The sequence below is a fragment of the Amblyomma americanum genome, chromosome 1, assembly GCF_052857255.1.
Source record: "Amblyomma americanum isolate KBUSLIRL-KWMA chromosome 1, ASM5285725v1, whole genome shotgun sequence".
Taxonomy (NCBI): Eukaryota; Metazoa; Arthropoda; class Arachnida; order Ixodida; family Ixodidae; genus Amblyomma; species Amblyomma americanum.
The window spans coordinates 494132786-494421143 of record NC_135497.1 but is presented as its reverse complement, the minus strand read 5'-3'; the positions used below and the strand labels follow the sequence as shown (position 1 = coordinate 494421143).

At 48.3% G+C, this 288358-nt stretch overlaps 3 protein-coding genes and 1 long non-coding RNA gene across 7 annotated transcripts in view; 2 read left to right on the top strand and 2 right to left on the bottom strand.

Moving 5' to 3' along the window:
* LOC144127690 (uncharacterized) overlaps positions 1 to 7190 on the bottom strand; it is a 20265-nt gene extending 13075 nt beyond the window's left edge. The window contains exons 1-3 of the mRNA XM_077660619.1: positions 6850 to 7190; positions 6522 to 6761; positions 6029 to 6347 (exon numbers count right to left, since the gene is read on the bottom strand). Of these exons, the coding sequence (XP_077516745.1) occupies positions 6029 to 6347; positions 6522 to 6761; positions 6850 to 7081 (791 nt within the window). The 5' untranslated portion in view covers positions 7082 to 7190. The remainder of the gene's footprint in view (positions 1 to 6028; positions 6348 to 6521; positions 6762 to 6849) is intronic.
* A 44326-nt stretch (positions 7191 to 51516) lies between these two features.
* On the bottom strand, positions 51517 to 134254 carry LOC144116100 (uncharacterized). 2 transcript variants are annotated; one of them, XM_077650778.1, is made up of 3 exons: positions 133339 to 134254; positions 52325 to 52530; positions 51517 to 51768 (listed from the first exon to the last, which is right to left on the bottom strand). In XM_077650778.1, the coding sequence occupies exons 1-3, from the start codon at positions 133520 to 133522 to the stop codon at positions 51523 to 51525; spliced, it is 636 nt and encodes a 211-aa protein (XP_077506904.1). In that variant the 5' UTR covers positions 133523 to 134254; the 3' UTR covers positions 51517 to 51522. The 2 variants fall into 2 exon arrangements, with proteins under 2 accessions (XP_077506904.1, XP_077506905.1); XM_077650779.1 differs by having other exon boundaries at positions 133492 to 134254.
* On the top strand, positions 93668 to 99226 carry LOC144105338 (uncharacterized). Its single transcript, XR_013308768.1, has 2 exons — positions 93668 to 96945; positions 98768 to 99226. It is a non-coding gene; the product is annotated as an uncharacterized LOC144105338 (long non-coding RNA).
* Positions 125269 to 287080, top strand: LOC144116099 (set1/Ash2 histone methyltransferase complex subunit ASH2-like). 3 transcript variants are annotated; one of them, XM_077650777.1, is made up of 18 exons: positions 125269 to 125360; positions 136174 to 136424; positions 141087 to 141176; positions 158895 to 158983; positions 185642 to 185710; positions 185996 to 186087; positions 195928 to 196023; positions 201254 to 201343; positions 203678 to 203759; positions 212891 to 212978; positions 218714 to 218928; positions 220178 to 220255; positions 224609 to 224698; positions 235765 to 235967; positions 241511 to 241603; positions 262994 to 263092; positions 263188 to 263247; positions 285092 to 287080. In XM_077650777.1, exons 2-18 carry the CDS (start codon positions 136240 to 136242, stop codon positions 285194 to 285196), a joined length of 1824 nt encoding a protein of 607 aa, XP_077506903.1. In that variant the 5' UTR covers positions 125269 to 125360; positions 136174 to 136239; the 3' UTR covers positions 285197 to 287080. The 3 variants fall into 3 exon arrangements, with proteins under 3 accessions (XP_077506903.1, XP_077506900.1, XP_077506902.1); XM_077650774.1 differs by lacking the exon at positions 125269 to 125360 and having other exon boundaries at positions 135887 to 136424; XM_077650776.1 differs by lacking the exons at positions 125269 to 125360; positions 185642 to 185710 and having other exon boundaries at positions 135888 to 136424.
* The last annotated feature ends 1278 nt before the right edge of the window (positions 287081 to 288358 follow it).

Here is a 288358-nt window from a genome sequence, read left to right as displayed (position 1 = left end):
GTCGGCACCGGTTCAGTATTCACGAAATGAGGAAAGGGAAAGCGCGGATTTTGATGGGGACAGAAGTGAAGCGGAGCGCGCAGATAGTTCGCAAGAAACGCCCTCTCCTGCATTTGTTCGGCAGGCGCCTGAGGTGACGGCCGGAATGCCACCGGATTTACTTCATGCATTGCTAGAAGAAGAAGCGCGCGAGGTTGCCGCGCAGATAACGCCAGGAGAGGCTCCTGCCACGAGCCCTCGCGAGTCCCAAAGCAGACAAAGGGTCACAGACTTACTTAGTATGACTCATGAAGGCCGATATCCGCTGCGAAATCGGAAAGCTAAGTCGGACTAATGGCGTAAACAGAGCGGAGTTTTGAACTGGTTAGAATTGTGTAATGCCACAGCTCATAACATTGCTATGTGCTTATGTGTTAAGTTATCGGAGTTGGTAGTTAAACCTTTCTGTCATTAAGTAACACCTTCACAGGAGAGCATGCGGAGCGCATGCAGAACCTGCCCTACTTCCTTTCGTTATCTATATTTTTGTCTGTGCCGTGATCGTGCTAGAAGTGGGAGCTCCTTTGTAACTGTGGTAAATTTATTTCGTCCAGTTTGGACTAGAAAGGAGAGGCTTGGGTGCTGAGTTTCATGTTTATCTGTAAAAGAAGATCAGTGCTGCCCCTGGAGACGCCAGTTATGACAGCGGAGGCATATGGTGTTGTGCAGTGGTGTTGAGTGCAGCGAAAAGTGTTTTGTCGGACGCACTGTGCGAGGCGATTCAGAAAGACAAGGGGAGCTGCAGGGACTCAAATGTTCGGAGAACATTCTTCTGGAGGGTGAGCGAGTGTGACATTCCGTGTGTGCTACGAGGATCCACGTTCAACGGCGCGGCGTAGACGGAGACCCGTGACAGCGGCATCATCAATTACCCAGCCATGCTCTTTGAGTGACGACCAGAACAACCGGACCCGCCGCCGCCCCGGGGAAACAGGTTTTATCCTCCCCAATTTCCGGGCACATTATGCCATGCTCTTTGAGTGACGACCAGAAAAACCGGACCCGCCGCCGCCCCGGGGAAACAGGCTTTATCCTCCCCAATTTCCGGTTACATTCCAGGACAAGGGAGCTGTCAGCGGGCCAGAGCGCTCCGTACCACAGCCGACGCTATGCGCTACCGCGAAGACGACATTCTTTCCCTCCCCCCCCCCCTTTGTCGTGGGCTATCGCCGGGAAGGCACCCACAGCTTCCCAGAAGGGCCGCGACGGACACCTGTCATGGCGGACAGGCAGTACTCGCCAAGAATGTGGAAAGACAGGCGCTAGTGAATTAGCTCCGAAGAGAGAGCCTGTGTATACTCTCACTTGAGAGAGAGTGGTGGCGTTTTTGTTGTTTAGTTTGTATTGTTAACAGACTCTGGGTTCGAGGCTAAGCCCAACCCAAAAGGGGTGGTCCCCATCTCGCATGTTATTTTGGATTGGAGAATTGATGCTTTGGGCGGGCCACTGGAAATGACCGCCCTTAGTCCTTTGTTAATCAAGTGCTTAAAAGCACATGTAAACGGATGCAGTCCAGTCTGAGCTGGGGCTCCATGCTTAGCATGTAATGTGATGCTACTTAGGCACTAACCTGCCCGGTCGATGAGTAAAGTAGTGCAAAGTTTGTTCTGTTGTAAAATTATGCTCTGCTGTCATCATCTACAAGCTCGCCTCCTGTTCATCTTCCAAGCCGAACGACACTAGAGGAAGGGTTTGTGAACCATCCTCGAAGAAACGGAAGAAGAACGCTCAGGACGACATCGTTCGCCAAGAGGGCCTTCAGCGCCGAAGCCCGACGGCGTGCAGCTTCTGCCAGCAACCGCTCGAGCCCAACTCCGGAGCCACTCCATCGCCCCCATGAAGTCGTCGGCACGTAAGCTCGGACGCCCCAGCCTCTGATGTATAACCTTAATCATGTGTAATTATTGAATATACCTGTTTGTTTAAACTGAGCCATACGGTGTCTCTTTGCCTCTCCGTCCCGTGTGGACCTGCGCATTATGGTGGTCATCACACAACGTAGCAGGGATCAGTTTGAGAAGAACTCTGTACTATCTTCTGTACTCTCTGTACGCTCTGTACTATCTTCTTCTTCTTCTCCCTGTTTTCGTGTTCGCGCTTCTGGTACATGTGGTTCAGAGTGTGCCATGTTCCACCGCTGAAATGAATCCATGTGAGGTGCAGCGCCGCGAAAACCAGTTCATGTGGCGCAGGTGAATCGAACGGACTTGTAAGTCGGGTACAACTGAAGAACGGAGCAGCACATGCCCATCGAAGGAGGCCGCCCATCCAAGCGCGTCGACCGAATGTGGGAAAGGCGAGCGCCCCCGCCCCCCCCCCCCCCCCTCTCCTGCAGCGGCCAGTACAGCTGAGACAATAGACGCGAGCGCCACGCCTCTCCCTGTCTTTTTCACATTTTTATTTCCCTCCTTCCTGTCAGCTCGCTATCGCTTTCCTTTCTGCTGCCCCAGCGCTTAGGTGCTCCTAGAGACGATGGCAGATGCCGGGGCAGCAATACATGGCTTGCACGTGACGTCACATCCGCCTGCTCGTTGACCCGGCGACCATGCTTGTGACCCAGTCGCTCAGTCTTCGTTCAGTGCTGTGCTGCCGCGGATGCTTTCAGATTCGTGGCACCGGCACCGTTCACAGCTCTTCTTCATCCGATTTGTGCCTGCTATGGCGCCGCATGAACCTTTAAACGCGGGTTATTACTCTGAACTCATCGGCAGTATTCGCCTTCTTTACGAAGACAAGTTGAAACTGTGCGATGATATCGATCCATACACGCTGCGGCCCGGAGTGGACACAAGTGCCGATGTGAGTGGCTTCCCCGAGATTTCGCACGGCGACATCGTCACGTATCTTGTGTTTTCCGCGAACTTTGGGACTTTGGAAAACATGAAAGCGTACAAAGCTTTGGAGTCCCACAATTATTTTACAAGCGGCTGGGTGAAGCACCTTTCTGCCAAGGAATTCCAGGACGGCAAAGCTGTCCTGCTCGGCGAGGTAAGCATTACGAATCCATTTAATGATTGCAAACCTTGTTAATCTGTATGAGCAAAGCTGTGACGAATGGTCCGTACGCCGTTTGCGCTAAGCGCTCTGTGCGGCGCATCTGAAGCGCGACATTCGGTTATGTATGTACGCGAGCACGTGAAGTGCCCGCAAAGCATGAAAGGAGGCGGAAAAACCTTATCGGTTCCAAAAAACAAACAGAAAAACGGAACTTGAGGTCAAATCTAGGTGATCAGAATACTATGCTTCGTGATGACCTCGGTGGCTCGCTCGAGGACCCGGCGTTGAACAGCCAAGTCCGAGCTGGGCAGCGCAGTCTCCCACAGATTAAAAGAACCGAGTTGCAGCTCCCATTATGTGCCTTTGTTTTTATTTTGCACAGTCTGAATGGCATTGCAAATGAGCAGGTTCAGACAGACAAGTTCGTGCACCGCAACTCTGAAAAAAAAAAACGGCTCAAATGTTTTGTTCTAAGACGACATCCCTAGGCAAAGTGCAACTGAACCGCAGCAATTTTGAAACGATAGGTCAGTAAAGCCGACGTTTTTTCTCGTTGTCTTCGCACGTGAACCACTCACAGAGGCTGGGGCACAAACCTCTCCAAGTGTGGATTTTGTGCAAGAAGGATGGCGCTGTGATCACTGCGCACTGCACATATATGGCTGGAGCAGGGGAAGCATGCTCCCATGTTGGAGCCTGTTTGTTTGCAGTTGAGACCGGCATCAAAATGATGAAGTCAAGAAGTTGCACCCAGAAGGATAATATGTGGCTGCCCGCTTATGTCGAAAAAGTACAATATAAGCGACTCAAGGACATAAACTTCACATCATCTAAAGGGAAAAATCGGCAGCTTGATAGCAATTCCATTGAGGCAGGTCCAGTCAAGGAGCGGGCTCATGTCCCGCCACTTTCAGAGCAGGAGCGTACCAAGCTTTACGGCTCAATTCAGGATGCCGGCATTGTTCCTACAATTTTTTCAGTCCTCCCCGGATATGATGGACACTTTCAAAATCCTGTACCGATGCATGATGCCCGTTTGAGAAACCTCTACTCCGAAGAAATGTTGGCGCATGATTTGGATGTTTTGGTTAAGAAAGCCAATGATGTCATGCCATCAATAATTATAAGTGAAGAGACCGTAAAGGCCGTTCAAGCTTTGACAAGGCAACAGAGCAGCTCGTCTAATTGGCTTTTGTACCGAGCGGGCAGGGTGACTGCTTCTGTAATGAAAAGGGTGTGCCAGACAAGCATTGATAACCCTAGCATATCACTGCTAAAACTGATATGCTATCCTGAAAAGCAGTCGCTGAAGACGCCTGCCATCACATGGGGAGTGAAAAATGAGCCCCGTGCCTTCAGGGCATACCAAACCAGTGAAGCCGAGAAGCACGACATGTTCAAGTGCTCCAAGTCGGGGCTGCACCTGAATACAAGATATCCGTTTGTTGGAGCAACACCAGACGGTCTTGTTTGTTGCGCATGCTGTGGGAAGGGTGTTGTTGAACTTAAGTGCCCATTTTCGCTCAGGGAAGTGAAGGACGTTACAGAGATGGCTACTGCAGGTTCCTGCCTGGAAACTGTCAATGGTGTAGTCCAGCTACGGCGACAACACGGATATTTCTACCAAGTGCAGACACAAATGGCTGTATGTGATGTTCAGTGGTGCGACTTCGTGGTGTGGACACCTAATTTGTTGCACGTGGAGAGAATACAGAAAGACAGGCACTTTTGTGAGGAAATTCTGGCTGCTGGAAGAAAATTCTTCATTCATGCAATCCTGCCCGAGCTTTTCAGCACCTACTTCACCAGGCAGCATGCTGGTCCAGTGGTAAACTCTCCCAGGGATGTCTACTGTTTTTGCCGTGGACCAGAAATTGGAAAGATGGTTGCTTGCGACAACGCATCCTGCCGCTACAAATGGTTCCACTTTTCATGCGTGGCACTCAAGCGAGCACCAAAAACGACACTGTGGTTTTGTCCAGAGTGCAAAGGACCCAAAGGCTAAGCAACCTGTAACACAACTTGGACAGCTGCCTCATGTTTCAACCTTGGAAGTGCGTCTTGAGGCTGGAACACACGTGGCCCATATGAGACACGCTGAAATCTGGCGTTGAGAAATGACAATGCCGTCAGCAGATTCTGAGTTTGCTTTATTCAGACATGCAGGAGCAGGACTCACAATCACGTATCCACTGAGGCCGAAGCCTGCTGTCCAGTGCTTTATTCAGACATGCTGAAGCAGGATTCACAATCACTCATCCACTGAGGCTGAAGCCTGCTGTCCAGTGGCGTCCTTTGGTGCAGCAACAATTGATGCATACAAGTTAGATAGCACACAACACACAGTTACAATTTTGTCGAGTGGCGCGACTTCATCTCCTGGCCGGCACACAACGTAATCGATTGGCACGACAGACTTCAGGAAAATAAACTTATTCCTAATGAGTCCAATTACTCTTTCCACGTGTATTCGCACGTTTGTGAGCTTTCTTGTGCTCTGCACATCTTCTGCTGAAAGTTGTTTCTTTCCCCTGGTAAACGCTGGCACGTGAAGCTTTGCACAGTAGAAACCAACGCTTTCGCTGATGTTAAAACCCCTGTCTGCGAGTACAACGTCTCCAGGCACCAAGTTGTCCAAAAACCCACAGTGTTCGGTGATATGTTTGTCACTTGCCCTGCCTGCCCAACCTTCGGATATATATGTAACAACACCTTGTGGAGCAATCCTAATCAGGAACTTGGCTGTATTGCTACCTTTATACTGGGACCATGTTTCACATCTTGGAAGATACGATGATGGCCTTTCTATCTTGATTTCGAAGCAATCGATGATGACTGCTACATTCGCACCAAACGAGTCGTAGAATGCCTGTGGCATTGTCTTTTGCAAAGCATCTCGTGTGGGCCAGATTATTTCATCTTTTAGTCTGCAATACGCCACGTCAGCCACTTGTCGAAAATGCGCGATACTGTAGCCTCTGAAATATTGAACCGAAATGTAAGGTCAGCGTTTTGCAGATTTACTTTTAGCTTCATCATGAACAGAACGAATTCTTGAAATTTTGTGAGCTTATTGTTGACATTGTGTGAAATGAAGCTTGCTAGTGCTTCGAACACAGCAAATAAAACAGCAAAGTTTGGCATCCCAGTGTACAGTCGCACTTTTGCTTCACAACTTTTCAGTGAGTCTTCAGTCACCTCGAGCTGCTCTTTCTCTTTCTGCAATGTGTACAGATGTTCATTCAGCACTACAGAATGCTGCTCCAGTGCCTGTATGTCTTGCATGGTCATGTCGGTTTGAACAGCGATTCCTGTATAAAAAAAAGTTTATAAGCTCGTAAACTAGAGTGGCAGCCAGCGAAACTGCATGCTGGCTAGGCATCACAAGCACTAGGTAAGCGGACCGACGCACCAAAGGCCTTGGAATTCATCGTAAGCAAAAACAAATGACCATCCATTACTATGAAAAAAAAATGCCTACTGACCTGTCTCATTTTCATCGGCGCTGACTTCCTCGGCTTGCGGTGGCTGTGGGGAATCGGGACAGGCACGCGGCGACGCCTCCGATGCCACTGCTGTCGCTTCAACATCGGCCCGTCGCTTGTGAGCGAGTCTTTTTGCTCTGCGATCGTGCCGCGCGGAATCAGCATGCCTGGTCCCGTGGCCGAGACTGAGAGACGGGGCCCAGTCTGGATTTGTCTCGTCGAACAGGTTGGACGGTTCTCCTGCGGACGCAAAGCTGTTTTGAAAGCGTTCCACGTAGTCGTGTTGGCTTTTTTTTCTATAAAACGGAGACACATACAGTGGGCTCACCTTTTATGAAATGCACACCGCAGACGCGCACATTGGGGCTTTCGTGGTTGAAATTAGCACGTTTTATGCGTGCTAACCACAAGCTGCGGCGCTTCGCACTCAGAGTCTTGGTTCGCTCGCACTGGTTTTCGATCACTTTCGGCAGAGAGAAAAACCTCGCGCTAGTTGGCTTTTTCTTTCTCCCTGTAACGTCGCTGCGATTGGAGCAGCCCACAACGGCGCAGTTGACCATGCTGAGACTGCAACGCTTACGCACACGCGGAAAACAACACGAGCTGGCACTACCGCGACCACTCCAGTGCGCACGGAGCGGCGGTGGGTCATGAATATGGCGGCCGCGTATCCCAGCATTCCTGTTGATGACGTCGGTGCAAGCCATGTATAATCTTTTGCCTTCTTTTAATAAACTGCTACTGGCTATGCAGCTAAGGCTACGCGCAGACTTATCCCGAACAAAGAACATTACACTCTCGACCACGCGAAGCAATGCGCCGACTCCTTCCCTCTTTTTTGCAGATTTGGCTGCATGCATAGCCACAGAAATCGACCTGACTGGCTGGAGGGCTCTCTCTGAGTTGCATGTGCCGCTTCGTTCTTTAGTTGCAACCGACTATAGTGCTGAGAAGTCCCCTCCACCGGAACTGGCACAAAGGACCGCCTCCTTCCCTTTCCAGCTTAGCCAAGAACTGCGCGCCCCTCCTGCAGGCGGGGTTGACTGGTAGCGCCAGGTACAAAAGGCACAGATTGGAAACGTCTTGCTTCTTGACGCCTGTTGCATCTCTATCGTGTAGCGACCAAAGAGGTCCTCAGGCGGTGCGTTTCGAGAATGAATCGGGCCCGTATCTCAGCCAAGAACGGTTTCGTGCTATCCCGGTGCCAGACCCATCCGTCGAGTCAGCGCCCATTTTGTTCCCCTTTCATTTGAAGCTTGCTCCAGCGCGTTGCCTTGGTGTGTTCTGAAACGTGTCGTCTAACCGTGCTAGCAAGGCTTGACATGCGAGAGCTTAGGCGGATGTTCGTTTTTCCGCATACGGCATGCAGCATAGCCGCTGTTCTGCATTTGTGTGGGCAAATTCATTGAAAAATTGGCACACTCCAGTTCCGACAAAATGCGATCTGGCCGATGTGCCTAATAATTTAGTCTTTACAGAAAAAAGTTGCTTCGCAAACAATGGCCGGTACGTGTTGTATGGAATAAAAATCTGGAGCTAGTTATTTTGCTGCGAATGTGTCAATGCATGGCAACTGCCCCATTTCAAAATGATTTGCTACCAACCCATGAAACCAAAGGGCGGGCTCAACACGAAAGTACACACGTTTCTTGCGTGTTCCCTGAGCAATAAATACGACAATACACTCTGGTTTCATTCAAATAATGAACAGTAGTCCACCCAATATATCGGTTCGAAAACTACCAAGGCATGCACTCTGCTTTTAGCGCGTGCATTATCAAGGGAAGCTGAAGCAAGACACGGGAGGAGCTGCCAACGTTCTTCCCTAGCGTGCCACTCTTGACATCGCGTTTCAGTGTCGATTAATACACTGTGCGGGAAAAAAATTCTCGGAAAATGATTGCAAGCATGTTATAGTTGCCTGACAACAGACCGTGTGAACATAACAGCTGTTCCTTCGATTTCCAGAAGTTGATTTAACCCAAATCGGGGCAAATCGACGCAAGGCGAGTAAGGTATACATTTCAGCACGCGATGGAAAATTCTAGCAGCAATAAGAAACCTAATGATGTAAATGGATGCAAGGAAAACGTACGTCTAACATAAATAAGCACGCAGTTGAGGGTCCAAGCGGGAGAGGGGAGGAAGACGCCCTAAATGTCTACATAACTATCCCTTTGCAGCCGACCCTTTTTTTGGCAACGTTCCTGCACACCGCCCCCCCCCCCCCTTTCTTCGTACAATGTTTAGTCTGAGGCGGCCTCGTGAATGATATTCATAGATATTTTTTTTTATTCGAGAAGTGTGCCATGAGGCATAAGTTGAAAAAAGGAAAGGGGGGAAGGAATGCACGGGATTGAAAGTTAAAAGAACGAGTGAAGAACCGTTGCGCTGAGGTAGTCGCAGAGGTTGTTAATGAAACGATTGTCCATTGTCCACTTCACGTAGTCACTTTCGCGGTTCCACCGCAGGCCCACCTCCCTGAGGAGCCGTTTTCTGATAGCAGCCGTCGCTGGGCACGTCCACAAGTGCCGCACATCACAAATGTCCGGTGCAGCGCTACAGTGAGGGCACCTGTCAGGTACTGGCAGATCTTTGGCACGCCAACGATGACGGACAGATGGTGTCAGAGCCGCTCCTGCCCGAATCCGGCGCACGGATACCTCCTCCTGCCGAGTAAGACTACGGGGGAGAGCGTGCGAACACGGAGGAATTAGAGCACGTGTTCGCTGGCGCAGAACTTCGGAATCAGAAACATGGGACAGGAACGAATCTGGGGGAAGAGGGGAAGGTGGCGGATCGTCTAATGTATGAAGATGAGTCATAGCATCCGCTTGAATGTTATGTGGATCCTGGGCATGGCCACGAATCCAGTGTATGCGCACAGGACATAGATACTTTGCGCAGAGCACATGAATTGATTGTGAAATTTGGAACGTCCGTCGAACAGCCTTAAACTGTTTAAGGGCGGCGCGGGAGTCGGTGTAAATATCAACTGTATTGAATGTTGGAACGAGCGGAAGGGAAGCAATGGCATTATAAATGACTTGAAGTTCCAATGCCAAGGGAGTGCACGTATCCGCAGTATACGTCGCGCGAGAGTTGAGATGCGGATGAGATGGACTATACACAGCAGTAACTCCCCTCTCTGCAGAATGTGATGCATCCGTGTATAATATGCACCCTTCAGGCAGATACGCTGCTGATACCGACGGGGAAACAGTGGGGCGATTGTCAGTGAGCTGGCAATAGGACCACGGTGGAAGTGTCTTTAAACGATGAAGTTTGAGAGACTGTTTTCGAGCTCTATTTGCCACCCGTTGGTCAATGATTTCACTGAGTGTATTAAGTTGGGCGAACTCCTGTAGCACAGGTATGGGTGTTAAACGAGGCAGATATGTTATGACGCGCATAGCCTCACGATTGATAGCTTCAAGGGAGTCCCACTGTCTGCGGATGAGACGTTGAAATTGTGCCTGATATACTATCCGTGGCAGAAGGATAGAGCGCACAAGCTGGCGGGCCGTATGAGCACGTGCGCCACCAGAGCGCATAGCTATGCGACGAATCAGACCTAGAGTAGCGTGAGCCGATTTACGGGTGGCTGTCAGCCACGGGGTGCCAGTCCCAGATGTATGGAGGAGAAGACCAAGAATACGAACAGTTTCTACCTGAGGAATCAGAGAAGTATGTACCGTAAAATTTAAAGGGGGAGCTTTCCGTAAGGCGGCTTTATTTCCAATTCGAATGAAACATGGTTTAGTAGGAGAGAGTGTTAGACCCAGAGGTGGGAGGCGAGATGTCAATACATCCAGCGCGTGTTGAAGGACCGACTGATGAATAGACGCATCTGGATGACAGCACCACAAGGTGATATCATCGGCATATGCAAGCACGCGGATAGAAGGGATGGTCTCTAGGGCTCGAACAAGAGGAATTAAAGCCACATTAAATAATGTGGGGGCGAGAACGGAGCCCTGCGGCACTCCTCTATTGGAAGTGAAATTACCAAAGGGCTTTCCGTGGACACGCACGCTGAAGGTTCGATTTGCTAAAAAGGCGTGAATGGAGAGGGGGAACCGGTGAGGGAGACCAAGAGTTTGAAGGGAGGCAAGAATGGCAGAGTGAAGGATGTTATCATATGCTTTTGTTATGTCTGTAGCGATTACGGTTCGTACAAGGTGACTCTGCGGAGAGTGGTCAAGCACGTCAGCAGCTAAAGTAGCAAGGCCGTCCTCCGTTCCAATTTGTAGGCGGAAACCAATTTGGGAATCTTGGTAACAATCATGGGATTCCAGCCACCACGACAAGCGTGCGGCTAGAATGTTTTCATAAAGCTTGCAGATGGTAGGCGTAAGGGAGATACTGGAGGCTGACCTGACTAGGGTTTTGGAACCACAATAGAATGCTTCCAGTCTCCCGGCATGACGCCAGAAAGCCACACTTCGTTAAAAGTAGCAAGTAGGGTTTGCAAAGCCCTGCCTTCCAAGTTACGGAATAAGGAGTTAGGTATGCCGTCGTGCCCGGGAGTAGTAGTAGTTTTTAAACGTTCAATGGAGGCCAGCAGCTCTGCCATGGTGAGGTCAGAAGTAATCCCATCGGGGGGCTCTGTTACCGATAAGTCAGGTGGAGACGTAGCGGTGCAGTCATGGTTTGGAAAAAATTGACGGGCCGCTTGTTGTGCAAATGTGTCCTCATCCACATTTGGCGCGAGGCGAATGCTCTCTGTGTAATCTGCAACCTGAGAAGGGCGCTCCATGGCGTGAAACACTCTCCAAAGATGTCGATTGCCCTGAGTAGAGGACAGGCGGGTACACCATGCAGCCCAGCGTTGCCTGCCTAGCCGCTTTGCATAGCGCCGCGCCCGTGCGGTAGCGCGGTGAAGAGTAGGAAAAGCCGAAGGGTCATCTGGGTGACGAGTAGCGTAAAGATCCGCCTTGCGACGAAGAGCCCACAGATTCAAGAGATGTATGTCCGGGTTTGGGTCGTCTTCATTTACAGTATTGGTAATAGTGTGAGTAGCGAGAACAGCAGAGAGAGTAGACACTGCTGAAGAGGGGTTGAATGTAGATAAATGATTGTCTGCGCGTAGAGAGTCCCATGATGTTATTCGTACAGTGCGGCGTATTTTCCGTAGACGCGTAGCTTGAGGGAGATAAAAATAGGGCTGTGATCGCTACCCCAAGTATCAGAATGAACAGCCCAACGAGGGTTACCGGGGCCTAACCACCAAGTCAAATCAGGTGAATACGGGCCACCTCGTGGGCGGGTAGAAGTATTCGGGTGGTTTAAAAGTTGAAAGGAATGATCCGAAAAGCTCCCTTGGATGTGTGAACCCCTTGAGGAATCCGATGGGTAACCCCACGCAGTGTGTGCGCCGTTGAAGTCACCACCGACTAGAATAGGGATACCCGAGTTGGTAGAACGTAGAAAACGAACCCATCCCAGATTAGGAGATGCGGAGCCAGGACGACTATAAAAAGAAACTAGAATAAGGGGTGTGCGTGCAGGTTTTACGAAAAGGGCGACAACCTCTTGACGTGTGTTGCACCACCGTGAAAGGTCGAGCGGTGTGTGCGGAACTGAGCTGTGAATATAAATTGCAGATTTACCTGGGCTGAGGGAGGAGGCGGTGCAGCGGCGATCAGGGATAGAGGGTGAATGGTACGCGCAGAAACCTGAAAGGCGTGGGAGTGCATTATGCTCTTGCAGTAGGAACGCCCATGCCCTCAGCTTTCCGTCGCGAAGGCGGATGTTCACTTCAGAGGCTTTATTAGCGAATCCTCGGCAGTTCCACTGCACCACCACCGATGATGATGCGCTATCCATGACGAGCAGTGTTGCAAATTTAGCTACTTTGTAGCTAGATCTAGCTACTTTTGGACTCAACTAGTTACCAAAAATGTAATTTAGCTACGAGTAGCTATTTTAGCTCCTTTTTTCAAAATCTAGCTCCTAATCTAGCTATTTTAGCTAAGTCTAGCTTTAGTACAGTGACATTGTCAAAACCTCGAAAGACTTATTGCTACAGCTGCAGACGATGATGATGATTTGTGGCTGTACCCTTTGTACCGGGTGAGCGCAGGTCCGCGCCCGAGCCGAATGAATTAAAAGGTCGAAAGGGGGGGGTTGCTGCTAACGCCGGGCGAGTGTCCACCACATTCCCAGCCGGGCTTTCATCGCCGACACTGCGCTGTTCCGTTGGCCGTCTCCTACATCGCTTTCCGCCGAAGCAAATCCCAGTGCCATGAGTATCGTGGTGCCCTCTCGCGGCTTGGGCGACAGTTGTGGGCACTGCAGAATGATGTGCTCCGCCATTCCTCCATGTGCTCCGCCGTGTCCTCTTCGTTCCCACACGCTCGTTTTCGATCTGCGGCTTCCTTGGCTCCCGGTCAGTGGGAACACGCGCTTGTACCGCCGATGTTAGATGTTTGTGCACCTGTATGCTTTTGTGCAAACGGACAAACACGCCATGACCTATAAATAAGAAGCAATGAGTGCCGGATATCAACTCGCACCCATAGTTTCGTTTCCGAGAAGCGCTACCGTGCGACCTCCGGTGTTTCGACGCTGCTGATGTCCAGCCAGCACGGGGGATCAAGCGTGCACCATTTATTGGGGCGGCCACATCATACATGATCCTGCAGCGGTCATCCCACTTTTGAAGTGACTGGTGAAAATGTGAACATTTTTTTTTTCGTTTGCCTATCTCGCTTGTTAGGGCACAGTTGTTGCAACAGCTCTTTCTGTACTGTCGCTGCTGCTCGATATTGTTTTGCATGCGCAGTGCTTTGTCGAACACTGTGCCTTTTTATGTGTGACTGGTAATTTCTCTTTATCACTGCTCTGATTGCGAAAAGGAATTTGAGAGCGTGGCGTACATATACTTGTAAGATTGTTAGAGATTCGGACAACATGGCAGACAAGAGCAAAACGTACAAACAGCGCTTCAGAGACCGCTGGCTGAAAGAGGATAAGTACAAGGACTGGCTCATGGCGATGTCCGAGGACCCCTTGAAGGCTTTTTGCAAATTTTGCAAATGTTCTATCGAGGCGAAGAAAGCGAGCATCGATAAGCACTCCACGTCTGCTAAACACCTGGCCTGTGCGCCACGCAAAGGATTTCAGCAGCGTGCTCTAACTGATGTCATGCCACGTGTAACGCAAAGTCCTGTGCAGCAAGCAGAAGCCACCCTTGCTCTTTTTGTTGCTGAACATTGCGCGATGAACACCATCGACCACTTGGGCGAAGCTTGCAAGCGGATTTTTCAAGATAGCCAGGTCGCGTCTAAGATTAAGATTCACCGCACGAAGTGTACTAATCTTATTAAGAACGTCCTTGGACCGCATTTTGAAAAATCGTTGCGGGAAGACATTGCGGAACAGAAGTACAGCGTTCTGATCGACGAGTCGACCGACATTAGTGTCGTCAAGGTACTCGGCATCGTTATCAGGTATTTTTCCCAGTCAAACGGTGAGGTCGTTTCGACTTTTCTTACCCTGCAAGAACTCGAACAGTGCAATGCTGAAGGCATCACCTCAGCGCTTTTAGAAGGATTGCGGTCTAAGGGCTTGAACCCCCAAAACCTTGTCGGCGTTGGAGTCGACAATGCAAGCGTCATGACGGGCGCGAATAGTGGCGTCTACACTCGACTAAGAAACGAAATGCCCCATCTTGTTATGGTGCGATGCGTCTGCCATTCACTTCAGCTTGCAGTTTCACATGCGTCGGTTACCTTGCCACGAAACGTAGAATTTCTGGTCAGAGAGACTTACCGATGGTTTGCTCACTCCTCAGCAAGGAAACTGGAATACCAAAGCTTATACCGCGAAATAAACGATGGCGAGACTCCGCTTACTATACCGCTAGCCTGGGACACACGCTGGCTGTCAATACACACGGCAGTAAGTAGGATACTTGCCCAGTGGACTGAACTGAAGGAAGTTTTTGAAAAAGCACAGAGAGACAAAAATTGCTACACGGCAATGATGCTTTATGAAATGTACAGTGACCCCAAGAACAAATGCTACATATCATTGCTGGACTGGGTTTTAGCGGAAGTTCAGCGTGTCAACAAATCCTATCAAGCGGAAAAACAAGACCCGATGAAATTGTTCGAAGACCTGATGATCCTTGTGAAATCGACGGCCGCAAAAGTATCTTTGCCAACCTCCCGATACGACGTCTTAACGGTCAATATCAACGAGCATCTCGACCCAAATCCGTACTTTGGTCACCGGTTTGAAACAGCACTCCGAGACGCATGCTTGCCACGCGACGATGAAAAGGAGCTGCGCCTTCGCTCGCGACGTTTCATTGTGGAACTCTTCAACCAGCTGCGTCAGCTGCTTCCAGAAAACATTCAGTGCTTGCAAAAGGCTTCCCTCCTCTCTGTAGAGCACGCACTGAGAGCAACACGTGAGCCAATTACGGAATTGGCGTCACAGTTTCTCTCCGTGGAAGCCGTGTCCGCTTGCGAAACTCAGTGGAGGAATTTGCGGCACGTAAAATGGTGCTCCACGAATACAACCGATGGTTTCTGGGCAGAAGTCGGTTCCTATAGGGACGCGCAAGGTGAAAACCCCTTTGCCGAGCTGGCCACTCTCGCCATGACAGTGCTGTCATTGCCTTTCTCAAACGCTGGAGTAGAAAGGAGCTTTAGCGACATGAGCATTGTGAAGAACAAGCGTCGTAATAGATTAGACATTGACACACTAAATGCGCTACTAAGTGTGCGGGACGGGCTTCGGAGGCACAAGAAAAAATGTCATGAATATAGCTTGCCAAGTGACGTGGTATCAAAAATCGGCACGATGGCATCCTACTCAACGGCAGATGATGATGCTCTGCAAGCTGCAGATATTATTCAAGAACTGTGTGTACAGCACGACTGATTGCGTTTATGTACTCCTGTATAGTTGCAAATAAATGCGTTATACACATAAAGTATATTTTAAAAAATCGCTTGAAAAACATTTAGCTACTTTTAGCTCCTTGCTGGATTTTTTAGCTACTTCTAGCTACTTTCAACCTGACATCTAGCTACGTTTGCTCGCCAACATTTGGCAACACTGATGACGAGGCCGAAGAGCTTCCACGATGAGGGATGTCACCTGCTTCATCAGCGCTAATATCTTATCCACTGTCGGGGTAGTCACGGCTCACAGGTGGTCGGCACCTGATTGTGGGCCAGTGCTTACCCTAGGTGATTCCTCTGATGATTGCTCCCGAGTTATTAGAATTCTTCGAGAGGATTGAGAACAACGCTGTTCCCGGCGCTGGGTGAGTTCGTCTAGTCGGTGGCGAGCCTCCGCGATTGCATTGTCTAAAGCTGTGTCTTCATCTGTGGTATCCACATGTGATGGATGCACTGGACGTTTTGGCGTACCATTTGATCCGGGAAGGTGAGCCGCTTGTGCATATGTACGCTTGTGCATATGTACGCTTGTGCATATATACTTCACTTTTGTGAACCTTGGCGAAATTCTGTCTAGGTTGATCGGAATTGGTTGCAAATTCCGCCGCATGTATGACGAATATTTTTTTTTTTTCTGATGTGAACACATTCCGATACCCTGCGGTGCTAATCCTCTCGGCAGCAATTTCACGTCTCTTGCGCAATGTCGATTCATCTCAAGGGTAAACAGAAATTGACTATTGCCCACTTCTCTATACCTTGTTCTTTACCAACCCCAGTCTCTAATTTTGGACAGGCATCCGTCGAGCGTTGACTGGAGTTGTCAAGCGGTATTGGCTATAGTTGTATTATCATAGATGTAATATCATTTGATAAAAAAAATAATTTTTTTAGAGCTAGACTTGGCAGGTTATACTCTAGACCAGGAGTGCTCATACGACTACTAATATTACTACGCATCAACAGTGAGGAAATGATCGCACGCGCAATAGACGAGGGCAGACCGAATGACACAAGAAAGGCACCGACTTCAACTATAAGGTTGAATGAAAAAAAAAAACGCCAGAAATATATACATGAGACATAAAACATAAATAATTTGCATGATATCACACCTTTCCTATTTTTTTGGCGTCCGCGTTCTCTTTTCGCTTGCTTAGTACTTTTCGTTGTGCAATTGTGCCGAAAGCGTATCACTATCCCAAGTTTCCACTGTATCGACGTTGTGCCTTAGGCGGTGCGGGCTGGGCAGCATTATTTTTCTTTCTTTTTCTTTGCCCACACTAAAGTATGCACATCTAAAGAACGAAGCGGCACATACCCTCAAAGGAGGCCCTCCAGAGAGTAACGTCGACCGTACAGCTTTCTGCGGCTATGCAGCAACGGCTAAACAAGACAGGGAAGGAAACGGTCATTTTTTCCCGTGCCGCGCATCCTTATCCCGAACAAAGATCACCCCATCACTGGTGCCGTTTGGACAAAGACGGTACCATCTAACTATTTTCCTTCCCCCTTCCACAGCCATAACCCGATAAAAGGAAGCCCCACTCGCGACGGCAAGGACAAAAGGGCCTTCTTCCCTCTATAGCTTAGCCTTGGCTGCATAGCCGCAGAAAGCTGTTCGGTCGACGCGCTTGCCTGCAGGGCCGCTTTCGAGGGCTATATGCTGATTCGTTCTTGAGTTGTACCCGACTATAGTTGGTGATCCACGTCCTTTATTTGTGTCACGCGCATTAGGCAAGCTAGCAAGCCGCATTCAGCTACCGTGTGCGGTTGTGGAAAACCCAGCAAGGGGCAAGCAGATAAAGAAACATGCCGAACCACCCCAGCCAACACCCCCCTCCCGCACGACGGGGACAAGCAGCCGGGTTTGCCATGGTTCGTTTGTAACCCTCCGAAGGCAGGCGCAGCAACAAAAGAAAAGCTTTCACGCAGCGCGGGTCAAGAAAGGACCGGAAACATATCTCAACATCTCCAACAAAACCATGCCTCGGGTCGCTCGGGGGCAAAAAGGAAGACACTCTCTCAGTCACGGGTCAGTGTCGTAGCCTGGTGGCTGAATCTGAACTATTCGCAAGAAGGCGGCAGTGGAACCGCCACCTTAAATGCACCCTTATTGCTGACAACACACTGTTGCTGTCTCAAGCCTTAGACCACTCGGCCACCGAACAAGCGCGGAGTAACACGGCTCCCTTTATTTTTTCGTGCGGACTACTTCGGTACCTTTCAAAGCGTTGCGCCTGATGTATGAAATGGCTCAGTGCGGAGGCCGTACAAAAGAGCGCGCGCTCCCCTCGAGACGGGCCGTGGCTCCGCAAGGGAAATTCCCCCTTCCTCCTCCAGTGTTAGAGGGAGGCGTGGTGTCTGGTGGAGTACCTATGTCACATGTCCATACGTCACGACCCCGCCTTGAAAAACATTCTTTTTTTTTGCTTTTTGGTACCCGGGATATTTCATGGGTGGAGGGGAGTGGGGCGACGAGGTCTCGCTGTGTTTGGTCGAGCTTGTTTTTTCTTTGTCCTTTCTCGCCCCAGCTCCTTCAGCCGCGGGTGAAGGAGGCTGTCCATTGCCTGAAGTAGCCTTGGATAGTGGACGTAGTAACCCGGAGTGAAGTGGCTCCCACAAGACACCGCATTCTTGACCATTGTGTCTGGAAGGCCGATGAGTTGGAGCCAGACACGACTAAAGGCAGAATCTGCTGGCAACCTGTGCCGGATCGGGGTTCGACTCCAGTCGCCGCGTGCATATCCAACGACAAAACACCGTCGTTGCATTTTCCCCGCACACTGAACCGTCGAGAGATTGCGATCGGCTCGACCACCTCAACATATTAGCGAGCATATCTTTTTTATATATCTGCTTGTTTTGTTAGTGACATCCCTTGTTAGGCAGCGTCCTTTTCAAGCATGTTTTTTTTTTGTGTGTGTCAGGCATCCCCACCGTTCTGCGACCGGAGGGGCGGGAGTCGCTTTTGTTCGAAACGCAGCGTGAAGCGCGGACCCGGGAAGCGTCCGGCATTTCTTGGAAACGCATGTTTGAGTTTGCGCTTCTGCTTGTGTGTTTATGCCTTCTATGTGTTTGTGTCTTTTCTCTCCTCCTAAGTTCTTGTCTTTCAACGGAGCATGGAGGAAAAAAAACTTAGGAGGGAGCTTGACGTCACGCTTCCAGCCTTCGCAAGCCGAGTGTTTATGAAGCGATTTCATGCCCCATTTTTTCGCTCTCCGAGTCAGTCCCTAATGTTTTGGTGTCGGTGTGCTTTAGTACGCGCGTCTGCTCGGCCGCGCGGCCTATGGCGCGGCCGCCTGCTTTGGCGAGCTCCAAGCCGCTTTTTTCTGGTTCGGTATGTGCGATCTTTCGGTGGTCCCTATGAAATTTGAGAGATGACGTATTTCTCGTGCAACACGCATGTCATTCACCAAACTAACTGCGCCAGGCAGAAGCGTGCACATCTGGTACGTCTCACGACGATGGCTTGCGCGGATTCAGTACTTACTCAATAGAAAGATGAAGCAACTCTTTTGGATGGCTCGCTCTCCCTACTTTCGCTTAAATTTTCACTGTACATGGGGAAACACGTAACTGAAGGCGTCCGCCTGTGATGACGCGCGGCAGTGTTGCCTTAGCTTAGACACCTTTCCTCGTCTTCCAGCATAAAACGCGGGAAAGGATCTGCCGTAAATTGTTTGCATGGATTTTTAAGACACACCTGCTCCAGAGATGAAGAAACAAGGCAATCGCTGGCACATTGCTGTGGATAATTACGATCCCAGTCGCGGCTGCCACATTTCAGTGGTAGCTAAATGCAGTGGCCCGTGCACCGGTGCACGTTAACGATCCTCAGGCGGTCAGTTTATCTTGAACCTTCCACTACGGTGGCACTCATAGTCTAAGTCGTTTTGAGACGTTAAATAAACCCAATGAATCAGGCGATTGCTGGGATTATCTGTGCTGCTCTCAGTGAAGGGCACTGCGGAATTATACGCGCGCCGTGGCTAGTTCTGCTTCGCCGTCGCCGTAGACGATGCAAATATGTGACTTCTTTGATAGAATCAGGCGAGTACCCCCCCCCCCAAAAAAAAAAAGAAAAGTAGTTTAAAACATTAATACTGGCGACCAAATTCCATTTGTGTGCAAAATTTGAGCTCGAACGATTCACCAGTTAAGCTCAGAGAAGCATTATACGGCGCGCGTATAATTTCGAAACACATTATATGCAAAACTTGCGTGTCATCAAATTAAACCTTATGCTCAGATGCATTTTGTGATGCAATGGGAACCGAAACGGCAACGCGTGAAGCAGTAAGCAAGACATTTAATTTCAGGGCTATTATACACAATTTCTAGAAATAAATATAAGCTGTACAAACATAAAACATTGTTACGTATAAGAATAAAATCTATATTATGGGTGATCATCGTTGGATAGGTTAAGGTTGACCTTCCCTATCATTATAAAGTTCTGAAGTGATTATCATTATTACGCACAACGTAACACAGGTACGTAAGTACAATTGGACTTCCAGTAGCACTTGGGCTGTAGAAGAGCTGTGTGCTTAAAGAAAAACCAATAATAACATGCATTATGATGCATGTGTAGTTTGACGAGGGTAGTAAAAACAATAACATTGCTTGCCTGCACTTTGTATGAACTCTTGAACAATACACAACATTTAGAGTTAAAGCACATGCAACAGCCTCGACATGCATTCAAAGCTCTGCATGTTAGTGTGTACTGCAAGCATCATATGAAACACAAAGAAGACACTTTGTTCAAAGACAACACACACACACTTTGTAGAAACAAATTGTGTTAATCATGTAACACAATTTCCCTAACAGTTATTAGGCCAATGCTTGGTAATTAATATTGAAATATTTATTTTTCACTGACCTCAAGACAGGAAGCAGCCACAAGAAAACTGCCCTAGCAGCTTGACAGGGCTGATAGCCAATGATTTAAAGATGCTACTGCAGCAATATCTGTGCCCCATAGCGCAGTATCGAATTTACAATCATTTTTTTAACTATTGACATTTGAATTGTGCCAGCTTTGTGTGCTTGTGTCGCACCTTTTCTAAGTGAAGTCGCTCTGTGGCCGTTTTGGCAAGATAATGCATCCTGATGTCTAGATATTTTTGTACAATTTCCCTCACAAGGTGGGATGAGTGGTTTTCAAGGGGAAGGTTATCAATCATGTGTTCATTAAGAACTCTAAAAAGGTCTTTACATATAAATGCTGTCATTGCAGCTACTGCAACCTTATCTTCAAGCCCTCGTGACATCAAAGGAGAACAAGCTATGGATCTACGCAGTTCTTTCTCGCATTGCTGACATATTGTGAGGACATCCTTTGAAGGGTAGATTAAGCCACTATGCGACTTCTTTCGAATCAGGGAGTAGGTTTTGTTATCATCACATGATGCGGTTAGTGCAGATTATGGGGATACACGCGAATCCCCTGTCCCATGGTAACGGCCGCGCGTAATTATCACGCGATGTTATGCGCGCGCTGTTCGGGAGGTTTGCGAGGGAGGGCACTCACGCCACCCCCGCTTCCATCCGCGCCCCCGCAGCAACGCCGCCGCGGAGACTTTCCCTCTTTCCCCTCTTAGCACGGAGAGACCTCCTCTCCATATCCCTGAAGAAGGCGCGGTCGCGCGGTTCTCCTGGGGCCCGGGGTCTTCTGGCGGGAGCCGCGCACACGCGCGGACGCAGATCTGGCACGGAGACCGCTGCCATTATCGCCCGGCCACCGTGTGTGAACTGACCGCCGCGGGCCGCGAGCGAGGAGCCACGCGAGGTGAGCGGAACCTTCCTCCCCCACCATTTTGTGTGCGTTCCACCCTTTTTGTGCATTTCACCCCCTTACGCGAGCGGAACACTCCCTCGTTGCGCCGGTTGCTTTGTTGCTTGCTGCTGCTTGTATTGCTCGGGAGCAATAAACGCTCATCCGAGTAGCATACTCGCGTTTGTCCCCTCTGGCCCGAACCCGCCGTGGTTGCGACTTACCGCACCGCGGGTTGGGGGTCACAGCTCTGACTGCTAGGGCTGGCACGCTGGTGCTAGAGAGCGACTACTGCTTGTAGCCCTTTGAGCGTTATTACAAGAATAACCCCCATAAGATACACACTCATGACACTTCAGACTGGCTTGTAGATTTCTTACTACAAATCCAGCAATGTATGAAACAACAACCTCTGAAGTTTCTGAAATTTTGCCTGGATCAGAGCAGTAAACATGCTCTTCCACAATGCTCGGCACTGTTTCAACAGAAGGCTCATTTTATGTTAGGCTTTTGCGAGTAGTGGTCATGTTTATTACTTCTGTTGAAGGTGGCTTCACAGATGAGCTAACGTAGAGAATATTGATGTGCTCAAGTGGAAGACAGTTTCCACTGGCAACATCTTTCACCTCATTTTGCACTATAAGGCGCTTAAATGCTGCAGCAAGCTGCCGTGCAGTTGGATTATCATTGCAGCGCCAGAATGAACGTATCGCTGCAAAAAACAGTTCAAGGTAGTCCTGCCTCAATTTTGAAGTAGCCAGATATGCTAATACTGCAGTATCTTGAACTAAATGCGTGTACAAGGAAATTACACTCTGCATGCAAATTAAAAAGCCAATAAATCCTGTATTTCTGTTAGTTTCTGTGATCAGTTTTTTTTTTTTTTGTGCTGGGTCTCGAATAGAGGAAAAGTATTCCTTTTGTTTTTTGCAAGCATGTGTTAACAGCAGCCACATTTTCAGGGCACAGGGGCTTTTTGAGAATGTCGAGCACATTGTTCACATATCTTACAAACTCCTCTGTGGCTGCAGAATCTCGCAAGCTTGTTACGTTTAGTGCCCTGCATTCTGCAATAGCATCTGCTACAGACGTGCTGAATACCTGTGCTGCAATGAATACTTTCATTGGTTGAGATTCCCAGTTGATGTGGGATTGTCTCAGTTTGTTTGCCAAATGCAGTCCCTCTGAGTATTGCAACTCGTGCAGCTGTTCGATGTTCCTCCACATCATTATGCCTCCATTGGCATTTTCCAAAACCTTTTTGTCGCATAGTGTGTTTCTAAGAAGTTTAAGCATGTGGCAGGCATCCAATAAAACAAATATTGGTCGATTTGTCACAGGGTGAGGAAAAGCAGTGTTCAGCTCTTCGAAGCCAATCTTGAAACCAAGGTTGCGCAACATAGAAAAATTCGCAGCTGCACGATTGCAAGTTAAACTTACTACATGTGCGCCCTTATCGTGTGCAAGAGAAGTAGCCTGGAGGACAATATTGCTCCGTTGCTCACCTCCTAGGCCATCAACAAGGAAGTACCCTAATGGTAGCTTCCATCTCCCATTGATTGCTACCAGCAAAGCAACAAAGGAGTCTTTAGCAATGGGGAAGCTGTCATTGTTCACTACAGTTCCCATGTCCACATGCCCATGAAACCTTTTACCGTCCCATTCGACATGTCGCCTAATCGTCATTTCGTCTACGACCAAGTTGCAGAGTGTAGAATGACCTAGATTTGTATTTTCTTCCACTTTCATTTCAAGTGCAGCCAATGCTCCTTTAGAAAAACCAGGAGAGCCATCAATATGCTCAAGCCATTTTGACAATGTCTTTGGGTGAGGCAAACATGTGTCAAAAACAGCCCTGACATAGTTATATGCCATGGGGGAATAAAAATGCAAAGTTAATGCAAACGCTCTTAACTCAGGAGAGTAGGCCATCGAATATGGTTTGCATGATTTTTTAACAATGTGACGCATCAATAGGTTTTCTTTGGAGCCTGCAAGGCTTTGGAGTGCAGCAATGTTTTCCTCAATCAGAATTTTGTTTTTTGATAGATCATCAATCACACTTGAAAGGTGAGCAACCTTGCGTTGAAGATGGCACTGCGCTTGCTGCAGTCTTTTTATTTTCTTTTGGTGGAGACATGGATGGCAGCGTAGCGCTTCACCTGATGACGCAGGAACGCCTTTTCTGGGCATCCTTCATTGCTGGAGGCTGGCAATAGCACATACAAATATCAAGAATTTTCTCGTTGCACTTTATTGATATGTTGAAGACATGAATGCATGTATCACCCAAAGTTTGAGTATACACAGGCAAAAAAGTAACGGTGAGCAATTTTTTTTACCACAGAAACCTGAGCTCATGCAAAAATATGGTGACAATTCAATTGTGGTTGTGCCATGAGCACCACTTGGCTTATGAAAGCAAACATTTGAGACTAAAGTGCTTCTCACAGAAAGCCTGCTACGAAAGGTGATGGACATATTAAAATACTAGAGCAATAATGACTTGTAAACGTTTCTAAGAACTTCAAAATATTTTTTCATAACTTTACATCTAATAAATGCTTTTCATAATCAAGCTAAACACACAGGCAAAGCTGTACGGTAGGCAGCATAGGTCTGGAGGAATGAGCTTTCAGTTATTTATACTTTCATATAGTTTTTGCAGCCGGCATGCTATCAGAAATTATAAAGTACTCTCTGTCACCTCAGTTTCGCCTTTCAGAACTTGTAATAGTAGGGGCACTCACAGCCTTCCAAGTTAGTTCATTAGTCTAAATCTGATTTTTGTGTTCAGTGGCCACATAGCTCCATTGGTTTATTTTGAGATAATTTCAGGTTTGGAACAAATGAACATTCCATAATATTTGCATTTAACGAAATGTGCATCATAATCGATTGTGGCATGTTTCCGAAGGCCAGAGGCATGGAACAAAAAGTATGGGGAAGAAGAACTGCCAGATTTTTTTCTCTGCATTTATTTGAACACCCAAGCTTCAAGAATAACTCTTGATTTATAATGTAAAACCTCACTTTTGCTTAGGTCTGAAAACGATATATAATTTTCCTGACAGAGCTATCTATGAATTGTGAAGTGCAACCTCACAGAACCTCCTTCTATTTCCTTTAATACAGAAAACTTCGAAATCCAGAATTCATTTGATTGCAACATTCAACATATAAATCCAACTGAAAATTTTCAAACTATAGTGTTCCTGAAGTAGTTAATGATCCACTTTGTGTACTAAACAGGGATTACAGGGGTCCCACTTTCTTCTACCTGTTGCTTCGAGTGAAAGCAAGTAATGTCTAGTAGCCGCCCCACCATGCCTGTTTTCGATGCTGGTGTTGCGAGTGCAACCCTCTTGGCTTGCAGAGACGGTCCCGCCGTGGCTTGTGCCAGTGCCTTCTCGTAGATCGGCCACCTGGACACAAACACACAGCTATAGCGAGGACACACAAAAGCAAGTCAGCTTGACCTTTCTGCTCAGAATGCTACCAAAAAATAACAAGCGCATGAAGCTGCAGACTACAGCCTTACAAGAGAACAAGAAAAATAATATTTAATCCATTGCTTAGGAAATAGAAAGGTTGCAAAAGTGGGTTGCGCTCATTGGCCTACTGGCATAGGCAAATAGTGTAGCATATTTTTGCATCATGCAGAAGTGTAAATGAAGCAGTCAACTTTTTTAAAATTCACTGCAGCTTCGCGATCACTTTGGTTGCGGTCGAAGGGCAGCTGCCTGTGGCAAGGCTTCTTTTGCATCGGAGGGGACACAGGAATTGGTATTTCCTCTTCGGCAGATATGGTTCCTGAAGAACCAGTTTCCCACTCCATCAGGACCTCTTGTTCCCTCTGTTGTTCTGCTGCCATCTCCTCTGGCGAAACACCGTTGCTCTGCAAGCGGCGGATCTTTGCAAATAGCAGTAGTTGTGCCTTCCGGGTCGCTTTGTGAGGGACCAGCAATTTCAGCAGCACTGCTGGCATCGCACAGATACTGCACCTGCAGCCATAAGAGCAACAGAATCAGCTAATATCAAAGAATTTAGAATTGAACTGTGAGTGCAGACATTCATGTCGGTCTCTATATATGCCGTATAAAACGCATTTGCGAAATCACAAAAATCTGGCCTAGCAACTGTAAGTTTGGATGGCTTCGCCACATAAAAAAAGTGCTGTCTTAAGCATTTCTACGCTGGTATTTTTATTTATTTTTGACTGTGCAATGTTTCTAAGCTACTTGTTTCAGCACGAGATAGCATGCAGTGCAACTTACTAGCTTTAAAGTAACTGGAAGTGGAAAATAAGTTCAGTGACAAGCAATTCAAGAGCATGGTGAGTGCTACAGAAAGTGTAGTTCTAGAAAGGTCCGAAATATGCTTCCTTGTGCATGTGTTGCGGTAATAAAATTGCATTAATTGCTATTGTCCTCAAAGAAATTTGCTGCATTGATTAGACCTTTGCAATGCCCTCAGAAGAGGCCAATCTTGATCTCATACTCCCTAAACGAATTTGCACAGGTTTACATACTGGTTTATTTGAAGGCTGCAGGCTTGTTCATATAACATCCTCTTCATGCAGAACTTCTTGTTCACTTGCCGTTGCTGCAGCTGCTGTCGAACCTTCTCCTGTGTGCGTCTGCACAGAAGAAAATAAGCACGTAATAAGACAACACGTTTGCTGTTACAGCATAATGAAACATGCTTTGATGCGTGCTTCAGAAGTGACATTGCACAGTGCGGCAGGTTCTTAATCAGAATTTGGAGCAATTTTTAGAACTGAAAATTTTCTATTTGGAGCATTTTAGAGCTGAGGAACGCTAAGTTCTGAGCGCTAAAACTTCTAATCTGGAGCACTTCGGGGCAATCGAACGTTGACATGGAAGCATTCTGGCACGTCTGGGTTAGTTTCCATATCCCTTTGATTGGCAAAAAATGCTACAAAATTACAAGTATGATGTACAGCCAGGGTCAAAAGTCTCTGGACCAAATGTTAATGAAACGAAGCCGATAGCCTGAAGACCACACTAGTGGAAGTGAAAGGGAAAATTTTGTTCTTTCATCTCCACAAGTGTGACCTCCAGCCGCCGGCTAATAGTAGAGCTATCGGCTTCGTTTGAGTAACATGTGGTCCAGGGACTTTTTACCTCAACTGTACATTTGAGCCTAGTTATATCGAACAAGACCGGCATGCGTCGCTTGTGAATTGTACCCGGAAATTCACAGCAAGTGGACTGATCATGCCTGATAGAAACACCAGCAGGCCGGAATTTATTCATTTGCAATGCCTCCCGCTTCTGGTTTGGTTAGGGTACACTGCGAGCATCACGCGCATCGCAACCGCAGGGTGATCGGTGTTGTGCGTTCAGGCCTAAGGTATCCCACAATGAGAAAGTCTGCTGTCAGCCGGACACGAGATCTGTACCTACAAATGTGGCCATTTCTGCGTCTGTGGCATTTCAATTTTTTTCACAATGCAGTCTTTGCTCAGCAGTAACCGGTGTCATCTTTTTGCGGAAGATCGCGCCATCGTTGCATGCGAGTGCAGTGGCGAGGGCAGCCGGTTTTTGTGCACAAAAAACATCTCAATATTTAAGGTTTAGTATCCCCCTATAATCAATCCATTTAATTAAGGGCCAACGCGCTTTAGCAGGCACCGAAGTCGTTTTGGGAAACTCCTACGTAGCGCTAATTAATGCCTGTGAATCGCCACTGTTCACTCTGCTCTTGGCCGGGAGCGACACCGGCTGGGAGCTCGAGGTATTTAATGCGAAAGCACTTCCTGCCTCACAAGTGGCGTGGGCAGGATGTGTCACCATGGGCTGTGGGCAGGAAGTGTAGACACAGCGTATCTTGTAATGATTAATAATGGTTGAATGGAAAGCTGAAATGACTGAATAAAATAATTGAATACATAAGGCAATTAATTTCACCAATTACTCTGATTATGTGATGAGATTGGTGAAGTACTAATATTTCCTTCAGAATTGAATGAACAATAAAAATAATATGAAATCATCTGATTTATAATTAATAAGAACATTATTAGCCATGGATTCATAAAATTACCATTAAATTGTATTTAAATATTAATTAGTGTTAAATTGGTAGTTAATTGGTTTTTACCACCAATGATCAATTATATTACTAAGTAAGAGCGGAGGCAACGGAAGGAGACTTCAATGCACCATTAATTTTTTCAGCTGGTAGTGCTCATTATGTCTTAAGGAATCGCTGATCAGTGCGTGCGCGGCATGCTATAACTAACGCGACTGACGAAAACGCCCGAACTTTTTTTTTGTATTTGCTTCCAGTAAACCACGCCCTTTATTGGCCTTCGCGCAAAAAAGCGACAGCGATGCCCGCGCAAAACCGCGCAGCTCCTCCGAATCGATACGCGAGCGCCTGGTGCTGTGCGCGTTTGCTGTAAGTGAATTTTGTGTCCACGGATATTCGTACCCTCTGAGACTCGGCGCAATAGCCATATAATATCAATCGCAGCGCCTTTATTCGTATTAAACGAGTGTTCGTTATGTACCGTTATCAGTGGGCTCGACTGTAAAGATATATGCTGCACATGCAAGTTTGTTGTCAATATGTTTGCGCGTACAGGTAAGGTCTACAAACAGATATTGCCTTCATACTTACGTAGGCTAGGTCTAATCGACGGCCGTATCAGGGCGGAAGAAGTGAGATAACACTGATAACGAGAAGCGGCAGTGGGGGGGGGGGGGGGGGGGGGGGGGAAGAGAACGAAAGGAGGAAAATGCAAGTAGCAGAACGAGATAACGCCTCTTGAAAACGAAAGAATGTGTGTTTGGGGAGGGGGGGGGGTGGGGGAGCGCGCCACGTACTGCTATATACTACTTAAGAAATAACCATCCTCGCAGGTCGGCATACTCGCAGACCTCATGAACGCTTCCGGCAGCTCTGGGAGGCGAGGGTTCGGTTTGTTTCAAAGCTCTCTTCGTCCGCAAACGCACGCGCTCGCGCGCGCACATACACACACACACACACGCACACACAACACGAAAAAAATACGAGGCAGAGAATTAGCGGGCTGACTTCGCCTGTCAAAAGGCCGGCCGTTGAAGAGATAGCATATCGCTTTACGTGATGAAAACGAACAGTGGGGGAGTCGCAGCCCTGACGCGCGTACGGTTTATTAGCCCATTGGCCTTCGAATTTATCGGCTATAGATGGACAGAAAGCGACGCCGTTATGCGGAAACGACGCCACCAAAGGAGCTCTTTCACAGCAGTACAGGAAAGAACGTTTGTTTGAGGCTTTCATCGACATGTGGGGATTCAGTGAAGTTGCCAACAGGCATGCAGGCAGAGGAGGAAGACGCACGCTGCTCACTCGTGTTTACTGTAGTAAAATTGTTATGATAGATAAAACTCAATTGTTTAACACCGATATTGCACTGTATACTATAGCGAGGGCTTCGTCCTCGCTGCAGGATAACAAGAGAAATGCTTGCAGCGTGGAGATTCCTAGCTCACTGAGTACTTTGTTCTTCACAAAACAAAAACGAATTCGAAATGAGAGCGCGGAGCCAACGAGAGAGACGTTTTGATGCTGCCGCGCCGCGCAGGTGTGAGGCATCTCAAGGTATCGACAAGCGGCTCGGATGCGCGAGGCATCTCGTATGTCCGACCCACAGCGGCGCCGGCCCGTCCTCTGTTCGTCCTCTACAACACCATGTCCTTTGAAAACCAGTGTCTGAGAGCTAGCGTATTCATGCATAGCAGAGCGGATTGATAATTGCTGTATAGATTTTGAGCTGAGCACTACAACTGGAATGACAGCTCGTTACTTTGTCATGGCATAACCACGTACGGCGGTCGGCAGACTTCGTCCCGGCTGGTGTCATGTGGTATACCGCGACAGTTCTGAACGTGATGTATACAGTGCAACGAAATTGTGCATGCATGCATTGCAGCCGTGCTTATTATAGAAGCATTCACTCTCACTGAAATATTAGGGTGACTAAGCACGCTAAGATGTCGTCAGTCAGCTAATCGCTCATAAACACTGCTGTTAATTATTTGGTATACACGCATGCTACTTACTGAAGCAAGAGAAAGCGATGGCACGGCATTTTCTGTCAGTCAGCGAAGATTCCCTGTCGCAGTCTTGAAGTCCTCTGCACGAAAATGCAGGGAGCAAACGACGCTCCATTTTGTCGGCAACCAATTATACGAACGTTGCAGTGCGTCAATCCACCGTTTTCTGGCTGCCGAGTCATTCGGAAACCTGTCGCGCAATATTGAAAAAAAATATTACCCATTCATACCCATTCGGCTCTTTTCCATGCCGAACCACAGCGCATATTTTCACCGCAGCATTATTCACCGGTGGAACGAAACCTCCGAAGAAACTATTTCTGTGCGGCTCCTGCACCCGGGCACGCAGCACTTCATGATGCGGCGCCCGCCTGAGCGCGTTCAAAGTGTTTCGGTTATAGTTTCGGTAGTTGGTTTCAGTTTCCCCACGCTGGTGCGCGCATGCGCGCGCGCGGCGCTGATAAAAATTACCGTACGCCATCACGTGATATGGTCACGGGGGGACCGACTCTTTTTTTTTATGCTTTTTGCTTCTTATGACTAGGCTTCAACGGCTCTCTCCGGACGCTCCCTCCTCAGTTTTTTTCCTCCATGCAACAGAGCCCAGAAAACCAGGGCAGTAGCCATGGAGGAAAAAAAACTCAGGGAGCATCCGGCGAAACTTGAAGCCTAGTCGTAAAAAGTAAAAATGCATTAAAAAGAAGAGAGTCGGTCTTCTCCCCCCCCCCCCCCCCTCGTGTCACGCCACGTGATAGCAGCAGTAATATCTAGCGCCGCTGGGCGCGCGCATGCGCAGACAAGCGTGGCAGACTCACAAAATTCGGCGGATCTTCGAAAAAACCAGCGCTGCGCGTAAGCAATTGCGCCCGCGCGCGGTAGAATACAACAAAACAACAGCGGGGAAGGAACCCGGGGGTTACGTAACTTTCCACTCAGCTCGCCGGCGCGGCGCCGCGGGGGGCATGGCCGCGCGCGGCGTCGAGTTTTCTCGAATGTTGAAGTTTTTGCTTGTTGTCGACGGAAAGGGGGTAACTTTGTGCGCACCAAAGTGATACCCTCCCCTGTCGCTTCGGCGCCGATGACTCAGCGTGCCGCGAATGACCTAGATTGTTCTAGGTGGTTTCCGCGCTCGACCAATCGGGTCGCGCGCCCTGCGCAAGAACGAGGAGGAGTTTGTGCGGTTGAAGCTGCATGTATGTGCGCGCCTGCCCTGGCGCGAAGAACAGACGCGGACTGCGCCTATAAATGAGGGGCTGCAACCGCTGTCGTTAAGCCCGATCCGCCGTTCAAGCTTCCGAGAAGCGCGCCCGCTCGACTCCCGGGAGAACACCACTCGCCCAGCCCGGACCAGCGAGGCATCATGCGCCAACCTGCGGGACGGCCCCGTCGAGCTCCGCCAACCTGCGGGACGGCCCCGTCGAGCTCCTCAGGTCGTCGGACTGTCGCAGTGCCCGGTGAACAAATTGTGTTTTGTTTATTTGTCTCTCTCTGTGTTAGTGCACTTTAGGTGCGAAGATTTTGTTGAATTGTATCTCTCTCTATTGTGACTTTGCATGAGTTGCATTGCATTTGTGAATCACTTTGTATGTGCTCGTATGAGTGATTGTTATTTCCTCTGTATCCTCTCTTAGCTGTATAAACTGTGTTTTGTTTTGTTAACCTTTGGCTCCGACCCATTCTCTGGCGACCGGCGAAAGCTGGGCACCAAACGACCAACCCCCTTGTCACTTGGTGGCTGGTCTCCGGCTGAGCTTGCCACGCTGAGTCGAGGGCATCTTCTTTGTGACCGAGACCGCTACCCCCACACGCTCTAAGGGTGTCTGGGAACGCACGCAGAAGTGCGCGAAGCGGTGACATATTCTGGCCTCCACGACAGGACGTTTGGTGCTTTGTAAGCTCAGAGAACGGAGAAAGAATCGGAAGGAGCTTACGAAGAGGTCGTAAACGAGTATTTAGCAGCAGAGCGATATTGTGAGGTGCCGCACAGAGGCGGTTGGATACGGTTCACCGAGTTGAGCTATGCTTGAGGCTTGAACAGCTGGGATTCCAAAATGGATCTAAGAGATATTGTTAAGTTGGGTCGTCAGCTGGGCCTGGAAGAATCCGAGATTGCGGATTGGGTGAACCAGGAAATAGAAGGGAGAGAGAGAGAACGAAAAGAAAAAGAGAGACAGAGAGAGATGGTTGGAGAAGCCGCCGAGAAAGAGAAATGGCTCCAGTAGTTTAGAAAGCGCAAGAAGAAGCGCACAGAGAAAGGAAGAGAGCACGTTATGGTGCTGAGAAAAGGAAAGGTGCCCGAAGAGAGGCAATGAAGTTCGAAGTGAAACCAGGGAGAGAATTTCAACGAGGTAAATAGATTCCCTTTATGAGAGATAATGAAGAGAGAAGTAAGAGCGAGCTTCAGATCATAGTTCAAGGCAAAAGAAGGGGCAGGAGCGGAAGAGTGCCACAGCCCTCAGTGAAATGCTACTGGTGCAAGAAGGTAGGCCACTACGCCTCGGATTGCCGTAGCAACGTAGCCAGCAAACGAATAACTGTTTGTTTCAAGTGTGGAGACAAGGGACACAAAGCTGCGGCGTGTCCAAGTCTAGGGAAACCACTTCAACAGGTATCGCATGTCTGTGCCTCTTCCTAAGACAGAAAGGAGGAAAATTTTAGTGCCGACTGCGTAGAACAGGCATACTAGGAGAAATCTCCTGTGTTATGCACCGTTACGGGCTTCAGATCAGGGTCTGTCACTGAGGGAATGCCGGTTCTCACCGGAAAAATTCGTGGAAACTCGTTTCTGTTCTGAGAAGCACAGGAAGCACCGGTGTTTTCATCAAACGAGAATTGGTTACCAATGAAGATCTTACTGGAGAGATGAGCCCTGTGTATTTAGTGGATGTTTCCGCTAAACTGTTACCTGAAGCCAGAGTGCACGTGATAATTCCGTACTTCACCGCAGAAGTGACAGCGCTGTGCATGGAATTCCCACTATATGACGTAATCCTGGTAATATCAAGGGCGCGAGATCGCCAAACGACCCAGAGATATGGGCTACCGACGTGCTTGACGAAACTCTCACTCCCAGAACGGAAGGAAGGTCGCCAGAGAAGAGGTCTACACTAGAAGCGGCGACGAAAGCAAAAGTAAAGGCTGAGAACACAGAGTCCTATTTGTTAGCCCCTGGCGAGAACATGTGCAGGAATAATGAACCTGATCCACCAGCAGACATAGAAGATGCTGTAGCTAACTCCACAGGTAACAGTTTGATTGAACAGCGAGTTCCTGCTGCCGAAATTAAAGAGACTGAGGACCAGACCAGAGTGTCACTTCCTCAGGAAAGTGATAGTGTAGCTACTACCGAGGTAGTAGGCACTGAAGAGACGGCCAGCCTGGCGCTTCAATCAGAGGGCACCTCAGGGAAGGCGCCTGAAGTTCAGGAAGAAAGCAGGAGCGTCACTGAGAAGTCAGATTGCTGCACGCCTGAGAGCGGCAGTAGTGAGCGTGAGGAAGAGCCGTTAAATGACAAAGAGCGCGAAAGCTCCTACGCCACTACAGTTCAGGACAGCACTTTCAGTGAAAACCCGGAAACCGTTTCAAGTGAACCCTCTACAAGAGAGGAGGCCTTTCCCTCTGGGGAAGGCGAAAGGGCAGTACAAACCCTGAAGCACGACTGCACTGAAACCGACGAGCCTAAGAACGAATCACCGGAAGCTGAATTGAAAGCAAAGGAGAGTTCATCTCCAATGGTTAAAGAGTTGTGCTCCGAGCACTTCGCACTAGGAAAAGCCAACAAGAGAAAACAGAAGGAATCGAGAAGAGAAATTCAGTCCATGAAGAACAAAAGGCAACTGAAACAGTGGCTTCATCACGAGAGCGTAGCTCGAATGATGCAATGAAAATGAAACTGGCTTGCCCCGAAGAAGATCGTGGAAGGAAGCACAAAGGAAAAACGAGTCGGACACCACCGAAGCGAGTAAACCCGAGCACCAGAAGTCCTGGAGAAAATTCAGGAAGAAACTGGGAAGAAAAAGAACAAAGGTGAAGACACCTCAGTCGGGTGCAATCAAGCTGCAGGAACATCGCAGCAAAATGAAAAGGAAGCTGCGACGAACGAGCCCCACTTTCAGAAGGGACTCAGTGTGGAAGCGGAACCGCAGACAGAAGAGCGCACGACGTGAAGAAGTAACACACGAGAACCGAAGCCGTCATGAGCGAACTGGCGTAAAATCTGTTTGCAACAGACGCGCTAGCCGCAGGAAAACAGGAAAGGCTCGAAGTACGTGCAGGACCACTCAGAGGAGTACGAGTGGGGAGCAGAGCCAAAATGGCGTAAGGAAGAGAAGCCTTAGCAGAAGGCAGTATTAGGAATGGCCGCCAGCTGGTATTAGGATTGGCGCCACCATGTCTCGAGGATTGCCACCAAGACAGAATCTCTCACCATGTGTCTGCGGTATGCATTTACCGCGCTCGCCCGGTCGTTGCTGCGCGGGACAAGCAGGGAGCAGGGTTCTGCGAAAATCTTTTTAAGGAGTCGCTGTCACCGGCCGCGAAGTGGTTCCGGCTGTCTTCCGATTTTCCCCGACATCTCCACCGACCCGACTACCCCTGGCCTCACGGGCACAGCGCCACAGTGGGAACGGATTGCCACAGTGGCTTGTCTGCATGCTTCGCCGGCCATCGCTAATGGCAGAACCACTGGGGATTATCTCCCGGTGGGGCTGCGCCTCGTTTCCTCGAAGTTCACCGACCGGCGGAGAGCGGGCCGACCACCTGACGTCTCCTGCCAGCCCGACGGGGTCCTGGCCGCACACCCCTCTCCCTCGGGCTCAACTTATGCCAGGGGCGTGTCCATGCGTGCGGAGGTGTCTGTGTGTGATAGCGCAAGTTTTGTCCACACCCACCACGGCGAGGGCGTCCCCTACCTGGGGAATCTAGGGTAGACGCAGTGTATAAAACTGGACTGCAGATGCAGTTGAAGCAGCTCACTTCAGAACTCAAAAGCTTGTAAATATGTAAAATAAACCAAGTCTTCTTCCTCCACTAACGAATCCTTCACTCAGCGGCACTCCTGTCCTGGACGGAGCGGGCGTCATCTCGACCGAGGTTGTGTCGAGAAGCGACCCCGATCCCCACCTTCAACAGCGGAAAAAGAGCAGAACGCGCGACAGGAAGAAAACCCAGAGTCGCGTTAGAAAGCGTACCCCAAAGCTTCCGAAATCTAGAGCGGGGCAAGCTTATGCCGAACCGACTGCCTACGCCGAATTTGGAAATATAGGCGCAGGAACGCCTTGAACTTGTGTGCTCCCTGTGTAATTATGTGTTAATGTTTTGCCGGGTTGCGGCACGAAGTGAATCTTGACTGTTGTCAAGTGTCATATATGTAAAACCATGATTGAATGTATGTATTCTGGCGTCCGCCATATAAATTGTGAGCGCAAGTATGTGCGCACGAATTTTGTGTTTTGTGAATATTGTTGCACAATATTCTTAAAGGAAGGGGCAGTGACACAAAATTCGGCTGATCTTCGAAAAAACGGGCGCTGCGCGTAAGCAATCGCGCCCGCGCGCGGTAAAATACAAAAAAAAAACAGCGGGGAAGGAACCCCGGAGATTGCGTAACTTTCCACTCAGCTCGCCGGCGCGGCGCCGCGGGGGGCATGGCCGCGCGCGGCATCGATTTTTCTCGAATGTTGAAGTTTTTGCTTGTTGTCGACGGAAAGGGGGTAACTTTGTGCGCACCAATGTGATACCCTCCCCTCTCGCTCCAGCGCCGATGACTCAGCGTGCCGCGAATGACCTAGATTGTTCTAGAAGGTGGTATCCGCGCTCGACCAATCAGGTCGCGCGCCCTGCGCAAGAAGGAGGAGGAGTTTGTGCGGTTGAAGCTGCGTGTATGTGCGCGCCTGCCCTGGCGCGAAGAACAGACGCGGACTGCGCCTATAAATGAGGGGCTGCAGCCACTGTCGTTTAGCCCGATCCGCCGTTCAAGGTTCAGGTCGTCGGACTGTCGCAGTGCCCGGTGAACAAATTGTGTTTTGTTTATTTGTCTCACACTGTGTTAGTGCACTTCAGGTGCAAAGATTTTGTTTAATTGTATCTCTCTCTATTGTGACTTTGCATGAGTTGCATTGTATTTGTGAATCACTTTGTATGTGCTCGTACGAGTGATTGTAACTTCCTCTGTGTCGTCTCTTAGCTGTATAAACTTTGTTTTGTTTTGTGAACCTTTGGCTCCGACCCATTCTCTGGCTTGCGACCGGCAAAAGCTGGGCACCAAACGGCCAACCCACTTGTCACTTGGTGGCTGGTTTCCGGCTGAGCTTGCCACGCTGAGTCGAGGGCATCTCCTTTGTGACCGAGACCGCTACCCCCACACGCTCTAAGGGTGTCTGGGAACGCACGCAGAAGTGCGCGAAGTGGTGGCACAGACTGACTGTAGATCAAGCTCATTGCCGTATATGCCCGCGCCACGGGCCGCGCGCGCTAAGACATACAAACACGAAAATACTAAGGACTGACAGGGAGAGCGAAGAAACGTGGGAGGGAGCGGCTTCAAGAGTGCTTGGCTTGCGAAGGCTGGCCGCTTGGCGTCGCGCTCCCTCCTAAGTTTTTTTTCCTCCATGGCAGTAGCAGTGTAGACAAGATGGACGAGCGAGAATTAAGCAGTGTGTGTGCGGGCCCACTACCTGTGCACAAGTGTTTCCGCATTACGCCCTGGTCGACGCGCGGCTGTAAAGACGGAACTTCCATACTCTTGCTCTACAGCCGTACACCACTTAGCCATCCATGCCGTACGAACACCTTTTGGGGGAACGATCAAAAATGAACACGGCATCTTGGCAGAAAACATCGTGTGTGTATTTGTACCGTCTTCCCGAATGACATAAATCGACTCAATTCACGCTCACGTTTGAGTTTTATTGCGTACTGTTCCCGGTATTGCTTTCTCTGTCACCATGGAAGGAGCGGATGCGAGACTGAACGGAGCAGCGGACTCTTGACTTGTGCAGATCCCGCTAACCTGGCGGCAAGCGGCTAAATGTGCAGCTCGACGTTCTGCTCTTCGAAGAACCCGGCGTCGTCTGACTCTTCGCCGGGCGGCAGGGAGCCTTGGTAACGGCATAAGTTGACGAAATCATCCATGTCGTCCTGGTCATCCACGTCAGCTAGGTAGCCTTGGTCGTACTGGTCGTACTGATCGTCCTCGTCGCTCTGGTCATCCCGATAGTCCAGGTCGGCGAGTTCATCCAGGTCATCTTGACTGCCCATGGAGGTCGTCCACATCGTTGATGTCATACCGATCGTCCAGACCATTGTGATCGTTCTGGTAGTCCGAGTCGTCTTCTCCCGATTCGTCCGTGTTGGCGGTGGTGTCAGTTATTTCTTGCTGATGAATGTACTCGGTTAACAGCTGCATGTACTAGTTGGGGATGCCCAGAAGCAGCTTGACCCAGTACCGCCCCTGAGCGAGGATGACGGCAATGCGCGCAGGCATTTGCATGAAGGAGGCAGTAGAAAGCACTTTGAAGCGCTGGTCGAGGCTTTTCAAGATCAGGACTGATACCACGATGCACATACCCTGCGTGCACACCATACTCGAGTAAAGAACATCGAATACAACTCAACACAGCGGCCTCTGCAACTGTGCAAATGGTGGACATCTGCCAGTGCCCGATTTGAGGCAAGTGATGAGGCGAGAACGCGTGCCAAGCTTAGTGCAAAGCGTTTCGAGGCTGCGACATCAACCTGTGTCCATCACCAAATAGCCGTCGTGCCTCTTTGCGCAGCGAAGCCTTTCGCTATCCGTTAGTGCTAGCAGTGAAACAAACAGTTCTAACCACAATTCACCCCGAGAAGGAGCATTTTTTCACTCAGAATTTCTTATTACAACGCCTACAAGAAAGGAATCGGAGAGTCAATGCGATGAAACAAGCTCAAATAACGTTGACGACAGTTCATTTGAGTTGAGTCTCAGTGCTAATGCTCACTTCTCGGAGGATGTTTTTTCATGCCGCAAGCGTTTTAATGGACCACGCGTCTTTTTCCCGAACCGTGTGCAAGTACAAAGGCCATCCCTACGTTGTTACAGCAGCATTAACGGGAGAATCGGGGATCAGTGAGGCTGTGTACTGGCTCTGGCTGGTCGCGTTGCCTATCCAGCGGCATCAATGGCTTGCTATAGGCAAAAATAGCCAATCCAACATTTGGCCAAAATGAGAAATGCCAGTGTGTCCCAAGCAGCCGTTACTGCTGCTGCCGCTGGAGTTGTCTGGCGTGTGACAGCGATAGCTGTTAGAGCGGCATTCCAGGAAAAAGCGGCGTCCGTCGTTCATGGACTCAAAATAATAGGAACCTCCACATAAGTTTCGAAGAAGATGAAGGAGAAGGCGCCCTCTCGCTTCCTCTCCTTTACTGCCGCAGCCGCGTTTGCTGCCTGGAATCATTACCAGAAATTCGGGACAGGCGCTTCCAGTTCCCTTGGCTGCCGCCACGTGGCGCATGGCTTTGAACATTAACAAATAGCGCGCTGACGTCATCCGTGAAATAAAGAATGACCGAGTGGCTGCCGGTGAAGCTCTGTAGGCCGCTAGGCTTAGCCACACTGGCTGAGCGCTGTCCCGAATTCTGGTAATGGGTGGCTAATAGGTGTTCTCACGTTACGTCATGGGCGCCATGTTGTCCAGCGCAGAGCTTCAGCGAAGCACGCGGGAGGATGCGGCCAAAATCCAGAGCTCTTAGATCGCACCAGTTGTTAAACACCGCTTCAAAATATGACTAGTGACTTGTCTCATGCAAGGGACACTTTGCGGGAATGGATGGATGGACGGACGGACGGATGGATGGATGGATGGAAGTTAGGAGCGCCCCTGTGAAACGGCTATGAAACGGGGTGTTGCCACCATGCTCGGCTTTCTTTTTTTCTTGTGGCTTTGAAATGGCGGCGCTATCTGGAAGCGTCCAAAAAGAGCTGTTGCCCATGCATTGTCTATGCATTTTTGAAATTGCATCTGTTTTACTGATTTTGTTGGCAAGCGGTTGTGCATTTAGCAAAAGTCTCGCTGTTTGCAATTCGGACAATGTTTATGTTAGTGCCCATGGGCGTGGGAAGAATCCGCAAGCCCCCCAGTTTTTGACCACTCAGACTGCCGTTTTTTCATACATGAACCCTACAGGAAATTTCGCTGTTGGAAACATCAAGGTGTCTGGCGATACGCCTGAGTATTCACCAACGTGGATACTTTAGGCGTATCAATTGAGCACGGCTAAAAGCCGTGGATACTTTAGGCGTATCAATTGAGCACGGCTAAAGGCCGCGTGCATGACTAATGTTCTTATCGGTACCTGCTCCTGCTTGCGTCGCTGAAGCTACGCGCTGGACAAAGAAATGGCCTCGTTACGTCACGCGATGGCGCCTTCGCGCCTAGCGTTGCGCAGGAGAAGTTGTTAGAGGAAAGAGAAGACGAGTTCTCGCTGCCTCCGCCTCCCCGGCGCAACTTCTCTTGCCACCTGAACGGACGACGTAACGCCGCGGCGCGTTCCTCGATGCATGCGAGCCGCGCGCACGGGCGTCGAGGCACCCTATGCGCAGCCGGCACGGAAGGAACCCAGAAAGCACGGTTCTCGACAGGTCAGCCATGCCCAGGCTGCGCAATGTTTGCACGTTGTCCGAGTACTCGCAAAGACGAGAGTGACGCTCCAAGCAAAAGAGGCGACCAGTGAGACAGAGGCGCGAGAGCGACGACAAAAGCATCCTATAAAGGAAAGGGTCTGTAAAAATCATAAACATCAAGAAAGCCAACAGTCGCTGAAACCGAGGAAAACATTTTGTAAAAATTTGTGGCCGTTGATCAAGTTGGTAGAGCACCGCACTCGACATGCGGAGGTCTTGGGTTCGAATCCCACCACCGGCATCTGGTTGTTTTTCCTTCTGCTTTCTAATCAATTTACTTTCAGACAAGAACAAATGTTACCGCACTTCTCATTGATTAACGAACACAAAATAAAAAAAAATTCTCCCCTATGCTACCCTCGGTTTCAGTGACTTGGCTTTCTTCACATGTGCGTCGTAACGAGCCCCTCAGTTCTGCATCCTTGTCTGCTAAATGTCAACATAAAACGTCAGGAACAACTTTTGCTGTCATTCGCAGCACGGTGCGGATGGCAATCTGCATTTTCTTCCCGCGCTTCAGCAAATGAAGAAAAGCCGCGCCCATTTATTGCGGCGCCCGTGTCCCTTGAGCTTTTGCAGCAGACGGAACGAACGATAAAAGCCCTGCGTAATAGCGGAGAGGCACCTCGTTCCGTTCACCTTTTCAGACGGACAGAAGAGGCGCTTCCCGGTTAAAAGGCTGCGTGGGCTACGCGCCATTAAGCGGCTTCATCGTGCAGAAATCAAGCGGCCCTTCACTAAGGTGGCAGCACCTGATACGTTATATAAGGCCTTTCGCTAAGCCCAGATCCCAGCGGTGCGCAAACTGGGTGCACGGCCGTCTGTATCTTACGGTTCTCATCTTGCGCTTGAAGTTGAACGAGGTGCCTGCGGTGGTACTCTCAGTCGACACGATGGCCTCGATGCTAGCGGCCTCATTTTCAGTGCTCCCGAAGAAGAACCCCGCAAAAGGCATCTTGGGACCCGGGGCTACAACGATAGCGGCAGGCTCAGTGCGAAGGTGAAGAAACAAGGAGGGAGTTCCCTCGTTTCTCATGATGTGTTCTTCCTTTTCACTTCTGCAACGTTGACGTTTCCGGTGACAAAAGAATACTCCCCGTGATGGGAAAAAAGGTCACCCGCATGTAGCGCCATAGTAGCGGTCAAAGATGCTGCTTTGCGGCCTCTAGAAAAGAGAAAGAGACGGGAAAGCAATCAGACTACCATTTTTGTCGCTGCTATATATTACGAGGAGCTGACGTTTTTAGTATCTCTAGACAGAAGCTTTTCGCCAAATGGTTAGCTCTTCTTGCCCCTCTGGTTGCCCTTGGCTGCCGTCCACGCACTTTCGCATCCCAGGTTTCCGGTTTCCTAGGAAGGACATCAAAAATCTTCAAAGACGTTTGCTTGCAGCCGGAAGAATCCAATTTATTAGCTGCCCAAAGCTTGCGTTTCGTGCAGCAAGGGAAGAAAGCTGCCTCCAATGCTTTCTTCTAACTTGCGGAAATATACCGAGTTACCGAAAGCATTTATATTGGAGGTAGATGTGATAAACACTACCTCATGCCATGAACAGAGGTAGGCATTTGGCCTAAAAAATCTCAACCTGACCTCCACCTGAAACAAAATATTGCCGACCTCACTCGATCTCAACCACATCAGTTGAGGTGGAGGTCTACTGAGACGCCCTCATCTCACTTTTCCTGAAGCCACTGGCGACCTCACTCAACCTCACCTCAAATTTTGAGGTTGGCTGCTCGACCTCAGAAAGCAAAAACAAAATAAAATCGATTAAGAAGTTTTTAATTTAAAACAATTCTGAGAATCCTGCGAGACAGGAAACCCAAAATGATGATGATGCCATTGTGATGACTAGTTATTACAACAGCGGCACTAAGCGGTCTGTAATTATTTAATAACGTGTGTACAGACACTTGATAATCTGGGATGACCCCTCACAGAGTTTATGGCTTGCGGACAGGGGTGTCCCTTACGCGGCTACCACCAGTGCATCGGAGGGTACTTCATGCAGTTTGCTTCACTACCTAAATGTAAGCTTATCAGTGTCAATATTCGGCGACTGCTTCCCGTGTACTTGTTCGCATTGGAAACCTCTCTCCCATTCACGCATGAACCGGCCGCCGATGTGCTTTCCAATGTGACGGCTATGCAGGCGCATATCAGCATATTTCGATGTTTTAGCTCTATCCGGCATAGCGAAACTACCCAGCGTAGATGAAAATTTTGCAAACCCTGCAAAGCGATTTTTCAAGACCTGTGTATTCTGCCTTCGGAAACAAGCTGCGACTATAGCACAGAGGAGCGTTGTATTTATGTGTATGTAGAAGAGAGCGGCTTCTTTTAATAATGCGAAAGCACTAGAAGGCTCAGTTTCAAGGTCATATCCGCAAAAAAAGTGCCCGCAAGGAACGGCAACATGCATGTGACGTTAGGAGCCGCCGAATCACGTGACGAAGGTGATGGCGTCACATCAATATTTAATGCTAATTAGCATACACTGATCAACATGCCTAACCAATGCTTAATGATGTAATTAGGTACCGCTGACTAGTTAGTATTAGTGATCACATCATATGAGTATGACGCAATAGTAGGTCACGTGACAGTGATGTAATGTGACGTCAAACATAGTCGCGTGGCGACGATGTAATGTCACGTCATATCAACTGTTGGATCCAACATTGCTACACATGCGCGCATGACGCATTACAAAGAGCGCCCACGGCCCGGTCCACATTAATGACATTCGGATTGTCCAGCAGGTAAACGCGCCTGTTCTCTTGTGTGACATACTACAACGATCATGCAACGACACATGCCGTTGACCCCCGAGGTGATGGCGATGATGATACCGATGATAAAAGTTTATGTTTACGAGCCCGGGGAAGTCGATATACACCACTACCAAATTAAAATCTTCCAGAATATTGATTAAATATTGTGTATTACCAGCAACCGAAGACAATAATTCTACAGGAAAACAGAAATAATTGCAGCTAATAATTAATGATGATGACGTTGATGTTCTTGGGAGGTCAAGACTCTTCCCCGTTTCTGCCGCTTCCCTCCAGGTGGCAATGACAATGGTTTCGAAACCCTGGGAAATCCCCGGGCTAGACTACGTGGGAAAAACGGGCTAGACTACGTCTTCTAACACTGTGCCGACAATTGAAATTACACGGGCCAAAAAAACTGGCCTGAGTGGGCAGCGTCAACCGCTCTCTCTGTCAAGAGCACCACGGCTCTCCGCTCAAATTTCGCCGAGCAAAATCTTTCTCCGACATAATGCGAGAAGCTTTAGCAGTGAAATCACGGGCAATGTCAACAAAGCAGCGTGACATTATCAATGCGGCATATGACACTGGCTGCGCGGCGATAGTACTAACACAGCTTCCTTTCTGAAGCTTTGTCCAAGAGCTATTGCTTTCTGGCCTTAACTTTTTCAGGATTTGGGACTGAGGGTGTGTAAAAATATGACGGCGTTTTCCATGAAGACGAGATAGAAAGGACGATTTTCTACAAATTTTTCGCCGAGACTAATTTTCCAAGTGAAGCAAAACTGCGGCTACCTGTCCTAGCTGTAGAAGCAAAATATGCACTATTTTCACACACGAGCTTACTGCCCACGTCCCTATTTCCGTTTGTACGTTTGGATACAAAGTCAACCAGAGAGAATATTGGGCCCCACTGTGTGCAGAAAATGCGGGCATAAATGTGAGAATTCCAGCCAGCGTCCCTCATTTTCTGACAAACGCTGCGGGGAAAATAGGAAGACATTTACAAGATAAAAAAACCATGGCATCGCCGTCAAGTTTGCCTGATTTCACACAGCTCGGACTGGCTGCACAAGGTACACTAAATTCTAACAATTGCTAACGAAATTTCGATATCGGTTTTTGAATGTCGGTCACACATAACGTGGAGACGATAATTATTTTGGCATCAAAAAGATGCTGGCCCTCTTATGTCGTTATATCTGGGAGCCTTGCGTGCTTCTGTACGTGTGAACAACACGGAAGTCCTTGATTCATTTTCGCATTGACATATGCGGCCTTTCCCTGCCTGATGCGGCGAAAGTTGGTGAATAAGGGCACTCGTTTTTGTACGGTGAAGCCGAAGAAAGGACACTCGCCGAGTGTCGGAGCCTAAACAGTGCTAGAGACAGTGGTCGCACGTTGGTCATACGGATTCTGAAAAGATTCGAAATTGACTTTTTACCGTCGGAGATAGGTCAAAAGTTGTTTCGACTGCAGCCAAGGGAGGGAGCTAGGTTGCATGAAGCGCCAGCGGAAGCGCGCCATCAGCAAGGTGGTGGCGGCGTAAACTTTATTGGCAATTAATATTACAGGTGGCGGGAAGAGCCCCCTCATGGCCTATGGGCTGGTTTCTCCCTTACAAATGGTGTGCTAGCCCCTGGAGGGTCAGCCTGTTATAGGCACTGGCGATGGTGCGTCTCTGGTCCTGTAGAGCTGAGCTTGACACCAGCTGTTCACAGTGAGTGAGTGCCACCTCGGGGATGGGATGGCAAGTGGAACAGTTGAGCATTACATGTACGAAATCACCTGATTTGCCACATAGTCTGCAGGAGGCGGAGAAGAAGTCGGAGAAACGTCCGTGCATGACTATCGGGTAGGGGAGTGTGCGAGTTTGGGGCCTCCGCCAGAAAGTTGATGCTCCCGTTCGATGGAGGAGGAGGGGTGCTCTACCGCCCTTAGGGTAAGATCTCGGGCGAGTGCGTGCATCTCCACGTTTACGAGTAGTCCCGCATGCGCTGGCGCCCAGATGCGCGTTACGGTTCTGCAGTGGTGGGTGTCCAGCACCTGAGCATGGCGCTGGCTTGCCGAGCGATGCGTCCTGTGCCAAAATTTTGGACGGCTGTTTGAGAATCAGATACAATTTTGGTGGCGGCAGAGGTGGAGATGGCTAGAGCTATAGCCGCCTCCTCCGCTGTAGTTGTGAATGAGGCAAGAATGGTTCCAGTCGCGATGGGGCGGCCGTCACGGCAAACATCGTTGCCTGTGCGCCTCATGCCTAGAACGAAGCATCAGTGTATGCCACGATGAGATTATCTCCGTTCGTTCTGTGCGGCGCCGAGGCACGAGCCTACCTGCGCTTTTGATCGCGTTCTGAGTGCATGTGTTAGGTGGGGGGGTATCTGGAGTGCAGCTCGCGTGAGAGCGGAGATTGGGCCAGTGCCGGGTATTGCCCCGACGGGTGACAGGTGAAGCGACTGCAGCAGAGCTCGTCCCGCAGGGGTGCGTGTGAGTTTGGCTAGATGTGCCTTTTTTGTGGCCTCTGAGAGTTCCTCGAAAGTGTTGTGTATTTCTATTCGAAGGAGGCGCTCTGTGGAAGCGCTTGGGGGAAGGCGTAAACCGGAGCGTGCGCTGCTCCCAATGAGGCCGTCTAAGCGTTCTCTACGTTTCGCTACGAGCGGGAGGCACGGTAATGCGTATGTGATTCTGCTGACGATGAAAGCCTGTGCTAGTCGAAGTGTGTTTGATTCCCGTAGGCCCGATTTCCTGAGTGTCACACGTTTGATGAGCCAGACTGCCTGATTGTGCCATCAGCAACGTAAGGCGCGTGACGTTTAAAACGCTAAGGTGGAGTGCGCGTGTTTTGCTATGCACTGCCCTCCTGCATTTACGAAATATATGGCATATTTGTGGCTACACTTTATGGGGTTTAACGTTCCACAGTGAACTAGGCCACGAGGGGACAATTTCGACTGCACTCACATCGCATGGTGCACGGGAGCATTCCATCGAACCCGCGTCTTTGTCGACCACACCGTTCTTAGCAACGTGCACTGCCATTATCAGCGCGGCGCCGGCGAGAGAAATGAGCATGAGACAGGGACATTCGAGAAGCGTTTATTCTCCCACAATAACGCGCGAAAAACAAGAGCGAGACTTGATGCTATCCCATGTCTCTACACGTCTCGCTGCACCCTGCTGAAAGTGCTCAATTTGAGAGCACGTTCGATTCCAAACCAGCGATGCCCAACCAGCAGTAGCTTTTTCACTGTGACTTCATTACGACACCCACATTTTCTTATCTTCCACCATGCTGTAAAAATGACCTTACCCAGGCGCCCTCTTCCCACCCGTTACAGTTTTCAAGCAGCTGACCCTGCAAACCCGATTCAATTAATGCCATCCGGGACATAGCCAGAAGCAAGACCCACAGCAAATCAATGAACCTCAGAAAGCTCTATAGCACATTCTTACTCTAAAAAATGCTCCATTTCGAGCTTTTGCTTGCCAGTATAGCTAAATCATAGCAGCAAACAAAATCAACATTTTAATCCTTAGCAGTATGGAACAAGCCAGAGGCATTTTCTTTACCATTTCGTTTTGTAATTAGTTTTTTGTTTAGGTAAAACTTTAACAACGGACTACTTTCTTGACGCGAGCGAAAAGTCTGTGGCGGTAAAATATGCGGGCGCAGATTCACCGCGGACTCCGAGGAATTCCCTGCTGTTCTCAGCAGTTATTTTTCTATACGCAGTTAATTTTTCTTGATGTTGGGTGACTGATCGATCGATGTTGGTGACCGACAGATCGATGGTGTTGATCTTGAAGTCTTCTGATGGTTCGGTGATCCGGCGACACGTTGCGGAACAGACTGGACAACTTCTTCGGGACACCAGCTCTTTATTGTACGGGCGCTCACAGGCGACCTGCCCTCCGATCTCCAATCTCCCCGTTCGCGCCAAAAACTCGCCCTTAAATCCCTTCGCCCAGCATTCTGGGGACCCTTTTTGTACCCAATAGGAAATACGCTTCTCAGAGCCAATCAGGAGAATTTCGTTCAAACTGAAGGAGCCAATAGCACGCCGATGCTCACGTTGTTGTTGTCGCGCGGGCACCGCGCGAATTCCACGAACACGTTGCGCATTTCCGCTTGGTTACAGCACAGAGACACAAAATCACTAAAAACGCCAGCGGAAGCTCAGGGAAACCGAACACCCAGTCCGAACCACGCACACTGCCCTGGTCGCGCTCCCCACTTCCGCTGCCTGATCCGAGGCGTCCGGCCCGTCCCGCGGCCGGTTCGCCGTTGAAAGCAATAAATTTACACGCGACCCCCTCTCGAAACCCCAGGGGTCCGCGTGTCGGCCGCGTCTTGCGGCCCGAGTGCGACTTTACAAGGACGGGCCTCCTATTACTGCCGGTTAACCGTCGTTTCCGCCATCTGCCGCGTTTGTCTCAAAACAAACCCATTTCGGCGGCGCCAGGATGGCGGCTTCTCGAGGAGCTCTGAAAAACATCCAACACACCCAAAAACCAAGGGGGCCAAGCTGCCGGCTTCGGGGTGCGTGCGCGATCGGTCCCTGAGCAACAGCTCGACAACTTAACTCCTCCTTACCGAGAATGTTGTGCGTACACTCGCTGTACGCACAACACTAAGCATGTTACAACAGTGAAAAAAAAAATGCGAAGGGACGTACGAAACAAGACATGCGCAAAAGCACACCGAAAATACACGCATCTACCACATCTAACAAGAAAAACTCGCGTCTTAACGACAGACTCGACTCTTCGTGCACGCTCACACCCTTCACGAGGACAATGGTAATGACAATGCTAATGACAGTGCTAATGACAAATAGTCTCACACTTGTAACTAAGACAGCACATCGTTCTCGGGGCACCCAAACATCTGTAATATGCAAACAAAGACAATTCCGAGCAGTTTATACCACATAGTCCGTAATCACTGAAGCACACAAGGTAATCTCGGCATAACTGCCGCACAGGAACATTCGGTCATGTCCATCTCTGTAATCCCTGAACACTGTGAGTCCTTCCAACTCTCGATCCCCCACACCCACCTACTGCATCCGCGCTTACTCGAGCCTTTTATTTCATCTCGAAACCTGCTACCGAGGCTAGTTGCGTTGCATATCTAGCGCATGGCTCCGTGTTGCCACATTGCGAGGCGGCTAGGGGTGGAGTGGGCATGGCCAACGCAGCCTACGATTCAGCGGCGTCCTCCCGGGTCGAACACTTGCACTTGCCGTCTACGACCGAATATCGGTGCCGCACAGGCGGTCCGCGCAGTGACATTCCGTTTGCGCTGCTGTCTATTTAACTTACGACGCTCGTTGGCGGTCAGCGCACTCAGGCCACTTGCCATCACGATGGACAGACCCATGTTTTCTGAGGGCGTCTTCGTGCTTTGCGTGCTCAGCGGTGGTAGCGTGTTTACGCCAGACGCCAGCCCCTCGAGCTGCATAGGCAAATCCACTCCAGGATCTTGCCGTGATTTGAGATGCCCCGCAAATTTCCGCCGTGTTTCCGTGCTCTGCTCACGAGAAATGACGCAGACGCTGTCCCTCCCAGCTGATCTGCTTTCGTATGGCAATCTCTCCGCCGTAGCACTGCCCGTGCCTCTGTCCGCTGTCTCAAAGCCGCCTCCAGTCAGCTGCGACACCTGCGCCTCAAGCGGCGCCGCTACCGCTGAGCTCGATGTTTCATCCGCGTCATTGGTGAAACACCCAAGACACACTGCTTCCACGTCGATGCGCAAAGAAAGTTCACACTGGACACCTGTACCTGGCGAGCCGCCTTTCTCCTCATGCTCATGAGGTTCAGCGCAAACATCCTTCGCGCCCTCGCGTGCACCGCCCACCGGATTGGTTTTACCGACGGTCTGATTGTTGGCATTCCCGTCCACGGCAGTCATCTCCAAGCCAGCAGGTAGGGACTGCTGCTCTCTTTCAGCCTGAATTTCTGACTGCGCAACATCCGGGAACACAGCGCCAGTGATCTCTACATTGTTTGCCGGAACTTGCGCTTCGCTCGAAGCGCTCTCAATACCTACCGGCCTCAAGCTGCAGCAACCACCCAGCCTCTCCGTTACACTACTCAGAGGTTCGCTGCCATCTCCTCTACCCGGAGGGGCCGATCGGCTCTGAGCTCTCTCCAGCGGTGCCACCTCCTGCTGCGCACTTTGCTCTTTAAGCAGAGATTCTTTCATCTGCCTGTACTCTTCTTCGGCTATCGCCAGTTCGCGCTCGAGAGATTCCAGGCTGACATCGTCCAGCCTGGACCGTAAGGCGCGCCTGGCGTAATGTCCACTCGAACACCTGAATGCGGCAGCGATCTCTACATTGTTTTCCGGGACTTGCGCTTTGCACGAAGCGCTCTCAATCCCTACCGGCCTCAAGCTGCAGCAACTAACCAGCTCCTCTGTTACACTGCTCAGAGATTCGCTGCCATCTCCTGTACCCGGAGGGGGCGATCGGATCTGAGCTCTCTCCAGCGGTGCCACCTCCTGCTGCGCACTTTGCTCTTTAAGAAGAGATTCTTTCATCTGCCTGTACTCTTCTTCGGCTATCGCTAGTTCGCGCTCGAGAGATTCCAGGCTGACATCGTCCAGCCTGGACCGTAAGGCGCGCCTGGCGTGTTGCCCACTCGAACACCTGAATGCGGCCATCACACCCGTTGCTCCCTAACCCTGCGGCTCGAGCGCTACGGAGGCAAGCAAATGGGAAGGGGGACTCACTCTGCCGTCGCGTCGCTGCCCATGGCTCCTGCGACCTCTCCGAACCCCTCAGTCAGATGCCGCCTCGTCCTTTCCCACGGCTGCAGCACTCTCTTGCTCGGAGGCCTCCCGTTGCCTCCTCGTTGCTCCGCAGATTTGCACCAGTCTTCGTCCAAGACTCTCCTCAACGGCCGTCCCCTCTTCGACTCCAACAGCTCCAGAGACTTCGCACCAGGATGTTGCCTCTCTTCGCTCCCACCAGCCTCCAAAACCCGTCACCAGGAGCTCGCCTGCTTCCTCCGCAACGGCGCCCACTTCTCGCGATAATCAGCCGCAGCGCCGGGGCCTCTCACCAGGGTGTCGCCCTCCGCTGGTGTCCCATAATGCCCGTGGCCGTGTCCGCTCCGCAGAAAGCCGCCGGAATCATCCTGCCGACTGCGCCAGTTAATTTTTCTTGATGTTGGGTGACTGATCGATCGATGTTGGTGACCGACAGATCGATGGTGTTGATCTTGAAGTCTTCTGATGGTTCGGTGATCCGGCGACACGTTGCGGAACAGACTGGACAACTTCTTCGGGACACCAGCTCTTTATTGTACGGGCGCTCACAGGCGACCTGCCCTCCGATCTCCAATCTCCCCGTTCGCGCCAAAAACTCGCCCTTAAATCCCTTCGCCCAGCATTCTGGGGACCCTTTTTGTACCCAATAGGAAATACGTTTCTCAGAGCCAATCAGGAGAATTTCGTTCAAACTGAAGGAGCCAATAGCACGCCGATGCTCACGTTGTTGTTGTCGCGCGGGCACCGCGCGAATTCCACGAACACGTTGCGCATTTCCGCTTGGTTACAGCACAGAGACACAAAATCACTAAAAACGCCAGCGGAAGCTCAGGGAAACCGAACACCCAGTCCGAACCACGCACACTGCCCTGGTCGCGCTCCCCACTTCCGCTGCCTGCTCCGAGGCGTCCGGCCCGTCCCGCGGCCGGTTCGCCGTTGAAAGCAATAAATTTACACGCGACCCCCTCTCGAAACCCCAGGGGTCCGCGTGTCGGCCGCGTCTTGCGGCCCGAGTGCGACTTTACAAGGACGGGCCTCCTATTACTGCCGGTTAACCGTCGTTTCCGCCATCTGCCGCGTTTGTCTCAAAACAAACCCATTTCGGCGGCGCCAGGATTGCGGCTTCTCGAGGAGCTCTGAAAAACATCCAACACACCCAAAAACCAAGGGGGCCAAGCTGCCGGCTTCGGGGTGCGTGCGCGATCGGTCCCTGAGCAACAGCTCGACAACTCAACTTACGCCCTATTCTAGTAATTATTATAATTATTAGTAAAACCCGTTTACAGGAAAAAATGACTTAGTTTTTGTTGGCACGCGTGGGCGTCTCTTCACTACTGCGCTATTTAATGACGTCGCAAATCCTCTCGTCAGGAAAAAAGCGGAATTGGGCGCACGGTCTCAACTGCACGAGAGGCCCTGCCTTGTGGCATTCAGCGTTTTCATAGGTTCTCTATCGTATATATGTTGTCTGTTATGTAAGCCTCTATCATGTCACGATCTTTTACAGTGCCTTTATGGTTTTCTGGGTGTTTAACATCCTAACGCGACTCAGGCTATGAGGAACAACGTAGTGAATGGCTCTGGAATATTCCACCACCTGGGGTTTTTTAAAGTGCACTGACATCGCACAGTACACGGGCCTCTAGCATTTCGCCTCCATCGAAATTCCACATCCGCGGCCGGGATCGAGCCCGCGTCTTTAGGGCCAGCAGCCGAGCGCCATAATCCCTGAGCAACCGTGGCGGCTCTCCTGTACAGTGTCGATAGGACACTCAGCTAGTTTGGCACTTGTAAACCTATCTTCGTGCTACATGGCGATCGCGGATATGCTAGCCAAGTCCGACAGATGGCCTGTTTGGAAGGTGCTCTATGCCACCAGTGGCCGGGTCTAAAATGTTTCAAGGGCGAATTGCGCCGCCTCGACTCTTAACGCGATGGACTGGGCCGCGAGCCGGACTTTCCCCCTCATGACGAAGCCTGTCATTGCCCTAGCTGGGAAGCATAGCAGAACACCTGCATTTCTAACCTTCTTGCCACAGCAGCAGACGGAGGATGTTCGGCAAGCACAACGTGCCCATCTCTTATCACTGCTCATCCAGCGCATTTAATTAAGCGTCCTTATAGGAAGTAATGCACACAGCGAAATAAACGCAGCTCCGCTTGTGTGATTCGCTACGGGCAGCTTTCAACGCACAACTAAGCTCTAACATAAACGCGGTGCCATGAGGAAGACAGGCCGAAATATATCTATTTTACAAAGTAACAATTACTTTTCCCTGCTCACAAGCACATCCTGAAAACAGTTTAATAGGAATAGGCGACCACCTCTGCTCGCTATGCAATTTAAGCTATCATTTTACCAGTTTTTTTTTTTTTGCATTTGAACCCACACAGAGTGCAGTCAATGTGGGCGACTTGCACAAGGCCTCCCACGTAGCAGCAAGTAACATTCAAAAGTGTTTTTCATGAAAACACATTCAACGTTTGCCACGTGGCGTGATGATGCATTCGTCAGTATTCCCAATGTGTCAATGAATCATTCCTCTATTTACATTTACTTTAATTGGTCACCATTTCAGTTTGGAATGTGGAGCTGAAGAGAACACAGGTAGATACGTATATCGTAACAATAATCTGCAAACAATGTGTTGTTTTACTCCCAGAGTGTTGAATGTCAAGTATATGCCGCTAGACTCACGTCTAAACACACGACACAGCAGCAATAGGAACGTGAGTGTGGCTACAAGCAGCTGGGAAAGCGCCCGTTATCCACTGCTGTTCAGAACCCAATGTTATTTTTCATACAAGTGGTGCATCACTCATCTGAAGTGTCTGCACGCGAAAGTATAATCCTTCGTGTCACGCTGCTCTGCGCAAAAGTAGAAGGCGCACACTCTCTACTAAAAAAATGATTCAGCTTAGCGCGTTAATGAGCGAAAGCTGCTCTAGCTTTGGTTCAGCCCTGCATACGGCCGTGAATACACGGAGTGGGATTGCCCTCATCAGGGAAGCAAGCAGCCGACTAGGCCAGCATGCATGCCGCCAACAGGACGAGCAGCGGCACGGCCACCCTGTCCTCGAGCAGCGCGGAGCGGACCCCGTTGCCCGTGTTGCAGAGGCTGTCGGTGCAGCAGGAGCGGCACAAGTACAGCCGCAGCCGCTCGCCCACCGCCACGCACTCGGTGGTGCAGTGCTCGCTGCAGTTGCGCTCGATGGAGAAGGCCCGCGTTGCGCCGCCGGGGTCCACGCTGTAGTCCACGCGGATCACCTGCAGGCGCCAGGTTTTCATTCACCCTCCCCCATAATTTTACCCTGCCTGTAGCTGGCACTTGATATCCGCAAAATGTTGGTCTCGGGTAGAGTTGGGTGGTCACATCGGAAGCGTCTAGTGCCGTGTTGTGAACGGAAGTTGATGGCACACATCATGGAGACGGTTATGTGGCGTTAGCCCGAGGACTCCGCTTGCTATCCGCTCTAGGCATTACTATGATTAGCCGCACCGTAGCAATGATTACGACGAAAACGTGGCCGCTGGCAATATTCACTGCACTAACAGCGAGTAAACCGAGCGCTTCTCTCACGAAGACCCTTGGAAACATGCAGGACGCCCTCTACAATGGCGGCGTGGCCTTTCTGACCCTTTCCGGTCGCTTTGCTCGCCCAGAGACGTCGTGCACCTCCGTCATCCGTCCAGCTACCCCATCGGAATCCCGTCCACAAGGCCGCTGGATAACCAGTGTTCGCGCGCGAGGTGCTGGGTCTGGAAGGGGTTAGCACTGCCCCGGAGTCACGCCTCTCTGTACCCGATCATCGTGGAGGCTCACCGTGCAGAATCGGTGCGAGGGTGGGCAGGTGCGCCGCATGGCGAGGCTCATGTTGTGCGGGAAACGGCAGCCTTCACCCTCGAGCTGCGAGTTGCACATGTAGCAAGTCAGGTTCTGGCGCTCTTCGGCGGCAGCCGCCACGGCCGAAGGGGACCCGCCGCCGCCGGTCGTCGCGCCACGACCCGGGGAGCCGCGAACGCCCGAACCTGCAGGGCCAACGGAGGCGACTTCACCATCAAGAGTGAGCTCAGTGGTTTCGACCCTAGCCTCATCGCGCGTCTTACTGAGGTTGAGAGAAGTCATTTTTTTCCAGAGGTCAACTCACTCAACCTCACCTCAACCTCATAGGTTGAGGTCGTGTGCTGGACCTAAAAAATGTTTAAATAAAAACAAACTTAAGTGAGCAAGTTATTCGGTTAAAACTGCAATTAAAAATATATGCGCCGATAATCCTGTGAGCGAAAAAAGCCACATGATGACGGTACGGTTATAATGACTAGTTATGCCATTTAGTTGTCTATAATTATATGAGTATGTAGTAGATATTGCCGCGCATATCTTGTAGCTTGTTCATTCACGCTCAAAGCCGCCGGCAGGCGGCTTTATCTTCTTGTTTGTGACGCAAGATGCGACCAGACATACCTCAATAGCCACGAACTACTGCTTCCGCATTTTAAGATTGTTGCAATTGCTTTCGGTTCCTTATCCCAAAGGTTTCTTGCCAGCTTTAAATTGAGCGCGGTCAAGAACCACACGCATTCTGTTCGACCCGCCGAGCACGCTTGTTGGTTTCGTCCACCGCCGAATGATTCAGTCCATTGTGGACGCATGGTAAGCCCAGTAAACAATTTTCTTTAAGAACTTTTCGCTGTCTTCCTCACTGCCGTTAGTATTCCTGTATATGCTCCCGCAGGGAGCAGAGTTGCGCGTCTGTTTTCCCTCGCCGCTCCGGACGCCATTCGCCGAGAGGCGGTCACAAGATTTTCGTGACGTCAGGTGTTCAACATACCGCGGGGAAGCTCACTTCACAGGCGCAGTGCCGAGCGACACCTCGTCAGCTCGACGCTAGAGTCACTCAATCCAGTGGCTCTACTCGACGCCTCACGTGAGCGCACGCTGTCGGCTACATTTCACGCATTTCCCGTGCACACCTGTGGCGTCAGGTTGGGGGTTCTGCTGTGGCAGTGAGCCACGCAGTTGTCAGCTATGACTGCGTGCAGTGCACCAAAGCATTGGTGTTGCTTTAGCCTGCTTGCATGTAACAAGCTGTAGAGTCATTTTATGTGGTTCTAGGGAGATGCGTTTTCATATTTTCCGAGCATAACTCACACAGAACACATGGCGGTGCTAGTTCTGAAAATGGTAATTCACCGTAATACTCTTTTTTTTTTCTTAAGACGCGTACAGAGGAAGACAGTTTTACACGGACAGAGGCAGATATAACGACACAGCGCTGACTTCAACTAGTTCTTTATTGCAGAGTGACACAGTATATATACGAAAAGTGGGTGGGAATACATGGGAAGCAGCTGCTATGTTTTCACGCGACAGAAAGATAACTGAGGTGAAAAGACACGAGGTGATAAAGTGCAACTGGGAGTGTATAAATGGTAAGGGCTGGTAGAGGATGGCACCGAAAGGCAGTAACAGAAAGACAAATGACAATGCGATAACAACATGAAAAAATCAGAAAAAATATAGTAAAAGCCAAAAGGGCATTATAAGCAGAATGAAGATAAAATGCATTAAAAGGTCCAAACCAGGCCTTTAAAAACAAAAGCAATTAAAATCGACTAAAAGAGCCAAATAAAAGAAAAAAAGGCAAAAACAGGAGGAAAATTCGATGCCAAAAGGGTCAATAAGATCAAAAGGTTGAATCCAGAACCCATCCAATAAAAAACGTCGAGGATAGGATTCAGAACCCACCCAAAAAGACATCGAGGTTAGGGAAAGACTGCCTAATTACCCCAAGGAAACCTGGTTCAAATAATCTAATTCCCTTTTGGTTAGAGCTATTGATGGTGTGCTCACACAGTCTTCTCCTAGCTTTAAAATGTGGGTGGCTTCTATGATTTCACGTGTGAGTTTATGTGCATTCTTCGCGAGAACAGTGAATTCATGAAAAAACTGCTCACAAGAACGGGAGGGGCATTTTAAGCAGTGGACTCCCAGATTTCTCTTTGCAGTGTTGTAGACATTATTTGAGTGCTCCATAAGACGCTCATTGAGGCAGCGCCCGGTTTGGCCCACGTAAACCTTATTGCCACAGCTCAAACCAATTTTGTTGCTGTGGTGCCTTACCTGCACAACCTTTCGCACAGGCTCAAAAAGATTGGGCAAAAAGCAGGTGTCCGTGTTCTTTTCTCGGCGCCCAACAAGCTATCCAAGTTCTGTCGTAGAGTGAATGCCCCAGCCTTGCGAGGGCCAACCTGCCCAGTTAAACACCAGGCACCTTTCATTCCTTGCGAAGTTGGTATGGTGTACAAAATTGGTTTGAGCTGTGGCAAGGTTTACGTGGGCCAAACCGGGCGCTGTCTCAATGAGCGTCTTATGGAGCATTCAAATAATGTCTACAACACTGCAAAGAGAAATCTGGGAGTCCACTGCTTAAAATGCCCCTCCCGTTCTTTTGAGCCCTTTTTTCATGAATGCACTGTTCTCGCGAAGAATGCACATCAACTCACACGTGAAATCATAGAAGCCGCCCACATTTTAAAGCTAGGAGAAGACTGTGTGAGCACACCATCAATAGCTCTAACCAAACGGGAATTAGATTATTTGAACCAGGTTTCCTTGGGGTAATTAGGCAGTCTTTCCCTAACCTCGATGTCTTTTTGGGTGGGTTCTGAATCCTATCCTCGACATTTTTTATTGGATGGGTTCTGAATTCAACCTTTTGATCTTATTGGCCCTTTTGCATCGAATTTTCCTCCTGTCTTTCCTTTTCTTCTTTTTTGGCTCTTTTAGTCGATTTTAATTGTCTTTGTTTTTAACGGCCTGGTTTGGACCTTTTAATGCATTTTATCTTCATTCTGCTTGTAATGCCCTTTTGGCTTTTACTATATTTTTTTTATTTTTTCATGTTGTTATCGCATTGTCATTTGTCATTCTGTTACTGCCTTTCGGTGCCATCCTCTACCAGCCCATACCTTTTATACACTCCCAGTTGCACTTTATCACCTCGTGTCTTTTCACCTCAGTTATCTTTCTGTCGCGTGCAAACCTAGCAGCTGCTTCCCATGCATTCCCGCCCATTTTTCGTATATATACTATGTCACTCTGCAATAAAGAACTAGTTGAAGTCAGCGCTGTGTCGTTATATCTGCCTCTGTCCGTGTCTAAAGGTGCACTGCTTTTTCCAAATATGAGCTACCAACTAGCCCGTTTGACCACCCTTGCAGAGGAAGACAGGACGGGACAGACGCTGTCCCATCCGGAACGGGACTGCTTGTTCATTCTAAATTACTTCTTCCAGAAAAAAAAAAACTTGCAGGCCGTTTCTAGTATCTTTCAATTTGTAGGATCACGATAACAATTTGCTGTTAACCTTTGGCGATTTTTTTTTTCATCCTGTATGCGCACCCTCGGCAAATCACAGATTAGTTTTTGGCGTTGCGTAAAAATTGCGATCGAGTGCAATTTTTACGTAACTAAAAAACAAGCCCAAGCGTTCTACACAGCGAGCCCATGAACGCAGCCCGTGTGTGCACGAGCGGTGGCTTTCCCGCACAGACTGGAACATGATGGCGGACCTTCGCGCAGCTCTGCTCCCTGCGGAAGCCTATACAGGAACACTAACTGCCGTCACCACTCCGCGACATCTGGTGGAGGTGCTAATGAATGTCCTTGTCACCCTCACCCACTGGGAGTCGCCAAAGCAGCCCGAGCCATCCCGAAGCAGATCAGGAGAAAGCCACAGCAGCCGTCCCAACCGAAGACGAAGTGCGAAGCAGACGTCTTCTCCAGAGGCGTTCACCTGAATACGGAGTACTACCGAACCGCACATGGGCAAAGAATGACTCCTGAGCGCAGACGTCAAGCATGGCTACGACACCAGCCCCGATTATTTTCCACCAGCCCCGACTTCCGCCCACGTTCAACAGTTCACCGGGCGAGGATCCTGAAAAATGGTTGGACCAGTCTGAGCATGTTGCCGTGTTCAACAGTTAGATGACGAGATTAAAGTGAGCCACGTTTTCTTGGCCCTAGAAGGCCCAGCCAGAATTTGGTTCTAAAGCAACGAAGCTTCTCTGGAGACGTGGGAATCATTCAAGCGAGAGTTCCTCAAGGCATTCACAAGCATCCCCAGAAAAGAACGAGCGCAGCTGCTTCTACAGTCAAGCATCCAGCATCCGAATGAGACAGTGGCCGCATACGTAAAAGACATGAAGCGCATTTTTCGACGTCCCACTCCTGCTATGACGGAGGAGAAGCTGGAGGTTCTGATGCGTGGTGCTAAAGAGCCACTTTTCAGTAGTCTGACCCGTAATGCACCGAAGACCGTCGCTGAATTCACCAGCGAAGCGGCCACCGTTGAGAAAACCTTGGAAGTACAAGCCCGCCATTTTCCTCGACAGCTGCAAGTGGCCTGAACCACCTTCTCGGATGGTACGGCATTCGCAGGCAACCTATAGGATGTCATTCGCGAAATTGTATCGGAATATCTGCGTCGCCTGTTTCTGTCTTCCAACCAGCTTCAAGTAGCGACCCTTGGGTAAATTGTCCGCAAACAAGGGCAGCATATGCTTGTCTCCACATCTCCAGCTGAAGCGCCAGCCACGACCTACACCACTGCAGCACGCAGTCCTCGGCCCCAACGACACACTCTAAGTCCTCATTTTCGGCGTGAATAAGCTGTTCCAAAACGCCGCCCCCTGACCATGCCCGCCCAGCCTACGAACGACGCTCGAGGACAAGGAAATGCGACGCCTGGAGGACTTCCGACAACCGCCCGCTGTGCTTCCATTGCGATGAAGCCGGCCATATTCTTCTTCACTGCCCGTGCTGGCGTATCGGTCTTCGTGGTTTTGCCATCGATACGCCCCGAGCACGCTTCGGCCAACGCCCGCCAGTCGACGACAACCTGCGTCGAGAGAAGCATGTGTCTAACCACTGTTGCGACGCATGCCTATCGAAGCTCGACCGACGTTACTATTCGGTAGAGTGGCGTCGTCGGCGGGCTGCAGGCATCCGGTAGACCATGGCGACCGAGCAAGGACGAGACGATTTCTAGTGCGAAACTTGCGCTGTTTATTCCAAAGTTGGTGAAAGATGAAAAGAAGAGAATGAATTCCTTAAAAGTACATTCAGGAGCCCCTCAAATAGGCTCTCTACAATTGTCGGGGGGATCTTGCTTCCGTCGACGTCACGTGACCGGCACAGAGTCTGATTGGCGGAAAGAAATCACGTCTCATTTTGACGAGGCATGGTGAGAGAAGGTCGGGTGAAATTCCTTTCTGCACGTGGTGCCAGACGCCAACCCTAGAAGGAAAAGTCACGCCTCATTTCGACAAAGCATGGAGAGAGACGGTCGGGTGAAATTCCTTTGTGCACGTGGTGTCAGACGCCAACCCTAGCAGGAAAAGTCACGCCTCATTTCGACGAAGCATGGAGAGAGACGGTCGGGTGAAATTCCTTTGTGCACGTGGTAACAGCATCCACCCGTAACACCTTTCCCGTTCACCATCGCCATCAGTCTCGCGCTGCATGTCGCTATGCTGTAGCTATACAGTGGCTCTTCGCGGAAGGTCCTCCAACCGCCGTACGGGAACTAAAGAAAGCAACCTTTGGAAGCGAGGTTGTTCAACATAGGAACGACGAAGATCCTTCACTGATCACGCCGTATGAAAACACTGTACCTGAAACGATAATGACGCACATAAACACCAGCTCGACTGCGACACGATCCGACTTCGGAAGGACGCCGCCACAAAGAAAAGCCCCGACGACACGCCCTACCCACGATTCACATGCCCGGCGAAGCCGTGTCCCTGTGCCGAGGACGACGTGCAACGCAAGAGCCAGGGCATCTGACTTAGAGGTGGCTGTCAACGGCCGCAAAGTTACCGCTCTAGTCGACACAGGAGCCGATTCATCGGTGATGAACGGAACATTCGCCGCGCAGCTGAGGAAGGTCACGACCGCTTGGGACGGCCCACAAATTTGCACCACCGGAGGCCACCTCATTACGCCATCGTGATGATGCTCAGTGCGAACGACCGTCAAAGGACATATCTATCCTGCGACCTTCGTAGTACTACAGCAATGTTCCCGCAACGTCTTACTGGGGGCCGATTTTCTTATATTGAGCATCAGGCAATCATCGACCTGCGTTCCAAGCTGATCACGCTTTCGAAGAACGAGGCCATCCCATCGATGAGAACTTAGGAAAATCACGTTGCCCTGAGTGTCCTGGAGGAACAAAAGAACATCCCACCCCGCTCAAGCGTCATGGTCACCTTAGGCGCCACGGAAGCCGATAACATTGAAGCCATCATAGAGGGGAACATGCAATTGTTTCTTGACCAAAGAATCGGCATCTCAAGACGAATCGCATATTTTCCCAATGGCCAAGCTTAAATACTGCTGACGAACTTCAGCGAAGAATACCGGCGCGTTAAGAGAGAAACGACGATTCCTTTCTTCGACGAAATATCCGACGTACGAGACGCCTTCGTCCTCTCCGGCCGATCCGAAGAAGATTCGCCTGACCAAGAGAACTCGCCCATTTTCGACACAACACAGCCCTGCCCCGGAAGAAACGGGATCATATATGCAACCATCTTCAAAGTTACAACGAGTGCTTTTCGTCGTCGTCAAAAGTCCACAAACGCCGATTGCCAAACATCACACTGGAACCGACGAACACGCCCGACCTCTCCGTCTAAGCCCCTACCGTGTGTCGCCGCGAGAATGACAAGCCATCCGGGACCAGGTGGAAGAAATGCTTCGCGATGACGTCATTCAGCCATTGAAGAGCCCCTGGTCGGCACCGGTTGTTTTGGTGAGAAAGAAGAACGGCACACTTCGGCTCTGCGTCGATTACCGCCGCTTGAACAACATAACAAAGAAGGATGTGCAACCCCCTCCCTCGTAATCAACAACACACTCGATCGGCTCTGTGAGGCCAAGTACATTGGATGGATCTCAAGACCGGCTACTGGCAAATAGAAGTCGATGAAAGAGACCGAGAGAAGAGCGCATTCATCACACCGGATGGCCCCTTCGAGTGCAAGCTGATGCAATTTGGAGTCTGTTCCGCACCAACTCTCCAACGGGTAATGGATACAGTACTCGCAGCTCTGAAGTGGCAGATTTGTCTCATGTATTTAGAAGACGTCGCTGACTTCGCGTCGAACTTTTATGACCACCTGAAAAGGCTTCGAACAGTGCTGGAGGGAATGAAGTCGTCTGTGCTAACCTTAAAAACAGAGAAGTGCCACTTCGCCTATAAAGAGCTGCTGTTTCTGGGCCGCCTAACGAGGCAGTACGCCCAGAACCACGGAAAATAGCCGCTATCCCAAGTTTGCACCACGGAACGAGAGCAAAGCTGTGTGCGTTTTACTGACGATTTGTCAAGAACATTTCGCGTATCGCCGAGCCTCTGACCCAACTGACAAAGGCAGACGGGGCATTTAAATGGGAAGCGCCGCAAGCGGAAGCCTTCAAGGAACTTCCGCGTCGTTTACAGTACCCTCTGGTCCTCGGGCACTTTGATGGAGATGGAGATTGAAATCCATACTGACTCAAACCCCGTGGGCCAAGGCGCCATCCTCGTTCAGAAAAGCGACGGACTGGAGAAAGCTTTAGTCTCCTCATCAGAAGAGAGCTTGGTTTCCTGGATGGCTGCCCCACTCACACTGCACTGCTTTAAAAGATGCCGTAACTGATGTTGGCTTCGGCGATAAATCAAACCCTTAACGTTAAGGGTAGCGACCTGAAATGGTGCAACGCTCGCCATTTTCCGTGCCTGTCCTATTGAACGCCACCTCTGGAACGGGGTGGCCCGCCTGCGATTCGGCTGCCTTTAGGGCAGACACCTACCTTCGTTTTGAAGTTGCCCTTCCCAATGCCACCACATCGGATGTCGTGTGATCATCGCCACCGACATAGACCTCCTCGTCTGCAGGGCATTACAAAGGTGCGCTGTTGTCCATGGCCTCTTCCGAGACAGCCCAGGCTTGGGCACATGAAGCCGAGTGGACCACGTCGCTCGCAGTTACGCTGACAACCAACGGAGCAACCAACACGCTAGAGGCTGAGACCTCACTGGGCACACTGCTGCACTTCGGCGATGAAGGGGCATCACCGGCGGAGCAAGCTTGCCGCACATTCACTAGCTATAACGCCTCCACTAACACTAGAGAAGGGGTGTCCAGCTGTAGCGATCCCTGGGCTCCTGAGCAGCAAGCACATGATTCAGAGTGGCAGGCTCAGGCAGAGCCGGGTCCGGTGCCTTTGGATCAGGAGACGGGAACCCAAAATGGTCCGTACTTGCAGGCTGTCCGTTGTTTATATTTGGTGCCGAAGACTTTGATCCCCCTTCTGCTGGGAGCTCATGACTCAGTTTGCCAGACGCGTCCACAACATCCAACACATTCATAATGTGCTCTGACACCACCTCATCCTCATGTGACCAGTTGCCCCGACGCAACCTGTCAGCATAGCTCATGACATTGACGCCGTACATGGCCCACACGGCTACGACGAAGACACAGCGAAGACCTACCTGGGGTCAGAACTAAAGCCTGTACCCGGAAAACATTGAACGCGTGAGGGATAGCACTTGCTGACACTCCGTCCTTGAGCATGACAGTGATTTCACGGCTCGCTGTTTCCACGTGCTCCATTTCAGGGCATCGCCGCTTCTCACGCTCGACAGCTTGTACAGTTCCAAGAGGCTCCAAAGCTTCCACAATCCTCCGGTGCTCCTATAGCGCGGAAGCCAAAGCAGCTCAACCTTCACGTTTTTGGTGTCCGGGCCAAATACCATAAACTTTAGACCTTTGGCAACGAACTCGGCTTTGTCAACAAGGTTCTGCTTGAAGGAACTATCGCAGGTAACCATCCAAACGTGGCTCATTTGGTACTGCCCAATACACAGAATGTCACGGAGGTCGAAAATCTGCGCGACAGCATCTCGGAAGTAGGGAGCATGGTACGGCCAACCCTTGAGGTCAGCATGCAGAAAGACGGTGTTGAGGACAACATTACTGGTAGGAAGTTGAGGGAGGACAACTTTATGCAAGTTAAATACCTTAAATGCCGTTATGCAAGTGCTGTTAACGGCGGCTGTGAAAGGCGTCCATCCTGGTGGCGCCACCTGTTGTGCGTAAAGCCCCATGATAATTTGAAAATTGTCAAGGGGCTTTAGTTGTGCGCAGTGCGAACTGCTCCCTGAGCGGGCGCTTGCGCGTCCTTGGCACCTTTGTACCCGATAGTACAAGGGCGTCGTCTGTCTAAAGTGGTGCAGCACGATTTCCCCCAATGCAAAACACCCGTCGCAAAAGCCCCAGCAGCGTTTGCCCAGTTGTGTAATCCCCGCGTGATAAAAGCCTCGTTCCAGAAACCCCATTTCAAAAGTCCTCTACGAGAATGTCCGTTCCTAAAGTGCCGCATGCTATTTCCGTTTTCAGTATCTGCAACCGATAGTCCTTGAACCCCAGAAGCCTCTGTTTGTGTCTATCGGTAAAACAAATTTGTGGTTCTTTTTTACGCACACACACACACTACAATGAGGTAGAGCATAAAATGGGAGGGTTTCATCGACAGCTGGCATTTTTTTTCAGCGTATATGTAAAAGAAACGTACATTCATTTGTATTATTTTCCTTTGCATCGCCGTAGTTATCTTTTTGGATTTATTCTGTGCATCTCCACCATTTTTACGCGTTTAGGGCTTCACTGATTATAATGTAGCTACAGTAATACGAGTGTACAGTTCATTTATTTTTTTTTTCTTGAGGGCGGGCCGGGTGACATGGCTGTATTATATGTATTATTTTGTACTATGCGCTTCCTGAAATTTAATTCCTAGCAGCATTCTATCGTTGATTTTTTTACCCGTATGTATAATTGCTATAGAACGTTCACTAATGTTTTTTCTCTTATCCATTATTGTATGTTTGTGTTCTCTTTATTGTGTATAGTACCATTTTTGTAGAGGGTACAGACCCCGTCAAGGAGAATTCATTTGGCTTTTTGTACATGTATAGATGAAAATAAGCTTGAATTGATAATCTTTTTTAAAATAGTAGTAGCAGTAGTGGTTTATAATTGCGAAAAAAAAGGCAAGGAAAAGATGTTGCCAGCCACACCAATTGCTATTTAATATCTTAAGCACCCGGGCTGCGGCCGGCGGAAATAAAAGGGCATCGGCTGGAATCGGCTGCCAAACAATGCTGTGGAAAACCCAGCTATTGAATCATTCGCTGAAAGCCTTCAGTTGTAAGCGCTTTGAACCCAGCCACATGTAACTTACTTCTTACAATATACTGTTATAGTATTTTGTCAATCCGCTCGTGCATTTCCTCGGCTGTTTGTGTCGATTTGTGGAGGCAGTCTTGTTGTGCCCTGGTTTGTTTTTCGCATGTATTACTTGTGTCTGTACTTCACACCTCCCACTCCTGCTTACAGCCTCACCTTGAGGCTAGCAGTATTGTACGAATAAATAAATAAATGAATAAATAGACAGGGAGAGGATGGCAAGGAGGAGTACAAAGGGGAGCGAGCGAGAAAGGACAGGGAAGGGGTTTATGCAATATTTCAAATTTTAGACATTTCGCCAGTGAAGTTCTACCCACCGTACATGCACACAGGGGGACATTTCGTGCTGTTTTACTAGCTTTTTCTTGCTTTTTTCGCAGTGTCTTTGTGTCGGGAAAGGCCCACGTCAGTCCTATAGGGCTCTTTCTTCGTGAGGGTTACACGATGCGGGATGACGAAGACAGAAGAGTGGATCCATGCTTGCACGACACAGCGCAAGAAAGAGCGGAGCCCAAGAAAAAGGAGGGCGACAGGGCGGAGCGCTGAACTTACAAATTTTATTACGAAAAGAGACGAACCCGTATTTGAGAAGAGCATATTAGGCAAAATGACGAAAGGAAACAAAAACAAAAAAGCTAAAAAAGCACTACTGTAAAAAACACGTGACTGAAGCGAAAAAATAGCCAAGACCACCAGCTAAAATCTTCACAGAGTGAAGTTCTGATCTGGAATAAGGTTGCAACTAAGGTGAAAGCTCAGGGCTTACCACCGCTCCCACACATAGCAGCCAACTTGAAAAACTTTTTCTTCAAACTACAACCAAGAAAGTATCAGTCCCAAAGAGACCAGACACCCAAAGTGAAGCAAAATATCATATTTGAAGGCGGGAATATAACACAATCAGTTTTTATGGCGAGAAAGGTGAAACAAAGAACGCAGTTGAAAGATTTAAAAATGCTAAAAACAGATTAAACGACTGGAAACAATCTGAAGACTAAACAAGAATAAAAGCCCAACAAGGATCATGACAATGAAAAAGATAAAACAGCTTTGATCAAATAAAATGTCGCTACAAACATGGTTGGTAGACATGACGGTAGACATGAAAAAATACGGCAAAAAACAGGCAAAGCAAGCGATGATCGACTTAAAGAAGAAAAAAAAACAAAGGTCTGAGTTAAACATGCTGAGTTAAACATGAGTTAAACGTGCCTCGTTCAGATATGATGACGCGGAACGGTGCTTCAGGCTTGTGAACGAGGCACATGGCAGAAGCAGGTAGGGCTATTTCTGCAACGACATCTATACTTTTGAGCGTTGATGATCCTTTTCTGATTAGAAGCTCAGAACAAGTGGTATTGTTTCTAAAAGAACTTGAAGAGCAAGATGTGGAATTTTTTTCCAATAGATGTGGAGGATCTATATTACTCCCTGCCACATCAGCAGCTTTTGGAATGCATCGAAGACTGCATTCATCGCTTTGGTGCTGTTACTTTTCGGAATGAATCAGGTGTGTCTGTTGACGGGTTCTTGAGTTTATTGTCTCTGTATCTGTAGTCAACCTTTGTTAGCTGGAATCAGGAGGTATTTCTGCAAAAGGACGGAGTATGCATCAGCTCGTGCATTGCTCCAACGCTCAGTGACCTTGCTAGTCTAGACAGGCAACTGCAAAATAAACTGGATGTTGCTATTGTCATTCGTTTAGATTTGTTGATGACTACCTAGTGGTCGTTCGTAAGAGCCATAGAGATGTTTCTGTAACAGCCGCAACCGCTATTTCTACCTTCTCTGAGTGTCTGCACCCTCTGAAGATCACCCATGAGCTTCCGGTTGAGGGCACTATTCGGTTACTTGACCTAAAGCTGGTTACTGGACAGCAGATTTGTTGGATGTATGAGCCCAGAGCTGAGAAGCCCCTATTAGCCTTTTCGTCTGCGCATACGAGGCTGGTCAAGCGAGGGGTCGTGAAGACGTGCTTTTCAAATGCAGTTAGCAAGTCCTGCGCATTCTTGATGAAAAATAGTTTTTATAAGCAGGTGGACCGCCTCAGAGCAGCAGTATTCCCGAGACACTTATTAGTTTCGGTCGCTGAGAGCTTGCATCAGCAGGAAAAGGCCAAGAAGACTGGAATTGATGGCGAAGGGGGCAGCAAGTTAGTGGTGGTGCCATATATCCACAAGCTGTCACACTCCCTCAAGAAGGTAGCACAAAAAGTGGGAGTGAAGGTGTATAAGTCTGCACCAGAAAAATTGTCCCGCATTTGCAAGGCCACCTGTCCCGACAGCAGGCTTCAGGATAGTTGCACGATTCAGCATAGAAACCCTTTCGTGCAGTGCACTGAGGAAATAATCTACAGCATCCCGCTTTCATGCGGCAAGGCGTACATTGGGCAGTCAGGCAGATGCCTTAATGAGCGGTTAAGTGAGCACCATAGGGAAGTTAGGCATGGCGGTTCCAGCAATTTGACACGGCACTGTCGTGCTCATAAATGCAAGCCTGGTTTTAAAGAATGCGAGGTGATTGGCAGAAATGCGGATAGATTAACAAGGAAAATTATCGAGGCTGCCGCAATCGAAAGAGCTGGACCTGAAAGCTGCGTCAGCAGTCCGTCATTGTCGCTGACAAAGAAAGATATGACATTTTTGGACTCGGAGCAGTATGCCAACCGGTGAAATGTGTTGCATGTGCTTTTTAAGCGTTTGTTCACAAATTATCTTGTCTGATCTGACAGGTATCGTTCTTTTCTTCATGTATAGATTCTGTGTGCTCCAAATAAAGCCTTAGTGGAAGTATAGCGCTTGTGTTTGTCCCCTGTTTTGCTGCTGCGCTATGGAAGTTATTGGCGGTCTTCACCTCTATTGGTAAGGTGTTCCATATATTTGTACCGTGATATTGAATTAGCCGTTGACCGTATGTGTTTCGAGTAACTGGAAGCGTAAAGTTTATGATAGTGGCATTTCTAGTGTTACGTGTAGGAATCACAAACATGCTAAATGGTAATGAGTGATAGGGGCACATTAGGTTATTCACTAAATTGACAATTTTCATTTCGGATGACAGTGTGAAAGGAAGTATTTTCAAGCTGGAAAATAAAGGACTGATGGATCAAATGGACCGGAAAACGTGATTATCCACACCGCTCTATTTTGTAGTCGTAAAATTTGGCCCAAATAAGTTTTAAATGTGGAATACCATGATTACCAACAGTATATGATATGAACATGAAAAATAGCGAAGCAAATAATTTTTAATACCGAAGTATCGAAACAAATTCCCTCGCTTTTAAGAGCCCATAGCACGCTGACGCTAGTTTAGAACACAGGTTATCAATGTGCGGCTTCCAGTTAAAATTACTGTCTGCGCCCAAATATTTAATGGTGCTCACTAGCTCCAGAGAGACATCATCAAGATATATTTGCAGAGATCCGCTGTTAACACGAATATGTCGGGAATGGAAAACCACGCATTTAGTTTTTGGCTTGTTTAGTATAAGTTTATTTGCTACAAACCAAGGTGAAACGTGAAATAGTTCTGTATTAGCAGTGTACGTTCCTTAAGTGATTTACCTGTAAACAATACTGCAGTATAGTGCAATTATATGATTGCACTATACTGTGCAATTATACGATTGCACTATACTGTGAAATTATACAATTGCGATAACAAAGAGTAATATGTAATTAGGTCTCCATAATAAGTGTCTATATTGAGGTCACGGGCAATAATTACAGAATTATAGTTCCTCCTGTTCAAAGCGGAAAGAATGGTCTCCATAATAGTGTAAAACGATTGTAAATTTGAACTGGGTGGCCGGTATACAGCGCCTATGACCATGTCTGTAGACAGTGTGATAAAAGTGATGCACTATCATTATTATTAATTAGCTGTTGGGGCATTTCAGTGAAGGTTAATTCCTGTCTAATATATAAAGCAACAACCACGTGATGGCGTATGTCTTGGGTTAGATAGAAAATAATAACCTGAAATCGGGATGTGTTCGCTGTCTTCTAGCAGCGCCGCATACGTTACTGACTCTCGCATTTCCACATCACGTGTTCCTGTTTTATTGCATCGAAATAAAAAAAAAGTGCTTCTCTAAAGTCCCTGCAGCGCTGGAACTCTGGGGCATATTTTTTCAGAGTCCCGAAGCAGAGCGATTGAGGGGCGCAAGCCTGGATATGCAAATGCAACCCCCTCGTGACAGTTGCAAGCTGCGCTGCTATACCGCGCGGTATACACTTTCTGCTGCTGCGTCACTTGGACACCAACTGCGTAGCCATCATTTCTGAGGGTCACCAAATAAAACATAATGCATGCTGCGATGCAGCAGCGTAGACTGTTCGAACTGGGCGCAGTAGGTATTTCCAGCGCACATTGTGTTTGCACTAAACTTCCCGCACACCTCGCGCGCTCTCTTTAAACTTTTGTCCAGAAAAAATGACGAGACTTTTCTGTGTTCCAGGGTTTAAAGAAGGAGTTTTTCTTTCATTAAAAAACCGATGAGGCATTGCGTTGTCCAATGTCGCATTGCCTTAATTGCTACGAATATTGGCCATAACCGCCGGACCACGCTCATCAAAGGTTTAGTAAATTTCAGTTATTTAGCTATATAATGTGCACGGTTTTCTATATTACTGGCATCTGTCAGGGCTGACAGTTCATCACCTAAACATTTTTTTCGACCACTCTATTTTTTGAAATTTTGAAAACTTTCGCTGAAGCCCCTGGTGTATGCACAGTGACCAACTTAAGTACGACAACGGCGTTTAATTGATTAAGGTCAGTGGTTTAAGGAGGATGGAACTATAGTGTTTTGGATGTCTGTGTAGTAAGGCAGTCCCAAATCGAAAGTCCGGAATAAGTAGTTTTTATCATTATTTTGACCTAAAAGCGCTAAACACGAGAAATATGGACATATTGCGGCATGTAAGCTGGACTTAATGGCGACACCTGCTGTGGTAATCAGCATGCTGCTGTCTCTACACTGATATTGTGACATTCCGTGTGTGCTACGAGGATCCACGTTCGACGGCGCGGCGTAGACGGAGACCCGTGACAGCGGCATCATCAATTACCCAGCCATGCTCTTTGAGTGACGACCAGAACAACCGGACCCGCCGCCGCCCCGGGGAAACAGGCTTTATCCTCCCCAATTTCCGGGCACATTCCAGGACAAGGGAGCTGTCAGCGGGCCAGAGCGCGCCGTACCACAGCCGACGCTATGCGCTACCGCGAAGACAACATTCTTTCCCTCCCCCCCCCCCCCCCCTTTGTCGTGGGCTATCGCCGGGAAGGCACCCACAGCTTCCCAGAAGGGCCGTGACGGACACCTGTCAGACAGACAGGCAGTACTCGCCAAGAATGTGGAAAGACAGGCGCTAGTGAATTAGCTCCGAAGAGAGAGCCTGTGTATACTCTCACTTGAGAGAGAGTGGTGGCGTTTTTGTTGTTTATTTAGTTTGTATTGTTAACAGACTCTGGGGTCGAGGCTAAGCCCAACCCAAGGGGTGGTCCCCATCTCGCATGTTATTTTGGATTGGAGAATTGATGCTTTGGGCGGGCCACTGGAAATGACCGCCCTTAGTCCTTTGTTAATCAAGTGCTTAAAAGCACATGTAAACGGATGCAGTCCAGTCTGAGCTGGGGCTCCATGCTTAGCATGTAATGTGATGCTACTTAGGCACTAACCTGCCCGGTCGATGAGTAAAGTAGTGCAAAGTTTGTTCTTTTGTAAATTCAGTTCTGCTTTTTCCAGTTTAACTCTCTGCATATGTATGTTGTAAAATATGCTCTGCTGTCATCATCTACAAGCTCGCCTCCTGTTCATCTTCCAAGCCGAACGACACTAGAGGAAGGGTTTGTGAACCATCCTCGAAGAAACGGACGACTATTGAAATTCTACTGCATAGACGCTCAGGACGACATCGTTCGCCAAGAGGGCCTTCAGCGCCGAAGCCCGACGGCGTGCAGCTTCTGCCAGCAACCGCTCGAGCCCAACTCCGGAGCCACTCCATCGCCCCCATGAAGTCGTCGGCACGTAAGCTCGGACGCCCCGGCCTCTGATGTTTAACCTTAATCATGTGTAATTATTGAATATACCTGTTTGTTTAAACTGAGCCATACGGTGTCTCTTTGCCTCTCCGTCCCGTGTGGACCTGCGCATTATGGGGGTCATCACACTGGTGTCAGAAGTGGGGTCTCAAAAGCAAATGTCCTCTGAATGCTGTGACATTCATGACTTCAAAATTGTAATCAAAAGGGAATCACGGGACTGATTGTGGGACTTTTACCCCCATTTGAGAGGCTTGCGGCACTGGAGGGCTTGAAAAAAAAAAGACTGTATCTGAGGGAGCTCCCACTCCACAGCCGTCGCTCGGAGCAAGCATGCTGGCATTAGGAAGCGTCATTCCGACGTTTACGGGAGATAAGACAGGGGTTCCAATCTGCGATTTCTTTTCCATGCTAGAAGAGATTGGGAAAATGGGGGGATGGTCCGATGCTCAAATGCTGGGAATGGCGAGGTGTAAGATGGCAGGAGCTGCTCATGATTTTGCATGGCGAGACGAAAAAGTAAAATCCACAAAATCATTTGCGGAATTTAAGAAGCTCGCGTTTGAGCATTTCGACACTGAACCACGTCACGTGCGGGTACAGAGGTTCCGTGACGCCGGACAGATGGTAGGGGAGGACGTGCGAACATTTGCGTCGCGGCTTCAGCGCCTAGCACGCGATACGTTAAGCAGGGAGGAGGAAGGAGACCAGCTAAGGAAGAAATACGCGGAGGATCTACTTAAAGAGGAAATGACCGCTTTGTTCGTGGCTGGTCTGCAAGACCCCGTGCGCCGGTTCGTGCTCTCGCGCAAGCCGAGCAATTTCGACCAAGCCGTGGAGGCCGCATTGGATGAGGAACAAAATGAGGCGTTAACGACAGCCGCAGCGAGAGTACGCGTCATAGAGAGAGCGGTGCTCAACCCTGAGGTTGCTCTCTTGACAGAGCGGTTAGATCGCTTAGAACAGCTGCTATCTCAGCAGGTAGAATGCCAGGTTGAAGCGCGCGCTCAACAGCGCCCATTCGCTGGAAACCGGAGACCGCCACAAAGCTACAGGCGCGGTATGCGAGATTTTAAAGAAATCGTATGCTTCGCTTGCCAGGGTCGCGGACACATCGCCAGGTTCTGCCAAAACGTGCGCCGTGGGGAGCCACAAAGAGAAGCAGGCGAGACACGCCCTAAGCAAGCCTACAGCGGGGCTCCAGATACCGAGACAAAAAACTAGTTAGTCCTCCCCAGCCTGAGGAGCGTGGGGAGGGAGCAGTAGATGATGAGGTGGTGGTAGTTTGTGTGGCCGACGAGGCATGCCCTGTTGTGCGTTGCAAGGTAAATGGTTGTTGTATGGAATTGTTGATAGATACGGGGTCAAAGGTGACATTGCTTAAGGAGAGCAGTTTTAACACGCTTCGAAGGAAGGGGGACCGCGAGGTGTTGGAAGCGTCTGGTGGTATGGCAACCAAATTTGTAGGCATAACGGGGGATCCTCTTGGCATAAGTGGACTCTACCGGTTACACTTCTCTCTCGGCGGAATTGCATTGGAGCACCCCTGCTACGTATGCCCGGACACGGTGTCTCTGCCAAACGGAGTGTCAGGTATATTAGGGCAGGATTTTTTGAGAAAAGGGAAGGTAGTAGTCTCATTCTCTGAGGAAGAGGTTAATGCGGGCGGCTCAAAAGTTCCGTTTTTGAACAGGAGAGGGGCTGAGATTCGCATTACCGATATTGACACCCGTCAAACAGTGGGATCATTGGAGAAGGTATATTCGCGGATTGCCGTCCGGCTGGTCGAGGAGGCGGTCGTCCTTCCTTGGTCGGAGCACATTTTGTACGCGTTTGTGCCTTCAGATGTAGAGAGCGGCGCCGTGGGAGTGCTTGAGCCGGTCGACTCTCTCAGCAATGGCCTGAAGGCAGCCGCGTGCCTCGTGACAGTTAATGACGCCCACAGAGTGCCCCTACGGGTGGTTAACTGTAGCCAGCAGCCACTGAGCCTTCCCAAGAACAAAACATTGGCTTTCTTCACCTCTGCGATAGAGCAACGTGAGCCCACCGATACGGTACTCGCAACTGTAGAGCATGCTAGTCCTTCGGCTGCTCCAAAGGTGTCGTTCGATCTTTCTCACGTAAAATCCAGGGAGAGGGAGGCTCTGGCTGGTTTGCTGAACGACTACTCGGAGGTATTCGCCGCGTCCAACCTGGATTTGGGCTGCTGTGGCGTTATAAAGCACAGGATAGAAACCGGCACTTCATCGCCCGTTTACCAGCGTGCGTACAGGATTCCTTACTCCCAACGTGAGGAGATGGAGCGGCAGGTGCAGGACCTGATTGATCGCGGCATTGTCGAACACTCAAAGTCACCCTGGGGAGCACCAGCACTATTGGTGGAAAAGCCAGATGGCTCGTATCGATTGGTAGTGGACTACCGCAAACTAAATGCCGTAACTCGCATCGATCCATACCCCATCCCCAATATACAGGAGACGCTTTCTCAGCTGGGCTCTGCCAGGTACTTCACGGTAGTGGACATGGCGGCGGGATTCTGGCAGATAGCAATGGATCCGGCAGATGCCGAGAAAACGGCATTCAACACGCCCTCAGGGCACTATGAATGGAAAAGAATGCCGATGGGTCTGGCCAACAGCCCTGCTGTCTGGCAGAGAACCGCTGATGTTATCCTGGCAGGTCTTCTGGGGAGGCTGTGCTTCGTGTATATGGATGACATTATCATATACAGTGACAGTTTTGAGAACCATTTGCGCGATATTGAGCAGGTTTTGGTGCGACTAAGAGCAGCGGGTCTCAAGCTGAAGCCCTCTAAGTGCCAATTCCTCAAAAACGAGGTGAAATACCTCGGGCACGTTGTTTCAGCTGACGGCGTGCGACCGGACCCTGAGAAACTAAGGTGTGTCTCGGATTTTCCATCCCCGACTAGCGTCCGCCAGGTCCGGCAGTTTCTCGGCCTGATCGGTTACTACCGAAGGCACATAGAGGAGTTCGCCAAGCTCGCTAAGCCGCTCACCGCCTTAACAGCCAAAAATGTCGCCTTTCGCTGGGACGAAAACGCGGAGAATTCTTTTGGGGCCCTGAAAAGGAAGCTAATGAGTGCACCGCTGTTGCGCCACCCGGATTTTAATTTGCCCTTCGTTATGGCCACAGATGCGTCAAAGTTCGCAGTTGGTGCCGTGCTATCTCAGGTTATCGAGGGCAAAGAACATCCCGTTGCTTTTGCTAGCCGACAGCTGAGCCCCACAGAGCAAAAGTACGGAGCTACGGAAAGGGAGGGCCTCGCCGTTGTCTGGGCAGTAAAGCACTTCAGATGCTACCTTTACGGCCGCAAATTCAAGCTAGTCACAGACTGCCATCCTCTGAAATGGGTGATGAGTGTCAGGGACCCTAGCTCGCGACTCGCTAGATGGAATCTACACCTGCAGGAATACTGCTTTGAAGTTGAGCACAAGTCAGGAAAGACACATCTGAATGCTGATGCACTCAGTCGCACAGCTGCCGTGGCAGCTATAGATGAGTTTGTCCCCGTAGTCGACCCCGCCGAATTACGCACAGAGCAGTGCAAAGATCCTGACCTGAAGCGAATAATCGAAAGCTTAGAGGGCGCACCGTCTCACCCCGAACAGCTAGGTTATTTCATTGACAAAGACGGCACCCTGTGTCGGCGCACGAGGCCAACCAGGAAAGGGAGATTAGAGAAAACCGCTTGGGAGAGAGTCGTCATACCTCGGTCGTGGACAGAAAGGGTTCTTCGCGCGTTTCACGATGCGCCATGCGCCGGTCATTTTGGCGTAGCGAAGACACGCAGGCGTGTGGAGCGTTTGTACTTTTGGAGTGGCATGCGACAGGATGTTAGAGACTACTGTGCGAAGTGTCATTCCTGTCTCGAAAGAAAAACACCCAAGGGACGAAGACCAGCTCCAATTCAGCCGTTCTCTGAGGTTTCGGCTCCCTTCGAGCGGACAGGTATGGACATAATGGGCCCATTGCCCACGACCACTTCCGGAAACAAGTACATTTTAGTATTTGTCGATCACCTTTCAAAATACGCGGAAGCGGTAGCACTCCCAGATCAGAAGGCAGACACGGTTGCAAGAGCATTTGTCGAACAGATCGTGCTCCGACATGGACCCCCGAGGCAACTCTTGACAGATCGGGGAACGAACTTCGTGTCGCAGCTAATGAGGAGAGTTTGCGAGCTGCTTAAGATCGCTAAGAAGCAGACAACACCGTACCATCCGGCTTGCAACGGCGCGGTGGAGCGACTGAACCAAACCGTGGCCGGGTTCCTGTCGCATTTTGTTTCGCGCGACCAGCGGGACTGGGACTTGTGGCTCCCGTATGCAATGTTTGCCTACAATTCCGCAGCACACGAGAGCACGGGCGAATCGCCATTCTTTCTTCTCTACGGCCGAGATCCGGACCAGCCTAGTGAAGTGCCAGAGGGCCCCCGTCGTGTCCCATACGCTTCACTGGACGACTATAAGGTTGAGCTAGAATCGCGCTTGCAAGTGGCGAGGGACATCGCAAAGGAGTCCTTAAAGAAAGCGGCGAAGCGCAGGAAGGAGGTGCACGATCGCAGTGCTAGAGACGCGCCTTTTGATGTGGGGGACAGCGTGTACATTGAAAACTGCCAAAGGCAGATTGGGCTAGCTCGTAAGTTCCAGACGAAGTGGAGAGGACCGTGCGAGGTTGTCGAGAAGCTTTCTCCGGTAAACTTCAGAGTCCGAGACGTGAACCGGCGTTTGATAAGGATACACGCAAATCGCCTCAAGTCGGCACCGGTTCAGTATTCACGAAATGAGGAAAGGGAAAGCGCGGATTTTGATGGGGACAGAAGTGAAGCGGAGCGCGCAGATAGTTCGCAAGAAACGCCCTCTCCTGCATTTGTTCGGCAGGCGCCCGAGGTGACGGCCGGAATGCCACCGGATTTACTTCATGCATTGCTAGAAGAAGAAGCGCGCGAGGTTGCCGCGCAGATAACGCCAGGAGAGGCTCCTGCCACGAGCCCTCGCGAGTCCCAAAGCAGACAAAGGGGCACAGACTTACTTAGTATGACTCATGAAGGCCGATATCCGCTGCGAAATCGGAAAGCTAAGTCGGACTAATGGCGTAAACAGAGCGGAGTTGTGAACTGGTTAGAATTGTGTAATGCCGCAGCTCATAACATTGCTATGTGCTTATGTGTTAAGTTATCGGAGTTGGTAGTTAAACCTTTCTGTCATTAAGTAACACCTTCACAGGAGAGCATGCGGAGCGCATGCAGAACCTGCCCTACTTCCTTTCGTTATCTATATTTTTGTCTGTGCCGTGATCGTGCTAGAAGTGGGAGCTCCTTTGTAACTGTGGTAAATTTATTTCGTCCAGTTTGGACTAGAAAGGAGAGGCTTGGGTGCTGAGTTTCATGTTTATCTGTAAAAGAAGATCAGTGCTGCCCCTGGAGACGCCAGTATTGACAGCGGAGGCATATGGTGTGCAGTGGTGTTGAGTGCAGCGAAAAGTGTTTTGTCGGACGCACTGTGCGAGGCGATTCAGAAAGACAAGGGGAGCTGCGTGGACTAAAATGTTCGGAGAACATTCTTCGGGAGGGTGAGCGAGTGTGACATTCCGTGTGTGCTACGAGGATCCACGTTCGACGGCGCGGCGTAGACGGAGACCCGTGACAGCGGCATCATCAATTACCCAGCCATGCTCTTTGAGTGACGACCAGAACAACCGGACCCGCCGCCGCCCCGGGGAAACCGGCTTTATCCTCCCCAATTTCCGGGCACATTCCAGGACAAGGGAGCTGTCAGCGGGCCAGAGCGCGCCGTACCACAGCCGACGCTATGCGCTACCGCGAAGACAACATTCTTTCCCTCCCCCCCCTTTGTCGTGGGCTATCGCCGGGAAGGCACCCACAGCTTCCCAGAAGGGCCGTGACGGACACCTGTCAGACAGACAGGCAGTACTCGCCAAGAATGTGGAAAGACAGGCGCTAGTGAATTAGCTCCGAAGAGAGAGCCTGTGTATACTCTCACTTGAGAGAGAGTGGTGGCGTTTTTGTTGTTTATTTAGTTTGTATTGTTAACAGACTCTGGGGTCGAGGCTAAGCCCAACCCAAGGGGTGGTCCCCATCTCGCATGTTATTTTGGATTGGAGAATTGATGCTTTGGGCGGGCCACTGGAAATGACCGCCCTTAGTCCTTTGTTAATCAAGTGCTTAAAAGCACATGTAAACGGATGCAGTCCAGTCTGAGCTGGGGCTCCATGCTTAGCATGTAATGTGATGCTACTTAGGCACTAACCTGCCCGGTCGATGAGTAAAGTAGTGCAAAGTTTGTTCTTTTGTAAATTCAGTTCTGCTTTTTCCAGTTTAACTCTCTGCATATGTATGTTGTAAAATATGCTCTGCTGTCCTCATCTACAAGCTCGCCTCCTGTTCATCTTCCAAGCCGAACGACACTAGAGGAAGGGTTTGTGAACCATCCTCGAAGAAACGGACGACTATTGAAATTCTACTGCATAGACGCTCAGGACGACATCGTTCGCCAAGAGGGCCTTCAGCGCCGAAGCCCGACGGCGTGCAGCTTCTGCCAGCAACCGCTCGAGCCCAACTCCGGAGCCACTCCATCGCCCCCATGAAGTCGTCGGCACGTAAGCTCGGACGCCCCGGCCTCTGATGTTTAACCTTAATCATGTGTAATTATTGAATATACCTGTTTGTTTAAACTGAGCCATACGGTGTCTCTTTGCCTCTCCGTCCCGTGTGGACCTGCGCATTATGGGGGTCATCACAATATTCTTAGCTACCATGGCTAATTTATTCCCGAGCAAAAAAAAAAAACATTGTTCAGCTCTTCAGAAATCCCTCCAGTTACTTGTTTTACTCTGAATTCCAACTGCTTTGTAAATATATTCAATTGAATGGTTTCAGCAAAAGTTTTATCAATATGTATATAAAATCACTCCTCTCTGCGAAACAGGCGCGACGAGACCGACAAAAACGCTGGATCAACGTCTACTGTCTTCGCGAAAAGTACACTGTTCTAGAAGGCTTTGTAGTGGCAAGAGCGAAGCGGGTTTCGATGGGAGGCGCTGAAGAAAAAAAAGCGGTTGGTCACGCGCGGCGCTGCCTTCGAATACCGGAGGGGAAAAGCTGGCCGTCTGCGCTGCTGCGTCGCTGCATTCAGTGAGTTTGAGCGTTGTAGTTGGAAAAGTGTGGCGGTTTAAGCTCGTCTGGATAATAAAAGCAGGTAAGCGAGTGCATCGCAGACATAAAAATATCAAAAAGTATACACAACGCGGGATTAACGCTTCACACATAGAGTACCGCTCCTCACCCAGCCGACCAGGAACACGTCGCCTGCGCGGGGCATACTGCGGATGCAATGCCAGCCGAAGGCGCAAGGAGAGAAAAAAAAATAATATGGATTAGCTCAGCTAATCCAGGACGTACAAAACGAAAGCTGTCGGCGTTCACTGTGTTCATTGGCGTTGGCAATGTTCTAAACGCCGATTATTTTGAGGAAATGAAGAGCATATAATTGGTTCCCTGCGTAGTGGATGCCTCAATCGTGATTTAAAGTACGAGGAGGTGGTGATATATATATATATATATATATATATATATATATATATATATATATATATATATATATATATATATATATATATATATATATATATATGGCTGCATGTATTAGCGCTGAAAACGTTGTGGCTGACACGCGGCACTGCAGCAATTGGCAGCAGCGTTCAGTGGCTGACCAAGCACTCGCGATCAACCATAAATTGCCACCTGGGCGCGCTGCCTTAGCCTGCCTATCCAGTGTGCGGAACGCAGTCAAAGCAAGTTTTTGCAGTTTATGGGGGTTACTCTTGTAATAACGCTCAAAGGGCTAGAAGCAGTAGTCGCTCTCTATGGTACCAACGTGCCAGCCCTAGCAGTCAGAGCTGTGACCCCCAAGCCGCGGTGCAGTAAGTCGCCACCACGGTGGGTTCGGGCTAGAGGACACAAAGCCGAGTATTTACCCGGACGAGCGTTTATGGCTCCCGAGCAATACAAGTACCGGCAAGAAAACAACCGCCGTAACGAGGAAGTGTTCCGTTCGCGTATAGGGTGAAAAGGGACAAAAGGGAAGGGGGGGGGGGGGGAAGGTTCTGCTCACCTCGCGTGGCTCCTCGCTCACGGCGGTCAGTTCACACATGGTGGCCGGGCGATAAGGGCAGCGGTCCCCTTGGCAGATGTGCGTCCGCGCGCGTGCACAGCTCCCGCCAGAAGACGAGCGAGCCTCGGGAGGAACGCGCCTTCTCCTGCGCTGTGGAGAGGAGGTCTCTCCTTTCTAAGAGGGGAAAGAGGGAAAGTCTCCGCGGCGCCGTTTCCGCGGGGCGCGAAAGGAAGGGGAAGCGGCGTTAGTGCCCTCCCTCGCAAACCTCCCGAAAGGCGCGCGCATAACATCGCGTGATAATTACGCGCGGCCGTTACTATGGGACAGGGTATTCGCGTGTATCCCCACATCCCCCCCCCTCCTTAAAACTGCCCTACGGCCGAGAAGGACCGCGTTCACCGAGTGGTGTACTGTTGTGATCGGAGGCCCCGACAGCGGGAACAGACGAGCCCGGCAGGCGCCATCGAACTATGTTTGACCAAAAGTGCTGTCGTCCTGAGAAGAGGATTAGGAACGGCTCCTGGCGACGGTGAGCTGTGACGAAAGGCCTCTCATCCCTTCGTCCGGAGTATGGAATGCGGCATTGCTCCCGAACTGCGCCCTCACGTGGACCGGCAGAAAGACCCGAACAAAGGCGCCGGACCCGCCTCGCTCGCTTGCACTTGCGCGGCCAGACAAAGCGGGGGCGGACACGGCTGATTCATCTTACCCTCTGGAATGCCCGGGGCCGTCAGGACGCATCTTTCCACGGAGGAGATCACCGCCTACAAAGCCAACAACATTATGCACATGGTCAACCCGTCGGAAACCACATTCCAGAACGCCTCTTTCCCACGGAGGGCATCACCGCCTGCTAAGCCAACGACCTTATGCACCTGGTCAACGGGTCGGAAACAGCATTCCAGGACCTCAAGACGCCAGGATTCCTTATCGCCTGTGCACGTGTTTGTGGGGGCGGAGCGGTCACGGGGTTAGGGAAGAGACTATGAAGAGTGTGTCTGCCCATTGGACGCTTGATCAGCCACCGGTTTCCCTAGCTAGGTGCCTAGGGAATATCCACTGTATTTAAGCCGCGATTTGGCTGGTTTCACGGCACTTCATCTCTGACTTTTGGTCTCCCTGCTTCGGTTGTAAATATGTAAATAAACCTTCAAGTTTACCAACCCTCCTGAAGGCTTCCCTCCGTCATCTGCAGAGTTCATCGTCATGCGGTGAAGACCTCGGTCGCGATACCCAAGCATATCAACTGGTTGGCAGCGGTGGGATGGTCTGCGCTTGGTCCTGACTCTGGTATGGTAAGTGCGCGGTCTTTCTCTTAGAGCATTGCCAGGTTTTACAACTTTGGAAAATTGTTAGCCTAGGTAATCGAAGGTTGGTATAAGAGGTAGCCGGGGCTCCTCTGACCACGTGAGTAGAGACTTGCCGTTGCTTAAATAGTCATGGACTGGAAGAAGCTGCGCAAACCAGACCTAGTTCTCGTATGCGGGGAATTGGGCATTGATTGTGGGTCGATCCGTAGAAAACCTGAATTGATTAGGGCAATTGAGGATTCCGGTGCGGACGAGGAGGAGATAGTAGAATGTTGGGAGCTAATAAAGGAGGAGTTGTAGAAGGAAAGGGAACAAAAGAAGCGAGAGGATGAAGAAAAAAGGAAGCGCGAAGAGCACGAAAGAAAGCGCGAAGAGCAGGAAAGGGAGCAAAAAAGGAAGCGCGAAGAGCAGGAAAGGGAGCACGAAAGGAAGTGCGAAGAGCAGGAAAGGGAGCACGAAAGGAAGCGCGAAGAGCACGAGAGGAAGCGCGAAGAGCATGAAAGAGAGATCGAGAAAAAACGGCTCGATCTACAGATAGCCCAGGCTGCACAGGCAGAACGCACTAGGCTAGAGGTGCCGAACACAGTGGCAAGCCAGGCAGCATCAAAAATAAAAATAAAGGACCTCTTGCAACCGTACAAACTTGGAGAGGACATAGGACTCTTTCTCGTGAACTTTGAGCGGGCATGTGAAAGTTGCGAGTTCCCGACCGAGTCTTGGCCGCAGAAACTTCTGACCATTCTTACATGTGAGGCGGCCCAAGTACTCGCTCGTCTGGCAAAAGAAGAGGCGGCAGACTATACTAAAGTAAAGGCAGCACTCCTAAAAAAGTATCGCCTGTCCGCAGAGGCCTTTCGGCGCCGCTTCAGGGAAGCCAGAAAACAGCCTAACCAGTCATTTCCGGATTTTGCGTATAACCTGAAGGCAGACCTGAAGGAATGGCTAAATGGAGAACAGGCTTACGGAACTCACGATAAAGTAATAGAGGTGATCTGCCTGGAGCAGTTTTTTGGCTCTTTGAGGGAAGAAATGCGCGTGTGGGTGCAGGACAGGCCGGAAAATAAAACACTAGAAAGTGCAGCAGAGCTGGCCGAAGAGTTCCATGCCAAGCGCGTAGCAGAGGGTGCGCGTGCCCCCGTAAGCCCTAAAGTAGAAAAAAAATTTCCACGGATCCAGACAGGAGGGGCAGCAAGCCGCAACTGGGAGCGGAACGAGGGCCACAAAGCAGAATCAAGCAACCCCGCAAAGGGGGCGTCTTAAAAAGAGAGGGATAAGGCTTTTGAAGCCAGAAAGAAACCAGTGTGTTTCCGTTGTCACGAGCCCGGTCACATCGCCCGCGCTTGCAGGAAGCAGGAAATCGTTCTCTCCTTGGTGGAGGCGGGCGATGAGAACATGCGCCTGCTAGAGCCATACCTGAAAGACATGCAGGTTAATGGAAAACCGTGCCGGGTTCTGAGGGACTCCGCGGCCACCATAGACGTAATCCACCCCACGTACGTGAACGCAGCTGATTTTACTGGGGAATGTGCATGGATTAGGCAGGTGGCCGAAGAGAATAGCGCATGCTTGCCGATCGCACGAGTTAGAATAGAGGGCCCGTTTGGCGTTCTGGAAACGGAGGCAGCGGCATCACGGAATCTGCCGGAAAATTTTCCGTACCTCTTTTCAAATCGGTCGGAGCAGATGCTCCAGGAAGAGGGTCGTAGTTTCGGCGATCGAGCCGTCCAGGCGCTCACTCGTGCGAAGGCTCGCGAGATTGCAGCTGAAGTAAATCGTAGGAAGAACGAAGGCTCTCCCACGACGGGTCAGGCAGGGGGCAAACCCAGGAGGCGATGCTTCTGAGACGAGCGGAGAGGCTCGCGGCAGGAACAGATGCGACGCCGAGTGCAAGGAACCAGTCTCTGAGCCGAAGGGCGACTCAGTGGGGGTCGGGTCAAATGTCGTGCAGCCACGCTTGGAACCCTTTTTGGATCTGGCCAAAGTCGATAGAGACATGATTGCAGCCGAGCAGGCGGCGGACGTTACACTTCGCGATTCATCCAGCCGGACAAGCGAAGAAAGTGTAGCAACGAAAAACATTACGATCCGTAACCGTTCCGGAGTGTTGTATCGATATTACAAGGACTCAAAGGGGGTCCAGTTTGATCAGCTCGTGGTGCCGCAGAAATACCGCGCAGGCATCATTAAATTGTGCCATGGTGGGGGTTGGTCTTGCCACCTTGGAGTGAAGAAAACTAAAGCTAGGCTTCTACAGGAGTTTTATTGGCCTGGCTGCTTCAGGGATGTCGAGCAGTTTGTAAAGTCCTGCGGCACCTGTCAGCGTGTCGGAAAGCCAGGGGATTTGAGGAAGGCTCCGATGAAGCTAGTGCCCGTGATTAGCGAACCCTTCCGTCGTTTGGTGGTGGACGTAGTCGGTCCTCTACCAGTGACTCAGTCGGGCTACCGCTACATACAAACTATGACCTGTCCGGCGACCAAGTTCCCCGAAGCAGTTCCGCTCAAGGAGGTGAACTCGGTGGGCATTGTTGACGGGTTGTTGTCGACGTTTCCCGCGTTGGCTTTCCGGCTGAGTTACAAAGCGATCAGGGAAGCGTCTTCACGAGCGCACTGACTACTACCTTCCTGGAAAAATGTGGAATACGCATAGTTCATAGCTCGGTCAGGCACCCTCAGAGTAACAGCGTCGAAGCGTGGCATTCGGTTTTGAAGCGCGTGCTAAGAGCTATGTGCTATGAGCATCATAAGGACTGGGAAGCTTGCCTACCAGCAACGATGTTCGCGCTCCGCTCGGTGCCGCATGAGGCCACGGGCTTCAGTCCGGCGGAGCTGGTGTACGGGCGATCGCTGAGATCCCCCCTTCGGATGTTAAGAGAGGCCTGGGAGGGAACCGGCGACGATCCTACCGTGGTGGAGTATGTGCTGAGCTTGCTTGATCGGCTTCACTCGTGTCAGGAGATGGTAGCGAATAACATAAAGTCCGCTCAGCAAATAGCAAAGCGGTACTATGACCGAAACGCGCGCCAGCGTACGTTTGCTGTAGGTGACAAAGTGTTGATTTTAGCTACTTCACGGGCAAACAACCTCGCTGTTCAGTGGGAAGGGCCTGCCGAAGTAGTTGAAAAGCTATCCGACGTTAACTATGTGGTTAGGATGGCAGGCCGGAGAAAGGAAACGAGAGTTTATCACTCGAATCTCATGAAACCTTACAGGGAACGCGAAGCCCTTGTCCACCTTGCACTAAATGTACCAGAAGAAGTGGAAACAGAATTTGTGTTTCCAGGGGGCGAGACCGAATCACAACCCTTCAAAAACCTGCTCGAGAGGATTCGGGCAGAGGAGAGCGTGAGTGCAGAGAAACGGGGGGACCTGCAGCGACTGCTGGGCGAGTTCCAGGCTGTTTTTTCGGACCAGCCAGGGAGAACGGATCGCATAGAACACGACATTGAGCTGACATCGGACGAAGCGATTCGCTCTAGGCCCTACCGAGTCTCTCCGCGGCAGAAGGAAATTTTAGGTTCTGAAATAGAACGGATGCTAGAGATAAGGATTATAGTTCCGTCAGACAGTGAATATACCTCTCCCCTCATGATGGTGCAGGTGCCTGGCAAGGACCCGAGACCTTGCATTGATTACCACCGGCTAAATGCTATAACACGCGACCAGCTGTACCCAATTCCTAATTTGGAGGAAAGAATCGAGACGGTTGGCCGGGCTACCTATGTGTCAACCCTTGACTTAACGCGGGAATACTGGCAAGTGCCCCTGACAGAAAGAGCGAGCCGTTACGCGGCGTTTATCTCACCCATGGGTACCTTCCGGCCGCTCGTGATGAGCTTTGGGCTAAAAAATGCCCCCTTTTGCTTTTCCCGCTTAATGGCTCGTGTTCTCAGGGGGACGGAAGACTTTGCGCTTCCTTACCTCGACGACATAGTGGTTTTCTCGCACAGCTGGGAGGAACATTTGCGTCATTTGCGGGAAGTATTGACCCGGGTGCAGAACTCCGGCCTCACGATCAGGGCTGAGAAGTGCCAGATTGGAAAAGCTGAGGTAGAATACTTAGGGCATGCTATCGGAGGGGGAGCCCGAAGGCCGCTGGACGCAAAGGTGCAAGCCATTCAGGAGTACCGCCGACCTGTGACTAAGACCAATATACGAGCATTCCTGGGTCTAACCGGATATTATCAGAACTATATCTCCAGCTACTCCAAAATCGCTAGTCCGCTGACGGACAATCTAAGAAAGGCAGAGCCAGTTCGGGTGATTTGGGACGATGCTAAGAAGAGCTCGTTTAGGGCCTTAAAGGCGGCATTAATGGGGCAACCTGTGCTAAGAGCCCCCACGTATGACCGCCCCTTCATCCTTCAGTGCGATGCTAGCGAGAGGGGCATGGAAGCAGTGTTAAGCCAGCACGACGATCTCGGAGCAGAGCATCCGGTTTTGTTTGTAAGCCGAAAGTTGACCGCAAGGAAGCAGGCTTACAGTGCGTATGAGAAAGAATGTGCTTGTTTGGTGTGGCCCACCCAGAGACTGAGGTGCTACCTGGCAGGTTCGAGATTCACCATAGAAACTGATCACTGCCCCTTAACCTGCTGAGAAATGTGTCGCCAAAGAATGGAAGACTTTTGCGCTGGAGTCTAGCGCTTCAAGAGCACAACTTTGAGATCCGCTACCGAAAAGGGTGGGAAAACGGGAATGCCGACGGTCTCAGTCGTATCTTTCCTGCATAATCTGGCGTAAAATGTCCTAATGCTCGAGAAAAGCTACCGTATCATTTTTGTTTTTTGTTTTTTTCTTGCTTCTCCTTACCTACCTCATTGCCAAAAAAAAAGTTCCTTACCAAATTTCAGACGCATGTCTTTTGCGAAAAAAGGAAAAACAAAGAGGAACTAGTTTTGGTTCAGCAGACTTCCGGGCGTGAGCTGTTGGCGAGGGTTAAGTCATCCAAAATTTGCAGCCATATTGCTCTGTATTAAAGACCTGGCAATGTTCTGAGGCTGGCCGCGTGCTGCCTAGCCGGAGGTAGGGGCTGAGCTCAGATCGGATCGCTAATGCTCCGTTGAGAACCCTTGCCAGCTGTGCAGGTCGAGTGGACTGACTACTACGAGGCCGACTGGGACTCTGACGCCCATTCGTGGTGCACCGACCAGCTGCAACCACTTCGTGGCGTCTTCTTGGCGGCGGACGGATTGTTGTGATCGGAGGCCCCGACAGCGGGAACAGACGAGCCGGCGCCATCGAACTATGTTTGACCAAAGGTGCTGTCATCCTGAGAAGAGGATTAGGAACGGCTCCTGGCGACGGTGAGCTGTGACGAAAGGCTTCTCATCCCTTCGTCCGGAGTATGGAATGCGGCATTGCTCCCGAACTGCGCCCTCACGTGGACCGGCAGAAAGATCCGAAGAAAGGCGCCGGACCCGCCTCGCTCGCTTGCATTTGCGCGACCAGACAAAGCGGGGGCGGACACGGCTGATTCATCTTACCCTCTGGAATTCCCGGGGCCGTCAGGACGCATCTTTCCACGGAGGAGATCACCGCCTACAAAGCCAACGACCTTATGCACATGGTCAACCCGTCGGAAACCACATTCCAGGACGCCTCTTTCCCACGGAGGGCATCACCGCCTGCTAAGCCAACGACCTTATGCACCTGGTCAACCGGTCGGAAACAGCATTCCAGGACCTCAAGGCGCCAGGATTCCTTATCGCCTGTGCACGTGTTTGTGGGGACGGAGCGGTCACGGGGTTAGGGAAGAGACTATGAAGAGTGTGTTTGCCCATTGGACGCTTGATCAGCCACCGGTTTCCCTAGCTAGGTGCCTAGGGAATATCCACTGCATTTAAGCCGCGATTTGGCTGGTTTCACGGCACTTCATCTCTGACTTTTGGTCTCCCTGCTTCTCTTGTAAATATGTAAATAAACCTTCAAATTTGCCAACCCTCCTGAAGGCTTCCCTCCGTCGTCTGCAGAGTTCATCGTCATGCGGTGAAGACCTCGGTCCCGATACCCAAGCATATCAGTACCGAGTGGGGCCGGCGAAAGGCCGTTTAACTTTAAAACCAATTAAGGAAAGTTTCAGCTCACAGCCACCGGTGCCGTCGTTGATGGCCGTGGACGCCAGGACAGGAAGGAAGTGCAGACGACCGCCAAGGACGACCGTGGAGCCAAGTAGTGAAGGGGGTCGATGAACGCAGGTCCTGCTTCAAAGGATCAGTCAGCCACGGTAGCTTTCCGGGGACGCGCGGGCGGCAGGCAGCCTCGGGACAATTACGCACCGGGTTGTCCCGTTGCATAGCGTTCAGCAGGCCTCCACTCAACTGGCTGCACCGCTCGCTCTTGGCTCGGCCTCTTTTCCTCTCGGCGGGGGCGGCAAAGGAGCGTCGACCCATTTTCCCGCTGCCGCCGAGGGCTTGCGAGGCGGGCCCAGTTTTTCTCTCTCCCAATAAAGTTTTTCTCTCTCTCAATAAAGTTCCCTCTCTCTCTCTCTCCCCCAGCGGAATTCCAAGCTGCTCTCGTGGCGAAGCCGCTGCCGCGGGGACCGGAGGACTCCAAGGCGGCTCCTCTGCACAGTTTTCGCAGGCGGCGGTTTCCCCGAATTCTCGCTCGCTCGTCCCACGGCCGACCGGAAGCTGTTTTTCGGCATGGCTGCTCGGCGGTGACAGCGGGCTCTTGGTTCAGGAATGTGGCTGCCCTCCAAACGGGCTGGCTTCGGATGTTCGAAGCAGAAACGGTCGTCTCCGCGCCCGTCAGCTCTCCTCCGGGCTCGATGCGAAGGCTGGCCTGCGGCTGCAAGGCTGTCTTTTCTTTCTTACTCTCCCATTTTACATATTTTTTGTTTAAGCTAATCTAACTTCGCTCGGCCCTTTCCGAAGAGAAAGAGTGTGCTCGCTCTGGAAGTCACGGTGCGAAATATGGAAGGAGTGTTCCGTTCATATTAAGCAGGAGAGATTACTCCCTGCGCGTTGGCCAGAGTTCTGCCGTGGACGCAGGTTGTAACGAGGCGCTGTGCTCTGTTGTCGAGCCCTGCCTCTCGGTGCGGCTGCCTGCTGGCGGGGGAGGGTGTTCTCCACCGGCCACTCGTTCCCTGTGTCAAAGTAGGGTTTGAGATCACAGACATGCACCGGTCCGCCGGTCGGTCTTAGCGTCAAGTCCGCCAGCCTGTAGACGAGAGAGGAGAGTTTCTCCCGAACTACATACGGACCCGTCCATTTCGGCGCCAGAGAAGCAGAGAATTTCTTACTGGCGTCGCTCAGGACGTGATTGCGCCTCAACATCAGGTCACCCGGTTTGTAGTGAATTTCCCGGTGAGAGCGATCATACTGCGCCTTCTGCTGGGCCCGAGCAGTGCTCAGATTCCGACGGGCTTTGTGTAAAGCCTCCGTCATCCTCGCGAGCAGCCCGGTCTCGTAGTCGGCGAGTGCCGACGGAGCAATAGGGACCCCAACCTAAAGTTCGCCGCGCGCCGACAGCGCCGTGATCCTCCCGTAGCGGCGGAACTCTGAAGCGTCGATAGGGCACGACGGTGCCGGCGTATTTCCGTTTGCTAGCCGCTGCAGACAAGCTAAATGTTGCCTACGCCAACGCGCGCGCGGAGCAGCTGTTGCCATGACAACTGTGTACATGCCATGGTTGCCTACGCCAACGCGCACGCGGAGCAGCTGTTCCCATGGCAAAGTGTGGAAAATAGACGCGACGCCGGTAATTGCAAATGGCGGCGCCCTGCCGCCTCTGGGTGTTCGTGCTTTTCGATGACAGCAACGATGACTGGCGCTTGCGGCGACTATTAGACTACGAGAGTGCCGCTTGGACAAGTTTAATTCAAGATGGGTATTTTTTTCGCTTTCATTGTTTGCATCGACGCCGGTGAGGCGGTGAAGCAACGATGTCTGCCGAAAGGCTGGTATTGGATAAGTTTAATGGAGGTGATTAATTTATCTGGGACAACTGTGCTGTCCCAGTTTTTTTTTAGTGCGTAAGCGACTACATGAATACATGGCGTAAAAGAGTGCCGTTTGGGCAATTTATCTGGGACAACTAGGCTGTCCGTTTTTTTTTATTTAGTGCATTCCACGACCACAGAACAGTTTATTCTGTGGACTTTCTTCTTAGAGCGGAACAGAAAGAAGTTGTGAAGAACAAGGTACCGTGAATGGTACAGGTAAATATTCTAGGTAATGCTTTTTATTAGAAATTTGCCACAACATGGGCTATTTTCATCTTGTTCAATCATGCAAATGTTTTAGAACCTCGTGGTATTTTCTGGGTTTAAAAGCCGTGAATGGTACAGGTAAATATTCTAGGTAATGCTTTTTTTTGTTAGAAATTTGCCACAACTTGGGCTATTTTCATCTTTTACAATCATGCAAATGCTTTTGGAACCTCTTGGTATTTTCTGGCTTTTTTGGATATGCCCAAAATTTGGTGCCTACGCACGCACGCAGTTTACTTGCATAATCAGCTGGTGATGACAACACCTGTAGTTCACCTTTTGGTGTTTTCCGTCTTATTAAAGCTAGCTTTCGGTGACAGCAGTTCCTTTGACATTAGAATATCATAGTCTGCCGAGTAGCAGGTCAACTTTAATTTATCCTCAATGTTCTTTTAAGTTTGTTTGATTTGTGCCCAGTCATAACTGAAGCTTATATTGTGTGTAGTTATGCAGCATTCATTTGGGGGCTGAAATTTTTCAGAGCACTTTAAAATTACTCTCAAAAGTGCACTTCAACTTAAATAATTTAGTTAACATGAGGTTCACGACTGCTATGCACTGAGAGAGCAATAAAACCTGCTCATAACTGTACATTGTACAAAGATTGCTTTTAGATATCGGGTCTAAAGCTGTGTAAGTGAGGTTGTATAACGACTAATAATAAGCTGGTCCATCTAAAAACAGATCTTTCATATGCGCAATGTCATATTCCAGAAAGCTGTGGCGTACAAAGTTTCTGAACGGCAAACACTGAAATATACACCTCATTAGTGTTGCACCCAGCTTCAGTGTATCTTGACTCGAGATAGATTGCTCGAAATGTAGGTGCATGAAACTATATCTGAAGGGAATTTAGTGAGGAAATCACTTCCAGTTCTCAACATTTGAAAGGCTCATACACATAGTGTAACTCTGAACAAACTTGCAAAGGCTTAGTCCCGTTTTGAGCTGTGCTAATTTTAATTTCCCTTGCAATTCTACATGTATGAAATTATATGCATTTAAAAAAAAGATGAGGCCAGGCATGGTGTCAGTGAGGTCATTAATAGTTTCATTCTTGCTGAGATGGCCGCTTGTGCTGCTAGCTAAGCTTTCTCCAACCGTTACGAATTGCAAACATGCTCATGACAAAAGAAGAAAGTTGGCACATTTTGTAGGTGCCAGTCAAAGTTCTTTCATACATTGCACAAGAAGTGTACTTTATTACATAGATAAGCTTCGTGCAGTTACTATAATCTGAACTGCATGAAAAGGTTGATGTATTGTGAACATAGTTAAACAAGAATAAAAGGAGGCCACAGTAAATGTCATACTGTCACTCACTTTCGAAAATGACACCTAATTTTAGTTACATCTTGTCTTCTCTGTAGTGAAGCATAAGATATTAGAATACACGCATCACCACATGGTATTTAGCTAGGCCTGCTATGTGATTTAAAATTCAATTTGTTTTCTCACGCTGTTTCGGTTTAGACAGCCGGACAATGGCTATGACATCAAAGGTCAGTATAGGTCACTGCTTCTTAATTTGTAGTCATTCTCACTCTTGAGACAGGCTGGTTTTAGCATTGCAGTTAATGAAAACAAAGAAGGAGCAGTTATATTGCAGTTTATTTTATGCCGCAAGTGGCGTACACCGACCTTTGATATCACAACCATCTCCTAGCTGCTGGAATCAAAACAGCTCAAGAGGAAATTCGATTGTAAATTATTTAGCGACTGATGTGTATGGGTTATCTATATATACTAATGTCTAACGCATCGTTTTAAACACGAAAACACGCAAGCAAAGATTTGGTGGGTATAGTCTTGTAAAAAATCAGTGAAAAAGCAAGAAAGGAAGGAGGAGAAATGAGAACTACACACACACACACACAGAGAATTTGAAGAGCAATGAAGAGAGGAAGCGAGTGTGTTCCATGCCTTACCTGCGTTACGTTTCTCACGTCAAGAAAGCTGCAGGCAGGTAACGAGTAAGCCTATGTTTTTGGTGCCATTTATGCGAGGAGCTCCAAATTTTTGTGGACTTTGGCAATACATTTTGCTGCATGAATGTTCTGTCTTGTCAAGCTTAGAGTGGCGTTCCCATGCCGTTTTAGAGGCATAACTGCTTCATGGTGCTTTTCCAAATACACATACTGACTATAAATATGAGAAAAATGTGGAGATGGTGCAAAGACAACGGCGACATTCTTGAAAGAACAAAAATGAACAAGGATACTGCACCATTTTCACTATGAGCTCAGGCCCACCTATTGATTTGTTGAATTCCAACACCATTTTGTGAATGAAGATTCATCTAGGACCACTGCCACTCGGAACAGTGAATTGCAAAAGCTACAAAGGAATAATTTGAAAGCATATTAGGAAAAATAAATCTGTCACAACAAGAAACACACTGACATCAATGGCAAATATGTTGAGAGATTTTGAATAAATAGACTCTTTTGGTACAACCTTTGTCTTTCGTTCATCAACTAACGGCCACAAATTTTAGACCTCCTCTCGTAAGCTTGCCAAGGTGTACCCAAGGTTAAGCAAAACGTTAAGAGCTGAAAGAGTTAACAAAAAAGACATAAGCAAACACAATGCGCCTCAGGGCCATCAACACGGCCCTTTATTCCAACTTGCGGCTCATTCAAAAACATCCCATTCGGTAATACTCTCTCGGGGGCTAAGTTGGTGCGTGGTTTTGAAAACACGCGCAAAGCAGACAACGCTAGGGGAAGACAGACGAAACAAGTGCAAATGTTTATTCACGTAATGAAGCAAGTGAATATACAGACAAAAAGGCAAGAGCAAAGAGGGACCTACACATGCGCACAAGCAGAAACAAAAAGGTAACAAATGGCTATAGAAAAAAATGTGTCTCAGCACATATCTAAAGAGACACTTTCTTTTCTGTCAATTGTAAACAAGAGTGTGCTTACATAATCTCTTCTGCCTTTGTTGATGTGGAACGCCTCTATAATTTCACGGGCTGCAGTATCTTTGCCCCTGCTTAGGATTTCTGTTTCCTTCAGCTTCGCCTGGCATTTTTTCTTCTTCCCTGCAGGCTTTACAGTAATGTGGTAAGAAAGAACCCGTGCCGTTCTTTAATGCGTGATTATGGTCAGCAAGGCTATCATTAATACATCAGCCCGTTTGGTCAATGTAAGATTTCCCACAAGTCAGCGGGATCTGATAAACTACGCCCGCTACACATTTCACAAACGCCGTCACATGCTTTTTCTGGCATTCTGCTTTTTTCGGTTTGTTTGAATCCATTTTGCCACACAAGGAGAACAGCTTCTTGGGGGTGGAAAAACTACACGAACTTGAAACTTTGCCTCAACATGTTTCAGAATGTGTGCCATCTTATGAATATAAGGAATTATCACAGGTTTAGTTTTCTGTTTGGCAACATCGTTTTTTGCACTGTTATTGCACTTTTCTTTTGTTAACCTTTTTTAGTAACACTTTGGCAACTGAGCAGAGTAGGATAGCCAGCTTGAAGGGACACAAATTGGAATACAGGCCGAGATTCGCCTACCGTGTGGGAGTATGCCCGTTTGGCAATGCACTGTAGTAAATGCAAGAAACATGGCTGCTGCCGTGCCCTTGAAAACACAGTGTTCTTTGCAAAGGCAAGAGGTAAAGCTGAAAGGAAGGTAACCGAGGCTTTCATATCGCCAAGAATGCCGACAAAAATATATGAGCACGCCATCTACATCATTATCATCATCAGCATGACTGCGCCCACTGCAGGGCAAAGGCCTCTCCCAAATCTCTTTCATCAACCCTGTCCTTTGCCAGCTGCAGCCACCGTATCCCCGTAAACTTCCTAATCTCATCCGCCCACTTAACTTTCTGCCATCCCCTGCTACTGTTGCCTTCTCTTGGAATCCACTCCGTTACCCCTAAGGACCAGTGGTTGTTTTGCCTTCGCATTACATGCCCTGCCCAAGCCCATTTCTTCCTCTTAATTTCGACTAGGATGCCATTAACCCGTGTTTGTTCCCTCACCCACTCTGCCCGCTTCCGGTCTCTCAACGTTACACCTATCATTTTTCTTACCATAGCTCGCTGTGTAGTCCTTATTAACTTAAGCTGAACCCTTTTCGTTAGCCTCTACGTTTCTGCCCCGTAGGCGAGTACCGGCAAGATACAGCTGTTGTACACTTTTCTGTTGAGGGATATTGGTAAACTGCTATTCATGATCTGAGAGAACCTGCCATATACGCTCCACCCCATTCTTATCCTTCTAGTTATATCCCTCTCATGATCCGGATCAACAGTCTCTGCCTGCCCTAAGAAGACCACTTCCAGCATCTCGCTTCCAATTGTGAACTGCTGTTCCCTTGCTAGGCTATTGAACATTACTTTGGCTTTCTGCATGTTAATTTTTAGACCCACCGTTTTGCTCTGCCTGTCTAAATCATTGATCATGCTTTGCAATTCATCTCGTGAGTGACTCAGCAAGGCAATGTCATCAGCAAATCACATATTATTTAGGTATTCTCCATTAACTCTTATCCCCAGCTGTTCCCAATTCAGGCCACATGATGTTATAACCCCCTTTTTTTTGCTGTACTATGCAGTCTCCCCTTCATTATTTGTGCATATACAAGGTGTCCGATTTATTTCAATGCAAATGGTTTATTAAACATTGCATTTGCTGTACACCACAGCTTTGGAAGTTGAATAATCGGTGAGGCTGATGCCTCGTCAATTGCAATGTAAATAATAAATGCTTATCCATCTAACACTTTCAGATTGGCTTTTTAAATGCTGCGTTTAGGTCATATCTATAGGGAATAACATGGCACACCCTGTATACCATGAGTATTCCGCCCAAACATATTCTTTAAGAATAAATGAAAACATTGAAATGGCTCCATTGCGCCATCTTCTCACAATATGTCCAATGCTAATAGCAATTGCTAGAGTTTAGCAAGGCCGGAAATAAAAGCAGCGTTTTACCGGACGGATCATAACAGGTGCTGGCACCACATCGCTGGAACTCCTTTATAAAAATTTATTTCTCGCCAACAAAAAATATTTTTCTAGTTTGTTTAATATGCGAAACTAAATGGGCTATTTTTTTTTTTGTCTAGCACAGTTGCCCACATGGCGTTTTCTGGTCCTCAATGTGGCCGTTTCCGCAGAAATCTATGTACTTTTTATTAAATTACAAAACAACGCAAGGTTCAAGTTTAATTCAAACAGTGCTAGATCAAGGTTTCAGGCAAAACTCCAAAAAATTTATCTTAAATTTAGACTTCAAGTTTAGTTTAAAAAATGCAGAAATCTTCAAATTTTTCTCCTGTTAAGCACTTCCATTTTAAACCAAAATGGCATCATCCACAGTTTATTTTTTGAGGCATGACAGGGCATCTCAATACCAGACTACATGCGGAGATAAACTTTGCCGACAAGAACCGGTTCCTGAACAATAATTCTTGCAAAATGCCCAGATGAAGGTGATATCTTTCACTTTGGAGCATGATATATAGAGAAAAAATTTTTTTCTTTGAAAGAAGGTCTCTACACTTCTGTTGGGACTGGTCTTCCATGAATTTTCACAGCGAAATCTAAAATACCAAGAATTTGGTGCATCTCCTTTCGCGTGGTATGACACTGCTGTCCCCAAATTTAATTCTTGAAATCGACTGGGAAGTACTGTAAAAAATGTTTCATGAACCTCGGCGGCTGTGGATAGTGATGAAACATTCAAGAAACGGGCAAATTTCTCTGTTAAGGTTTTCTGCCTAGATACATGCCTTACGGAGCATACTTGTCCCCAACAGTTTTATGTTTTCTGGACCACTTGTTTCGTTGCACTCTTAGGGCCGCAGCCCAGGTCTAGACAACTGTTTTTTTTCAAATTTATGAATTTTAAATTTCTTTTATGAAATTGTCTTCTCACTTTACTATGTCAACACTGAATCTCAAAAATTCAAAACAAAAATTTGAGCTTTGCAAAAACAAAAAGAATTATAAGAATGACTTCACCCTGCAAGAACAATGAATGTTGAACTAGCCTTCTGCCATATATTTTCTTAGCTTTGCAGGTTTTAAGAAAAATATATATATCGGAAAATAATTTTCTGCACATAAAAAAGTGACATGTGATGAGAGCAGTCATGAAATTATTTTTAAATTGCTCAAAAAATTTCATGTAAATAAAGCTAGAAATAAACTAAATTTTGTTGAAAGTTGCGTCCCTTCTTAAATGTGGGACAGACTGCCGGACATATCATGCTGGCTTGAAATCCTATTGTTTACATCTAGTGCCGTATTGCTTGCTGCATTGCCTTTCTGACTGGTTCCCGCATTTCCTTGTCAAGTGCGAGTGAACTTTGAAAATGGGCAAGGTGCCACCTGTTTTTGACACAGAGTGGCACATGACCAGAAATGTTGTTTGAAGTAATGGCCATTTGGCAATCACTAAGTGCCAGCAGACTGGTTGAAAATATGCAGAAATCACTCTTGCTTGACACTTCAGGAGCCGACCATGATGCAGGAATACTTTACTGTGAGACTGTTTATTGCCATGGGTGAACTCCAGAAACGCCACTTTGTAGCACTCTGTATGTAGCCACTGTCTGCAAGTTACCACATCTGTTCTTCCATGGCCGAGATAAAGGTGACCCCCTGCCATCATTTGTATCCAAAGAGTCTCCCTGTGCATCGCTCCCAATATAGTGGCAGTGTTTATCATGCTGTTCGTCCTTTGATACAGCCACATTAGAAGATGCATGCAAAGTTAGTGGGCTTCCTCATAACAGGAACATTGAAAGGACTCTCAAAATGAACACTGAAGCTTGTTTGCCTGGCTGCGTTTACTTCAGAAAGTTTTGCATAATACCTTTTCTGTGTGCTCAACTTACTGCCCTACCATTTCTGTATTTTTTTTTTGTCATAGCAGGGATGAGGGACGTTCTTTAGGAAGGCGATGCATATCATGCGAAACCAGGTGGTGTTTTTCGATTACTGCATGGTTATAGAGGCATGCCTCGTTAATATGGTACTTTCGTCCGCAGTCAAAACTGTCCATAACAAATTGGGAAGAAAAATAAAAAGAAGACATTTATTCAGATATATACACTGGGATTACAGTATGCTTTTGTGCATAACAACAAGCAGTGAATAGCAAATTATAATCTTAGAAACTTGAACATTTTCCTGGTCGCAAAAGTTGTACTGCGGTGCGAAGTGCCTCACAGGCCGTGAGAGACATGATGGCAAGATTCGCACTGGGTGTCCGATTCTGTGTTTGTTGTTGTATCCACAGTGGCCCTGTAGACGACTTGCTTGTTCACCAGTTGTTCATCACTTCCTGGTCTACTGCATCAGCTGCAGGCATTCCTGAAGACTCACGAGGAGGATGTCATTGATGCGCACATTCATTTGCCTGTGACCTTCCTGTGAGGAATGCGGTTTCTTGGCTGCTCTGTATCAACGATGGTGAGCCAATGTATATTTGGGCTTTGTTGGCTATGCAGAATCCTTCCAGGTTTCTGTGTGCGTTTGCACCTTTTGTACTGGAGTTATAGGTTCCCTGGTTCACCTATCTGTTTGCATATGTTTCTGTGTTCATGTTAGCACCATTTACATGTTCCCTAACGAAATTCCAATTCTTGTGCAGGATGTCTGCACAATGACAGACACTGCACTGCTGAGTTGAGCCGTTCCCGAATCTGGCAGTATCGATGCTAGAGTCTGTGCGTCAATGCTGAGGTCAAGTGTTGGACCTGTAACTCCCAAAGTTTAATTTCGGTTCCATTCCTCACTGGTTGGACTAAATTAAATTGTTCTTGCTGCTTATACTTGTAAATTTAGAGCTTTTAACTGCTGTTAAGCTCAGTTCCTCTGCGCTTAACCGCAGTCATATCTGAAGACCAAATACCGCTTAATTTTCACTGCAACTGTTTTTCTTGTGTGCTTTTTTTTCCCGAGTGGTCATCACACTGCAAATGAACAGCTTTGTTTTCATTATTTTTTGAGTGGTTTTGTTCTCTTTGCAGGCGCAGGTTGGTGCAACAAAGGTTGACGAAGCTTCCATTCTTTTCTTTACAATGTTGAAATACTTATGGAGGTGGTCATTTGAAAATTTATTTTCACATCCTGCAGCCTCAGGTGAAACTGTGGCGTGAGGAGCGGAAAAACAATGTACCCCAGTGTGCCCTTCTGAACACCTGCCCGATGACAGCAGGGTCTAATACACTGAATATTGTGCAGTGGAATTTTTTCCTTACATATTTCTTTACACTTTTTTCCCAGAAGTGGTTGCCCTCATCCTACAAAGTAATGCAACTAGTGCTGTGCAGAAAAAAACACTGACATTAGTTTGCTCCCTGATTTTCAAGCTATGCAACAGCTGAAATGCCCAGGGGACTATACCATGAAGCCTTCAGCAACACCCGCCGCGGTGGATCAGTGGTTATGGCGCTCGGCTGCTGACCCGGAAGTAGCGGGTTCAATCCCGGCCGTGGCGGCGAAATTCTAGAGGCCGGAGCCCTTCACTACGGCGTCCCTCATAGCCTGAGTCGCTTTGGGACGTTAAGCCCCCATAACCCTTCAGCAACATTGGCCAAAACGTAGTTAAGGTACTGTGCTTCTGCTAAGTGTGCATCCTTTGAGGACCTGATGCCAACATGGTGTGAAAATGACATTCAAGAGGTGTCTTCACGATAGCTGTCTTCACAAGTTTACGGTGGAATGAATTGTATGGAAGCAGTCCTTTAATAAAGGCACTCTCTCCTCATTGCTCTTCAGAGCAACCAAACTGCCATATATATAGCCAAGAGAAAATCGGACAGCGATTCAATGTCAAAGTGGTTGTTTTCTGTGCCAAACGACCTGCAATCGTTGTGCCAGATGACTAGGCCAACCATTTCTTGCACGAATAGAATGCGAAAAAAAAACATAACATCAGATTTTTTCAGTGCATAGGATTCATTGTACATTGGAACCCGCTGTCTTAGGTGCGGTTTCATTAACGGCAGACTGGGGTACATTTAAATGATTGTAAAAGTCAGAGAATGGTGGTTTCATCAACTTTCATTGCAGAGTATGCAGATGCCAACATATCTTTGACATATTGTAATGGGAAGAAGCATATCTGATAACCCGAGAAATTGTCTGAACAGAAATAATTCATAGTCTGAAAAGAGAAAACTGCACATCTACTCCGGCCGACATTTTACGGCAGAAACCTGCCGTCATGATCATGATTCTTATTCATTCACAGTGCCAGCACTCTTTACTGCATAAGTCTGTGCAAGAGTGCGAACAGTAAATGGCCAGCAGCAGCAGTGCATCATCATTTCCCATGTATTCATTGTGTGTGTACTTAACCAAAAATAAAAATTACGATTACTGACGCTGCAAGACCAGGCCCCTTCTCATCAAACAAGCTATTTCCTACAATGTACTTCGCACCAAGGTACTGCGAGTTTTCTGTTCGAAACATAAGTTAAGGACGTGCACAACAGAGTCCACACAACTTTCTGCACAGTGCGGATGTCAGACGAGTGGTGTATTCCTTCCAGTCCTCATAAATTGGCAGTCAAACCACACCTTCTGTCACATGCAGCGTCACACTGATGTGGATGTTAGTTTTCTCTACACTATGGTACACTGTTAAAGGGAACATGCGGTCGCGTGAAGTTGACTTTCCGCGAGGCGCTGCTGAGGAAAGCCGGAAAGAATGCCGAGCTGATTATGCTCTGGAGTTTTTTTCGGCATTCTGTCCCCAAGCATGGATCTCATTTTTCACACCCACAACACATCGATTACCTCTTATCGCTGCTGAATTGGCTTTTTACTATCTGTGGTCGCGTTTCGTGCGAAATAAGCAACATTTTCTGCGGACTAGATTATCCGTGAGTGACTTGGTTCATATGCCACTTAACGCGTACAGTACACGTTGATAAACAGTAATAAACATGCTGTTCATATTGACAGATTCATGCACTAACACTGCGCCTTGGTTTAATCGGCACCTACATCGCCGAAGCAATAACAAAAAACGCTTTTACAGACAGGCTGAGTGCTGGAAACGCTACAAAGGCTGGAAATGCTACAAAGCATGCGATAAGGATTATCAGTTGATGTCTAAAAAATGGTGTCATTGCATGGCATCAATTTTTTGGGAAGGAAGCATTTGAGTATTTTTTATTTATTTACACATACTGTTGTCTCTTCTCTTAGAGGCATAACAGGGGTGGGCTACACAGCATTTGATTAGAACAATGTCAATAACATAGTTAGGCAGTTCTTTTTGAAATTGATTATTTAGCAATGCACGCAGATCACCGTCCAAGTTATTCCATAATTTAACATTCTGTGGACCTTGATATGCCGGCCTGTTGACATTGCAGATCTGCAAGCTTGAGCCATTTTTGCAAGCCACCCAAGACAAACACATTAGGTAAAAAATTGTGAAGCGTAGTAGTGACGTCATGATGTCATTGTTAAAGAGTTCGGGAAGACGGTACACATGAAAAAAAGACAAGCAACACAACCACTGAAGCAAATGGATCATTACCAACTCGCCCAAACAGAAGCTTTAATTTAGTGGTGATATGTTCACTTTTTCAAGAACTGGTGAGCGGTTTGAGCAGATTTATATCGTACCAGTCTTTTTAGTTTTCATTTACCCACTGCAGTATGTTTTTTCACATTCACACTGCTCTGATATAATAACTACCAGCCCTTCTGACATGTACGATCCTGACAAAACTCAACGAAATTTGGGTGCGCAGAAAAACCCATAAACATGCACGATAACCCATAGCAACATTTCCAAGGCAATCATGGGGGAACATGCACGCTCCATTCACTGGCATAATGCCAGGCAACTGGTACACAAGGCACCAGCACACCATTGAAGTTTTTCCTGCACAGCCACATTCTGCAAACCTTTGAGGCTGACAAAACGGAAGATAGCAGTGCAGCACAAAGTCATGACTGTGACTCATGATTTCTGAATGATAGGATTTAACAAAAGTGGCCATGGAAAACTCTGTCAAACATGCACATAGCTAACATACAACAGAGGAGAACCGTACATTGGTGAGTTGTTGGTATACCATGGCAACAGCAGCACCACAAGACAATGGCACAGGATCAGCACAGCCCCCTAGTTCTTCTGTCAATATCTTTTGGTGCTTATTCTACCACAGATTGAATATTCTATATCCAGTACTTCTCATGATAACTTGGTATCTTGCAAATACTTTAAAATATATATATTTAGAATGAACTTAAACACTTGTACCCATTCTTGAATTACTCATAACATGCTTCAAGTTTTTTTTTTCTGGGAAGAGGGGGGGAGGCGAGATGCTGGCAGAAAACTTCAAACATGTTTGCTACATGGTTTTTCAGCAGCGCAGGGGACAAAGGACGTGACAAGTGCACAGACACGGCGCTGAACTTACAACTGGTTTATTGAGGCGATTTCCACTACTTAAATACAGTGGCAACCAATCTCAAATGAAAAGACAGATACACAAAACAGATCGACGACAGTGACAATTCCTGAGCACAGGTCTACAGTGGCACAAGACCAGCTGCGCACGTTTTTCTATTCTCAACAAGGAAACGTAGTTCTTTATCAGACAGAGCTATTGAGGCAACGCTTATGCATTCATCTTTGAATTTATGGATTTCATGAGCTTCAATGATTTCACGAGTGATTTTTGTTCTATTAACTGACAACACTCAACACAGATAATAGAACAAAAATCACTCGTGAAATCATTGAAGCTCATGAAATCCATAAATTCAAAGATGAATGCATAAGCGTTGCCTCAATAGCTCAGTCTGATAAAGAACTACGTTTCCTTGATGAGAATAGAAAAACGTGCGCAGCTGGTCTTGTGCCACTGTAGACCTGTGCTCAGGAATTGTCATTTTCGTCAATATGTTTTGTGTATCTGTCTTTTCATTTTAGATTGGTTGCCACTGTATTTAAGTAGTGGAAATCACCTCAATAAACCAGTTGTAAGTTCAGCGCCGTGTCTGTGCACTTGTCACGTCCTTTGTCCCCTGCGCTGCTGAAAAACCATGTCACACCAACTTGCCCAAGCTTCTACAGTATCATGTTTGCTACGTCCTTTTGCATACATTCCTCTCAGATATTTTTGGGAACACTGTGTTATCTGTTCTTATAAGTAAACAAAGGTTTTTTTGTAATGCTCCTTTTCTTATTCTCAATTTGCTGTTAACTATTGTTACAACCCTGCTAGGGGCACGTTGTTTGACCCCTCGTTGACCTTACGAAAAAGAAAAAAAGATGTCTCGGGGAAACTACCCGTGGAATCTCCCACGCACGCTCCCCTTGTGTCGGACCGTGAGACGCGACCGACGATGGACAAGATGACGAAAGGAAGCGGGCAGAAGCGCATTCCCGAGGACGAAGTAGCCGCGGAACTCCGTATCCTCCTCGCCCATTCCCGCAAGCCTCAGCGTGCTATGTGCGGCGACTCTTCCGATCTGTGAATCGTGTGGTGAAAGCGGCGGAGCCTCAGTGTATTTAACGAGTGTCCTGAGTACGAACGATCGCTCTGGGCTCTGACGACAAGGCTCATCCAGTTGCTCGACGATATGAACTTTTAATTCTTGACTGTTTGCTCTTTCTCTTTCCTTTTAAATTATGTAATCAAGTTTCATGAAAAGTGCCAGTAAACCCGTTTGTTTTTCGTTTTCCCAAGCTTGAAGTTCCATATTTCTTCAAGCTGAAGGCTCGGACACGTTACCCAACGGAGCCCGGGTTCGAGTGAACCCCTGCGCCACAACACTATGAAATGATTTACTTTTCACTGTTCAGACATTTTTTACAGTTGAACATAGTCTCAGCAGATACTTTCTTGTTACACAGTACTCAGTACCATAAGTAACTGTTTTCATGAAAAGTATTTTCAACAAATCGGTTTTGCACTAATCTGCCCAAACTTTGACCTACAGCAAATAGATCTGAAAAAAACGCAAAAGACTTTACTGCCACTCAATGTTATTTCACAATATCAGCATACGGTGATGCCAAGTTCAGCAATACATAGTACCACAACTTGTTTGGCAGACTTCGCTACAAATGTATTAGGCTGTCTTGCCATGCTGTTGCCAAATACAAGACATGTTAACCAGTTGTAGCATTTGTCATTATGAGCAAGCAGTGGTGGTGAAAAACACTTACAGTAAAAAAAGGAGAAAGAGAGAGAGAAGACGCTATCAAATACAAATGCTTTGCTAAAGCATGTTGATGACCTCTGTTATCACTAGTTATGTCAAACTGAACTGGTAGCCGCGTTCACACTCATTTGAGGTGCTGAATCGAGCTGAACTGGTCAGAAACGTGCTTATGGAGTGTCTTTATATGGTCATGAAGACATAAACTGTACAGCAATTGTAAACGTTGTCACTGTCATTTTGGCTCAGGAGGGCTAATATGAAAGTACTACTTCACGAGGTCTAACTGGCTCACAGAGTTAATGTGGAGCTTGATGTTGATGATGACCTTGGCAAACATAATAAAATAAATATTGCCGCGACTGGGATTCAAACCCGCGGCGGCGCGAGCAGATCAGTTTCGCTGGCCTGTGCACGAGAGCACTATGCTGCTGCCGCAGACGACCCCGGCTCGCGTTAAACTGCAACACACGCTCGCGCTGTGCAATGCATGTCGTCGTCTTCCATCAACTAAAACTACTCCAGAACTAATCTCGTCGCCAGAAGTGCCGACGACCTAGCAAAGCAAAACCATGAGCCAACCAGGCTAAACACGTGCTTTCACTCATACACTCGGTTTAACTACGTTAAAACCCTACCATTCCACCCCCCCCCCCCCCCCCTTGTGCGGTACCCGTTTACTATACAGGGTCACAGTGGCTCTGAGCTCGTGCACTGCGCTCAGTATTTCTAAGAAAATTAACTGTGTGAACTCGCTTAATTGAACAGGTCAGGCCTGAAGTGATCAATTTCGAATCACGTCACACGGAGGTACTATCGGCAGGCAAAATTTACGAGGTGGGAGTGTACGGGGAAGAAGAAGATTGGTTTTGGGGGAAAAGAAATGGCGCAGTATCTGTCTCGCATCTTGGCGGACAGCTGAACCGTGCCATAAGGGAAGGGGTAAAGGAGAGACTGAGAGAAGAAAGGAAGAAAGATGTGCCGTAGTGTATGCCTCCGGAATAATTTCGACCACCTAGGGATGTTTAGCGTGCACTCACATCGCACAGCACACGGGCGCATTTGCGTTTGGCCTCCATCGATAACGCGGCCGCCGCAGTCGGGTTCGAACCCGGGAACTCCGGCACAGTAGCTAACTTGCATTCGCCACACGCTGGTAGCATTTTTAAAACACCAGGTCGCGAGGAAGCCCCATAATAACTTTTCTTCCCCGAGAGCACGCACCCCAATAACTTTTGCTGCTGGTGGTACATACATTTACGCGGTATGAACTCGACTCTATCCGATAGGATTACGCAGCACTAAAAGCCTACGAAAAGAAAAGTGACCATATGGTACCTCAACTGCTGTTTTCCCAAAAATTAGTACAGTACTAACGAAGGCCGTGTAGGTAGCCGCGCAGCACGGAAAGCTCACCTGAACTGTCTCGAACGTGTCATACTTGAACACTGCAGCATAACTTTTTTGCTTGCGCTTAAAAATGCACTCAGTGTTACAACAAACGCAAGAACAGCAGCAATCCAGCCACAGATACAAACGACCCGCGGCACGCAGGATGATGCTGATGTCGATGGGCAGGCCGTCCCAGGCAGATGGCGCTACAACACTATCTACGATCTATTTTTCTATCTATTTTTCTGCAAATGATACGAAATGCGCTGGAAACATGGCTCAGAATTATTAAGAAATGACACCACAATAGCACCATAAAAACAATGAAAGCTGACAGCTAAAATAACGAAAGTACAGATTTTAGACAAAACTGCCAACCGTAAAATCAAAACCGAAACTCTGCAAAGAATGCACTTGGAAGGCAACTTCAATTTTTTTTTTTGTCATCGAAGCGCGTTGACCTACAGCTGCACCAACTTGAGTCTCAATTTCGAAGCGTGAAAATGTTATTTCTAAAACCGGCACCATTTTTTTCCTGTCCGAGTAGCGACAGCGCCTGCGTCACGGCAGCGGCAGATCTGCCAGGCATGAGAAGTATTTCAAGAAGAAATTTACAAGCTACATATGTACACCGTAGGTCTAGATACTCTTTCTCGAATCAAATGCTCTCTCGTAACCAAAACAAGATTGGTTTCGGTTCCATAGCGTGCACTGCCATCAGACAGTACACGGGCCTCTAGCATTAACGCCTCCATCGAAATGCGACAGCCGACGCGGGATCGAACCCGCGTCTTTCGGGTCAGGAGCCGAGAACAATAACTACAGCAGCGGCTGAACGGAGGTGCTGGCATTCATGGAGGTACATGGAAGGTATGGCGAAGCTATTATAATTGTGCAGTCTCAACCCCTTTTCTCGAGGCGTCATATCTCGTTTCACAATCGGATGGGTAAAGATTGCAGGCTGAGAAAAGCCGCGTTTACAAGAATAAAGCAGTGCCGCACCGCATATTTCGCGGACGCGACACGCCACTATTCACATATGTACTATCGGGCACAAAAGTTTGCGGGACGAGAGTTCTTGGAAAAACGTTTATTGCAGCTCCACCTCGCTAGTCAGTCGCCAGAGAGTGTATGAAGTATACTAAAGAGTGCTTGGCTAAGGTGGCCTAGCTTGGCGATTATCTGGGCCCTTGGGAAGTTTCGACTATCATAATGACCGTCCTTTAGACGTGGTCACCAACCACCATGCCCTATGCTGGCTTTCTTCGCTAAAAGATCCCTCCGGTCGCCTGCCATGGCTCGATGGGCTCTCTATCTACAAGAATATAACATACGTGTCGTATATCGGTCGGGCCGCAAGCACCATGATGCTGATGCCTTGTCCCGCTCCCCGCTATTGGCCGAGCTTGCCAGCCTCTCTGCCCTCGAATCCGCTGCGCCTTCGCTCAACACCTGCGACATGACTTCTGAGCAGCGTAAAGATCACTGGATTGCCTCTCTTCTTGACTTTCTCTCTGCCCCATCTACGGCACTAGCGTACCGCACGTGGAAAATTTGTAAATTGTAGGGTTTAACATCCAAAAACAACCCGCCAGCTACAAGGGTCGCCTTAGTGGAGGGCTCCGGATTAATTTCAAGCACGTAAAGAAGACTGAAGAGACATACACCTAATGCAATGTGACCATGCTACCTCGAGAACTTTTGCATAGGCTGTCAGAAGCAAAAGGCCAAGGGCTATCCCGAACTATTTACTGCGTAGTGTCTCATGGTGTCAGAAGCTTCAAACCATTTAGCTAAAGAGAGCTAATTGATCAACAGCTCAGAGCGAGACTAACACCGTTCTTACTTCAGGTTGTTGATCAATTCGACCTCACCATGATATCTGCTAGGCATCCTGGTTAGCCTAAATGTAGAGTGACTGCCCAGGCAAGCAGTGGTCCCTGGTTTTATCCCCAGACTAAGACGAATTTTCCTTCAGCTGCAAAGCTTCTGAGAAAGCTGTCTAGCTTTGCTCTGCAACCGTATAACTGCGATCAAGTAGAAACTCATGAGTAATTACAGCCTAATTGAAATTCACTTCGCCTCTAGTGCTTCCCTTAAACACTTTGGACTACATTGTGATTGTGCATTCCAAGAGCATCTTCCATTCCCCAATATTATCCTTGCCCTAAAACAGTTAGCAATCTGAAACTCAAAACAAAACAAGAGGCTCCAGGCTGACACTGTCAAGAGGAATTTCCTATTCAGTCTTTAAGAATATATGCATCCTATTGTAACGATATTTTTGATACAGCATTGCGTACAGACTTAGGACACAAATTAATCACACTATCACTTTACAGTTCCATTCAGTGCCTCTCACGATGAACCTTCATGCCTACTCTTTGGTTATAAGAGGGTTTTTGCTGCAGTGCTGCCTGCATTACCTTTTCCTTTCCAATTTCCTATTCTTCTTTTGCCAAGACTGTGGAGACTGATTGCACCTGTTTCAGTTAATAGGTATATTTAGCAGGCTAGTAGCTGAAGTCCACAGAGTGTTTGAAGTTACTTTCCTTGCAATGGAATAAAATGGAGCAGGAAGCTTTTAGATAACTGGATTCTAATGCTGCAAACCTGTTGGACCTATGTGCTTTCTGGCAGTTTCTCAGGGCCATCATTCTGCATTTTTGGAGTACACTGAAACTTAGGATTAGAGACAATGTTAGATAATGCTTTGCGCAACATGCATGGAAGCAACTTCAATTTTTTTTTTGCCGTAGCTGCAATCCTAGCAGGATGACCTAGAGCATGAACTAACACATGCTGACGTTTTGAGTTTAGGTTCCCTGTTAGGCTTTCTAGAAACTATATGCTTGCTGCATGAAGTCGAGGGTTGGACGGAAACCTGTCTGGTCGGGGCTGTACGTGGAGAATGCAGAACACCGAGCAAAATAAAATGAACTCCTAAATGACGTTTCAGTTCCCACACGAGAGCCTTGTTCACAAATAGGTGCAGACGTTTAAGGCTGGCTATTTAAGCTTGAAAATGTGCCCTAGGCAGCGGGCGTATTCACTAGGAAGTGCCCCGTCAGTGCAATTAAGAGTGTGTTTGGTTGCCTGAATCAATAAGGACTCTAGATATAGACAGCTCTGGAGATTCTTTTCTGTTTTCAAAATGCACGCGTTGCTCAATCTATATGATGCTGCTTGCTTTCAGAATTTTCGGCGAGTGCATTTGACGAAGCTTTCTTGTTTGCAGCATCATACTGGTGTTGTTTCAACCTGTCAACAAAGTTTCCACTTTCACCCGCATGCACATGGTTTTACAGTCTCTGCACGGTATACTGTACACTACGCCCGGAATTTTTTTTTTTTTTTGGTGCGGACAACAGCTTTATACCTGGCTTGAAAAGTGATGATATTCTAGAGTTTCGTTTTTATTCATTATTCTCAGCAATCACTGTCTGCAACTCTCTACTAACAATCATCACATCATCTAGTACAGAAGCACCATTCCATAAAAGGTTGAAAAAGTGTGTACTTTTTAATTACCTTCATTTGCCATGCCAATGAACCCTGTATTTATTGTGTATGGCTTTTATCGCTTGAGTGCTTTTGTATAGTATTGTGTTCTCTTTTTGCCATGTTCCTTAGTGAGTTTGTAAAATTGAGCATGCTTAATCTAATTTTTTGTTGTGATTATTAATTCCTGCTGCACCTGTTTTCCGATATGTAGTTGCTATCTGCCATATGTTTAATATGCGTCCTATATACAATTGATAACAGGAGGTCCCCCTGACAGTTTCTATTCGGGCCTCCTCCTCTACTAATTTATTTACCTCATGTCTGCACTAGTTTTTGATTACGATCCATAGCGCAGTAACAAAACAGGGGACAAACACAAGCGCTAATAGTCATACGCATACCCACTAGCCCGAACCATCACCTTGCTAGTTTTTGAATAAACAATAATGTATGTCAAACAAAACTTTGCAGTGGTTATTCGTCATCTGCATGCCGTATTGCTTACATACTGTTAGATTCACACCGCCTGCTAAGCTAGACCGCATGCTGGAGGTCAGATTTTGAGTTAACGGGATTGGTATATTATTCCAAGATGTTAACTGGCCAAGGTATTTGGTTCTGATGATATTCCTCCAGTGTAATTCAGAAATTGTGTATGATTCACCAACTCTGCTAAAAGCTTTGCAAACTGTTCACATCACCTTTACAAGAAAGTGCTGTAATCACTTTGATAGGTACAGAGTTAATCATATTACTTTATGAACAAGCAAGAAATTTATGTTTAGGAGTGCTTTTTATCTCAGGCCTTGGATTAAGCATGTGTATTACATTTGCAACGAGGCAGCCATCAGCTCCGGGTTTATTACAGTAGAGATTCGGTCATTTGCAAAGTGATTTGAGAATACAGCTGATAGTCAAGTCTGACCTATACTTGAGTATGGATGTGTTTGTTGGGGCTTGCATACATGGCCACTTATAAGTAATTTTTAAAAATTCACAACAGTGCTGCTTGATTTCCACCGGGAAATTAAAAACAGTAACTCAGAATGACAGAGCAAATATTGCAAACTGAAATAGAATCAGCAGCAAAACGACCACGGGAAAAATCTTTGATTAAAATCTTTCTACAATATTTACTTGCTAAAACTGCTGTAAACTGTGAGAAATATTCATATTTGAACAGCGCAATAAAACAACGGGACACAACGAAGAAAGGACACCACAAGCGCTGACTCGCAACTAGATTTTTAATTCACGTCAAAGCATCTCAAATACTAAGAACGCCAAACACAAACAAGAGGGAAAACCAAAAAAACGACACAAAGCTGATAATCATCCCCACAACGGTGACAATCAGCACGAGCGCGCGACTACACATCTTGGCCGGATAAGAACATCATCTCTTTATCAGTTAGTGTGACAGAAGGATCACTAATGCAGCTATCAGGTTCCAAGCGGATGTGAAAAGCCTCCAAAATTTCCCGCGTTAGGCTGTCATTATGTTTTCCTAGGATGACAGTGTTAGACAACAGAGGGGTGCAAGTACTTTCTCTCCAGTGACGGGCAAGGTTACAAGAAGACCCATTATCTCGGGACCTGTGGTGCTAAGACGAGCGTTGATGCGACGTCCTGTCTGGCCAATATAACTCAAACCGCAAGTGCACGGAATCCTGTAGACAACCCCCACATTACAGGGCACAAAAGGGTTCTTATGGTTGGTCTGACAACCCCCACTCTTTTTCTTCGCGGTTGTTGCCTTAGCCTTCTCTTCCACCTGCCTGCAAACACCTCTAAGTTTTCTAGGCGCTGAAAAAACCACATCAACATCGTATCTCGCCGCAATATTCTTTAAACCATGCCCCACACCATGCGTGTAAGGCACCACCACAAAATTTTTTTTCCTGTTTTGGCTTATCCCCGCTCATGATCAATTTAAGAAGCTTATCGCATTCCCTGGAAATCGCATGAGAAGGGTAACCGCTAGATTTCAATCGGCCAACTTGACGCAAAATGCTTTAGTTGATTTGACGTTGAATGCGACGTTGAATGCGTTGAATGCGACGTGCCGGAAGAACACCTAGCAACTCTCAAGTTGGGACCGAAGTTTGCATATGAGCCACGGTTGAAAGCTACCGAGAAACTTGCCTTGTCAAAGAAAATATTCCGGTTGGCAGGCAAAGATAGTCAGTTTCAATGCATCTCGGAATATGTCGAAGTTTTCGAAAGAACAAAAGAGAAACCACGGAATTACCCGCATGAAAAAGCTCGTTGACTTTGCTGCATCTAGTGGTCTCAGGTTAATGGTCGCCGACAAGGAAGGGTGCTTCGTCGTTCTCCCTGCTGGCACCTTTGAAGAAAAAGCGCATCAAGCCTTAACGAAGAATTTCAAGTCCGGAACTTTCAGAGCTAACAAAGTCAAGGCAAGTACCCTTCGTCTTTTGGAAGAGAACAACTTGCAACGCCTCGCGGCTTCTGTTAAGAGCGCGAAAGGATCGCACCTTCAGGTTTTCTTTTCTGCAAAGACGCATATGGGCAATGTTCCCTTCAGATCTATCGTGTCTGAGCACGTCACTTGGCAGTTCTTCGTGTCCAGCTATCTTCAAAAGCATTTGTCGTGTTTGATAATTGAGGATCCTTTTCACATCTCTAATTCTGGTGCTATGGTTGACTTCCTAAAATCCAATAAACCGGGAAGGTGTGATGCTTTCAGCATTGATGTGCAAGACCTATATTATTCTCTACCTCATGATTAGCTCATGAAAAGTGTAAAAATGCGCATCGCTGATCACAACAATGAAACTGATTTTATTGCTAGATGTGGTGTGTCCCTTGAGAGCTTCTTAGAGATTCTGTCTTTTTACCTCCGTTCAACTGTCATTGAATGGAAAGGGAAATCGTTTGCGCAGAATGATGGAGTGTGCATAGGATCTAAAGTAGCACCTGTGTTAGCCAATATCTTCCTTGCCAGGGTAGACAGGTCCATAGACAGGAGATGTGACGGGTTGGTTCTGAGAATTTTTCGGTATGTCAATGATTATATTCTTTTTGTTAAGAAGGGTTACTTGACGCGTAGCGTGGTAGATGTTCTGAAGGTTTTCAGAGAATGCGCGATGGGACTAACTTTCATGACTGAACTTCCTAAAGAAGATGTACTTAAATTTCTGGATTTAAGACTGTTGTTGGAAGAGCGTCATGTCTGTTGGGAATACTTCCCTCGCTCTACCAAGTCTTTTCTAAATTACCAATCAGGCCACACAAAACTGGTAAAAAATGGCATTGTTTTTTCTAGCCTGAAATCTGCAGGTGGAAGAGAAGGCTAAGGCAACAACCGCGAAGAAAAAGAGTGGGGGTTGTCAGACCAACCATAAGAGCCCTTTTGTGCCCTGTAATGTGGGGGTTGTCTACAGGATTCCGTGCACTTGCGGGTTGAGTTATATTGGCCAGACAGGACGTCGCATCAACGCTCGTCTTAGTGAGCACCACAGGTCCCGAGATAATGGGTCTTGTAACCTTGCCCGTCACTGGAGAGAAAGTACTTACACCCCTCTGTTGTCTAACACTGCCATCCTAGGAAAACATAATGACAGCGTAACGCGGGAAATTTTGGCGGCTTTTCACATCCGCTTGGAACCTGATAGCTGCATTAGTGATCCTTCTGTCACACTAACTGATAAAGAGATGATGTTCTTATCCGGCCAAGATGTGTAGTCTCGCGCTCGTGCTGATTGTTACCGTTGTGTCGTTTTTTTTTGGTTTTCCCTCTTGTTTGTGTTTGGCGTTCTTAGTATTGAAGATGCCTTGACGTGAATTAAAAATCTAGTTGCGAGTCAGCGCTTGTGGTGTCCGTTCTTCGTTGTGTCCTGTTGTTTTATTGCGCTGTTCAAATATGAATCAATACCAACTCGCCCAGTTCGCAGCTTTAATGTGAGAAATATACTCAACCAACAACTTAATTACATATTGAAGCATTTCAAGGTAAAAGAGCCTTCCTTAAAGGGTGATGTTTTTCATTCTTCTGCTTTTTACCTATCCTAGTGTAGAACAGCTTAGTGTCAAGTACTGTTCATATATTATCCAATGGTGCTTTCTTCTATGATTTCAATGAGTAGACGGTTTTCTTTTTCAATATTTTTAACCCCTTGGATGCTATAGTGTGGTGCAAGTAACTCTTAAAAAATATATTGATGTTCAGAGAAGTAGCCACCTTTTTTTTTTATTCTGAGGACACTAGATAAGCTCCAAGCCATCAAAGGGAGGCTCACTACACAACATCAAAAGAGTCATTATGCATTGGAGAAAAGGAGCAAGCACATAAACCAAGCATGGAAAGCAGGTCTCTAAGTGAGAGAAGCTTGCACTTTCAGAAGCAATATGACTTATGTTTAGGACCTACCAGATCACAGATTGCAGAACATATGTGGATGCCACATCGAGCTCAGATTAGACACAGAGCAGTGGATGCAATATTAATAATGACTACTGTTTGCACTCTGAACAGTTTATTTAGGGGAGGTTGTGCTTGGTGGGATTTTTCCCTTCCTGTGCCCAATGTTAAGATAAGACAGCAAGTATATGCCATCGTGAAACTGTTTGCAACAGTGTCTAAATTAAGGAAATGATCTTACAGCCCAATGCACTGTTCTAGGTTACCTGACACAATTGTCACTTCAGCTCCTTTATTTCAGTTTCGCCTAATCAATCATGCGACAACGTCACCCGTAACCGCAGCTTTCATGAGAGGTGTGAGATAGATATGAACGTTTGACGATTCAGCAATTTGAAAAAAAAATGTGCCACAACCCAAGACGAAGAATGGGCAAAATGAGTATGGACTGTCGTGAAAATATTTGCAGTAAACCACGAAAATATACGTTGAAAACCTACATCATACAAAAAACACTCCTGCAGGGACATTACAGCAGCCCCGCTAAGAGAAAAGACTCAACAAAGCGACGGTTACGCAGAAAAATCACCGACAATGAAACAAAAGTGCCAGCAGGAATGTTGGCTTGCTCATTGTGAAAGGCCAGGAATTTTACACACTGCCTGTGACACTCACGCGTAATGCAGGCCAGGCTAGCGTTACTACAATACAACTTGGGCCTGGCAGACGCTTGCATTTGTCGGGAACGGGCGAGGGCAACACTGAGCTTGGCTGCAGCCTCTGTTTTGGCAACATTGCACTTGTCGGGAACGGGCATGGGCAACATTGGGCTTGCCTGCAGCGGCTAGCAAACGGAAATACGCCGCCGGGGCGCTCTGACTGGCCGTGTTCGCGTGCTGCGCGCGCTTTCTCCATCCGCGTGCTCCTCGTGCCCGTCTCCTCGCGGGCGCGGCGGATGCGAGCACAGCCTGACGACTGCACAGTGCGCCGTTTATGTCCATCGCTGGGCAGTTTTTACGCGGTGATCGAAGTGGCACGTGGTTGCATAAAGGTGGGGAAGCGTCTTGCTTGACTTGTGGGCTTCTATGGAATGACGCATTTGCTTACTGACGTGTGTGCTGTCAACAAAAATTACCCAGGTGGCAGGAATCGTTCAATGCGAAGTACCGGTGCATTATCGCGCGCTGCAGTATTGATTAAAAATAGTACTACTTATCCATCACCGGTGGCAACAGGAGAGAGCACTGGCGGGCACTTAATATATGTGCACTTACTCGGCCGACACCATGTAAAGTGGCGGCGCATACAACTGCGAAGGCGAATATGGCAGACACGATTCCACATGTGAACTAACCTTGTGTCTGTCGTACACACGAGTAGCAGTGTGGCTCTACAAATTACACTGTAGCTAGACCATTGTTGTCCGTAACGCGTTACAAGTAACGGCGTTACCGGTAACGCAATACTTTTTTCGGTAAATTAGTAATGTAGTCGTTACCAATTCGGAACTGCAACGGGTAACGTACTTACGTTAACATTTTTCGGTAACGGGAGGTGCCACGTTACTAGTTACTTTGTGTTCCAGTTGTGACCCACTCCGCCCCATTTTTTAGAAAAAAAAAGCGCAGAACACCTAAAGTGATGTAAATAAACAAAATGCACAGGTGCTCCCGACAACCCGTGTTGGGGTTCGCATGCATGCCAGCAAACAGCTGCCCTTGACAACGCACCCTACTAAAAAAAGAAGGAATAGCCATAAAGCACGAAACACCTGCACGAACACGCATTCACACACTTGCCTTCACCTACCTCCCCTTCCCAAACCACTCACACACACACAGCTTTTTACAGAGTGGAAGCATGCCGATCATTTTGGAACATCACATTTTCCAGAATTACTCTAAATTTGTTGAGAGTTCAGCGATGTTTTCTTTGTGAACTTAGAATTGATGATGGAGTGTCATTTTGTGCTTAATGCCACATTCATAAGATGGCTTCATCATGTATTACACACTTAGAATCGAACACATGTAACTCTACAGGCATCTTTAGGCTACTATAACATTGCTAAGCTCCCGCACATTTGTGCAAAGTATTCTCGTTAAATCAGGATATCGCGTAAAACCGTTGTTTAGGATAGTTGTTATTTGGGAAATGTGAGCTTTATAAAATTGTTATCGTAAGTTCTTAAGGTGACGAAAACTTGACATTTATGGCCATGAAGTAACGGCAAAGTAACGTACGGTACTTTTTTCGGTAACGGTAACGATTATGCGCTACCTTTTTTGTAGGTAACGTAGGGCGGTAACGCGCTCTTTTTAACGTAACCAGTAACGTATTTAGTTACTTTTTTCGGTAACGCCAACAACACTGAGCTTGACCTCGGGCGGCCGTGCAATAGTGTTACGTGCCCCGTCGATGCGCATCAAAACTGAGTTGCGCCAGCGGTTTGTGAGTTTAACGTCCTAATTTTGTACGTAGATTGTGCGCAAAGCCGTTTCTGAAGGGCTCCGTAATAACAGGTATTATTTTTAGATATCCGTATGGTAAATACGCCATATGCTGTAAATACGACCATATGGCAGAAGCGGCTAAGCAAGCGCGACACCGGCAGGAAAGGCAATGCGTTACCATATTGGTCGCATCAGCCGCACGCCTATGCTAGCACTCTCAAAGCTCAACAGAATGGGATTCATTAATGCGCACCTATATTGCGAAATACGCTTTCGTATTTCGCACAAATCTAAACGCGGCGCGATTTGATCTGTGACACTGGGGTGAGCAGCATAGCGCTAAATCCATTGAAACACCGCGCAAACGGAAAAGAAAAAGGTAGCAGAAACATGTCACCAGCACGCACGGCGGAAGCAAGCAGATCGAGCCGAGCTAGCACTATTTGAAGACACGAAGAAAAAAAAACGCGAAACGCATTCGTGCAGCAGCTTCGTTGGAAGGTAGGCTAAATTTCAGTTTTCACTTCGTACACCACGTGGTTATGCGCTCTGGGCACAAAACTATGGCGTGACGAAAGCAGCGCCCTTTTGGACTGTTTGCTTGACGCCGCGCACACAAGCTGCTCCCTCTCTGAGCCACGAAAGCGCGCGCAAATTTTCGTAGCAGTGTCAAAGCGTGCGGAAAACCCTCGAGCGGGCGCGCTCTTCTCTCACAACGGCGTCCATGCACGAGCGGAGAGAGCATAGCGCGCGCGAAGCAAGCTCCTCTCTCAACGGCGCCGAAGAGCGAGCCAGAAAGAACGATTTCGCGCGCGCGAAACTCGTTTCTTCACGTGCGGGCCAGGCAACGCACAGAAGTCAGTGGCGAAGCTCGTCGTCCTGCCCGATCAATTAGGAGGAATCGCTCGGAGAGGGCGCTGGTCACTGGCGTCCGCAGCGCCCTCTGGCCCAGGTTGTGTCCCCTATCGGGGTGTTGCTGCGAACCTGGAGAGTAAGTTCTACCGGGTTCGTCAGCTCCCTGCCAAGGTTGAGAGCGGCAGGTGTGTACCCAGTCGAGCGGTTCACGGTCGACCTGAGAGCAAACCCAATCTCGGGGAGACAGGTGTCCCAGTCGCTGTGCGTCTCCGCAAATGCAACGAGCATGTGCTTGATGTTGCAGTTCACGCGTTCCGTGGGATTCGCCTGGGCGTGATACGTGGTTGTTCTCCTGTGCTTAATGCCAAGGGCCGCACAGGAGTCCACGAAGAGTTTGGCAGTGAAGTACGATGCATTGTCCGCTATCAACTGCCCGGGGTAGCCGAATCGTGTGAACACCTCGATTAGCTTCCCCATGATTACGCGTGCCGTCAGCTTTCGAAGTGGGAACAGTTCCACCCATTTGCTGAAATGGTCTGCGACAACGAGCAGGAAGTGGTTTCCACTCGGAGTCCTGGGGTAAGGTCCCATGACGTCACAAGCCACAATTTGCCAAGGACCCTGGCTATTGATCGGCTACATGAGCCCGGGTGTGCGTCCACCACGCGGCTTGGCCCTTTGGCACACGTCGCACGAGCGGCCGTAGCGAACCGCATCCCAGGCCAGGTACCGAGGCGGCACAACATGAGGTAAGACTTAGGGCCAGTCGCATGCCCAGCGATGCACGTATCGTGAAAGTAGCTTAAAAGCGCTCCTCTCAACGCGCGTGGAACCACCACCTTGAAGGACTCGTGTGTATCCTTCTCGGAGGGGATATATCTCAGCAGGATGTCATCAGAGTCGAGCAGATAGGATCCATCGCGCTCACAGCATTACGAGCTGTGTTCGAGCGCCCCGCACGGACAACAATAGCAGTTACCTCCATGTGCGCTGCGGCCCCGCCGCCTGGCTCCCTGAGCCCGTCGAACACTTTTCGACAAAATGGATCCTCCCGCTGTGCCTCCAATCGCTCTTTTCTGCTGAAAACGCTAACCACTGTTGAGATTCAGGTAGCAGCATCCCACCGCTTCCACCAGTTATTGGGATGGGGTAGCGTGGTCGGGCCGAAAAAGGGACGAGGACGATCGGAGGAAGAAAACTGGGAAAACTTTATACAAGGACTATTTACATTATGTACAAGTACGGGCAACTGAGAGGGCTTCTCAGTAAAGAGAGCTTCATAGGAGTCGGGAGTCTCTGATACCTCTCAAGAAGGGGGCTCTCTTGGCATCAAACCAGCAGCTCCTTAAATACTCTTCGTATTCCCCAGATCCCTAGCTGGGGAATACAGTTTGAAGACTCATGTCCAATCACACGATGGCACTGATGGTACCACCCATGGTAGGGCGGTCCTGATGCTTTTTCGCAGTTCGGTCGAGTGAAAGGGAACAGGACCCGGTCACGTTGTCGTCCTCGCGACTTCCAGGTGGCCGCGCACGTGCGTCCGGAGGGCAGCTGCATGACACAGGAATGCGGGCTGTCTCCCCGCAGGTGTCGAAAGAGCTTGACTGGTGACCGGAACGCTGAGGCTCTGTCGCAGGTGCGGCACTCGGGCAATTGTTCAAATCCAGCGTGACTAAAGGGGACCACTGGGCGAGGACCGGAACGAATACTCTTATGGTCTTCGCTGACATTCCTGTTGAGCACTATCGTTGCTATGGGGACACTATTGTTGTCGTTCCCTCTGGCAATGCTGCAGTCAAGTGTCTTCGCCGAATTCCACAGCAGGAAGTAAGCGCGATCACAACACCACTGAACTGTCGAATTCCAAGTGGTTCACGCTTTCGCCCTGGGACGTTGGGTAGTCCCTTCCCTCGGGGCGTTGGGTGAGCTTCGCGGCAGTCGCGCTGCTCCGGCTGTTGGGCGCGGCGGAGTGTCACTTCCCACGCCATCAACGGGCGCGCGCGAAAGTGCGTCCGCCACCACGTTGTTTTTACCCCTCCCCCTGTAGCGCACGGTAAAGTCGTAACGCTCAGAGTAGCGCCCAACGCGCTAGGCGTCCGCTCGGCTCGCCTAGGCGCTTCAGCCACGTGAGTGTCATGTGATCAGGCTCAATCAAATCTAATACATTTTATTTTCAGGGTGTGTTCTGCGGAGTTGGCTCATACAGCCTAACGAGGTCTCTGCCCCGTTTTGTTCGTACAGCGTAGCAAAAAAAGTGCACTCAACATAGAAATTTCAGTTTTCCATTCGACATCCAACAAATATAAGTGGCACCGAGACGATGTGCACCGGACAGCAAGCCTGGGTGGCTCCACCGGATCTGCAAAAATTGCCGAAACGCTCTCCGCGTGCCTTTAACGTAGGTCACGGGAGGGGAACCGGCGTCCGCAGGGTCCTCGTGGCACAATGCCTACCTAGCTAGCAAAGCGTGTCGGGCGGCTGAGCAAACGCAAAGTTCGAGTGAACAAAGCCCTTTCTTCAGTTGAAGGAGACTGCACAGTTCGTGCGAGGTTACAAAAAAGGCGGGCGGGCAGCAAAGTGCGCCCCCTCTCAACACTACAGTCCGGTGGTCATGCCTCTTCTGACGTGGTGCAGGCAGCTCCGAAAAGCCTCAGGCCTGACTACCACTGACAACGACCGTGACCAAAACAAACACCCAAGACGGGTTACGTGCGCGCAGCCGCGAGGAGACATCAGCTTTGTGGGGTGGTCCTACCCCGCTCACTGCACAAAGCAGCTTCTGAGCGGTCGGCGCCCACCGTATCGGACGGTGTCGGAGCGCCCGGTGCCGAGCTGCAATACCAGCGAGCTCGTAGCTGCACCCGCGGCCCCAGGCCACCCGGAGCCGCGACTCCCAGAGTCGAAAAAGAGACAGTAGAGAAAAATATATACAGAAACTCGGACCACCCACGCAGCTTCCGTACTCACTCGCTTAGAGCTCGGCAACTCCGCGTTCACTAGGCCTCGCGCTCCCTCGATGCGGACCAAGTAGTTCTCGTGAAGGAACTCCAGGGAAACTTGACGAAAAACGTGCTGAACATGTCGAAAAGTTCAACCATACCGCAGCGGAATACACCTCGCACTGAAGAAAGTATGCCGCAGTGCCTAGTGATCAAATTCCACTCTAGGCTTAGCAGTTGTCAAGTCCGGACAAAGAGCGTTCCTCGAACCGAAACGACAGTTATCCAATGTTCCAAGAGCAGGCCCCATGTTGGGCGCCAGATGTGGGTTTTTTATCGGGGGATAAATACGTTCTCCCCGCTTAATCGCGGCTCACACAGTTCAAAACCGCTAGACCTCACCCCCCCCCCCCCCTTCCGGTGATCGCGTACGCTACCGAGCGCACGCCAACCACGGCGGGCCTTGCTCTGAGGGAACAAAGGAACGACATATTGGCTGACACAAACAGCCATTTATTGCTGCAGCAAAAATAACGTCAGCTCACAATAAGGTACGCTAATGAATCGAGGTCGTACGACTCACCAGCAAGGTTCCGAGCGAATGTTCGCCCCGCGCTAGGGATATACTCCGCGGCCAGACGGGACGAGATACGAGAGCCAGTCTTCCCGCCGCTTCCTCGCCCCACTGGCGAAGAGCCGAGCCGCGAGCGACACTTCCGCTCGCGCCGACGATCCCAGACGAAGCCTCTCTCCCCTCTTCCGCGTGTGAGCAGCCTCTCACGCTGCGACGCTGGCGCCCTCTCTCGTTAGTTAAGGTAACTAACAAGGGAATGTGCTCCTCCTCGAGGCGAGGCTGCTGCTGCACGGTGCATCGCGGGAAAGTCTACACAGCGGACTGCAGTGCAGATCCCCACACCCCTGTATGATTTTATCCTTTACGTGAAGTAGTGCTTGTTCAGTTGATTCAGATTTTTGAAATCCGAACTGGGAGCTAGATATACTATATTTTTATATGAACTTTGTTATACAGTCATTAATAGCCCACTCAAAAACTTTCGATGAAACAGGTAATACTGAATATTGGTCAGTAGTTTGTAAGGGCGTTTCTGTCTCCTGACATGTATATTGGCACAACCTTTGCTATTTTCAATTGGTCAGGAAAGATGCCTGTGTCGGACATTAAGCTAATAATATGTGCGAGAACATTTTTTAACAACTGGGACACATACTTAATGGGTTCGGCCTTGATTTCATCATATCCAGCGGCCACATCACTTTTTATTTTACTAAGTAAATGTTCAGTGTCGTCCGGTGAAACATGGTGGAAAACAAGTGAATTCGGCGCGGGGCTAATGTGTCTTGTCGATTGTCTACCGCCTGCGGTTGAGTTATCTGCCCTCCCTGATTGTATGAAATACTCATTCATCATGTTAGCCAAGTACTGTCCCGCTATCAGATTTCCATTTATCTCAACCTCTTCTAGGTGCGTCGTTACATTCTTTCTGCTCGTGAGTTTGTTCACTGTTTCCTTTTTTTTGCGTTGGTAGGATGGCAGCAAAAGAAGCTTTGATAATATTTTTTTCGCTTTCTTCAATTCTATATTAAGTTTGTTGTGGACCTTTTAAAAATCCTTGAAAAGGTTTACATCCTGTGTAGCAATAATAGTATGGTATAGTGGTGAGCAGCCCTGTCTAGAGCGCGCCGACGGTGCTCTGTGGAGCAAGTCAGCGCCATCTAACGTTAGGCTCTGGGTTTGAGTTATGCGTCTCGTGCGCATGTACGGCAAAAACAGAGGGATGCCTGCTCATCGCTTCCTTCTCCAGCCCCCACCTTGCGAGTTCGTTTCGTGCGGCCAGGGCCACGCTGCCTGCATTTGTGATGTGACGGTGGCCAGGGCGTCGCCATGCCGCCGTGTTTCACGAGTGTAACGAGACGGCCCTTATACGGACAAGAGGAAAACATACACCAAACAACCAACTAGGCCACATTCTTGCACTTTTAGCCTGGTGCATGTTTGAAACGCGCTATAGCCCGTTATCATTTGCACTTGCTTTTGAAACGCGTGATCACCCGATATCACTTGCACTTGCTTGCGTAGCCGCCTCGCGATTCGCGCGAAACACGTTGGTTTTCCGGCCGCTGTTACATAATATTCAGCGCGGCCCTGGCGGCGTGAAGCGCAAGCACTGAGAGGAAATCAGGCCGAGAGCCCATGAGCAGGCACTGCTTTATTTTGGTCGCGCATGCGCATGGGACGCGGCGGCTGCGTTTTTATGGAGGAAAAACGCTAAGGCGCCCGTGTGCTGTGCGATGTCAGTGCACGTTAAAGATCCCCATGTGGTCGAAATTATTCCGGAGCCCTCCTCTACGGCACCTCTTCTTCCTTTCTTCTTTCACTCCCTCGTTTATCCCTTCCCTTACGGCGCGGTTCAGGTGTCCAACGATATATGAGACAGATACTGCGTCATTTCATTTCCCCAAAAAACCAATTATTATTATTATTATGGGACGCATAACTCAAACCCAGAGCCTAACGTTAGATGGCGCTGACTTACTCCGCAGAGCACCCACGGCGCGCTCTAGACAAGGCTGCTCACAACTGTACATCTTATTCTTCTGTAAAGTGTTGCAGTAATCCATGCTTTTTTATTGCTTTCTTATTTTTTCGCCTGCATAATAAAGGAAACGCTTCATCATAACAAACGTTTAACTTGCTGTAAAAGCTTTCGTAAGGTTCATTAGGTTCATTACAGTCATACACATTGGCCCAGTTTATAGCCTCAACTAAAGAGGAAAATTTCCTTAGCGATTTGTCGTCTATTCGATACTTTTTACCTCATGGGTGCTTCTGCGTGTAAAGTCACCAGTAATACAAAACACGCGCAGGTGATCGCTTATGTGGCATTTTATAACTCCACCCATTACTTCCGATATGCTGATATTCGTAACACAAGTGTCTATGGTTGTGGCTGTTTTAGAACTAACACATGTCGGTACAGCAACCAAATTCTCACATCTGTATGACGAAAATAACCTCTTATATTCCATCGCCTATTGGTCACTACAAGCAGTGTTTGTCTATGTCACCAACGATAAAGGTAACCTATTTGTTTGAAAGAACTGCAGTAATTCCTCAAGAAAATCTAAAAAAGGCGCATTTAAAGTGTGGGGATACACGCGAATCCCCTGTCCCATAGTAACGGCCGCGCGTAATTATCACGCGATGTTTTGCGCGCGCAGTTCAGGAGGTCCGCGAGGGAGGGCACTCACGCCCCCCCGCGTCCTTTCGCACCCCCGTAGCGACGCCGCCGCGGAGACTTTCCCTCTTTCCCCTCTTAGCACGGAGAGACCTCCTCTCCACATCCCTGAAGAAGGCGCGGTCGCGCGGTTCTCCTGGGGCCCGGGGTCTTCTGGCTGGAGGCGCGCACACGCGCGGACGCAGGTCTGCCACGGAGACCGCTACCATTATCGCCCGGCCACCGTGTGTGAACTGACCGCCGCGGGACGCGAGCGAGGAGCCACGCGAGGTGAGCGGAACCTTCCTCCCCCACCATTTTGTGTGCGTTCCACCCTTTTTGTGCATTTCATCCCCTTACGCGAGCGGAACACTCCCTCGTTGCGGCGGTTGCTTTGTTGCTTGCTGCTGCTTGTATTGCTCGGGAGCAATAAACGCTCATCCGAGTAGCATACTCGCGTTTGTCCCCTCTGGCCCGAACCCGCCGTGGTTGCGACTTACCGCACCGCGGGTTGGGGTCACAGCTCTGACTGCTAGGGCTGGCACGCTGGTGCTAGAGAGCGACTACTGCTTCTAGCCCTTTGAGCGTTATTACAAGAATAACCCCCATAAAAGCCAGCTGGATGTCCACAGATGGCGGCTAGCTGAAACTGAGATGTTTTTATTACCAAACATTCAACACTTCTGTTTGAAGTTGTGTACTCCTCGATGATGCTATAGGCATAGCTGGGCTTAACATACACCGCCACACCACCTCCTCTTTTTCCTATTCTGTCTAAACATACGCACGCGTAATTGTCAATTGAAGGCGACTCCGTCGACGTAGGAGTCGAACTTGCGCAGAGCGAAGATCATCGCGAGACATTCTTTTTCTGTCACGGAATAGTTTCTCTCTGCGGGAGTTAATGAGCAGCTGGCGAACGCCACCGGTCTCAGGCTACCTTCGGGCTATTGAAGCAGGACTGCTCCTAAGCCCAGGTCACAAGCGTCCGTGTGGATCACAAATTCCCTGTTAAGGTCAGGCAGCATCAGCTCTCTGGCGCAAGTGAGATGGCGTAGTGCCGCCTCTTGCTCGGGTCCCCAATGCCACTTCACACCTTTCCTCAACAATGCCGTCAAGGGGGCTTGCAGAGCTGCGCAATCTGGGATAAACTGGCGATAAAAGTTCCCCAGCCCCAGAAAGCGTCTCAGTCCGCCTATGTCTGCCGGCAACGAGAACTGCAATATAGCCGGCAGCTTGTCCTCGCACGGCAGAAGGCGTCCTTTGTCTAGCGTGAACCCCAACAGTGTTATTCGGGTCGCCGCTATCTGGGTCTTGTTCGGGTTCAGAGTGATTCCCGCCGACCTCAGCCTTTCCAGCACATCCCTGAGATGACGTAAGTGCTCATCAATGGTTGCCGAATACACGACAATGTCATCCAGGTAAGCAAGAGCGTGGTGCCACCTTGCATCGCCTAGAACACGGTCCATCAGACGCTGGTACGTCGCGGGCGCTCCGACCAGGCCGAAAGGCATTCGGGTAAACTGGAAAAGTCCCCTGTGAGAAGTGAGAGCTGTTTTCTCTCGGTCACTGGGAGTAATCTCCACCTGAGAGTATCCTCTGCTGGCATCGAGCGTAGTGAAGTACTTCGCTCCACCAACATTAGACACGATCGAGGGAATGCTCGGAGGAGGGTATGCGTCCTTCCGCGTCACCTCGTTCAGGCGTCGATAGTCCACAGAAAGGCGGGTAGTTCCATCCTTTTTGGGCACCAGCACCACTGGAAACCCCCAGGGGCTGTTTGAACGTTCCACAACCCCTGTGTTGAGAAGTTCGTCCAGAGCGTTATCGAGCGCTTTCCTCTTAGCCAAGCTGACTGGCCGAGGATTGCACTTACACGGAAAGGCGTCGCCTGTCTCAATTTTGTGCCTAACCAGCGTAGTGCAGCCAGGCCGCTCCGTGAATACAGCGTCGCATTCGTTCAGGAATAGAGGCAAGCGCGCTTTTTCCTCCCCCGACAAACCGCCTGAGTTGTTCAGCAGCGGAGCCGCCGCGGTGGCAGAGTGGTTACGGCGCTCGGCTGCTGGCCCATAAGACGCGGGTTCGATCCCGGCCGCGGCAGTCGAATTTCGATGGAGGTCAAATTCTACAGGCCCGTGTACTGTGCGACGTCAGTGCACGTTAAAGAACCCCAGGTGGTCGAAATTTCCGGAGCCCTTCACTACGGCGTCTCTCATAGCCTGAGTCGCTTTGGGACGTTAAACCCCATGAACCAAACTATGAACCTTTCTGAACGTAAAAGCGCCAAAACACAAGGACACAGACTAAGGCAGACAACACGAGAACGTAAAAGCGCAAAAACACAAGGACACAGACTAAGGCAGACAGCGCTCGTGTTGTCTGCCTTAGTCTGTGTCTTTGTGTTTTTGCGCTTTTACGTTCAGAATGGAAAACCAACTCGCCCAAATGCAGCCACTATGAACCTTGTTCAGCAGCGGGTCGGAAGGCCTGCATGCCGCCGCGGCGCACAGCGCCACCGCAGGGTGGACAGGGAGGGGAGTTCCCTTCCGCCTTTTTCCTCTCGGCGCGGTCGACCGGCTGGTATGGCAGCCCGGCCGAAGGCGTTTGGAGGAGCTTTTTCGGGCGATCGTTGCGAACGTCTGCGCGCATATAATCGGAAAGCGAATGTGCTTCTGGCGCTTTTGGGGGTTTAACGAAAGGTTTCAGGGCGCCACATGCTCGCTCCCTGTATCCTCCGTTGCAGGCGTCAATAACAATGCCCGTCTTAGCGAGGAAGTCCTTACCAAGAATAATTGGAACCGATAGGTCGGGGAGGTGAGCGAAGCGCTGGCGCCTCAGGCCCGTCTCACATGCATGCGATTTTCGCCTGCGACACTGCGAATTCTGTCAGTCTGCGACTGGGGAGGGCCGTCGGTCTAGCCGCAGACGGCTTGCGATCGAGTTCCGTCCGGTTGGAATTCTGTCGCAGCGTCGGTGTGTTCGCTCAGCGACTGACCATTGGGGAGCGCCGACACGGCGTGCGACGTGCGGTCACGTGGGAATTGATACCGTGGTGGAAGCAAAACTGTTTATCCTAATCAAAACATACGGAATAATGCCTTGCATCTAAAGATACGCTGGTCATAAAATCATCAACACATTCTGTGTGATGTTTCTGTAGCGTTTAATAATAGGTTGCCTATGCAAACACCAAGGAACCTTGCCGGTTCTTCCGACCGAATTCGTTGTGTCGGTGTCGCATGTGAAAGCAGTGACCGAAAATCGCACTGCGGCCTCACCGACTACACCGGATATTTTCGGTCTAGTCGCAGCATGTGACACGGGCTCACTCGTTTCTCACACCGCACCACAAGCCGCGCGGCACCGCTCGCGTGCGCCGTGACGCTGTCTAATCGGAAAGTGAGGTTGCTTCTCGCAGTCGGAGTCCGTTCCGGCGGAGATGCTCGCATACCTCGTCGCCAAACAGGGATGCGCTCGCTCCTGTGTCTAGCAAAGCCATGAACTTACGTCGAGCAAGCGACCGTAAGCTCAGTAAGCGGGACTGGCACGTCGCTGGGTGGTTCCAAACGACAAGCCAGCGCGGCTAGGAGTTCGTGTGACTCGCTGAACACCGCTCTTGACGCCGGCGGCTGTGCAGTGATGCTCACCAGCAGCTCCGTTCGTTTCCCGAAAGCGCGTGCTCTCTCGGTTCACGGGGTGTCTGCACTCCCGGGCGTAGTACTCTCGCTGGTTGCACCGGTAGCAGAGGGTGTTCGGCCGTTGCCGGGCGGGGCAGTTGTCGCCTCGCGCCGGTTGACCGTTCCTCCCTGCCGGGCGTACCGGTCGTCGCAGTTGTCCTTTGCTCCAGCGTCTTCGGGTCGGCATGTCGGTCCTGATCTGCGTACCTTGGCCAGGTGCAGCGTGTGCTGCCCGCATAGCATACGTGTACGGGTCGATAGCTCGGTCAGACAATTCCCAACCGTTTCTCAGTTGCCTGTCACTGAATGCAACCGTTTCGGCACCCCGGAAACGAATGCGAAAAGTGTCTCCGTTCCAGGCGCATCGCGGCTCATGTGCATGCGACGCTGGCGGTGGTGGCCGATACGCGCGGGAGGCGAGTATGTCCGCCTGTATGCGCTTGGCTGCCGAGGCGAGTTCGTCCAAATACCCGAACTGCACGCCTCGTAGGCAGGCTGCGAATGTAGTGTAACGAAGCGTTCTTCCGTGAAAGTACGAGAGGTCCGCAGCATTGAAAAAGGGGACCAGCAGGTGTCGTTGAGATCCATTGATCAAGTTGATTTATTAAAGATAGATCCGAATCATTAGTTAAACTTACAAACTGAGAGAAAAAAAAATGGAGGACGCTTAAGCTTCGCCTTTAAGAGCAGGAAGCGACAGCGTGTTGCAGCATTGTCAGAATCCAAGGAACGCCATCGTCCTTCGGTGCGACCCCTTGCCCGGACAATTTAAGGAAACATATCTTGGTTGACACCCGAACCGCGCCGTAAGGCAAGGAAAATGAAAATAATTTTTTTAAGGAATGGAAAGGACGCCTGTCTCACATATCTCGATGGACACCCGAACCGGGTTGTAAGGGAAGGAAATTGAAATGAAAATTGGTTTTAAGCAAAGGAAATGACGCCTGTCTCACAGTTCTCGCTGGACACCCATATCGCGCCGTAAGAGAAGGAAAATCTCTTACCGTACGGCGCGGTTCAGGTGTCCACCGAGATGCGCCATTTTTCACTCACGACCAAACACGCCGACGACACCAGCTTTTCTGCGACACGAGCTCCTCAACGCTGTCGCGTTAATATATGATATCACATAGCAAAACGGTCAGTCATACCCTGGGGCGCGCAACATATTCGGAGCGGAGGTCCCGATCGAGCAGCACCCGGAAGGCAGCCGTTCCTCTCTCGAGACCCTTGGCGTTCAAAAATGCGCTCTTAAATACACTTTTACACATTTCTTATTGTGTAAATAATTTGCGTATATTACATCTCCCCCTATCCTCTCTTCCTGTCCCCTCACCTCTTTCATTTCATTTCTCCATTCTGCCTGCTATCTTTTACTTCCGCTGCCCCAGCTCAGGTGCTTCAGTATCGATGGCAGATGCCGGGGCTAGCAAAAATCTTTTCCTTCCTTTTTTATATTTATTTTAATAAAACCACTTCTACTACTAAATACACTTTACCAGCATCGTGGCCACCCTTCTTTCGACCAATCAAGAAAGCCTTTATCGGAACCAATCAGAGCCCATCCTTTCAAGACATGCCGACAGCAGACACATACACTTTCTCAAAGTAAAATACGCAGAAACACCCAGCGCCGCCACCTCGCACCCTTGTACGAGCAGGGGCGGAATGCGCTCATGTTTGTGCGAGAATCATCAGCCGAAGAGCACCCGCTAACCACACGCTTGCCGCGGGCCAAAGACCCCTGCACGGCAAGACCGGAAGTGGGGGAGCCCAACCAGACAGTGTGTCGCGCGGATCACCGCTCAGCTCAAACGATATAATATTAGATCGCAGGAGCTAGCGTCAGCCTCTGCGAATACGCCAGCAATGGTTGTTACTGCCGTGTCAACAAGTTGCTGCTGAGATGCCATATCGGACAACCACAGCAGGGACTGGAAGTCAGTTCCGCTCGCCGCCATGGCTAGCATGTGTGTCGGCAGTCGGTCACACAGACACTCGGTTTGTCACACCTCTGGCCCCACGTTGAGGCGCGCGCCAAAAATATGGGGGTTATTCTTGTAATAACGCTCAAAGGGCTAGAAGCAGTAGTCGCTCTCTATAGTACCAACGTGCCAGCCCTAGCAGTCAGAGCTGTGACCCCCAACCCGCGGTGCGGTAAGTCGCAACCACGGCGGGTTCGGGCCAGAGGGGACAAACACGAGTATGCTACTCGGATGAGCGTTTATTGCTCCCGAGCAACACAAGCAGCAGCAACAAAACAAGCGCCGCAACGACGGAGTGTATCGCTCGCGTACGGAGGTCGTAGTAGTAGTGGTTGTTTTATTAAAATACTAATAAAAATAGTAAGCGAAAGTTTTGCTAGCTCCGGCATATGCCATCGATAATGAAGCACCTGAGCTGGGGCAGCGGAAGTAAAGGTAAAGGTGGTAAGGAAGGGCGCTTAACTGGTTCCCTGGGTCAGAGGACGCTTCAATTGCGCTTTGAGGTACGCGGCGGTGGTGAGCGAGAGATGTGGGCTGCGTGCATTAGCACTGACAACACTGACAACACTGGCAGACACGCGACACTGCAGCAATAGGCCGCAGCGTTCATTGGGTGAACAACCTCTCGCCAGGGTGGGCGCGCTGCCTTTCCAGTGTGCGGAACAGAACGCAATCAAAGCAGATTTTTTCAGTTGGACACCAACGCCACGTACATTAAATGCGAGACTGAGGTGTCCATTGGCCCAGGGTGCCAGTTGTGCGCCTTTCGTGAAAATGAACGGCCTCTACAACGTTGTCAACGCCAATAAACCCAATGAACTCCGACGGCTCACTTGTTTGGTTTTTGAGGAAAGGAAATGCCGCAGTAGCTCTCTCACATATCTCGGTAGACACCCGAACCACGCCGTAAGTGAATGAATAAGAGAGGGAGGGAAAGAAAAAGGAAGGAAGAGGAAATTGAAAATATAAAATTGGATTTTGAGGAGGCACGGCGAAGCGGCGGTGCACCTGTGGCTCGGTGCAACTATAGTGGCGAATGCACACTAGTGACTAGCGACGCTTACCCGAAATGCGCCGCTGACTGGCCTAGTGTAGCCGATGGCACGCGTGCACGCGACTCCATGCCTCAACTCTACGCCAGCGCCGCGCCGCGTCAGCAGTTTCTAGAGCCTCACGGGGAGACCGCCGATACGGAGCCTTCTAGAACACTGCGAAAAGTAACCAGGTAGGTCATACCACTTTTCATGGTATCGGGAGCCTTAATTAGTATACCACCCAGAGTAGAACAGCGACAGTCCACACCACGCACGCAGGTTATCTTGGCAGCCGACCAGGGATAGCGACTACAGCGTAGCCATTCCGCTGTCGGCCCGCATTTTCGCACCGAAAGCTGTATTGACTTTGTTTAATCAATTTAGGGGGTGCATTGGCAGCTGTAACGCGTTCACTCTCCTTTCCCCGCGCCGCCAGGCTTAGAAGATATGGGCGCAGTGGCCAAATTTGGCAACGCAGCACCCATCAGTTGCAAGGACTTCTCACGGCGCATCGGTTGTGGCGACTGGAGCTCGAATGAAAAGCGCTGGCTCAAGCTGAACCACTCCTCTGTCTGCCACGTGCAGACAGAGGGGAGCTGAAAGAGGAATTAAAGACAAATAGAGGAGAGACGCGCGCCGCAACAACTGCGTCTGCCGAAGCTGGCTCTATAGCAACAGATACCCCAGTGGCGAGAGCCCGGAAGGGCCAGGCCAATCCACCCCTACGGCAAGGTGGGTTTCCAAGCCTTCCAAAGACCGTTTTATTGACCATCAGTCGCTATCAAGCACGTGACCGTCGGCTATATGTGGTCCTGAATCGCGAGCACGCCGGTGTCGCGACTGCCATATGGTCAGAACTCGTATCTTGCCCAGTTGTTCCGAGATGCATAGCGAACAAACATGCAATAAACAAATAGCTTGAGTCTGAAAAATATGCCCCTTTAACAGTTCCTTCATGGTATTACCCAGGTAAGCATGTAGCCAGGTTTTTTTTTTTGTGAGGGGGGAGGGAGGGGACAAGTATACCTTTTATCATGCAGAGCTTATGGCCCTGACCAAAGGCACTGGACAGAAGGGGGAGGAGATTTCAAAGAAGGGTCCCTTGGCCTCCTCTCTCCCCCTTCCAAGTATACATCCATTGTAAGGCCTTTTCCATAGGCCTAGGTGGAGGTGTGAACGCTCATGCTTGCAGATGTGCTGTGAATAAGGTGTGAGGAGTCATTGATGACATGGCTATATACACTGCACATGACCACGCAGGCCTCTTCCTCAAGCCCCCACAGTGATTTCCTTCTCCCGTGCTCCAGCAGACTGGCCGAAAGCATGCTGTAGCGGGAAAGAGTAACAGCTGCCATCCTGCACTTTTGGCCATGTTTGTGAAGAAAAGTGACGAGCTTTTTTTTTTGAATGGCTAAAATTCAGGATGGTTAACATAATTTCTATATTATTTTGTGATGCTACCAGCCAGAAAGAGCTTTGACTGCACTACTATGTAGTTTAATGACTGAAGTATGGCTTGATCCCTAATTAAGGAGGCATGACGCCTTTTTGCAAGCAGCTTTCAAGGACACAAAACAGGAAACGATAACATGAGCAAAATAATGAAATGAAGAGGAGTGCAAATGCCCTGAGAAGGTATGTCACAACAAAACAAGTAAGGTCCAAGTCTGCTGAGCCACCCAGGGAAGGAGGTTTACATGAAAGCGAAGGGGCGGGCGAAAACCAGTCTCACAGTCAAGAAGCCAACGCACCATTCCAAAATCCAGATGACTCTCAGTGCTCTGCATCTTCAAGGCCTTCCGCCGACACCATCCTAGCTGGTTGTGAGGACAAAAAAAAGAGTTGGAAGACACTGGAGTATACCTAGCTAATCCTGCCTCACGGCCCAAGATTAGTCCTCGTGCTACTGCGCAAATTTTTTCAGTATTGTAACCACTATTCGAGACATTTTAGTGACTTGAGGGCCTGCAGACATAGACAAGCAAGAAATTTCCTCTAGATGAGCACAACCGTCATTTCTCAACAAGGTTCTCGAAGGACACCTTGATAATGGCGAAGTTCTCAAGCGACATGGCGCTGTTATTCTATATCTACAGTCAGAATATCCTGTTTCTGTTGCAAGCTCTGTGACTGATATTTCAAGTTGCCATTGGCAACCACTGGATCTAATGCCTGGAGGCATGTGGCACAGATCCTTGCAAGTCGCGGAAAGTCAGTAAAGCTTGGACAGAGGCAAGACTCGGAATGAGGCATAGCGAGTGCAATGACAAGAAGCACGAACTCATATGACGCAAGAGAAAGAACGCTGGAAGTGAGTCTTAGAGTGCCTGATCGGAATAACAGGAAAACACTGAGTAAAGCTGCAATTTAAGCAAGTTGGTTGCAAGTGCAACAGCGGTCATGTCTACGCTCCGCTGCTGTTGCGCGTTTCCCCAAGGGGTAACACTCTTTCTCTTGAAGCACTGAATGGCACTTTGTTGCTCTTTGTACTGGCTTTCCGCAGGAAACAAACTTTCTGGGATTGCAAGCTCCTTGGTAAATTTGAGGTCATAAAGGAGCACTTGAGGCATGCTGTGCCAAGATATGGCATAATACTATTGTGAAAAAACAATTCAGAATGAAATAATTGACATGCTGATGAAGAATGTGGTCAAGCACATCACAGAAAGGTTGAAAACTGCTAAGTATTATTCTGCAATATTGGACTATATGCCTGAAATCCGTCAAATGTAGTTAAGTTTTGTTACAGTTTGCTTCTGGGACATAACTAATGGCAAGGTCTGCATCCAAGAACATTTCATCAGGTTTAAAGCAGTGAGCAATGCCACTGGCGTGGGCCTAACTGATCAAGTGTTTATCACTGCTACAAGAGTTGGGGATCAAAATTGAAGATTCTTGTGGCCAAGGCTGTGAAAATGACACGAACATGACGGGGAAAAACAAGGGGTGCAAGCAAGATTTTATAATCTGAATCCCAGAGCATTTTTTCTTCTATGCAGATGTCATTCCCTGAAACTTTTCTTTGGGGTGCTGCGGAGTCTTCGGCAGAGTCTGTCACTCTTTCTGGCATTCTTAAAAGGATATATACGTTGCTTTCTGCCTCTGTTCGGCGCTGGAAGATCCTCAGACATCATTTTCAAGGCTTACACTAAAGCCTGTATGCGACACCCGAGGAAGTGCAGGATTCAAAGCCCGAAGCCTGATTGTTACCAGACAGCTGAGCTCTCCAACGCTCTTCTTCAACTGGCGGAGTCCCAGCAGGCAGAGGCCGGTATGAGGCACAAAGTACAGAGTGTTGCCAGACAGCTCATAGACCTTAGGTTTCTTGTAGCAACAGCAGTTTGGTATGACTCCCCGTTTCAGGTTAACGCTGCAAGCAAGAGCCTGCAATGCAAAACAGCTGACACTATCGCAAGTACACAGCCGCTGAGAGTGTCTTCAGAATACATTTCCAACTATCAAAATGTCAGATATGAAAACTCTTTCGCAACAGCCAAGGCCCTTGCTGAAAACATGAGCGTTGACACCAACATCAGGCCAGCTCCTTGGTTCCAGCAGAAGAAATAACAATTCAACAAATAGAGAAGAAAGATTCAAGAAAAATTTATTAGAGAATTAGAGAAATTTATGAAATTATGCACAATGTAAAGATGTCAACTAAGAAACACTTCAAGCAGTTTGCAAAAATCTGGGGTTTCCTCTACAACCTCACTAAACTTCCTAAAAGAGCGGTGCTTGGTGGACTGTGCAGTGACCTCCATCATGCTCAGAAGGACAAAGAAAATGCTGACATAAATGATAAATACCTTAATGGCGAAATTTTGTACCAAAGCAGCCTGCTGTCTATTGACTGCTTAGCAGCACTCCTCTTAACACCCTTTATATTAAACCATAGCCTTGAGGATAACTTCCCAAGCACATGGGTGGCATTTAGGATACTCCTTACACTGCCCATTTCTGTGGCAACAGTGGAGAGAAGTTTTTCTGAATTAAAACTGATAAAGACTTACCTAAGATCAACTATGACAAATGACATACTGCCACCTTTGGCAGTTTTGTCCATTGAAAACAAAGTTGCATCTACCATCAATATGTCCGAAGCCACAGCTCGATTTGCTGTGTTGATCCGCTGCAAGGATCCGTTATGAATATCCGACCTGCGTTTCTCTTCTGCTTGCTTTCTGCTTTTAATAATCATATCACAGCAGAGTGTAGAGGTCACGTTATTGTTTGAAAGACCTTAAAACTTTTCATTATTACATGTTGCAAGCTTGTATTTCTTTATGCATTTTGACTATCACTTTTATGACATTTTTATGTTCGTGGTGCTGTAGTGGTATTGCATGCAATAAATTGCATGACAAAGAACTAGCAGACTGCTTCAACGGTCACTTTGTAAATGCTGCAGTTTTGTTTAATAATCCTCCTTGTACAAATGAACCCTCTTAATATTACAGAAACCATATTCCTGCAGCCAACCGATGAATCAGGAGTGTGTAGTACTTTTATTTTCCTTTTAAACAGCAATGCCTTAGATATAGACAACTTGCAGATATTTCCAATCAAATATGTTCCACCGGTAATAAGTTCTGTTCTCTCTCATATCCGTAATTTAATATTATAGTCGGGAAACTTTCCCGACAAAATGAAAACAGCAGAGCATCTGTAATCTTCAAAGGTGGTGACTGAAACATGGCCACGAATTACCGACAGATATTTGTTCTTCCAGTATTCTCTAAGGGAATTGAAAAAATTATTTTTACACGCATAGCGAAATTTTTGACAAAAAAAGCATAATCACAGATGCACAATATGGGTTTAGAAAAGGACGGTCAACGGAATCCACTTTGTTAGCACTAAAAGAAAATATCTTACAGAATATTGAAGAGAATATGCTTACTGTTGCTGTTTTTGTGAATTTCAGCAAGGCATTCGATTGCCTTCATCACAGCATCCTTCTTATCAGGCTACAATATTATGGTTTTCAAGGAAATTGTTTATCCCTGCATGAATCTTATCTCAGCCATAGGACTCAGTGTGTGGCTATAAATAGGTGAATGTCTTCTCACCTCCCAATTACACATGACATCCCGCAAGGTAGCATTTTAGGGCCGCTGTTATTTAACACATACATAAATGACATTGTAAACATAGATGCATCCATAAAATTTATCATATATGCTGACGAAAGCACTATATTCATCTCTGGGACCAATATAGCGACATACTTATAATGAAGTGCAATGAAATCCTGGAAAAGCCCACATGGTCCCTGCAAAATGACATTAAGATAAATTCTAACGAAAAAAGTCATTATATTCCGTGCTTGAAATAAACCTATTACAATAAGCCACACTATTATTTTTTAATTCCACAATATAGACATTGTTAATGATCATAAAATCCTTGGTGTATATTTTCTCTCAAACTTAGGTTGGGATGCACACACTAACTACATTAGGAAAAACTTTCATCGGTAGCAGGCATTGTATCACATTGTCGTAGGCTGCTCCCAGTAAAAGCTAATTTTCAGGTGTATCACCTTGTTCAACTCATATTTAAACTATTGTTCTGTAGTTTGGTGCACCACAATGCAGACTAATCTTCACAAACTTCTTGCTTTACAGAAAAAGATAATCTGCTACATTGCAAATATTGAACCAATTTCCACTACAAAGTATGCATTCTATTCCTTAAATATCACAGAGTACATAACTTATACACATATCGATTACTGCTAGCAGCCTACTTTTCTCCTATCGAGATCAAAGAATTCTTATCATCTCTAGCCGCTCTAACATATCGTACTTCTAATATGCGCCCGAGATGTCCAGATGTTTGGCAAATCACACATTTTCACACAAATTACAAATGCCAGTTATTAGCACATAACCTGCCATTAATGCTTAATATGTACAAAGATACAAACAGCCTAACCACAAAGCAATTGCATCAGTACTCAGTAAAATTGTGAACTTTTTTGTTTTTTTTTTTGTGTGTGTGGTACTGTATCACTCTGGCTATTGAATATTCAGTTCATGTCTTACTGTGATGCATGTGATGTATGGCGAATTTTATTTTTCTGTCTACGAAAAGGACATTGATTTTTCTTTGTCTACCAAAAGGGCATTGTCTTTTATCATGTTCTTGTTATTAATTTCTTGAGTAGATGGTAAGTACTGCTGTAAATCCATATATATATTTTTGCCCTTTGCAACACTGTCTTGTAACGGCCTCCTGGGCCCCATCAAGCTGCTTATTTAACTTTTAGCCCAGGAGGCCGTCCAGTTTTTTCTGGAAAATAATGAATGAATGAACGGCAAGCACTATCTAAGAGATGTGGCTGAAAAGTACTGCTAGTTGAAAAACATCTTTATTGTAAAAGCAGAGAGAGAAGTTCTGGAAATCAGTGCTCGAAATAAATTTGTAATGTTGTTCTGCAGTTATGACTAACATTTAATAATATTTCGAAGACTATATTAAAACAATGTTTGTTTAGGGCATTAAAATAGCTTTTATATATAACACACAATGTTATATGTTGATTTTTAATGTTAATGTAATATTACAATGGAAAATGTAACATATTACTGCAACTTGCATAACATTTTTATAACACTATCCTAATGTTCGGCACTACCTGGAGGGGTTCTAATTGGTTTCTGCACTCCCAGTTGGAACCCACAAAACCAATCGGAAGCTGATCTCCCAACTGGAAGCACCAGTTTGTTCCAATTGGGCAGTCCAATTGGAAAATTTAAGTGGAAGTCAATGATGTCCTTCACCGGGTTCTGTATTCGTATAGCTGGCTACAAAACAGAACACTAGACAAATTAGGTTCTTGTAAGAGAGGTATTAGCCGCTTATAATCTCTGGAATTGTTTTCTTCATCTCCACCATCACCGCGGGCATTCTTAGACAACTTCGCTTAATGGTCAAGGCTCCAGCTGGGTGCTTCACCTAAGACTTTGCACAGTTTTTAAAGATAATTATAAGCGTCTTTAGTTAGAGGAACACTTATTATGGCATAGCATTATCAGCGGTGTAGAACATCAGAATACAGCTAAGAGATGCTGACTAGCAGGATGGTTAACTATAATATTCCATAGTTATAGCTTTAAACTATTATTGTTATGCTCCTTAATTACTGACAGGCGTGTAGCCCACTGTAAATAATTAAGAAAACGCGCTTACCCTCGGCGCTACGGCCCAACAAATTCTGGCTGCATCGCGCCAAAATGCATGCACTTTTGAGAAGTTTGAAGGCAAAACAACCTCTCCAGAGCACGTAACTTGTGGAAATAGCCAAAATTTGTAGGGCCACAGCGCTGAGGGTAAACGCGTTTTCGAAATTCTACAAACTGATATGGATATTACTTACGGTCGGCTACATCCTCGCAACAATGGAGGAAGCTAACAGTAATATACTTAACGTCAACTATTCAATATTGGTTAACAAGCCTGCTAGTCAGCATGTCTTAGATGTTTGCTGATGTATTACGCCACTGACAACTCTGTGCCGAAAAAGCGCTCCTCTAACTAAAAAAGCCTATTTTAAAGAAATTCTGCAAAGTCTTAAGGTCAAACACGCCAGATTTATAAGTGACTGCGGAATTAAGTGTACGTACGTACGTACGTGTTCCGTGGATATATGTGTTGATAGTGTTCAATGCACGCTAAGAGTCGCAGTCTGCTTATGTTTCTGAAAGGGAACGGCCTCCACGAACTACTTTAGTTTACCGACACTGTTTTTATGCCATACGGCAAGTCTTCGAATAAAAAAAAACAAACCTAGTCTTGCGCGCGACTCACCAGTACGTCTCCAGTGATTGCATTTGCATCTTCCCTTTGTGCATACATCAGAACTAGCGTAGATATACACCAGATGTAAACACAGATGCATGTGGTACTGTATCCAAGATTATTTGCGTCGTTATACAATTCCCGCTGGGACTAACGTTCACGCGTTAACACTTCGCCGAGGCCTCCTGTAAAGCGCGCAGCACGTTAGACATTGTAGTAAGGTGGCAAAGTCCCACACCAGGATTATTTAATACGGGGTAACACAATAAAGTGCAGAGGGAAATGAAATTAGATGAGCAGTTGGCTGCAGTCCGAATGCAAAGAACAAATGCTTACAAAACAAATAAAGAGATGAGAGGGTTTTACCTGTTACGAAGATGACCATGCTGATAACAATGCACCAACACGTACTGTTCACATTCCAAAGCTTGAAAAATGACAGCGCTCGATCGTTGGGGGCGAGGATTAAATTAGCTTTAGAGGGAGTTGAATTAGATGCGCGGAGCGAAATGTAATAACCTGTGTTGTTTCGGGAGCAGCAGCCTTCCATTGTCGATCAAATCATAGCTGCGCTTGACATCCGTGGCGTCCTCTCACTGCTAAAAACGTTATCAAGCGAAAACGAAACTTAAAAGTGTTACCTACTAAATTAATAAGGTGCGGTATATATATATATTGCTAACTTTTCTGTACCAGTTCATGATCGGAAAGTTTGATGTTGCAAGGCATAGTTAGGACCTCCTGCATGTTTGTAAACAAACGTGGTGGCGCTGCAGTCGCTAGCGAGCTCGTGGTAGGCAAAAGGTCGGGGAGTGGCGTCGCGGATATGTGTTGTGCGCGGGTTTTCAAGGCTTGTAGGCGCGTTTCCAGTTTCTGCGAATCACAGCAATGGTCGATGCTTCCAACTTAGTAATTTGTCGAAGTACACGAGCTCGCGTTGTCCACGTGCGGCCTATAAAGAGAAATAGTTTGCCACTGTGTATTGTATATATGGTTTGTAGTAAACATGTAGAAAGCGTTCCTGCCGTTTATTTATGCGCTAGGCATTGAATAAAACAAGTTTTGACACTCTGCACTAGCCGGAATGATTTTACTTCGGGACACTAGTGAGGGGAAGTGCTGGCGTTGTTTCGCCGGAGCAGACATGCGCTCATCGTCTGCTGACATACGTACGTGTCGCGCTGCGCGAAAAGTGGGGACAGAGTCGTGTCCCCGATCTCCTGTCTCGCTTAGCGCTGTTTTTAGCCGCATGACCACGCACCAGCCAGGCCGACTTGTCCTCTTGTTAAGCTGGTCGATCTGGTGAAAATTTTTGATTTCTAGAATTATTTTCTTTCCTAGCCCTGAAGGCTAGTTTCGTGACGAAACATTATAGCAAAATATTGAGTACAAATTTATAAATTACGCTTTTTAGAAGTGTGGTCGTCAAAAATTGTGAGGTAATTTCTTTGATTTCAGTGCCGCATTTCTTTGACCAAAGCGAAAGCGAAGATGCCATAAACGAGGGAATAAACTTTAAGGTTCGTTTTCTGACCTCTCACATTTTCTGCGACTGGATCACTCACCTTCGTAATTCGCATGAAAATCAAATGATTCCATTTGTCGCAAACTATTCCTGAGACATTGAGGAGCGTAATAAATCTCTCGATTTTTTTCCCTACACGTGCAGTATTGTGTTAGTTATTTTTTGTAAGAAACGTTTTCATGTAACTATGCATGCATAAGTACTGATCATATAGAAAAACAACTAATCGCGTACGTCATCATACAGAACAGGGCTTTATGCACATGCTGGCATAAAAAAAAAAACTGCGCACTATCTCAATTAGAGACCTAGCTTGGGGGGACTTGACGACGGTGTTAATTATAATTACCCAGAACTGCGCCAGGTATAGCTATAAATAAAAGGAATGACTGAAACTAGCGTAGGAATTTCATATTTGCACCAAGTTTAGTTACAACGAAAACACTTTTCATGCCGCGTCCCCTCTCAATCTCGCCACGTGTCTGTTAGTAGCACGCCTGCGGCTGCTTCTTTCCAAACAAGCTTCGCGATCATGTATTATTTCATGAAACATGACACATGCATGATGCAATGAAAAAGCATATGGCGTTTAGCACACTTAAGGTACGCTATTCTAAGCACACCAACGCGACCGCGCAAGATTGACACAACTTACCAGACTTCTTTCTACTCGAATGAAATAATTACGTGGTCGTATCAAGAAACAGTTTCAAGTAACTATTAAATGTCACAAAACGCGCCATTTAAACATGGTGTGCTAATAACAAAAAACGCATTCCTTGGGGACGAGTGAACCTGTCGGCGCCCCGTGCACTCCGGCTCAAGGTGATAAGTACGTGTGCAGCTACATATGTCTTTTTTTTTCCTTGAGCAATTATCAGCCTACTATCCTGAAGTTCAGGTGAATGAACGCAGTAACTTGCATGCATTAAGTGCATTGAGTGGCAGTGCCTATCGACTCCCAGACTTCGCGCTTAACTACCGTGGCCCAATGCCTGTTAGCCAGTTTCCGAATGCGGCATTTATGCGCGAGAAACCTATCGAGGCTAATTTAATATTTTTTATGCTACTACGCGGATCCAGCAGTGACGCAGCTGTTCAATATATGCTGCGGTAGGCACGGGCAAGCGGAACCTGTTTTGCCTACCATGCGAAAGTCGCTGCTAACATCAGCGCCACCGCATCTTCGTGACGTCGCGGGGTGAAGGAGGTCCATAGGCGACAAAAAACAGTTTTATTAGGTTTTTTTTTTTTGTAAGCGTGACTGGATATACAAAAAATTAAAGTTAAAGTTATTAGAAGTTATCGTTGTAGATTTTTTTTTACTTTACGCGCGCGTGAAATAATCAATCTTATTAAACAAAAATGCTATTTCATTTTAGCCCATGAAGGGGAGCCACCAACTGCTAAACATCTCAAATGGCGCTGAACCTTCTGTGCTGCATGGGCGAGTCGCCGCTCAACTGAGCGCCTTGTTTAACAGGGCCCCTATTTGCGTCGAAGTGTAGCGACAGTACTTAGGACCTTAGCTGCCAGCGGAATACGTCAGTTTTCCTAGAATGAGTGCGGAGTCAAGTGAGCAGACTTCGTCGAGCAGCTTGAGCGCCGAAAAGCGGAGCACGGCGCTGTCTGTGTGCAAGGGGCCTGAAAACGCGGACACCGATGATAACTCGCAGGGCACTACAAAGGGCGACGATGTAGCTGACGAAGTGAGCAGCACTGGATCCGACGCCGACAAAGTGATGAAGGAGAGCGATAGCAGAGCCGGGGACATCCCCATGGAGGAGGAATCGAACCTGGAAGAACCCCCCTTGTCGGAGGCCACAAACGGCGACCATTCCGCGCAGAGGGCCGACATCCTGGATCCTGCCGAAAGCTCAAAGTCGGCCTCTGATAGCTCGAGGAGCTCCACTCAGCAGTGCTATTGGTAACACGCCGAGGAAAAATGAGTGCTTGTTTCTTGCATGAACCGCTCTCTTCCTTTACCATTTATGCGGGACGTGTAGCGTAGATTATGGTGCGAATTTCACCGTCCGGCACTAAGAATTCGTTCGGTCTGCGGCTGGAGAGGGTCGCCGCTCTTGCCGCGGACGGCTTGCGAATGATTTCCGTCCGGTTGGAATTCATTCGCAGCGTCGGTGTGTTCGCTCTGCGACTGACAAATAGGGAGCATCCACTGCTTGGCTTTGGCCATCATGTACTTTTCGAATAATTCAGAACTGTTTACCTTGCTAAAAAGATACGGAATGTTATCTTGCATCTAAAAGTGCGCATGACTAGAACAACATGAACACATCCCATGTTGCATTACTGCCGCGTTTATTCACAGGTTGCATAAACAGACATCTAGCAACCCTGCTGTCACAGTCGAACGAATTCGCAGGTTCTGCGTTGCATGTGAAAGGACTGAGCGGCAGCAAGGGTGTGACATTCCCGTAGAGCCAATGGGGACGATTTTGAAATGCGACGGTGGCGGTGCCTGGGAGTTGGCGGTAAAAACATAAATTGCTCAAAACTTTGCTCGCTATGCTTGCGCCGGTCGCTGTCGTCTGCTGCCACTGCGCTGCAGCGTTGCCCGCGGCGGCACTGGCGGCGCAGACGCGTTGTGTCATTGACTCCAGCCGCGTTTGCTGCCAGATACCAGGATCGCTGCAATCGTTCCGACCGTGGCGACACTTATGGCGCGGACGCGCAACTTGCAACATGCCACAGCACTGGCGGCAGTCGCATTACGGCATCAGCGGTCAGAATTGACCATTTGCGGAAAAGTTTCTGCGCATGCGTGGTGAAGGCGCAGCCAGCGCCCCCTATAGGCGATTTGGTTTTGGTTGGAAAACATGAGCCGGCCGTGCATTCCTACGCTGTAGTGCGGCGACTGATGTGAGCTGTAGCTGCCATGTAACTGCAACGCTTCTCTATCTAAACTAACCACGCGCTTTGCAACTGCGAGACTTCAACGTGATAAATGCCGTGACGAGATACAAGACACAAAATACTAAGGTGTTGATCGAGCCAGTAAAGCGCGCATCCAGCACGTTTCGAAATGGGTGTTCCTGCTACATTTCGCGCTTGCTGCCAAGTCTACAAAGCTTGGTCGTTCTGGATGAGTTTTGGCATCGACGCACTTGCGTATTTGGTGAAAACCGAATGATATATATACTAGTATAATCATTCAGAATAAATGCTACAATGTCAAGCTGTGCTATCTGAGCAGCGGGAGCACGGCAGAGCACAGCCTCCCATATATCCGTGCATTCTAACGCTTCCGCGGCCCATTAGCACGCAAAGCAACGTTCTGCCGTGTCAGAACAACGGGTTGTTTACTAATCAGTTAAGTGTGGCCTGTGGCAAAAGGTGCTGCATGAAGTTAGCAGAAACTCCTGCCCTATCAAAGAAGCGCAAACATAAACGTTACTGCGCGTTAGGAAAGGGCATCGTTACACTCGCCCGCGCATAGGTGCACATTCATGCACATTTTCATTTGGTCATTCGGCGTTCCGATGAGGTAGTAGAGTGCAGGTATTGCCACACATGGTCATTTTTCAGGCTACAACGCGAAAAGTCTTCGCTCCACCCACTTAACTAAAAACGGAAATAGGATGTTCTCATCCTGTATCATCCTCTTTCGTTATCAAACACACGTTTCCAGCAAATAAACGTTAAAACAACAAGACAAGCGTGCATAAACTGCTGAACGCTGCCTTGCACATGTTTGCTCGAGAGCCCCTTCCAACCAAAAGTGCCGGCGGAGCTTCCCTATTTGCATGACAGGTGCCGCTCGCTTTCCGCAAATGGCCAATTCGCAGTGTTTGTGTGGAAAATTTTGCAGCATGTGAAACGGGCCTGAGTGTCGTCAAATATGGCATGAGTGGTACGCCCCTTTGTGCCTCAGCCGAACGTGCGATACACTCCCAGAGTGTAGTGTTCACCGTGGCGTCCGAGACTCTCGAAAATCTCAGAGGCCATCCTCAAGAGTGGTCGACGCTGTACAGTTTGTAACAAGCTCTTCAGCAGGGGAGTGGCGGTGATCTTCGTATACCTCCCAAGGCCACGAATTACAGACGGTAGTGCCAATTCATCCTTCAGTTACGTTCACTACGGATGGCGTACGGAGTTACTGTTTCAGCGGAGGGATTTTAATTAGCCAGGATGGAAGGGACTCACGCTTTCCTCCCTCTGTCTTCTGCAGTAACATTGCATGGGACTGTGCTTGAACCAGACGTTCGGAACACAGGTCCCACGAGCATGCTGGTGAAATGCTGATGGTGCAGGTGTTGCGCTTGCCTTTTTTATGCATATGCTCTACAGGTGTAGTATCTACTGGAAATACCTGTTGCCTATCTCGGCTCGCTGCCACATTGCCACTTTATTCATATCCTTTAACGTGCGTATAGGTTGACAACAAGTAGTACAATCTTAAAAAGCTCGCTGCATCAACTACGGTTGGACTAGCAGGACGAAAACCTTCAATTTTCTCATAAGGGCAGGGCACACAGCTTGTCGGCCGGCAGCTGCACTATTGCAGTGCAAATAAATGCATTACAGCTACTATTGTATACACCATTTCTTTAAAATTTGCCTACTTGAGATGTTTCGTCTGTTTTTTCTCTTTGTTGAAATTCCCTATTGGTCACTGCAAAACAAAATTCTCTACATCAACAGCATCATCTGCTCATGGCATCTGCTCACACACACTGCATGATGAGATTGCATCATGCTTCATTGTCGGTCTCCTTGGTGGCGCACACCCGTGTCATGCTCGTCCCAGCTGATCGTACGGTGCATGAGTGCGCAAAACTCTATTAGTGCCGCCAGCCAAAGGCACCATTAGTTTTAGTTCTGTGAGCATTACGTGATGGAAGCTTGGCAAACAGTTTTTCGCTAATGGCATAGTATTGAGTTAATTGCGTAGTTTGCTAAGGTCTCATTTTCTCAATATGTCTTATTGGTGTTTCAGAACGTTACAGATCTTAGATGTTAACTGCTAATATAAAGGAAGGCGGTGTCTTTTCTTCTGGCAGAATTTCCTGTGTGAAATTCTCCGAGCACTCGTCTTTGATAGGCTACTAAGGGTGAAAGAGACCAGGTCTGTCACTTGGTCCCGATTCTCCAGGTACTGTTCATGTTGGTCATATCGGGATAAAGTGCTTGCCAGTGATACAGCTTGAGAGTAGTTCCTTTGCTATTTTTATGGCCCCTCACGGTTAGTGAGGACCTTGAAGAAAGTAAAAGATCTTAATCCTTGACTCAGCTAAAAACGGAAGCAGTGAACGATAGCGATAAGCTAAGCTCTGTTGACTTAGAAGGAAGGATCACCTACGCTCCGGTCAGATAGTGTTGTGATGCTCCCAGGTATTGAGCTTGCTAGTGAAGTCATCTTGTGCTGTAATATTATTTGCCGTAGCAAGCTCCCGGTGGTGTGCACTTAGTTTGTTTGAAACTGTAGCTGAAATTCTATGCCACGATTTCGTCGCGCTGGAATGCTGGATGATATTTGGCTCACATGCATGAAGGCTACTTCAAAAATATTGTCCAGATACTTCCCATGCTTGCAGTTCCTGGCTGTTCGAACAGCATTCTAGTTTCTTGTGAAGCCCGGGATACATGGAGCGTTTGGTCGGCGTTTTTCACCCAAAGGCGCGCGCGTATGACGCCCGTCGTCGAGAAAAACGCCCGCCGCCGTCGATCTGGCCCCGCCAAATATTGACGCACGGCATCCGGTGAGACCGGAAGCGGCAGCCGAAGCAAGCCAATAGCAGCGCAGAAAGCCCGCTCTTCCGGTTTGGCTGCCTCCGCCTCCGCTGCTAACATGGTCGCCAGGGCCAACGAGCAGTGTGATGTTTATTGCACGGAAATGTTATTATCGTGAAAATAAACGCTTCACCATACATGAACTGTCATCTTTTTTTGGAGAACACGACCGGATCTTGGATCGAAATGCCTGCCTTTCCTTCCTGAAGCGAAAGTCCGGAAGAAAACCACAGCCTATGGTAGCCACGGCTGAGCGGGCATCGAAAGGTACGCGACCGCATGCATTCGAGCACGCAAAACATTGTAGATACCTATGCACGCGTGCTGCAATCAGTACAGTAGTGTCCAAATGAACAATTTCGTTTTTCTAACAGAGGAGTCGGCGTCGCAGCTCTCACAGAGCTCCTCGCTCAATGGTATTTGCCACTTGTTGATCACAGTGCTTTCGCTCTGAGATATACGCGGCGGCGGGCTGCTGCTTATTCGCTCCATGTATCTCCGGCCAGGCGTCGCGTCGCCACGACGTTTTCCGCCACGCGAGCATCATCGAAAAAAACGTTGCATGTATCCCGGGCTTTAGCACTGTGGTGTATGCAGTGCTGACCTTTAGTTAGCAGCGGCACTTTGTTTGCCAAAAGACGGTCGTGAGAGCATAAACTCTGCCCGTGAGAGTACGAAAAATCAGTCATAGCTGTTTTCATGGGAAAATGTCACACAACCTTCTGTAGCCAATCACCCAGTAGAATTTCAGCCACGAAATTTTCTCAGACGCAGCCATGAAAGGACATTGCTATTGCCCTGCATTCATGAATTGTTTTTTTTTCTTCTTTTTTTTCAGTGGATTCAGGCGCAACATGAACCTCATTGAAGTCCAGTGCATTGCTTGCCTTAAGTGGTTTCATGATGTATGCTTATCAATACCTCTCGGGTAAGTCACTGGCTTTGTGTTAAAATTGATAACCTGTCGTCAGGATACACCGTGATAGCTTATTCATGACAATGCATAGCCTGGCATGCCTGTATATATTTTCAGTATTGATTCACTGAAAATATCTGTAGAGTAGACAAGGGTAGGGAAATGAGGGACTAGTTATGACGCGTCCAACAGTCATTGAAACCAAGGAAAGCATAGGGAAATGCTTGTGTTTTTTAAGCAACGGCTTAAGGGCTTCGTGTCGCGGAAAAAGCGTTCTTGTCGGCATTGACCGGAGCAAAAATCCCGGATTCGTCGTCTGGTGTGGCAGCACGGTGCAACTTATTGGTGTAGTGGCACCGGCATGCGGTGACTGTCACAACTAAGACGTACCATGGAGTGCTGCTGCTCTAGAGGTGTAGAAGCACCATCGCTGGTGGCAGTGCAGTGGGAGACGAGACAGCTGCTGCCGGGCACCATCCGTGTTCGTGCTGAGCGTGCAGTGACTTTACTGATCAAATCAGTTTTCTTTCCAGGCAGCATCGCAGTCAGTTGCGGCCTGTGTTTGCCATGCATTCTTTATTTTCGCCTCGCACTCTTGTGAGTAATATAATTTCATGTTGTTGATCTGCATTTTGCTCATGTTCTTAATTACATCACGTAATCGTGATGCCCGCTACATCTACAAAGCTACCGCGTTATACCTTTTTTAAGGCAGAGCTTAAGTGTCCCCCAAATTCTTTAATTTGTGGCTTTCATCAGTGGGAAGTTGGCAACACAATTTTATCTTTCAGCCATAAAATGATGGCGCTACTAATTTCTCATTGATCAACAGCACAAATCAAATAACATAGAAACATTTCCATATGCTTTCCTTGGTTTTTGGCGACTGTATATGGCTGTCTGTCGGATCTGTGGTGCACAGGGGTATAGCTGATAAAAGTGAGAAATGTTTTAACTAAAGCACCTGTGTGATGTAAATGTATTTCAGTTCTTTGGTTCCCTATTTCGAAGGTTACCTCATGCGATTATAATGGGATGGAGTGTGCATGCCGCTCGGTACAATCAGTACAATCGCTCGGTACAGTCCGGTGCCCCACCTGACCACTCGTGCTGCGCGTGCCACCCTGGAAGACCAGGGGTCTATTCGGCGGAAGCCATGAGTCTTGGACTGTGGACCCCACCCACACTCCACTGTGGTCTTCTTTTTTACAATTGAATGTTTATTCTCTTTCAGAACACTATGTGGCTTTGTATATACAGAGCTTTTTTTTTTATCTTTAATAAATATGGTTAGTGGTACGTCACTCATGCGTGCTATGTCTTGGACAGTGCCTGGACACTAGCACGTGAGCAACACAAACTTTACTTTTTGTGTTTTGTAAATGGTGGTTATAGTTCTCCCCTGCCCTTTCTAGCAGTTGCTGCTCTCTTGATAGCAAATGCTGCGACTGGGTTCTTTTCTTTTTGTATTTTTTAAAACAATTAACTTCTTACTGCATGTCCGCATTCCACGCAGTGGTTGCCATAGGCTCCAGTCCAGATGGAAGCTGATCGCAAGATGTGGACATAGATTTAAGCACACGCTATAGGAAGAATACATTATAAGCAAAACATTGGCCTGCTTACCTTGCACGCCGTACAGCTCTGGGCCAGCGCTGTCTCATTTCGCTCTCGTACAAGCCCATGGGAATCAAAAAAACTTGTCCAGCTTTCCGGCGTTTTTATTGTATCTGTTATGACTATCAGAAATGCAACAGTAAACGGAGCTTCTCCCTTTACTATGCGTTTTTGTTATTGTGGAATGTGTTTGGAGCACATTGGCATTGGATCCAAACAGCCGCTTTTCTGCCACGGCAGCTCCCAGATGATGCCGCATGTATCGCTGAAACTGCAGTGCACGAGGCCGACAGGGGGCATTACTGGAAATCCAGTGTGGCTGCCCTAACGATGATCGGCGGTCACGCTAGCCTTGTGCTGCTTGAAGCTGCTTTGAAGCGTTTGTGCGAGTGTGCTTCCTTAGGCAAAGAAGCTCTCATTGCAAGTCATGTTGTGTGCGATGGCACAGAGACGTGCGTCTATCACTGTTTGGCTGTTGTGATGACCCCCATAATGCGCAGGTCCACACGGGACGGAGAGGCAAAGAGACACCGTATGGCTCAGTTTAAACAAACAGGTATATTCAATAATTACACATGATTAAGATTATACATCAGAGGCTAGGGCGTCCGAGCTTACGTGCCGACGACTTCATGGGGGCGATGGAGTGGCTCCGGAGTTGGGCTCGAGCGGTTGCTGGCAGAAGCTGCACGCCGACGGGCTTCGGCGCTGAAGGCCCTCTTGGCGAACGATGTCGTCCTGAGCGTGCTTGCAGTAGAATTTCAATAGTCGTCCGTTTCTTCGAGGATGGTTCACAAACCCTTCCTCTAGTGTCGTTCGGCTTGGAAGATGAACAGGAGGCGAGCTTGTAGATGATGACAGCAGAGCATAATTTTACAACAGAACAAACTTTGCACTACTTTACTCATCGACCGGGCAGGTTAGTGCCTAAGTAGCATCACATTACATGCTAAGCATGGAGCCCCAGCTCAGACTGGACTGCATCCGTTTACATGTGCTTTTAAGCACTTGATTAACAAAGGACTAAGGGCGGTCATTTCCAGTGGCCCGCCCAAAGCATCAATTCTCCAATCCAAAATAACATGCGAGATGGGGACAACCCCCTTGGGTTGGGCTTAGCCTCGAACCCAGAGTCTGTTAACAATACAAACTAAATAAACAACAAAAACGCCACCACTCTCTCTCAAGTGAGAGTATACACAGGCTCTCTCTTCGGAGCTAATTCACTAGCGCCTGTCTTTCCACATTCTTGGCGAGTACTGCCTGTCCGCCATGACAGGTGTCCGTCACGGCCCTTCTGGGAAGCTGTGGGTGCCTTCCCGGCGATAGCCCACGACAAAGGGGGGGGAGGGAAAGAATGTCGTCTTCGCGGTAGCGCATAGCGTCGGCTGTGGTGCGGCGCGCTCTGGCCCGCTGACAGCTCCCTTGTCCTGGAATGTAACCGGAAATTGGGGAGGATAAAGCCTGTTTCCCCGGGGCGGCGGCGGGTCCGGTTTTTCTGGTCGTCACTCAAAGAGCATGGCTGGGTAATTGATGATGCCGCTGTCACGGGTCTCCGTCTACGCCGCGCCGTCGAACGTGGATCCTCGTAGCACACACGGAATGTCACACTCGCTCACCCTCCAGAAGAATGTTCTCCGAACATTTGAGTCCACGCAGCTCCCCTTGTCTTTCTGAATCGCCTCGCACAGTGCGTCCGACAAAACACTTTTCGCTGCACTCAACACCACTGCACAACACCATATGCCTCCGCTGTCATAACTGGCGTCTCCAGGGGCAGCACTGATCTTCTTTTACAGATAAACATGAAACTCAGCACCCAAGCCTCTCCTTTCTAGTCCAAACTGGACGAAATAAATTTACCACAGTTACAAAGGAGCTCCCACTTCTAGCACGATCACGGCACAGACAAAAATATAGATAACGAAAGGAAGTAGGGCAGGTTCTGCATGCGCTCCGCATGCTCTCCTGTGAAGGTGTTACTTAATGACAGAAAGGTTTAACTATTAACTCCGATAACTTAACACATACGCATATAGCAATGTTATGAGCTGCGGCATTACACAATTCTAACCAGTTCACAACTCCGCTCTGTTTACGCCATTAGTCCGACTTAGCTTTCCGATTTCGCAGCGGATATCGGCCTTCATGAGTCATACTAAGCAAGTCTGTGCCCCTTTGTCTGCTTTGGGACTCGCGAGGGCTCGTGGCAGGAGCCTCTCCTGGCGTTATCTGCGCGGCAACCTCGCGCGCTTCTTCTTCTAGCAATGCATGAAGTAAATCCGGTGGCATTCCGGCCGTCACCTCGGGCGTTTGCCGAACAAATGCAGGAGAGTGCGTTTCTTGCGAACTATCTGCGCGCTCCGCTTCACTTCTGTCCCCATCAAAATCCGCGCTTTCCCTTTCCTCATTTCGTGAATACTGAACCGGTGCCGACTTGAGGCGATTTGCGTGTATCCTTATCAAACGCCGGTTCACGTCTCGGACTCTGAAGTTTACCGGAGAAAGCTTCTCGACAACCTCGCACGGTCCTCTCCACTTCGTCTGGAACTTACGAGCTAGCCCAATCTGCCTTTGGCAGTTTTCAATGTACACGCTGTCCCCCACATCAAACGGCGCGTCTCTAGCACTGCGATCGTGCACCTCCTTCCTGCGCTTCGCCGCTTTCTTTAAGGACTCCTTTGCGATGTCCCTCGCCACTTGCAAGCGCGATTCTAGCTCAACCTTATAGTCGTCCAGTGAAGCGTATGGGACACGACGGGGGCCCTCTGGCACTTCACTAGGCTGGTCCGGGTCTCGGCCGTAGAGAAGAAAGAATGGCGATTCGCCCGTGCTCTCGTGTGCTGCGGAATTGTAGGCAAACATTGCATACGGGAGCCACAAGTCCCAGTCCCGCTGGTCGCGCGAAACAAAATGCGACAGGAACCCGGCCACGGTTTGGTTCAGTCGCTCCACCGCGCCGTTGCAAGCCGGATGGTACGGTGTTGTCTGCTTCTTAGCGATCTTAAGCAGCTCGCAAACTCTCCTCATTAGCTGCGACACGAAGTTCGTTCCCCGATCTGTCAAGAGTTGCCTCGGGGGTCCATGTCGGAGCACGATCTGTTCGACAAATGCTCTTGCAACCGTGTCTGCCTTCTGATCTGGGAGTGCTACCGCTTCCGCGTATTTTGAAAGGTGATCGACAAATACTAAAATGTACTTGTTTCCGGAAGTGGTCGTGGGCAATGGGCCCATTATGTCCATACCTGTCCGCTCGAAGGGAGCCGAAACCTCAGGGAACGGCTGAATTGGAGCTGGTCTTCGTCCCTTGGGTGTTTTTCTTTCGAGACAGGAATGACACTTCGCACAGTAGTCTCTAACATCCTGTCGCATGCCACTCCAAAAGTACAAACGCTCCACACGCCTGCGTGTCTTCGCTACGCCAAAATGACCGGCGCATGGCGCATCGTGAAACGCGCGAAGAACCCTTTCTGTCCACGACCGAGGTATGACGACTCTCTCCCAAGCGTTTTTCTCTGGTCTCCCTTTCCTGGTTGGCCTCGTGCGCCGACACAGGGTGCCGTCTTTGCCAATGAAATAACCTAGCTGTTCGGGGTGAGACGGTGCGTCCTCTAAGCTTTCGATTATTCGCTTCAGGTCCGGATCTTTGCACTGCTCTGTGCGTAATTCGGCGGGGTCGACTACGGGGACAAACTCATCTATAGCTGCCACGGCAGCTGTGCGGCTGAGTGCATCAGCATTCAGATGCGTCTTTCCTGACTTGTGCTCAACTTCAAAGCAGTATTCCTGCAGGTGTAGATTCCATCTAGCGAGTCGCGAGCTAGGGTCCCTGACACTCATCACCCATTTCAGAGGATGGCAGTCTGTGACTAGCTTGAATTTGCGGCCGTAGAGGTAGCATCTGAAGTGCTTTACTGCCCAGACAACGGCGAGGCACTCCCTTTCCGTAGCTCCGTACTTTTGCTCTGTGGGGCTCAGCTGTCGGCTAGCAAAAGCAACGGGATGTTCTTTGCCCTCGATAACCTGAGATAGCACGGCACCAACTGCGAACTTTGACGCATCTGTGGCCATAACGAAGGGCAAACTAAAATCCGGGTGGCGCAACAGCGGTGCACTCATTAGCTTCCTTTTCAGGGCCCCAAAAGCATTCTCCGCGTTTTCGTCCCAGCGAAAGGCGACATTTTTGGCTGTTAAGGCGGTGAGCGGCTTAGCGAGCTTGGCGAACTCCTCTATGTGCCTTCGGTAGTAACCGATCAGGCCGAGAAACTGCCGGACCTGGCGGACGCTAGTCGGGGATGGAAAATCCGAGACACACCTTAGTTTCTCAGGGTCCGGTCGCACGCCGTCAGGTGAAACAACGTGCCCGAGGTATTTCACCTCGTTTTTGAGGAATTGGCACTTAGAGGGCTTCAGCTTGAGACCCGCTGCTCTTAGTCGCACCAAAACCTGCTCAATATCGCGCAAATGGTTATCAAAACTGTCACTGTATATGATAATGTCATCCATATACACGAAGCACAGCCTCCCCAGAAGACCTGCCAGGATAACATCAGCGGTTCTCTGCCAGACAGCAGGGCTGTTGGCCAGACCCATCGGCATTCTTTTCCATTCATAGTGCCCTGAGGACGTGTTGAATGCCGTTTTCTCGGCATCTGCCGGATCCATTGCTATCGCCAGAATCCCGCCGCCATGTCCACTACCGTGAAGTACCTGGCAGAGCCCAGCTGAGAAAGCGTCTCCTGTATATTGGGGATGGGGTATGGATCGATGCGAGTTACGGCATTTAGTTTGCGGTAGTCCACTACCAATCGATACGAGCCATCTGGCTTTTCCACCAATAGTGCTGGTGCTCCCCAGGGTGACTTTGAGTGTTCGACAATGCCGCGATCAATCAGGTCCTGCACCTGCCGCTCCATCTCCTCACGTTGGGAGTAAGGAATCCTGTACGCACGCTGGTAAACGGGCGATGAAGTGCCGGTTTCTATCCTGTGCTTTATAACGCCACAGCAGCCCAAATCCAGGTTGGACGCGGCGAATACCTCCGAGTAGTCGTTCAGCAAACCAGCCAGAGCCTCCCTCTCCCTGGATTTTACGTGAGAAAGATCGAACGACACCTTTGGAGCAGCTGAAGGACTAGCATGCTCTACAGTTGCGAGTACCGTATCGGTGGGCTCACGTTGCTCTATCGCAGAGGTGAAGAAAGCCAATGTTTTGTTCTTGGGAAGGCTCAGTGGCTGCTGGCTACAGTTAACCACCCGTAGGGGCACTCTGTGGGCGTCATTAACTGTCACGAGGCAAGCGGCTGCCTTCAGGCCATTGCTGAGAGAGTCGACCGGCTCAAGCACTCCCACGGCGCCGCTCTCTACATCTGAAGGCACAAACGCGTACAAAATGTGCTCCGACCAAGGAAGGACGACCGCCTCCTCGACCAGCCGGACGGCAACCCGCGAATATACCTTCTCCAATGATCCCACTGTTTGACGGGTGTCAATATCGGTAATGCGAATCTCAGCCCCTCTCCTGTTCAAAAACGGAACTTTTGAGCCGCCCGCATTAACCTCTTCCTCAGAGAATGAGACTACTACCTTCCCTTTTCTCAAAAAATCCTGCCCTAATATACCTGACACTCCGTTTGGCAGAGACACCGTGTCCGGGCATACGTAGCAGGGGTGCTCCAATGCAATTCCGCCGAGAGAAAAGTGTAACCGGTAGAGTCCACTTATGCCAAGAGGATCCCCCGTTATGCCTACAAATTTGGTTGCCATACCACCCGACGCTTCCAACACCTCGCGGTCCCCCTTCCTTCGAAGCGTGTTAAAACTGCTCTCCTTAAGCAATGTCACCTTTGACCCCGTATCTATCAACAATTCCATACAACAACCATTTAACTTGCAACGCACAACAGGGCATGCCTCGTCGGCCACACAAACTACCACCACCTCATCATCTACTGCTCCCTCCCCACGCTCCTCAGGCTGGGGAGGACTAACTAGTTTTTTGACTCGGTATCTGGAGCCCCGCTGTAGGCTTGCTTAGGGCGTGTCTCGCCTGCTTCACTTTGTGGCTCCTCACGGCGCACGTTTTGGCAGAACCTGGCGATGTGTCCGCGACCCTGGCAAGCGAAGCATACGATTTCTTCAAAATCTCGCATACCGCGCCTGTAGCTTTGTGGCGGTCTCCGGTTTCCAGCGAATGGGCGCTGTTGAGCGCGCGCTTCAACCTGGCATTCTACCTGCTGAGATAGCAGCTGTTCTAAGCGATCTAACCGCTCTGTCAAGAGAGCAACCTCAGGGTTGAGCACCGCTCTCTCTATGACGCGTACTCTCGCTGCGGCTGTCGTTAACGCCTCATTTTGTTCCTCATCCAATGCGGCCTCCACGGCTTGGTCGAAATTGCTCGGCTTGCGCGAGAGCACGAACCGGCGCACGGGGTCTTGCAGACCAGCCACGAACAAAGCGGTCATTTCCTCTTTAAGTATATCCTCCGCGTATTTCTTCTTAAGCTGGTCTCCTTCCTCCTCCCTGCTTAACGTATCGCGCGCTAAGCGCTGAAGCCGCGACGCAAACGTTCGCACGTCCTCCCCTACCATCTGTCCGGCGTCACGGAACCTCTGTACTCGCACGTGACGTGGTTCAGTGTCAAAATGCTCAAACGCGAGCTTCTTAAATTCCGCAAATGATTTTGTGGATTTTACTTTTTCGTCTCGCCATGCAAAATCATGAGCAGCTCCTGCCATCTTACACCTCGCCATTCCCAGCATTTGAGCATCGGACCATCCCCCCATTTTCCCAATCTCTTCTAGCATGGAAAAGAAATCGCAGATTGGAACCCCTGTCTTATCTCCCGTAAACGTCGGAATGACGCTTCCTAATGCCAGCATGCTTGCTCCGAGCGACGGCTGTGGAGTGGGAGCTCCCTCAGATACAGTCATTTTTTTTTTTTTTCAAGCCCTCCAGTGCCTCAAGCCTCTCAAATGGGGGTAAAAGTCCCACAATCAGTCCCGTGATTCCCTTTTGATTACAATTTTGAAGTCATGAATGTCACAGCATTCAGAGGACATTTGCTTTTGAGACCCCACTTCTGACACCAGTGTGATGACCCCCATAATGCGCAGGCCCACACGGGACGGAGAGGCAAAGAGACACCGTATGGCTCAGTTTAAACAAACAGGTATATTCAATAATTACACATGATTAAGATTATACATCAGAGGCTAGGGCGTCCGAGCTTACGTGCCGACGACTTCATGGGGGCGATGGAGTGGCTCCGGAGTTGGGCTCGAGCGGTTGCTGGCAGAAGCTGCACGCCGACGGGCTTCGGCGCTGAAGGCCCTCTTGGCGAACGATGTCGTCCTGAGCGTGCTTGCAGTAGAATTTCAATAGTCGTCCGTTTCTTCGAGGATGGTTCACAAACCCTTCCTCTAGTGTCGTTCGGCTTGGAAGATGAACAGGAGGCGAGCTTGTAGATGATGACAGCAGAGCATAATTTTACAACAGAACAAACTTTGCACTACTTTACTCATCGACCGGGCAGGTTAGTGCCTAAGTAGCATCACATTACATGCTAAGCATGGAGCCCCAGCTCAGACTGGACTGCATCCGTTTACATGTGCTTTTAAGCACTTGATTAACAAAGGACTAAGGGCGGTCATTTCCAGTGGCCCGCCCAAAGCATCAATTCTCCAATCCAAAATAACATGCGAGATGGGGACAACCCCCTTGGGTTGGGCTTAGCCTCGAACCCAGAGTCTGTTAACAATACAAACTAAATAAACAACAAAAACGCCACCACTCTCTCTCAAGTGAGAGTATACACAGGCTCTCTCTTCGGAGCTAATTCACTAGCGCCTGTCTTTCCACATTCTTGGCGAGTACTGCCTGTCCGCCATGACAGGTGTCCGTCACGGCCCTTCTGGGAAGCTGTGGGTGCCTTCCCGGCGATAGCCCACGACAAAGGGGGGGGAGGGAAAGAATGTCGTCTTCGCGGTAGCGCATAGCGTCGGCTGTGGTGCGGCGCGCTCTGGCCCGCTGACAGCTCCCTTGTCCTGGAATGTAACCGGAAATTGGGGAGGATAAAGCCTGTTTCCCCGGGGCGGCGGCGGGTCCGGTTTTTCTGGTCGTCACTCAAAGAGCATGGCTGGGTAATTGATGATGCCGCTGTCACGGGTCTCCGTCTACGCCGCGCCGTCGAACGTGGATCCTCGTAGCGCACACGGAATGTCACACTGTTGACAGCGTGCTGTGGGTGAGGAGGGAGAGAAGGGAAACAAATGCATGGAGAGAAAACACGAGCTCTTATCCGGCTTATAGTATTTGCATTTGTAGGTGTCGCAGGCGCGTATTGGTGCACGTACGCATGTGCTAGGTCTTCAGCCACTCAGCTCAGCATATACACCACCACATCTGGCTGCCTAGACAATCAGAACACAAAAATTGGTTGCACACCAGGCATACAAAGTGGCAATGCTAATCAGCAGTGCACATTTTAGCACTGCTCATTTCTTTTGGAGCTCCCTGCAGGGGGGGCATATGCAGCTTGCAGGCGTCGGTGAGTGGCGACACCCCGGGTTCCCGAGCATCCGCAGGGACATCCCCGCAAGGGGATGATGGTGAACCGTGCATCACCACGGACCCGAGCACCCGCGCCTCGCCGTGCGTGGCATCGCCGTGTCTGGGGAAAAGAGGCTCCTGGTGGTTGAGCCGATGCCGAGCGTTTGGACCTTTAAGGCCCCTCAGCGGAGGCAACACACCACTTTGGCCCCAGCTTCCTGTAGACGGCACCTCCGGCCTGACCCGACCGGGGGAAATCGGCAGTCGCGTTTTCCTGTCCTCCTCTGCATCTTTTACTTTCCTATCTTCTTTCTGACTGCTGTCCTGTCTCCTCGTCGTTTCTTGGTTTTTTCATTTCTTCATGGGCGGCTAGGGTGAACCTTGTGTGTCGAACTACCCTGGGTTTCGTCATATTTGGTTATAGTTGAGGTGTACAGCTGGCGTGGGCAGGACTTGCGTGCAAGTTGCTGTCCCGTCCCCTTGTTGGGCTCCGTGGTGGGTGGCTGGCACCGTGGCTGAAAAACTAAATTTTTTTATGGCTCCCCTCTATTCCCAACCTGATCGCTCTCTAAAAAGAGGGTGGTACGATGAAGATTTTTTTCAAAAAAGAAAAGTGTCATTCCCAAAATTTCATGTCATTCACAGCAAAGCTGAAGAACAACAAGCAAGACTGATTTCCCCATTCTTGGTAGCAAAGTGCCTGACAGATACCATGGGGTTTGGGTACAAGGTATCAAAAATGGCTAGTGGCGACTTACTGCTCGAAATACGTTACACCTTCCAGCACTCGAAACTTGCAAACATTGTATCGATAGGGGAGATTCCTGTCTCCATCACATCACACCGATCTTTGAACACAGACCGAGGCATCATATCAGATATTGATTTTGTTCACCTCTCTGAAAAAGAAATGCTTGAAGGCCTTGCCGACCAAGATGTCATAAATGTTCAGCGGATAAAGATCCGGAAGGATAACAGGGAAATAGATACGAAACACATGATCCTCACTTTCAACACCAGCATACTACCTGAAAGCATTGAAGTCGGGTACCTGAAAATAAATGTAAGGCCATATATACCCAACCCACGCAGATGTTTCAGTTGCCAGAGGTTTGGCCACGGCTCACAGAGTTGTTGCAGCCGCAAAACTTGCGCGAAATGCTCCTCGAAGGACCACCAGTCAGATGAATTTGTTGCTGCTCCGCGGTGCACTAATTGTGAGGGAGACCATGCTGCATACTCCAGGGCTTGTGTGTCCTGGAAAAAAGAAAAAGAAATAATTACTCTGAAAACCACTGAAAACATTTCTTTCAAGGAAGCGAGAAGGCGATATGCCGAAACAAACCGATTCTCCTCCACTGCAAAAATAACCTTCGCCGATGTGGTGCGTGGGCGCGGCGCATCACACCAGGCTTCGGCACCTGTCCAGGCCGCACGTAGTGGGCCTATGGCAGGGCCATCCGCGCCCCCTGGTGGAGTAGCTGATACTACTCCGCCAACCCCAAAGCAGGCTGCGCAGACCCCCGGGTCAGCGGGCCTCAAGGCCTCTTCCCACAGGTCGAGGTCTAACTCAAAAGTCAGCGTACATCCTGCACGGTCGTCCAGCGCCTCTGCTGAGGCGATGGACACGACCCAGGGCAGCCCCGTGCCGTCCACATCGGACGGACGGCGGAGGTCTTTGGATCGATCAAAAAAATGTGAGGCTCCGAGTCAAGGGGCCAAATCAAAGTTAATCTAATTTTATCTGCACACACGCACACAATATTAAGATGGCTTTCATAATACACTCGAACTGCAGAGGTCTCGTAAATAACTATAACGACATAAAAGACATTTTAAACACAATTTCCCCTATTGCTTTATGTGTGCAGGAAACCAATCTAGGCCCTCAGCACACAAAGGTGCTAAAGAAGTATACTGTCTTCCGCCGTGACCGAGAGGGGGCGAACAGACTCTCGGGAGGCGTAGGAATCATTGTGCAACCTGGCGTAGCAGCTAGCGAGGTCAAATTCAAAACTAGGTTCGAAGCCGTAGCAGCCACCGTGGTTGGTTACAAAACCATTACAATTTGTAGCGTATATCTTCAACCACATCTCGAAGTAAGACAGCATGAATTAGAGAGCCTTTTACAACAGTTACCGGAGCCATACTTGATAGTTGGCGATTTTAATGCATACTCTTGTTTCTGGGGCAGTGAGAAAACCGATAGCAGAGGTCAGGTTATTGAGGATTTTATACTATCCAACAATATTTGTTTATTGAACACCGGTAAACCTACTTATTGCTCCCCTAGTTCAGGAAAAATGAGTGTTTTAGATTTGTCTTTTAGCTCTCCTTCAATTTTTAACGATTTTAAATGGGATGTCTTAGACAACCTGTACGGAAGCGATCATCTCCCTGTTAAAATCTGCCTGTCATCCCCACCATCAGTCACCCAGACAAAACCACCGTGTTGGAAGCTCAATTTAGCAGACTGGCAGCTGTTTAGAACAGCAGCCATGTTAGAAAATATTACGTTAGAAAATCTTAATCTCAATGAAATAAATGAAAAATTCACAAATTGCATTCTTTCTGCCGCACGCTTGGCTATCACCCAATCTTCAGGAATAGTACAACGCAACCATAAAATGTGGTGGACACGAGATTGCAAAGAAGCAAAAAAACAACAAAATAAAGCTTGGAGTATATTTCGCCGATACCCCACACAGGAGAACCTTATAAACTTTAAAAAAGCAAGAGCAAAAGCGCGGTACATACGTCAAAATGCCGAAAAATCATCCTGGCAGCGTTTCATTTCCTCGATAAACAGCCAAGTCTCTTCGAAAAAAATGTGGGAGGCAGTACAGAAAATGGATGGTCGCTACTCTCCATTCACAGTTCCTCTTCTGACCGCCCCTGGTGTACAGACAAATATAAAAGAACAAGCAGACATATTCGGCGAACATTTTTCCACTGTATCTAGTTCCTCTAACTATACAGAATCATTTTTAAAATATAAAAACACAGCCGAAAAAGAAAGACTGCTGATAAAGGGCAGTGCTCACGAAGCATATAATAGCCCATTTACACTACAAGAAATTAACAGTGTACTTTCTTCGGGTAAACAGACTGCACCAGGACCAGATGAAGTTCATTACGAAATGCTTGCCCACTTGTCCGCACATGCTGTAGACTCGCTTCTGAAATTTTTTAACAAAATATGGTTATCAGGAGAGATTCGAGAGGCATGGAAAAAGGCCATTATTGTACCGTTGAAGCCGGGAAAAGTACCTACCTCCCCTGTCAATTACAGACCTATAGCCCTAACAAGCGTACTTGCCAAATCTTTAGAAAACGTCCTTAACATTAGGTTAATGTTTATATTACAATCCCGTGATCTTCTTGACATCCATCAGTGTGGGTTTAAAAAGGTGCGCTCTACAACCGACCGTCTAGTCCGCCTAGAGAACACAGTCCGAGAAGCATTTTTACACAAGCAACACTGCCTTGCGGCCTTTTTCGATTTAGAGAAAGCCTATGACACCACATGGAGGTTTGGCATACTGCGGGACCTTGGAGACCTCGGAATCCGTGGTAGAATGCTAAAATGTTTGAGTGACTTTTTGACCAACCGTTATTTCAAGTACGCCTGGGTGCCACTCTTTCTAAGAATTTCATTCAAGAGAACGGCGTGCCTCAGGGGTGCATTTTAAGCACCACGCTTTTTATAGTAAAAATGAATTCCCTAACAAAACAAATCCCAAAGTCTTTCATGTATTCAGTCTACGTAGACGATCTCCAAATTGCTTGCACATGCTCTAGCGTTACATCGTGTGAGAGGCAAATACAGATGAAAGTAAATAAACTAACGAAATGGGCAGACAAAAACGGTTTCAAGTTTTCTACGCAAAAGTCAGTAGCTGTTCTTTTTTCGCTTAGAAGAGAACTGCACACTGATCCCTCCCTGTATTTAAATGAAGTCGCACTACCAATTAAAGATGATCACAAATTTCTAGGAATGACTTACGACAAAAAGCTCACATTCCTACTACACATAAACATACTCAAAAAGAAAGCTTCTAAATCTCTGAATATACTAAAAGTACTTTCACGAAAACATTGGTGTTCCGATAGGACTTGTCTTTTACGGATTCATTGCTCTGTAGTACGTTCTACATTAGATTACGGATGCATAGTTTATGGATCAGCGAGGCAATCATACCTTAAACGGCTAGACCCAGTACACAATTTAGGCTTGCGTCTTTCCACCGGTGCATACAGGATGTCACCGATAAACAGTCTTTATGTGGAAGCCAACGAGCTGTAGCTTACAGAGAGAAGAACCATGCTCACTTGCTCGTACGTTTTAAAAATCCGTTCACTACCTAAACATATCTGTCACCAAATTGTCACAAAGTGCCCATCTAGAACACTATTTAACAACAAACCATTAGCTATAAAGCCACTTCTCCTGCGTTTTGAAGATATGTGCAAAAACCTCGGCGTAATGGATGCATTACGTGGTGTTGCTCGAAGACGTGGTCCACTGCCTCCATGGTTCAATTTTCCTGTAATCTGTGACCTCACTCTTGCACATTTCCGTAAAAAGCGAACTCCACAGCAACATATATTGCAAGAATTCCGTGCCCTTGAAGAGAAATAGAGTAGTTTTACAGAATTTTATACTGATGGATCAAATACAGATGGTTGCGTAGGAAGCGCAGCGGTGCGAGGAAATTCGGAGCAAATAGTAAGACTACCACAGTGTTCCTCTATCTTCACTGCGGAGTGCTACGCAGTATGGGTGACCACAGAAAAAATACTAAGTGAGAACCTCAAAAATGCTGTTAATTAAACAGACTCCTTAAGTGTAGTTAGAGCTCTCCATTCTAAAAATGCAAGCTCCCCTCTGCTTGGTGACATCATACACAACATAGTAACTGCCACAGCTCAAGGACAAAATATAAAACTGTGCCCTGGTCCCGAGTCATGTGGGAATAAAAGGCAATGATAGAGCAGATGTGTGTGCTGGTAAAGCTCGTGGCAAGGAAATAATGAAAGTAAATATGCCGTTTAATGATTGCATGAAATTAGTAGCAAGGAAACTAAGAAAAAAATGGCAGTCGGCTTGGAACAATGAGGTAAAAAATAAACTACACTTGGTAAAACCAGTTTTAGGTGAATTTAAGTCGTGTGTGCACCAAGAACGTTTTAAGGAAGTGGTCTTATGCCGTCTCCGAATAGGCCACACGCACCTTACGCACAACTTCCTACTAACAAAAGAAGACAAACCTGTTTGCCAAGAATGTGGAGATGAACTCACGGTTAACCACATTTTATTCTCTTGTGTAGAACTGGATGAACTAAGAAAAACGTATTTTACTGAATTTTATAATAAATGCATTCCTTTTCATCCTGCACTGCTTTTAGGAGATGATGCAATTGTTAATATATCATGTGTTTTTAGCTTTCTTAACGAAACGGGATTTCTCAAGAGACTCTAAATTTTTACCCACTGGTTTGTTTGAATTTTAGTACACCTCAGCCAATTTCTCAGGCCTGAGAAGAAAGCTGGGTCTTTTATTTTGATTGGTTGGGAGCCTCGATATCCTTCCGCAGCCAAGGAAGGCTACTGAGGTTACCCGGCCCTCTTTAAAGCTTTTACTTGTAGCCATTTATAAAATTTGTGAATGTGTTCACTGGGTAATATTAATGTTTGAGGGCCGCTAGAGCAAGGATGATTCTTGCATTTCTATAATATTCAACAAAAGACTTTTCCTTTACCTTGTTCTTGGCGCATGATGGCCTCAGTTGCCGATGTGCCATAAAACACAGCACAACAAACACATTTCTTTTGGAGCATTGCGGGTAGGCAGTGATTTTGACTGATGTAAATATTTTTCAGCAGCGACCGCTTGACAAGCTAGGCAGCTCCGGATTTAAAGTGAAGCCGTACTTCCTCGGTGCCATAGACGCTGCAGATGTAGCTCCACGTCTTGGTAAAGTTCAGTACACATTCCAAATTTAGTGCATGTCTGGTCATTTCTTGTTGCAAGCGTTGCATACACTGAATCAAGCAGGGAACAGTTTTAATTTCTTACAAAACACCTCTATGGTCAAGTGGTCGCTGCTGAGAAATGCTGCCCTCACGAGTGCTGCCTTTTCTTTCTTTTGCATATTTAGGGAGGAAAATTTCCATGGGTAACAACGTTGGCATCGTAGTGTGTTGTAATTAAAAACTCCGTCTACTGACATGCAGACTATTATGTATGCAGGCTGGTTGTGTGGTTTTTCAGTCAGGTAGATTGGGTTATTTTTAGGGGTGTGCGAATATTGAAGTTTTCAAATATGAATAAAATTTGAATATGAAGAAGAAATGCATACGAATATTGGATGAAATATCTGTTCAGTATGAAAAATTACTTCAGGAAAAGATAAGTAGGCATATATTGTTGACCTTAATTTTTCAAAATAGTGTATAGTCTTTGCAGCTGAAATAAACGAAACTAGACTGACTCATTGCCATGCGAAAAAAAAACAAACAAACATTGTATGCTTTGAAATGTATGCTGCTTTTTGAAGCAGCAAAGCAGTACACAACCTGTAATGTCATTGTGCAAAATAAGGAACAAAATGAAATTGACACATGATTAGCAATGTCAGGGAACATGATGGATAGTAAAACCTCTGAAATTTAAGGGAAAACAACGCAGACGTAAGCAAGGCAGTTTGGAAGACAGCATTAAAAAGTGCCATGCCGCTGTGCTTGGACAGCTGGCGACAGTGGCATGGCTGAGAAGCCTGGCAATTTTTTGGCCTAGAGACAGGGCCCTCTGATTCTCGTCCCATCTGCTATAATGCACACATGACAGGTTGCTATGCATCAAGTGATATGCGGGTTTTTTTTGCATTATAACTTGCCCTTGACTCGATTGCCCTTTGGAGACCTATGCGAAATCCTGCTAGTGGGCTCTCCCGCATGTACTAGTTGTCCAAAATGAGATGGTGGAGCTCGCACTAGAAGAGCTGTGAAGGCAAAAGGACGAGTGCCATGGATCTTGGGCTGAAGTATGTTACACATTATGAGGGATCAAACATAAAACTGTGCGCTTTCTGGCGATTGTTCGAGATGAGTGGTCGGCCATGTTATTCTCACCGCATGTGTAATTTCGCACTAGGTTTAAGCCTGGCAGCATAGCTGTGGGATCAGTCCATGCAATAAACCATGTTGAAGAAAGCAAAGAGGTTGCTGTTGTAGTGCTTTCTGGACATTTTATGCTTGATTCTCGGGTAATTTGCTTAGTTACTTTGGTTTCGCCATTGTCGGATTTATAAGTCTGGACGGTATTGGATGCTGCTGAATGTTTGGAAACTTTCAGAAATTCTCGAGTATCAATTTCTCGGAATAAATATGAACTGAATAACAAACATATCAGAATATTTGCACTAAGGCGTGTTGGCATAGGTGCCCTCATGAGGTAGGTTTGAGGGGCTGTACAGTGAGCGCTGTCACTCTTTTGGCCCCGGTCTGTGTGTTTTTGTTATGGCATTGCTCTTTATGAGCGTGTAAATTTGTATTTTGCAGGAAATCACTTCCATTCATGACCAACTACACCTTTACTTGCAAACTGTGCAATCCATCTGGCAATGAAAGCTTCTCGAAAAAACAGTCGAGTGAGTAGTACTTTCCATTTTTTACCTTTGTTTTAGCGGTGGCTGTGCAGTTTGGTTGCTGTGTTTAGGCATGATCCTGGCCATAGTTGCTGCTTTGGTATATAGATCATGAATAGACATGATAAAGTCATGCATGCTGTCCATTGTCGTCAGCCACCATGGTTTCTTGCCTATTTTGACTGGAATAGTTGGGGAATTTGAAAGTAAACATGCAGGTGCTGAGGTCAAGTCAGTTGGAAAGTTTGTGTAAGGAGAGCCGAGTGTTGTGCGCTGCAGAGAAAGCGTTCATTGCACATTAATTGTCAGTGCCTCCTGAACTCCTTGACCTTGCCATACTCAAAGGCGCAAGGTCAGCGTCCCGACAAACTTGAGTGCTAGTGTTGAAGGAAAAGTGTTAGTCAAAGTGTACTGTGCATGTAAAACAAAGCTGTAGCTAGTTATAAGCCATAGGGGTGTTTTTGGAAGAGAACCCCTCCAGGCTGACTGGAGGGGTTTTGTGTGCCAGTATAGACCGTTTTCATGGGCTGTGTATACACTGCACTGAACTTGGTTGCTTTCTTGCACTTCCAGCACATTTTAACAGCACAGTGTTCAGGTATACATGCGGAGCATGAGTATGGTCATGACAATGAGTGGTGTCCTCGCTAACTGTAGTTGCTTTACTGCTTTGCTGGTGGGGCCATTTTATGCAGGTTGTGCCGCATTAAAGAACAGCACGTTCAGCTTCACCTCAATGTTTCCTGTCCCAGGCATGCTGCACACTTCAGTTACAAATGCACAGAGAAAATTTCCTCCCACCGTTGTGTGCAGAGCATGGCCTCTTCAATGAGGCACAAACTGATTCTTTATGCGTACATGGCAAATTTGAGCTGTGCATGCCATACTAATACGAAGCACGCTTCAGCAATAAAGCCTCTTTCGCACCTAACCTAGCAAAAATTGAGAGTTTCTGAATACCTACACCAGCAAACGCCACTGATATGCTCGCGCTAAGCCCCCAAGGAATATTAAAATTTTCTCTACAGAACGCACAAGAAGAGTTTCAATGGACAAGAGTCCTCTTTATTATTTTGGCTGCGCCTGTATATGCTTTGATGAGGAGAGCTCAGGAGAGTTATGTACAGATTTGAGCCTTCATCATCATCAGCCTGACTATGCCCACTGCAGGACAAAGGCCTCTCCCATATCTCTCCAGTTAACCCTGTCCTGCGCCAGCTCCGATTAACCTGTCCCCTAAAACTTCTTAACCTCATCCGCCCACCTAACTTTCTGCCGCCCCCTGTTATGCTTCCCTTCCCTTGGAATCCAGTCGGTCACCCTTACAGACCATCGGTTATCTTGCCTTCGCATTACATTACAGATTCCTTTTATTCTGTATTGGTGATTTTATACCCAAAGGCCGTTGAAGTAAGACCACTTTGACATAGCCTGAGAGTGACAACTCATCCACTTGCATTGCTGCTTGTCTGGCCAGCGACATTAACCGATATACAGTTGATTGTGAGATCAGCGCAAGAAACTTTCAAAAGGCCATGATTGCATAGCTAGCAGCTGTGACATGTAACTAGATGGCAGTACTTGTGGAACATGGCGGCACCCATGAGGCAGTTTTGCCTGTCCTCTTTGCTTTCAAGTGTTTATTCAGCTGCTGTCAAGCTTTTATGAGGTGACAGAGAAGAGCACTTGTGAACAGTCGCACATCGAGCGCTTCCGTAGCTAGCCATTACTTTCCATTTTTTCCGTACCCCCATTCACGCAGTCTTGCTAGTGTGTTCATTTCTGTAAAGTGGTGACTTTATGGCTACTTTGTTGTGTTACCTGAAATCATTTTCAGACAATAATGAAATCAAACGTTTCATCTAATCTTTGTGGCTGTGGTGGTGTTCTACTGAGCACTGCGTCACAGGTTTAATGCTAGTTCGATGAAAGTGAACAGCAAGAATGTTCATTTACTGAGATTTCCATGCATGCAAAGGAACTTGAGATTGAAACCACTAGGGCGTCCACCCTGTAACCTTGGCTCTGGCACCTAAAGCATTGTTGATTGTCATGTCATGTGTCACTGGAGTTTGAATAACTGAAAGCATTGTAATTCACATCATTTATTCTCTTTTACTTGGTGGAAGTACCTGGTGCATGAGGTATTTGAGAGCACTATTCCCTGTCGCCATAGGTACCAGCAGTCTCACCACACAAAATCTAAGCACGCAGCTTCTTGTGCATTGACACCACATCATTCATACTGCACAGTTTGTTTCAAGATGGAAGTTTACAGGTTGCTGCAGGAAATGAAGCGCCATGCAGTCCTCGTTGCCCTGACCGCACTCTGCAGCAACTTGGAAATTGCCACCTATCTGAACGTAGCGAAGTCTTTCATTTACTAGGTGCGGAAAGAACTGATGTGCTCTGACGGTGATGTGGCATCTGTGGCGAAAACGAAAAAGCACAGTCAATGGTCAGATGTCACCAGAATGTGTGATTTTCTCCAGCTGCTGCAAGTCATCATAGCTGATGACTCAGGAAAGTCGATGAGGGCCATTCCTAAAGCGCTCCAAGTCGCATGGTTGACTGTCAGGCTCGCTGTGCACAAGTACTTGAGGTACCATACCTATATCATGGCATCTAACCCCACAGACAGAATAGAACTGGCAGAACTATCAAAGTTAATAAGCGAAAGGTAGCCGACATAAGGAAGTCTAATATGGAGAGAATCAAGCATGCTATAAAGAACGGAGGTAGCCTAAAAGCCATGAAGGAGAAACTAGGCATAGGCAAAAACCAGATGTATTTGTTAAGAGACAAAGAGGGCAATGTCATTTGCAATATGGATGAGACAGTTAAAGTAGCCGAAGAATTCTGCACAAATCTATACAGTCTTCGATGTAATCGGGACGTTATGGAAGAGGCAGTAGCGCATCACACTGGAACATCCCGTCATTAACGAAAGAGGAAGTAAAGAAAGCCTTGGGAGCAGTGCAAAGGGAAAAAGCAGCTGGTGAGTTTCAGGTAGCAGCAGATCTGTGAAGGATGGTGGGGAGATTGTGCTAGAAAGACTTGCCACCCTATATACGCAATGTCTTATGACCTCGACCGTACCAGAAGCTTGAAAGAACACTAACATCATCTCAAGCCTTCAGAAAGGAGATGTCAAGGACTTGAAAAATTACAGACCGATCAGCTTACTGTCGATTGCCTATGAGGTATTTACTAAGGTAATCGCTAATAGAGTCAGGTCAACCTTAGGCTTTAATCAACGAAATGGTCAGGCAGGCTTTCGTAAAGGATATTCCACAATAGATCATATTCACACTATCAATCAGGTGATGGAGAAGTGCACAGAAGATAACCAACCCCTATATATATAGCCTTCATTGATTACGAGAAAGCATTGGACTCAAAGGAAACATCAGCAATCATGCAGGCATTGCGGATACAGGGTGTAGAAGGGCCTTATGTGAAAATACTGGAAGATATCTATAGCAGCTGCACAGCTGCCGTAGTTGTCCATAAAGTAAGCTATAAAATTTCAGTAAGAAAGAGTGCCAGGCAGGGAGACATGTTGCTGATGCTATTCACCGCCTGTTTACAGGAGGTATTCAGAGGCCTGGATTGGGAACTGTTAGGGATAAGAGTTAATGAAGAACATCTTATTAATCTGCGATTTGCTGATGACATTGCCTTGCCAAGTCGCTCAGGAGATGAATTACAAAACATGATCAATGAGTTAGACAGGCAGAGCAGTACTCTTGGTCTAAAAATTAACATGCAGAAATCCAAGGTAATGTTCAACAGTCTAGCAAGGGAACAGCAGTTTACAATTGGTAGCGAGGTATTAGAAGTTACTAATGGAGTATGTCTACTTAGAGCAGGTAGTGACCGCAGATCCGCATCATGAGAGTGAAATAACTAGAGGAAAAAGGATGGGGTCGTGGAGTGCATATGGCAAGTTCTCTCAGGTAATGAATGGCAGTTTACCAATATCCCTCAAGAGAAAAGTATACAAGAGCTTTATCTTACTGGTACTCATGCATACCCCTTCCCATCCTGCCCATTTTATGTAGCTCTCCACGGGATGGCGCGTGCATTCCTCAAAGCAGTGAATGCGCAACGGTGCAGTCGTAACGCCAGCGGTCGGAGGCAAATGGAGATAACAGGCGATAAACCGGCGCCCTCACATGCGGCTTGGCTAACTAACGGCAAACTAAACAACAAACGGTTTGGCAGTATTGGATTCAGGCATGCTCCCCGCAGGGGCGCGTCTGCAGCTTGCAGGCATTGGTGAGTGGCGACACCACGGGTTCCGGAGCATCTGCAGGGACATTCCCGCAAGGGGATGATGGTGAACAGTGCATCACCACGGACCCGAGCACTTGCGCCTAGCTGTGCGTGGCATCGCCGTGTCCGGGGAAAAGGGGATCCTGGTGGTTGAGCCGATGCCGAGCGTTTGGACCATTAAGGCCCCTCGGCGGAAGCAACACACCACTTTGGCCCCAGCTTCCTGTAGATGGCACCTCCAGCCTGACCTGACCAGGGGGAATCGACAGTCGCCTTTTCCTATCCTCCCCTCGATCTTTCACTTTCCTATCTCTTTCTCACAACTCTCCTATGTCCTATCCACTTCTTGGTTTTTTCTTCTTTCCTGGCGGCGAAGGTTAACCTTGTGTGACCAATTACCCTGAGTTGCTTCATATTTGGTTATAGTTGAGGTGTACAGCTGGCGTGGGCAGGACCTGCTAGCAAGTTCCTGTCCCGTCCCCTAGTTGGACTCCGTGGTGGGTGGCTGGCACCATGACCAAAAAACAAATTTTTTTTATGGCTCCCCTACTTTCAAAACCTGATCGCTCTCTCATAAGAGGGCGGAGCGAGGCAGACGACTTCTTTCAGAAAAGAAAAGTAACCTTTCCTAAATATCATGTGATCCACAGTGAAGAACCAAATAAACAGGCAAGAATAATATCCCCCTTCTTTGTGTCAAAGTGCTTGACTGAAACCTTAGGCATTGGCTACAAGCTCTCAAAAATGGCCAGCGGCGACTTATTGCTCGAACTATGTGACAATGTCCAACACTCTAAGCTCTCCAACCTAACGTCCATAGGGGAAATCCCGGTCTCCGCGACTTCTCATCGCTCACTTAACACTGTCTGAGGCGTAATATCCCAAAATGATTTTGTTCACATAACTGAAAAAGAAATGCTCGAAGGGCTCACCAACCGAGATGTCATAGATGTCCACCGAATAAAAATCCGGAAGGACAATAAGGAAACACACACAAAACACATGATCCTTACGTTCAACACCAGCACCTTGCCTGACACAATCGACGTGGGATATTTGAAAGTCAATGTAAGACAATACATACCAAACCCTTGCAGATGTTTCAATTGTCGAAGGCTCGGCAACGGCTCACAGAGCTGCCGCGGTCGCAGAACTTGCGCAAAATGTGTTTCGAATGATCACCAGTTTGATGTATGTGACGCAGCCCCACGCTGTGCAAACTGTGAAGGAGACCATGCTGCATACTCCAGGGCATGTCCATCCTGGAAGAAAGAAAAAGAGATAATCATCATAAAGTCGAAGGAAAACATTTCATTTAAAGAAGCGAGAAGGCGTTTTGCGCTTACAAACACATTCTCCTTCACAGCAAAACAAAACTTCGTTGATGTGATGCACAGGGGTGCAGCACCACACAGCACTCCGGCACTTGCCAAGGCCGCTTTCACAGAGCCTATGGCAGGGCCGTCCACGCCCCAGGCAGGGCCAGCGAAAGCTGCCCTGTTATTGCCAAAGCAGGGAGCGCCGGTCCATGGGTCGGCACCCGCAGGACCTCCCCCCGTCGGGAGAGGCCTGAAATTAACACAACCGTGGCTGCACGGTCCTCCAGCACCTCTGGCGAGGTGATGGATATAACCCCCAGTCCGCCCGCTTTACAGCGGCGGAACAGCTCTCTTGAGCGAAAAAAAAGACAGGCCCCTCATAACGAGCCCACCACATAAGTAAATCCCCATTCATTTCCTCCCAAAAGCATAAACATGGCTTTTTTAATTCACTGGAATTGTAGAGGACTTATGCGGAATTACAGTGACATAACACATATTTTAGGGTCAATGTTACCCATAGTTTTATGTCTTCAGGAGACCAATCCTGGTCCACAACATGTGCATATCCTGAGACATTATAAAACTTTTAGACGCAATTGCGAGCAGGCAAATCGACTCTCGGGAGGCGTCGCAATTGTCGTTCAAAGCGGCGTCCCTGCTCAAGAAATCAAGCTGAATACAAAACTTGAGGCGGTTGCAGTCAGCATCGTCAGCTATAAAACACTAGCAATATGTTCCGTATACATTCCTCCACATTTTACATTAACAGTCCATGATCTACAAGAACTGTTAGATGAACTTCCAGAGCCATATCTGGTACATATTGGTGGCAAACAGCGCAACGACGCGGACAGAGTGGAAGAAAATACAGGACAAGCGCTGACTCACAACTGAAATTTATTTAAGGAAAGCAGTACATTTTATAGAAAAAGTGGCCAACTTATCAGCTAGTACATAGACAAAACCCAAGTTTCTACGTGGCATCGAGGAATGCAACCTCACTGTCATATAATGAAATAGATGGCTTACTGACACATAACCTTGTTTTTTTCTTCATGTGATATGCTTCCATAATCTCGCGTGTTAATCGGGACGGGTGTTTGTAGAGGATATCACAGTAAGGCAATGAAGGAAAACAAAATTGGCAAATATATATCAGGCAGACGGGGGGGCGTTGCATCAATACAAGTTTGAAAGAGCATGCAAATAATCTGGAAGCTAACAAATCTAATCATCTAGTTGACCATGTTCGAGACTGCCAATTTTGTTTTCCTTCATTGCCTTACTGTGATATCCTCTACAAACACCCGTCCCGATTAACACGTGAGATTATGGAAGCATATCACATGAAGAAAAAAACAAGGTTATGTGTCAGTAAGCCATCTATTTCATTATACGACAGTGAGGTTGCATTCCTCGATGCCACGTAGAAACTTGGGTTTTGTCTATGTACTAGCTGATAAGTTGGCCACTTTTTCTATAAAATGTACTGCTTTCCTTAAATAAATTTCAGTTGTGAGTCAGCGCTTGTCCTGTATTTTCTTCCACTCTGTCCGCGTCGTTGCGCTGTTTGCCACCAATATGTACCACCAACTCGCCCGTTTGGCTATTGTGCTGAACCATATCTGGTAGTTGGGGATTTTAACGCTTACTCCCCTTTTTGGGGAAGCGAGCGTTGTGACTCTAGGGGGCGAACAATCGAAGATTTTATTCTCACAAACAATATATGTCTTTTAAACACAAAAAAGGCCACATACTGCTCTCCAACCTCAGGCAATATGAGCTGTTTAGATTTGTCTTTTAGTTCTCCATCTGTTTTTAACGATTTTGAATGGGACGTGATCAACAACCCATATGGCAGCGTCACCTTCCTGTATTCATAAGTTTGACGTCTGCACCAGAAATCATCCCAACTAAACCGTGACGTTTGAAGCTGCATTTAGCAGACTGGGAAATTTTTAGAGCATAAGCCAACTTAGAAGATATAGCTTTAGAAAACCTCAGCATTGATGAGATAAACGAAGTGTTCACGAATTGTATAATTACTGCCGCACACTTAGCTATTCCTCACTCTTCAGGAGTGGTGCAGCGAAAAGTGTGGTGGACAAAGGAGTGCAAGGAAGCAAAAAAACAACAAAATAGAGCTTGGGGCAAATTTCGCAGGTACTGTACTATGGGCTCCCTCTGCGTCCAGCCGGCCGGGAAGGCGAGCTTCTGTGCAAGCTACACGCAGGCGTTATTCAAGTACGCAACACGTTTCCCCAACCCGTGGCGCAGAGTCGCAGCCACGGCAGGTCCGGACGAAATAGGCAACGGCAGGGCACGCTAGGAAATAGTTTATTATCCTAACGCGAGGTAAAGCACACTGCGGAAGAATGTTCTATCCGTAAAATAGATGTTCAGTAGCTCACCAAGTCGTTGACGTCGACCGGCGTTGGTGTTCGGGGGCCGGCGGGCAGCGGAAGGGGTCCGTGGGGCACTTAGGTAAGGTCCGGCAGCGAGAGTCGCTTCCCGCCGCGCGTTCCCCCCTTTTATCCATTCGGGCATTGCCTCACTGGCAGCAAATCGTTGCCGTCAAGCTTAGGCGTGCTACCCTCTCCGCAGAAGGCAGCGCGCTGCCGTGACGTCACGTCAGTGCTGGGGCGGAGATGAGCAGAGTCGCGGGGGTGCCTTCTCTCCACATTCCTGGTGGCCAGCGCGCCCGTGTAAGTCACGGTCGCCGCTGGCGCGGGGGACGAGGAGGGGATACCAGTGTATCCCACATCCTCCCCTCCTTAAGAAGCCTCCCGAACACAGAAACAGGACAACATTACTTGATCTTCTCCGCCATCCTGGGATCGAAGTTCTTCAGCTCCCGCAGGTGCATCGGTTGACGGCCGCGCCACGCCCCCGCGGATTAGCTGCTTCGCTCCGAGGGCTTGGCCTCCCGCACGATGACGCTTGGCATCTTGCTCCCTGTCACGGTCTTCCGAGTGCGCGCGGCTGCGCCGTTCCGGTTAATTCGGTCGACCGCCTCCTTGGCGCCGGCTGCGATGGCTTGGAGGCCAGGTCCATGGCTGCGCCCCTGAGGTACTGGGTCAGGTGGCTTCAGGGGCCAGGGCTGTGGCGCTTTATGGTTGAGGCCGCGGTTGGGCTGCCCTGGCATACCTGGTCAGCAGGCGAGGGCCCAGGGTTGCGGTGGTAATGGGGCCCCGCAGGCAGTAGCGCACAGTAGGTGGGTGGGCAGCTCCGATGCGATGTGGCAGGTAGCCGGGGTGGCCAGGGTGGCGACTGCAGGTCGCGGGCGGGGCGTAGCATCGGGCCTTTGCGCGGCGCGTTGCCGAAGCTGGATGGTGGCTGGTAGTTGGAAGTGGAACGGTGTCGTTCTGATGTGCCCTGCTTCTTTTCCATCTGCGCTGGAAAAGGTCAACACAGATGTAGCCAGCTCCCGCAGCGCGAGCTGCGTGGCTGTTCGACCCTCACGAGAGTCATGAGGGTTAACGCAAGTCAGTCTTGCGTGCCATTGATCGGCATGAGCAGCCCGTACGTTCATGCTTCTAACGAGACTGCCTGCCGGCTCGCGCCCTCGCTCTAGGCTGCGCAGGCAGATTTTGTTTCTGCTTAGGGTGCAAGTTATAGCGGGACGCGGGGTTCGCCGGCTGATCGCAGCGCTCGTTATCCGACTGCGGCGCGGGTCGGGCTGTGTCCTCTACCCACTCATCTCGCTGCACGTAGCGTTTCAGGTCGCATACGTGCACTGGTCCGCCTGTCGGTTTCGACCGCAAGTCCTCGAGCCTGTAAATGAGCGAGGAAAGTTTCTCTCGCACGCGGAACGGCACGATCCATTTCGGCGCCAACGAGGCCGCAAACTGTTTGCTAGCGTCGCTGAGAACGTGCTGGCGTCGAAGCACCAGATCGCCCACTTCGTAGTGAACATCCCGGTGCGAGTGGTCGTACTGGGCTTTCTGCTGCGCCCTAGCGGTGCTCAGGTTGCGGCGAGCCTTGCGTAAGGCCTCCGTCATCTTAGCGCGCAGCGGTGTCGCGTACTCAGCTCGTGCTGACGAAGCGACTGGCGTCTTCCTGCTGTCCGATAGAATCCGGTCCATCGGATTTAGCAGCTCTCTACCCAGATTGAGAGAAGACGGCGCATACCCAGTCGAGCGGTTAACGGTCGAACGCAAAGCAAACGCGATCTCCGGCAGATAGGAGTCCCAATCTTTGTGCCTCTCAGAGTACGCGACAAGCAAGTGCTTAACGTTGCGATTGACTCGTTCCGTGGGGTTCGACTGAGCATGATAGGTGGTCGTTTTCTTGTCCTTAATGCCAAGTGCAGCGCACGAATCAACGAACACCTTCGCAGGGAAGTAGGACGCGTTGTCCGTTATCAGCTGCTCTGGGAAACCGAACCTGGTGAATACGTCCATCAGCTTCTCCATGATCACTCGTGCCGTCAGCTTTCTAAGGGGGAAAAGTTCAACCCACTTGCTGAAGTGATCCGTGACCACCAGCAAGAACTTGTTCCTACTCAGTGTCATAAAATACGGTCCCATGATGTCACACGCCGCGATTTGCCAGGGAGTCTGGCTGTTAATCGGGTGCATGAGGCCGGGTGGTCGTCCGCCTCGGGGCTTCACACTTTGGCACACATGGCACGAGCGGGCGTAGTGTATTACGTCCCTTTTCATGCCAAGCCAGGTAGCAAAACGACACAACTTAGTGTAAGTCTTGGGGCCGCTTGCATGCCCAGCGATGCACGTGTCGTGAAAGTAGCGTAACAGTGCTGCTCTCAATACTCGCGGTATCACCACCTTGAACGCCTGGTTTGTGTCGTTCTTGGAGGGGATATACCTCAGCAGGACGCCGTCGGAATCCAGCAGATACGAATCCATCGCGCTCACAGCACTACCAGCTGTTTCCGAGCGCTCCGCACCAACAGCAAAACCAGCTGTCTCCGTGTGCGCGGCGGCCCTGCCGCCCGGCTCCCGGAGCCCGTCGAACACCTTTCGACAAAACGGATCCTTCTGCTGAGCTTCGAGCAGCTCCTTTCTGCTGAACACGATCCCCACGGAACTCCCGTAGTCCACGTGGTTCACGTTCTCGCCCTGGATCAACGGTTGGTCCGCGTTCCTTACATGGGCTACGGCTCGGGTCTGCCCCTCACTCTCTCCGGCTGTTGGGCGGTCGGTCGCGTGACCTTCCTCGCACTGGACAGGCGCTCGCGAGAGTGCGTCAGCCACAGCGTTGTTTTTCCCTTTGCGGTAGCGCACGGTGAAGTCGTAACGCTGCAGCAACAGGGACGAACGCGCTAGGCGGTCGCTCGGCTCACTGAGTCGTCTCAGCCAGGTGAGCGCCATGTGATCCGTCTCGATCACAAATGCCACCCCATCGACGTAGTAGTCGAACTTCCGGAGAGCAAAAACTATAGCGAGACATTCCTTCTCTGTCACCGAGTAGTTTTTCTCTGCCAGCGTCAACGAACGGCTCGCGAAAGCTACCGGACGGAGAATGCCTTCATGCTCCTGAAGCAACACTCCTCCTAAGCCCAGGTCGCTTGCGTCGGTTTGAATCACAAACTCCCTGTTTAGGTCGGGTAGCTGCAACTCAGCCGTGTCAGCGAGCACTTTGGTGAGGTTGCGCAGTGCATCCTCTTGCTCGTGACCCCAACTCCAGCGCTCGCCTTTCTTCAAAAGCTTTGTCAAAGGCGCGTGCAGCGCTGTGCAATCTGGGATGAACTGGCGATAAAAGTTCGCCATTCCCAGGAAGCGCCTGAGACCGGCTATATCTGTGGGCGACGGAAACTTAAGCAGAGCCTTAAGCTTATCATCGCACGGCAGAATGCGGCCTCTGTCGATCGTGAACCCCAACAGTGTTATTCGGGTCGCGGCGATCAGTGCCTTCGGGTTCAAAGTGATTCCCGCGGACCTCAGCCTCTCTAGGACGTCCCTCAAGTGGCGCAGGTGTCCCTCGAACGTTTTCGAGTACACCACGATGTCGTCTAGGTACGCGAGCGCATGTTGCCACTTCGCATCTCCCAGAACACGGTCCATTAGGCGCTGATAAGTAGCGGGTGCTCCTACCAAGCCAAAAGACATTCTCTTGAATTGGAAAAGGCCTCTGTGACAAGTGAAAGCAGTTTTCTCCTTGTCCCGCTCATTCATTTCAACCTGAAAGTATCCGCGGCTAGCATCGAGCGTCGTGAAGTACTTCGCCCCACCTAGGTTGGACACTAGGGAAGAAATGGTTGGTAGAGGGTACGCGTCTTTCCTCGTAACCTCATTCAGCTTGCGGTAGTCCACGCAAAGTCGATGTGTATCGTCTTTCTTTGGAACCAATACTACCGGGAAGCCCCAAGGGCTGTTAGACCTCTCAACAACGCCAGTGTCGATAAGTTCGTCTAAGGCGCTGTCCAGTGCTTTTCTCTTGGTCAAGCTAATTGGTCTAGGATTGCACTTCCAAGGCAGTGCGTCACCCGTGTCTATTCGGTGCCTGACTAGGGTAGTGAGGCCCGGGCGGTCAGTGAATGTCGCGTTGTACTCGTAGAGGAGCGATGACAAACGTGCCTTCTCCCTCTCCGTCACGCTGTTCACTTCCGACAACAAGGGGTGCGCTGACCTTCCCTGCGTGGCAGAGCAGCTTTCTACCGCGGCAACCTTCTCTCTGCCCTCTCTCTCAGCGGCGACGGTCTGCTCGCCTCCTGGATCTCGGGCTGGCGGGGTGGATTTGTCACGGTCTCCCCCCGCTCGCGCCGCGTTCGGAGTCTGAATGGTCCGCGACGCCGCGGGCGCTTTCGCGAAAGGCTTCAAGGCGCCTGACGTGCGCTCCCTGTAGCCTCCGCTGCTGATGTCTATCACAATACCTGTCTTGGCTAGGAAATCTCGTCCAAGAATTACAGGAACGGATAAACAGGGAAGATGAACGAGGCGTTGTCGCCGCATGCGTCTTTCCCAGCGAACCACTATCCTAGCTGCACCGCTTGATTGCGCTGTGCCGCTCGCGAGGCGAAAAGTGGTATCGCACTCTCTCAGCCGGATTTTGTTCTCGCGGAGATGGCTTAACACCTCGTCACCGAACAAAGAAGCGCTTGCTCCTGTATCTAGTAACGCGGTGAATTTCTTTCGAGCTATCATTAGCTCAATGAACGGCGCTGACAGGTCAACAGAACTTCCTACGCGACATGCCAAAGGCGCTAGCAAACCAGGGTTTTCTGTGTACGCCGTGCGGGATCGAAGGTCGATCACCGGCGGCTTTGGCCGTTTCCCGACCGTGTTTGGTCACGGGCGGGAGGGCGGCCACACTCGCGGGCGAAGTGCCCCGGCTGGTCGCACCGGTAGCAACGGTTGCCCGGGCCCCGGCGGGCTAGGCGCTGGTCGCCCCGTTCCGGTCGGTCATCTCGAACTCGCGGCGCGGATGGTGGGGGCCCCGTGTCGGCCTCGCGATCTCGCCTCAGTTCGTTCCACTCTGCGGCAGCGTGTGCTGTTCGCAACGCGTAGCTGAATGGGTCCAAAGCGCGGTCGGACAACTCCCAACCCCTTGGGACACCCTCGTCAGCAAATTGTGCTGACGCTTCAGCTCTAGATGGACTGCGCGCTGAGCTGCCATTCCACGCGCAGCGCGGCTCAAGTGACAGCGATGCGGGTGGGGGCGACCGATACGCTCGTGCAGAGAGGATGTCTCCCTGAATGCGCTTCGCCTCAGCTGCCAGCTCATCCAAATCTCTGAACCTGACTCCCCTCAGGTAAGCCGTGAAAGTCGGGTGCGCTTGTCTCGTGACACGCTCAACTTTCTCCGTGTTCGTGGCGCGAGGGTCAGCGAGGCGATAAAGTTCGTCCATCGCTCGGACGTACTCTAACAGAGACTCGTCGGGATGCTGGGTTCGGAGCTCCAGCTCTCTCCTCAAACGCCACTCATAGTTTGCGGGTAGGAATTCGTTGCGGAAGCTTGCGCAAAACTCCTCCATTGTCCTCGCTCGGTTGCCGGCTAGTCGGTACCAGCGGGCCGCTTGCTCCGTCAAAGAAACAGGCACAACACGCGCGAGCATTTCGGCGTCTGCGATTCCTGTCACTTGCTGATAATGCAGCAGACGGTCGAGGTACTCGTTTGCTCCCGTACTGTCGTGGTACCCCGTGTAGGTAGGCAAGTCTATCCTAACACGTGGTGGCTGGGCCGGGGCTTGCAAATTGTTTTGCAAAATACACGCTAGACTCTGCATAACCTGCATTGCGTTCTGCAAGAGTACCTCGGATGATTGCGGACTAACGCCCCCGGAGTTGGGCGCAGCCGCTGATGGCGTCGAATGATGAGGCCTAGGTGCCTCATTGTTCGCGCCGCTGAGCGGCGAGGCACCCGATGTGGAGCCCCCCATGCCAGGCCTAAGTCCTACCAACGCATCAGGGGATGTTACTCAGCTATTCCGCGTGGAACGCCCAAGATTCACAAATTCAAACCCTTCCAACGGCGCGTCAAGTAGGGCGCCCTGGTTATGTGCCGCTGGCTCTGACAGCATAAACAAAGACTGCAAGTCACTCCTGTCGGCTGCCATCCTTTGTTAGGGCGACGGTAGTCGTTCGCTCTAACAAAGGTCACTGCTCAATTGCCTAGTTCGCCCCACGTTCGGGCGCCAAGATATGGGGTCCCTCTGCGTCCAGCCGGCCCTGGAAGGCGAGCTTCTGTGCAAGCTACACGCAGGCGTTATTCAAGTACGCAACACATTTCCCCAACCCGTGGTGCAGAGTCGCAGCCACGGCAGGTCCGGACGAAATAGGCAACGGCAGGGCACGCTAGGAAATAGTTTATTATCCTAACGCGAGGTAAAGCACGCTGCGGAAGAATGTTCTATCCGTAAAATAGATGTTCAGTAGCTCACCAAGTCGTTGACGTCGACCGGCGTTGGTGTTCGGGGGCTGGCGGGCAGCGGAAGGGGTCCGTGGGGCACTTAGGTAAGGTCCGGCAGCGAGAGTCGCTTCCCGCTGCGCGTTCCCCCCTTTTATCCATTCGGTCATTGCCTCACTGGCAGCAAATCGTTGCCGTCAAGCTTAGGCGTGCTACCCTCTCCGCAGAAGGCAGCGAGCTGCCGTGACGTCACGTCAGTGCTGGGGCGGAAATGAGCAGAGTCGCGGAGGTGCCTTCTCTCCACATTCCTGGTGGCCAGCACGCCCGTGTAAGTCACGGTCGCCGCTGGCGCGGGGGACGAGGAGGGGATACCAGTGTATCCCACAGTACACATGAGAATCTCGTACGTTTTAAAAAGGCAAGAGCAAAAGCTCGGTACGTCCGTCGCAGTGCCGAGAAAGCTTCGTGGCAGAGTTACATTTCATCTATAAGCTGTCAAATAACATCAAAGAAAATGTGGGAACAGGTTCGGAAATTAAATGGCAACTTCTCACCATTCATGATTCCTCTTTTGACCACACCTGGCATACAAACAAGCATAGGGGAACAGGCAGACATTTTGGGGGAACACTTCGCTGCAGTTTCTAGTTCATCTCACTATACGCAGCCATTCCTGAAATACAAAAGTATTGCCGAAAAACAGACTTCCAACAAGTGGAGGTGCAAACCAACAGTACAAAAATTTAATCACTCTTCAAGAAATCTATAGAGTACTTACTGTCTGCTGGCAAAAAAACTGCTCCTGGACCTTACCAGATACACTATCAAATGCTTGCCCATCTTTCCCAGCCTGTCATAGAGGCACTCTTGAATTTCTTTAACAAAATATTCACAGAAGGAAAAATACCTAAAGAGTGAAAGAAAGCCATAATAGTGCCATTGCTGAAACCTGGAAAACCACCAACTTCCCCAAGTAGCTATAGGCCGATAGCCCTCACAAGCTGTCTTGCGAAATCTTTTGAAAGTGTCCTTAATATAAGATTAACATTTGTCCTTGAATCCCCGCGAACTTCTTGATGTCTATCAATGTGGTTATAAAAAGGGATGCTCAACAACAGACCATTTAGTTCGCCTCGAAAACACAATCAGAGAAGCTTTTATACACAAACAGCACTGTCTTGCTGTTTTCTTCGATATGGAGAAAGCGTATGATACAACCTGGAGGTTTGGGATCCTCCGCGACCTGGGCGACCTAGGTATCCACGGTAGGATGTTAAACTGCCTCTCTGACTTCCTTTCCAACCGCTCATTTCAAGTACGCCTGGGATCAACCCTGTCCAGGAGCTTCGTTCAAGAGAACGGGGTTCCTCAGGGGCGTATTTTAAGCACAACACTGTTTATTATAAAAATGAATTCCATAAGTAAAATAATCCCAAAGTCCATCCTGTATTCAGTGTACGTTGATCTTCAAATAGCCTGCACATCCTCAAATGTAGCAACATGTGAGAAACAAATACAGTTGACAATGAACAAATTAGTGACATGGGCAGATCAGAATGGTTTCCAGTTTTCCTTACAGAAAACAGTAGCCATCCTTTTCTCGCTGAAACAAGGCATACAAGCCGACCCATTTACAGTCGACGACTGATTTTTCGGACGCCTAATTTTTCGGACATGCTTGATTTTTCGGACTTTTTCCCTGCCCCAGGACATACCTCACAAAGTCAATGTATTACGTGGTTCAAAATTTCGGACACTTTAGGGAGAGCTGTTCGATTTTTCGGACTTTCCAAGCGTAAATCGGGCCAACTGCCGCACATTTTGAGCTGTGTCGCCACCATCTTGTTTGTTTACATTTTCCTCCCGTAGCCTTGCATGCTGGTTCCTCAGCTAATCGGACGCTGGATTGAGGCTATGATATGCTAGCAGCTTCCGCTTCCGCAACAACGTCACTGCCGTAACCCCCCCCAATGCTTTTTTCATTCCTTTTTCTTTTCTTCCTTCGACTACCTGTTTGAGTTTTGCGAGCTTAGCGAGTAGGCCTAGTCGTGGTCGTGCTGCGGAGACGCGAAAACTACGTTCTGTCGCTACTGTGGCTCGCATGATTCAATCAGCTTCAGGACGCTGTTTCCGGAACATTTATTTTTTGCGTGCAACGTGGCAGCGTGGAGGCACTCAACGAGTTGGTTTGACAACTTCCCTTCGACTGTGCCGTGTGTGCTTCTTAGCCAAGCGTGTCAATTCACAATGGATAAGGAATCGATGTTGTCAGCCTCTACAGCACCGATGAAGCGAAGCAAGTACGCCACAATGTCAATGGCGAAGAAAGCGGCAATCATCAAGCTCGTCGAAGGTGGCCGATCACAGGCAGACGTCGCGAAAGAGTTCAAAATTTTCAAACAGACTCTTTCGGGCTACATGAAGAACAACCAGAAGATTTTGGAGGCAGCGGAAAAGACTACTGGGTGTTGTCAGAAGAATGTGTGAGCCAAGGCACATATCCAAGGCTCGAGGAGGCCCTCCTTGTATGGCTGAAGTCAACAGTGGCCAGCAAAGTTCCCGTTTCCGGTGCCCTCCTCAAACAGAAAGCCGAGACGATGGCGCTTCAGATGCACATTGAAGGTTTTAAGGTCAGCAACGGCTGGCTGAGAAACTTCAAAAAGCGTGCTGATCTGAGTTTTAAGAAACTGTGCGGCGAAAGTGCAGCTGTCGACATGAGCGTCGTTGCGGACTACCGCTGTGATAAGCTGCAGTCGCTCTTACGGGAATACTCGCCGGACGATATTTTCATTTGCGACGAGACCGGACTTTTTTTTAAGCTTATGCCAGAGAAGACTCTTGCCTTTGCTGGGGACCCTTGCCATGGTGGAAAACACAGTAAGGAGCGAGTTACTGTTTTGGTAGGCAGCAATATGTCGGGGACTGAAAAAAACTGCCGATGCTCGTCATCGGCAATCCCCGCAGGGGGTGTGTCTGCAACTTGCAGGTGTTGGTGAGTGGCGACACCACGGGTTCCCGAGCATCTGCAGGGACATTCCCGCAGGGCGATGATGGTGAACAGTGCATCACCACGGACCCGAGCACCCGCGCCTCGCCGTGCGTGGCATCGCCGTGTCCGGGGAAAAGGGGATCCTGGTGGTTGAGCCGATGCCGAGCTTTGGACCTTTAAGGCCCCTCGGCGGAGGCAACACACCACTTTGGCCCCAGCTTCCTGTAGACGGCACCTCCGGCCTGACCCGACCGGGGGAAATCGGCAGTCGAGTTTTCCTGTCGTCCTCTGCATCTTTTACTTTCCTTTTTCTTTCTGACTACTGTCCTGTCTCCTCGTCGTTTCTCGGTTTTTTCATTTCTTCATGGGCGGCTAGGGTTAACCTTGTGTGGCGAACTACCCTGAGTTTCGTCATATTTGGTTATAGTTGAGGTGTACAGCTGGCATGGGCAGGACTTGCGTGCAAGTTGCTGTCCCGTCCCCTTGTTGGGCTCCGTGGTGGGTGGCTGGCACTGTGGCTGAAAAACTAAATTTTTTTATGGCTCCCCTCCATTCCCAACCTGATCGCTCTCTAAAAAGAGGGTGGAACGATGAAGATTTTTTTCAAAAAAGAAAAGTGTCATTCCCAAAATTTCATGCCATTCACAGCAAAGCTGAAGAACAACAAGCAAGACTGATTTCCCCATTCTTGGTAGCAAAGTGCCTGACAGATACCTTGGGGTTTGGGTACAAGGTATCAAAAATGGCTAGTGGCGACTTACTGCTCGAAATACGTGACACCGTCCAGCACTCGAAACTTGCCAACATTGTATCGATAGGGGAGATTCCTGTCTCCATCACGTCACACCGGTCTTTGAACACAGTCCGAGGCGTCATATCAGAAATTTATTTTGTTCACCTCTCTGAAAAAAGAAATGCTTGAAGGCCTTGCCGACCAAGATGTCATAAATGTTTAGCGGATAAAGATCCGGAAGGATAACAGGGAAATAGATACGTAACACATGATCCTCACTTTCAACACCAGCACACTACCTGAAAGCATTGAAGTCGGGTACCTGAAAATAAATGTAAGGCCATATATACCCAACCCACGCAGATGTTTCAATTGCCAGAGGTTTGGCCACGGCTCACAGAATTGTTGTGGCCGCAAAACTTGCGCGAAGTGCTCCTCGAAGGACCACCAGTCAGATGAATTTGTTGCTGCTCCGCGGTGCACAAATTGTGAGGGAGACCATGCTGCATACTCCAGGGCTTGTCCGTCCTGGAAAAAAGAAATAATTACTCTGAAAACCACTGAAAACATTTCTTTCAAGGAAGCGAGAAGGCGATACGCCGAAACAAACCGATTCTCCTTCACTGCGAAAACAACCTTCGCCAATGTGGTGCGTGGGCGCGGCGCATCACACCAGGCTTTGGCACCTGTCGAGGCTGCACGCAGTGGGCCTATGGCAGGGCCATCCGCGCCCCCTGGTGGAGTAGCTGATACTACTCCGCCAACCCCAAAGCAGGCTGCGCAGACCCCCGGGTCAGCGGGCCTCAAGACCTCTTCCCATAGGTTGAGGTCTAACTCAAAAGTCAGCGTGCATCCTGCACGGTCGTCCAGCGCCTCTGCTGAGGTGATGGACACGACCCAGGGCAGCCCCGTGCCGTCCACATCGGACGGACGGCGGAAGTCTTTGGATCGATCAAAAAAATGTGAGGCTCCGAGTCAAGGGGCCAAATCAAAGTTAATCTAATTTTACCTGCACACCCGCACACAACATTAAGATGGCTTTCATAATACACTGGAGCTGCTTAGGTCTCGTAAATAACTATAATGACATAAAAGACATTTTAAACACAATTTTCCCTATTGCTTTATGTGTGCAGGAAACCAATCTAGGCCCTCAGCACACAAAGGTGCTAAAGAAGTATACTGTCTTCCGCCGTGACCGAGAGGGGGCGAGCAGACTCTCGGGAGGCGTAGGCATCATTGTGCAACCTGGCGTAGCAGCTAGCGAGGTCAAACTCAAAACTAGGTTTGAAGCCGTAGCAGCCACCGTGGTTGGTTACAAAACCATTACAGTTTGTAGCGTATATCTTCAACCACATCTCGAAGTAAGACAGCATGAATTAGAGAGCCTTTTACAACAGTTACCGGATCCATACTTGATAGTTGGCGATTTTAATGCATACTCTTGTTTCTGGGGCAGTGAGAAATCAGGTTATTGAGGATTTTATACTATCCAACAATATTTGTTTATTGAACACTGGTAAACCTACTTATTGCTCCCCTAATTCAGGAAAAATGAGTGTTTTTGATCTGTCTTTTAGCTCTCCTTCAGTTTTTAACGATTTTAAATGGGATGTCTTAGACAGCCCATACGGAAGCGATCATCTCCTTGTTGAAATCTGCCTCTCATCCCCTCCATCAGTCACCCAGACAAAACCACTGTGTTGGAAGCTCAATTTATCAGACTGGCAGCTTTTTAGAACAGCAGCCACGTTAGAGAATGTTACGTTAGAAAATCTTAATCTAAATGAAATAAATGAAGAGTTGACAAATTGCATTCTTTCTGCCGCACGCTTGGCTATCACCCAATCTTCAGGAATAGTACAACACAACCATAAAATGTGGTGGACACGAGATTGCAAAGAAGCAAAAAAACAATAAAATAAAGCTTGGAGTATATTTCGCCGATACCCCACACAGGAGAACCTTATAAACTTTAAAAAAGCAAGAGCAAAAGCGCGGTACATACGTCAAAATGCCGAAAAATCATCCTGGCAGCGTTTCATTTCCTCGATAAACAGCCAAGTCTCTTCGAAAAAAATGTGGGAGGCAGTACAGAAAATGGATGGTCGCTACTCTCCATTCACAGTTCCTCTTCTGACCGCCCCTGGTGTACATACAAATATAAAAGAACAAGCAGACATATTAGGCGAACATTTTTCCACTGTATCTAGTTCCTCTAACTATACAGAATCATTTTTAAAATATAAAAACACAGCCGAAAAAGAAAGACTGCTGATAAAGGGCAGTGCTCACGAAGCATATAATAGCCCATTTGCACTACAAGAAATTAACAGTGTACTTTCTTTGGGTAAACAGACTGCACCAGGACCAGATGAAGTCCATTACGAAATGCTTGCCCACTTGTCCGAACATGCTGTAGACTCGCTTCTGAAATTTTTCAACAAAATATGGTTATCAGGAGAGATTTCAGAGGCATGGAAAAAAGCCATTATTGTACCGTTGTTAAAGCCGGAAAAAGTACCTACCTCCCCTGGCAATTACAGGCCTATAGCCCTGTCAAGCGTAATTGCCAAATCCTTCGAAAGCGTCCTTAATTAACATTAGATTAATGTTTATATTACAATCCCGTGATCTTCTTGACTTCCATCAGTGTGGGTTTAAAAAGGCGCGCTCTACAACCGACCATCTAGTCCGCCTAGAGAACACAGTCCGAGAAGCATTTATACACAAGCAACACTGCCGTGCGGCCTTTTTCGATTTAGAGAAAGCCTATGACACCACATGGAGGTTTGGCATACTGCGGGACCTTGGAGACCTCGGAATCCGTGGTAGAATGCTAAAATGCTTGACTGACTTTTTGACCAACCGTTCATTTCAAGTACGCCTGGGTGCCACTCTTTCTAAGAATTTCATTCAAGAGAACGGCGTGCCTCAGGGGTGCATTTTAAGCACCACACTTTTTATAGTAAAAGAATTCCCTAACAAAACTAATCCCAAAGTCTATCATGTATTCAGTCTACGTAGACGATCTCCAAATTACTTGCACATCCTCTAGCGTTACATCGTGTGAGAGGCAAATACAGATGACAGTAAATAAACTAACGACATGGGCAGACAAAAACGGTTTCAAGTTTTCTACGCAAAAGTCAGTAGCTGATCCCTCCCTGTAATTAAATGAAGTTGCACTACCAATTAAAGATGAGCACAAATTTCTAGCAATAACTTATGATAAAAAGCTCACATTCCTACCACACATAAACTTACTCAAAAAGAAAGCTTCTAAATCTCTGAATATACTAAAAGTACTTTCACGAAAACATTGGTGTTCCGATAGGACTTGTCTTTTACGGATTCATCGCTCTGTAGTACGTTCTACATTAGATTACGGATGCATAGTTTATGGATCAGCGAGGCAATCATACCTTAAACGGCTAGACCCAGTACACAATTTAGGCTTGCGTCTTTCCACCGGTGCATACAGGACGTCACCGATAAACAGTCTTTATGTGGAAGCCAACGAGCCGTCGCTTACAGAGAGAAGAACCATGCTCACTTGCTCGTACGTTTTAAAAATCCGTTCACTACCTTAACATATCTGTCACCAAATAGTCACAAAGTGCCCATCTAGAACACTATTTAACAACAAACCATTAGCAATAAGGCCACTTCTCCTGCGTTTTGAAGATGTGTGCAAAAACTTCGGCGTAATGGATGCATTACCTGGCGTTGCTCGAAGACGTGGTCCACTGCCTCCATGGTTCAATTTTCCTGTAATCTGTGACCTCACTCTTGCACATTTCCGTAAAAAGCGAACTCCACAGCAACATATATTGCAAGAATTTCGTGCCCTTGAAGAAAAATACAGTAGTTTTACAGAGTTTTATACTGATGGATCAAAAACAGATAGTTGCGTAGGAAGCGCAGTGGTGCGAGGAAATTCGGAGCAAATTGTAAGACTACCACAGTGTTCCTCTATCTTCACTGCGGAGTGCTACGCAGTATGGGTGACCACAGAAAAAATACTAAGTGAGAACCTCAAAAATGCTGTTAATTACACAGACTCCTTAAGTGTAGTTAGAGCTCTCCATTCTAAAAATGCAAGCTCCCCTCTTCTTGGTGACATCATACACAACATAGTAACTGCCACAGCTCAAGGACAAAATATAAAACTGTTCTGGGTCCCGAGTCGTGTGGGAATAAAAGGCAATGAGAGAGCAGATGTGTGTGCTGGTAAAGCTCGTGGCAAGGAAATAATGAAAGTAAATATGCCGTTTAATGATTGCATGAAATTAGTTGCAAGGAAACTAAGAAAAAAATGGCAGTCGGCTTGGAACAATGAGGTCAAAAATAAACTACACTTGGTAAAAACCAGTTTTAGGTGAATTTAAGTCGTGTGTGCACCAAGAACGTTTCAAGGAAGTGATCTTATGCCGTCTCCGAATCAGCCACACGCACCTTACGCACAACTTCCTACTAACAAAACAAGACAAACCTGTTTGCCAAGAATGTGGAGATGAACTCACGGTTAACCACATTTTATTCTCTTGTGTGGAACTGGAAGAACTAAGAAAAAGGTATTTTACTGAATTTTATAATAAATGCATTCCTTTTCATCCCGCGCTGCTTTTAGGAGATGATGCAATTGTTAATATATCGTGTTTTTAGCTTTCTTAGCGAAACGGGATTTCTCAAGAGACTCTAAATTTTTTACCCACTGGTTTGTTTGAATTTCAGTACACCTCAGCCAATTTCTCATGCCTGAGAAGAAAGCTGAGGCTTTTATTTTGATTGGTTGGGAGCCTCGATATCCTTCCGCAGCCAAGGAAGGCTACTGAGGTTACCCGGCCCTCTTTAAAGCTTTTACTTGTAGCCATTTATAAAATTTGTGTATGTGTTCACTGGGTAATATTAATGTTGTAAGGGCCGCTAGAGCAGGGATGATTCTTGCATTTCTATAATATTCAACAAAAGACTGTTCCTATACCTTGTTCTTGGCGCATGATGGCCTCAGTTGCCTATGTGCCATAAAACACAACACAACACACAACACTCGTCATCGGCAAGTCGAAAGCACCGAGGTGTTTTAAAGGCATAAAGTCCCTGCCTCACTTGTACCAGGTGAACAAGAAGGCATTTATAACGCAGCAGTTTTTTGAAAGCAATGTGCGCAAACTAGATCGTAAATTTGATCTAGAAGGCCGCAAAGTTTTGTTGTTCGTCAACAACTGCGGTGCACACGGGCACATAAACAACTTGAAGTCTGTGCGAGTCGAGTTCTTGCCACCGAAAACGACAAGTATCCTACAGCCGATGGACCAAGGCGTGATATGCAACTTGAAGGTGAACTATCGGTCATGCTTGCTTTCGCGTGTGCTGTTGTGCCTCTACAGTGGAAAAGTGTACTCTGTCGATTTGCTTGGAGCACTTAGCATGCTCGCCAATGCGTGGAATTTGGTGGCACCCACAACGCTGCGCAACTGCTTCCGCCACACGGGATTTGTTTTGGACGACGAGTCGGTCGTCTTGGACACGGATAGTGTCGTCGACCAGCTGTCTGGCAGTGAGCGCCTCATCGACGACCTTCGCACTGCATGCGTCGAGATTCCCTCGACCGTCTCGTTTTCGGAGTTTACGGACGTGGGCAGCGAGTTGGAACTGTGCGCCTGGCTCATGGATGCAGAAATAATTCGTCAAGTGCTTGCAGAGTCCGAGAGCAACGACGAGTCTCCTGCAGCAGCGCAGCCGACGCAAGCTGAGCTGATGCAAGCGGTCGCAACTCTTTCGTCGGCTTACGGTGACACGACGACTCTCGCCGAAATTTAGGCGGACCTGCTTGCACGCAAGCGAAGCATGGTTCAGAAGACCATTAATCACTTTTTCCGGCCTCTAACTCAATAGTAACCAATAAATTGAATTTCTTTGGGGCACATTTGTTTTTTCGGACTACCTGATTTTTCGTACATTTTCGCGGTCCCTTGAGGGTCCGAAAAATCGGTCGTCGACTGTATACACCTGAACGGAACACAGATACCCGTCAAAAATGAGCACAAATTTCTAGGGATAACTTTGACAAAAAACTCAATTTCCTGCCTCATATAAACGCACTGAAAAATAAAGCCTCCGGATCCCTAAATTCCTAAATTTAGGTTTGCGTCTTTCCTCTGGGGCTTACAGGACGTCGCCCATGAATAGTCTTTATGTAGAAATCAACGAACCGTCCTTTACAGATAGAACCATGCTCACATGCTCATACATTTTAAAAATCCGTTCACTGCCCAAACATCTATGTTACCCAATAGTCACAAAGTGCCCATCTGGAACATTGTTTAACAATAAACCGCTCGCTATCAGTCCACTCCCCCTGCGTTTTGAAGAGTTGTGCCAAAACCTCGGCGTACTAGATACATTACCTGACATTGCTCGGAGACTAGATCCACTACCTCCATGGTACAATTCTCCTGCAATCTGTGATCTCACTCTTACTCAGTTCCATAAAAAACAGACTCCGCAACAACATATACTACAAGAATTCCTTGCTCTCGAAGAAAAGTATAGTAGTTTTACGCAGTTTTATCCAGATGGTTCAATAACGGGCGTTTACGTAGGAAGCGCAGTGGTCCGAGGGAAGTAGGAGAAAACGGAACGACTTCCACAGTGCTCATCCATCTTCACTGCAGAATGCTACGCAGTCTGTGTGGTCGTAGAAAAAAATAGAAAACGAAAACCTCACCAACAGTATTATTTACACAGATTCCCTCAGTATACTTACAGCTCTGCACTCTAGAAATGTAGTCACTCCGATTCTTGGTGACATCATACACAAGATAGTAACAGCGACAGCTCGAGGACAAAACATAAAATTCTGCTGGGTTCCCAGTCATGTAATAAGAGGCAACGAGAGGGCAGATTTCTGCGCTGTTAAAGCTTGTGGCATGGAAATAAAAAAGTAAATATACCTTTTAAGGATTGCATAAACTTAGTACAGCGTAAACTAAGAGAAAAATGGCAGTCCGCATGGAGCGGCGAAGTGAATAATAAACTACACTTGGTAAAACCGGCTTTAGGTGAATTTAAATCATGTGTTCACCAGGAACGTTTTAAGGAAGTGATTTTATGCTATCTTCGGATAGGTCACACGCACCTTACACACAACTTCCTGCTAACAAAACAAGACAAACTTGTTTGCGAATGTGGAGATGATCTTACTCTTAATCACATTTTATTTTCATGTGTGAAACTTGAAACACTAAGAAAGAAGTATTTTACTCAATTTTATAATGAATGCATTCCTTTTCATCCAGCACTGCTCTTAGATGATAATTCCATTGTTAACATACCTTCCGTTTTTAGCTTTTTAAAAGAAGCAGGGTTACTTGAAAAACTAAGTTTTGAACCACTGGTTCACTTTATTGCATGGTAAACCTCATCCACTTTCTCATTCCTGAGAAGGAGGCTGAGGTTCTTTATTTGATTAGTCAGGAGCTTCAGGGTCCTTGCCCAGCCAAGGTTTGCCGCTGAGGCTACCTTACCTTCTCTGGGGCTGTTACCATTAGCTATTTCCAGATTTCCTTTTTTCTGTTTTTTGCCAGGCAGTTCATTATTTTTAGGCCATCTACACCATCAACGATTTTTCGTATTCCTAAACGTTCTACAGAAAACCATTTCTATACCTTGAGCTTGGCGCATGATGGCCTTAGCTACCTATGTGCCATAAAACCCAACACAACATGGATTCAGGCATGCGCCGGCAGTTACCGGAAGTTCGCTCCTGCAACTGTTCATCTGGGAAAGCCAGCGCGAGCGAGCCGGGTGAATGGCGCGCAATTCTTCTCCTTGCCACTCGCACCTTTCGAAGCCACGCTTGGCAACACAGCCATGCCGATCTTCCCTAGCCTGCCTTGTGCACACCCGCATGCACGCTGGTGGTCTGGCATAGCAGGGAGCGTGAAAATGCTGGTAAAAGTGTTTTCTTTTAAACTTGAGAGATAAATTAGGGGTGTGCAAATTATATGTGGGCACAAATTACATGAGTAAATACAGTATGTCTATTGCTCCTGAAGATATGGTTCTGTGCCTGAAGCCAACATTGTTTGTTCTCAGATTTCTCGTATACCACAAAGCCCACTGGTTATGCATTTCACCTCATGGAAGTGCAGGCATCCAGAAGTATTGCTTGTTCAGCAATGACAAAACAAGTGTAGTTGTCATGTCATTGCAAAGTTAACTAAGTAGCATTCGTTGTGTGCCATGGAAATTTGAATTTGCTGAATATGGAACATACACAACATATAATCATGGTGGTGGGGTTATTACCAAGAATGAAAGCACCGGAAAAACACCATGAAACAGCTTGTGTTCGGTGTGAGAAACAGTCGTTTGCTAAAGTATTCAGCTTATAAAAATGATGTTTCTCCCATTTCCACAGTGTTCTTTACCTTCTACTCTGTACTAACCACAAATTAAAAAATTGAAATACTCCTTGGTTTCGATGACTGTTGGCTTCCTTAAAACGTCTGCTATGCTGGCAGTTTTACAGAGCACACCCGTTTTGATGACTGGCACCCTTTCGTGTCAGGAGCCAGTGCTTCTGGCTATACGTACGTATTTGTTGCTTTCACATGGCTCTATTTACGCATTGCGAAGGTTTAGCATGGCCAGCAGCCTTTCTTCATAATTGCTGCTCATGAAGTTAGTAGAGGTTATTTTACCAGCACTGTAAACTATACAAATTCTACAGCTTAGTACAGTACACAGTGAATTCTGTGTCATGGCATAAAGGCTGTTTACTATTAAAATTAGCCATGTTGCTGATGCATTCTCCTCGCTTGTCTAGGGTTCCCTGAATGAAGTATGCTTTTCAACGATATTCCATGAACTTTCAGATTTCAGCCAGATGTGTGTGACAGCACTGGCCAACTTGTTACAAAAGGAGCGGGCACTAGGAGGAAGCCGGACATTGTTTTCAAAAGAGAAGGTGAGTGGCTAGTGCCCAGCTGCAGATCAAGGAGTTACTGTAAGTTACGCTGCATTTAAAACTTATTTGTAGGCATTTTGTGCGCTGCATAATTTTATAGTTGTGTGTGGCATAGTATTATTTGGTTGCATTTCACCAGAGGGGCTGTGCTCCCCGCCCCCTCCCCAGTCTCCAACGGTTAGTGCTTAAATCAGATTTCTGACTGACACTTACATTCTAGGACGTTATTTATGTGAAGCGCAGTGTGGCTGAGCTAGTTGGCTTCATGACCAGTCTTAAAGCTTTTCGTTTGAGTAACATAAGCCAATCATGTCCCAGCAGAATTCGTTGGCTGAATGACCCCTGTTCATGAGCATGATTAGCAGAACTGAAGCAGTCTATGTGGAAATTTTTTTAATGCAGTTGATCACTTCGTGTGTATGTACAGTCAAGCTCTTTATATGCAGTGGCACAGGCCGGGACTCTTTTTTTTCTTAAATTTTCCTCGTAGTCCCTAAATTTTTGTGTATGTACAGTCAGCACCAAATGAAGCGCAAACATGAGAGTGAAAATTGAAACAGTAAATTTTGAAGATTTTAGATGGAGGAAGAGCACTAGTGCACTTAAGGGGGGACGCGGTTTTCAACTCGCGGAAAATGGTCAAAAAAGCGATTTTTTGAAATATTTATTTTCTGCTTTTACAAGTCATATTTTGTGTGATTACAAATTTTCATCGTCGAAAACCATCAAGAAGTGCGCCAAATCATTGTTTTGATGATCAAGGGTGGCGGAAAATTTCTTCCAAGTAGCGAAAAAACGCTGCTTTTCAAGCCCCGATCTCTCGGCAACCGCCCAACGTAGCGCAGCCATCTTGGTCTCTATGGAAAGCGCGTTCCTCCGACTTCAAATTTCCCGCTTCAGCGGTCTCCTCAGAGCGGAAACAAACGCATAAAAAGCAAAAGTTTCACGCTCGCGCGGTGATTTCCGATTGGCTCCGCACGTCACGTTACAGCAGCACGCTGCGCAATTGGTCTCCTTGGCGGGTGCGTCGTCTGCTATGCGTGCCTCTCGACTCTGCGGTTCCGCTGCTCGTCGTGTACGATGGGGTTTAGTCATTTGAGCAGAGAACCTCGGCTCGCCGTGACTGTCTCTTGCGCAGAGCTTAGTTTCGAATACGGATTACGCGGCCGCCATGTTCGTCAGTACGCGCGGAGCATAGTTTCGGAAGCGGCTTTCACTGGCGGTCATGGGTCAGCGACCTCTGAAGTACAAGACGGCGCGTGCCTATGGCACCCGTAAGCGAAAATCGCCGATGGTGAAGAAGAAGAAGTCGCCTGCTTCAATTACTTCTGATGTGTAGCGCACTGACGAAGTTACGGGCTCGCAGGCGAGTACTTTGTGCGCGGCTACGACCGTTGGTGGCGCCGCTCCAGAGCCGCTGCCGAGCACTTCACACGCGGACGAAACATCGTGTGCGAGCACGGGGGACTCTTCGGAACTTTCTGCTTCGCGCTCTGCATCGCCGGAAGCATCAAGCGATGAAGGCACCACGCGTGTCGCGGGTTCTCTTGGCACTTCACGCGACGACGCCACGCCGTCCACGAGCACCGGGCGCACCATTCAGGCGCACCTGGAGCCGCGTTTTGTGTCGGGAACATCAAGTGATGAAGGCACCGCGCATGTTGCAGGTCCTCTTGACACTTCACACGACGACGCCACGCCGTCCACGAGCACCGGGCGCACCATTCAGGCGCACCTGGAGCTGCGTTTTGTGTCGGAAACATCAAGTGATGAAGGCACCGCGCATGTCGCGGGTCCTCTTGGCACTCACGCGACGACGCCACGCCGTCCACGAGCACCAGGTGAAAAGGGTCGGCCTATTGGTGGGAAAGGTGGCCTCACTCAGGCTTTAATTAAGAAGTTAACAAATTATTATGGCAAGGCCCTGCACGATCACGACAACGTTGATGACATGCAGAAAGTTGTGATGGCAACTTTTTATCACGTAACATCTACCGATGAACGCCCACGTCACGAGCTTTGCCCCCAAGGACCACAGAGTTGGTGCCAACACCAGGCTGCAGAAGCAGAGGGCAAACCTCTGCCCTCCCACAAGTACCAGCTTGCAAGGCATGTCACAGATGCATTGTTGCCTGTTTACCGGCGGCTATCGGATGTCCAGCTCCTCAGCCGTTGTCTGGGGAAAAAAAACCCAGAATGCGACTGAAAGCCTTCATTCAGTAATTTGGTCGCTGCTGCCAAAAGATAAAAACGCATCTTTGACTGCAACAGAGACAGCTCTCAACGAAGCGGTTTGCAAGTTCAATGCAGGGACCCGCCGTGCTTACACAGAGTACTGTTCGACACTTGGGCTGCAAACTGGCCAACATGCTCTTCGCAGAGCAGCGGAAAAGGACGCCTTGTGGAAAAGAAAGGCAGCGAAAGCACTTCAATCTCGAGGCAAGGCATCCAAGAAGCCCCATGTTAAAAAGGACACAAAAGACTACAACCCCGGTGCCTTTTGATGAGTGAAATCCAAGGTGCAACTTCGGAAGCCATTTTCTCAAAACTGTTTTTTTTGTCATTTGCTCTGATTGTTCCGCTGATTTCTTCGCGACCGCTGGGGCTATTTTGATACGGTTTTTTTCGCTGCATTCCTTGAGAAATGTTTCAGGTCGTGACATTCTTGGTTTTTTGGCATCCCGTTTGCCGACTTACTGATTCGACTAGTTGTTCACTGTTTAGGTGCCCATTGTAATGTCTGCTCATAAAATATTAAAACTAAAAACTTTTACATTGTAAATAAAAAAATCTAAGAATGTCACGACCTCATCCATTCATTTTGGAATGCAACACACTTTGAAGAAGTCTTCTATCTTATTTTGTAAGTCGCTCAAGCGTGGTACAAGATGAAAAGGAGGAAAATTTTTTAAATAAAAAAGGTGTTGAGATATCAGTTTGAAATTTTTATGGGGATATCACAGAAACATTACCAGTAACCCTGCCAATTTTTATCAGAATCCATGAAGAAATAGGAAGGTTGATCCCGAATGCCACGTCCCCCCTTAAGTTTCACTTCGATAGTGTAAACACCATAGCGTTGAAGTTTTACCTAACCCAGCTTCGATAGTGTAAACACCATAGCGTTGAAGTTTTACCTAACCCAGCCTGTGTTTCTCGTGCAGAACCTAATATATATGCGAGAAAACCGCCGTCGTTAGTAGCAGTGGCGGCGGTATTGACTGTGAGCGAAAAACCCACCAAAAATCTCCATAGAAGCAACCTAGGGTGTAGGTGGGCCAATTAGCTTACGTGATCTTGTGGCCTCATCACAACTGTCCTTGAGAATTGTGAGTAAACTGACCACTGTTGCAGGATTAATGATTGGTCGTGAAAGGTTCGTCAGGAAGAGCAACCTGGGTCGCACAAGCCCTGGTAGTGGCGCACTGCTTAACCGCTGCACCACTGCTCCAGGAGGGGTATGAGGACTCCCTGGGATCTCTGAATGTTAGAGAATGACCAATTTCACGTATGTAGGAAATAACCCTTTAATGCTATCGCGCCATACCGTTTGGGCAGAGCTCAAGTGTCCCCTAAAATTTTTATTATCCTTGTTACTAGGGGCGTGCGAATATCGAAATTTTCGAATACGAATCGAATACGAATATGAAGAAAAAATGGCTTCGAATATCGAATCGAATATCTGGTCAGCACAAAAAATAAATTCAGAAAAGATAAACAAGCAAAAATTGTTGCTCATATTTTTCTCAAAATAGTGTATGGCCTTAGTGTATGGCCTTTGCAACGGAAATAAACGAAACTAGACTGCCTGAGCACCGTATAAAAAAAACAACATGATGTGCGCAAAAATGTATACTACTTAATTGAACTGCATAACAGTATCCAACCTGTAATGTGGTCAGGCAAAATGCAATCCATAACATGACAAGACTGGAAACAAAAATAACATGATGGCTAGTAAAACCTTATTAATTCGGAGTTCAAAGAACCGACAGAAATGCCCAGGTTATTTGAAGGTCGATTTATAAAACACCCCGCGGCCCTGAAAAAAAAAATACCAAAAATGCGGTAGTCTTATGAGGCGGCTCTATCGTGCAAACACCTGTAATCCCGTGACGAGCACAGAGTTTCGGCGTGCTGGAAGACATCGTGAACGTAAGCGAGATGGGAACACGCATTGACGTTGGAATGGCGAGACTGTTTCTAGAAAAGGAAAAGAAATGACGAGCGATGTGTCAGTCAGTGTCTGAAAGCGGCACGGTGCTGAGATTGGACTAATGGCGAATGCGCCGGCCGACAGTTGCCATTGCAATGGGCGAGTGGCCAAGCTCAGAAACCAAAACTACGCAGCCAGGTTCTTTTTTTGACCTAGTGACAGGACAGGGGCCCTCCGAACATTGTCACGCCTGCCGTTAGGTCCACTTAAGAGGTGCATGGGTTACAGTGCACCATGCAATACACCTCGACTCGCCCCTTCGGGAGCCTCACGCAAAATTTCGCAAGTAGGCTTTTCCGCATATTGTAGTTGACCAAAATAAGATGGCGGTTGTCACGCTCAGAGAGTTAAGGTGACAAAACGAATGCCATGGGTGTGGGCATTAATTAGATAACATATTACCGAAGGATAAAAAAATAAACGTGCTTTCGCGTTGCAATTATTAGAAGCGGGTCGTCCCCCATGTTGACAGAGAAGAAAGAGAACCGGGCCTTTATATTGTTTTCCTGGAACTTTAACCTCTATATTCAGATAATTTGTCCAGAAATTGCGCTTTTGCGACAATCAGATTTAACAAAGTCGGCGCGGTATACGATCGCTGCCTAGTATTCGGGAATTTTCGAATATTCGGAAATTCACGAATATCATTTCTTGAATACGAATATGAACCGAATATGAAACATATTTGATTCGTATTCAAAATTTCTAATATTCGCACACCCCTACTTGTTACCCTTACAAGCACTTATTGGGCAGCCGAGCTGGTCGCGCGCCATGGAGCCCAATGTGGGAATACGTTAAACGCACTAACCATACGCGGCCACTATAACTCTGTGCATTAGGGCCAATGACCAATTTCACATACAGTTGAATCTCGGTGATACGAATCTCAAAGGGAGGCGAAAATATTCGTATCACCCAAAAACAAGCGAAATCTGTCGCGAAACCATGAGACACGCACAAAAAAAAAAACATTTATTTACATGGAAAGAAGTCACATATGTCCTTCTGAGTCTTCTTCTCCGCGAGGTCGGCCAGCAGAGAATTTTCGAAGCTGAAGAACTGGGCTGTAGTGTTCTCACGCACAGTCTTGGATGTCACAGCACGCCGCACAATATCGAGAGCGTGCATAGTTTCGGCTGCCGATGGTGGTTAGTCATCACCATTTTGGCATTCGTCTTCTTCTTCGTCACTGGTCGAAATTCCAGGCTGCGACGATACATCCTCCACGATGTCTTCCACTATGCGCAGACCACAGGTGACGAGATCATCGTCCGCGGTGACGTAATCGTCGGCACTGCAGTCAATGCTAAGCTGGTTCCAGACATCAACCGGAACTGAATCTGGCACTTGCGAGGTGGTGGCCACTGTGGATTTAAATATCCCACACTTTGCGAAACAATTCGCGATGGTTCCAGGGGGGACGTGCTCCCAGGCCACTGCAATAAAATGCATAGTGTCCAAAAGACTAGTCTGCATATTTGCATCCTTACAATCAATCTTTGCAAGGAGGCGGCGCACCAACAAACCTTTGAAGTGGTGCTTTACGGTTCTGATAATGCCAGCATCCAGTGGCTGCAAATGACTAGCAGTGTTCGGGGGCAGGTATACCACTTTGATGCTCTGTAGCGTGATGTGCTTTGGATGCGCCACACACTAGTCCAGCAGCCAAACAATCTTTTTGTTCTATCATATGGTCCAAGTATGTGGCGAACTCTACGAACAGAGTCGACGTCATCCACACCTTTTTATTGGCTCTATATGTGCAGGGCAAACGACCGGCTGCCTTGAAGCATCGGGGCTTTTCGTATTTTGCGACGACGGTCAGTTTCATTTTTTCTGACCCGTCAGTGTTGCAGCAAAACAAAACCGTCACACGCTGCTTACTTTTTTGTCCTCCCTGGCAGGCTTCGCCCTTGAAGCAGAGACTTTTCGGGCTGAAGATTGTAAAACAGCCCTGCCTCATCACTGTTAAAAACAACGCGAGCATCATATCCCGTAATGAAAGACTGCAGCGTGGTTGCCATCCAATCTTCAACGATGGAAGCGTCAACCTTTTTCCCTTCGCCGCAAACAGTTTTGTAGGAGAGGTCATGCCGTGCCTTAAATCGGTGAATCAGCCATCAGGGGCCTGAAAATTTTCAATTCCAAGCGTGAGTGATGTCCGCAGCCTTCTCACGCAGAACTTTTCCGTCAACGTTGACGCCGGCCGCAGTGACCTCTTTAAACCATGTTAGGAGAACTTCTAACTTTACATCGTGAGCAGTCTTCGCTTCTTTGGAGTTTACGCCAAAGTGGTGCACATTCTGCATAATTTGGTCGCGCTGACCGACGATCGTAGACAGCATAGAAATTGGCAGGCCTAATTCTTTGGCCATGTCAATGCACCTTTTCTTGGGCTTTTCGTCCACCTTCTTTAAAATATCCAGTTTGTCCTTCAAGGACAGCGCCTTCCGCTTTCACGACATCGTACTGATTGCAGTACCTTTCGGGCTGACGCGATCAATGCTCGTAAAACGACACACGCAAACAACACGCTGCACTTCCGTAGTCGTCGCACACGAGGGAACAAATAAGCGGGAGCTGCTGTTGGTGTGATGATCTGCGCTGGCTGTAGCGGAAAGACCTGCGGAGCAGGCGCGCAGGGCCGCGAGAAATGTGCAGAGGACAAATCGCGCCCGACTGGTTGAGTTAGCTGGTTCGCAGGGCGAACGGACCAATAAGCAGCGGCGCTAGCCTCGGGCAACAACAAAGTAAAAAGAAAAAGGCCAAGAGGCCGCCCTCAAAAACTAGAGAGAGAGAGAAAGCTTCGCTTGCCTCGTCAGCCTCCCTGCTGCCGCGGAATCCCAAACCGGCACTGGCGCACGTTGCGTCAGTGCCGGAATTTTACGAATTCGTATCACACCGAAATTCTTATCAGCCGAGTTCGTATCACCGAGATTCTACTGTTTATGGGAAATAACTGATTAACGCTGTCGCGTGAAAACTTTAAGGTAGAGCTTAAGTGCCCCTCCAAATTTTTTTGTGTGTTCTTGTGTTCACATTTCAGTTCTGCCATTTGTATTTCGTTTGACACTGATAGAACATCTTTATAAAGGTGCCCATTTCATTTTAAGTTTTATATGCATTAGACAAACGCCTTTAAACAGTGTGGAGTAAGAAATATGTTTAAATAAAAAAATTCAATAAAATATATAATAAAAAAAATCCCCCGAACCCACAAAGACCCGAGTTCCTGTGCAGTTCGTAACATAAAGGACTATAGACACCTAGCTTTATCGCTTGTTTTTTTCTTTGAAATGATGAGTTAGACATTAGAATACATGGATTATTGCGTGGTATTTTATAATTAAATATTTTATAATTGAATTTCTTCTCTCGTGTCATTTCGGTTTCATCAACTGAACGATGGCTGTGACTTGTAGTTGGTGTTTAGGTCACGTAATGCACTAGAAAAATTGTAATATAACCGCTAAAACAGTTTTAATTCACTAAAACACCTAAGTCAGCCTCTTTCAAGACTTGGAATGACAAAAAACGATCAGCAGTTATGCAACAGATTTTTCATTCCTCATGTGACCTAAACATCAACTACACGTCACAGCCATCGCTCGGCAGTTGAAACCGATTCCGAGTCAAGAAGAAGTTCAATTATAAATTATTTAGCAGTTGTAGATGAATATCACTGGGTGTTCCATGTATACCAATGTCTAATGCATTGCTTGAAAGAAGAAAACACGCAAGCAGAAATTTGGTGTCTATAGTCCTTTAACACATTTAGTTCAGCACATGCAAACGGAGATGCAACAATAAGCTCAGCCTAGTGGGGCCATCTGTTTGCTAGAATGGGAACCTTTTTTGTCAACAAACCGACGCTCCTCCTCAAGCGTAGAAATGGCAGAATCGTCACTCTAAATAAAAAAAAAATGCTAATTTATCGCTGATATGTTTTGTTCTAGACAAGATGAGACGAAGCGAAAGCCCGGTACTTATTTATGGCCAGTGAATGTACTGAAAATGGCAGTAACAACTGTGAATACAGTCCAAAACGAGGGTCCTGCTTCGAAGGGTGCCAGCAATTTGGAAATGATAACTTAGCATACACATAGCCACGCATGCTAAACTCGGAAAGTAGTGCATGTAATCCAAGTGTATGGCAAGGCTTGATATGAAATAGCGTTGGGTGCATGTACATGACGAAGCGTGTCATTTTTTTTAGCGTAGCCTGTCCCATATGCTCATTTTGTACTGGCCCTACATTCTACAGCGTCAGAATGTCACCTCTGCACTCATCACAGCTTTGGTAGTGCTACAAGGAACTACTGAGATGGAGTATAAGTGTGAACACGAGAAACAAGTCAATTGATGGGAAGGCACCATATTGTACCCTTGCAATTACTGCTCTTTACACATGATCTCGAAAGCCTGCAAAAGCCGCGTGGAGTTCCAGTTCACACAGACTAAGGAGCATTCTGTTAACGTGGGTTTTTGGGTGGAAAATATCTTTGTGCTGGCTTTTTCGTGTTTTTGCAAGTTACAATCGTTTTTATCATTAATGGGTTGTGTGTGTGTGGTTTCAGAACACCTGAAATTTCCAACCTTATTAAAGAAAGAGTAAAAATTCATTCATATTGGAAAACCTAATAATAATAAATTGTGAAATTGCAAAAGCAAAATAAATGCAAAATCAGTGAAAAAACAAAACTAGAAAATGACATCTGTTTGAAATAACGAATCTCAAGATTTAGGTGAAGATTTGCTATAAGGTCATTTGCCCTCAAACCATGTTTGCGAAAGAAGAGTTACAGTCGAAAGAGTCGCAATATTGGAGTACAGAGTATGCCCAAAAAGTTTAAATGAGATGCATGTTAGCGAAATGGGACAATAATTCGAAGGGTCAGTACAGTCTCAGGTCTTAAAAACTGGCACAGCTCTGCTTGATTTTCTGTCGTCTAGGATTTTGCCAGTGTTCAGAGACTGAATGAAGATGACCTGCAGGATTTTGCTTGTTAACTGTTTAATTCTTTTGAGAATCTTAGCAGGAATGTTCTTGGGTTTAGGTGACGTAGACGGCTTGAAATGAGGTTTGAAATTTCGTCAGATGTAATGGTAACAGGCGGCATGAAAAATTTAGGTCCAGTAAGGTAGTGCTGTTTTTTCCTGATTTGTGGGTAAAAACAGAGGTTATGTAGAAATTCATTATGTCGGAATGCTGGGAAAGTAGAATGTGTGCGCTGTCGTGTCTCCTGAAAATTTTTTGGGGTTAACACGCATTATGTCTAAGAAATCACGACTGTGAAATTTTTTTTTGGATGACTGTAATAAAAGAATTCGCAAAGGCTGGCGAAGTATTTTCCCATTTGACTGAGTACGCCGAGTTCTTGAAATTATGGAACAGGCATTTTTTTTCTTTCCTGACTTTTTCCCTAGTGCATTGGAATACCATGGCTTTGTAGCCTCCCCACAGGTGCAGATAAGTGAGACATAGGTGTCAGTAAGCATTTAACAGGGCACCAGCTGTCATTCAAGGATCCTGTAGGCATAGGCAGCTGAAAGGTGCTGAAAAATTGTTTAAGGTGGGAGTTGATGCTTGTGAATTTTCAGGACATAATTCTTTGTTTCAGGACATAATTCCGTTCATCGAAAGGAACTGGGAGAACATGACCACGGTGCCGCGGAGAGTGAAACAAACCTGGCACACAACGGTTTACAAGACGATGGTCAGTTCATGTGTTGTTACCTGAATTGCTTTTGGTTGTGGGGAAATGTTGCTGGCCTTGTGCTGTTGGTGCTGCTGCCCATAAATCATTAATCATACAGCTGCGTGATCTCTTGTGGATGCTGAACAAAGCAAATGACACAGCCGTTGGGGGGGGGGTATGCGGCAGCGACAGCACATGCAGGCTGGAAGCTTGCATTCCTTGGAGTGCTTGGCTCTCAGTTGCAGGGTCTGCCTGTCCTTACCCAGCAAAGAGTGGCACGTCTTCACTCATGCAGTGTTCACCTTCCGGCTACACTTGTCACCTACTGCCGCTGGAAACGAGTGCAGGCGGAGGAATTTATATTTTACATTGTCAGTGGTACATCATGCTGTATTAAAACTTGGCAGTTCTCCAAACAGTTGGTACTGTATTTACACGATTTTAAGTCTACAGTTTTTTTTTTTTAATTTAAAATTCTGAAGTTGGGGGGGTCGAATTACAATCAAAATGAAACCTTGAACTGCTAATAAAAGCAAGAAAAATGATCTGTCAGGGATGCTACTGCAAGGTTACAAGTTTTTGTTTGCTCTCCGGCTCCAAGTGTAGCATTCAGGTATTCCACGGGCTTGTTGGAAAGGGTTTTTCATTTTTTACTTTTACTGCGCACACCGTTACCCGCCGCGGTGGTTCAGTGGTTAGGGCTCTTGGCTACTGATCACGATACCTGGGTTAGAACCCAGCCGCGGCGGCAGCGTTTCGATGGAGGCGAAACGCAAAGGCGCCCGTGTGCTGTGCGATGTCAGTACAGCACGTTAAAGATTCCCAAGTGGTTGAAATTATTTCGGAGCCCTCCACTACGACACCTCTTTCTTCCTTTCTTCTTTCACTCGCTCCTTTATCCCTTCTCTTCGGTTGGGTTTCCACTGAGATTTGAGACAGATACTGCGCCATTTCCTTTCCCCAAAAACCAATTTCATTTCATTTCACTCGCGGGAGTATCGATAGTTAAGGAAGGGCCGATGTTCCAATCCTGGAGTCTGCGCCAGCACCCGGGAGTGTCGCTAGCTGATGGAAGAGCCGCTATTTCAGTTGGTTGCGTAATATGGCGGCTAGATGATTATATACGTAACGGCGGCACTTCTGGGGAATGCCGATGTTTGCTGGAAGAGCCGACGCCCCGACACCCATCACTTTTTGTTTGGTGGTGCTTGGAGTTGGTGCATTTGACTCGACTGCCGGCCGCGTGCTTTGCCATGAGCTCTCCAGGTTCAAAAAGCATTCGGCACTCATTCACTGCAGCGTTCAAGAGGGAGGCCATTATTTACACTGAAGAAACCAACAACTGTGCAGCGGGCTGCAAGTTCGACGTTTCTGAATGGTTGGTGCGGGAGTGGCAGAAGCAACGAGACAGAACTTTCGACTGCGACTCCAAACGAAGCGGTTTCCGCGGGCCGAAATCTGAACGCTTTCTGGAGCTCGAGGCCAAGCTTGCAGCATATGTCACCGAAATACGTGATCGGTCCCTTCCAGTGACATGCAAAATGATCACGCAACAAGCCCGGTTGCGAAATGATCACGCAACAAGCTGGGATACTGCGAACAGACTTCAAAGCCTGCAGGGCTTGGGCTTCGAAATTTATGAAGAGGGCTGGCTTCTCTCTTCGTCGGTGTACTAGTGTGCGCCAGAAGCTGCCTGCTGCTTACAAGGAGAAAGTTCTCGCCTTCCATAGGCACTACTTCAAGCTCCGCGACTAATGGCGATACCTGCTCGGCCAAATCAGCAATGCTGACCAGACTCCCGTCTACTACGACATGACGAGCAACACAACAGTGAGCGTGAGGAGAGGGTTAAGCTTTTCATGACAAGAAATGAGAAACTTCAGTTCACTGTTATGCTATCATGCTTAGCAGATGGCACAAAGCTCCAACCGTACATCATCCTCAAAAGAAAAACTATGCTACTGGAAATGTTCTCGAAAGGTGTGATTGTGCGAGTGAATGAAAAAAGGCTTTATGGCGGACGACTTAGTCATTGATTGGTACCGTCACGTGCGGCTTTTGAGGCCAGGGGCATCCCTCAAAGATTGCAATCCGAACCTCCTCGTGCTGGGCTCATTTCGCGGCCACCTTACCGCGAAAGTGAAGGCAGAGCTACGAACAGAACATAGAGATATGCTGGTGATTCCCGGCAGTCTGACGGGGCAGCTGCAGCTGCTAGACGTTGGCATTAACAAGTCATTCAAGGACTTGCTCCGGCGCGAGTATAAGGAGTGGCTGGCGGCGGAAGGTTGGGAACTTTCACCAACGGGCCGTGTGAAGAGAGCCTCCCTGGCGGCTGCGTGTGGGTGGGTGATTTCCACTTGGGCGGCTGTACCACGTGATGTCATGATGTGGTCATTTAGGAAGTGCGGGCTTTCCATGGAGGACGATGTGCTGTGGGACCGCAGCGGCGACGACGACAGCAATACCACTGAAGATGACTCAAGTGAGGATGAATAGCCCATCTATGCAATAAATTTTCGTTTTTGAGCGTGTCCACTGGCGTTTTTTTTTTTTTTTTCGGACATGCGATTTGGGGGTCGACTTACATTCGCGTCAGCTTTCTTTTTGGACATGCGATTTGGGGGGGTCGACTTACATTTGAGTCGACTTACAATTGTTGTAAATACAGTACCTCGTTGTAGGTAAGAAGTGTTAAAACAATTCGGTGTAGCCAAAATTCGTAACACTCAATTTCGCCAAAAACACGTGTGGGAGAAGTGCAATTTAGTCACTGAAAGGACAACGATGTTTTCTGAAGTTTCAGCGCTGTTCCGAAGCTGCAAAAGAACAAGCGCCGGAAGTCAATTAGGTTGGCTTCCCCGCAATACAACTGTGCTGTGTGAAAAGTAAAATGCCAGAATGCAAGCTACCGCTGTTTCCGTGACAGTTGACGTGAGCACAGGATGCTTACTGGAAGGCTACTTTCCACTGGTTCCAGCATTATCGACGGGTGCAAGAGGCGCTAACGCCTGCCGCAGCACCACCAATCACTCGTGTAGTGTATCCAAGCGAGCACAGCTTGCCACTCAGCAGCTCAATATATAAAGCAAGGATTGTATATTCTTGTTAAAAATGTTTAGGAGCAGTTTCGGGTAGCCAATAATTCTTGATGTCCGTGTTCATTATAACTGCTGTGATGGAGGATGATGGGCCCAGGATCGTTGCCATGCTCGGACACCAGGCGAGAGGATTGTGACTCGCCTGTTGGTTCGCATTGCCGGATCCGGTAGAGCTGTGGAGACGGTTAGCTGCAGCGTCGTGGCTGTGGTAAAGGCCTGTGCGGTGCGGGTCCTGGCAACTGGTTCTCAGGGCTGACTCAATGCGGTCGAGCCTCGAGCAAAAGACGACCCCGGCACCTCGGACACACTTCATTTACTTCCACTCTTCTTGTACTCCTCGCCCCCACTACTTTGCTATCCACATCGTGACAGCTATGTTTGACTGTACTGCGCTTTATGAATAGGACTGAGCACAGTAATTTTTGCTGGAAGAAATCTCATACGGCATCATTTTTTTCTCTTGCAACCAGTTGCTGTTTAATTATGGATTTTCATCATCTCCTCTGATGTTTTCAAAAAGACAGGCTCCCACAGGGCTTGAGTAAAACACTCTCCGGGGCATGTTGGTTCATAGCTAACAAGAATAAAAGCGCAACACGACACAAAGAAGGAGGAAACCGACAGGACAGGCGCTATCCTGTCCTGTCGGTTTCCTCCTTCTTTGTGTCGTGTTGTTGCGCTTTTATTCTTGTTACCCACAGGGCTGCCAAAAGTAGTTGCTAGTATCTCTGATAGATATCACCAGCCCTATTTTATTGATTGTATATTTAAAATTTCACTCCTTAGTGCTGCATAAATAAAACATTCATCTCTGTTGATGTTACGCTCGTTATTAGCTTTGCACACCGTGTAGGTAGTGCGGCAGTTGTCATGTTGCATAAGGTAACTGTGCTAATTGTACAGTTGTGCCCCATTAATATTGCATTCTAGAATTATGGACAATATTTCTTTGGACCAAACTTTTCTTTATGTATTTTCACCTCATTGGCATGGAAACTTGCTGTCCGGATAAGGGACAAGGTGGAAATGCACACCACTCATGTGTGTTACTATGGACACCAATGAGAAAATCTCTTTTACCAGATTAAGTTGATCTTAGGTACTAGGCGCGAACACACACAGACGCGAGGAAGGGTATGGGTGCCTGTGTGTGTTTGTGCTATCTAAGATGAATTGTGACCAACTCGCCCAAGAAGACGTTCTTTCAGGTTAAGTTGAGGTAGCCTTGCAATTGTTCTGCCGGCTGCGCACCAGTGAATGGCAATGCCAAGATGCCTTACAGTGGTCTAATTTTCTCTTCACTGCACATTACTATCACAGAGGCAGACCTTAATGTCCAAGCGTTCTTTTTTGAATAATTAATTTTTCTTTTTCTTTTTTCGTGATCCATTATTATGGACGACTTGCTGCATGGACCTCCTTGCTTGAGAACCAAAGGCTCTATATTAACTAGGCACAACTGTATACGAAGCAAACAGGGCTTCCTTGGCCGCTTTTCTCAGTGTAATACTGGAAGTGGCAGGTGTGTTGAATTAACCCTTTCAAACAATGCATGTTGTCTGCAGTGTGATGAAGATTTCGAAGGTGCTGCCATTCCTTGAGCAGCCTTTTGTTTTGCTGTCCCTGCTTTTCACGCCTTTCTTCCTCTGCCTAAGCTCTTGGCCATTCAGCACTAGGTTCTTGAAATCTGTTTGTCACTGTCGAGATGAGTGGCTACCATTGTGGACAAACATCCTGTGACAACACATGGTTGGCTGCTGGTTGGTGAGAACATAGTGCGCAATGAGGCCCCAAACCCAGGACAGCTCGGTACCCTGGCTTGGGTTTCATTGTGCCTTCATTTGGCTAGGATGCAGAGCACACCTGTACGCTTCCCCTCCTGTGGTATTACGAGTCCTGGTATGACAGAATGGTTGAGGAGTGGAAAGCTGTGGGGTTATTCAATAAAAAAAGCAAAAGGGGGAGAGAATAACGTGCAGCTCCAGCTGTATGAAGCACAAGAGAGCCACTTGGTGCAGTTGCCACACAGGCTATCACTTTTCCCCTCTTCCTGTTTTTCTACTTGTATGGCACCATCTGTCCAACATGTAGAGGCATACCAGCTTGCTGCCCGACTTTTTTTTATTGCTTTTGTCATTTCCTTTTAGACCAAAGACACGGATGTTTTCGTCTGTGAAGAAAAAAATGAGTCCGGAGAGGCCACGGATGCACACCCTTTGTTTGGGCTGGTCCTTACGGTAAGGAGCCACTGTCGTCCTCCTTATTTCATTTTATTTGCATTATGTGGGGGAAACATGCAGGGATGGTGTAAAGGTAGCATGTGCAAGAGTTCCGTGGTTTAAATCATGATGCTGTGCAATTCCCCACCAGATTAAAAAAAAAAAACACGTGTCGATGGAATTTCATAACCAGGCATGGGGTGTGACCTGATCATGGTGGCCAGAACTTACAACACACTCCCTCACTGGAACAGGATTTTGGCCACCCTAGTGTAGTACTTAGCTGCAACCTCCTATATGAGTACACCAATTAACTCTCAGCCCTCAGTCCACAGCAGCTGTGGAGCAACTGACCCATGTGGCAGTCAGACCTGGGACGCAGCGGAGGGTGTTAAGAATCTCTGGCTTCGGACAGGCCACCGTTGGGAACTGAACTTGGCAACGTTTAATGCTAGAACCTTATCCAGTGGGACTAGTCTAAGTGCTGTTTAAGGAACTAGCAGGTATTAAGTGGGATATCATAGGGCTTAGTGAGGTTAGGAGGACAGATGAGAAATAAGGGTGGGATTCCTCCTCATCAATCTTGATATAGCTGGCAACATAGAGGAATTTTGTAGTAGTAACAAGAGGGTGGAAATTATCGTAATTAGGCTTAATTAGAGGTGCAAACTGAAGGCCATAGAGGTGTACGCACCTACATCCAGCAGTGATGATCAGATTGGCGAGAGCTTCCATGAAGACGGAGAATCAGCAGTGTGCAAAGTAAGAACACAGTACGCTGTACTGATGGGTGACTTCAATGCAAAAGTAGGAAAGGAGCAGGCTGGAGACCAAGCGGTAGGCTCCAGGAATAGCTGGGGAGAGTTATTAGTAGAGTTCGCAGAGAGAAATAAGTTATGAATCATGAATAGCTTCTGCAAATGAGAGAACAGGAACTGGACGTGGAAGAGCCCCAATGGCAAGACTTAAAATGAAAGACTTCATACTGTGCACTCAACCTGGCATCGTGCAGGATATGGAGGACCTCGGAAAGGGGCCTTGTAGCGAGCACAGGATGGTAAGGTTTCGAATTAGCTTAGACTTAAAGTGGGAACGGAAGAAGCTAGTGAAGAGGAAGTCCATTAACGAGCTAGCGGTTAGAGGGAAAATAGACGAATTCAGGATATCGCTACAGAACAGATATTCAACCTTAACCGAGGAAGACGAGCTTGATGTTCATACAATAAACGATAATCGGACAGCGATCATTACGGTGTGCGCAGTAGAAGTAGGCGGTAGGACAGTTCGACAGGATCCTGGCAAGCTATCTCAGGTGACGAAAGATCTGATTAAGAAATGCCAAAGCATGGAAGCATCTAACCCCACAGACAGAATAGAACTGACAGAGCTGTCAAAGCTAATCAATAAGCACAAGGTAACCGAAGTTTAATATGGAGAGAATCGAGCATGTTCTAAAGAACGGAGGTAGCCTAAAAGCGGTGAAGAGTAAACTAGGCATAGGTGATAGGTGAAAATTAAATGTATGCATTAAGAGACAGAGGGACGGTGTCATTAGCAGTATGGATAAGATAGTTGAAGTAGCCGAAGAGTTCTACATAGATCTATAGCCAATGTAATAAGGATAAGCTAGGCAGCCTTACTTTGTAACAGTTCTAGCTTATTAGCGAGATGTACACTTGATGGGGGCTCCATATGAGTGATGCATGTTCCACTTTCGACTTAGTGTCCTTGTTTGCCTGCTGACGTATGCAACGAATGTATGTGAGCGTTCTGCCAGTTCTGTTAAGTATGCTTTCAGTATGCACATTCAAAGATAGGTTACTTGTTAGGTAAACACCCAAGTATTTGTAGGTTTCTGCATTATAATAGATTATTTGACTGGTAACTGTGTAAGTGCATAACAGTGCTTCGTTACGTTTAGTAAATTGCATGGTCTTAGTATTTTTTACTGTTATAACATTCACCTGCTAAGCAAGGAATGATTCCTTTAGTTTAATAAGTGATCTTGAAACTCGACAGAGTCAGTGTGAAGGAACGAGGTTGTCAGCAAAGGCCCAAGAGTAGACCTCGAGTGGAAAAGGCATTTATGCCTATGACAAGCAGTGTAGCCCTAAGACAGAGGGGCTCCAGCCTCGATATGATGAAGCCGAAGACTGAGAGCAGTTAATAACAGATGCACAGCTATTCTGGAATCCAGGAAATGTCTGTATTTTGCTCAGGTTCGTTTTGGGCATTCCTGTGGCACCTTTGCAAAATCTGTAAAAGAAGCATCAGATCATCCAGGTTTGTGTAAGTTATTGTGAAGGTTGAGTTTCGCAGATGAGCTACAGGTGATATTTCTTTTGTTTGCAGGAATTGGAAAAGATTGGACCCAATTATGAGAGCCTTGTTCGGAGTGGTCAGAATCGCAGTGCTGAAGCGCAGTCTTCCTCAGGCAAGTCCCGTGGCATTCTTATGGGTGCTGGGATTTGTTTGCAGTGGCACTGTTTCACCTGCAAGCATGTGCAGCAGCGCAGTGCACTGCAGTGAGCACATTCACTGTGTCTGCTATCCCTGTGCCCGATTACCTGCTGGGGCTGATACACAGAGTGGGGGACATGTAAGGTGATAGACAGTGATACCTTTCTTGTGGTAATAGCCTGTGGCGTTATGGGTGTGTTGCACAGAGCAAGCCATCTGATTGTTGCACTCTGTCAGAAGTAAGTTGTGTTCATGAGTTTAGCACTGGACACATTTCAAGGAAAAAGTCTCCATGGTGGCTCAGTGCTTACGATGCTCGGCTGCTGACCCGAAAGACGCGGGTTCGATCCTGGTGGTTGCATTTCGATGGAGGCGAAATGCTGTAGGTCCGCGTATTGTTTGGTGTTGGTGCACGTTAAAGATCTCCACGGGGTTGAAATCATCTGGAGCTCTTCACTACGGTGCCCCTTGTAGCCCGAGCCACTTTGGGATGTTAAACTCTATATAAGATTTTTAAAGGAAAACAAGAGTGGTTTTAGAGCACAGCTCTGAAGCACTTGTTCATGAGTTGAGCAATGTCCCGCTGTGTAATCGGCCGAGCGGATGAGCAGCACAGCGGAGGATGAAAGAGGAGCGCAGCGAAGGGTAAAAATGTGACGATAGCTAAGAGGGTGTGAGGACAAAAGCGGAGGAAGAGGGTATGGCGATGGCCCACTCAGAGATGGTGCCAGCGTGTGCGCGCCGTTATCTGTTCGCCTGAAGAGAGGAGAGGCGGCGGTGAACCGCCGTGTGCACTGCCCAAGCCAAAACCCAGAGCTGCCTCCGTTCGGCACTGCGTGTTCCGTATGCAGTCGCCTGCAGTTCAGATACAGCAGCAGCTGCACTCAAAAAATGCATTGCCAAGAAATGTTGTCGGCCAATTTTGTTACTCTTCTCCATCTAGGCAGAAAGTGTCTATACACACGTGAAGCAGGTCTGCAAGTTGAAGCAGCTGAAGTAAATTCTATTGATGAGGAGGAGGAGGCTTTCACTGAAACTACAATGACTTCAAATTGGGGTCACCAATTGCGAGACATAAAAATTTCACATTTTTATGTCTCGGCCGCAATTGCAAAGAGCCGCAAATCCATTTTTTTCCCCTCCTTTAACAACCGTGGAAGCCAGATCTAGTTCCACCGAGTTGGGGTTCACTGGTGAGAGCTTGGGCTCTGGCAGACTATCGTAGCAGCCAATAAAATGACAGGAGAAGCCACTAGCCAGGCAGCTTTGTGAAATGAGCCACGGAAGGTGTGGGTTCCACAGCACCGCATGGCTTCTTCTTGGCAGCGACTGTTTTCGGTATTCCTGAGCCCTTCCCATAGGTATGCACAGGTCTCTTCTTAGGGGGGGGGGGGGGTCCTGCTCTGCATCTCTCGCTCCATTGGCATTGCTTTTTATTTTGGCTTCTGGGTGAGGGCCTAAGTGAAATGAAGCATGTCATCTGCGTAGGCCCCTAAGATTGCAGCAAGCTTTTTTCTTATTTAGCTGTTGGCTATTCTTTTGACTTAATTCATAGTCATCACCATTGGAACCTGTTCTCAAGAGGAAAAGATGAATTGATCAACAATGAGTATGTGGAACTTGACTACAGTAGACTCGCAATAATTCAAATTAGGAGAATTCAAATTTTCGGTTCATTCATACAAATTTCAAAATTTTGGTTGGCTGGCTATATTTTCAATTCACTTTAAAGCCACATAATTAATTCTGTGGATTCTCTTAAATTCGCTTAATTCAAATTGTTCCAATGCTCCCGGCGCATGAAAAAGCGGCGGCAGAGGTCGGATACTTCAGGTTTACGGCACCACGTGAGCTGAAAATTCGGCCCCTCCACAGAGTTAACTCAGACACGGGGGGCCATGTCGATCGGGGTCGCCGTATAGTTTCGTTTTCTGAGCTTTGCTACGAGCCTACGGCGATATAGTCACCCATGAGGGAGCCAAGGCAAGCTGCTTCTGACAAAAAGCCCGGTGACAGCTCAAGAGCATATCGGGTGAGGTCTGAGAGCAGTTGCATCGGGTGTGAGGAGCTTGGTGTAGCTATGCAACACGGAAGCAATCACGCTATTTCTTGCTGTGTGGAAGGAAGCATTTTGGTTTGGTTTGGTTTTGTTTATGGGGTTTAACGTCCCAAAGCAACTCACTATGAGTTTTGCTGTAGTGGAGGGTTCCGGAAATTTCAACCACCTGGGGTTGGTTCTTTAAAGTGGACTGGCTGTCACAAAATTCGGCGCATGTTCGAAACAAACCGACGCTGCGCCTAAGCAATCGCGCCCGTGCTCGGTGAAGTAAAACAAAAAAACAGCGGGGAAGAACCCCCGGGAGCACACGGTGCTTTTCACTCAGCTCGCCGTCGGGGCGCCAAAGTAAACATAGACACACGCGGCGTCGATTCTTCTCGAATGTTGGAGAAGTTTTTGCTTGTTGTCGACGGAAAGGGGGTAACTTTTCGCGCCAAAGGATACCCTCCCCCCCCCTTTGTTCCAGCGCCGATGACAGCATGCCGCGAATGACCTAGATTGTTCTAGAAGGTGGTTTCCGCGCTCGACCAATGGGGTCGCGCGCCCAGCTCAAGAAGGAGTTTGTGCGGTTAAAGCTGCATGTATGTGCGCGCCTGCCTTGGCGCGAAGAACAAACAGACGCGGTCCGCGTCTATAAATGAGGGGCTGCAACCGCCGTCTGTTAGCCCGAGCTGCCGTTTAAGCTTCCGAGAAGCGCGCCCGCTCGACTCCCGGCAGGAAGCCACTCGTCCAGCGACGGACCAGCGAGGCAACGTGCGCCAACCTGTGGGACGGCCCCGTCGAGCTCCTCAGGTTGTCGGACTGCCGCAGTGCCCGGTGAACAAATTGTGTTTTGTTTATTTGTCTCTCTCTATTGTGACTTTGCATGAGTTGCATTGTATTTGTGAATCACTTTGTATGTGCTCGTACGAGTGATTGTAACTTCCTCTGTATCGTCTCTTAGCTGTATAAACTTTGTGCTTTGTGAACCTTTGGCTCTGACCCATTCTCTGGCTTGCGACCGGCGAAAGCTGGGCACCAAACGAACAACCCCCTTGTCACTTCGTAGCTGGTCTCCGGCTGAGCTTGCCACGCTGAGTCGAGGGCATCTTCTTTGTGACCGAGACCGCTACCCCCACACGCTCTAAGGGTGTCTGAGAACGCACGCAAAAGTGCGCGAAGTGGCGACACTTGCACAGCGTAGGAGTTAAGGAGATAGGTCGCAAGTTGGCAAGGTCCGTCGGAGGCTTCCTGGTTTCGGGATAGGAATCACGACAGAGGATTTCCAGCTCTCGGGCACTACGCCATCCAACCATACTTTGTTTATGGTGTCAAGTAGTTGAGGGAGTGCAGCGCTACTCAGGTTCTTGTACACCTCGTACTGAATATTGTCCGGGCCTGGCGCTGTTTTCCGTTTTGCATCATTTATTGCAGCCAGCAACTCAGGGCTTAGAGAATGGACACGCAATTCCATCTACGTCGACATCAGACGGCATTTGATATACATGCGCTGGGATGCCTGCCATATTTAAACTAGCGGATGAAGAAGGCACAGTGTCGTATTTTGGGAATGAATGAATAAATGAAAAACCTTATTGGTTCCTTTAGGAAGTAGTAGCGGTAGAGGACGAAGTCTTCGTCTTGAAGCTTGGGTCCTCCTTGGCCGTGGGTGGACCCTTAGTCCAGGGCTCCACTGAGTCGGGCCACCTCGCTTGCGTGTGCTATGAGGGTCCTTTGGACCCCTAGCTCGCAGCTGGTGAGCCGGCTCTCCCATTGCTCCGCACTTGGTGTTTTGTGTTTGTGGAATGCTTGATTTCTTCCGCACTCCCATGTGACATGATATAGTGTTGGTTTTGCTCCGCACCACGGACAGTTGGCACTATACTGTGTGGGGAACATCTTGTTTAATATGTGTAAGTTTGGGAAGGAGCCTGTTTGCAGTCTTCTCCATCCTGTGGCTTCCTCCTTGGATAATGCTTTATGTGGTGGGGGGTATTGGAATCTTAGCCCCTTATATAGGTTTAATAATTCCGAATAGCTGTTCCCGCAATTAATCTGGGGGGGCCCCTCCGGGGTTAATGACGTTCCTGCTCGGCTGGTCATTCCTCGAGCTAGGTTGTCTGCCCCTTCGTTGCCCCTGATCCCTGCGTGACTCGGTATCCAGATTATGTTGTGTATTGATCGTCCCTCAGGGAGCAGAGCTCTACTGAGGATCTTGAGTGCCGTGCTGCTAATTCTGCCTCTAGTATAGTTCCGGCACGCCTCTTGTGAATCCGTTAAGATGTTAAGGGATCTCCCTGTCCTATATCCTTCATTCGCTGCTAGGGCGACAGCAATCTCCTCTGCCTCCGTTATGTTAGATACTTCGGCTGTGAGGCTTGTGATGTGTTCTCCGTGGTAATTTACAACTACTGCTACCGCGCTATTTTTGTGTGTTTGGGGGTATAGGGAGGCATCAGTGTAGACTGTGTTGTCCCGATGCCCCATGTTCCTCTCATAAAATTCTGCCCTAACCTGTCTCCTGTTAACATGGAGGTTTCGATCCATGTTTCGGGGGATAGGTTGTATGCATAGCTTCTTTCTTAGCGAGTCTGGTATTGCGGCCCTGCTATTTTGTGGCTTTTCTATTTCCCGACCTAGCTTTGTCAGGAGCGCCCTTCCTGTTGTTGTGTTACTGAGCCTTCGCGCTTGTGCCTTGAGCTGGCATTCTCTTAATTCTTCGAAGGTGTTGCTGATTCCGAGTTGCATGAGCTTGTCGTTGGATGTACTTCTTGGGAGATGAAGAGCTGTTTTGTATGCATTCCGGAGTATTGTCTCCGCTTGCTCCTTCTCTGCTTTGATAGTCACATGGTACGGTAATGAATATGTTACCCGGCTGACCACTAGGCTGTTGACTAGCCTGAGTGTGTCCTACTCCTTCATGCCATACCTCTTGTGCGCTACTCTGCTGATCATCCGGCCTACTTGTCCTGCCGCTTTGCTTAGCAGGCTGAGTGTATGACTGCACTTCCGGCTTCCTTGCAGCCACATGCCGAGGATTCTGATCATCTTTTGTTCCGGGATGTTCTGGCCCTCTAGTTTTATTTCGAGTGGAGCATCCGTAGGGTGCCTACCCACTCTGAGGAGCTCAGATTTTTCCGTGGAGCATTTAAGTCCTCTTTGTTTTGTGTATTCTTCAATGCAGGTGGCAGCCTCTTGTAGCGCCTCCTGCTTCTCCCCCAGTGAGCCTTGGGTGGTCCAGATGGTGATATCGTCTGCGTACATTGCATGACTAATCCCCTGGACTTGGCTGAGTTTCTTGGCGAGGTTGACCATCGCTATGTTAAAGAGTATTGGCGAGATTACTGAGCCTTGCGGAGTGCCCTTGCATGGCGTTTGAAAGGTGTCACTCCGCAGGCCTCCTAGGCCTACCGTCGCTGTTCTGTCCGTGAGGAAGCTTCTAACGTAGTCATGGACCTTCTTCCCGCAGTTGGTGGTGTTAAGTCCTTCCATTATGGCGGCATGGGATACGTTGTCAAACTTTCGCGCTGCTTCTTTGGCGAAATCATCTGGCGACAAGTTAGCCGCGAAGCATGCGGTTGCCGCTGCGTCAGTCTAACGGCGACCGCGTTCGATTGTACGGAATGTTCGCCAGAGAGAGACATTTGAGGATTTTGCAGAAAATTGTTCACACCAAGCATACCACTGCCGCCGAGAGAGGTCGCGTTCATATTTGCTTGCCTTAGCAGTGAGATAGTGCAATCGCAAACGTGCCTGCGACGAATTGCTCGGTATTTGTAGGCTGTATTGGCGATTAGCAATGTTCCAGGGTTCGTTGACCGGTATCGGGCAGTGTCCAGAATCTGGTGGTCGTTGGGTCAATTATCCATAAGGATAAAGAGTAATAAACATCGTATAAAATTGCTAGTTTTAAAATGCCAAGGAACAGATTGTGTTCACAGACATCCTAGATTTTTTGGTATCACCAGTGTCTTAGGGACGGTTTACCAAAGTCAGTTAACATTCAAGCTATGCCGCAGTGTTCACACCAAAACTAAAACTGGATGGGAATGCCTTTCGTTCAACATCGCACAAGACTTCATTAAAGGAACTCATAGAAAATGCTGAAAACAACTCGGATCAAGCCTCTGTGTGTGCTGGAAAATCTGAAGCATGATTTTTTTTATGCTCTACCATGCTATTTATTATAATTTACTATTTGTTCTCGGGTCTCCTGCATTAAAATCATTTATAACATGCTGTGCTGTATAATTTGTGCCTGCAAGAGTTTTTGCAAGGCAAAGGTTATATCAGATGTTATTACCCACATGGCAAGAAGAGTTTCCAATTAACAGCTGATGAACTTTCTCATTTTGCAGTTAAACAGTAAAGCTGCCTATGTGAAGAGTTAGTTCTGCTTTTGGCTGCGGTCTGCTTTCTGTTTTGTCTTTATGCCTGACTTTGTTTATGTTGTGGTGCCTGTAGCAAAGTTGTGCAGCAGGCTTTGATGCTCTGTTTTGACTTGGGGTTTTGATTAAGAGAAACACAAGGCAAGCTAATCTTCTGCCCAGCTGCTTCAGTTATTATTTACCTACCTTACCTTGAACACTTCGCATACAATGCACAAGTTTTATATGTCCATATTTCTCTATGTATGCATCAAGAGCTGAGGTGCCAGCCATTGGGACATCTGTCCGTACATTGGCTGGTGTTTCTTCTTCGACCAGGCTCCAAGCACTAAGTACACGACAGCAAAATGGCTACAGGCTCTTGATGGGAAGCCATAAAGCCATTCAAGAGATGCCATAAAACAATGCATTTATTTTAGTACTTCTTTTTCATGTACATAAAGCAGCAACCAGCATTGGGAAATCAAGCACAGGAATTCTTAACATTCAAAGCTGCGAGTTATATGTAAATGGCATGTTATGTCCCGCACCACCATATGCAGGCTGTGAAATGCTTTGTGTCATTAATTTTGTGTGTGAGTGAGGTTTTTGTGCACATAGCAAAGCCTCAGTAAATGGGTGCACCTCTCTCAGTGATGGAATAGCTGCTATGTCACTTGCCTATCCATGCCCTTGAAGCACATTATATAGTAGAGGGTTTTCAGCCACAAAGTCTAGGCGCATGCTCGGTGCAATTTGTGCTGGAAAAAAAGAATACAGTAGTGCTGAAAATGCAACACATTTGTCATGCAGTTGCATTTTTGCATTACAGACGAACTGAAATTTAATTGCTTGAGACATTTGTTATGCATGCGAGCTAGTGCAGTAATTATTCCATAAGCCATATAGCAAATATTAGACAAAAGCAGTTGAGCTGACAAGAACATAACAGACAGTAAAACAGATTGTGCACCTTTGCTAAGGTTGTGAAGCATTGTTAAGTACAAATTTTTGGAAGGAGCTCAACGTGCTGCATGTACCAATTTTATTGCAACTAAAACGTTGTCAACCTTGCTTGCAGGCAACGACTGCTCCGGTGCTATCGCGTGGCAGGAAATCCTTGCAGCTCTGATGCAGTGCACATTAAGCTTTGTAGACTAGAAAATCATAAAATGCTGCAAATTGTATGGTGCCACGTCTAGAAGCGATACATGGACAATGAGGGACGCCGTAGTGAAGGGCTCCGGAGTAGTTTAGACGGGTTCTATCGCACGGCACGCGGGCACGCCTTTCGCGCTCCGCCGCGTCTCGGATTGAACCTGCGGGTCCTCCGACTCAGTAGCCGAGTGCCCTAACCACTAGGCGACCGCGGCTGGTGTAGAAAAAGTACCTGAAGCCCTCCGAGGATTTGTATGATGCAAGCTCATCGCCGTCGCAGCCACTCAGTTGTTGGTAGTCCATATATATTCAGCACCTGGTAGCGCGAAACCTCTCGGAAATATGTTCCCTAGCATATGCAGTGTTCTGCGTTTTTATCGTGAAGACTTTCAAAAATTTTCCCGCCTCAACCGCTGGCTCATTTGCGGTGGAACTGCACACAGAGCTTGCGTATTAAGGTAACTTTTGTATCGTAGCAAGTTTGACAACGGTACTTACTTAGTTGAGCCGTGCATGATGCGGAAACGTAATAGTCTAGGTAGAGATTGACGAACCAAAACCCGCAGGCGACTTTTTTTTCGCTGAAGTGCGGCTATGGAAACCGTCACTACAAGGCCGCCGAGGTGAGCATTGCAAACAATATTCTTTGAAAGGTAAAGCCTCGTTAAATCAGCAGACGACCAGGCCTGCACTCGACCATTCGTTTTGGAAGCAGGCAGCACTTGAACTGCTGGAACTGGCGCTGCACGCTCGCGGCACCGCCACAGCACCGGCGCGGAAATTTACGAAACTGGTGCAGGGAGTGCAGGGGAATCGAATGGACCTTTTGGTTCAAAAAGGGGCCATGAAGAATAATTCGTCGTCTTTGTCGTCATTGAATAAATAATAGCTTAATTCTAAATACACAGCTGTTCTTTACAGCATTTTACTAAGCATATGAAATCATGCCGTTTCTAAATCCTGGCGGCAGCGGTCTGGCGGCAGCCGCCCGTTTTCGGCTGCTTGTGGTGCTGCAAGCAACCCGCTCAAAATCCGCAGCGCAAGTTCGGTCCAACTGAAAACGAGGATTTCACAAGCGGACAAGCACTGGCACCCTGCAAATTTCGCTTCTCCCCCTTGCTATAGCTAACATCAAAAGGTAAACACACCGTGATGTTATCGCTGCGCAGCATCTTGACGCACTGCCAAGAAATGCGTTGTGGACCGTGGCGGTGCAAAACGGAGGGAAGCGTTAACGACTGACACTTTTTTTTTTTCGAATTCTTAGGCAAAAATCGGGGGTGGGTTCATTATGCGAATGGGTTCGTTACGCGAGTAAATGTGGTACATATACCCTAATGCAAATGGTTTTTGTCAGTTTTTTCAAGGCCATTCGATAATTCGAACATCGGATAATTCAAACTTCTTTTCCGGTCCCGTGAAGTTCGAATTAACGAGCTTTTACTGTATTGTATTCTGGCCATTTGATTGATTGCCAATCTGTTCTTTAGCCTTTGTCGTGATTCCTTATTAACAGTAGCCCTTGACCTTTGCTTCTTTTAGGCTCAACTACTGCTGGAAAAAGTAGAGGCACCAAGAGGAAACTTATGGGGGAAAATCAGACCGCAACCTCAGGAAAGAAAAATAAAAGGTACATTTACCATCTGACTTTGCTATGCTTAAATCTGCACACTCTGTAACAGAATTTTGAAGTATTATTCACGTGCATGTATTATGTTGGTAAACAGGCTGACGAAATATTGCCCGTGTTTCTGTGCAGTATAGATTTCAGTCATCAGTTCCAGCAGTGGCTGCATAGGGAAGTGCCTTTAGTGAAATTCAACCAAGCATGTCTCTGGGGACAGGGATATAACTTTGTGTTTTTTTTTCCTGGTGTGGCTCATATCCGAGTAACGGATGGCACTGCTGCACCTTAAATTACTGGCACCACCCTGCTGGAAACATAGGGCTAAAAGTGTTGGCTGCTTGTTGAGTAAAGGTATTCCACAAAGGTAAGCACAGCTGTGCATTACTAATAGATACGTGGTGTCATGTGACCGGCGGCATGGAGGGACAGGTGTCATTGCTCGAAGAGGTAAGCCAGGAATCATGAAAATTTGGCTACTTGAATCAGTGTACCTTACCATGTATTGCCGCGTATGTCTACATTTTTTTTTTATAAAGACAACCATCCGAAACGGGTGGGATCGCAGAGCTAACCTGTATACAGAGCTGGTACATCATTTTATGATGTGCGACGCCATCTTTGGAAGGTGTCATTTTACAATGAATGGGTATGGGCCTCGCGAAGCTCTCATGGGGATAATGCATTAAAAGCCTCGATTATGCGACGGAAAAACATCCATGCCCCGCTTCGTACGACGGCCGGCGTGAACCGTCCGGAATGAGAGACGCCGGCAGAGCACTTTGTTGGGAGACGTGACGTCAACCAGGTTGGTCCCTTATCGGAATCAAGATGGAGATGTGCACGCAGTGATGCGATCGAGAGCACAACGGCTTGTAATGATGGTTCTGCCGAAACACGGACTCTGACTTCGCGTGTGCAACCCGTGGCTGTTGGTGCGAGCTTGCTTGGCCCATTTTTTCGCGTGCTTCGCTGACGAAGGCATTGGGGAAATCAATTTTTTTTTTCATACCAGCATGAAGTTATTGTACAGGCTGTAGCAAAATCGGCCGTTTCTATGACCATCGGTGGCTAGTTTCAAAGTGCTTTCCGCTGGGGCTTCAGTGCAAAGCACGTTAGGCATAGAGACACCGAGCGAGCCAGGGCGAGTAGTGCACTGTCACCCGGTGTGCCGCACATATCTGCAGAAAGTGTGCCGCTAGCGATAATCGAGTTTTATTTTTTCCATTGTGGTGCGAATTGTTACTTCGCAGCACCAGGCAACAGTGTCTGTACTGACAGCAGTTCTAGAAGTCTGAATAGAAAGAAAGACGTGTCGCTGGCATGGCCGTACTGCGCACCGCAAAGCATCTCAATTATACAACGGAAAAATATGCACGCCCCGCTTCATACGACGGCTGACGTGAACTGTCCGGAATGTGAGACGCTGGCAGAGCACTTTATTGGCAAACATGTCTACCAAGTTGGTTTCGAATCAGTACCAAGAAGGACGTGTGCGCACAATGATGTGATCGAGAGCACGGCGGCTTGTAATGATGGTTCTGCCAACAGCCCGTACTCGGACTGCACACGTGTGACCCGCAGGTGGCTCGCATTGCTTGTTTTTTTGCGCGTTTTGCTGACAAAGATGCTAGGGAAATCAACTGTACGTTCATACCAGCATTAACTTATTGTAGAGGTGTTAACAGGATTTTGACATTAGGCTAGTTTGAAAACACTTTCCGCTCCAACTTCAGTGCAGAGCACATTAGGCATAGCAACATGGAGCGAGCCAGGAGCAAGTGGCGTGCTGTCACCCGGCGGGCTGCACAATGCTGCATAAAGTGCGCCACCGGTGCATTTGTGACACATGCGAGCATGTTTTTTTTTCTTTATGATGCAGATTCCTAGTGCAGACACAGTTGCCGCGGAGTGACAGTGGTTCTTGAGAAAGCCTGAACAGGAAGACATGTCGCTGGCCTGTGGTCATACTGCATGCCACAAAACGTCTTTGAAGAGTCTGAGCAGCCATATTTCTGGCACTTCATCCAAATGATTGCTTTCAAGGCGCATGTGCTATTTAAACATGCAGGTATAGGAGCGCTTGTAAGTCTCACCGAAAGCCACCTCTTCGATGCCGAAAAGTCTGGCTGCGCACCGTATCACAACTATTTCTCGCAGAACGAAAATGGTCACTTTTGTAATGCAGAGAGAAAAGAACTTTAATTTTGGAAAGCCAGAGTAGCGGACTCGTTTATTACACGAATGTATCACATGTGTGAGATTTTCAATTATACGACGGTTTTGTGCGGTCCCCTGAATGTCGTATAATTGAGCTACTACGGTACTTCATCGCACAAAAGATGGCAGAGTACATATGTATTTTGCCTACCATGCCTTTTGCTGTAGGCGCATATCAAAGAGGAGGATTGGCACTGTGTGCACCAAGTTCGAGGAAAACAGTGTATAGTTGGGTACAACTCAAGAACGCAGCTGCAAATGCTTCTTCAGAGGTTGTCCAGTCAGTGGTGTTAAACATTTTTCATGAGTTCGTGGCTAATCTGATTAATCTGTAGTTAATCTCTTTGCACTTTCCAGCCCTCTGTGATTCCCACTGCAAGGGGATTAACCCTGATGTCATGACAGTCAGTTAGTGCCATTGGCTGGAGGGCCTCCTTGGAGAGGCATTTGCAGCTATGTTCTTGAGTTGCCTGATTGTACACAGTTTCAGCGGAGCCACTGTGGCCGCAAGCAGTACGCTCACAATGCTGGTGCCTGTTCCCTGCAGGATGCATGGAGCTCCATTAGTAAAGAATGAAAAGTTTGTGTGCAGATCAGCTCCACTAACAAAAATTTGAACCGCACACCATTCACCTGGTTCGCTCGTGCTGACGATCCCTTTCCTTGTTGAGTGGCAGATAGCGTGAGAGCATAGAGAAAGAATAAGGGAGGACACTCCCCAGAGACCCCCGCGGCCCAATCGATTCTAGTGCACCTAGCGGTTGATGAGAGCACCTGGCCTACAGTTCCTGTTTCGGCTTTAGTAGCACTAATTTAAGGTTGCTTGCATGCCGCTCTAATTGATTTTAAGGCACCTAGGGTTGGTGAAGCAACTGGCCCACACTTCCTGTTTTGGTTTCACTGGAGTGAGTTTTGAATTGCGTGTGCATTACCCACGTTTGGCTGTGTCCGGAGGTGTACAGAATGTCACGTTTAATCCCCTCTGCGAATTTCGTTGTATCGAAATTATTTCAGTGTAGATTTTTCAGAAAAGTTTACCTATAATACAGGCAGGTATGGATTCACAAATCAACAAGCACTCTTTCTATCTGGTGCACTTCTGTTCAGAGCAAGTGGTCATTCAGCATGCAATATTTCATAGAGACGGAGTGTGGAGGAAACTGTTTATTCCAGAGCAAGATAAAGAATGAGCACACAAAGGCTAGACACAAACGAAGATAAGCATGGTACTGAAAGGCTTGATACAAAGATAACTGCTTTCCTTAATACAAGCAAATCTGAAAATATTAACACAGAGAACACAAAGCAGGTAGTCAACACATTGCTAGTGCTTACAGAGGGAAAAAAAAAAAGTTGGACACCCTCAAATGGTAATGCTTTGCAGCTGGTGCACAAAGTGAAAAATCAACAGTGCTCCAACAGTGGCAGGCCATTTTCCTCCCTTATGCACCACCTTATCACAAGTCTAGAGTATTATGTGGCTTGTCAATCATCGTCAGCGGTCAAAATGTCATGAAAGCGGAAGGAACTGTAGTCCTCACTCCTCCGAAAACTCCTCTCAGGATTTGAAATAGGCACCACAACGCACCTGCGCAAGAATACAGCGTGCAGTGCATTTCACCATGAGCAGAACAATATATCTGCAATTGTCAGAGTAGTAAATAGGCCCAAACTTTCATGAATACTGAAGACTTTAGCCTGAACCCCCATGCCCCTCCCTTTCCCACCCCCTTACTTTTGTAAACAAACCGCCCACACGGGCACCGCGCGTCTTACACCGTATGTGAACAGCTCACTGCGATGTAAAAACACAACAATAGCCTGCGCTGACTTTTTATGTCAGTCTTTTCAAGCAGCATTGTTGTAAAAACTGTCTCACCTGTTGTCCAACACGTGAAAAGTCGTTTGATGCAATGCAGCAACACTGACACAACCGATGACCACAGTCACATGCTGACAGTGCAGACGACTGCTGGTCTGGCCTCCGGCAGTCGTCTTCGCTGCTGGGAAAAGAGCTCCGGAACATTTTTCAATAAATTGCATCTTCATATTTGTGTTAAAACAGTGGCATTGAAGCATAGAATAATTATTTAGTAACAACAAGGTTGCAAGAAGCAACGTCATGACTACGCAAGCGTCTGGCATTCTCATCAAACGCCAGAGGACGCAAGTGTGAAACAAAAATTATCCATTATTTTGTCACTGCACAGACAAACAGCAGTCGCCTGCCACGATGTTGGTTGTGGCGTTAGGGTGCTGATCCCAATGTCCCAATGGAATCTAATGGAATCCCAGCTGTGGCGACTGCATTCGGATGTTCAGAAGAGTCAGTTTCCAATGGCTACGACTGATGGCCAAGACTGCTTTTCTTTTATATGAGGTGGGTGCTTTGGGCTCCCTCGCTTGCCAAACCCCGCACATAACGGCGTCATGTGATTTGTGGCAGGGACCATAAAAGCTGCTGCCACACTCCCGTTATCAATGTGATCGCAAAATGTCTCTTGATGGTTACGACTTCTAGTAATGGGAGTTTATGGTGACCATGTTAGCTAGGCCACTTCATATACACTTTTTTTCATTTTGGCTTCCGTTCTGCGCAGTCTTTGAGTTTTCACGCAAATACTGGATATAATTAAAACCTGCATGTAATGAAAAATTGCGGAGTTTTCTCTATTTCGTAATATTCACTTTTAACTGTACCTCACAGGTTCCAAACTTGGAAGATAGTGTGATGGGTGCAGTAATTTGGAGATGAGAAATGGCACAAGGTTTATAAGTACACAAGTAAACAATAATATACATTTTGGACTGCAAGCAGTTACTGTATTTACAACATTGTAAGTTAGCTCGAATGTAATTAATTCATACCCCCCCCCCCCCCCCCCCCCCCCTATATCCCATCAGGAAAGAAAAAAGGGTGTGCTCGTGGACACATTCCAAAATGAAAATGTATTAGTCACTGGACTACTCGTCCACATTTGCACCATCATCCTCACTAGCGCTGCCGTCATCATCGCTGCTGTGGTCCCGCAGCATGTCATTCTAATGTTGTTGTGCAGTGAAATCCAACACTTTGCAAACAACCGCACTATGACATTGCGTGGAACAGCTGAAAATTTTGCCTCGCTGCAGCCACGACATTTGCCTGTGTCACCCATTCCGAGACGTCGAATTTCCGGCCCCGTCACGCATTTGTTCATTTCTTCTGCGTAAAGAATGACAGCCATCTTGAATGCAGCCGTGAACGAGTGCCAGACGCTTAACCGAACCCGGAGCACCAATGACAATTGACGAAGCACTACATTAAAAACTGGTAAAACTTGGCCGGCAGTCATCAAATGCATCAAACATAGTGAAAGAGAAACTATGCGCACTGTCTGCTCTTCCATCAGGTGTAAGCGCCGTCTGCTCTTCCATCAGCTAACAACACTCCCCAAAAGCGCGAAGCACTGCCATTTCAAGTGGTAAGGAGTTCTTTGTGAGTAAAAAAAAAAATAAAGCATAAACTCTGTGTGTTTCAGTGACTTGGTGATGCCCAAGCTACCACCAAATGGCTACCCCCTCGACCATCCGTATAACAAAGATGGCTACCGGTACATTCTTGCGGAGCCTGACCCTCACGCACCTTTCCGCCAGGAGTTTGATGAAAGCACCGACTGTGCGGGGAAGCCCATTCCGTCCTGGCTGTATCGCAAGCTGCAGCCGTCGTCCGTACTTTTAGCAATGCACGACCGAGGTGAGCAGCCTTCCACGTGGCATGCTCTGAAAATTTTCATGTTTAGTTTCGCATGCTTACTGCAGAGGGGTGTGCTACCAAGTTGAGAACGAATTCAAGTAGTCGCAAAAGACAAATATGGATAGAGTACACTTGGCAGAAGAGTATTGGCGTAGTGTGCCAATATGAGTCTATGCGACAGTGGTTGAAAGGAAATAAAGTATAGCATGGCCTGCATTCTTCTCTCCTCGTTACTGGATTTGCACGGATTTGATGGAAGCCATTTCGATAGTGTTTCTCTCACAGCTTTACCCTGCCTCGGTTGCCATGGCAGGGATGTGAGCTTAATTCCTTCACTTTTAGGGGACAGTAATGCCACTTGGACTTGTAAGTTCGCTGCTGCAGGTAGTCATCTTTGTCCGAGGGAATTCAGTTAGAAAGTACGTCCCGGCCGAATGTGAGGGGGCGTTAAATATTTGACCAGTTAAATATTTGAAGTTCTGCTTGCAAATTAGTAACAACCTGTGAAGAAGTGAGCCTGTATGGCTTCCAGGCTATTAATGAGGACTTGTGCTCACATGATGGTGGCATATTTAAGAATTGGCCATCCATTGGTCATGTACTTTAACATTTTGTGGAGGCTGCTTGAAATTTATCCTAATGAAGTTTAGAATGTGGCCTGCTTTCAAGGTCTGAAGAAAAAGTAACTATATTCATTTATTCATGTTGCCTCCTAGGATCGGAGCATTATATGAGGAAGGGGAGAAATACGCCAAAGCATTACAATAATCTGACTGCATGGATAGGGTCATGCTTTCGGTTAAAGCGGGCATAGCAGCACCTGGAAGCACTTGTGGATGGAGCCACTTTTGAAACCAACAGGGAAATGATTCAATGTATTGTTAATTCGATATATATAAAAATGGCAACAGATAAGCCTATATGTAACCTAGACTAATCGGCCCAGCCAGTCTATATCCTGCATGTGGCTCACTGCAGAAGAACATTGTGTGCTATTTTAGGATTACTGAGGTGTTTGTAATGCTTGAAGCCTCGAATGGCTCGGGTATTAAAAGTGCAGAGCAAGCTGCACATTGCTGTCATTTCCTTACATTCCTCATAAGTTACTTTGTAGAGTAGCATTTTGTAAAATAAAATTATGCGCTTCAGATTTCAATTGCAGAAGTGAAGTTGCCTGAACTCCTGATGTTTACCAGTAGCATGAGTGCCTGTTGCCCATGGTGCATGAAATGTTTTTTTTTTTCTCCAGCACCACAGTTGAAGCTCTCGGATGACAGGCTCAGCGTGACAGGAGAGAAGGGCTACTGCATGGTCAGGGCAACACATGGTCAGTTCACTGTTTGTTTCCTGGTGTTTTTGCTAGATTGACACAGCGTTGAAGAACACCTGGTGTACACGACAGCAAGAACAGATTTCTGGGCAGAAGAGGTTTATGCTGTTTCTAAGCAGTCTGGAGTGTCGCCGTTTTGTGCGTGGGTAGTAAGGAAGCAAATGGTAGAAATCTTGGCAGCAAGTGTTAGAGCAGGCTGAGTGACATCATCAAGCATGGATGATTGGCAGGCCCAAAGGCATTTGTGGGCCAATCATAGAGAAATTAAAACGGATGGTATGGTATTCTACAAGTAGGGCCCCTTTTGTTCGGACAGCCAAAAACAATTCAAAGCGAAATGTTCGTGCAGTTGACTAGTTGACTTCTGTTGCCCATGAAGCTTGGCTACGAAAGTAATCAGACTGTCTTTAAAGGTTCGCTTAAGCTCGAGCTGCCCATTCTGTCGTAGCTACCGTAGTTAGCGTACATACCATACGACAGTGGTAAAACCTCTCTATTGGCAGTAGTAAGCCTTGCTGGCTAGAATTAGTAGCTGCAGTTTCCAATGCCCAGGGAGCCACCATTGTGGAGGACATACTTGGAATCAGTGTACATTTTTCGGTTGTACCCAGTTCATGCCAATTATAAGAAAAAATTGTGCAAGGACACAGGAAATGAGTTTCAACATTTTTAATTTGAGGTTTTAAATCTTTTAAAACTCTGGAGTTGATAATTGGGCACAATCTTTTTTTTATTTATAAATATGTAGGGTAGAAGTCGAGATTTTTTTTTTTTTAACTATTCCCTGTCTCTTGGTGTCTAATACCCCTGTCACACGGGCACTCTAAAGGCACTTTGAACTAATGCTCCTTTACGCTCCCAAAGGAGCACTACTTCAAGGGAGTTCGTCCGTGCTACACGGTCGCGGAACGACCTTCGCAAGAAGTTGTTAGCGCCCTCATCGGCGAAAAGCGTTATCAAAATTGCAAACCTCTCTGCACATGTAAATACAGAAATGTCACATTTTTTTTAGTAAATTAGTTTTATAACCGTATTATGTTAAAGCAACGTAATTTTGACTGCAATAATGACATGATTTTTCAAGTACAGAGCATAACATCTCTGGCCACACTGAGCCCAGCTCGCTCAATCTGGAACGAGAGTACGGCGTGGTGAGACTGCCACAAAACAAATGATCTTATATTTTAAAACACCACTAATCTTATGAAGTGAGTTTATAAAATGAAAATTGAACGTTTCTTTTCTCAATTTATTTATTCTGTTAACTCGCTGGGAGAGAGAGTACTCCCTTGAAGCCTCAAAGGACGAACTCGAGCTGCCTTGTTTCGAAGCTCCTTTGCGCTAGGTGTCCTTTGGCGCGTCCGTGTGGCAGCGCGCGTTCGTCCTTAGAGTAATGGAGCATTAGTTCAAAGTACCTTTACAGTGTCCGTGTGACAGGGGTATTAGGTTATTTCTACAGTGAAAAGAATTAGCCAAGGACACCTGCTTTAGTCTAGAAAAATAATTTTCTTTTGCAGATGAGTGATAAAAGCTCCATTACAGCAAATAAATGTTAGGTACTATCTATGAAGTTTGGTTTGTTGTTTTCTTTACAGTAGACTTTTGCACTTTCTTTGTTGCCTTTCTAGCATTTCTTTTCCCATTCTGGACTTATCATTTTGCATGTACAGTAAAACATTCTTAAAATGTACCCGATTAAACATTACTTTTGTGTTAAGAGTAGTAAAGTAAAATCCCCGACTCGGCTCCCATTGAACATAATACATTTTGTAGCCACAGAAACCGCACTAGCTTATCGTGTATGTATCAGATAACACGTATTGTTTCCACTTTTGGTCATGTGCGAGCACGAGGAAATTACGACAGTTTATTGTCCCCAATGGCAGCCTGGCAGAGACAACGATGGCAAGTCATACGGCCAATGGCAAATTGTAGCTAAGTGTAGCCAAGTGGAGCCACAATGGCGATGACAAGCTTTATTCCTGGAGTTTCTTCGCAAACAAGAACTAACGTGCAGTGGCCCTTCAGCAGAGTGCGTCATGAGTTTGGCGTCCGTGACTTGCCGAAGCTGGGGCAGAAACACTGGGTGCTCAGCATGAGAGAAGTTGAAGATCGCTCGTGCGGTCGAATGTGGTACAAAAAAATCTCCACTGGCACACAAGAGAGATCCTCCCCTTAGGGAATCAAAGGGCATAACACACAATATACCGTATACTGCCGCATAGAAGACAGCCTTTTTTACAAAAGCAATCATTCGAAATTGGGGGGTAAATGTACACGCGGTGCTAGCCTATACACAGGGTCTAGCATAGTTTTGCCTGAGCCATGGGTAGTATGCACCCAGTGCCGATGCCCATTTTCGGCAGCATACGTGGAGCTCCATGTTAAAAAAAACAGTCATTAATTCGTTTGTAAATTGGTTCCATTAAAACAAAATAAATCGGAATTGCGCGCCGTTTACCCGGCTTTCCAATGGTCGCTTTACAGGACGAACAGTTGCAGAGCAAACTTCTGGTAAGCTCTGGCGCATGCAAGAATCTGAAACTACTGACTCGTTAGCTTGCGCACCGAATCCAAAACTACCGAAGAGTTTGCTCTTCGGTTTCCCTCTGGTCACTGGGCCACACAGGAGGGCATTGTTTTATCTCCTTTTATTTCCATTCGCTTCTGACTGCCGGCTTTGAGATTGTATCTTTGTGCGTTTATTGATTTTACCTGTGCATGCCCTCGTCGTGCGATCTTGTGGGGAGCTCTATAACATTGGGCGGGGCAGGAGGTAGAGGGTAATGCGTCAGCTTTATTTACAGTACATATAGGCACGTTATGACCCTTGTAGAGTTTCTTTAGGACATGTTCACAATTTGCACACCCCCTTCTTGAAGTCTTAACTTTAAAAAAAAGTGCAAGTTATGCGAGTAAATATGGCAAATAGGTGATCTTATGTCATTTTGGTTAAGCCATATTACCGTTTAGCACATACTTTTTCTGAGCTCTGGCCATCTACGGTTAAACGAGGTTTTAGTGTAGCCTAACTGTGGGCACAATTTCTCAGCATCACAGCTTCCACTTGGCTTGCCTGTAAGAGCAGTAATGTACCGTATTTACGTGCATAATTTGCGCACTTTTTGTTCAGAAATTAGGGCTCCAAGAAGGGGGTGCGCAAATTACGCGGGGATTTCGCGAGCACGACTTCAAAACTCTACAAAGGTCATAACGCGCAATATAGGTATAGTGTATGTTGCTGCGTATACGTCAGCACACGGACCCGCACCCCACGCTGGCCGCCCCTCGAAAAAAGTTCACTCTAAATGAAAAGCCGCGCATCCCCCCGGGGCCACTGCGGGATGGCATGAAGGTGCATGCATGAAGCTGAATAAGACGCTAAAACAGCGTCATCGCTTGCGGCCCAGCCAATTGTCCGGTAGTTCCGGATTCCGTAAGTTTGCTTTTGCAACTTCGTCCGGGATAGCAAGCGCGAATCAATAAATAAATTATCACACCTCACAATTGTTTACCAGTACCGCGCGGGCATTGACCAAATTGCTTGTCGGCGCCTTTTCACGGCGCGGAGCTGCGATGCCAGCCAGAATAACCACGTGCGCACAAGTTTGCCGACACAGCTATTGTCGTCCATGGGCAAACTTGTGCGCACGCCGTTATTCTCACTGGCTTCGCCGCTCCGCACCGTGATAAGGCGCTGACAAGCAGTTTGAAACTTGCCGTATAGTTGTGATATCCCATCGCAAGACACGACCGAACAACCAAACACAAGCAGTCAGAGCGACCAAAAAAAGCGTAGCCGTCAGTCGAGTCACATGCATCAGCCAAACAAACAGCGGTGTTGGCTCTTCTATCAGCTGCCGATCCTCCTCGGAAGCGCTGCTGGCCGTTCCGAGTGGCACTGCCACTGGTGCCGCCACGACTGTAACAGCAGCCTCTGACACCACCATGAACGCCCAGTGCACGAAAGATTCAAAAAGCCTTCCGAACAAACACGCGGAATAACCGAATGCTACTGGGTAGAGCCGTAGGGTAGAGCCTGCGTGCATGATGGTGGTCTAGCACAGTGCGGTGCGTAAAATATGCGAGTAAAAAATGTTTTTTTGTAAACCCGGGTGATAAGTTAAGGGTGCGCAAATTATGCGAGGGCGCAAATTATGTGCGCAAAATACAGTATAGGGTGATAAAAATGTTCTAGGTTTATGCTAGAATGCTCCAATCTTGCCTTGGATAGGTAAGGTTTGAGATGAAGAATGTTAAATGCAGTTTTGCAAAACTGTCATAATGCCACATAATGTGGCAGGTGTTGAAAAGTATTTTCTGGGACTGCACTAAGTGAAGATCTTGCAGGTGTGGAAGAGGGAAGCTGGTATTATGAAGCCACCATTGAAGACATGCCTGAAAACAGTGCCACTCGTATTGGCTGGTCTCAGGAGCTGGGTAAGTAGCCTTGGTCGATCTTTGGGGGGGCGGGTGGGTGGGGGGGGCTGAAATATGTTTGCGCTTTCAAATTATTGACCCCATTCTCTTTAATGCACACACTGACACATTTACCTTTTCAATGCGGGCTCTGGACTCTGAAACAAAGCTTTTCGATTAGTGGATGCTTGGAAATGTGACCTGGTCAAGGCTGCTAACTTTCTGCAGTGGAAAATTTTAAATTCTGCAAATTGAGAACAAAGAATCTCAAAGTTCTGCAGGAGACATCAAGTAATGCTTCAGAATACACATTGCGTTGTTTTTGGGACCGAAGTGTCTCTTCGAGGTATTTAAAGTGGCCTTCGCAACTAGGCTTGAGAGCCAGCTTTGCGGAGATCCTGAGGCAAAGAAGCTGGTGAGAAAGACGAGTGATGTAGGGAAAGCCAAGAAGGGCAACAGACTTGAATTCTCTCCCCATTGATGTTTTTTGGAATAAAGATTTCATGCAAATGTTGGGGAGTCATTTTAGCATATCACTAAATGAACCAGGGGCCTGTTATTCAATGTTTTGTTGCATATTGTTTCTAGTATCTTCGCTTCTAGTATGTCTGTTTTGTTAGTCAATGCCCTTCCTTCTTGGGACAACAAATCATTGCCGTGCAGTATCACTAAATAAATAAACTAAGTAAGCGGGTGCAGCACTGGGCATCTTGAAACACTGTGTAGCAGCAGTGATTGTGGCCACTGCTCCGTGGGAGGCTCGTCTTTGCTCGATTTTGACGTGTGCATCTCTTAATTCTTTCGTTTCCAAGGGAAAAAGGACTTTTTTCGTAGGCCTCAGCCAAACATTTTTTGTAGAAAAAGTATGATAGGTAAAAGTATACTAAATGCATAACAATGATTGGAATGGAATGTGCTTTCTTATCAAATTTATTTCAACAGAAATACTTGCTATAAATATTGTGAAAAAATAGAAAAACACAACAAAAACTAAAAAGGAACAAAAAATTTGAATTTTCATGACAATAGCTCTCTAATATAATTTATTAAAAAATTCTAGCAATTACAAAATGATTCAAATTATATTTCTAACGGCATTAAAATGTAAAAAGTTATAACTCAAATACTTTTTAAGGTAGAAATTTTTTCTTTATGGCTCTTTGCAAAGGCTGATTTCAGTGTGTCCGTGAAATGATTTTGTCTGACAAAAAAATTTGAAGTATTATTTTATGTACCAAAATAAAGCTTGATAAGCATGCTTTTTAAAAATACAAATTGCAACTCATATCATTTCAGTAAAAACCGAGAAAAATTATACAAACAAATATACAACTAACAGGCCATTCGTTTTCAGCGTCCGAACCAGAATCCCATCGTCAGAGGCCTTGATACTGGATGCATCTAAAATATCTGCTGCCGATGCAGTAGAATCGCATGCAGCGGGGTTTTTGCAAGCGCACACCGTCCTCGCGCTCGACGTACACCATGCTTCGAGCGGCCTGCGCCGTAGCCTCCACTTCAAGGGCATTACAACAATTTGTGCCTCGTGGGGAAATTGCAATCTACACAGAAAAATTAAATTAGTTTCTGAAAAATAAACTAGATTGCACTGCATCATCGTAGAGACTTCATTTGCTTCATAGCAGTGCTCCACTCGCACAAGCATACCGGAAACTGAAAGCGAAACTAACAGGCCAACGTTCCGAGCTCTGTTTCTGCAGGTTTGAGCGGCTGAACCAAAATCTGACGATGTGATATCATCTTCAAAGACCCTGCTACTCGATGCATCGAAAATATATGCTGCCGATGCAGTAGATTCGCATCCAGTGGGGTTTTTGCAAGCGTGCACCATTGCTGTGCTGGGAGCGCTCTTCACCATAGCTTCCGCTTCAAGGGCATTTTAAAAATTCGCGCCTCAAGAGAAAATTGCTGTCTACGCAGAAAACGAAACTGTAGTTTCTAAAGAACAAACTGGATGGTGCAACATCACCGTAGCGACTCTATAGGAGCACTCCGGTTCACACAAATTGACCGGGAACATGAATATAAACAAACCGGCCAACGTTCCGAGATCTGGTTGCGCAGTTTGAGCTTCGGAAACAAAATCTGACAATGCAACATCGTCGTTGCATCGTCGTCGGAGTCCCTGCTACTCGATGCATCAAAAATAAATGCTGTAGACGCAGCAGAATTACGTGCAGCGGGGTTGTTTCGAGCGTGCGCCGTTCCCGTCTTTGACGCCTTGCTTGGAGCGTTCGACGCCGCACCCTCAACTTCAAGTGCGTTTCAGAAATTGCCAACTTGTGGCAAAAATACAAGTTGCGCAGGAAAAGAAAGTTCAATGTGTGAACAACAAACTAGATGACTAAACAAGTCCGTAATGGCCGCGGTCACGCTATCATAGCAGTTTGAATTTTTCCATCACCGGTGATCGATGCCTAGTGGCATGGTAATGAAAGCATTAAATAAAGTCTGTGTACCCTCTGCTTCAGTGTTATAGTCCATTCCGATGGGTAAACCCCGAGCAAGATTGTGCAATGTGTATGCCAAGTGAAGTAAATAAATAAAAATAAATAAAATAAATAATGCCGCATCTGGGAATCGAACAGTTCAGCTTTGCTGGCCGCTGCATGAGAGTACTGGACTATTGCTGCTGCAGATCACGTCTTGTGTTAAACTGTAACACACTCTCATGCTGTGCATTGCACATTGTCTTTTTCATCAACTAATATTGCTATCAAACTAATATTTGCGGTTTTAGCTATGGGGCGGTAGTGACACAGAGATGTGCGCTGCATGCTTTGGCATGGACAATGCTGTGGCACAAATACGGCACAGGAGCAATACACGGCGTTGACAACATTGCTGAAGAAACGCAGCACTGGAGCATAGGCCGCCGGCGTACATTGGGCAAATTGGCATCGACGATGAAAAAGTAAAGTTGAAGATGCATGTAACTAGCTCCCTGTGTCAGTGGACACCTCAGTCGCGCTTTCAGGTATGTGACGGTGGTGTCCACTTGCAGACAACTGTGCTTTCGCACAATATTTCGTGCTTAGCAATGCTGTACCGCCAGCAACTTTTTTTTAGGAGGGCCCTCCGCTAGGGTTGGCCTGAACAGTTTGAGATTGCATTATTATCATAATATTTCTTTAAAATTTTTTCCGAGTTCTCCAACCTCCCCATCTTATTATATTCATGCCAGTAAGGAATATAAGTCATTTAATGAGGTCCGTAACAACTGTAGCATCCAAAAAGATAATGTGGCTGCTAACGCATAATTCTGCGCAAAAATTCTTAAATCCGCCTTTTTCTACAGAATCATGGGAAACAATACTCTGTTTCATATATAGCAGTCAACACTGTTCTTGTTGGCCCAGGCTAAGTCCATTCCATAAAAGTAGTTCACCATACAAACTAAGTATATTTCGTTGCAACAAATCTCAAGTACCGTGTTATATTAGGACAACCTGCCGATCCAGCAGGGGGCGTTGTTGACGGCTATAAATAAACACGCTGCTGTGGCCGGCCGGCAGAGTCGGGCGCCTGCACTGAACAGCTGACATCGTCATGTCATTCCTTGGACGTGACAACTGATGACGAGGATGGGATCCAGTGGCAAATTGGTTTAGTGTGCTGCGCGGCGAGCACGCGCCATTAACAGGAAGATGACCACTGGAAAGCTGGAACCGTTCGACGCGTACACAACCGAGTGGGCGCAGTACCAGGAGCGCGCTCAGCTGTACTTTGCTGCCAACAACGTCACCGAAGAAAAGCAGAAAGCGGTATTCCTGACAACCTGCGGGCCGACAAAATATTCGCTGCTGAGAAGTTTGCTTGCGCCTGCGAAGCCTGCGGATGCGACACTCACGGCAATTTTCACAGTTTTGAGTTCCCACTTGAAGCCGAAGGTGTCTGAAGTCGTTGCAAGTTTCAAATTTTTCTCGAGGCGGAGGCATGAAAGTGAGTCTGTCAGCGACTGCGTTGCGGCACTTAACAGGCTTTTGGATGACTGCAATTTCGGACAGGCGTCACGTGACCGCATGTTGAGGGATCAGATTGTCTGTGGTATCAATGATATAGGAATGCAGACGCCTCCTGGAAGCTGCGAATTTAACCTTGGAATCGGCCAAGCAGTTGGTGACTGCCATTGAAGCCACGAGGTAGGATGCAAAGGTAGTGTGCACGCAAGCAGCGTCGACGAGCGAGATAGGGACGGCCAATTTCGTGGAACGACCGCCGAGAAGAGATGCGGTTGAGCGGCGAGGTTGCGTGCGGTGCGGTGGCAGACACTCGGCGACGCGGTGCCGTCACAGCACTAGTGTTTGCTTCAAGTGTGGGCAGCGAGGGCACCTTGCAAGGGTCTGCAACGACTCAGCGGTGTACCAGAGAAACCAGATAAGACGGCGTTCAGTGCACAAAATGGACGAGATTCCCGAGCCACAGACCGATGACACGGATGCACTTTACGACATGTGGACGTTGCAAGCGGTCGGACCCGAGCCCATGCAGGTCCAGGTCTTCGTTAATGGTGTACCACTGGTGATGGAATTGGACACTGGAGCCAGCGTCTCCATCCTAGGTGAGGATAGGTTCAACGTGATGTTTCCTGGAGCACAGTTGGAGCACTCTGACATCAAATTGAAAAGTTATTCAGGACAGCTCGCGGCAGTCTTGGGGAAAATCACGGCCGTTGCAAAGTTAGGAGCCCGCGGAGCAACGCTCCCACTTTTCGTTGTGGAAGGACCATGTCCGACGTTGTTGGGGAGAGACTGGATGGAAGCGTTCGCGATTACCATAACGAAACCGAAGGACCTTAATGCAGTCTGTTCCATGACAAGCCTCGTCAAGGAATTTGTAGACATTTTCTCGGAATCGCTTGGTACGCTAAAAGGCGTACAGGCCAAGATTTCACTACAAGAAGGGGCAAAACCAAAGTTTTTTAAATTGAGGCAGGTGCCGTTTGCACTCCGAGACAAAGTAATAGAAGAACTGCAATGCATGCAAAGAGAAGGCATCGTACTCCCTGTTTGGATTGGGCCGAACCTGTCGTGCCTGTGGCCAAGCAAGACGGCAGGGTGCGTATTTGTGGTGATTTTAAGGTCACCATTAACCCAGTAACGGTCAGCGAAAGCTATCCGATTCCAAGAATTGAAGAACTGTTTGCGAAACTGAGCGGTGGTGTCAAGTTCACCAAGCTTGACCTAAGCGATGCGTATCAACAAGTACAGTTGGAACCAGAGTCGCAGGAATTGGTCACAATTAATACGTTGAAAGGCCTTTTCTAATTCACCAGGCTTCCATTCGGCGTGGTGTCAGCGCCTGCGTTGTTTCAGCGTGAAATGGACAATTTGTTGGGGGATCTGCCGCACGTTGCTGTTTACTTGATGACATTTTGGTGACTGGCCGTACCGATGAGGATCACTGGAAGAATGTGCAGTGTCCTTGGACGCCTGCAGGAAGCAGGGCTCCGCCTGAAACTAGCCAAGTGTGAGTTCATGAAGGAAGCAATTGAGTACTTGGGCCACGTCATTACAAGCAAAGGCTTGCAGCCGAGCCCTAAGAACATTGAAGCGGTCCTTTTAGTTCCAAAAACCACGAGATTGCAAGACGCTCCAAAGCTACATCGGCCTCATTAATTTCTACAGGAAATTCATTCCCCAGCTTTCAACAGTGCTTCACCCACTCAATCACCTGCTGAGTCCAAGCACACTGTGGTCGTGGGAGCCCGCTCAAGAAGATGCATTCTGCCGAAGTAAGGCATTACTGCCATTAGCATCGACATTGGCACATTTCGATCCGGCGAAGGTTACATTGTTGGTCACTCATGCGTTGCCCTACGGCCTAGGCACGGTTCTCGCAGAGAGGGAAGCAGACGGAGTGGAGCGACCGATAGCTTTTGCGTCGCGAAGCCTGGCCTCGGCGGAAAGGAACTACAGTCAGCTTGACAAAGAGGAACTTACTGTTGTATTCGGAGTTACGCGCTTCAAGCAGTACCTTTGGGGTCGCAGATTTGAACTTGTGACTGATCATAAGCCGTTATTGGGTCTCTTGGCAGTAGACAGGCCTATACCAGAGTCATGTTCTCCACATGTCCTGCGCTGGACATTGTTCTTATCAGGATACAACTATGTCTTGTCTTGAGGTATAGGCCTGGTGGGCAGATTCCTCACGCGGATGGCCTCAGTCGGCTGCCCCTGCCCGTGAGGGAGGCTAATGTTGAATGCCCTCCAGAAGTTTTCATGCTCCAGGGTTGTTATCCAAGGGTGCTATCAGCATCAGTCGTAGCAGCGGCCACTAACAAAGACCCATGTTTGGTACAGTTGCGAGAAGCTTTGTGGACGGGTAGAGGGCCTCTCTTGGGAGAGCCTTGGGAAGCATTTAAAGCTCATTTCCCGGAGTTCAGCGTCCAGAGTAACTGCATTTTATTGGGGAACAGAGTGGTGATCCCTGCATCGCTACAGGCTGAAGTACTGAGTCTTCTACATGAAAGTCATCCCGGGATCTCAAAAATTAAAGCGGTTGCCCGCAGCCATGTTTGGTGGCCGGGACTGGATGGAGACATTACGGCAGCGGTCCAGGCATGCCGTGTTTGTCAGGAGAACCAGCGGATGCCTAGGCCAGCGCCTGTTAGGCCATGGCCTTTTCCCGAGAGGCCGTGGTCTCGTTTGCATGTAGATTTCGCCGGCCCGGTGCGGAACGTGCATTTGTTCATCGTGGTGGACGCATTTTCGAAATGGATAGAGGTCTATCCGGTGACGACTCCATCCGCAGCTGATCCAGAGCCTGAGACAGATCTTCGCAGGTCAGGGCTTGCCAGACGTCGTCGTGTCGGACAACGGCCCGGCGTTTGCATGTGAGGAGTTCAAGGTATTTTTACAGAAGAACGGCATCCATCAGATACTGGTGCCACCGTACCACCCAGCATCCAACGGCGCAGCGGAGCGGGCAGTGCAAACCATCAAGCAGAAACTGAAGAAGGCCGGATCGGGAGATATTCATACACAGCTGGCTAGAATCCTACTAAGATACAAAAAAGTATGGTGGGGCAGCCTAAAAAGAATGTAAACAATTAAGCCCCTGCCTACTAACATACAGGACCACACCACATGAGGTAACTGGCTGTTGTCCTGCTGAGCTGTTACTGGGCAGGAAGCTGAAAACAGCCCTTGACTTACTTCGGCCGGATCTCCGGAAGGCAGTGAAGCAGCTACACGAAAATGTTTGCAGGAACCGGATGTCAGCCAGAGTGACCAACCTGGAGCGAGGAAAAGAGGTATTCGTGCGGAATTTCCTACCTGGGCCGAGTTGGGTGCCGGCAGCGGTGGAGTCGGACGAAGGGTTTGCAGCAGTGCTGAGACTTCCGGATGGCCGCGTGTGGACGAGGCACCAACGAGTAGCACCGCATGCGGTTCTACCAAGCACTCTGGCTGGCGACGTCGTTGCTGGGAAAGAGGGTGTACTGTCACCCGATACTACGACTGCAACTGTTGCTGGGAGCATCGACTCAGGCCATTCTGAGGAGAACGCGAACTCACCGCCTGAGTTTTCCTGTGCGGACGCTGATGCCTTGGGGTGTACCGGAACAACGCAGCCAACACAGCGGACACCCCTTTGTCGAAGCGGCCGAACCCGGAGGGCTGTGGTGCGATGTTCGCCATGAACCATTTTTTTTTTTTTTTCGGGTTGTGTTCGTTGTGTTCATGAACTTTATTGTGCATGTCCGGTTCTGTAAGGAGGGGAGGGATGTTATATTAGGACAACCTGCCAATCCAGCAGGGGGCGTTGTTGACGGCTATAAATAAACGTGCTGCTGCGGCCGGCCGGGACAGTCGGGCGCCTGCACTGAACATTGTCGTGTCATTCCTTGGACTTGACATACCGTGAGTAGCAACCTCCTGCACTTCGTTTTTCTTCTTGGCATATATTTGTCCTGTGGCTTGGAGAAGTACGAATGACATGTGGCGGTATGATGGCAGGGCAAATGACTCCTTCCGCGCCTAAAGAGTATTGCACACTCATTTTAAATTACAGCGCCTCATAGCTTCAGTGGAGATTCCTAATGCATTTTATGCCACTCTCTTTTCGTTCAGGCTTTGTTTTTGACCCAGGTTTCGAAAAGAACAAATGATACGTGGCGGAGTAATATAGTTTTGTGGACGCACCACTGCCGCAGCCTCTGCAGCGTTAACTGCCGTGTATGAAACACGGACTATAGGGCCCTTGGGCATGGTTGCTGTGACATGCTGCTTGAGGTTATAAAAACAATTTTTTCTTAGTTGTATGCTACCAAAGCAAAGGCTTTTCGACTGGAATAAATGCAATGCAGTAAAAGCTTGTTAATTGGAAAGTGAAGACACCAGAAAAACTGTTCGATAATTTGATAGTTCCAACTATTGGATCACCTTGAAAAGAGTGACAAAAGCTGCTTGCATACAGCAAATTTATTTGGTGAAAGATGGGCATTGGTTGCCTGGTTGTGAGCTGAGAATAGCGTGACAGTGATTATTTCTCACTTCTGCCAACGCTAATATGCGTGTCAAAACAGAACTGCTCCAAAAAGGGTGAGCGCCTCCTCAGCATCTTTCACAGTGCGACACAGTAGGGGTGGAGTCCCTTGCTTGTGGAAGCCTTCACCCACTGCTCAAGATAGATAGGAGCACTGACTCTGGTGCACCACAATGCAATCGGCAGGCGCGATTTTGTTGTACAAAGGCCCAGTGCACGTCTGGCACTCAGTGTTGCCCTGTACTCTCTCCCTCCACTCCCCTTCACTTGCCTGCGCAGCTTTGGGCACGGTTTCCCTCCTTCGCAATCCCCCTTGCAGAACACTAGAGTGCCTCGTTGCGGGTGCTCCCCTTCAGAGTGGAGACTAACTTCTAATAACTATCACCTGTTTTGTGACAGTTCCTTGCCCTTATTTTAGTTCTCGCACTTACTAGGATGCTTATTGCATTTGTTGTAACGATTGTTGAGTAAAGGTACTGCGCAAAATAATACAAACATGGACGAGAAGGCATGGTCGAAGAAGGAAAACAAAGCCTGCGCAGTACCTTTACTCAACGATGTACGACCGACTCGCCCAACAACATGCACTTCTTGTAACGATTCCTTCTCTTTCTGTGTGTGATTTTTATTTAGTCTCGTATTACGCATTACGAAATCTCTCTGTATTTGCCATACTTTTATGCTTATCATGTGTTTAAACAATGCGAGGTCATTTCTCTTCAGTGCACATTATTTTGTGTTCATATTTCTGACGACAAGATGTTTTCATTGCTGCTGTGAATTTCTCCTTTTATTTGCAATCTTTAAAAACAGTACACTGCTGCCAGACCTCTTGAAAAAGTTCAACACCGTGTACTCCAGGTGCGCTCATTGCATATTAAAATACAAAACTTCCCACCTGCCTTTTGCAGCAGATATGGCTAAGTAAACATGGTCTTATCCAGCCTACGTTGACAGTTGGAACGTGGGCAATGGACTGATTGAGCAGTCATTTTAAAATTGGAAGTACCACTTTGTTACACTATATGGGGCCAACATAGCAACGGTTGCCACTGCTTTTTTCACCACCCTTTCTTCTTTGCCTTGCCAGGTACACAGAGGGCTATAAGCCCGCGAGCATGACTTTTTTTTTTTTTTTTGCCTAGTAGGTTGTGGCCTCTGAGAAAGTTATGCTCTTCAATGGCCAAGTACGCATCAATTCGTAGTCATCGTTCATCGCTTTCCACTTAGGACAAGGAAGCCAATGGAAGTTCCCTACAATCACAGTGCATTGATCGGAAGTGAAAAGCAGGCCTCAAGCTCTCTGTACATAGCATTGCATCATGCACACGCTCTTTTCAGCACAAGCAAAAACAAAACACATGAAAGTGGCTGGCAGTGGCCATGCAGTGTTTATCCGCACGCATATGCTTGCGGGTGTGCAACAAGCGATTAACAGCAAAGCATTTCATTGTCCAGAAATAAACCATAGTTGCACACGGCCTCATGTGCGCAGAAGATGAAGAATGCATCAAGCATAAATGCAGTTATAATGTGTACATGGCACTCAGTTGCTAACTTGACTTGCGCATAAATAATGTTACAGTAAAACCTCTGCATGGTTTGAGCGCAAAAGACAAACACCGAGAAAGAATGACTTGGATGTTGCTTTCTCGGTCTTTGTTTGCACTCGAACCATGCAGAACCAGTACCAAGTAGCTCAGCTTTACATTTTACTGAGTAAAAGCTCGTTAATTCAAACTTCTAGGTACCAGAAAAAAATGTTAGGATTATCCCAAAGTTCGAATTACTGAATGATCCTGAAAAAACTCGAGAATTTCTGGCAGCACCCTAAATTTATTTAGTGAGAGACTGGGCAGTGGTTGGCTGATTTTAAAATGGGAGCAGCATGGCATTGCCTGTTTTTTCACATTTACATCAATTCTCTATTGCGTGCATATTGTCAGGAGCATCAAAGCAGAACTGCATTAGAATCATAAGGGCCTCCCGCATCCTTCACTGTGTGATATGGTGCAGCTCCACCACTACCAAGTCGCACCCATCATAGCCAGCAGAGTAGGTTGTTCTTGGAGATGGATTGTTCGTCGTGCATGGACAACAGAGGCACGAGTGACTTTGCAGCATGGAACTGAGGCTTTGAGTAGGGCTGTTTCGACGGTTTCTTGCAGCGCCAGTCATATCTGGATGCAGCCTCCTCTCAGAAGGCTGTTCGAATTAACTGGTTCGAGACCTGTAGCGTCCAATTTAGTGAACCTCGAAGGCCATGGGCTTACATGGGCATTGGCTGGGGCCAAGCTGGCAGATTGAATTATCAGGATTTCAGAATTAATGGGGGTCTAATTAATGAGCTGAATGTGAGCTGCCAGACTTTTACTAGCCAGAGCAGCCGTCATGTGCCTTCTGTTTGAAAACAAGACACATTTCCAGCATGTCGCGAGTGTTTCATGCACTGGGGCACATAGCATAACACCTAATGAAGCCATATGTCAGCAAGTATTGTTCTCTGGTTTTATTAAAGTGTTTTATCTTGCCTGTATTTGAATAAATGCTTGCTGAGTAACTCGCGGCCATTCCTCCAGCCAATTTGCAGGCACCCTTGGGCTACGACCGTTTTGGCTACTCCTGGCGATCACGCAAGGGCACTCGGTTCCATGAGAGTCGTGGCTACCACTATCACGATGGTGGTTACGGGGCAGGAGACACGCTGGGCTTCCTCATCGAGCTGCCCAAGTGTGAAGAGAAGGAAGGACAGCTCACTCTTCCGGATGCTTTCAAGGACAGGGTTGGTCACAGTTCAATGATTATACTATCCTAACAGTATTGCAGCCGTGCCAAAAGAGCTGAGGGCAAACTCCTGCTGCTGTGGCTGGTAGCAAAAAAAAGAATGGTTGTGCTTTAGCTCTGCTTAAACCTGGAGTGGCGTGATAGCTACAGCTGGCCGAGTGGAACTCGCTCTGTCGAATTGCAAAGTCAGTCTTTCGCCGCTGCGTTTCACAGGGAGTTCCTTCTTCATCTTCTTCCTTGGACGTGGATTCACTCTCTCCCCCTCTCCACTCCTCCCTCACTCTGTTCCGCCGGCGCGCCGCGCCGCTGGCAGCTGCCACGGGGCCCACGACAGACCACGCTGAAAGCTCGAAATGCTAGCGTAATGTGGGAGTGCGGCGCGCAGACCAGCTGCGTGCTGTGACATCACTTCACGCATGCGCACAACTGACAAGGCAGGCGGCGTCTGCTCCACCGTCGGCGCAGCGGCAAGGCGCGCAGCGCGCACACCAGTTGTGGACTATGACGTCACTCCGCACATGCGCACAGCTTTCGGAGCGTTGGTGCCATGGCTGAGCGCGCAGCCACGCTGACCTCATGAAGTGACTGGCGTAGTGTATATCGCTACAAAACAAAGAAGATTTGTGAAACTAAATGTCTTTTTGGCCATTGCCTGTCCACTCAGGGCTAGCACAGCCCTCTGTTTTCAGGCAGTCCAGAGTGCTTCCACACATTAGCCTGCGAGTTATGCATGCTGAAATTATTTACTTCACTTCATACTGTATTGACCTTGTGCTGTATTGCTGTTTCCATCTTGCAGAAGAAAGGTGGTGGCCTGTGTCGTCTTTTCTCTCTTAACGTCTTCCCTCTCGCGTTCTTTGGCATCTGTGATGCTCGCTTTAAGCAAGGTACATCGGATGCTTTAGGGGGACTTGCCTGTTTCCTCTTTTCCAGTGCACTTCTTGCAGGCATATGCAGACCTGGTTTGTTAAAACTCATTTGAGAGCAATCACTCTTCTTAGCTCGGTTCTTGAGCTATGCGTAGTTCTTAGCACACCAAGATGTGTGTTTATGCTCTGACGGGAGTGTCGGCGGTAGTGGCTTGCTTGGCAAACTTGGCAGCGTGCCAAGACACACACATGTTTAGAATGCAGTGTGGAAGGGGCATGGTGCACAAGGCAGCGCATATTGGAGTATGTGCACTAGGGTGCATAGCAACTGAAGGTGTGGGCCGCACCAGTGAGCTAGCTGAGCCAAGCCACGGCAAAAAAAGAAATGTGTGCATTTCATGGGGCATTTTTCTGGGCGATTCGACAGTCATGCCGGGGCCACTGAAAAGCCAGTATATGCTGAAATAGAAAAAAATGCTGACACCACTGTGCCAGAGTTTGGATCGGCGGATAGCCGATGAAATACAGGAAAGCCATCATGTGGTTCTGTGTGCAGCTCACCCGGTCGAGTACGCGAATGTGCTGGAACATTTGTCTTGTCACTGTAGTTCTCTGCGTTCTTGTCTTGGAGTTCTGAGCATGAGTAAGAGATGAGCATTGAATGAAAAACTGATTACTGAAACAAAAACAAACATATGCTTAAAGAAAAAAAAAGTAGCCGTGTAATTTGTGCTGTGCCTAGACTACCCCTCTGCAGGAATGCATGCATGTTGACCTGTGTTTCTGCTTCTGAAGGCGTTCTTTTTCTTGCTCCTCACCTGTGGTCATGGCACTTCCTTAGGCTGTCAAAGTCTCGCCTTTGGTAAAAGATCCGAAGGTGATCACGTTCTCAGCAAAAGGCAGCACTACTTGTGGAAGGTTCTGCCGATGTCAACACCATTGTGTTAGGTGATAGGAGAGGCCTTTGCCCTGCAGTGGGTGTAGTCAGGCTGATGGTGATGATGATCACAGTGATAGGAATATAGTTAGCGAGCGAAATTTTCAGAGGTGGGTCAAAATAGTCATTCCATCTCAAGCGCTAGATGATACTTTCACATCACCCACTGATGGGTCCCAACACAGCAGACGTGCGTTCAGCTTGGCAACACGCGGCTCCATCTGATGCCCTTATGCCGCTTGTGCATAACATGTTGGAAGCTGCTCTGGACTGCCGCTGCCTGGTGTTACAATTTCCTTTAAGATGCCATGAGTGTCTGCCTTCGCAACGTCGTTACTGTAGGCGATAATTTAAAACCCTGTGTAATGGGCCGAGCTGATATTGACAATATCGTGAACTAAAACTTGCAAGAAACAGGAAACGAGAATTTTTGAACCTCGTTTAAGCAGCACCTTGTGCAGTTATGCAGGTTTTAGAAGTGCAGCTTTGGGTGAACAAAGGATTGCGGAAATCTAGCGATTAGATGCATTCCTGCATTAAAAGCACATGCATTCACAAGTGGTCGTCATGCACAAGTGGTACCGACCACTTGTAGTGCTTGTGATCTTTGAGGCAATAAAGACAGTGCAGTGGACAGGACAAACACTACAGCAGAGCAGGCCAAGCAGAGGTAGCCTGCCAGCAGAGAAGACTTGAAGCATAAATGGTGCCCATTGCTTCCTCTTGTAATTGGAGCTCCTCCATTTCATTAGCAGCTCCATTTGTTGTTGCTCTAAGTGAGGTTCACTTGGTCTCCCGATTTAAAGGCTAATCTTTGTGAGAAATCTCAGGACGCAAGCCTGGCTTTGCATTTTTGGAATTGCTGGTGTTGCCCTAAGCTCAAAAAGGAGAAAAATTAAAAACACTCATTTATTAGATATAGCAGGCACATTTTGTGCTTTGTGCTCAGGGCTTCATGTGCAGCCTTTGTCGAAAGTTTCAGAGCCCAGGGAGTTTACTTCAAAGCCTTGTAATGAGGCTGTGCTCCTCAGAAGATGCAGGACGAGAGAGATTTAGAATGCATTGTTCCTCTAGGAAGCCATCCAAGCAGTTACCACCACTAATGCTGTCTTGTGCCATTTGCTTTGTGTCCTGTTTGTTGCAGGGTCGTTTAGTCTTAGTGTGAGCACGCAAGCACATGGTCATGCTCTTTGGAGGGCCGCGCATCGAAGCAAAGTGGCAGACGACGTGAATCACCATGTCCAGGTTCATTTTCTTTTGTGCCTATGTTGCACGCAGTGGCCCTCCAAAGAGCGTGACCATGTGTTTGCACTAGGAGCGGATGACCCTGTACAGTGGCCTGGTGTGTGAGTAATGTGAGAGCCAGCAAATGCGGTACATGCATGCCCAGCGCAATCCAGCTGCGTCCATCTTTTCAGAAACGAGGCATGCCAACTGATTGGTCTGGACCACCGACATACGATGTTGAGAAACTGATAGTAATCCACTCACGTGCATCATCCTGCGTGCTGAGGTGTGCCAACAGCGTTGCCATCACTGCTCACCCTAAAATGCCACAACAGGAAGCTATTCTTTTAACGCGATAGCGTTAAAAGCCCCTTTCCCCAGAAAAGGAGGCGTCGGCATTGTGAGTGAAAAATCATGGGCATGTCGCTGACAGAAGAACTGAGGATTGGGCGAGTTGGTGGTGATCCATCGTACTAAAAACCAGCACTTATGAACACAGACGGAGGACAAGACGAGACAGTCTCATCCTCTTTCTGTGTTCATAAGCGCTCGTTTTTAATATGTCTTTCGCAGGTGGGCCACCTAGGTCACGTGACCTTGCGGCGTCATCACAATCTGCCTACTGTGGCAGGTGGCAGTTAAATTATAATGATTGTTGCTCGGGAAGAGCAACCTGGGTTGCACCAAGCCCCATCGCAGGGCAGTGGCACAGTGCTTAACTGCTGCACCACTGTGCCAGGAGGGGTGTGAGGACTCCCAGGGATCTATGAATGTAAAGCAGAGAATGACCTCCTGCTTATATGGGAATTAACCCACTATCGTAACCTCACTGGTGGCTATCATGAAACAGCACATCAGGTATCACTGGGCTGGCCTTAACACATTTGAATGCTGTAGTATTTGTTTGCAATTTACAAGCACTGCCTGGAGTTTGTCAGAAACATATACTTTCCACTGTGCAGGAAAGCAGTGGAAACAGCTGCTGCATTGAAGCCAGCTCGTCTGTCTAGCACCTGTAGAACACTGCACCGGCCGTAATTATTGGCCCGGGCCCAGTACCCTCTATCATTACCCACCCGAGCTCAGACCAGTTTCTCTGATACATGCCCGGACCTGGCGTGCCAAGTGGGCAGGCCCGGCTCAGGCCCAAAACAATATGAGCTATAGGTGTGATACAGAAAAGCTTGTGTTCTTATTACTATGAATTTCAGAGAGAAAAAAAAAAAAGTGCTTCGCCTTTAAAACACAGGTGTAAAAATCTCTAGTTTCTGGTTCTAGTTGGGTTGTTACTTTTTTTTTTTTTTCAGAAAGTAAAGTTCCTTGAATGCCAAGTGTACCTGTTTGGTGGAAATAATTTATTGAAGCCTGTTTCCTGCTTCATAGTTTCAGGTTTAGTTTTCGCAAGCATGCGTCAAACAGCAAAGGCTATGACTTGGCAATTGGTTCACTACCAACATGCAAGAGTTCACGCGAGACCATAAGGCAACAAGTTGTATGCTACAGTGTCTGTTCAGATGGCAGAAGCTTCTTCTGCCACTGTCGCTTCTCTCTTACCGTCTAGTAACAACATAACGCAGGAACAAAAATTGGGCTTGGATATATTACGTAATGGAGATTTCATCTTCTACATGCCCCATGCTTCTTTGAACCTGCGTGTTAATGCTGTTGTATCTTATACAATTAATTAAGAAAGTTTATGTAGATTAAAGGGCAGAAATAATTGAAAAAAAAACAGGGATTGACAAGTGAAAAGAGGGAGGTCTTATAAATACTGTGTTTCCATTATAAAAAGTGCTTAACATGAAGAACAAAAGGAGGGGAACCGCACTGCACTGGTGCTATGAGCGGAGCCTGTATTGGTTGCCCCAGAGAGGGCCCGGATTTGTCCCCACGCGCAGCCTCCTCTATGCCCCTGGAAACCTGAAATCAGAAAAAATAATGCGATTGTCAGGAAATATAAGACTCGTTAATATCAAGTGTAGAAAATAACAGAGCAAAGGCGTGTGCTGTCGAGGAGGTAAGTGTGTTCCATTCAGAGCTGAAAATTTAGCACCAAATAGCGAAGACAGGTTCATAGTTCCTCCTGGTCCCAAGCCATGTTGGACTGATTATAAATTGTTTCTTCATTTTGTGCATGGGCGTCATGCTTCTGCTATTATGCATAATGTTTCTTGCTGGGCTTAGATGGTGACAAGCAAAAGTAGTGTGTTGATAAGACTTCAGATCCTGAGAGGCTTGCAGAGAGACCAAATGAGTTTAACGGAAACGAAGCTGTGCAGGTGCTGTCTTGTCTGAATTATTTTGCTGTTTTTGCATGCTGAACATATCACAGGACTTATTGCTGAAGATTAAGAATTTTGCACTCTGGAAGTAGTTGAAAACTGTCTCTAGTTGTCTTGACCAGCCATTTGTTAACCACATGAGAAGATAAGAAGCGGGCATTCATTGAAAGTACCCGTTCACTACATAGGCCTGTGTTGCATTAGAGTCTGTCTATTTTCTTTGCAGCGGCTTGTGAAAGTCAAGAGCTACCTGTATTTTGAAGAAAAAGACGAAGTGCAGCAAGCTATCAAGGCGCTCAAGCCACTGCCAGAAAGCAGGGTAAGACCATTTTTAATGCTGGCAACCAAGGCGCCTCACAGCTGTGCCTAGCGCGGACAAGCTGTCATCTAGCAGCAGCTGCAACTTTTGCTTGCTTATTGGGGCTGAGTTTTTGACTTAGCCTTTCATCATCATCATCAGCCTGATTACGTCCACTGCAGGACGAAGGCCTCTCCCGTGTCTCTCCAATTAGCTCTGTCCCTTACCAGCTGCGGCCACCGTATCCCCGCAAACTTATTCTCATCCACCCACCTAACTTTCTGCCGCCCCCTGCTACGCTTGCGTTCTGTTACAATCCACTCAGTTACCTTTAAGGGGGGACACTGCTCTTTCGGGCCGAAAATTCGTGAAAAAAAATGGGTTTTTCAATTTCGTCATATTCGGATTCACGAGGTCATTTTGCCCCTCACATCGAATTTTTAGAAAGAAATAGCCAGTATTTGCTTAGTAATAGCCATTTAAATTTCCGAAGGCCACGATTTGCCTTTTTAAATTGAGGTCAAATCATGCCTCGCCGTTGGTCGGTACCTACGCACTCCCCCGACGCCGTTTTGGTCTCGTTCAAAAGCTCGCGCCTCCAGCTTTTTTTTAAAATCGGCAAGCAACGCTGGGTTTTTTCCGTTCGCGGACATGGGCTGCGTTCCAATACTCTAGACGTCTAACAAGACGTCTAGTGTGACGTCTAGGAAGCAGTCTACATGTCCATGTATTGGAACTTGTCTACTGCTCGCGCCGCCTCGCGGCATAATAATGTAACTAAAGCTTATGAACAATTGTACTACTATTTTTCACAAACTGAGCAACAACGATAATTAAAAACGTGTTTTCAACAAGTTTACACATTTCTTCTGCAATGACTTAGCGCGTAAACCGGACTGGTGGATGTGCCAATCGGTCAGTCTACTTGTAGCAGACGGGGCCGCTCTCCAAAGACGACGCTAAAGAGATATGCGGTTATTCTTTTATTATTGATGCTAAACTGTACATGCTCCTCGAACGTGCTCGTCTAGACGGTCCTGTAAAGATAAGAAAGAATACGAAAGACTAATCAATGTGCGCGAAATGCGATACGGCTAATATACACTGCAACAGGAAAACACATACGTGACATTAAACCTGCTGTCTGCCGTACGTGGCACTCGGAGACAGCGAGATACCTAAATACAGCAGCGATCTTTAATCCTGCAAAGACTAAAATCAATTCGCAACATGCCGGTGTATTTGTTCTGTGAGTGTAGAGATAAAAAAGAATGCACGCGAAAGAGCTAGTTGATGCAACTAATACAGCAACAGAAGAACACATTTGTTAACCGTCACGCCAGCCGTCTTAACGCCCGTAGAGGAAACCAACGACAGCGACAAGTATTCTCTAAAATCAAGGTGCTAATTAAGATCCGACATCGTCAGATGCCGGATCACGTAAATAGACCTACAGCGTCCGCTGCTGTAGCAAAGCTCTCGACTGCACGATTTTCTCCTGCGTGATTCACTGTTAGGAATCGCACGTCCACGAAGATTAATTAGCCACTAGTTTGCGTACCAAATAACATAATGGAATGACTCACATTTTTCCTTTCCTATACTCCGTGTACAGTCCGACGCCCGCAAGAGCACGACTCGCTCATCCGCGTACATCAGCTCCGCCATCTTTAGACAGCAAGTTAGCCTGCATCGATGTGGACTTCGGCGAAGCAGTCTTATGAGACTGCTTCGCCGAGAAATGGAACGCGTCCCAAGATGGCGGCTGTCCGGCTAGACGTCTAAGTAGCCGTCTACTTGGGAGTATTGGAACGCAGCCAAAGTGACTGCTAAGAAAACGTGCGCGCCGCGTTGTCATTGCTTAGAAAAACCATGTGATCAAAATGGTGCTCTGTGATTGGGTAGGCCTCGGGTTAGGCTTGTCTCCTCCAGAAGCGCGGCGCCATTTTGAGAGAGTATGCCGCACGGCGCGTGTGGATGAAGTATCACTCGTTTAATCGGTTCGGCGCCCGGAAACGGAGAAAACGCAAAAGGCACAAAGAGCCTGGACTATCGCAGCCTCCGCGGAGCGAAGGTCAAAGTGCAAATGGCGTGCGTTGTGGACCCGCGCCGTCAACAACGACGCATCGCTAGTGCTGTTACCAGCTCCGCTCCCCCGAGCAAAAACGAAGAAAACGCTGTTCGAATTGACGCAGCCTCAGCAGGGCGAAGTTGGAAGTGTTGTTGGAGCGCTGCCAACCGCATCGTGAACGGCTGTGAAAGCGCGTCGCGGACCCGCGCCGTCAACAACGATGCATCGCCAGTGCCGTCGCTGGCTTCGTTCCCGAGCAAAAACTAAGAAATCGCAGTTCGAGTCGACGCTGCAGTTGACGCCGGCTCAGCAGGGCGAAGGTCAAAGTGTGTGTGGTTGGCGCGTTGCCAACCGCGTCGTGAACAACCCCGAAGCGCATCGCGGACCCCTGCCGTGGGCAACTGCACACCTCCGGTGGCATCGCTGGCTGTGCTGCTGGGCAAAAATGATGTGCAGCTCGAGTTACACCAGCCGCGTATGCATCGATGCTGGAATTATGACCGATAGCGATGTGGTCGAAACTAGTGCACGTAACTAGTGCACGTGAACGAGTGATACTTCGTTTTGAATTGACACTAGCGACAACGCGAAAGACGAGTATTTCGTGGCGTCTGTTTCTGAGGCTTTACCAAGAAGCAAAAGTTATCTGTGGGCATCATTAAGATGGCAAAAAGGCGGCAGAGAGATTACATGCATCCTGATTATGCCCCTGGTGCATAGCATTCCTATGAGCTTGAAGTTGTTCCTCTCGCAGAAAGATGGTTGGAAACGTTTGTCGTTTTCTCAAAACTTCAATTTTAACACATTTGCACTAGTGCAGGGATGGTATCTCTGCTTCTAGGTGGGCTAGCTTCATAATTCTTTTTTTGTTGGAAAGGTGAACTCACAGAGAGTGAAATAAGACTAGATCAAAACCAGTTGGCAATCAGGATAATTTTAAAACAATACATTTCGTCTGAGCCGCCATATTGAATTTTCTCTGGTAAAGTTTAATGGGCTGTAACTTCTGTTCAAGTGGGCCTGAAACATTCATATTACTTTATTTCACACAGTGGACATTCTAGAGCATGCCTGTATGCTAAACTTCACTGTGGCCTTTACTGTTACATAATTACCTGCAATTTTCAGATAAAGATTACATAATATTTTGAGAACAACTGGTTTCACAGGAAAACTAAAAGCATATTTGAAATCAGCATATTGAAATGCATAAACTGGGTAAGTTTCATGAATATCTATCAAGAAATAAGAAAAATAGTTCTAAGAGGGGTGTCCCCCCTTAAAGGAGTAAAGACATCTAAATTTTGGGTGCATGTTTTTTTGTTTGTGATGATGCGTAAGGCATTATTATAGATGGATTACCACCTGGTATTCTCCTACGACCGACCGCTAAATAATTTATAATTGCATTTCTATCTCTTGCCATTTCGGTTTCGGTTTCAACAGCCGAATGAGGACTTTGACGTCAACCTGTGCTTACAGGTCACGTGAGACATGAAAAAACTGCAATATAATTGCTGCTTCCACATTCGTTGTCATTCCGGCTTTTGAGGAAAGCTGGCTTCAGCACTGTAGTGAATTGAAACGATGAAGCAGAGATTATATGGGCGTTTTTTCATGCCTCACCTGACACAAAAGCACTTTTTGACATCACAGCCATCGTTCAGCTGTTGAAACTGAAACCGAAACAGCATGACAGAAAAAATTCGATTATAAATTATTTAGCGGTTTTAGGTGAATATCACATGGTGATTCATGTGTAGTAGTGCCTTCTGCATCATTTTAGAGAAGAAAACATGCCACCAAAATTAGGTGTCTGTACTCCTTTAAGGGGGGACAAACTTTTTCCTTATTTATGGGTGGATTTGGTTGAAACTTGCACCATTTGTATATTTTTGCATGCTGATTTCAAATATCTGATTAGTTTTCTTGTAGATGAAGTAGTTTCCAAATTTCACCTAATTCATGTTGCTCGTTTGGAGGTGAGCTAATTACTAAACACTCTATGGCATGATGAGAATAGACCTGCCAGAGTGATCTAGAAGGATCATAGAGTGCAACAAGAGAAAAATTAATGTGCTAGGAGAATTTCAACCAAAGTTACACCTAGTCAAACTTTTGTGACAAAAAGCCCAAGTTGGCACCCAAGATTGATAATTAATTTTGTAAATGTTGCCGTGTAATAACTGAACATATTTTAGTCTTAATGCACTGTCCAAGAGTTTTTCTTTCTAACAGAACAAGAATGAAAGCTATAGCACAAATAGTTTAAGAGATATCACTCCTCCAAAATTGCAGAACCCTGAAAATTGCAGTTTTGAGAAAACGAGAAAAAAACATCTCACATGATGTACATGTAAATTATGTCAATGATTGATATGTCAACATGATCAGAAACTAGTGGAAAGTGAACTAAAGCAAAAATAATGGCTTATGCCAATTTCAGCCTAAGTTATGCAATAGGAAACTTTTTAAAGGAAAGGTCCATTTGGGTACCCAAGACAGATAACCTTCTCAGTAAATTTTTTCTTGTAGTCATTGCATTTACCTTGGTGTCATGTGACTCACAAGGTTCCCTTTCTAGCAAAAAAAAAAAAATAATTATAGCAATAGCAAGAACAGGACCGGAGATGTTAATCTTTCAAAAATGCAACACCACGAAAATTGGGGGATTGTGAGAAGCACTCAAGCTTCACGGCATATTTAATCAGGAAAGAAAACCCCAAAGACTTTCGCATGCTTTCAAAATGCACCAGGAGCATAGTCAGGGTGCATGCTGTCGCGGTGCTTCTTTTTTTCCGCTTTAGCAAAGCCAAGCGAAGCCGCTCGCTTCTTCGCAGAACGCGTGTTATGGCACAAGTCCTTTTCTTCAGCTCTCCTGGAGACAGTTGCTGGCACGTTCGCGTTGCATTCTTGCAGAATTGCTGTTGCTGTATGCTTGCAGCCGGCATTGAAGCGCAGCACAGCTTCTGCTGTGGCTGCTTCCACAGCAAACAGTGACGAATGCCGCTCTTTGTGGATCAAGGTCCAGATGATCGAGTGGAAGCTCTCGTTTGAATTCTGGGTCTTCCCCCGAATGCACTTCCGCAGCAGGCTCTTCTCTGACAAGCGACTGTGCACGGGCAAAAGAGCTTCAGCCACATCGCTTGGCAGACTGTACTTATGCTTCGGTTCGGGCTCCTCTTTTGCTTTTGCAACGTTGTGGCGGCACCAAGACTGCTCACCAGTGGGTCACAAAGTGTGATTGGGGCAGTCATCAGTAGACGTGATGTGGTAATATGTTGCTATCACGGCTCGCTGCATGGCATCCACATTACCTACATTTGACCTTAGGGCTCGGCCATAATATATAGCCAGCTTGTCAACTAGATCAGCTGTGAGCCTTCCTCTGCCACCAAGACTTTGTTTTCCTGCACCCTTGTGCCTCTGCAAGAGGTTGCGCGAAGCTGCTCCCATACGCTTGTGCACATGGCTTTTGCAATCCTCCTTTAGCATCTTGAAGGGCATTAAACGTGCGACTGTCCCCATCGCATAACATCGTTGTGTAGCTCATATTGTGGTGCTGTAGAGACCTCTCAAATAGAATTTTGCCTGCCTCTACCTCCATTTGGCCAGCCTTGCAGTTGGTGTTCTTTTGGCACTCGTGGCGCGATTTCCAGAGTTCATAGCCGTCGGTGTTCGGCTTTGGGCCAGTTTCGCAGCCCAGACAAAAGTTTGACAGCACCACATAATTGAGCACATAGCCAGTGAAGAGTTCCACTACGGCACCGACGCCTATATGTGACGAGTGCCCGCGCGTCATCCATGTGCCGTCGTAACACACGGCAATGTTCCCCCTGTGCCCAAAACACTATTCGTCATATACCTTGTGGGGTTGACTACGAACCCGTGCCGAAGTGTTAATTGAGTGGCACTTCGCCCACATATCGTGGGTTCGGGCCAGAGCAAGATGAGGACATAACCAACGTTCGCCGCGCGGCTGCGCTCTCGCTCTGAAGGAAGGAAGGCGCAGTTATTATAGAGCACAAGTGTTTATTACACAGGAAGCTGCATTACACAACACTGCACTAATCCCCAGACCTCAGTATAAACCCATGGCCCAGCCGCAGCACCTGAAAGCGGGCCCGCGAAGGCGCGCGCGCAAAGCAAAGACTACATACGCGACGGCACAGCCAAGGGCGATAGCATGCCGCACGGCCAACCAATGGGTCAGATCTCGCGTGACACAACACGAGGGAGGATGGGGAATGCGCGGAGCACATCTCGACGACGCAGGTCGCACGTCGATGGTCCATCGTGCGTCATCACCGGTAGTGGCCGGCGATGACGGAGAACCAGCCAAATCAGGCCCTCCCGAATCCAGAGCGCGTGAGCGCCGCACAGGCGGGCGACGGGACTCCGGAGGCTCGAGCCTGGACTCAAGCGTACATACTAGGTGCGCAAGGTTACACCACTCGCGCTCTTGGTCCCTCGGCAAAGGCCGGGGCCCCTGGGAGGCGAAATCTACGCACCTTTCTGCTGCCCAAGTCGGTGGCGGTCTCCCCGTTCATTTCCCGCTCGGGCCTCTCGCCAAAACAACGCCCCCCAGCTGTCACTGGGAGTGACCCAATGGGGACGCGAGGTCGAAGCGGGAAGAACGGAAGGGAGGGTGATTTACAGCGGTTCTTCAACATAGCTTCCCTTGGAAAGGAGGACAACCAGCGCGGCCGCTTGCATTCCGCTCGCGGACACCCCACGAGGGGTCTCTAACGAGCAAACGGCAGCAGCGGGCGCGCACTCCGATCGCTCAAGAGGCCCAATCCCCACATCCCACTCTTCTTAAATGCTCCAGTCGCTCTGAATGCAGAGCTACGGTCACTACACACAGCACAAAACTGCCTGCGCTAGCATCAATGAGCTACCAGCCTTTCGCCATGCCTCCAGCCCTTAAACACACTTACACAGCATTCCCACAGACGCTACAGCTATAAATCACTAAGATGCGGCACTGCACAAGAAGTTCACAAAAGCACTCACGGCATAGCGATTACAAAATAGGATCACTCGAAGCTATACACAGCACAAATATACAACATTGTAATCTTACTTCTGCTCAAAAACTGAGTTCCCCCCCAGGGAGGTGCCTGCAGCTTGCAGGCGTCGCGACGGTGAGTGGCGACACCGCAGGTTCCCGAGCATCCGCAGGGACATCCCCGCAAGGGGATGATGGTGAACTGTGCATCACCATGGACCCGAGCACCCGCGCCTCGCCGTGCGTGGCATCGCCGTGTCCGGGGAAAAGGCGATCCTGGTGGTTGAGCCGATGCCGAGTGTTTGGACCCTTAAGGCCCCTTGGCGGAAGCAACACACCACTTTGGCCCCAGTTTCCTGCAGACGGCACCTCCGGCCTGACCCGACCGGGGGGAATCTGCAGTCGCCTTTTCCTATCCTCCTCTCCATCTTTCACTTTCCTATCTCTGTCTCACAACTCTCCTATATCCTACTCACTTCTCCTATATCCTACTCACTTTGGCCTATGCCCAGGCAAAGCCTGAGGCTGGTCCACCCCCGCCCCCAGCAGACACAGCTAGGGCTGCCCTGCCACCTCTGAGAAAGGGCCCACTGGCCCCCCAGTAAGCCACCCGTAAGGCTTCTCCCACTCGGAAGAGGTGTGTAAACCGTACACCCGCGGGTTCTCCGCGGGCCTCCAGAGCCTCTAGCAAGGCGATAGACTCAACGCTGAATTCGCCTCCACTGCAGCAGGAGCACAGCTCACTTGTGCGAAAAAGAAAAAAGAAGACCCCTGTAACAACACCCTCAAAATCGGTAGAGTAAAAGCTCGGTAATTCGAACTCGAAGGGGACAGGAAAATTGTTCAAATTCAGCGAAGTTCAAATTATTGAATGGGTGCTAGAATGAGCGGTTGTAGCACCCCGCCGCGCGGGCAGAACCCAAAGCAGTCACATCTAGACTCGTTATCGCGAGCTAGGCGCTGCTACACATTTGTGGCGGGCATATTCTGAGAATTAAGTTCATCCGGTTCTGTTGGCAAATGAAATAAATTGATCGGCCAGTTATGCGCCAGAAACACGTACTGGAATGCATTCGCTTGTGCAGTGAGCTTTAGTGCTGAAATATATGACGCTATTTATGCTCCAAAACATGTTTATTTACGCAGGGTTGTCAAAATTAAAAGTAATCAGCAAAGCGCATTTCCTTGCGTTTCTTCTGCTGAGACCTCATCAGCATCATCTGCAGCTTGCCCAAAGCTCCTGCGCAACGTCAGAGTTCTCATTGACAGAGAAGCGACGTGCTGCAACATCGAGTGCAGACGTTACTTCGCGTGCACTTGGCAGTGGCATAGTCTCATCACCACTGTCGGACTCATCACTGTCGGCTGTTCTCACCGCACGTGAGCCCTGCGACGTCTGCTGAGAGCATATCGGCGTCACTCAAGGGCTCCAACGTCTCCACGCTGCTGTCCACGTAGCTCGCGCTCGCGGCACCAACAAAAGCCGCCATCACCCGAACCCCGAACCGCCATATTATGTTATTTACACCGCGTAATCATGACCCAGCGACTGCGGTATAACGAAGACCTGGATCGGCTCGTGCCGAAGCATGAGCGGCGCGGGTGAGTGCTTAAGCAGTGAAAACCTGCTACGGCACGCACCGGGAACGCGGGCTCCGTGAGCCTCCTGCACTCGGCTTTTCTTTTTCTATTGTTTTACATCTGTGGTAAATTTGGGGCATGTTTTACTCACTCCGAGGAGCGTTGTCAGCCAGTGGCTCCTAGTTCAAATTAACTGTAGCGGATGCCGATTTGTTCGGATTATCGGGAGTTTTCCCTTATTGAAATATACGGGGATGTGCCGGGACCCGGGCGTCAGTTCGAATTAACTGAGTTCGAATTAACGAGCTTTAACTGTATCTAGTTTATAACTACGCTCCCAGAAATTATCCAAAGTGGCTTTACATATACACTGGAACTGCTGTGGACTATTAAATAACTGCAGTGAAATAAGAAAGCTTTTAAACACACATTCCTCAGTGGCTTTATACCTACAGGAAGCCAACTTAGGTCCCAAACAGATTAATATTTTAAGCAAGTATAAAGTCTTTCTGTGTGACTGTGAGCTCTTTGGAGGTTTTGCTGTTAAAGTACAGAGTGGTGTTGCAACCCGTGAAATCAGACTTAAAACCAAATATGAAGCTGTTGCAGTTGCTGTCCTTCATTTTAAAACGATCACAATATGTTCTATATATCTTGAGCCACGCTTAACAATTACACTTCATGACTTAAAAACACTTTCAGAACAGCTACCAGAGCCGTACCTGGCAGTTGAGGATTTCATTGCTCACTCCAGTTTTTGGGGAAGTGTGCAAACTAATACTAGGAGTCATATTTAAAAAAATTTTTTCTGTCCAGCAATGTCTGCCTACTCAATACAGGCAAGAACACCTACTGTTCTCCAAGCTCGGGAAGAATGAGCTGTGTAGACTTGTCTTTTAATTGACCACCTGTTTTTATGGATTTTAAATAGGATGTCCTTGACAACCCCTATTGCTTCCGTGCCTGTAGTAATTAGGTTGGCTTCATCACCATCAATCATCCCAAACAAACCGTGTTGTTGGAAGCTTCACATAGCTGACTGGACACTCTTTCGAGAAAAGACCACTCTGGAGGAGATTTTTTCTGACAGTATTGGTGTCGATGAACTGAACAAGATGTTCACGTCCTGCATCATTACTGCTGCACGCTTGGCTATTCCTCAGTCTTTGGTAGTGGTATGACAAAACCACAAGGTTTGATGTAACCAAGATTGCAGAGAAGCAAAAAAATTGGTGGTGGTTTAGCTCTGGTTAAACCTAGAGTGACGTGTCAGCTACAGCTGGCCGAGTGGAACTTGCTCAGTTGAATTGCAAAGTCCGTCTTTCGCCACTCCGTTTCTCTAGGCGTTCCTTCTTCATCTTCGTCCCAATTGACACGGCGCATGCGCACAGCTGTGGCAGCTCAGTTTTGCCGCCGCACCGCGCCGCCGGCAGCAGCAGGTGCTCGGCACCACGTGGCTGGTCATGTGACCAACCAGGTGACGAACCATGTGATCAGCCACGGCGCCGCACTGCCGGCAGCTGCTCCGCACCACGTAACAGCGTGGCAGCGCAGCCACAGGGTGGCGGTGCTGCCACGCTGAAGGCTCGAAATGCTACCGTAATGTAGCTATTGCTACAAAAAACACAGAATAAAGCCTGGGGAATTTTTCACAGGTACCCGATGCACGAGGGCCTTATAAATTTTAAAAAGGCAAGAGCTAATGCGTGGCGCATCGTGTAGTGCTGAGAGGGCTTCCTGGCAGGGCTACGTATCGTCCATAAACAGTTCAATCACATGCAAAGAAATCTGGGCGCAAGTTTGTAAACTAAACAGTAACTTCTCCCCTTTCACAATTCCTTTTCTTACAGCCCCTGGTACACATACATAGAGGAACAAGCAGACGTCTTACCTGAACATTTCTCAAGTGTTTCTAGTTCTTCACATTACACAGAATCTTTCTTAAAATTACAAAAACACAGCCTAGAAACAGACTTCCAACGAGTGGCTGCTCAAACGAACCGTAATATCTGTTGCATATATGCAGCCAATGCAAGCAGTGAAATTAAAAATGCACTCATGGGTAGAAAGGAATAAGATAATCAGAGAACTTGACGCGCTATGTTGTTGACACTTGTTACGTCTCGCCTACGACGCGCGGTATAGCCGGCGCGGATGCAACGGACGCCGCGGCTTCGTTCATCGCGGCCGCAACGCCTCCCGCCAAGCGCGTCCAGGCAGGTTTCAGCGCCACGTGTCGTCGTGCGTGCGTGTGTGTGTGTGTGTGCATGTTGGTGCCCACGCTTGTCAAAGCGCGGCAGCCGGGGAGAGGAGCTCCCCAACTGGGAGGCGAGGAGGTCTGACCGGCGCCGGCCCGGCGGACGCGCCCGTCACGTCTGGACATGTCCGTGCGTCGCCGTCTTGTGCGACTCATCCCAAGCCGTTCCTTCTTGCCCTCGAATCCGAGGGTATAAAAAGACAGCTGCGCCGGACGCCAAGAGAGACTTCGATTTCTTCCTTCGAGTAACGTGGTCGCCCTGACCGGCTGCTCATTTGCGATGCCAGAATAAACAAGTTGTTCTGTTGCCAGTCGACTCATCCTTTGCCGGGACCTTCGGATGTTTCCAGCTTTGCCCCAGGCCGCCAGGCCAACGCTACCCTTGGGGCTTGCAACCCATTTGCAACAACTGGTTGCCAGCGGTGAGATCCCGACAACGGAGGCCAGCAGCGAAGATATGCGGTCAACTGTATGCTGAGCAGCACAACGACCATCCGGGAGCAGTGCAACGAGCCCTGTGTGATGACTGGTTGCCTGCAGCGGAACGACTGCGCTGAATTCTTGGCTGCGAGGTTTGGTGAGTGCGGGACTTTCTTCTTCTGAGTTTTGCCAGGCTTTTGCTAGTGTCAGAAACAGAGCTGGTAATTGTGTTGTCGTTGCTGCCGGGTTAGTTTGCGGCAAGACAATAGTAGGCAGTAGAGAAAGCAGCATTCGGAGCAGCCATGGATTTGAAGTCGTTGCGCAAACCGAAATTGCTGGAGCTTGCAAGAGAGTTGGGTCTGGATGTCTCAGACAAACTCAGAAAACCAGAACTGCTAAGGGCTATTCTTGAGTTGGAGGCTGAGGATGACGAGCTGTCGGAATGCCTTGAGACAATTGAGGAGAGGGAGCAAAAAGAGAAAGATGAGCGCGAACGTAAAGAGCAAAAAGAGAAAGACGAGCGCGAACGTAAAGAGCAAAAAGAGAAAGACGAGCGCGAATGTAAAGAACAAAAAGATAAAGAGAAAGAAGAGCGCGACCGTCAACACGCTTTGGAAATGAAGCGTCTCGAGGTAGAGATGGAACGCGCTCGTAATGGAAGTCAGGCACACGGTGCAGGAGAACGGGTATCGTTCAAAATGACTGACCTGATGCGGCCGTTTAAGCTTGGAGAGGACATTGGTTTGTTCCTGGTTAACTTTGAGCGAACGTGCGAGAAGCAGGGGTTCTCTCGGGAAACGTGGCCACAGCGCTTGCTCACTTTGTTACCCGGCGAGGCGGCCGACGTAGTCGCTCGCTTGAAGAGAGAGGAGGCAGAGGATTTCGACCAAGTGAAATCGAGTCTGCTAAAAAAGTACAGGCTGTCAGCGGAGGCGTTCCGTCGGAAGTTTCGGGAAAATGAAAAAGGCAGAAGTGAGTCATATACAGAGTTTGCCTACAGGCTTATGTCAAACATGCAGGAGTGGCTCAAAGAAGAGAAAGCGTTTGGTGACCACGAGAAAATTCTGCAGTGTTTCGGGCTAGAACAGTTTTATAGTCGGTTACCTGAGAACGTGCGGTACTGGGTCTTGGATAGGCCAGACGTTAGTACAGTGGCTAAAGCCGCCGAGCTAGCCGAGGAGTTTGTGACGCGTCGGGCTCACGGAGCTAAGGACGGTCAAAAGGGTGAATTTGGCTCCGAGTCTGAGAGGCCGAAGTTCACACCCATGAGAGCAAGGGGGGACACACGTAGTGCGGATGCGAGTGAAAGCAGTCCGACCGAACGTAAGGAGACGGCGGCAGCCGAAGCCGAACGCAGAAAGCGGTTCGAGAGGAGGCAAGCGCGCGTGTGTTATATGTGCCAGAAGCCGGGTCACTTTTCGGCGCAGTGTCCAGAAACAAAAAGAAAAGTCGTGTGTTTGTCATTATGTAGCACCGACGAGAACATGAAGCTTCTCGAGCCTTACATGCGAGACTTCCTCGTGAACGGGAAAGAGTGCCGAGTGCTTCGTGATTCTGCAGCTACAATAGATGTAGTTCACCCCTCTTACGTAGAACCCGATATGTTCACGGGCGAGTGCGCATGGATCAAGCAAGCCGTGGAAGCTCATAGCGTGTGTCTGCCCGTAGCAAAAGTGCTTATTGAAGGACCTTTCGGAGCACTTGAGACGGAGGCCGTAGTGTCATCTACGCTGCCCCCCCAGTACCCGTACCTATTTTCGAACAGGTCCGATCACCTCCTGCGCGAGAAGGGGCTTTTGTTTGGTGAGGCTAGCGTTCAGGCCTTAACCAGATCGAGAGTTCGGGAGCTCGCTGCAAAGGCGGTAGTTGCGGGGCCGACGTTGTCGAACAATGAAAAAGGGTCGGAGGCTCAGCAAGCTGATATTCCGAGCACGTCCGAACTGGATAAAATTGAGCCTGTAGCGTTGAAGGCACCAGGTACTGGAGAGGAAATGCCCGACACGGGCAAGTTAGAAGAGCTTCCGGTCGAGCTTCCGGGACTAGGCTCAGTGACGAACAGGGAAGACACCGATCATGTCATTAGTGACTTAATCGGTAAAGCACCACTGTCGCCTGAGCAGAAAACCGAACTACACCAACTCTTACAAGAGTTTCAAGGTCAGTTCTCTGAGAGGCCTGGTAGGACTTCTGTCCTTACTCATGATATAGAACTTACCTCCCCAGAGCCAGTACGATCCAAGGCGTACCGGGTGTCACGCCGCCAGCGCGATATTATGGAGGCTGAGGTAAAGAAAATGCTACAGCTCGGTGTTATTGAGGCGGGTGAGAGTGATTATACCTCCCCTTTGATTTTAGTTGAGGTACCGGGCAAGGAACCTCGTCCTTGCGTCGACTACCGCAGGCTTAATTCCATCACTAAGGATCAAATTTATCCGATCCCTAACATCGAGGAGCGCCTTGAGAAAGTTAGTAGCGCTCAGTTTATTTCCACCCTAGATCTTGTCAGGGGTTATTGGCAGGTTCCACTTACAGAAGAGGCTAGTAGGTATGCGGCGTTCATTTCACCAATGGGAACATTCCGTCCTAAAGTTTTGAGTTTTGTTTTGAAGAACGCGCCATACTGCTTTTCAAGCCTCATGGACAAAGTGTTGCGGGGACAGGAAGAATTCGCTTTACCGTATTTAGACGACGTAGCGATATTCTCCGCATCCTGGTCTGAGCATATGGCACACTTGCGGGCAGTGCTAACCCGCCTGCGCGAAGCGGGCTTGACAGTCAAGGCTCCCAAGTGCCAATTAGCACAGGCCGAGGTTGTCTACCTCGGTCACGTGATTGGACAGGGTCGTCGCCGCCCCTCTGAAATAAAGGTGGCCGCTGTGCGAGACTTCCCGCAACCGCGCACGAAGACCGATATTCGGTCGTTCTTAGGTGTCGCCGGCTACTATCAGAGGTACATCCCCAGGTACTCCGATATCGCGGCTCCCCTGACAGATGCTCTAAGAAAAACAGAGCCCCAAACAGTCGTCTGGGGCGAGACAAAGGAAAGAGCTTTCAGCGCCCTAAAGAGCGCCCTAACAAGCCAGCCTGTGCTACGATCGCCAGACTACACAAAAGGGTTCGTTGTTCAGTGCGATGCTAGTGAGCGAGGCATGGGCGTTGTACTGTGATAAAGGGAAAATGGAGAAGTGGAACACCCCGTCCTGTATGCTAGTCGTAAGCTGACCTGTCGTGAGCAGGCGTACAGCGCCACCGAGAAAGAGTGTGCGTGTCTCGTGTGGGCCGTTCAGAAATTGTCATGCTACCTAGCCGGCTCGAGGTTTATCATTGAGACGGATCACTGCCCTCTCCAATGGCTGCAGACCATCTCTCCCAAAAATGGCCGCCTCCTGCGCTGGAGCCTCGCTTTGCAACAATATTCCTTTGAGGTGCGTTACAAAAAGGGGAGTCTCAACGGTAACGCCGATGGCTTAAGTCGAAGCCCCTAACGTAGGAATCCGCCTCAAAGTTGTTTGTTAGTGATGTTTTCTTCCTGAGGCAGGATTTTTAACATATTGCTTTTGTTTAGTGTTTCAAAGTGATTATGTGCTTTCTAGTGCAATTTTCCAATTTGTGGACGCGTTCTGAGTGCTGCTTGACTACCGTAAGGAACTAGGCAGTAGTATAAAAGGGGAAAGAGCCTGGCAGAGCTTAGTGAGGGTTGTCTCGTGCTTGCTGACTGAGCGGTTGCGTTTCGGCGTAGTTCTAACGCTTGCTGGGAACGAGCACAAAAATGGCAACTCTCCCGAAGTCACTTTGCAGTGTCCTGTGTGATTCTGAACATGTGAACGAGGCCTTCTCTGTGCGCTGCGCTCAAGCAACGTCGAGGGACGATCGGTTTCGATTACGAGCATCACCGAGCGACATCCCTCTGGACAGCGGATGCAGTCCCCTGACCATCGGGATCTCCTTCTCCCGGCGGGGCGGTCTGTTACGTCTCGCCTACGACGCGCGGTATAGCCGGCGCGGATGCAACGGACGCCGCGGCTTCGTTCATCACGGCCGCAACGCCTCCCGCCAAGCGCGTCCAGGCAGGTTTCAGTGCCACGTGTCGTCGTGCGTGCGTGTGTGTGTGTGTGCATGTTGGTGCCCACGCTTGTCAAAGCGCGGCAGCCGGGGAGAGGAGCTCCCCAACTGGGAGGCGAGGAGGTCTGACCGGCACCGGCCCGGCGGACGCGCCCGTCACGTCTGGACATGTCCGTGCGTCGCCGTCTTGTGCGACTCATCCCAAGCCGTTCCTTCTTGCCCTCGACTCCGAGGGTATAAAAAGACAGCTGCGCCGGACGCCAAGAGAGACTTCGATTTCTTCCTTCGAGTAACGTGGTCGCCCTGACCGGCTGCTCTTTTGCGATGCCAGAATAAACAAGTTGTTCTGTTGCCAGTCGACTCATCCTTTGCCGGGACCTTCGGATGTTTCCAGCTTTGCCCCAGGCCGCCAGGCCAACGCTACCCTTGGGGCTTGCAACCCATTTGCAACACACTGCATGTTGCTTCTTTCTTCCTCTGCTTATTAAGCGTTGTATACATTTTGTCTTTTTTAGTACTTGTTTCGTCGTCATGTATGCTTTTTCTTCTTTCAAGGTTGAAGTTTTGTACTCTGCCTCTTCTGCTTGGACCGTACTTGGTCCGCAGTATGTGATAAATAAAATAAAATAGCCTGCTTGTGCATAGAAATAGCTAGGACAGAAAACGGGCCCCTGTATTTAGTCTTCCTGGACGTAAGTGTTGCGTATGATAACGTTAGTATGGAATTCCTATGGAGCACACTGAGATGAAGGTCATGAGATAATTGATTTCCTAAAGGAAATATACCAGCATAATGAAGTGGGAATTACACGGGAAGGGATAAAAAGCACAACTGTCGAAGTACACTGAGGATTAATGCAGCATTGTCCGCTGTCATCTCTGCTGTTCATGCTTTGTATGATAAATATTGAAAGAAGGCTACAAGGAAGTGATCTTGGTTATAATCTGTCATACAGATTAGGTGAAAAGATCATAGAGCAGCGGCTCCCCTGTTTACTGTATGTGGACGAAATTGTACTATTAGCTGATAGCTAGGAAGATTTGCAGACTCAGGTTAATTATTTTGGAGAGGAAGGGGACACTCTAGGCTTCACTCTTTGCGCAGTCAAGTCAGGTGTGATGATTTCAATAGTTATACAAAGCACTGAAATACCTTACTAGCAGTATACAGTTGTCTCTGGTCATGGATAAATGGAGTACCAGTATACATGGAAAAGCACTGACAGACTCTTAGGGAAAAAGGGCAAAGAGAAGCAGTAATAATGAAACATAGGGCATTGGGGGGGCACAACAAAATGTGAAGCACTGAGAGGTATTTCGAAAGGAATAATGTTGCCAGGGCTTATACCCCTGTCACACGGGCATTTCGAAGGCCCTCGAATCAATAGTCTATCGACTCAAAGGCGATCGAGCGCTGCTACACGGGCAGTTTCAATGGCCATCGAGTCAACGGAGCAGCGCGGAACTCCATCGAGATTTCGAGGGCCTTCCAGCGCAGCCTAAGGTTGCTAGCGTTGCTTCGAGCGGCGCTAAGCACACTTTCGTACACGACACATTCACGGTACAAAAGCATGAACAAACATTATTCGCCTAAACTTTAATGCAAGCAGTCAGTACAATAATTTTAAAACTGTATAAGACTGGTTTTAAGCGCATTAAGCGCATTAATTTTGCGTTGCAGTCTTTGCGTTGCTTGCATACTTAGCGTTGACAACATGGCGGTGCCCTGCCCGCCCGCTTCACAGCGATAATAGCTTTGTCGCTAATCCCTGAAAGCAATATCGTGTTCTAAGCTGTTGTATTCGCCTTCAATTTGTCCATTCTTACCGTCGCACAAAGTTTAAAGAGACAAACAGCTCTTATTTTTCAGATATCAAGGCGATTTTCCAGGTGTTCAGCCTGACGAAGCAGCGCTCCGACGCAGTTGAACTGGCTTGGTTTTGGCTCGTCTTGTATTAGAGTGGCTACAGCAGTGTCTGCTTCTGTCCGCCGTGTACGCGCAATTAAAGGGGTTTTAAACGACATGCACGTATGCGTGTATTTAAGCATTCAGTATACATTTATCAAATATTTTTGTTATTTTTGCAAAATCCAAAGTAGCGATTGTGGCGCCACACAAGCTTGGCGTAAGACACGAGAACCATTTTAATGGCCATTGAGATTTGCCATGTAGCAGCGACACAACTCCTTCGAGTTTGATGGCGATTCAGAATTTCGAAGTCCCTTGACTCGATGGCCATTGAAACTTGCCGTGTGACAGGGGTATTACATTCGGAAATGTGTTGTGTGCCTAAGGTCAGAAGTTCAGTTGCGACTTTAGAAATGAAACGGAGAGCTGTTGGAAGATTAGCACTAGGTGCCCACGGGAAAACCACAAACGAGGCAGTATAGGGGGATATGGGCTGGGCATCATTCGAAGCACGGGAAGCTCAGAGTAAAATATTATACGAAGAATGCCTGGGGAAATGGGACGATAGCAGGTGGGCAGCTAAAGCATTTTAATACCTATACAGAAAGAGCGTTGACTCACAGTAATGGAAAAGGACCATGAAAATAACCAGTAAGTATGCAGGACACAAGGACGGAGACATATAGAGCTTTGAACAACTGGTGAAAAATGCAGATGGTAATATAACTGGATTAATTCAATGGACGGAAAGCAGCCTGTAGAGCTATGTTGAAATAGGAAAGGGCAGATCAGGAATTAATCGTCCAGTGACAGCTCAAGAAGCAGTGCCCTACTCTTAGAAGCTAGATCAGGGTGTCTTAGAACATGATGGTGCAAAAAGAAACCATAATCTGCTGCTACAAAAACTGGAACACTACGGAATTAGGGGAGCCACTTTGTCTCTGCTAAAATCATACTTAGCTCATCGCAGACAAATGGTTGCTCACAATAACAAGTTGTCGAGCCTTGAACCACTTCTCTCTGGTGTTCCCCAGGGCAGCATAATGGGGCCCTTGTTATTCCTTGTTTACATCAATGGCATCTTTTTTTACCCCTGCCGTTGACCTTGTGCGCTTTGCTGACGATATTACAGCACTATTGTCAGGTAGCACAGAAGCCGAATTATTTTCGCGAGCCAATAACTTCCTGGAGTATCTTAACGAGTGGTCAAGAAATAACAACCTGAAAGTGAATTCTGATAAGACGAAGGCCGTTTTATTCCGAACAAGAAACAAAACTCTTCACGCCAACTTCACCCTATCACTAGGAGGCAAAACCATTGCAATCGTGCCAAACATAAAATGCTTAGGAGTAATCTTCTCAGAGTGTCTCACCTGGGACGAGCAGGTCAATCATGTTCGGAAACAACTAAATCGCTTCAACGGTCTTATTTGCCAACATAGGGACACACTTCCGTCTCAAGTAAAGGTCCTTATTTATCAAGCATTCTTTCTCCCATCACTGACATACTGTCTCACAGTTTGGGGAACAACGACCCAGCACAACATATCCAAACTAATAACAGCACAAAAGCGGGCAATTAGACTAATAGCAAACATATTGTGGTATACCCACACACATCCATACTTCATTAAATTTGGCATTCTAAAGATCAGTTCTTTGTTTCCTTTCAGATTGCTATCAATGTACAAAACTGCGGTTATTACCAACAATAAAACCACTCTCTCGCTTCTAAAAATATCTCGCTATTCAACAGTGTATGATAGCCGCTCTCATTTTCCTTGGTCATTGCCTCTTTGTCGCACCAAATACGGTATGCAATCATTGTCTTTTATTCTTTCAAAATAATAGAAAATAACAACATATCGCTAAGAGATATCACAGTGAAGAGCCTAAAAACCGTTTTGTACCTGTTTGAAGACGTTTAGCTTGAACTTGCTCTGAACTGTAAATAAGATTATAACGCGGGTAAATTCTGCTTATGTTGTACACTTGGATGATGTAGTGCTTTTGTTTTGTAGTATTTACATTGCTTTTTGTTTTGATTGTGATGCTAAATGTTGAAATGTAGTATTTAATTCATGTTGATACTTCAGTTTTTTGTTTCGACTGCCTCACCTGTAGCTGCCTTGTGAATAACTGAGGCAATACGCTGCCTCGGAAATGTGGGCGTAGGGTGCCTCTCAAGCTGCATTCAAGTAGCTTTTTTCCCTGCGTCCTCTCTCTCCCTGTGATACCTGCACCACTAAGAGCGAGAAATAAACCAACTTCAACCAAAGAAATGATGCGTGCAGTGTGTGGTAAATCTGTAGAAACAGTTGAACACGTCATTCTCAAATGTGGCAGTATCCATACAGATATTGATGCTGGCACAATCACTCTCCCTGAGGCTTTAGGGTTTAGAGATAACAATAGTCGGTGGTAGAACTTTATCATCATCATCATTAGCCTGACTGTGCCCACTGCGGGGCAAAGGCCTTTCCCATGTAAGAAGCAATTGGAAGATTGGTGGCTCAAAAGCAGGGAGGCGACGTAAGGTAACAAATGCAGGAATAAAAATTGCATGTAAAGAAAATGGCAAATTTATAGACCGATAACACCATTCAAGAAATATAAAGGGAAAAAAAGGCCAATCACGGTGGCAACTGCTGCCACCCCCGTTTCAAAGGGGACGCTCTCAACTTTGGTGGCTTGTTGCAATGCAACCACCCCTGTTTCAAAGGGGGCATTCCCATCTCCAATCCAACCATCCATCCATCCATCCATCCATCCATGGCGCATTGTGTCAACTGTGGTGGCTCGTTGCAACCTAGACCCTTAGCACGTTCCTTTCTTGTCAATTCCTGTTTTATTGTCACATAACTTTCGGGTGGTTCATCTACGTTTCAAGTAATGCAGTGCTAGCTAACAGATGCCGTATTTACTCACGTAATGAACCCACTTTTCCAGAAAAGTTGGCATCAATTTGGGGGCAGGGCTTATTACGTGAGGAAGAGAAGTTTTGGCAGATTATTTTGTGGCAGTTGAAATTTAATATCATACGTCCACCCATTTTTCCCCCACCTCCCCACCCATCCATCATTAGCAAAAGTGTTTGGTCTAAAAGTTGCGTTACCCATATTCGTGTCACCGGTGTTGAGCGTTGTTCACTTGAGAAGGTGTTTGCTGGATCACGGCATGATCCAACTATTTTGTGATAGCCAGCGGTACCGGCCCTCATGGTCAGGCGTTCATTTTTTACGCAACGTTAAATAAATTCTCAATGACAGAAGTCGTGAGTTTTTCATTACGCATGTAACTACGATACTCAGTGCAATGAAGGTCAGCCACTACAATACCTTCGTAACCTGGAGTTCACAAACACATGCGCTTCAAAAGGGACGGTGTGAGGGAATTGAGAAACTCTGTAGCATCGAGGCATCCGCTACATTCAGGTTCAGCTGTATTATGCATTCGTTGAGTGCTCTTTCACAATCTGCCGTCCTCAGATGACCCAATGCTTTGTTTTTAGTCTTGTGAGCTTATCTCTAGCACCTTTATGTAACGTCATGTGCGTAACTAGCAACTCCATGAAGCGCCCTTCTTTCGGCAGAACCTGTGCATGCTTGTTCTTGATGGTGCTGTAGAGCTGATGGCCCCCTTTGCCATTTAATTCCTTGCTAGTCCATGTGCACATCCTGTCCATGCAGCAAGATGGTTTTGCTCTTGTCGTTTCGTGTGGGCTTTGATTTTGAAATATTTTTTGCGCTGCTCTAGTCAAGTAAATTTGAGCATTAGTTATTTCCTTCACGGTTATTGGCCAGGCCAAATACTGTTTTTTTATGCCACACAAGAATGTGAAAACCATGCCATCACTTTTAACAGCTTCAGGTACACCAGTAACCTCTTGATATCAGTTCGGCTAGGCATCACAGCGACGACAGTTTAGTTATTGTCCAAGATCTGGTCTTAGCGGCATTCTGCAGAGCCTTGCACTGTTTTTGTTAATCAATGTGGCCCTTGCCACCACTGAACGCATGTGAATTCTACATGGTGATTCATGTTCTTTGGTTCACAAATCCACATGACTTGAGTGTAACTGCTGGATTTGTCTGCTGCAGATTGTGTTCTACAAGAATGGTGAGTGCGTTGGAACTGCGTGGAGAGACATCAATGAAGGAATGTACTTCCCGGCAATCTCTCTGTATAAAGGCTGCACGGTGAGCCTCTTGTTTGGTTTGGTGTCTTGTCTCATAATGCATGCAGGAATTTTTTGTTCATGCTTTATTGCCATTCTTTTTCACAAATGTACCAGGTGCGCCTGAATTTTGGCCCCAATTTTAAGCACAAGCCAAAGGATATACCATGCTCGGGGGTGAGTACAGGTGGTCTGCTGTGTGCATGATGTTTGTAATCCCTGCTGTGAGAAGTGATCATGTGCTGTGGCAGTGCACAGGAAAATTGATGCTTTCTCCTAGAGACTAGCGGTTGAGGCTGTTTCATGTGCAAGCGAAAACTCGCGGAGTGGCGCACGAACCTGTTTCGGGGAGCTGTGGCAATGAGGTTCCAACAAGTGGGACATTTATTGCCAGCATATGAAACAGTCTTTATTTAGCAGTTACCACTGATTACAACTCATGTGGTCACATTGTTTTGAAGTCTTTTTTTTTTTTGTCAGCAGATTTCTGTACTGCACAGTTTCGTAGCACAAGTGAGGCATGTACGTGAAATGAAGCTGCGGTAAAGTGAAAAGCAGAGTTGGTAATTTGTGATCTTCTTGAGCAGTTTTCATCACCATGCATAAACCAACAAGTTTTCATGTGTGCTTGCACATAAATACTGTTGTGGTGCAGGCTGCTCTAAACTGTGCCAAAAACATCAGCAGCGCCAATGTCATTTCAGCTTTAGGGGCTTTTTGTGCACTCTGATTTATCAAGTACCAGCACATTCCTGAAACCTTAATTGCCCTCTGCAGTGAAGTGCAGTATACAGTAAAACCTAGATAATTCAAACTCTGTTTATTCGAAATCTTGGATAATTAGAAGAATCTCTGTAGACCAGTAATTTCTAATATAAATTTGACCGGATAATTCTGGAGATCTGGGGTGCTATGTGGGAATGTCCAATCCCCGATTTCGCCGCAAACTAGTTATGCGATAGTTCCTCAGAGCCATGAGGCAGCGCCGCAGAGTGATGCCAATGCATGATATGCGAAGTGCCTGTGCCCCTTTACTCACAGCACAAAAACAATCTATGGTACGGCTTGCAAACCTCTGAACCGCACGCCTGAGCTTGCCCTGCGATGTGACCACGATGGGTTGAATGTGCACAACACCGGCCTGCACCATTTCTTTGAGTGGTGTGCCGCGGTTGGAGGGCCCCTGTAAAAAAAAAACATTGCAAATTTCAATTGGGCATTCCAAATGGTGTCATTTGGATTTTTAAATTGATTGCAGTTGTGTTTTTAGCTACCCAACCAATTGGACCCATTAGGCCCTAAGCAATTATTGTATTCAGGAAATAATCATAAAATGTACGTCACAATTAAGTTGACCAAAATACATAATGTGAGAAATATTTCTTCAACTTAACATCAACGTGCGAAAGGAAAACTGATTTGGGAGGACTATAGGGAGACACTGCCTGGTGCCAATCAACATTTTTACTCAGGAATTGAAAATTATTTTTTTTATGGAAAGAAAGGCCAACGACTCACGTACATCACACTTAAGAAACACTACAGTTGAATCCCGGCACAACGAATGCCACTTTAACGAAATTTTCGCCACTACGAAGTATTTCTCATTCCCCGTGAAATCCCCATAGGAGTTAATGTATTAAAATTCCCTCGAAAACGAATTACTTCGTGAGCACGCATTCGCTTCTACGAATTTTTCACAAGCATTCACCGGTCAGTGGCCCACCTTTCTTCAAAAGTTGGGTGCTGTACGAGATTATTCCCTGCTAAAGCAGTGGCTTGGAGCAGCTAAATTATGCACGGAATGTATGTTTATTACATTTTCATGTATTCTTTATTAAAAAAATTGGTTGGGAGTCGTTTATTTGTTATAGGAAAGCAGCGAGGGGACTTGTTGGTGCCGTGCAAAGGCCGCCGGCCGTACGAGGGCCAAAGACGAATCCAAATCCAGTTGCCAGCCTCCCCTCCCCGCCTTCTCCGCAGCCCTTGCCACCATTTTCTCGTGTGTCGGTGTGTGTTGATCGTCGATCTCTCGCTGCAGTCTGATCTCGTTGATCGCCTCTGCCATGTTGCCGCCAACGAAGAAGCGAAAGTTTATTTCGCTAGAGGAAAAGGATAGAATTATCTCCGAAGCGGAAAGCGGGAAGAAGAAAGCAATTATTGCCGCAGATTTTGGCATCGCGCCGAGTTCGCTATCGACGATCTTGAAGAATAAGGACAGCATTAGGGAGGCACTTTCATCGGGCACTTCAGCGCAGCACAAAAAAGTGACGCAACCAACGTATGAAGAGCTCGACAAGGCTGTCTATGCTTGGTTCGTCGATACGCGAGCAACAAACATGCCCCTGAGCGGTAAAATTGTACATCAGAAGGCCATAAATTATGCTTGTTTGCTAGGGCTGAACGACTTTAAGGCAAGCATAGGTTGGCTGAATCGGTTTAAAGAAAGGCATAACATCGTCGGCAAGGTTTTGTGCGGTGAATCGGCATCGGCGGATGTTGACAGCGCATCAGCATGGGCGACGGACTGGCATAATGAGCAGTTACGCTCCGTCTGATATTTATAACGCAGACGAGACGGGCCTCTTCTATGAGATGCTGCCAGCGAAGACGCTTGATTTTTAAAGGGCAGCGGTTGCCACGGAGGGAAACAGCAAGAAACGAGTGACTGTGCTGCTGTGCACAAATGTGGATGGGTCTGACAAACGCCCCCCGCTAGTTATTGGCAAAAGAACAAAACCGCGCATTTCAAGGGGAAAAGGAACCTACCTGTCAAGTACGTGGCAAACAGCCAGTCGTGGATGACGCGTGCCATTTTTGCTGACTGGGTGGTGGCACTTGACTGCGACATGAGCAGACAAAATTGAAAGTATTGTTTGCTCTTGGACAATTGTTCAGCCCACCGCATTGACGACCTCAAGCTGTCAAGTGTGGAGCTGAAGTTCTTCCCGCCAAACTGTACCTGTCATTCAACCCCTGGACCATGGCATCATCCGGAGCATGAAGTCTTCCTACCGGGAAAGGTTGATCCAGCGGCTTCTCCTGAACACCGACACTGGTAAGGAGACGAAAGTCGATCTTTTCATGGCTTTAGGAATGATGGCTGCGGCATGGAGAGCAACACGGTGCAGCGTGATCCGCAACTGCTTCAAGCACGCAGGGTTTGTCGACAGCAAGGCGACCAGCACGGCTGCAGCCGCGGAAGGTGTACCATCGTCATCGACTCCGGGGATTGACGTTACCTGGAAATCGCTCCAGAAAGCTTTAAACGTCCCTGCTGACATAGCGCTGGACGATTGCCTCGACGCTGATGCGGACGTGATTGCCCACGAGGAAGGAAGCGATGAAGACATCATCAAAAGTGTTCGCGAGCCGGAAGAGCCGTCCGATCATGAAGACGACTCCGCTCAAGATTTACCTGTTTCGGCAGCCTCATCGCAGGTACTGAATGCCTTCGACGTTATTAGAAAATTCCTTGGCACACACGATGACGACGTTGCGATGTCGCTGTTAAAGGGACACTGAGGAGAACCCTATCAAAATTTTTTTGTTAGCAATATCTGATATTTCGGCATTTCATGGCTTTGTTGACGCTTGTCCGGGAGCGAAAGATGAATTTATTTCAAAGAAATTTGGATTCGAAGTTGAAAAATTTTTTCCCGCCGCTCCGATTCAAATTTGAGAACTCTTATGACGACACGGAGAACTCTTATGACGGCACAGAACGGAGTGACATGCAACGTGACGTAAACGGAGACTCCGTGATTTCTGGCGAACTAGCGGTGCGGTCTAGCAGCTGCCGAAATGAAAGCTACCGGCGCCGCACGTTGAAGGCATCTATCGGGGGTCGCCACCGTCGCTTCGTTTACGTTTGCACCGGCGTATTGCCAGCGTTACGATGGATCCCGTTCCCGAACCCGACGACATAGTTCTCGCAAAAACTCTGGCCTGCATTTCAGCGACCTCAGCCCCGCAGAGCGTGCGATGCTTTTGAGGGAGCATGTTTAGGTTAGGCGCCGGCGGGTCGTTTCCCACTTCCTCAATGAGCAGCTGTTGCAAACTAAATATCATAACCCCAGTGCGGGGAGTCGCAAGGGGCCAGGACAAGGTCGGCGCCTTGCGCCCATTGGAGGCTGGCCGGGGCTTTGGGGTGGTCAACGGATTGTGATTCCTTGAACGGCGCGGTTGCACGGCGCAGCAGGCGGCGTCGAGGTCTCCCACGGTTGCAAGGGCCAAGTTTTTTATTTATTTTTTGCCACAAAAAACAAATCGGTGCTCGAGGGCGGTCGCGTTTAAAGTCGCCGGCTTGAAACCAAAGCCGGCTCACGACGCTTCAACGGCTTCCGCTAGATCCAACGGGTCCACTGGATCTGGCTGTCTCGCGAACTTGCATGTACCTTCAGATATGTACTGTGAATTGATTAAAATAGCCTAGCTCGAAAAGAACAGCTCCGCCCAACTGCCGCAGCTATTGAATATAACGCGCACCTCGCCGCGGAGCCAAATCAGTCTGGCGGGCCGCCGGTGGCTGGCGCACTCGGCACGAAATCGATACATGCTCCAATCTCCCCGCCAGTGCGGTCAGAGTGCGCCGAAGCCGCCGAACGCGTCGGCGGTCAAGCGCAGTTGGAGTATAGAGGGTCTCGCTTTGACCGACATGACTTCGCCGTGCAGCGCGCGCGCGCTCCTTGCCGCAGCATAAACACACCTTAACAGAGCCTGCGCTTAACCGCTAACCAACGTATTCAGCGGCGGCATCCATGGGAGCCACTGAAACCCCCCGCCCACTCACTGAATAAAAGAAAAGAAGTGCGGTGCCGAGGTTCGGAATAGAACCAGGGCCTTCGGCGTTTGAGGCGGAAACGCTACCGCTCCGCCACGACGGCTCAAGTTACAGCCGACAATAAAGGCGCATCTAGTGAATGCACTCTTCTGATGCAGAAATCTCCGCGCTTTCGCTAGGTATATACTGGCCTAACAGAGCTAGGCCATCAGCAATTTTTCTGAACTGCCTTTTTCTCCTGTCTCTAATAAACGATTTCCGTTAAGTAGTTTGAAGTTGACTGCACAGCCGGGAATGTTTCGCCGGGCAAGCGTGCGAATACACAAGTGCTGTCTTGTACGATCACTGACCATCGTGTCATCATAGCTTTTCATCGACCGTGGCGGTCATCTGACAAGCCTTAACAGGCTCCTTCAAAGGTTAACTAGCACTTGAAGTGGCACTTGGAGTTCCTCTGCTGTTCGGCGCTTGTAAATCGAAGCGCGTCAAAAATAAAACCACGGGGCACGCAAAGCTCATAGACGTGAAGCGCCATAACAAATCGAAACTCTCCTGGCCGCCTGTGGCGCCGCCAAGCATCCGTTTTCTTTGCTTCCAACATTCAGGTTGTCTTTTGCCTGCCTTCCTTGTGTGATAAAAACGTACTATTGGTTTTAAAACAAAACTTACTTCAATATTGATCTGCACAACCTACCTTTGTCAGCCTCAAAGATTCGCGAAACGAAGTAGGACGAAAAATTCCTCCAAGGTCGCGTCTCTTGTCCTATGGCGTCACCATGCTTGTACTTGCGAGATTGGCATGTGGTGGCGATACCTGTATTTTGGTTATTGCTAATTTCTACCTTACAAGAGCTTTGTTTTCAGTAAGAGCGGCATTTTTGTGATCAGGAGCTGGTATTCTATCGATACAAGCCAACTTCAATAGTGCGAGAGTCGTAGGACGCCGCTGCTGGCAGTGAAACGCAAGCAGGCTAAGCTCACAGATTTCTGGAAATAAAACTATGATCTGCTGGAGTTAGTGCCTTGCATTTTTGGTTAATTTCTCGACAGCGAAATTTCGCGACAACGAAATTTCTCGCGCGCCCCGTCGATTTCGTTGTAGCGGGATTCAACTGTATATCTTAAGCCACTATTGGCATATATATATACCGGGTATTTTACCTCAGACTTCACACAGTTTATAAAAAGGCTTTTGTTAGCGTTTTTTTTTTCGGCATAGCATTGTCAGCGGTGTAGTACATCAGAATACAGCTAATATGTGCTAACTAGCAGGCTGGTTAACTAATATTGAATAGTTAATTTTTGACTATTGCTGTTAGGCTCCTTAACTATTGAGATGCATGTAGCCCACCGTAAGTAATATCCGTATCAGTTTTTAGAATTTTGAAGATGCGATTACCCTCCAGGCTGTGACCCAACAAATTTTAGCTACATTGCGCCGAAGTAAACGCACTTGTCGAAAGTAAACGCAGTTGTCGAAAGAGCCGAAATTTGTTGGGCCACAGCTCCGAGTTTAATTGCATTTTCGAAATTCTACAAACTGATATGGATATTACTTACAGTGGGCTACATACATCTCAATAATTAAGGAGCCCAACAGTAATAGTTTAACAGTTAACTATTCAGTATTACAGTGGAGCCCACATGTAACAGCCCCACTTAAGACGAACCTTCTCTTATAACAAACGAGACCTGCGTGACCGTCAAAATGTACATTGTTTTAGTGGCACAAAATCACACGTATAACGAATGTCATTAAGCCCTGGTGATCGGTTACAGCAAACGGACGGCGTTAACCCAGCGCCGCGATGCGAGATAACCTGCCTTCAACCCCTTTGTGCGCCCGGCACGGTATGTTTTCGGGCCGTGCCTCATCGCAGGCGAACTGCCCGCCCCGTTTCGTGCCGCTCTCAAGCGAGCTACTCTTTCCCCGCCGATGCGCCTTCCAAGATCGCCCTCCCACCCCTCCTTGCAACTCCGCTTCCCTCTCCCCACTCTCTTGCAAATCCGCGCGTGGCCTCCTCGATCAACCGCACCGCCGCTGGTGCCGATCGCGGAGGCCATGCTCCGTGAAGCAGGCCTTCCGCGGGAGCCAAAAAGTGGCTGCACTGACGCTCGCGGATGCCCCTCATTGGTCTCTCCGTTGGCACTGTGCGTCTGTATCTTTAGCTTGACTGGCTTGATTGCCGCTTGTGCACGTTACACGTCTACCCCATCGCGCGCTTTTGTCACTCTTGTTACGGTGCGGACGTTTCATTGGCTTCGTTCGAATTCGAATCTCGGGCCCTGGTTGTAATTCGGGATGGCGGATGGGAACACCGTGCCCATTTCCATTATATTCAGCGGTAGAGATGGTTAAAGCGGCCTGGGCGGAGATGATGGCCACTTGCATGCGGAGTTGCTTCCGCAAGGTCGGCTTCGCAGACACAGTGTCTGATGCCGAGCCTGATGCTTCGGAAGATGACCAGCCCGGCGGCAATTTGTGGCAGCGCGTCATCGACTCCGACATGGGGGGGTCACGACATTGGTTGGAATGATTTTATTTCTGTCGATGACAATGCCGACACCGCGGAACCGTGCACGGACGAGGGCATCGTTTCTGAAGTGCGGGACGAGGGTGACACAGAGGAATCGGATGAGGATGAAACTTCGGAGCCAGCACTCATAAGCGCACCTGTAGCAATGGGCTACATAGAGAGCCTCAGACAACTTATCCATGCCAAGGGCCTCGGCGAGGAGCACGCTTCTGCTATAAATAAACTTGAAACCTCCCTTATCGGATCTGCACTGCAAAAACACGTCCATCACGGACTTTTTCGCTAAGGAAAAATTTAGCGTTTTGACAAGCAACTGTCATTAAAGCTGTGGTCCACTTACTATGAACTTCGGGATATAACGAACGGACGCCGCGGGACACTCATGTTCGTTATAAGCGGGCTCGACTGTATTTAACCAGCCTGCTAGTGAGCACGTCTTAGCAGTATTTTGATATACTACATTACTGACAACGCTGTGCCGTAAAAAGCGCTCTTCTAACTGAAAAAGCCTATTTTTAAATCCTGTGTAAAGTTTTAGGTGAAACACCCTGTGTATATATTGCCACAGTCCCAATCAATCCAGTGGCACCATGCCGCGGCGGAATTGTTTTAGATGGGACTTGCCATGCCTTGCGCTCTCGAGGGGCTAGAGGTTTTCGTCTTCCTCGCTCGAGCTCCCTGCTGTCCTGGACGCGTAGCACGTCTAATTAAACCTGGTTTTGAGTGCTTTGACCGTTTATCGGTGACATTTGGTGGAGGTGCTGGGTACGATCCATGTACTCTGACCTCGAGGACACTCTTGACGTCAGTTCTCAACGCGTGGCTACAACACCAGTCCACAAGGTGAGCCCCGCCGCCTGCGAGGTCTACAACCAGAGTTCGGCCAACTCGCAAGACCAGCAAGGGCCATGACGTCCGCTACGGCTAGCCAGACAAGTCAGCATTCCGGGAATGCCCCGCCGTTCGTCCTTCACACGCCTCGGTCGCCTCCATCATTCCACGGTGAGAGGTTTGAGGACGTCAAAGACTGGTTGGCCAGCTTTGACTGTGTGGCGGGCTTTAATGAATGGGACGGTGAGCGCAAATTGCGGAACGTGTACTTCGCGCTACAGGACTCTGCCAAGACGTGGTATGAGAACCACGAAGCTTCCTTCACTAACTGGGAGATCTTTCGCCGAGAGCTCTTAGCCACGTTCAACACCAGCGAACGAAAGCAGAAGGCTGAAATCACCTTGCAATCGAGGTCGCAGCAGCCGAACGAGAGCGTCGCCATGTTCATCGAGGACATGACGCGACTCTTCAATCGCGCTGACCCTGCTATGCCCGAGGCCAAGAAGGTACGCCACCTAATGCGCGGCGTCAAAGAGCAATTGTTTGCTGGACTGGTACGTGACCCGCCAAGAACGGTGGCCGACTTTGCCAAGGAGGCAACAAGCATGGAGCGTTCTCTTCATGAACGGGGCGCGCACTACGGCCGTCAGGCTAGTGTAGCAGCCACTCGCCACTGCACGCCCACGTCGTTACCCACTGAGGAGCTTCGAAAGCTTGTGAGGAGCCTGGTGCGCGAACAACTCGAGAAACTTCGATTCGAAGCTCCACAGGCCAGCGTCACTGCCATACCAGATGTGGTCCGAGATGAAGTCCGGCGAACTGTCCAGTCGCCACCAGCTCCGCGCCCTATGTGATGACATACAGTCAAGCACTACAAAGTCGTCCTGGGCCAGTGAGTCGAGCATTTTCTCCCGTCACTCCTGTGCCTTCACTGCGGTACCCAACTGCAGCTGTACCCGTCGTACCGCAGGAGCCCCTGTCCACCATGAGCAAAGCGCGCGTTTGGCGTACTCCAAACAATAGGCCGCTCTGCTACCACTGTGGGGAGCCCGACCACATCCTCCGCCACTGCCCTTACCGCAGAATGGGCTTAAGGAGGTTTTCACCTGACGCACCTCGACCACGCTACGGAGAACGGCCGCGGGACATCGAGCAGTATCTGTCCGATAACGTGCAGCCAACGACCTCGCGGCGACGCCAGTCCCGTTCGCCATCCACAAGGCGGTTTTCTTTGCCAAGCCACTCGTCTTTTTCTAGCCAGTTCAGAGGCGCGTCCCCACATCGGGAAAACTGAAGATGGCGTCCCTCGGGGGTAGGGCCGCCGCTATTGGATCAAGTCAAGAGCCTCCACCCGACGATTCGCGGCTACGACCCGACCGACGACGACCTCACCCGACGACCTCAATGACAATGACGTGCTGCGACCGACTGGTGTCTGCTGAAATCCCAGTAATCGCTGATAATCGCGATGTGGCCGCACTTGTGGACACCGGCGCTGACTTTTCTGTAATGAGCAGTCGGCTAGCTACGGCCCTCTGAAAGGTGCTGACCCCTTGGTCTGGACCCCAGATCCGCACCCCTGGCGGCCATGTGGTTACTCCAATTGGCGTCTGCACGTCGCGAATCCAGATCCGCGATGCTACTTTCCCTGGTTGCTTTGCTGTGCTACCGGAGTGCTCCAAAGACCTGATACTTGGTTTGGATTTCCTTCAGGAGTACGGTGCTGTCATCAACCTTCAGGAGCTGGTCGTGTCATTTTCCACTCAACCCCCTGTTGACGGCGATCCCGAGCCACGCGGGACTAAGTTACGCGTCTTTGACGACCACGTATTAATCCCGTCAAGAGCTAACATGTTTGTTACCGTAGATTGCGACAACATCACTGGTACTCGTGGCATCGCTGAAACCAACATGTCGCTGCTCATTGGTCGGCAAGTCTGTGTTGCTCGCGGAATTGTCGAGCTAAACAGTGGCCGAACCGAGCTCTTGGTAACCAATTTTGGCTGTGAACCTCAGTGTTTGCCTGGCAGAACAGTTATTGTGCATTTCGAAGAACTCGGCGAATTCGCGGGACAGCACGCTTTGTCCGAAGCCTCGGCATCAGTGGAGGCACCGACCACTCCCATAAAAACTGACGTGAACCCGAACCTCCCGTCTAATCAGAAACGCTGCCTCGAAAGCGTTATCCAGTCTTTCTGTGACTGCTTTGCCTCGACCTCTAAGGTTAGGTAGACACCGCTCACTAAGCACCGATTTATAGTCGACGCCAACCAGTGGCCGTTATGTCAGCCGCCTTACCGGATCTCTTCAAAGGAGCGTGATGCCATTCGCCGCCAAGTTCAAGAAATGCTCCAGGACGACGTGATACAGCCGTCGACGAGCCCATGGGCATCGCCTGTTGTTCTAGTAGCAAAGAAAGATGGAACCCTACGGTTCTGCGTTGATTACCGACGTTTAAACAAAGTTACAAAAAAAAGATGTTTATCCTCTGCCGCGCATTGATGACTCCCTGGATCCGCTGCGCCACGCCAGGTACTTCTCATCGCTAGATTTACGCAGCAGCTATTGGCAGATCGAGGTGGACGAACGCGACGTGGAAAAGACCGCCTTTATTACACCGGACGGTCTGCACGAATTCCGGGTGCTCCCTTTCGGCCTGTGCTCGGCTCCTGCAACCTTCCAGCGGATGATGGATATCGTTCTTGCCGATCTGAAATGGCAGTCCTGTCTCGTGTACTTGGATGACGTTGTCACCTTCTCTGATATGTTTGAAGAGCACCCGAGACGCCTGCGTGCTGTGTTCGAAGCAATTCGGTCGGCCGGACTTTCCCTGAAGCCCGACAAGTGCCACTTCGCTTTCGAAGAGTTGAAGTTTTTGGGCCACATCGTGAGTGCTAAAGGGGTTAGCCCCGACCCCGATAAGACAGCCGCCGTGGCTGCTTTTCCTGTGCCCACCGATAAGCGAAGCGTGCGCCGCTTTCTGGGTCTCTGCGCCTATTATCGGCGTTTTGTGCAGAACTTCTCCCAGATCGCTGAGCCCCTCACCCGCCTCACGAAAGATTCCGAACCGTTCTTCTGGGGCCTAGAACAACAGAAGGCTTTTGAAGACCTCCGAACTCATCTCCAAAGTACGCCCATCCTTGGACACTTCGACGAGTCAGCCGCCACTGAACTGCACACAGACGCCAGCAACATCGGCCTCGGTGCGGTCCTTGTGCAGTGGCAGGATGGTCTCGAACGCGTAATCGCATACGCGAGCCGCACCTTGTCACGATCTGAGGCAAACTATTCCAGCACCGAAAAAGAATGCCTGGCCGTTGTGTGGGCAGTGACCAAATTTCGCCCGTACTTATTGGCCGCCCTTTCAGGGTCGTCAGTGACCACCACTCGCTGTGTTGGCTGGCGAACCTCAAAGATCCCTCGGGATGGCTTGCACGCTGGAGCCTTCGCCTTCAAGAGTTCGATGTCACCATCGTTTATAAGTCCGGTAGGAAGCACAGTGATGCCGACTGTCTGTCTCGTGCTCCTATCGAGGACAACTGAGCTGAACCCGACGACGATTCTATTTTTCTCGGCGCCATCTCCACGTCCCTCATCACTCAACACCAAAGGGACGACAGTGAACTACGGCCTCTCATTGAGTATCTTGAAGGAAGCGCTGTGTCACCCCCGCGAATCTTCTCACGTGGACTGTCATCATTCTGTTTGCGCGATGGCGTTCTGTATAAGAAAAACTACCACCCGACGGAAGCTGCCTATCTGCTCATCGTACCTGCAGCCTTGCGCGACGAAGTCCTGCAGGCGTGCCATGATGACCCATCTTCTGGTCACCTGGGTTTTTCTCGCACTTTGGCGCGGATACGCCAAAAGTACTACTGGCCCAGGGTTGCTTCTATTGTCCAGCGTTACGTCAGAACTTGCCGTGAGTGTCAACGTCGCAAGACGCCGCCGACTAAGCCAGCCGGACTACTGCAGCCTATTAATCCGCCACAAGTCCCCTTCCACCAAGTCGGCATGGACTTACTGGGCCCATTTCTGGAGTCCTCGCTGGGTAACTGCTACATTGTGGTCGCCACCGACTACCTCAGCCGGTATTGTGAAACTAAAGCTCTCCCTCGTGGTACAGCTGACGAAATTGCGAACTTTTTCGTTCAAAATATTGTGCTTCGTCACGGTGCACCCGCCATCGTTTTAACTGACAGAGGAACGGCGTTCACCTCGGCCCTTACGCAGGAGGTTATGCGCCTGAGCGGCACCAGTCACCGCAAGACAACCGCTTATCACCCTCAAACGAACAGCCTCACCGAACGGCTCAACAAGACGATCGCCGACATGATTTCCATGTATATTGACGCAGACCACCGCAACTGGGACGCCATACTCCCTTACGTCACATTTGCCTATAACACTGCTCTACAAGAAACGACACGCTTCAATCCGTTTCGTTTGGTGCATGGTCGCGAAGCCACAACCATGCTGGACGCCGTGTCGCTCCCGATTAGTAGTACCTCGTCTGTTATGGGTGCTGCCCAATTCGTTCGTCACGCCGAGGCCGCCCGCCAACTCGCCCGACAGCGCATCTGGCACCAGCAAGCCCTCGACGCTCGCCGCTATAACCTCCGCCACCAAGCTCTTAGTTACTAGCCCGGCGAACAAGTCTGGGTTTGGAGCCCAATACGCATGCGTGGGCGCTCCGAAAAGCTTCTACGCCGATATTTTGGCCCCTACGAGGTACTCCGCCAAGTCAGTGAGGTGAACTATGAAGTTCTTCCCCAGGGTACAGTTCGCTCCTCTAGACGGCCGACCCCCGAAGTCGTCCATGTCGCACGGATGAAACCGTGCCACGCCCGCTAGCACTTCAGGCCTGTCCCCACCAGCCGCCGGACACATGCGCCGTCCCTTGTCTTCGTGCTTCTCATTGTTGCGGCACCGAGTCGTTGCCCTTCAGAGAGGGGGAGTAATGCCACAGTCCCAATCAATCCAGTGGCGCCATGCCGCGGCCGAGCTGTTTTAGATGGGACTTGCCATGCCTTGCGCTCTCGAGGGGCTAGAGGTTTTCGTCTTCCTCGCTCGAGCTCCCTGCTGTCCTGGACGCATAGCACGTCTAATTAAACCTGGTTTTCAGTGCTTTGACCGTTTATCGGTGACAATATATAGTATTGTCGTCACGTAGTGGTGACGGCAGTCGAAGCAGCGATGAAGACGGACGAAAGGGTCTTCTAAAAGAACTGTTTATTGGGCTGACTTGCACCCAAAATGGACTGAATCACTCGGCGGCGGCGAAGCGACAAGCGTGCTCGGCGGTCGTCGAACAGAATGCCCGCCGCTGTCGGCCGTGCTCAATTTAAAGCTGATAGCGAACATTCGAGATAAAGGGCGCAAAGTTACTAGAACATTCCGGAACAACGTAGAATCAGCTTTGCCTGGCTGCGATCAATCGAGATAAATCTAGTCGCGTCTTGCGTCGCAAACAAAGCGATAAGGTGGTGTCGCGGCAGATTTGAAAAACGAACAAACACTGCAAATATTGGCGGCATTACTCCCCTCTTAAAGAAGCATCGACCCGATGCATTAAAACAAATAATGCGACTAGTAAGGGAAAAAAAACGGATCTTGCGAAAATAGAGCATGGAAATGCAGCGGCCTTTAGCGCGTAATACGGCTTCAGACGGACTACATGGACAACTTCTGGTCGTACGCGGCGTCGCTGGGATGCATGCAGTCATTGCGTCAGGGATGACTTCATAATCCAGTTCACCCAGCCGACGAAGAACCTTGTACGGGCCGAAATAGCGGCGCAAAAGCTTTTCACTCAATCCACGGCGGCGAATGGGCGTCCACACCCAGACTTGGTCTCCTGGCTTGTATTCCGCGTTGCGTCTTCGTAGGTTGTAGCGTCTGGCGTCGGACCGCTGCTGATCTTTGATCCGTAATCGGGCAAGCCTTCGAGCTTCTTCTGCGCGTTGAAGGTAGGCGGCAACGTCGACGTTCTCTTCTTCTGTAACGTTGGGCAGCATGGCGTCTAGCGTGGTCGTGGCATCCCTGCCATGGACGAGCCTAAAAGGCGTCATCTGGGTGGTCTCCTGCACTGCGGTGTTGTAGGCGAAGACGACGTAAGGCAGGATGACATCCCAGGTTTTATGTTCGGCATCGACATACATAGCGAGCATATCGGCGATGGTTTTGTTCAGGCGCTCGGTCAGTCCGTTGGTCTGCGGATGGTATGCAGTTGTCCTCCGGTGGCTGGTTTGGCTGTAGCGTAGGATGGCTTGCGTGAGTTCCGCCATAAATGCTGTTCCTCTGTCCGTGATGAGCATATCGGGGGCGCCGTGTCGAAGAAGAATGCACTCCACGAAAAATTTGGCCACTTCTGCTGCTGTTCCGTTCGGTAGGGCTTTAGCCTTGGCGTAGCGGGTCAGGTAGTCGGTCGCTATGATGATCCACTTATTTCCAGATGTTGACGTTGGAAAAGGGCCAAGCAAGTCCATGCCAATCTGCTGAAAGGGTCTTGAGGGAGGTTCAATGGGGTTCAGAAATCCTGCTGGTCGTGTGGGAGGAGTCTTTCGTCGCTGACAATCTCGGCATGTTTTCACATAGTGTGCGACATCGGCAGACAGTCGGGGCCAGTAATACTTGTCTTGAATGCGGCGGAGGGTGCGAGTAAACCCGAGATGTCCAGCTGTCGGCTCGTCGTGTGAAGCCTGTAGAACTTCTTCGCGGAGACAAGTAGGTACAACAAGGAGGTAGGCTGTTTTGTTCGCTGTAAAGTTCTTCTTCACAAGGACCTCATTCTGCACACAGAAAGAAGACAGTCCTCGCTTGAATGAAGCGGGGGGTGAAGAAACCTTGCCTTCCAGGTACTCGATGAGGCCTTTTAGGTTGGGGTCCGAGCGTTGCTGCTGAGCAAAGGAGCTTGCGCTGATGGGTCCCAGGAAGGCGTCCTCATCGTCGTCCAGCGGCGGTGCATCTACAGGGGCTCGTGAGAGGCAATCGGCGTCAGTGTGCTTGCGTCCGGACTTGTAAACGACGGTGACGTCAAACTCCTGGAGACGCAGACTCCATCGAGCGAGTCGGCCAGAGGGATCCTTCAAATTGGCAAGCCAGCAGAGCGCGTGGTGGTCGCTGACCACCTTGAACGGCCGTCCGTAGAGGTAGGGGCGAAATTTCGACGTAGCCCAGATGATGGCAAGGCACTCCTTCTCAGTGGTTGAATAGTTAGCCTCGGCCTTGGAAAGGGAACGGCTAGCGTATGCGATGACCTTCTCCAGCCCGTCACTTTTTTGAACGAGAACGGCGCCTAGTCCCACGCTGCTTGCGTCGGTATGAACTTCAGTATCGGCGTTTTCATCAAAATGCGCAAGGATCGGTGGGGACTGTAAACAACGCTGAAGTTCCTTGAAGGCTTCTGCTTGCGGCGCTTCCCATTTAAACGGCACGTCTGCCTTCGTCAGTTAGGTCAGGGGCTCGGCGATGCGCGAAAAGTTTTTCACAAATCGTCGGTAATATGCGCATAGTCCGAGAAATCTGCGCACTGCTTTCTTATCGGTCGGCGATTGAAACTGTTCAATAGCAGCTGTTTTCTGCGGGTCTGGGCGTACTCCTTCCTTGCTAACGATGTGGCCTAGAAACAGCAGCTCTTCGTAGGCAAAGTGGCATTTCTCTGCTTTCAAGGTTAGGCCAGACGACTTGATTGCGTCTAGTACTGTTCGAAGTCTTTTGAGGTGCTCTTCAAAGTTCGAGGCGAAGACAACGACGTCATCTAAATATACCAGACAAATCTGCCACTTCAGGCCTGCCAGCACTGTATCCATTACTCGCTGAAACGTCGCTGGTGCGGAACAGAGACCAAATGGCATCACCTTGAACTCAAACAGCCCATCCGGAGTTATGAATGCTGTCTTCTCGCGATCTCTTTCGTCGACCTCAATTTGCCAGTAGCCGCTCTTGAGGTCCATCGATGAGAAATATTTGGCGTTGCAGAGGCGGTCCAGTGTGTCGTCGATGCGGGGGAGGGGGTAGACGTCCTTCTTTGTTATGTTGTTCAAGCGGCGGTAATCCACGCAGAATCGAAGTGCGCCGTCTTTCTTTCTCACTAGAACAACCGGTGCCGCCCATGGGCTGTTTGAAGGCTGGATGACGTTGTCGCGAAGCATTTCTTCGACTTGGTCCCGGATGGCTTGTCGTTCTCGCGGAGACACACGGTAGGGGCTTTGACGGAGAGGTCGGACGTGTTGATCCGTTATAATGCGATGCTTGGCAATTGGCGTCTGTCGCACCTTCGGCGATGTCGAAAAGCACTCACTGTAGTTTTGAAGCAGATTGCGGATCTGGTCTTGTCTGTTCCGGTGCAGGGCTGGGTTGATGTCGAAAGTGGGCGAGTTCTCTTGGTCAGGCGGATCTTCTGCGGAGGGGTCGGAGAGGGCGAAGGAATCTCGTACGTCAGATATTTCGTCGTAGAAAGCAATCGTCGTTCCTCTGTTAATATGCCGGTATTCTTCGCTGAAGTTAGTCAGCAGTACTTCGGCCTGGCCATTGCGGAAATGTGCGATGCCTCTTGCGATGCTGATTCCTCGGTCTAGTAGCAACTGCATGTTCCCCTTGATGATGGCTTCAGTGTTTATGGCTTTCGTGGCGCCTACGGTCACGATAACGCTTGAACGGGGTGGGACGCTCACTTCTTCCTCCAGGACACTTAGGGCAACGTGATTTTCCCGAGTTTTCATCGAAGCGATGGCTTCGTCCGTCGAAAGCGTGATCAGCTTGGATCGCAGGTCGATGATCGCCTGATGCTCATTAAGGAAATCCATACCCAAGATCACTTCGCGGGAGCATTGCGGTAGCACAACAAAGGTGGCAGGATAGGTATGTCCTTTGACAGTCACTCGCGCTGTGCATCGTCCTGATGGCGTAATGAGGTGGCCCCCAGCGGTGCGAATTTGTGGGCCATCCCAAGCCGTTGTGACTTTTCTGAGCTGCGCAGCGAATGTTCCATTCGTCACCGAGTAATCGGCTCGACTAGAGCGGTAACTTTCCGGCCGTCGATAGTCACTTCTAGGTCGGAGGTCCTGGCTCTTGCATTGCATGTCGCTCTCGGCGTCGGGTCACGGCTTCGTCGCGTATGCGAGTCACGGGTTGGGCGTGTGGTCGAAGCTCCTCTGGGTGGCGGCATCGATTTCAAGGTAGCTTGCGTCGTGGTCGAGGTTCTCATTGTGTGCGGCGTCGGTGCAGCGAGTGTCGGTTCTTCATGCGGCGTCGCGGGTGCAGCGTCTTCATGGGGCGTGGTCGGTGGAGGATCTTCGGCGTTTAGCTCGTGAGCAACCTCACCTCCAGAGGTTGCTGCTTTTAGTTTCCCCTACGGGGGCTGGGCGACCTTCCTCGTACCGCGGCTGCGTAGCTGCGGTGTGGCGACGCAAAGCGCGAGGTTGACGGCGATGGTGAGCGCGAAAAGCGGTTCGGCGTGTACTCTTCTCGACGCAGGTACTCGTCGATTTCGTGCGGACGTTGTCCAAAGCGTGGTCGTGGGGCGTTAACGGCAAATCCTCGAAGACCAAGACGTCGGTACGGGCAGTGACGAAGAATATGGCCGGCCTCACCGCAATGGAAGCACAACGGCCGGTTGTCGGAAGTCCTCCAGGCATCGCATTTCCTGGGGCTTGAGCGTCGGTCATGGGCTGGGCGGGCGGGGGCTGGGAGGCGGCGTTGTGGAACGATTGGCTCATCTCGGGGAGGACGTGGGGGTTGTCGCTGGGGCTGAGCAGTACTTACTGCAGCGGCGTAGGTCATGGCCTGGGGTTCTCTGGCCATCGGGGTGCCAAGTGCCTGTTGCTCTTCTTCCCGTACCACATCCATCAGAGTCGCTGCTTGTGGCTGTGGGGAAGATGGCAGTAATCGGCGTAGCTCCTCTCGGACGATTTCGCAGATAACTTCCCGCAAGCTGTCGCTGGTGGTGGCCGGCGTGTCCGAACGGATTGTACAGGCAGAGGAAGGGCGATTGTACTGCCGAGCTCGAACGTCGAGGGTCTTCTCAATCGTGCAGGCCTCTTGCATAAACTCCTCGACTGTTTTTGGCGGCTGGCGGACGAGGCTTGCAAAGAGTTGTTCTTTTACGCCACGCATTAAAAACTGAACTTTCTTTTCCTCGGTCATCCCGGGATCGGCGCGGCGAAATAGGCGCTTCATCTCCTCGACGTAACTGCGGACGGGCTCATTCGGAAGCTGGATCCTGGACTCGAGGAGTCGTTCGGCTCTTTCTTTCCTCACGACACTGGTGAATACCTTCAATAGTTCTCTCTTGAATAGCTCCCATGTCGTAAGGGACGACTCGTAGTTTTCGTACCACGTGCGTGCGGAGCCATCCAATGAGAAAAAAACGTGTCCAATCTTTGCCGCATCATCCCACTTGTTGAATGACGCCACGCGCTCAAATTGGTCCAACCATTCTTCAGGGTCTTCGCCTAGGGATCCATTGAAAGTTGGCGGCACCCGCGGCTGCTGTAGTATGATCGGTGTCGACATCTTTGGCGAGGTTGCAGTGCTGGTAGCAGCGTCTTTTCACTGTCTGGTGTGGTCCGGCAGTTTCCCGAACTCAGGCTCCTCTCCCTGGAGACGTCGGCTGGCTCGCTGAGCTGCTGGTTCGTCCTCGGGTGTGAAGCGCTCAGGGCTGGGTTCACGACTTGAAGGGGGCGTCCGGAACATGGAAGTTACCCAGCACCTCCACCAGATGTCACGTAGTGGTGACGGCAGTCGAAGCAGCGATGAAGACGGACGAAAGGGTCTTCTAAAAGAACTGTTTATTGGGCTGACTTGCACCCAAAATGGACTGAATCACTCGGCGGCGGCGAAGCGACAAGCGTGCTCGGCGGTCGTCGAACAGAATGCCCGCCGCTGTCGGCCGTGCTCAATTTAAAGCTGATAGCGAACATTCGAGATAAAGGGCGCAAAGTTACTAGAACATTCCGGAACAACGTAGAATCAGCTTTGCCTGGCTGCGATCAATCGAGATAAATCTAGTCGCGTCTTGCGTCGCAAACAAAGCGATAAGGTGGTGTCGCGGCAGATTTGAAAAAAAGTTTTGCTCCCACTTATATATCCCATTAATGAGGTATATAAGCGCTATATATGTGGTAGTAGTATATAAGTGGTATACTTATGAGCTGTATATGATACTAGTTCTGCCTTGTTTGTTGAACGTGCAAATGCTTAAATAGATAATTAGGTGCAGTTGGACAGACCAATCGGGAGTCCATTTTGACTATCCATTTCGAACACCATTCCAACTGAAACCAGTTAGATCTCGGTCTAATTGGTACCACCTCAAAATTGAATTGGTTCGTTTTTTGTTTTTTTTGCTGGGTTAGGTTACCAGTGACTCTGGTTACATATAAGTCTGCCTTTCTTCACAAAAACAACCATCCAAAATAAGGGGCCATGTGGTACGCGGAGCTGATATTTGCAGCAGGGTGTAAGGGATACTAAGTATGTGCGCCGTGTAGTACGCATCCCGTGCCAGTGCCCGTTCCCGACAGGACGCATGGGGCTCCAGGTGTAAAAAAAGCATTCATTCATATGCATACCGGTACCACTAAAAAAAATTCGAATTGAGCGCTGTTTTACAGAGCGCTAGTGGAACATTTTGCAAGCTGGTTGGTTCATTTTTGAGGAAAGCTGGAAACTGTGCAAAAGGACGAGGACAGGAGGTAAAGAAACAAATACGACACCACGAGCACAATATGTGTAGGGACTATCCTGCACTTGAGGCAAAACTCTGGACTGGCAGGTTGCCACAGTGATGAGGTTCGCACATAAAACTGCTGCATCTTGCTTGGGTTGCATACACAAAATAGAGCCCAGGGTAGGAGAATTATGCTTTAGTAAAACGTTCTTGCAGGCTGATTGGTTCATTTTCGAGGAAGGTTAGAAAGTGTGCAAAAGGACGACGACAGGAGGTAAAGAATCAAATACGACACCACGGGCACACAATGTGTAGGGTCTATCCTGCACTTGAGGCAAAACTCTGGACTGGCAGGTTTCCACAGTGGTGAGGTTCACACATGAAACTGCTGCATCTTGCTTGGGTTGCATACACAAAATAGAGCCCAGGGTAGGAGAATTATGCTTGAGCAAAATGTTCTTGCAGGCTGGTTGGTTCATTTTCGAGGAAAGTTAGAAACTGTGCAAAAGGACGAGGACAGGAGGTGGAAAAATGTGACACTATGGGCGCAGAGCGAACTGTGTGCAAAGCACTGTAAGTGGTCTGCCTTCAAGGAAGCCTTCCATAAACAAAATGGTGAACTGCCTCAAAGAAAATGACCTCACTATCATACAGGCAGGCAAGGAAGGCAGCTCCGTCGTCTTGCCTATTGGTATCTTTTAAGCAGGTTGACTTCCTTCCAAAAAAACAAACGCCATGCTGTCAAGTTATTCGAGCATGCACCTTGATTGTCTAAGCAAGGCAGTCGAGAACAATGAGACTGATTTCCTAGAAATCTTGTTCACTGGAAAAACCCACAAATCTGACTGGCCCCTATGTGTCGTTGTTTCAGAGAAAGGAACTTTGAAACGAAATATTGGGAGATACCTACAGTCAAACCTGCAAAAAGATAGTTGGGAAGGACCTGTTTATAGTACCCAGTTCCAGTCAAGTTGCCAAACACTCGGAAGATGGCTTTCCGACTGCCACTACAGGATTTTTCATCGACATAGAAGAACTGTTCTACTCGATACCGCATAATGGATTGTTTGAGGCAGTTAAACAGAATATGGTGAACAGAATGGTGTACTTGACTTGCAGAATGTGGCAGGTGTGAGCACAGGACACTTTCTTTGACTGTTAAACTTTTATCTGAACTCTGTTGCCATTGAATTCAATGGCTGGGATTTGTATTGGGTCCTCTGTGGCACCTATCCTCTGCAATATATATTTGTCGGCGCTTAATCAGCACGTCACACAGCAACTTTGCGGTCAGCATGTTTTGCACATTTTTCGCTGTGTTGACGATTACCTAGTCGCTTTTTTTACCCCCTGTCCTCGTCCTTTTGCACAGTTTCTAACCTAATGGAGCTTGTTTGCACTAGCAGTCGCTTCCTTGGATGAGCGGTAGGTACCGTGAGAGCAAACTTCAAAAAATCTCTAAGGTATGTGGCCTGCCGGAATCTGCAATTTTAGGACCATTTGCAGTTTGGTTTGCTAGTCAGCCCAGCAGCATGCAAGTATGGAAGGCACGGTGGAATGCTGTTTTTCACTTTTGATTTTCATTGGCTTCAGACCATTTTCCGTGGGATCGCATTGTTTGCCATTTCTTGCTTTTGAGCTGCACGCGCAGCACAATGCCATCTCGTGAAACTACAAAGTGCAGCGGTAGGATGGGGGGGGGGAGGGTGGTTGTATGTGTCAGCTTCTACTAGGAGTCAGCTTTTTTTTTCTTTACCAGGAAGGGCTGTGTGTTGGGGAAGTGGGGTTGAACTTTTATTCAGCAGTATGCGGTAATTGCAAAGTTCATTCAGTAAAGATAGTACGTTCCCGCAGCGAAATTTTTTGCCTGGGTCCCATTTTTTTGTTGAGCTCGGTTACCTAATTCAAAAAGCCAGTGAAGTGTTAGCATTTATCATGGACCCAATGACATCAAATGCATAAAATTAGTGAGGTTTTACTGTACTGTACTGCAATGTGTTGTTAAGTAATGCTTCTCGAGTGACTGAATTGCGCATGTTTTGTGTCAGCTGGGTTATGAACGGCCGTTTTGCATGTGTCGTGATTGTCATTGCCATCTGACATTGTCCTCACAGACAGAATATTTGTCTGCAGTGCAGCTTTGGCATCATGTTCACTGTTTTGGGAGAGTTTAGCTCTTGTTAAAAACTTCTTTTTCAGATGCACGAAAGTGTTGACAAAATCATCGTTCAGCAGACCTTGTCTGATATCCTCTACCTTGTGGAAAATGAAAGCCAGATGCGGTTGGACGCCATCTACTTCTAGAGACCCTCCTCCTGTTTCTATCGCATGAAGTTTTGTTTTCACAAAAGGACGTTTCCCCCCATTTCTGCCACATGCTTGGACCAGCACTTCATGAGTGCCTGAGCATCAGTAAACGTTTTATCATTCCGGGGTTGAGAGCAGCCAAGGCCAGCAAACAATGCAATGTCCTGCTGCCTTCCTCTTTCTGCAAGCGATTCACCTAAGCAGCTCATAAACCTCTCATGGTTTCAACAGCTGAGCTGTGGCTATGGCAAGGCATGCAAAACCAGACATAAAAGCTGCTTGTTCATCTGTAGTCCTTCGTGGGGCTGGCTGGAGTGAATTAAACTTTCAAAGGAGAGATGGGCTCAACTGATCTGTTGAAACCGAAACAACACAAGCTCTTTGCGTCTCTTACTTGATCTCTGGAAAGAGAGGGCCACTGTTCTTGCACAGAATGCACTGTGTGACCATGTCAGTCCCTAGCCGCTCTATGGCAGTTAATGTCACTGCTGAGAACTTCCTTACGGACTAGCATAGCCAATAATGAAGCACTGCACAAAATTATGAACAGACACCCACAGACTTTTCAATCATGATTAGCCAAGCCAAATTCACAATACATTGCTAGACAGAGGCCTGTCCATTCAGTGGTCTCTGCTGTCTTGTACCTGAGTTTATATGACTTACCACTGATTGTGTTTCTCTACCCTTGGCATCTAAAATGTAATTTTTCATCGCTCATTATGCCCTATCAAGTTTTTCTTTTTTTTGTTACCCTAGAAATTTCAGTCCTGTAGGCTAGCATTGGCAGGAGTTATGCTTAATTTTTATCTTGTTTGTTTTACATTTTGTTTCACCACGTTGTTGGCTTCTGGTATTCAGCAGTAAAAACTACCAATCATTGATGCGTAGTTTTAATTCTTAGGGTGCCTCGATACAGCATTCCTCTGGAAGGGTGGTGGCACATATTGTCCAATCAGAAGACTCTATTTTGAACCATATGCATCGTTTCAGCCTCTACAATGTAGAGAAAGATTCTAAAATTTAACTTGAATTAAAACTTCGGCATCTGGAAGTAGTACTGCACGATCATGCGTCAAATCCCTGGCTTTCCCCCCTTCTCTTTATCTCTCTCATGTGTGAAAGACACGGAAATATTGATTTTGAAAAAAATACTTTGATGCAGCTAAATGAGGCCATGATTCAAAATGGCGGAGATGTCACCACCCTACCAAAGGAAGCTGCATTGAGGCACCGTATTCATTTCTTTAGGAGCCAGGATGGCAACAAATAGCGCAACGCAACATCGATTATATTGCAGTTTTTATTTCATTCCTCACATGACCATCTTTGACATCATAGCCATCGTTCAGTTGTTGAAACTGCATGAGAAGAAATTCAATTATAAATTAGAGGTCATAAGGAAATACCATATGGGGATCCATGTATACTAATGCCTGAGGCATCATTTCAGGGAAGAAAACACGCAAGCAGAAATTTGGAATCTGTAGGGTAACATTTTAATGGAAACTGGCATTTGTAAGCAGGCTTCTGTAAGGAAGTGGTGGCTGCGTGTGATTGGAGCATCTGAAGCTGCTACAGCTGTCTGGACAAGCATAGGTAAGCATTTAGTTTTGTATAAGGTATGGCTTGGCCAATGGATTGAGGAGAGGCGTATTGCCTATTCCATAGAAGCTGGAATAACATTTTGATTGAATGGCACAAACGGCTGTTTTATGTAGCGGGTAGAAGGTGTGACACTTCATAGAGAACTTCAGGTGGCCTGCGTGTGGTTAGTGTGTTGTACTGTCGCCTTGCAACAAGTTCCACTTGTGCACATGAGATGTAGACCTACTTGCAATTATTTATGAATAAATCAATGAACACATTTCTATCACTAAATGTAGCATTTCAAGGTCCTCCAATAGCCTTCACTTTGCATGGAGGTAAAAGCTGAGTGCTCTTCGTCAACTAGTTTAAAGAAACAGCTGCTTTTGCTTATATAGTACAGATTTCTGTTTTACTGTAAACTACGTGCTACGTGTAAATGTTGATGCTAAGAAACCGGGCACAAAGGCTTGCCTCGTAATGATTTTTGGGGGAAAGGTGGGGGGAGGGGGCCTCGTCATTTTTTTCTATGCAGTGAACAAGGAATAGCTTTGTTTTGCAGGCATTCTTATAAAAAAAGGTGCGTAAATGGTACCTTGGTCCAAACATTTCAGCCAGCTGTTTTACAACACTATCTCTGACTTCTGAATCAGCACGTTATTCCAGAAGGCAATATTTGAAAAGTTAGCGTTGGCGGACAAGAAATGAAGCACTTGGTTGCTTTCACTCAACTACCTAGGACATTCGCATGTTTTAGAACCTTGATTGCTTTTAGCCGCGACACCCGGTGTATACAGGTCCCAGTTGGCTACTTTTCAGCTGGAAGATTCCTATTTGTGTGTTGGGAAACAAGTAGAAGCTTCATTTGGGGCTTCTGATTAGAATTGACATGGGCAGTGATGATGTATCTGGAAACCTTGCAGACCATGCATGAGCAGGCATGGACAAGGACAAAGAATGATGCATGCAGACAACGAAAGCGCTCACTTCCAGTTAATGGTTTATTGACATAAATGCATGATAAACGCCTTCCTTCGTGATGTCAACCAACTGAAAATGTCGACATGTGGCCGCACTTAGAAATGATGATTTTTTGACATTCACTGTATTGGATGCTGCGCTTACACACTATGCTCCCGCTTTTTTAATCAAATCTGCTTCAGTGATTTCCCTTAGATCCTGGCTCCTATGCATAGCTAGTATCCTGCACGCTTCACAGTCATGACAATGCACAGAAAGGTTCCAGTCCCTGTAATTTCGGACCTTCTGCCTGTGTTCCATTAATCTTTCATTTATATATGAGTAGCTTGATCCGCAAGATAAGGGAACTTCATACACCACCCCAGATGAACATGAAACAAATGGGTCACAATGTTTGATTGTGCAAGAAGCCTTGCACAATCATGCATTGTCATCTTGCAAAATTTTTCCAGCTTCTCGGGTGTGGATAGCACGACTCGGACATTGTTGCACCTTCCGATCCTTTTTAGTTGTTGCAAGGTGTTATGCAGGTAAGGAATTACAACAGTGCAGTTGTCGTTTCCTTCCTTGGGGCAATTGTATTTTTCGTTG

Excerpts from the sequence above, each read along its gene's own strand:
- LOC144116100 (XM_077650778.1), bottom strand. The coding sequence starts at position 133,522 with ATGGAAGGCTGCTGCTCCCGAAACAACACAGGTTATTACATTTCGCTC. Across the intron at positions 52,531-133,338 it reads CATGGTCATCTTCGTAACAG|GTTCGGGCGTTCGCGGCTCC; the intron begins GTAAAACCCTCT and ends TTGGCCCTGCAG. Across the intron at positions 51,769-52,324 it reads CCTCGCACCGATTCTGCACG|GTGATCCGCGTGGACTACAG; the intron begins GTGAGCCTCCAC and ends TGGCGCCTGCAG.
- LOC144116099 (XM_077650774.1), top strand. The coding sequence starts at position 136,057 with ATGAGTGCGGAGTCAAGTGAGCAGACTTCGTCGAGCAGCTTGAGCGCC. Across the intron at positions 141,177-158,894 it reads TGCTTATCAATACCTCTCGG|GAAATCACTTCCATTCATGA; the intron begins GTAAGTCACTGG and ends TGTATTTTGCAG. Across the intron at positions 241,604-262,993 it reads AGCCACTGCCAGAAAGCAGG|ATTGTGTTCTACAAGAATGG; the intron begins GTAAGACCATTT and ends TGTCTGCTGCAG.